Raw genomic sequence first — 288,358 nt, 5'->3', positions numbered from 1 at the left:
AGACTATGGACCCAATTTAACAATTTGCAAATGGATGGGTTTTGAATGATTTAAAATGTTGCCCTATTTTTTCTCTTTATCACTTGGGTATTGTGCAGAGTGCATCCTGTAACTGTTATGGAGATTGCCTGATTTTCATTCCACTGATTTCACTGGAATCTATAATGTGTGGATTATCTACTTCTCCAAATTAGCACACCAGATGAAAAAGACTAAAATGTTCATAAATACGCAAATAGTGCCCTTTTACTGCAACTAATAATTCTTCATAATTTGCTCAGTGTTGTGTAAATTTGGTTCATAAATATACAAATGAAGTACAAACCCCATGGCATTGATTCCCAAGATTAATCACAATCAATGTTTCTACCATTCCTATCATAGAATGATAGAATGATTACAGCACAGAAGGAGGCCATTCAGCCCACTGTGTGCATGCCAGCTCTCTGCAATTGCAACTCAGCTCATCCCCACTTCATCACCTTTTCCCTGAAGCCTTATATTTTTTTTTCTTCAGGTACTTATCCAATTCCCTTTTGAAAGCCACAATTGAATCTGCCTCTATCACACTCTGAGGTGGTGCCTTCCAGATCCTAACCATCACTGTGTAAATATGCTTTTCCTGATATAACTTTTGGTTCTTTAAACTGGTGTCCTCTGGTTCTCAACACTTCTGCCAATGGGAACAGTTTCTCTCTATCTACTCTACCATTTAAAGCTACTTAAGTATCCTTGGTATAACCATTAGACATTACAGAAAATCTGAATCTACTGAAAAATGTTGCAGAAACTTTCCTAGCTTTCAGGAAAATAATATTTTATTACACATTTACAGATAAAAGATAGAAACCTACAGATGGTCTGAAATGTTTTTAAGTTGGACAGTCATGGTTTGCGTGATTTTTAGCCAATTGCTTTGGTAAGCTCAATAATACGCTGTAATACTCCATGATTCTTTAAGGTTCAGGAAAAGGAAACTATTTTTCCACAGTAGATTTTGATTTTTTTTTCATTCTTATTTCAGATCATTATTCAGTGTATTCATGATTTAGTTTACAAGGGCAATTTTACGAACAACTCCTGATGGAATATTACAAACTAGAAAAAGTAGAGAAAACAAATATATTATTGTACAACAAAACAAAAGCTGTAATATGCTCATGAGTTCTCTTGTGACTCAGCAAATATAGGAAATGAGCTATGCTAACCAGGTGCTTCACAAGTTAGTTCCCATATCTGCTGATTTAGCTGATCTTATATATTGTCAATTAATGTAATCATACCGGTATTTTTCTCATGCCACTGCACAATAAAGACAGCGTTCCCCTTTAAAGTCTAAAAAAGGACTATCGGACTCTGAAAATATGTATCCAATATTTTGATACTGCAAGTAGTTGAAATGTTCCTGTCATGTATTCCCTGAAATGAATAAAATATCCGAAGGTGAAAGTTTATGTCTGAGGTTAGTGCAAACTGGTAATTTTCCATTTCCTTTTGACTGCCTTTAAAAAAACACAGCCAGGTTCACCCAACAAATGTGAGCTAAGAATGAACGCTTTGACATTATTTTAATAGTAGAACTTACTTCCATCACTGAGAATAAACACCATACATGCCTCAATTACATAGGCCTGGCTGCCTCATTCGTTTCCGCACTCGGACTAAAGCACTTAACCTTCCACAGCGAATTTTCATGGTTCATTTTCCATTCCATCAAGAATGAGATGAGAGTAAACAAAGTGTGTCTCTGTATGAACACTGTCATCTACAGCATATGCAGCCATCCAGCAATAATGTTGAAAATATAATTGATTCTAACAGATCAGGTGGGTCCTGGGCCTCAACTTAAATACAGAATTCAAGATATGTATGTAATAAACCCTGACATGATAATTTCTTCAACATTTGAATCATGCCCTCACTAAAGTACTAATTTGATGTAGATGCTTCTTTTTATTCCAATACTTCAGCTAGATTGAAAAACATAAACAAGCTAAAACACACGCAATGTAAATGTAAATTCAGCCGATAAGATTAGTATTCATGGGCCAGAATCTTTGGGTCGGCGAGCGGGGGCGTCCCGACATCACCCCGCGTCATTCAGGTCTTGAGTTTGGCGGGCGTTCACTGGAATCAGCTGCGCGTCTGCTGAGCTGTCAAAGGCCTATTAAGGCCATTTAAACACCAATTAAAATAATTAACTGAGCTGCCCGTCCAACCTTAAGGTCGGCGGGGGGCAGGCAAAGAGCGCAGGCACCCTTCGCATTTATCATGAAACCTCATCCACAGGCAGCATGAGGTTTCATGAAGGTTTTTAAACTATAATTAAATTTTTCAAAAAAATTCATAAACATGTCCCAGCTCATGTGACACTGTCACATGAGGGGACATGTCTTAATTTTTTTTTCTTTATTTATTTTTTTTACATATCAAACTGATCTTCCTGAGGCAGTTCTGTGCCTCAGGGAGATTTCTGTGCCTCAGGGAGATTTCTGCGCTCCTTCGCATGCATGCGCAAAAGAGCTCAGGCCCGAGCTCAGCCTACTCTCCCCGCCCGCACAGGGAGCACTCAGCGCTTCTGGGTGCACGTCATGCTGGGTGGGTCTTAATTGGCCCGCCCACGTAAAATGGCGGCACACAGCTGATCGCGGGTGGCGATCGGCTGCATGCCCGCCTGCGCCTGCTCCCACTCAACCCCCCCGACAGGGAGAAAATTCTCCCCATGGAGTCTTTTGGGGGGATTCTAATCATTGCAGAAGGAAAAACCTGTTCAAAATTTTCAAATCCCAGTAAAAATCAGTAATACTGGCACCAGTAACACTGGAGTTCCATTTTAAGGTGTACAAGGCCAGCTCGGACAAGTTTTACTGGTACCCTTCATTTCCAGGTTTTACTGCGTCTTTTCCTTCTGGGCGTGGGCCTAAAATTATGCCATTTATACAAGCATACAATTATGTGATGCATCTGTTTGAAATTTCATTTTTACTAATTCAATGAAGGTGTTAACTCTCTTATTGTAATGGTCTGCTAGAGTAGTAGAAAGGAGAATTTCAGATGAATACACTGAGCGTTTGTACATTTCTATCCTTTTGTGTAATCTTCAATCCACAGGTCAATTGACTTTTGGCCACTCTCCAAATTTTCCTGTTCTGCCCACAACAATGCCCGCCACTGGCATGACTGGAAAATCCAGCCCATAGTGTTCCTCACATAAACAGTATAGTACTTCAATATAATGATGGATTTTCTTTTATTGTATCATTCCCAATTAGTACCTCTGTGCCACTCTAGCAACTTCTGGGTTAGAATTGTATTTTATATAGAATGCTGAGCTATCAAATAGCATCAAGAGCCACTAGGCTATATTTTTTTTGCATTTGAATGTTTCAGCCAACTTCTGCGTTCATTGTTTTTAATCCTCACTAAAAACCCCACTCCCTTGTTACAGGTTCCTTCCCTCTCGCTATTGCTGCCTCAGGCTCAACCAGTTTTTCATAATTTTGATGTTCTGTTTGACTCTTACATTAGCTTCAGTACCTATAGCCCCTCCACTAAGTCAACTTATTTTTAAATCTGCAATATTGCCCTTGTTTCTTTGCCGCTAAAATCCTCAATAATGACTTCAGCCTCTCAAACTTAACTAATCCAACGGTGTCCTCACCTCTTCCTTCTTGCAGCTTTCCCAGATTTCAATTTACCCTATGCTGGTCATCTATCACCCTGTCCACACTGACCTCAACAAATTAAATTTTAAATCTTCATCTTTATCTTGACATCTCTCTATGGTCTATCCCACCATATCTCTGCAACCACCACCAGTCTTGTAAATCAAACATACGAACAAGGAGTAGGAGTAGGCCATTTGGCCTCACAAACCTGCTCCGCCATTTAATAAGATCATGGCTGATATGATAGTAACCTGAAATCTGCATCCCACCAACCCCCGATAACCTATCACCCTCTTGCTTACCAAGAATCTATCCACCTCTGTCTTAAAATATTCAAAGACTTGCTTCCACTGCCTTTTCAGGAAGAGAGTTCCAAAGACTCACGACCCTCTGAGAGAAAGAATTTCACCTCATCTCCGTTGTAAATGGGCGAACCTTATTTTTAAACAGTGACCCCTAGCTCTAGATTCTCCCACAAGAGCAAACATCCTCTGCACATCCACGCTGTCAAGGCCCCTCTGGATCTTGTACGTTTTAATCAAGTAATCTCTTATTCTTCCAAACCGCAGCGGATACAAGCCTAGGCTGTCCAACTTTTCCTCATAAGACAACCCACCCATTCCAGGTATTAGTCTAGTACACCTTCTCTGAACTGCTTCCAATGCATTTACCAAATCCTTCCTTAAATAAGATAACCAATACTGTGTATAGTACTCCAGATGTGGTTTCCCTAGTGCTCTGTATAACTGAAACATAACCTTCCTACTTTTGTATTCAATTCCCTTCGCAATACATGATAACATTCTATTAGCTTTCCTAATTACTTGCTGTACCTGCATACTAGCCTTTTGCGATTCATGCGCTAAGATACCCAGATCCCTCTGCATCTCAGAGCTCTGCAATCTATCACCAGTTAGATAATATGCTTCGCTTTTATTCTTCCTGCCACAATGGACAATTTCACATTTTCCACATTATACTCCATTTGCCAGATCTTTGCCCACTCACTTAACTTATCTATATCTTTTTGTAGCCTTTCTATGTCCACTTCACAACTTACTTTCCTACCTATCTTTGTATCATCAGCAAATTTGGCAACCATCCCATCTAGCCCTTCATCTAAGTCATTTATATAAATTGTTAACAGTTGAGGTCCCGGTAATGATCCATTCGTTACATCTTGCCAACCTGAAAAAGACCCATTTATGCCTACTCTCTGCTTCCTGTTAGTCATCCAATCTCCTATCCATGCCAATATGTTACCCCCGTACCGTGAGTTTTTATTTTCCGCAACAACCATTGATGCAGCACTTTATCAATGCCTTCTAGGAATTAAAGTACAGTGCATCCAATGGTTCCCCTTTATCCACAGCACGTTACTTTCTCAAAGAACTCTAATAAGTTGGTTAAACGTGATTTCCCTTTCACAAAAGCATGTTGCCTCTGCCTGATTACCTTGAACTTATTCAAGTGCCCTGCTATAGCTTCTTTAATAATAGCTTCTAACATTTTCCCTATGACAGATGTTAAGCTAAGGCCTGTAGTTTCCCGTTTTCTGTCTCCCTCCCTTTTTGAATAAGGGAGTTACATTTGCTATCTTCTAATCTAATGGGACCTTTCCCGAATCTAGGGAGTTTTGTAAAATTAAAACCAATGCATCAACTATCTCACTAGCCACTTATTTTAAGAGCCTAGGATGAAGTCCATCAGGACCTGGGCACTAGTCAGCCCACAGCTCTAACAATTTACTCAGTACCACTTCTCTAGTGATTGTCATTTTCCTGTGTTCCTCCCTCCCTTCCATTTCTTGATTTATAGCTGCTTCTGGGATGTTACTTGTATCCTCTATAGTGAAGACTGATGCAAAATACCTGTTCAATTCATCTGCCATTTATTTGTTTTCCATTATCAATTCTCCAGACTCACTTTCTATAGGACCAACACTCACTTTGTTACCTCGTTTCTTTTTTAAATGTTTATAGAAACTCTTACTACCTGTTTTTATATTTCTGTCTAGCTTTCTCTCGTACTCTAATTTTTACCTCTTTATTAATCTTTTAGTCATCCTTTGCTATTCTTTATATTCTATCCAATCTTCTGGACTTCCACCTATCTTTGCATAATTATATACTTTTTCTTTGAGTTTGATACTATCCTTAACCTTTCTAGTTAACCACAGATGGTGTGACCATCCCTCGGATTTTTTTCTTACTCATTGGAATGTATCTATTCTGTGTATTCTGAAATATCCCCTTAAATGTTTGCCACTGCATCTCTACTGACTTATCCCTTAATCTAAGTTGTCAATTCACTTTAGCCATCTCTGCTTTCATGCCCTCATAATTGCCCTTATTTAAATTTAAAAACATAGTCTCGGACCCACTCCTCTCTCCCTCAAACTGAATGTAAAATTCAATCATATTATGGTTGCTGCTACCTAGAGGCGCCCTCACTATGAGATCATTAATTAATTCCATCTCGATGCACAATACCAGGTCTAGTATAGCCTGCTGTCTGGTTGGCTTCAGAACATGGTTTTCTAGGAAACTATCCTGGAAACATTCTATGAATTCTTCATCTAGGCTACCTTTGCCCATCTAACTTTTCCAGTCTATATGTAGATTAAAATCTCCCATGATAATCGACATGCCTTTCTGACAAGCTTCCATTATTTCTTTGTTTATGCTCCACCTTACCATGTGGTTAGTATTAAGGGGCCTGTATACGGCTCTCATAAGTTACTTCTTGCCTTTACCATTTCTCATCACTATCTAAACTGTTTCCACATCCTGGTTTCCTGAACTTAGGTCATGCCTCTCTATTGTGCCAATACCATCATTAACTAACAGAACCACCCCTCCACCATTTGCTCACTTCCTGTCCTTCCTAAATGTCCTATACCCTTTAATATTCAGATCCCAATCCATGTCTTCCAGCAGCCATGTCTCTGTAATGGCTATCAAATAGTACTTATTTATTTCTATGTGTGTTTTCAGTTCATCTGTTTTGTTTCGAGTGCTTCATGCATTCAGATACAAATTCTTTTATTCTTATCTTTTTGTTCTTTTTATAACCTCTAGTCTTATCTGTTGATTTACCGTTAGATTTGTACTCTCTATCCCCTCCTGTCGCAGTCTGTTTTTAATCTCCCATAATAATACCTTTCTCTTTTGCTTTGTCTCTACTCTTTGATTTATCACATCTTCCCAAATTTGTACCCTTGCCTCCACTACTTAATTTAAAACCGTCTCTACTTCCCTAGTTATGTGGCTTGCAAGAACACCAGTCCCAGCACAGTTCTGGTGTAGACCATCCCAACAGTACAGATCCCACTTTCCCCAATATTGGTGCCAGTGTCCCATGAACCGGAACCCACTTCTCCCACACCAGGCAATGAGCCACACATACATCTCCCTAATCTGATTTGTCCTATGCCAATTTGCATGTGGCTCAGATAATAATCCAGAGATTATGACCTTTAAGGTTCTGCTTCTTAATTTGGTGCCAGGTTCCTCATACTGACTTTACAGAACCTCCTCCTTTGTCCTGCCTATGTCATTGGTACCAACATGGACCATGACAATTGGGTCCTCCCCCTCCCACTGCAAGTTCCTCTCCAGCCCCAAGCAGATGTCCCAAACCCTGGCACCGGGCAGGCAACACAGCCGTCTGGACTGACACTCTTCGCTGCAGAGAACGGTGTTAATCCCTCTGACTATACTGTTCCTACTACCACTACATTCCTTGCAACTCCCCATGTTTGAATGACTTCCTGTACCATGGTGCCATGGTCAATTAGCTCATCCATCCTGTCATCCCCACTCTCATCCAAACAAGTTGAAAAAACCTCAAACCTGTTGGACAATTGCAAGGGCTGAGGCTCCTGCACTCCTGTGCTCTGGGTCCCCTTTCCTGCCTCACTTGCAGTCACATCCTCCTGTCCCTCACCACTGACCAAATCAAAAGTCTCTATCCTAAGGGCTGTGACCGCCTCCTAGAATAAAGTGTCCAGGTAACTTTCCCTGATATACTGCAGTGCCTCCAGCTAAATAACTCAGAGCCGAAGTTCCTGCTGCCACAAACACTTACTGCAGATCTGTTTGCCATGGATCACACCATTGTCCAGAAGCTCCCACATCCTGCAATTGCAGCACATCACCTGCCCTGCCATCTCCAATATGTGTTAATTAATTAATAATTGCTAATTAATTAATTATAATTACTAAAGCCGACACCTCCCAATAGGTTTTGGTGCTGCCAGTAAACTTTACAATACTGATAAAACAATACAGTACTTACAAAACTGATGAAACTAATAATACCAGTTACTGGTTTACCTGCTTCTTCTGCTGCACTAAAGTGGAAATCAAATGCTGGAGGCTGAAAAAGAGAACAAGAGAAAAGAACCTCGTTCCCACCCTTCACCGAACTCCCCATTCAGCACACTTTGCTTCTTGCAGTAAACCTTACCTAAAGCAGCTCTTTCCCCTTATGCACCGAATTCTCACTTGGAACCAAATTGTCAAATATACTCACTCGGTCTTTGTCTCACTCAGACTGAAGTCTCTCCTCATTGACCATGCACTTCTCACTCCCTTTATCTGAACACCCCTTACCTTCGACCTTTTGTACCCTCCACTGTAGTAATTATGGTTTTATTTAGTGTGCAATGTATCTTTAAGGATAATACTTGTTAAGGAAGATCACATGATCTGTAGTACCCAATAGGAGAGTAGCGCGGGCTACCTCAGCAGTCAGTGTCGAGTTAGAGTTGGAGTTGAAAGTACACGTGTAGTTGCTGCTGAGTATATTGTAAACAAACTTAAAGTTTCCACCCAAGAAGTGTCTGCAGATCAACTCCATCACTAATAGTACAACTTGACCACCCTACCACAAATTGGCAATGAGGATAAAATAGGATTGAACAGAAGAAATCAAGTTAAAAAGAAATTGGACACTGTACCTCGCCTAGTGATTGTAAGTAGCAAGCTCCAATAGAATTGAAGAAGTTATCCCCTCTCAAAATGCCACAATTTAGGAAAATTGATCCTTTTGAACGTGCCACAGATGATTAGTCTCAGTGCATAGAATGCCTTATGTTCTTTTATCAAGCGAACAAGATTACAGGGGAAGAGAAGAGGCGAGCGATCCTCTTTAGTACTTGTGGGAGCAAAGCCTATTGTTTGATTCGAAATTTGATGGCACTCAGTGCCCCAGATTTGAAAAATTTAGATGAATTGGTGGACATTGTGAGGGGTCACTTTCAACCCAGTCACGATGCAGGTGTTCAGGCTTAATTCGCGAAATAGAGCCCCAGGTGAGATAATTGCTACGTGGCAAATCTGAAGCAGTTAACGGAACATTGTGAGTTCAGTATGACTCTGAATGACATGCTCAGAGATCGTTTAGTGTGTGGTGTGAAAGAGGACACTATTCAGAAAAGATTATTGTCCAAAGTGAATCTGGATTTCAAGATGGCACTAGAGATAGCACTGGCCATGGAAAGCACAGTCAGAGATTCAAACGCAATACAGAGTGTGCAAAACAGTGCCGTCCTCCACATCGGGTGGGAAACCTCAGCTGAAAGTGGTGTGAAAAAGCGAGACTCTGCTGAGGAGTAGGAAACACCCCCCACTAGCCGAAGAATAAAGAAGGTAACTTGGCAGCAAAATCGAAGAATAGTTTTAATGAGGTGGAAACAATCAGCCTTTTAATAATTGGCAGTTTAAAAAAATCGAATGCTAATTTATCACAGAAATGGACATATGATGAGGCAGTGCAAGGAATGATTCAAGCAGGCTTGTAAACAAAAGAAGAAGCCCAATGAAATCTACAGTGTAGAAGAGCCTGAAACAACATATTCAGACATTTACTCGTTGTTTAATCTGAAAGTTGGAAAGACAGAATCAATGTTTGTCAGAGTGGAAGGAAACAGCAAACCTGTTAGGATGGAAGTGGACATGGGAGCTTCCACTATAGTAATTGGGGAACATACCTTCAGATGTTTGAATAATGGTGAACATCAATTAAGTTTAGAAGAAACAGTCGTCAAGCTAAAGACGTATACAGGTGAAGAAATTCAAGCAAAAGGCATAAGCAGAGTAACTGTCCATTTTGGAAGCCAAATGGCAAAGCTACCCTTGATGGTGGTAGCAGGTGAAGGGCCAAGCCTCTTGGGGTGAAATTGGTTCAAGGAGATTAAGTTAGAATAGGTTGAAATTTTCCAGTTGAGAACAAGTGGACTACCAGAGCTACTTACAAAGTACGTCGCCGTCTTCAAGAACGAACTGGGGAAAACCCAGGGCCTGCAGGCCAAGACTCATGCGGACCCGGAAGTAACCCCTCGCTTCATGAAGACGAAACCGGTGCCATATGCCCTGCACGAAAAAGTTGACATTGAACTGAACAGACTAGAGAAACTGGGCGTTATACAACCTGTTCAGTTCTCAGAATGGGCAGCACCCATAGTCCCCATCCTTAAGCCTGACCAAGGCGTCTGAGTTTGTGGAGACTACAAACTGATGGTTAATAAAGTAGTAAAGCTGGACCGGCACCCCATGTCAAAAATTGAAGACTTGTATGCCAGGCTGGCAGGAGGGACAACGTACACAAAGTTTGACATGAGTCATACTTATCAACAACTAGAGTTGGATAATGCCTCTCGGGAATTTGTCATGATCAATACCCACAAAGGGCTGTGCCAATATATATGATTGCCTTTCGGTGTCTGCTCAGCTTGTGCCATCTTTCAGAGAACAATGGAAAGCTTACTACAGGGACTGTCCCAGGCGGTAGTCTATTTCGATGATGTATTTGTGACAGGATTCACTGAAAAAGAACATTTGCCAAACTTAGAATAAGTCTTAAGACGTTTCTTGCAAGATGGAGCGCAGCTAAAAAACGAAAAGTGCACATTCCAAGCGAGGGAGGTCATCTATTTGGGTCACAAGGTAGATTCACATGGCCTCCGCCCGGGTGAGAAGAAAGTGAGAGCCATAAGAGAGGCACCAACGCCATAGAGCACCTCAGAACTCTAATCATTTTTAGGAATGATCAGCTATTATGGGTGGTTCTTACCCAAATTGTCTACAATGTTGGTCCCCTTGCATTCTCTACTTAAAAAGAACCATCTTGGGGAATGCCCCAGAAACAAGCTTTCATAAAGGTGAAACAATTGTTGCACTCATCCAATCTATTTGTGCATTATGACCAGATGAAAGAATTGGTGTTGACATATGACACAACTCCCTACGGATTGGGAGCAGTGCTCTCTCATCAGATGGACGACGGCACAGAACGGCCAATAGGTTACATATCAAGAACGCTCACCACAGCGGAAAAGGGATACACCCTGATAGAGAAAGAAGGCCTATCCATCATCTTTGGTAACAAGAAATTTCACTCGTACGTACACGGCCACCATTTTACAATCATTTCAGACCACAAACCATTGCTAGGATTATTCAGTGAGGACAAGGCTATACCACCCATAGCCTCAGCAAGAATACAATGATGGGCTTAATTCTGGCAACATATGAATACACTTTTGTACATTGGCCTGGCAAACAAATCGCAAGCACCAATGTCCTTAGTCGTTTGCCTTTACAGGAAAATGATGAGCATGTCCCAGTTCCACAGGAACTTGTTTTACTGTTAAATTTCTTAGATTCCTCACTGGTATGTGCTCGACAGGTCAGAGACTGAACAAGTTGGGATCCAGTCCTATCTCAAGTACGAGAACAAGTGCTACACGGTTAGTCACAGGAGCCCGTATCTAACAAAATGAAACCGTGCTCAACAGAAGACATGAAATAACCAGCCAGGGTGGCATCCTATTGTGGGCAGCATGAGTGATAGTTCCTCCAAAGGGAAGGGAGCCCTTTTAATTGAACTACACAGTGTCCATCCAGGAATTTCCCGAATGAAGACCATAGCACACAGCTATCTATGGTGGTCTGGAATGAGTGGCGAAATAGAGAGTTTAGTAAAGCACTGCATGCAATGTCATCAACTGCAAAAGTTGCCAGTGACAGCTCCGTTACACCCATGGGAGTGGCCGGATAGGCCCTGGTTGTGATTAGACATTGACTACGTTGGAACTTTCCTGGGAACAATGTTTCTGCTCGTTGTCGATGCCCATTCTAAATGGTTGGACGTATATGAGGTTAAGTCACAAACGCCGGTCGCTACAATTGAGAAATTAAGTCAGAGTTTTGAAATTCATGGACTACCAGAAGTAGTCATTTCCAATAACAGCATGGCATTTATGAGTGCTGAATTTCAAAGGTTTATCAGCCTCAATGGTATCACTCATGAGAAAACATACCACTCTTCCTCAAATCAACTGGCTGAAAGAGCGGTTCAAATGCTCAAGACAGGCATGAAAAAGCTAACGTGATTCCTTGGCAACCAAATTAGCACGCTTTCTTTTTAATTACAGGGCTACCCCTCATACAGCTACAGGTGCCACACCTGCGGAGTTACTGTTGAAACGCCACCTCAGGACGAGACTGAGCTTAATAATGCTGAATTCAGGGGGTAAGGTGGAAAGGATTCAGGGAAGCCAGAAAACTAGACACGGCTGGCATAGTCGTAAGAGGAAATTTACCGTGAGAGAGCCGGTGTATGTGAAAAACTTCGGGGAAGGACTAAAGTGGTTATTGGGTGAAATAAGTGCAGTGACTGGATTTCTATTTTATCACATAGAGGTGGAAGGCCAGATCATCCTAAACATGTGGACCATTTAAGGAAGAGAGAGACAAATCACTAAGATTTGGTTCCACCAGTGACCACGGACGGGTCTGCATTTCCTGTTCAGGATACAAAACCCAAGATTATGGTGGCCATTACCAAGGAGAAGGTGCTAGGAAAACTGAAAGGTCTGAAGGTGGATAAATCATCTGGACCAGATGGATTACACCCCAGAAGGAAAATCGCTAATGTAACCCCCCTGTTTAAGAAGGGAGTGAGGCAAAAGACAGGAAATTACAGGCCAATTAGCCTGACCTCGGTCGTTGGTAAGATTTTAGAGTCCATTATTAAGGATGAGATTTCAGAATACTTGGAAGTGCATGGTAAAATAGGGCAAAGTCAGCATGGTTTCATCAAGGGAAGGTCATGCCTGACAAATCTGTTAGAATTCTTTGAGGAGGTAACGAGTATGTTAGACAAAGGAGAGCCAATGGATGTTATCTACTTGGACTTCCAAAAGGCCTTTGACAAGGTGCCGCACAGGAGGTTGCTCAGTAAAATAAGAGCCCATGGTGTTAGAGGCAAGGTACAAGCATGGATAGAAGATTGGCTGTCTGGCAGGAGACAGAGAGTGGGGCTAAGGGGGTCCTTCTCAGGATGGCGGCCGGTAACTAGTGGAGTTCCGCAGGGGTCAGTGTTGGGACCACAACTTTTCACTTTATACATTAATGATCTAGATGAAGGAACTGAGGGCATCCTGGCTAAGTTTGCAGATGATACAAAGATAGGTGGAGGGACAGGTAGTATTGAGGAGGCGGGGAGGCTGCAGAAGGATTTGGACAGGTTAGGAGAATGGGCAAAGAAGTGGCAGATGGAATACAACGTGGGCAAGTGCGAGGTCATGCACTTTGGTAGGAAGAATAGAGACAGAGAATATTTTCTAAATGGGCAGAGAATTCAGAAATCTGGAGTGCAAAGGGACTTGGGAGTCCTAGTCCAGGATTCTCTTAAGGTTAGCTTGCAGGTTGATGCGGTAGTTAGGAAGGCAAATGCAATGTTGGCATTTATTTCGAGAGGGCTAGAATATAAAAGCAGGGATGTGCTGCTGAGGCTTTATAAGGCTCTGGTCAGACTACATTTAGAATATTGTGAGCAATTTTGGGCCCCGTATCTCAGGAAGGATGTTCTGGCCCTGGAGAGGGTCCAGAGGAGGTTCATGAGAATGATCTCAGGAATGAAAGACTTAACATATGAGGAACGTTTGAGGACTCTGGGTCTATACTCGATGGAGTTTAGAAGGATGAGGGAGGATCTGATTGAAACTTACAGAATACTGAAAGGCCTGGATAGAGTGGACGTGGGGAAGATGTTTCCATTAGTAGGAGAGACTAGCACCCGAGGGCACAGCCTCAGAGTAAAGGGAAGACCTTTTAGAACAGAGATAAGGAGAAACTTCTTTAGCCAGAGAGTGGTAAATCTATGGAATTCATTGCCACAGAAGGCTGTGGAGTCCAGGACATTGAGTGTATTTAAAACTGAGATAGATAGGTTCTTGATTGGTAAGGGGATCAAAGGTTACGGGGAGAAGGCGGGAGAATGGGGTTGAGAAACTTATCAGCCATGATTGAATGGCGGAGCAGACTCGATGGGCCAAATGGCCTAATTTCTGCTCCTATGTCTTATGGTCTTATTGACATGCCTGATGTCCCTGTAAGAGTTGAGGATACAGAACTGCCAGTGCCCACCGAAGCACTTTATGTTCAGGCAACTCCAGAAAAGAAGGTTCCTAACAGAGAATCTGAAGATGTAGAGCTGCAACGTTCCACATGTACCAGGAAACCACCTGAAAGACTGAACTAGCAAATTCCTTACCCAGTGCATATATTATGTTGTCTTGAAAAATATGTACTTGTAAATATAATATGTATAGCCAAGTTAAAGAGGGAGGAATGTAGTAATTATGGTCTTATTTAGTGTGCAATGTACCTTTAAGAATGATACTTGTTAAGGAAGATCACATGACCTGTAGTAACCAATAGGAGAGTAGCGCGGGCTACCTCAACAGTCAGTGTAGAGTTAGAGTTGGATTTGAAAGCTCACGTGTAGTTGCTGCTGAGTATATTGTAAATAAACTTAACGTTTGCACACAAGAAGTGTCTGCAGATCAACTCTTTCGCTAATAGTACACTAGGCCACCCTACAACATCCTCTGTCCTTTTGCCCCACAATTGGCCAAAGAATATTCTGCATCCTGGGTGCTACTCTGGAACTCCTTCCTGAAACCTTTCCATTTCCCTCTCCTTTAAAAACTCATCTCAAACCCCATCTTTTTGACCAAGGTTTTGTTTTCAGTATTCCAGCAGATGTTAGTTTTCCTAGGCCTGAATTTTTCCCTTGGCGGGCGTGCATGATCAGCGGGCACAGGAGTGGTCAGGAAACAAGCCCCTGATCGCAATCGGCCCATGACCACAATTTCAAGCTGGCTGGCCAATTAAGGCCCGCCCTGCATGAAACGCGTCTTCCCAATGGTTGGGAAGGGCTGGGCGGGGTTGGGGTCCTGTCAGGCACCAGGTCCAATGGCGACCCAATGGGCGGTTTAAAAACGGCAGAGGCCAGCTCCCTGAAGGCTGCCAGGGGAGAATCATATTCTCTGGCCTGGAGACTGGAGCAATGGCCTCAACAGCGGCTGCAGACGTCAGGTGGGAGGGCAGGTCAGGTGGGCACTCGGCCCCCTGTTTTTCAGATGAGTGCCTCGCGGTCCTCCTGGAGGAGGTGGGCGTCAGGCGGGTCACCCTCGTTCCCAAGGATGGCAAGAGGAGGCCACCGCATCAGACAGAAAAAGCTTAGGAGGAGGTGGCAGCCAATGTCAGCAGCCACGACATCGTGAGGCACATATGGGTGCAGTGCTGCAAAAAGTTCAGTGACCTGCTGCATTCGGCAAGGGCGAGTACTGTGTTGGCATGGATCAGTGTGGAGAAGTGTTAAGGCTGGCTGTCCTCCTGTGGAGCTAGGGGTGTTAGAGTCTGAGTGCCAACTATCAGTGATGCCAGAGCTGGCCAAGGGGGTGAGTCCTGGCTGCTTGGACTGAGTGCCTTGCAGCTCGAAGGCCACGACTTGGATGTGCCCTGCAAGTTGTTCCTCAGGTGGGGTTGGCCAGGCTGCAATGGTGCTGCAGGTAGAGAGTGGACTAATCCATGCCCCTCTGTCCTTTGAGGAGAAGAGGAGCCATAATAATGTAGAGAGGTCAAGGGCTGGCGGAGGATCCCCAAACCCTCTAATGTTGACGAGGTTTGAACTGGACGCTTTGGAACTGGAGAGTCGCCACCCACCTTGGTCAGCCGGTCGTGGAGAGGCAAGGGTCTCTGACGAAGGTGAGTGTGCAGTGCACAGAGGTGAGAGTTTCGGATGGTGCAAACATTCTTGCGTAGTCTCTTCACTGATGGCAGCCTCAAAACTGGAGCCCCCATTGATCATTGAAAGACGATGGCACCATGATGCAGGTCTCCATTGACTCAACAGGGTGCCTGGCATGCACAGTGACAGCGTGATGACTTAAACTAATGAGATGTCCTTGTTCTCCCTTAGATTCGCCAGCACACACTCGTTTGCAGTACCCCGAAGAATCACCCCTGACACCAGAGGACTGCAGGGCTTCAGATGCACCTGCATCACACCCAATCTCTGAACCAGGCACCAGTGCAGATACCAGCACTTCACACTCGCTTGAGGAGCAGGTGGAGGCAGAGAGTGCCCAGGGCGCCGGTAGCTGGAGGACTGCTGGGGACCAGAATGATGCTCAGTTGAAGGCAGATGATGAGCCTCTGGAGTCTTCCAGTAGGCGGCAGATGCTGGACATCCAGCGGGAGTATCTGGCGGAGATCCATGAGGGTATGCATGACATGGTCTCTGTTGTGGAGGAGTCCATGTGGAACATAACCCTCATGGTTAAGCGCACTGCCTCCTCCATTGAGAGAGTGGTGACTCTCATGGAGAGGCAGCTCCAGGGACAGAATCAGGGGTTCCTGGGGTTGTGATCGGACCTGCAAGCCTTTACAGAGGCACTGAGCTCAAATGGTCAGTGCCGTTGGGAGATGGATGAGGCACCAAGTATCTCAGCTAGGTGCCTGTCCATCAGTGGTGAGCAGGGGGGTCAGAGCGACCTCACGTTGGCACACTAACGGCTTGTTGTCTCTGCAGGCTCCTCTCACGGCGCTCTGGATGATGGCAGCAGCTCCTCCTCCCATCTGCCAGTGACTGTAGCACCTGATGAGGCTGCGATGACTGGAGAGATGCCAGCCGTGGCACTGGCCGCTCCCTCCCAGGAGTGGCCAGCACAGGCTCCACTGGCCAGGAGACGACTGTCAAGGTCATCAAGGCCAACAAGACAGCACAGTCAGCAGGCTGTCTCCAATGCCGGTGCCAGCGAGGGGGGTGGGAGGGGAACACCAAGATGCAGCACGCATAAACATAAGTTTAAGGCACCACGAGCACAAGAGGGACTGTTCACGGGTGATCTTCTGTTCAGCAATGTTTTGTTTATGTTAACTGGTGTGGGCATTAACACCAGATATGGTAATGTTCATTTGTCTTGAGTGTCAAAATTATGTAAATGTTGCTTTTGTTTTAATGGCCTGAGTGTGCTTCACCTTTTATTTTTGGTGCAGGGTACGCCAATATCTAATGCTGGACATGAATGTCTCTAAACTTTGTTGCACAGGCACTGAGTGGACTTTGGGTTCAAATGAAAGGGTCATTTTAGACATCTGGGATGGAGGTGGTAGCCCTGGCATGAGGTGGAAGGAGATCTTTGGCAGCCTAGCTGAAGGAGCATTGGATCAAGGAGTCCCTGGTGTCCCTGCCTCTCTGAAGGACACTGAGGTCTGCCTCTATGCCCTTCGTGTTCTCCTCACCGTGCTCCTCTTCTGAGTCACTACTGGATTCATCCTTTGTGGCCTCTGGAGCTGCATCAAGATCCTCTTCCTCCAGTCGGTCCCCCCTTGCCAGTGCCAGATTCTGGAAAGCGCAACATGCAACCACTATCAGTGACACCCACTCTAGGGGGTATGGTAGTACTCCCCCTGAACAGTCCAGGCATTGGAAGTGCATCTTCAGAAGACCTATGGTCCTCTCTATCACCGCCATTGGGGAGGCATGGCTCCTATTTTAATGCTGCTCTGCCTTTGTGCTTGGGTGATGGAGAGGCGTCATGAGCCACCTTTTTGATGGATGGCCCTTGTCACCCAGCAGCCATCCATCCAGTCGGGCTGGAGCACTGAAGAGCCTTGGCACCTGGGAGTGTCTCAGGATATAAGCGTCATGGGAGCTGCCAGGGTACCTTGCACAGACTTGCAGAACCTGCATCCTGTGGTCACACACTATCTGGATGTTCATCGAGTGGAAGCCCTTCCTGTTGACAAAGGCACCCGGCTGACCTGCTGGTGTATTGATGGTCACATGTACGCAGTCGACTGCACCCTGGATGTGGGGGAACCCAGCAACCACTGAAAACCCTCTGGCTCACTCAGCTTGCTGGCCTCATCCATACGGAAATGAATGTCATTACCCGCCTGAACAGAGCTTCTGTCACCAGCTTGATGCAACTGTGGACAGCTGATTGGGACACTCCATAAAGATCCCCCACTGAGCCCTGGAAAGAGCCGGAGGCATAGAAGTTGAAAGCCACTGTGACCTTCGCAGCCACTGGCATGGGGTGTCCACCCATATAGTTGTAGGTGATCTCAGACCCAATCATATGACAAATGAAGGTCACGGTCTCCCTGGAGAGGCACAGCATACTTCAGCATTGCACCTCGGACACATTGAGGTAGCTGCATCGCCACCTGTAAACCCTGGCAGCAGGATAGTGGCATCTTCTGCGGCCCATTCCACCTTGGACTACCTGCTGGCCCTGTGTTCCTTATACCTGAGCCTCTCCTCCCACAGGTCACTTCCCTGGAAGCTGTATTGGGACACCTGACCTCCCCTCCCCTCCCTTCTGCCCCTCTCTTCCTCCTCAGAGGAGGTGCCTTCAGTGGAGACCACAATCCCCATTACCAGGGTAACAGAAGGCTATTTGATACCTGGAATGGTCCACACGGTCAAAATTCACCAGGGTCCTTGGGGACACCAGTGAGTCCTAAAATGAAGCCTGGAAATGCTAAGAATGAAGCTCAGAACAGAGATGAAGCTGTCAAGTTCAAATAAGCAACCAGCAGAAAACTAACTCTTCACCACTCACAACGATAATGCTGCTGACCCTTTTTATCCCGCCCTTGGATGATGTTTTGCAAAAAGTGCACTGCCCACCTGCCCATTTTGCCCGTGCAATGAGCGCAAAATCGCATGGGCAAAGTAAAATTGGGATCAATTGCCTTTTTAATGGCCTTAAGTGGCCTTTTAATTGATGGCGGATCCGTCCCTGACACCCACATGCACCCGCCGACTTGAAGTTTGCGTACATGTGGGATGACATCGGGATGCTCGCCGACGCCATCTCGCGCGATTTCATGCCCGATCGGGTCAGGCGTGCACCTGCCTGTGAGGCAAAAAATTCTATCCCTAGTGTCTACCAATAAGGTGCCTTTAGCCACACGTTATAGTAAATGCCCCTTATAAAGGCAAGTTGTTGTTTAAAGCGGTATGTATACAGAAATATAAACTAAAACTGGCAAAATATTTCTTGCACTTCACATAATCAACTGCTTCTATTTCTGATAAAATTAGGATCTGATCACTGCTAGAAAGCCATTTTAAATTTGAAAAAGAACCAGTTCTTTTATATTAAAATGTTTACAATTTCTCTTGCATTGACATTTCTTCATGTGTCAAACCAATCCAGGTTTCTATCAATATGATAACAAGCTGTGCAATTTAAGTTGCTTTTAGCCATTTTTGTGCACAGGTCGTTTGGGAATACCAGTATTTACAAGATGATACACAAAAAGACTAGCTGTTGTCTGTAATTGTTCCGTTAGTGAGTATCTGTATATCTACTCATCTGTCACTGTCTACCACTCAATAAATATTTGCTTCCCAAATGGCTCAGAGGTAAAGTCTCTGAGCCACACAAAGTTGCTAAGTATCACTAAGTACTAAGAATTTATAGCACAGAAACAGGCCATTCAGCCCAACTGGCCCAAATGATTTATGATTTACATCTCTGCCATTGATGTTACTCCCTTCAGAATGGCAAGCTAGCACTTTGAATAACCATTCCTCCAACATAATCAAACCAAGTTTCACTGTGGTGCATATGGAGGCAAATAACTGCTCAACATGGACTACATATTCTAACATCCTCCATTAGAAAACAAAGCCACTGGGTTTGTATCACCAGGCAAACCAGAAGAGGCAATCAGCACAACTGGCCTCTGCTACATCTTCACCAATCCCTCCTTTGGTCCCCCTTCAATACTAGTGCCTGTAATTCCCCATCCGCATCAGTCCCTAGTTGTTACAAATTGGTGGTGTTCCTGCTTATATGTGTAAGGAATAGCTCATATTCAGCTGACTTGTGATGTTAAGGTGTGCACTTGTTTTCCTTACTTTGTGAAGGGAGCAGACGGGTCATTCTTGGTACATAACAACCAAACTGATAAATGTGGTTACAAGATCATGGTATGAGCTATTAAATGAATATTGTTTGTATGGAGGTGCTGATGTAACATTTGGTTAATATCAAAAAATTACCCTTCTGAGTCAGAAGGTTTTGGATTCAAGTCCCACTCCAGAGACTTGAACACAAAAATCTGGACAGACATTGCAGTGCTGTACTGACGGAATGATGCACTCTTGGAGTTACCTCCTTTCAGATGAAACATTAAACCTGTCTCTCAGCTAAATGCAAAAAAATCCCATGGCAACATTTGGAAGAAGAGCAGGGGAGTTAGCCCCAGTGTCCTAGACAATATTTACCCCTCAATCAACATCTGGAAAGCAGATTATGTGGTTATTATCACATTGCCACATGCGGAGCTTGCTGTGTGTAGCTGTGGAGGAGATGGTGGCATAGTGGTAATGTCACTGGATAGTATTCCAAGGGCCCAGGCTAATGCTCTGGGGTCAATGCTCTGCCTTGGCAGCTGGTGGAAGTTAAATACAATTCATTTTTTTAAATTCTGGAATTGAAAACCAGTCTAAGTAATGGTGGCCATGAAACTATCATTGATTGTTGTAAAAACCCATCTGGTTCACTAATGTGATTTAGGGAAGGAAATCTGTGACTCCAGGTCCACGCAATGTTGTTGACTCTTATCTGTCCTCTGAAATAGCCTAGCAAGCCATTCAGTTTAAGGGCAATTAGGGATGGATAACAAATGCCAGTGATGCCCTCTTCCCATGAAAGAATAAAAAAAAGACTTGGCTGCCATGTTTCCTGCATTATATCAATCACTACAATTCACAATTAGCTGTAAAGGGCTTGGGGTGTTCTGGTGGCATTAAAGGTGCTAGCGCAACAGGAGTCTTCTTTTCTTCCATCTCCTCTGATAAAAATCTATTCAGAACTTTCCAGAATAATTCCATAAGTTCACTACTCATAGTTAGTAGCCCAGCAATTATTTTGTTTTGTGCCCTCCTTTTTTGACTGAGTTTTACCTTTAAACATAGGACATTAAGGTAGGGTGATTTCACCCATTCAGATTCTTTCTCCCAGTATATTCTCTTTGCCAACATCATGTGTACAGTATAATTTACATTAATCTTGCAGGGATCCCTGGCACGTTTGCCCTCTTGAATCAGTGGCCACACTGTTGGCTGGTTGATGACCGAATGGTTGATCGTCACATTTCCCAAGACTTGCTCTATGACGAGCTTGCTATGCACACAAGACCAACAGGTTGCCCTTGTCTGTGATACAAGGATGTCTAAAAGTGAGACCTCAAGTTGACTGGGATCGGGTCGATGCACGGAAAGTCCTTGCTGCTGACCAGAGTGCCTGGAGACAAGCTCTCAAGCAGGGCATGGAAAAACTAGAGGACAAAAGAAACAGCCCGATGGCAGAAAAGAGGGCTTGGCTGAGGGAAAGAAAATCAACCAACCTCGGGCCAACGCTATCTGTGCCAGCTGTGGAAGGGGCTATCACTCACGAGGCAGCTTCTACAGCCACAACAGGCGATGTCCAATCCAAAAGTGACATACACCCCGGGCACAGTCCATCATCTCCCGAGGCGGAAGCCCTGCATGAGAACTTGTCTCCAGGCACTCCGGTCAGCAGCAAGGACTTTCCATGCATCGACTCCGATCCCAGTCAACTTGAGGTCTCACTTTTCAACATCCTTGTATTGCAGACGAGGGCAATCTGTTGGTCTTGTGCCCTTATTCTGCTATTTTTATTTGTACTAGTTAGCGTAACAAGTTCCTGTGCAAACTCAGCTCATTTGCATCAGCCTCTAACTATGATTTTCATTCACCTCCATATTTGAGCTGTGACTTCATAGAAATATCTTTGCTTTACTTTGTTGTTCTTTCTAAAGTTGTACAGCTTCTCACAGATCTCAGAGAGGTAGTGAACACTGAGTTCATAAAATCTGTGACATGTTGCCATGAAGTTTGCTGAGCTCGCTTGTAGGCCGGACCTCAAAGTAATTCCTTACCTCTAAAATGCGGTTCACAATGACTCAATCAGTTAGACAGACTTTCTAAGTTTGCTGCCGGGCCTTCATGCAGGAATGCACACTCACAGCTAATAAATGAGCCTTGCATCTTGTTAAGAGGCTAGTTAGTTGCTTGAGACACATTACAGAATCATTCTTGCTTAGACATTGGGCTTCGCCGTTCCCTTCAATGAAACGGTATTGCATGAACTTTCCTGTTACAAAATCAATTGCATATACCATTCTGTTTGTGGGTAATGGAAATCTATGAAAAAGCATTAAAGTATGTTTCTTGGAAAAAAAGGAGAACATGGGTGAAATTTTCTGAGACCCTGCACCACCAGTGCACCCTCCCACAGAATGGTCGGCTTATCTGAAAACCCCAGGTGTGCTAACCATTGAATTTCCATTCATGGAAATCAAAGAATGCAAAGCTGCTAGCTGGGTGTGCCAGTATTGGGTCATAGAAAATTTCACCCAATAATCAGGGGCTAAATTGGATGGCCCCCAGTAATGGGTAGGGAGATTGCGAAGCGTGATTATCCCATGCCGGTTCATTGCGACTAGTGCAGAAACTTAGTTCTGTCTGCTGATTTAAATGATTTCAGCATCCAACCAGCATTAGCTGTGCTGTTGATTGGCATTAGCAGAGGCCCAATAGCATGAGTGGCTAGCATCAGTTAAAGCTAGAAAATGCTTGAAAATTCTTCTCTGAAGAAGAGTCATATGGACTCAAAACGTTAACTCTGTTTGTCTCTCCACAGATGCTGTCAGACCTACTTGGTTTTTCAAGCATTTCCTGTTTTTATTTCAGATTTCCAGCATCCACAGTATTTTGCTTTTATCAGTTAAAGCTAGTCTGAATATCTCAAAGGGGAGGTATATTGTGGTTGGAGCAGGTGCTGGCAGGGATGCAGGAAGTGAAACTGAGCAGTGAGAAATCGAAGAATGGTACAACATGGGAGAACAATCTCCAAAGTTTTCAGATGCTGCACCAAAGGCCTTAGTGAGGAAGTGAGAAGCAAGAGAGATGCCCTGTATCTACATGGGGCCCAGGGGCCCTTGAGACATATGTTCAGAAGGCTGTGGGAGCAAATGGCAATAGAGGTTAGTGCCAAAAGTCAAGCCCCAAGGACCTGGATACAGTGCTGCAAAAAGTTTAATGACCTTACACAATTGGCCAAGGTCAGTGAATGCATCTTTAAATGACAGAGCCTACCAATAGCACTACCAGCTTCAGAGAATTCACCATACCTTCTTCACTCACCTACTAAAATTCGTTGTAGAATAAAGGCATCATGACTGTTGCCAGGATAACACTTATTAACCTGCACAATTCATTGGCTATGGTCATTCACCAGCTGGAATGAGTGAAATCTCTTTTGGTTCCAGTACATGACAGAGCTGATGAGTGGCATCCACAAAGCGATTTTCATGCAGTGAATGGTATCCCGCACTATGGGGGAGCCAATCCTAGTGAAGCCACGTTCTCCCGCCACCTATTAGAGCTTGACAAGAGAGAGTGAAATGTCATTACTCACATTGAATAGACAGCCTCAGTGACCCCCTTATACAACAGTAGATGACAAACTGCAAGATGTTGCAAATACCTCCAGCTTCAGGCTGGAAAGAGCCAGGCACATAAAAGTTAACTGCCATAGTTAATGTGTTCCTTGCCCTGCTCTGAGGTTGCAGTTTGGCTGCAGCAGGTGGCATATTTCAGTAAGCACATCCTTACTGAAGCACAACACGTCATTCTGTACTCTAAAGGGAATGCCTATGAGTGCACCCATAACTGGATTGTGCAGCAGCCTTGAAATCAGCAAAAATTCCTTGAGCACCTGCCATAACACTCCTTACAGACTTTTGCAACTTGATACAAGACCCAAACACTTGTAGAATTGTAGCAACAGCCTGAAGAAATCAACCAGCAATGAGCCTACGCATAGCTGATGATTCCTTTAAATAGTGCTGGTGGGGTATACTTCTTGCAGCTAAACATGTGTTCAGCTGTGCAAAGTTAGCTGGGTCATTGAGCTTCAAAATGGATCACCAAAATTAATCAGTTTTACAAACTGATTGACGTCATGATCTGCCTGCTATACATACTTCTAGTGGCCGTTCATTGCATGTATACCAACATCTTCAACAATTATGGTGTCACACATGATTTATCCAAAATTGTGATCTGGATTTTGCGGAGTTATGGAGATTCCACACCTGATCGAAAATGGCACCAGAATCCCAGATCCAGAAATCCTGACCCCGGTTCCAACAGATCCTATTTTTGCCATGGGTGGGGAAAGGAGATGAGATGTGACTCACACATGGGGAGAATCATGTGTTTCCAGGAGGGCCATTTGAACTCAGCGCTGAGATCAAACATTTTTGCTGGAGTAGGTTCCGTTTTCCACTTACGATTTTAAGAGCAGACATGAATGCACATAAAAGATGGATAAGGTCTGTGGAACTATCAAGCTATTCAAAAACACTGCTTTTCACATTTTGAAAAAAAAACCTGTTGTGTCTCTGAGTTGGAAAAAATGGTGCTTGTAATTTTAACAGCTGTTTGTTGACATAAGCCTGAGAGCTATTATTAAAGTATTATTGCTGCTTCACTGCTTCCACAACCTATCATTATCACAGTGGGGGCCTGTAATTTCACAGTTTGATTGACAACTCCAAGAGGTTATTAAGGGATTAACTGTCTTTGATGTGAGGTTACGAATACAAATGTTTGTTTTCATCAAGGCTTAAGTACATGAAGGCATTTAAATACATTGAATGGGCTTTTATCAATGAGAGTATTTTTATATGGTGATGTCTGTAATAAATATTTAGAACTGCATTTTATCTCATCTTTGCATGTTTCCTGAGGCCTGTCCATGGTGGATACAGGGTGAGTTGACATGGAGGTTAAAAGGGCAAAGGGTGGTGGGTGGGGATGCATGGGTTGGCATGTTAGCACTAAGTTAGCACAGGGGCTATAGGTGTCCTTAAGGATGAATGTGGGATTGTCGGTTGGCATGAGTTGGCAGTAAGTTAGCATAGGGGCTATAAGGGGCCATGGAGGTGGAAAGAGGGACATATGTTGGCATGGAGGGTATGAGGAATCATGGGGGGTGTGTAGCATAGGCTGCATGAGGAGCAAGTGGGGGCTAAGGGAGTATGAGAGATGAGGGCGAGAGGACCTAATTGCTTTTATTACAACTGGGACAAAATCCCGATTCAGGCCTTTTTACCAGTTCACCTCAGTACTTCAGCCCTGGTGGCTGCCTCGAAACTGTTTCCAGGGTGGCGGGCGCAACTCCAGCATGTACCTACTACCTGGAATAAGATCTCACCTACAAGGCATAAGTCAGAAGGGTGATGGGATAATCTTCATTTGTCTAGATGGGAGTGGCTCCAACAACACTCAAGAAGGTCGACATCATCCAGAACAAAGCAGCCTGTTTGATCAGTACCCCATTCACCACCTTAAAAATTTACTCGCTCCACACAGTATCAGCAGTGTTTACCATTGACAAGGTGTGCTGCAGAAACTCATCAAGGCTCATCCAACAGCACCTTCCAAATCCACACGTCAACTACCTAGAAGAATAACGGCAGCAGATGAATGGCAACACTGCCATCTATAAGTTCCTATCCAAGTCAATAACCATTCTGACTTGGGAACTATATTGTGGTTCTTTCACTGCTACTGGGTCAAAATCCTGGAATTCCCTTCCTAAGCACTGTGGGTATATCTACATCACATGGGCTGCAGTGGTTCAAGAAGGCAGCTCACCACCACCTTCTCAAGAGCAATTAGAGATGGGCAACAAATGTGGGCCTTGACAGCAATGCTCACACACCATGAATGAATAAATGAAGTGCAGTCGTGAACGGTGGTGGACAATTAAGCAACTCACTGGAGCAGGAAGCTCCACAAATATCCCCACCCTCAATGATGGGGGAGCCATTGAGGGTGGGGATATTTGCAACAATCTTCAGCCAGATGTGCTGACTGGATGGTCCATCTCAGCATCACAGATGCCAGTATTCAGCCAATTTGATTTACTCCACGTGATATCAAAAAAAGGCTGTAGGCACTGGATGTTGCGAGGCTATGGACCCTGACAATATTTTGGAAATACTACTGAAGGCTTGTGCTCCAGGATTTGCCGCGCCACTAGCCAAGCTGATCCAGTGCAGCTAAAACACTGGCATCTACCCAGCAATGTGGAAAATTGCCCAGGTATGTTCTGTACACAAAAAGCTGGACAAATCCAACCCGGCCAATTACAACCCCATCAGTCTACTCTCGATCATTAATAAAGTGATGGAAGGGGTCATCAACGGCGCTATTAAGCGGCACTTGCATCAGCAATAACCTGCTCATTAAAACTCAGTTTGGGCTTCACCAGGGTCACTTGGCTTCTGACCTCATCACAGCCTTGGTTCAAACATGGGCAAAAGAGCTGAACTCCAGAAGTGAGGTGAGAGCGACTGGCCTTGACATCAAGGCAGCATTTAACCAAATGTGGCATCAGGGAGCCCTAGCAAAACTGGGGTCAGTAGGAATCAGGAAGAAAACTCTCCACTGGTTGGAGTCATACCTAGTACAATGGAAGGTGGTTGTGGTTGTTGGACATCAATCATCTCAGTTCCAGGACATCACTGCAGGAGTTCCTCAGGGTAGTGTCCTCGGCCCAACCATCTTCAGCTCCTTCATCAATGACCTTCCTTCCACCATAATGTCAGAAGCATGGAAGTTCCCTGATGATTGCACAATGTTCAGCATCATTTGCAACTCCTCAGGTACTGAAGCACTCCATGTCCAAATGCAAGACCTGGACAATATTCAGGCATGGGCTGACAATTGGCAAGTAACATTCACACCACACAAGTGCCAGGCAATGACCATCTCCAACGAGAGAGAATCTAATTGTCGCTCCTTGACATTCAATGGCATTACCATTGCCGAATCCTCCACTGTCAACATCCTGGGGGTTACCATTGACCTGAAACTGAACTGGACTAGCCATATAAATACTATGACTACAACAGCAGGTCAAAGGCTAGGAATCCTGCAGTGAGTAACTCACCTTCCGAATCCCCAAAGCCTGTCCATCATCTACAAGGCACAGGCCAGGAGTATGATGGAATATTCTCCACTTGCCTGGATGAAAGCAGCTCCAACAACACTCAAGAAGCTTGACACCTTCCAGGATAAAGCAGCCCACTTGATTGGCACCTCATCCACAAACGTTCACTCCCTCCACCACTGACACACCGTGGCAGCAGAGTGTACTATTTACAAGCTGCAGTGCAGGGACTTAGATAGCACCTTCCAAACCCATGACCGCTATCATCTAGAAGGACAAGGGCAGATGACACATGGGAACACCATCACCTGGAAGTTCCCTGCCAAGCCATTCACCATCCTGACTTGGAAATATATTGCCGTTCCTTCACTGTCACTGGGCCAAAATCCTGGAACTCCCTCCCTAACAGTGCTCTGTGGGTGTACCTACACCACATGGACTGCAGCGGTTCAAGAAGGCAGCTCACCACCAATGTCTTAAGTGGCAATTAGGGATTGGCAATAAATGCTGGCCTAGCCAGTGATGCCCACATCCCATGAATGAACAAAAAAAAAGTAATTTTATTAAAAGGAGGTTCACAAGCTTAGAATGGCTGAAATGTTTGATCCTGCTGCAGCAGTGTATGCAATTCTTTTTTAGGCAATAGAGGGTGGCAGGCAGCAGCAAAAGGCACAGTTAAGCAATAATTTGTTACAAAGGGTATACAGAGAAGTGAAGTGACTCACTGGGATTCAATGTAATCCACAATGGAGAACACAAGTATGGCAAACATAAAAACTCTGGTGAATATAGCATCCATGCTATAATACAATTGGCATGAAGTATAAAAACAGCACAAAAGAAAGCATGAAGGTAGGCATTCATGGTCACACTTGTGGATGCCCATACATGGACATGATAGACATTCGTGGGAGCTCTGCAGGAAAAGAGGCTGCTAATTCTTCTAGATCATGTAGGTATCTTCTACTCCACTTATATAAGTTTTAACGGGCTAAGTTGTTGTCTAATGAAAAGGCAACTGAAGTTAGATCCCTTCTCCCAGAATCCCATTGTCAGCATGGCAGTCAGTGAGACTTTAGAGGATGTAAGTGGAACCAAGACACTGTGCAGCCCATATCCCTGGGTTAATTACTCAGGCAGCATGTATTCCGATCTGCACAATAAATAAATCTTTAAGCTTGGCCATAGCATGATGACACATAACCTAAATTTTCCAAGTGTGGACTGGCAGTGAAACTATTTCTAATTATTCTGTTAATTAATGTTGCACACTGATCAGTTATATTGAGTTCTATGCCTCCTTACATCCAAGGATCTCTTTCAATTCTATTTTTAGTTATTTTAACACTATTTATCACGTAGATGGCTGTCCATATTCTTCCTAACGTACAGTACTTTACACACTATATTAAGTTTTATTTGTTTCTCACCCACCTAATAATTTTGTCTGAACCATGTTATTGTTTCTGGAATGCTTCCACGGAATCAACTGATTCTCCAGGCTTGTAATTATCTGCAAATTTGACCAGTTTACATTGAGCCTCGGAGGACCCTATTCTGTCATCACTGACTGCTTTCTATCTTCCAAACCATTCTTTATCCATTCACCATTATGCTTCCAGATTTCTCATTAAATCTATATCATGTTAAGATTATTTCAGCCTTTCACTGGATCTTTATTAATTGTTCCTTGCAAGTCTAGGTACAACACATGTCATTGAGCTTTCCACAAAGCAACTCAGAGGGAATTGGTAGTGGTATTCTCGTTGGACTAGTAATCCAAAGTAATCCAGAGAACCAGGGTAATGCTCTGGGGACCTGGGTTTGAATTCCACTACGGCAGACCGTGATATCTGAATTCAATAAAAATCTGGAATTAAAAGTCTGATGATGACCATGAAACCATTGCTGGTTTTCTTAAAAACCCATCTGCTTCACTAATGTCCTTTAGGGAAGGAATCTCCCTTCCTTACCTGGTCTGGGCTACATGTGACTCCAGACCCACAGCAATGTGATTGACTCTTAAATGCCCTCTAAGCAAGGGCAATTAGGGATGGGCCAATAAACGCTAGCCTAGCCAGCGATGCCATATTCCATGAATGAATAAAATAAATCACTAAGATATCATTATACAGGGCTCAGCTTCAGTCCAGATAATTATTTCCATTATTTTACCAGCGAGTGATGTGAAACTGAAGGAGCTATCACTGTTGGATCTATTTTGTCACCTTTTCTTGAATACAGGCACTGGTTTCCAATTTCCAACCTAGTAACATCTATTAGTGTTCACCAACTCCTTCATAATGACCATCAACGCTTGAGAAATCATATCTCTTGGCCTCTCTCTCTCTCTCTGTGTCTCAGTTTTCTCTGATAAAGATCATCCACCCTGGAAACCTACTTGTTTTGAGTCCTTTTAACCTGTTTAGCAATTCCACCTCACTTATGTTGAAGTTATCAATTCTACTTGGATTATCACCATTAATGAAGGGCACGTTTCTCATGTCTTCCCTCGTGAATACTTGGAGGAAGCATCATTTCATTTTTTAAATCTTTTATGTTCATCCTCAGTTTCTGCATCATTAACATCCTTTAGGACCTCACTTCTCTGACTGTTTTCCAATTGTTCAAGCGCTGAAATTTTTTGTAGTTATATTTTGTGCCTATGGTTATGACTAGTTTCAAGTTTTTTGTTGCCACTGACCGCTCTTTTAAGATGTTTCCTATTATTTCTATATTTTTGATTGTGGACCATCTCACTTTTCTTCTTGTTGGATTTGTAGAATTTGGTTCTCTCTCATTTTTCTTCTGATTGATTAGTTTATCTGTATTGTTTCTTTATTTCGTGTGCATTAATCCTAGGTAAGGATTTATGCAGCAATGCACACAACATTCCTTTAGAGTTATTTTATTTCTCTTTTTACCAGTCAATTTGCTTAAGTTCTTCCTAATCCTTTTTAAAATTATATACTGGCTACTGGTCTGTGATATTTCTACATCTCAGATCATGTTGAACTTGATTAAGTCTCTGGTCACTATCCCTCATGGATGCAATGACTTCCATTTCCTGTATGTTTTCTGGGTCAGTTACCAATACCAATGAGCTACTTAACCATAAATGTCTGAAAGTTCATTAATCCCACTGTAAGTGATTGCCTCAGAGAATAGTTCCATGGTAACAAAGAAAATCCTGTTCATCAATGATCTGCTGCAGTAAAGCATCACAAGGACTTTATTGATGGTGTAGGACAGCCCTCGCATACAGAGGATTAAATTTCCAGGATGGTGAATTCCCTAATAATGTCTTAAAGGAGCCATTGCAGAAATGAGCAAATCCTTACACGTTTTACTAAACATGACAAAAATATGACATAAACAGGACATATATGCACATTATGAAAATGATAATTATAAAAAATGCATGCCGAGAAAGGTTGAATTACTTAGAATTTACAGGGTGTTTAGCCTAACTCATCTATGCCATCATGTATGTTCCACATGAGCCTCCTCCCAGCCTACTTCATCTAACCCTATTAGCATACCCTTCCATTCCTTTTTCCCTCATGTATTCATCTAGCTTCCCCTTAAGTATATAAATGCTATTTGGCTCAACCAGCTCATGTGGTGCTAACACAGGCAAGTAAGATATTATAAGTGAAAATAGCAAGACTGGGTCATATTACACATGATGGGGTAGAACATGTACTATAGGAAGCAATTTCTATGGGCCAAATCTTTATTTATTCATCACTACCAGTTTTATGTTCCAAGGAAAAATTGAGGAGAAAGCACAGTAAAGAGCTGCCGTGGTCATAATTGATGAGGGCCGACATACGCAGTTGAATTCTCTGGAGAAACAAAGCCTGACATTGGAAGATTAGAGAGATTGGAGGAGAGGAACACTGAGTTATAAGCTGTAATCTCTCAAGAGTGATGTCATGGAAGAATCGACTCCAGAGGACTGTCTGGAAGAACTCCATGGAACTAAAGTTGAGAGCATTGCTAACTTTCAATGCCATTAATTATGCTTTGCAGATGGCAAACTATCCCTGTAGGTGTACATGGACCAGGTGGCAGAACAGAAGTCAGCCTTGGCTTATGGTAGCTCTTCCACTACTGAGTCAGAAGGTTGTGGGTTCAAGTCCTATTCCAGTGACTTGAACACAAAATCTAATTTGACATTCCCATTCAGCAATGAGGGTGTGTAGCTCTGTCTTTCCGATGAGCTGTTAAACTGTTGAGCTGTCTGACCTCTCAGGTGGACGGATAGGTCCCATGACACTATGTTAAAGAAGTGCACAGGATTTCTCCCTGATGTTTATCCCTCAACCAACATCACTAAATGAAATAAATGATTAGATCATTATGACATTGCTGTTTGTGAGACCCTGCTGTGTGCAAAACTGGCTGCAATGTTTCCTACATTAATACAACAGTGACATAAGCATTTCACTGGCACTCTAAAGATGCTATATAAATGTAAGTTATTTTGTCTTTCTTTCAGAGACAACCCCAACCCCCTACCCCACCCATGATTGACAGGAGAGGGTCAGTAAAATTGAAAAACCCAACCCCAACCCATCTGCTTCAACTTTAACAGAACGGGTTTGGTGTCAGGAAAAGCAACAGCTACAGGGCAACAGGATCTGCCAGATCCAGTAGATAAATGTTTTCCCAGCACGGACTGTGAGCCAGGGGGAGCAGGAATCCTTCCTCCCAGCTCTTCAAGAAAGCCTGTCATGATCTCTTCCTTCCACGTGGTCAGTAATAAAACCATCAATATGACTACAGCCACACTTTCGAACAAAAGAAAAACTAATGTAATATTTACTTATGCTGCTATTGTGGAGATGTTTCAAAATTTTCTTGTTCATTAACTTAGATGACACAAGTTCTAACCTGGAGTAAAATACTCACTTCTTAAATTAACAGTGCAGTTCAAAGTTGATATATGAATTAGTTATTAATGACCTTAAGAAAGTCTTAACAAGTAAAAAAAAAGTTTGTGCTTCTTACTAATGTTGGATCGTCTATTTTTGGAGATGAAGGAGGTAACACAGCTACACCGAACATAGATAAATAATCAATTAGCACTTGACATTTCTACTTGCATTGTACTTTATAGGATTTGAACTATGGCAACCAAACATTTTTGAAGAGAAATGAAAAGCACTTAAAACAACTAGGATGCCCTGAACACTATTTATAAAAGTGCAAAGTCATATGGAATATCTCATTACTCTGTTGTACTTATTCTACTCAGCATGTAGATTAAGTAAGAGGTAAGGGGGGGGGATTTATGGTGATGCACAGGGTAGCACAATCATAGCATTGCAACTATGCCCTCCCATAGTTGCAAATGTACGTGATGAAAATAATTAATATATTTCCCAGGACCACATGATGGAAAGACAGCATGAAGCAGGCAATAGCAGGAATGCAAACTACATAGCTCATACATTGTCTATCAGCATTTGAACTGCTTAGTTCAATTATAGCTTTGCAACTAGTCCCAGTGTGCCTACAATAGTATGCTATGATGTAATTTTACTCTTTCTATGATAATGCTAAATTATCTTTGTAGCACAATAACAACCTTTCACTCCATCATATAAATTATTGAGATTTTGTAACTATTTGCATTGTGGAACTCGTTGCTTTGACAGATGTAAGTCCGTTCAAATTTAAATAATTGAACTACTGTAATGTTATTCACAACTACAGGTTTAAAAAAGGGTATTCTGTCTCTCTCTTCCTGTAACTGTGAGCTAATTTTAACTCTGTCCACTCAGTGGAAACTGGGCAGGCAGTTATAATCGCTTATGGTACTCAGTTTCCAGTGCCCATGCCAATCTTGCAGGTTCCTATTCTAACCTGCCCTTAGTGATGCCTGCCAGAAACCAGCAAAGTCTTTCTTTAAATGTGCAGATCATACTAACATATGAACATACAAATTAGGAGCAAGAGTAGGCCACTTGGCCCTTCAAACCTGCTCTACCATTCGATAAGATCATGGTTGACCTGATTTCAACCTCAACTCCACATTTCTTCCTACCCCCAAAAACCTTTCACCCTCTTGCTTATCAAGAATCTAACTACAAAAAGCTAAAAGCTACTGCGGATGCTGGAAATCCAAAACAAAAACAGAATTACCTGGAAAAACTCAGCAGGTCTGGCAGCATCGGTGGAGAAGAAATCAGTTAACGTTTCGAGTCTTCATGTCGAAGGGTCATGAAGACTCGAAACGTTAACTGATTTCTTCTCCACCGATGCTGCCAGACCTGCTGAGTTTTTCCAGGTAATTCTGTTTTTGTTAAGAATCTAACTACCTCTGCCTTAAAAATATTCAAAGACTCCACCACCTTTTGAGGAAGAGAGTTCCAAAGGCTCACGACCCTCTGAAGGAAAAAAAAATTCTCCTCACCTCTGTCTTAAATGGGCAACCCTTTATTTCTAAACAATGGCCCCTAGTTCTGGATTCCCTAACAAGAGGAAACATCCTTTCCGCGTCCATCCTGTCAAATCGACTCGGGATTTAATATGTTTCAGCTAAGTCACCTCTTACTCTTCTAAACCTCAGCAGATACAAGCCTAGCCTATCCAGCCTTTCCTCATAAGACAACCCGCCTATTCCAGGTATTAGTCTAGTAAACCTTCTCTGAACTGCTTCCAATGCATTTACGTTCTTCCTTGAATAAGGAGACCAATACTCTACACATCTGGATGTGGTCGCCAATGCCCTGTATAACTGAAGCATAACCTCGCTACTCTTGTATTCAATTCCCCTCACAATAAACGATAACATTCTATTCGTTTTCCTAATTACCTGCTGTACACATATACTAACCTTTTGCAATTTATGCACTAGGACACCCATATCCCTCTGCAGCCTAGAGCTCTGCAATCTCTCACCATTTAGATAATATACTTTTTTTATTCTTCCTGCCAAAATGGACAATTTCACAGTTTCCCACATTATACTCCAAATGCCAGACCTTTGCCCACTCACCTAAGATCAAGCTTTGATGATGTCATTGAGGCCCAATTTCTATTTTAACCAAAGGCCTGTGTGGAAAGCTATTGTGACCACCCCCCAAATCAACCTAGGGAGAGTGGTTGGCAAAACTACTCACTTTCGTGACTTGTCTTGTGGAACCAAGAGATGCAAGAATGAGAGGCAATTAGGTCACACAGGAAAGTTTTGATCTCCCCTACCCTGGGATTCCCCTTCTCTCCAGATCATGGAAGGTGCTATCAAAGGAGTCTGTTTTACTCTGTCTTGGTGTCTTAGTGAGGTGTCTCAGTACACCTTTTAAATGGTACACATGTTGCATGTCGCTGATGGAAGTAGTGAATGAATAATGAAGGGTGTTGGATGGAGTACCAATCAAGTGGGCTGCTTTGTCCTGGATAGGGTTGAGCTTATTAAGTGTTGTTGGAGCTGCACTCATCCATGCAAGTGGAGACTATTCCATCACATTTCTGACTTGTGCCTTGTAAATGATGAACAGGCTTTGGGGAGTTACTTGCCACTGAATTCCCAGCCTCTGGCTTGCTGTTGCAGCCATTGTTTTTATATACTGGTTCAATTAAGTTTTTGGTCAATGGTAACCCCCAGGATGTTGATGGTCGTGTATTCAATAATGTTAATGCTGTTGAACATCAAGGGGAAATGATTCGATTCTCTCTTGTTGGAAATGGTCATTCCCTGGAACTTGTGTGGCATAAATGTCGCTTGTCATTCATCAGTACAAGCCTGAATGTTGTCCAGATCTTGTTGCATACAGGTATGGACTGCTTCCATAACTGAGGAGTCACAAATGGTATTGAATGCCATGCAATCATTTGCAAAACTCCAAACTCCTGACTTATGATTGAGGGAATGTCATTGATGAAGCAGCTGAAGATGGTTGAGCCTAGGACACTAGGCTGAGGAACTCCTGCAGTTATGTTCTGGAGCTGAGATTGACCTCAAACAACCACAATCATCTTTCTTTGTGCTAGGTATGACTTCAAGCAGTGGAGAGTTTTTCCCTGATTCCAAATGACTAGGGCTCCTTAGCACTACAGTTGGTCAAATATTGCCTTGTTGTCAAGAGTGATGACTCTCACCTCACCTCTGGAATTTAGCATCTCTGCCCACATTTTGACCAATACTGTAATGAGGTCAGGAGCTGAGTGACTCCAGTGGAACACAAACTCACCATCAGTATTCAGGTTATTGGTGGGTAAGTGCTGGTTGATAACACTACTGCCAACACTTTCATCACTTTTATAATAGTTGAGAGTAGGCTGATGGGTGCTAATTGGCTGGATTGGATTTAACCTGCTTTTTGTGGACAGGACAGGCTGATGCCCATGCAACTATGATCAGAGAGGGTGAGAATTTGAACCCCCAACAATGGGTAGGTAGCTAAAATAAACTACTTTTAGACTGTGGCAGTAACCTGGTTCCAATGTGCCCAATTCTGTGTTTAAAACTATGCAATGCAGCCAGGGCTTCAATTAGTACAGATGGGCATGTTTATATTCTAGAAAGCTAGATGGCGAAGGATAGAACTGGAGCCAATCTTTACACACTTCTTTCAACATTTCCTTACAGAGATATGCATTACAAACATGCACCTCCTCAGGCAACCACCACAGATTCAGTCTGTTCCTTTTTATACAGAATCCCTAGTTAATTCCCACCAACTGCATACAATTAAATACAGTGAATATATAATTAAAACTTAGCATAGCTTTAATGTATTACAAGATATCAATGAGGTCTTTTAGCATTGAATGTAGCTTATCTTTAAATTTCATGGGCAGAATTTTATGTCCCGCAGGCGGGTGCACGCCCAACCTGATCGGACATAAAATAGCGCGCGATGATGTCAGGCGAGCGTCCCGACGTCATCGCGCACTCATGCAATATTTCAGGGGTCAGTGGTCATGCGTGAGAGATAGCAGCTAACCCCCCTGACAATTAAGAGGAATATTAAGGCCACTAATGTATTAATTGAGAGAGATTTTTCGCTGCCCATCCAACCTTATGGTTGGCAGGTGGGCAAATCGGCCAGGCAGCCTTTGCATTTTTGGAGGAAACCTCATTCGTGGGCGGATTGTGGTTTCCGACATTCATTTTTTAAAAAATGTTTCAACATAATTTTGATTATGTTTATGTTCATGTGATTGAGTCCTATGTGAGGACATTTTTTTCAGATTTTCAAAACGTTTACTTTTGATTTTAAAATTCTTCAGCTCCCTGAGGCAGCTATGTGCCTTCAGGGAGTTTTAACTGAGTGCTCCCCGACACCTGCACAGACTTCAGAACTCGCCCTCCTCCCGCCCCCACCCCGGCAGAGCTGAGCCTTTTAGCACGTGCTTCACACTGGCTGGCCGTTAATTGGCCAGCCAGCATGAAATCATGGTCAAGGGGCCAATCACGGGCAGCAGACTGTTTCCAGGCCGCTCCTGGACCTGCCCGACGACCCGAAAATCCTGCCCCATGTCTCCATCACTAGTTTCCTGAGGCTTAGGAAACCTGGCAGCTGAAGGGTGGCAAGAAGGGCCAAATCTAGCAGCCTTTCCAGCACTGGTTGTGGACCAGGAGAAGCAAGAGTGCATTCCCTACGTTCCTAAAAAAAAATAATCTCCTTGCTTCCCTACCATGATCTGATCTCCCCACCCCCACCTCTATGACATACCCCAATGTTTAACCCTCCATCCACGATGCCTCCTGAACTTTGAACTTCTATCCACAATGCCTCCCTATCTCCCATCCAAGAACTCTCCCTCTTTCCTCTCTGCTCTCCAATATTTTGTTTCAGCATACCAGTTCAGGTCTTCCCACACAAAAGCTAGCCGGCCTCTCAATCTGTCTGACAGCTAGTGGAGAAACAGAGAGAAAGAAAAAATTGGATTCTGCCATCAAATTCGGCAGGGCCTCCACATTTTGTGCATTTCTAGGTTTTCTGGCTGCTCCAAAACAGCCCCCTCCCCACCTCCCCATAAATATCGAGGTCTAAGTATTTGTACCTTCAGAAAGGAGTGTTGAAGAAAAGCTGGCGGCGGAAGATTAAAAAAAGGGTGTGAGTGGGTAGGTGGGGTTTTTGCGGGCGGTCGGGATGAGAGAGCATTACTCTTCTTCCCAGTGAGACAACAGTTCTTTAAAGCCTTTTGGGTACTCTGGGGGTATGTCAGCAGCAAAATTATTCTCTACTTTAAATGTTATATGATGTCATGAAACAAGTCTCTATTGGTGAATGTTAGAACAAATCTGATAATGTTATAACAATGTACTGTTAGTATTATAGCCATGCAGACACTAATAGAGAATAAATAATTGGATCCTATATTAATTACCTATGAATGGGAGCAATTCCATTCTATAAAATCTAATTTTGCACTTTAGTCTTTTGCTGTGTTACTGAAGCAAAATATGCATTAGGTATCATTGCCTTTTTAAATTATTATTTATCTGTGCATATCAGAATTAGCATACTTTATTTTATTTGAAAACAATGACTGCTGCTTCACAAAAGTTCACTTGTTTCGTTACTCAGTAATTGCCCCAATCATTAATCATTACTGGCATCATTGCTGTACATCATCATCCAATGTGATTATAAATATTGTGGAATTTTATGCAAAGGAAAGTAATCAACACCAGGGGCTCTGTATAAAATATTGCTGGTAGCACAAAAATAAAACAATTGTCAACATCTGGGGAGCTTTTATTTTGGTGTTCTTAGAACCAGCCTAGGATATCAAATTGTTTTCAACTTACAGACATATTCTGTGTTTGCTTGTGCTGTACAAAGCTGACAGAAATGTTGATGGATTATTAAAATATTAAGATACAATTCAACCTCTCATACTGATCGCTTTGGGGCAAATATGCAACTGTATTCCTCAGAGGAGTCAATTTCTCTATTTATTGACTCAGCCTGTCAGTGTTGCTGAAAATCAAGTCCATGTCTAGGCAATGAAATTTCCTGGCAATCTTCCACAGCTATGTGCAACTGTGTTACAGGACGGGACATGACCTAGACATTAGTCTAACCTGAGGGTCAGAGGGCAGTCAGGCGTATCAAGTAACTGGGTGCATTTTGTCTGCTTCCATGATTTCCCTATTTCTCTTCAAAGGCTTGACAGAAGGAATGACCCAATAGCAAACCCTGCAGCACCTGTCTGCTGGTCAATACAAAGTCACAATGCAGCATGCAGGAGCTCACAGCAAGTTCCAGTCCCAAGCACGCTCTGTAACAGATACATGAGTACTTTCTCAAGTTCCAATTGAGAGATGCTGGATGATTATTTTTTAAGTCCATCTGACTGCCAGAGTTGCTTCATGTCTGAGCCTGCATGTTTGTAGAGTTGCTAAAAGCTGATGAAACAAAGGACCAAGGAATAGTGTAGACTCTAAAGTTGATAGTTCTGATCTGCACACTCTTGACTGGTTGCAAACTACTTTTTCAGATGCCTTCTGTGGAATTTAAGGAACCTAGAATCAAGCAATAGGCACTGCTAATCCAACCAGCATTCAAATAGCTTTTGCAGCTTTCTGTGCTGCCTCAACAAGTTTACGCAGTCACACAGATCAGGAAGGTCCTGGGTCCAATTCCCAATTTGTGCCAAGTTAACCGATTTCAACCAGGTGATAGTGAGGCTACAGCTGTCCTTATCTGAGTGTACCTTAGTCAAGGGCTCTTGATTGCTAATCAAATAACTATTTTTGATGTTGTATGTGGATGTATGGATGTTGAATGTGGACAGACTAAGATTCCCCAGTAGTTGAACAGCATATCAACACTCATTGGCAAGTCTAATACATAAATGTTGCAAAATTTGTTAAAACACAAAAATGAGCAAAGGGATTGTGATGTGCAATTAACTTGTGCCCGTTGCTTCCAATGCAGTCAGCAGGAAGCAAACTTTGTGCTGTCTTCTCATTTAAATGATTGTAGCTTACATCTAGCACTAAGTACCTGCACACCTGAACAGGGGAAACAAAATTGTGAGAGGCAATTACGAGTTCAAACTAGCCTGCACTGCTTAAAGGTGAGGGGTATTTTGGCTGCTGCAGATGTTAGTTGTAAAAGTGAATTTGACCTGCAAAAGACACAAGAATGGCATAATATGGCAGAGACCGGCGCCAAGGTTTCCGAATGCTGCGTGGAGGTCTTGGTGGAGGAGGTGGTAAGGAGAAATGTCCCATATTTGCACAGGGGGACAGAAGGCCCTTCAGACACACAATCAAAAGGTGATGGCACCATGAAATATGAACCTACTGTCCTCTCTCAGGATGATAGCAATCGTCCTCCCATCACTGCCATTCCAGCATGCCCTTGCTGTTGTCTTTCAGCTAGTCAGGCCAGACTGCTGTCACCCATGATGAGCCGGTGCAGTGCAAAGCCAAGCCTTCTAGGGCAAGAACTGCTTGAGGTTGCACAGGTAAGCCAACTGCAGTCTCCTCCACTGAAAGTCAGCAGCCTATCACCAGTCATGCTAGAGCCACTGGGGCAGCACTGAGTAGGAGGTAAGGGCACACAGAAGACAGGCACTAAGGGAATGGACAAGGATTGTGCTGTTACAACAGTCAGATGTGTCAATTCCAGACATCCAGCCAGAATGAGGATGCATTGGTTGCTTCTTCCCTTCTTTCTCTACCTCCTCTTCCCCCTCCTTTCCTACTCCTCCATCTCTTACTCCTCCTCCTCAGTTGGTCACCATATAGTTGCTAACAAGAGCTGTGCCCTCATGATGATGAGGTTGTGAGCAAGCAACAGACCATGATGAATCTTGACACGTGCTCTACTGAGTGCTGCAGGGCTCTTCCAGATCAGTCTAGGCTGCAGAAGCATTGTTTAAAATGGTCTGTTTGATCATATTTCATGTGGCGGCATGTCTCTCATTATATGCATTCAGCTTATGCATGCATGAGTTTTACAGTGAAGTTATAAACCATGTGGTCACCGGATAGCCCTTGTTGCCCAGCAGCAACTCTCAGGTATGGCAGACTGGTTCAAATTCAGATTGTACTGCGGATTGGTGTAGTATGAAGTCATCAAGACTACTGACAAGGTACCAGGCACTGATCTACGTGATACACTGTCGATTGTCACACAGCAGTTGCACATTGAATGAGTGGAATCCTTTCTGTTTAGGATAGACCTCAGAGTTGATATGCAACCTCACAAATGAGCATTCATGCAATCAGTGACACCATGCACCATGGGGAAGCCTGCGATTCTCAGGCAAGAGAGAATGAAATGTATTCAGCTGTCTTGAAACACAGAGCCTCCACTAACTTCTTTATGGACAGTGAACAGGGATTTGGTAAATATAACCTCCTCCAGCCTGGAGGATGCTAAATGCATATAAGTCCATTGCCACGGTCACCTTCACAGCCACTGGCATTGCCGTTCTCACTCTGCTCTGAGGTTGCAGTTGTGGATGCAGCAAATGGCAGATTTCAGTGAAGACCTCCTTAATGAAGCAGAGACAGCTGACACACTTCCTAAGGTCGCGTGTGAGAATTGTTCCCTGAACACCCTGGGCAGATATGATTCTCCTGCTGAGAGGTGCTCTCCCTCTTCCAGCAGCTTGTCCTGCTCTCTGTCACCTCCACTCACTCTACCCATCATATTGTAGGCTGATGGGGATGAAAACTACTGCATCCATATCTGAGAGCAAATAGTTTGTGCAAAGTCCTTGAAGACAAGACAAAGTCCTTCAGTACGTTCTATGCTCCTCTCTATAGACTTCAACAATTTTAAGAACTCTGGAAACCAGCAAACACATCTACAATCACAGCAAGAACAAGTATAAATTAATCAATAACTAACCTGGATGTAGTTGGTGATCTCTTTAAATAGCACTGATGGCGGTGAGAGTCCTTTCTGCTGCTGTGAGAGGTTAAGAGAGGGCATTAAGGGCTGGAGCTTTGAGCTTCACAATGAAATGTGCATGTGCCATTGGCGCTATTGTTGGAGGCAAAATGGCAATTGCATCTCTGAAGAAGTAAGTGCTACACATCCAGATTTTGCGGCCAAAGAATGGAGAGACTAGCAACTGTGGAATTGCACCCCAACAAGGAGTGAATGCGTTCAAGAAAGGCAAAGGTGGTGTAGTTAGGTGTTTCACTTTCAATCCTTTAGCCATCACTGAAATTTGGGAAAAGATTGACAAAGTTCCTTTAGAACATCGACTCAATTGAAAGAATAGACATGATTTTTTTAAAACTACATCTGTCCACTTTTCAGACTATTTAAACAATGTCACCATGTGTACTATTTCACAAGTGTTTACTAAATCAGACCAGTCAAAATTCATGTAAAAATTAATTTTAAACTATTGTACATGCAATTTTTAAGCAATCAACCTCTCATATATTACACATCGCAGGGACCATAATTTTTGTTTAAGATATATAATAAGCACTCCTCAGTAGTTTACTTCGCCCAAGCCCTTAAGCTGGTCAATGTGAATCCTGTATATACGGCACCTGTGAAGAAATTCTATCAAAAAAAGAAAAATATCACATGGTCCAAGGACCTTTCTGACACCTCGGAGTTAAATATAAAAAAAACAACAGTACAAGATCACTGCAACTTGCTCCACCTGTCAACATTATACAGCTGTTATGAACTTTCTCCTGCAGTAAGCATTTGTTTTCAGCCATTCCCAAAATAATCATATGCTACAATGAGTGTACTTTGCTTTATATACAACTGACATTTTGACTGAATTCATAACTTCTTCCAATGCTAGACTATAAAACCAATTATAAAAAGTTATATTGTTCTAAGAAACAATCTGAGTTACCACTCAACCGCCTCGCCTGCATTCCAGCTGATTCCAGTGACTATAGATAATAAAATTAATAAGATAGACTATTTCCTATTACATTATATGGAAACCTTCTGCATTTCAAGGCAAAATCTGCATGAAAAGCTAGAACAATTTCACAACAGGTATTTTTAAGGAACATAATTGAATCCAAGATTGGCTCAGTGGTAGGAAGCAGAAGATCAAAGGGTGTTTTGTGACTGGAAGGCTGTTTCCATTGGGGTTCTGCAGGGCTTAGTACTAGGTCCTTAATTTTCATGGTATGTGTCACTGACCTAGGCTTAAATGTAGAGGCATGAATAAGAAATTTGCAGATGATAGGAAAATTGGTTGTGTAGTTGATAGTAAGGAAGAAAGCTGTAGACTGCAGGAAGATATCAATAGACTGGTCAGGTAGGCAGAGAAGTGGCAAATGAAAATCAATCTGAAGAAGTGCGAGAAAATACATTGACTGAGGGGAAACAAGGCAAGGGAATACAAAATAAATGGGGGAATTTTGAAAAGTGTTGAGGAATAGAGGGGCATTGGAGTGGATGCCCATATACCCTTGAAGGGGCAGGAAAAGTAGATTAGGTGGTTAAGAAGGCAAATGGGATACTTTCCTTTATTAGCGAAATATAGAATATAAGAACAGAGAGGTAACTTTAAAACTCTAGTTAGGTTATAGCTAGAGTACTGCATACAGTTCTGGTCACCAAATTACAGGAGTGCTGTGATTGCACAAGAGAGGGTGCAGAGGAAATTTGCAAGGATGTTACCAGTACTGGAAAACTTTAACTATGAAGAAAGATTGAATTATCTGGGGAGCAGAGGCAGCTGAGGGAAACCTTAATTGAGGCGCATAAAATTATGGGGACCAAGATAGAGCAGATAGGAAAGATCTATTTTCCTTAGCAGAAAGCTTAATAACCAGGGGGTTTAGATCTAAAGGAATTGGCAGAAAGATTAAAGTGGAGTTGAGGAGAATGTTGGTGATGGGGTGGTCTATAACATACTGCCTAAAGGAGTGGTAGATGCAGAGATCCTCATCTAAATTAAAAACTACATGGAAGTACACATGAAATACTGTAACCTATAGGGTTATGGACCAATTAAGAGCTAGAAAGTGGGAATAGGCTGGATCGCTCTTTTTTGGCCAACACAAGCACAATGGAGCATAAGTTTCCATGATTCTATGATATTGAAAGCCAATGCTTACATAAATTTTGTCTTCACCAAGGAAGAAGAGGCAGTCCAGATCATGGTAAAAGTGGAGGTAATTCAGATACTTGAAGGGTTTAAAATTGATCAGGAATAGGTATTGGATAGGTTGTCTGTACTTAAGACCCTAGGGCTGGATTAGATGCATTCAAGGATACCAAGGGAAGAGAGAGTAGAATTTGAAGAAGCACTGGCCATAATTTTCCAATCTTCCTTAGACTCAGGGGTGTTGCCAGAGGACTGGAGAATTGCACATTTTTCAAAAAAAGATCATAAAGATAAGGCCAGCAACTACAGGCCTGTCAGCTATCCTTGGTAATGGACAAGTTTATTGAAATGATGATTCAGGACAAAATTAATAGTCATTTGGGCAAATGCATGTTTATTAAGTAAAGCCAACACAGAGTTGTTAAGGGAAAATCGTGTTTTTAAGGAGGTAACAGAGAAGGTTGATGAAGGTAATGCTGTTGATGTGGTGTACGCGGACTTCCAGAAGGCATTTGATAAAATGGACAGATAATCGGTAGATGAAATTTAATGCTGAGAACTGTGAAATGATTAATTTTGGTAGGAAGAACACAGACAAACAATATAAAATAAAGGATACAATTCTCAAGGAGATGCAGGAGCAGAGGGGCCTGGGTATATATATGCATAAATCATTGAGAGAGCAGATAATAAAGCATATGGAATCCAGGGGTTTATTAATAGGGGCATAGAGTATAAAAGCAAGGAAGTTATGTTGAACTTCTATTGAATACTGGTTTGGCCTCAACTGGAGTATTGTGTGAAGTTCTGAGCACCACATTTTAGGGAAGATGTGAAGGCATTAGAGAAAGTGTAGAAAAGATTCACGAGAAAGGCCCCAGGGATGAGGAACTTCAGTTACGTAGATAGAATGAAGAAGTTGGGACTGCTTTCCTTGAGGAAAGTTGAGAGGAGATTTGATCGAGGTATTTAAGATCATGAGGGGTCTGGACCACGTAGACCGGGAAAAACAGCTCCCATTGGTAGAAGAATCAAGAGGGCACAGATTTGAGGTGATTGGCAAAAGAAGCAATGGAAGAATGTGCAGGGCTATGGTGAGAAGGCAGGTGAGTGACAATAGGTAAATTGCTCCTACAGAGAGCCAGCACAGACCAATGCACCTAATAGCCTCCTTCACGTTGTAACAACTATGTAATTCTGTGATATACAACTATTTATTACATTCACAAAATAATTAATGTTGCAATCCAGCATTCCTGGTGAGTAAGTTATGCTTGAAACAAGCAATGCGTCGGTGATAGAGCAACAATATTATAGCCCTGATTTACTCACATGAATTCCCTGCTCAGGATCATAAAATTAGCCCTTACGGGCAAACTAACAATTACTATTTGACTTTGTGATTTGTTTCATAACTAATTCTACAAAATATTTTTTTCAGTTTGTATGACAGTCACATATTGAACCAACAGCCCTAACAGTAATTCATATGGAGATTACATGGGCTAAGTTTTTGAAAAAGGTGAGGAGATTTTCAGGTGAATGCATTATCTCTCCCATGAATAAAGGAAAGGGTGTGACTGTTAGCCTCATATGACATTCACATGTGCAGGTTTTCAGACAGGGGTTAGTGGATAGCAATCAGGAATAAAAGCTGTGGCTGAATTTTTCACTTCCCTGGCACAGGGAACTGCCCCCTGCACCAACTCAGTTCAAACTAATTCATCATAGACCAAAGACTGATTCTGGAACCTGCCTATATGGCTCAGTACTACATCAAGTAGTATATTTACTGACCAGGCCGTGAGAGGTGCCTATCTCAAATGTGAAAGAAAATGTGCAGATAATTTTGCAGCATTGTTGCAGAAGCATCCCCACCTAGTGGAAATGCAGATACCCAGTTTTGAGCGGCTGGATCTGTCTGAGATCTATCTTATTTAGCACAGTGGTAGTGCCACACAACACGATGGAGGGCAATGCAATTTTCCACTTTGTCGATAAAATCCCAGTGCAGTATCACTATATCATAGAGATTCTTTGTCAATGTTTCATGTACAGCGCCTCCAGGAACAATTTGGCTTATCATGGTTCCATTTGGTGAACCTGGTGCATTCTAAGTGACAGCCCCATTATTGAGACATTGTGGTAACAGGGACACCATCTATGTGCTCAATCTTCTGTTGTTCTCTAGTTTGTCCAATGTAATACAATAGCGTGATTAGAGAGCATGTTGAGTATCCATCAGAATTTGGGTAGCGCACAGGATATTCAAATAAGAATTAAAGACCAAGACTAGATTTTCATTTAGATATCCTGCATTAGTGCATCTAGAATTTACTCAAGAGGAAAATCAATGCAAAGTTATGGGACCTCCAGAAGGAGGTCAAATCATTTTGATAGTCTGGGAAAGTATCCTGCTGGGCAGAACCCTTATTTAGGTCTGCAATCCACTTGATCTCTGCACAAATCTCTGCACTACCAAAATGATTTACCCTCCTTCTGGAGGTCCCATAACCTTGACCAAATTTGTTCTAAGCCTTAGTGCAGGATGTCTATTCAAATAAAAACCAGCTCTCAGCTCTTTACTTAACTATCTTATGTTCTGATGCAAGGCTGCCCAGACAGTCCAAATTATAAAATCCTAAAATACAGTCTTACTAAGTGAAGTTATACTGGTAAATAATATACTAAAGTTCACAGCAATAATAGTGTATTTTATATTGATTACCAGCAGTTTTCATTATTGACAAAAATTATTCCTTCCCTCTTGAACTCATGCAGATATGGATCAAATCTAACTATTGCTGATAAAAAAGACATGCTGTTGAAGCTTTTTATCGTGGACTCATCAAGACAGTTTGCTAGAATACCAATAGTAAAGGGGAAAACCATTAATACTGCATGAAAAGAGAGTGCTGATTGGTTGGCAAGTGGACCTAGATTGGTAGAGGCTTTGCCTTGGAGAATGTGCCAGGGAACAGTTAATTGCCAAGCTTTTGTTCAAGTTCAAACCAGGTAAGTCGACTCTGATTGGCAAAGGCATTGCCAATGGGGAATGAACCAGGGAATAGCTATCCCCCAAACTTTTGTTTAGTTGAAAAAGGTACAATGTGTGGACATGCTCCTTCTGTCTGCAAAGGACAGGACCCTGTGTGTGATTATATGTAGCTTCTAGCATGCGTAAGTGAGCCACACTGCTATCCTGACTGTTAACCTTAAATTGATTTTCAGCGTAATTCTTAGCACACTCAGGATTGTTTAGCAAGTGTTTAGCAATTAAGGCCCTCCCATTGTGACGCGGACCCGGGAGCGCTGAGCGATCCCTGTGCGGGTGGGAGGGGGATTCCCTGAGCGGTTCCCTGCGCATGAAAGAGCACAGAGATCTCCTTGAGGCACGGAGGTGGCCGTGGATGGGGTTTCATGAAAAATGCAAAGGCCGCCTGGACTCTTTGCCTGCCCGCCAACCTTAAGGTTGAACTGGCAGCTCAGTTAATTATTTTAATTACTTTTTAACAGGCCTTAATAGGCCTTTGACAGGTAGGCGGGCGCGCAGCCGACTTGGCTGAGTGCCGGCCAAACTGAATATCTGAATGACGTGCGGTGACGTCGGGACGCCTGCCCGATGTCGCCGCGCGTCATTTTACATGTCTGCGAGCAGGCCCTGCCCTCTTTCACCGACAGGAAAATGCTGCTCTATGCTTTGAGTATTTCAAGAATAGGCTGGCTGTATAAGGTCTGTACTTTGCCTGTTGCAAACAGCCGAAGGGACGAGCTGTTTGATATGATCCGCCTGTCACTGGCTGAGACATATGGCCTACATACCTAGCATCGCACTGGCACTGAAATTCATATACCACATTACTCATTTGTGTGATAGGCAGAACGTCTTTTTGGCTTGACAGTAGCTTCCTGTTAGTGGAGAATACCACTCATGTTGCTACTGCATAGTAACAGTGTGAAATGGCTAGCTTCACCTGTTGCTTAAATTTTTGAGACACCTTACTCTTCCAGGGTAACCTGAGATAAACTGAGCACTTTTCAGGACCGAATGTGGTGACCTTGGGCCCATTCATGAGTTTGCGCTTCATACAGTGAGCAATGATCTGATCAGGGTAGCCATTATCTCACAGGGTGGCTTTTATGTGCCCTATTTCAGCATCAAGCTTGCAGGTGAGCAAATGGTTCAGGCTCTATTTATGAGGTTGCCGATAAGACCAATCTTATAGCACATGGAACTGTAGGAACTCCAATGCATATATGGACCACTGAAGGTAGGCTTGTGGTAGACAATAGCAGAGAACCCATTGGCAGATTTCTCAATGGAGCCCATTAAAGTGTATAAGGAAGTTCTTACATGCAGCTGCGGATTCAAATATAGCAAAAATATCATCTATGTACCGGGAATATGCAATGGGTGGGAGTTTAGGTATCATTCCATCAAAGATGAATTTCTCGTGGAAACCAACAAAGATGTTTGCGAGAGCTGGGCCTAGAGGGGATCTCATGGCAACACCATCTATTTAGACATACATGGTGTCATTAAAACTGAAGTCAACTGCATGAGTTGCTGAATTCATAAGTTCAATGAATATAGATTCAGACAATGGTGGTGCATCTAGATTGCCATGATACAGTGTCGTGGTGCAAATGTTTAGGGTTTCCTTGAGCAGTACATATGTGAATAGGTTAGCAATGTCTGTGTTCCCTGGTGCATTCTCCATGGCAACACCTCTACCAATCAGAGTCCACTTGGCAACCAATCAGCACTGTCTTCTCATGCAGTATACATTGTTGTCCCCTTTATTATTGGTATTCTTGCAAACTGTCCTGGTGAGTACAAGATGAAAAACTTCAACAGTATGCCTCTTTTTTTTCTGCAATACTCAAGTTCTGTACCACCAAACGACTAAATCTAATTATTTTAAATGTTAACAATGTGATGTTCTGTCTCGTATCAGCAATATGTATCTAACTTTGCAATGTTTAATCAAAGCAGTGATCATCCAACTAAACAACCAAGGCTTTTGTAAGTAAAAGTACCTGTGTATCTTATCACTAATCGGTCAGACCACCGTTTTTGAGTTGAATACACGTTCTTTATAAATTAGATCCATCTACAGCTATCTGTTGAGTCAATGGCGCACTCTGCTGTCCAGTGCGCAAATTAAGTGGAGTACTTTTTAACCGTAGACTTTATCTGCTGAACTTCATTGACCTGAAACATAGTAAAAAAAACTGCTGATAGATGCTTATTATGGAAGGAAATGCCTATCTTACACTGCAATAAATAATAGTTTTAGTCTTCTTGACTAATTATTCAAACCAATTCCATATGGCAATACCCAGACAGTTACAGCTCTTTCAAAATGACTACTGAATACCAACCAGTGAATTGAATAGAAAAGACTAAGTCAATTGTGCATTTCCAGACAGTAACCGAATCTTTAGTCAGACAAAAAAAATCTTTGATTTTGTTTCTCATTTTCAATATTTTAGCACAAGAAGAAAAGGCTTCATTTTAGTAAAGATGCAGTGTGATGTGAGCAAATTTTCTGTTATCAATGGAATGCTTAATCCAAGCCACAGATATGTCTTTTCTTCCTTCTGTTAATTCTTCTGTGATTTTATTCACATCCAGGAAATAACAAGAGTTCATTTATAGAATGCTAGAGGTCTCCATGGTTACAATTCATAGATGTGGTAAAAGCAATTAAGTTCAAACAGCCAGAGAAATATGTCTCTTCATCAGTATTCCATAACAGCTGTAATAACACTAGAACACCATAACAAATGAAAAATAACTGAAAATCATTGAAAACGAAACACTAGAATACCACAATGCTCTGTAACACTTCATTAAATATAAAGCACATTTTATCCATTCATAATTAAATTATGTTTATGAGGATGTTTCAATAGATCCTTACTTTATATAATGGGTCAGATTTTGCTGGCAAAACAATGGCAAGGTTAACCTGCACACCACTATTAATGTGTAAATTGTCTAGCAATTTTTGGCAAGGGAGAGATACTCTGTGAGTTGCGAATTGACACAAATTGCTGGACGATGTCCGCTGCTCTGTCGTAGCCTCGCGGAAACAGAACACGCCCTCAACCACCCCGTGAGTTTCAAGAAATTATTGCAGTTGCGCATCAATTAGTAATTAAATTCATCATAGAAAGTGAGGGTGGTACTTAATAATTGAGGGAGATGGTGGCATAGTGGTAATGTTACTGACTAATAATCCAGAGGCCTACACTAATGCACTGGGGACATGGGTTCAGTTGGCAGCTGGTTCAATTTGCATTCAATTAATAAATACGGAATTGAAAGCTAGTCTTATAATGGTCACTATGAATTAATTGTCACAAAAACTCATCTGGTTCACTAATGTCCATTAGGGAAGGAAATCTGCTATAATTGTCTGATCTGGCCTATTTGTGACTCCAGACCCACAATGTGGTTGACCCTCAGCTGCCCTCTGAAATGGACAAGCAAGCCACTCAATTCAAAGGGAATTGGGGATGGGCAACAAATGCTGGCCTTGCCAGTAATGCCTACAAAGAATTAAAAAAAACCCTTTTAATGTAACTTATATTCCTGCAATGGCATTCAACATCTCTGGTCCAGAAAGGGGACAGTTGAAACAATGGAACCTCATTCATGCAGGTAGTAAATTGTTCTTAGAGATTTTGAAATTTAAGATTTCATTTTTTTGAAAGAAAATTCTTGCTTCATCTTTCTGTCTCTTTTTTTTCTCTCTCTCTTAAACCAACCTTTCTTTCCCTCTTTTTACTTATTTTTCGATACCTGATTTGACTCTAATTCGTCCTATTTCCTATTCGGTTGTCCTTCTGTTTCTTTCTCAATCCTTAAATCTCATTTGTTAAGCAGATAGACATCACATCATTAATCACCGAGGTCCCAGATGCTCCATTGACCTCACTGTTCCATTATCAGCTTGCACTCCCAGCAATTTGTGGCACAAAAGATTTTTGACCTGATGGTTGATGGAAATATCTAATAGGCCATGCCATGAAATGTTCTGCTCCAGCAAATCCTGAGTCAATGGTTTGTTCTCTTATTTAACTTATAAAAGTAACAACTCATTTTAGAGAATAGCCCCAAATGTGGCAGTAATTCCTTAGTACCACTCCCTAGCAGCAGTTCTTCATGAATTCGTCTGTGCTGACAATCTGCATGATCCATTACAGTTGATTTCAATCTGACATTCTTCCAACACCTACAACAAACACTTCCAGTAGAAATCACTGGCTAAAAATCAACTGTATAAATGTCAACAATTTTTCCTTTCTCAGGCCACAGAAGCAATCCTGCATCACCTTCCACTGTTTTCCAGATCAGACATTCCTCAGTGCCATACTGCAAGATGCGTGTACTTTTGCTTCGACTTTCTTTATCGTATTGCACAAAGTTGTTGTTGAATTTCTTTATAGCTTTCCCTAAAGCAAACTTCGCAGTATTTTTTGTGACATCCAGAAGTCAAACACCAGTGACCCTACTTTCTGAGAGAATGTAATGACGAGGCAATCGTGGATGTTAAACAAGAGCTTGATGTTACACCAAAGTTGAGCTGCAAAGGAACACTGCTAAAGGTCAGTAAACTTAAAAAAATCTAAATATTTAATAACTTATAGAATACTGATTCAACTTAGACAACATAATGCCAATATTAATGCTCTTTACTATTATGAGGTTATCAACAAACTTTCAATTATGGGTTAATTAGTGCATCAGTTTCAATCAAGGGGAGCATGTTAATTTGCAACCGGGTGAGAAATCAGGCCAATCAATTAAATTTGCCTGACTTTGTCGCTAGAAAATGGAAACAAAAACCATTAATCCGGCCTTGCTATTAAATTCGGCAAGGTTTGAGGGGAACCCCTTCTTTCGGGTCTCCCAGCCACCTAACAGTGATTACCCCACTCATGCACCACCACACAATCCCCCTATGCAACACCCCTGCCCCCAATGCCATCCCTATTCTCCAAGTTAAAACTAGGGCTTTAGTCTCCATACAAATGCTTAATGAATTTATCTGAAATTCCTTTTTGTGCTATAATTGGTGGGAGGTGCTAATTCATTTACTTTGAATTCGGTAAGTGTACCCTTAAACTAGTAACAAGAACAATTTCAGGCAAATATATCTTATATCCTACATATAATTTCAGGATGTTAGCCTTTCAGCCAAATAGGACCAATCCAGATTTTGATCCAATAGGATAAGCAGTGTTTATTCTGCCTGCCTAAAGGTGATCATCATTAATTTTGTAAATTTCATCAATATTATTTTGATTTTTGACTTTAATCTAATTTTATGACCTAATGAGTGATTACAAAAGCTTGGAAGGTACTCTACATTTCAGAAAATCTAGACATGCTCCAAGTGTTGTTAAAAGGATATAAACCCTCCCATCTCTTTTTTCTAGAACCCGTGAAGATAATCATTCCTGAAACTCATTCAGCTTTTATTTATTTTGTGTCTTCTATGCTCTGCATTGATTATTGTGTCAGCACAGATTGGAACATATCAAACAAAACAATTGTGTCAATACACAGATCAGGGCTTCTCAAATTGGGAGCTTAGATTGATACAATATGAAATTGTGCATTACAACTAAAGGAAAATGTCTCTCTCTGCTGGCTTCAGTAATCCTGATTCAGACAGAACCAAGCTGCCTGATAAAGCTGATTAGCATTTTAACTACTTTTATAATAGTGTGACAAGAACATGTGCCCAATAAAAAAGCTATAAAAAAAACCTGTCAGATCTTCTGCTGTTCTCATCGTAAGTCAGATAATGCAAAACTATTATAAAAGGGTGGGGACGGAATCGGTGGCTTGTGGCAGGGGATATTGGCAATAGTTTAGGTCATAGAATCATAGGGCGGAATTTTCTGTGTCCATCGGCGTTAGGTGCCATGGTGGGCGTGAACAGGCGGTATGGCGGGAAGATCAAAAATAAGCTTCACACTGTCGTGAAACCAGTTTGCAATCGTCCGTTCCATCCGTCAATGGTGAGCCGCATTTCCCACCACCGGACGTCGGGAACTTCATTTTCATACATCTGCATATCATTATAAGCCCTGACCGCTGGAGTCATCCCCCCACGCTGGATCATCAGGGCACGTCGGTGTGATTGCGTGCTGATATGTTTCACAACTGTACATAAGTGACGTGCACCTGGCGAGCTGCACTTCGCTTGGGACTTCGAGGTTTGTTTGCCTACCTTGCTTCGGGCAGCACTCGCGGTCATCAGTGCCAGGCTTCGCAGGCAACACCACATCACTTTTAGGGGGGCTCACGGGCAGGTGTCTACATACCAGACCAACTGTAACGCGTAAGTAGCTTTTCAACGGCTGCAGGGCTAGGTCTTGTTTGGGGAAGGGGGAGAAGAGGTCTCAGTTAAGGGAAGGGGCTGCAGGACGAGAGCTGTACTGGGGAAAGGGGTATCCCAGGGCGTGTGTGGGGGCACATATTGATCTGTGCAAGTGGCCTTATGAAGGCTGAGGAGGCAGCCTCCAGAGGAGATCAGGCCAGATGGAGATGTGAGGGTGCATGTGAGAGGTTGGAACATATCAGGTGATGTCCCTTGAGCTGGCTGTGAGTTAGATGCCAGTGAATGTGTGATGGCCTTGTGAGTGTGTGAGCTGAGAGCGATAAGATGGTTGCCTACCCTGATGGCACAGGTGAGATAATTCATCCTCTTTGCACTAAGTGTAATGTACCTTTAGGAACCTCTTCTGTGCAGCGTTGGTACTGACCACCACTGCCACCACCTCCCAAGCCAGAGTGGTGAGATTACTGGACCTCCTACTGCCAGAGCCGGGGTGGAGGACATCACGGTGGGCCTCCAAAAGGCATTCCAGTGACGGGTCACTGAACTCTTTCTGGCTTTCAGGGCCATGTCTTCACTGGAGCAGTCCTGAGCTGCAAGCATTGAGAACTGTGTGCACAGCTGCAGTTTAGGTATGGCACCTGGAGTGAGGAAATGGTGAGGTAACAGCGTGGCCAGCGAGACAGTGTGTTTCCTGTGGATGCATAATTAATGAAGTGGGAATGGGACAATATGGCATGAAAAGCTGCCATTGTGGCCAGCAGTTACAGCACAGAAGGATGCAATTTGGCCCACCATGTCTGTGCTGGCTTTCTAAAGGAGCAATTTACCTAGTGCCACTCCATCACCTTCTCCCTGTAGCCCTGCACATTCTTCTTTTTCAGATAATAATCCAATTCCCTTCGGAATGCCTCAATTGAATTTGCCTCCACCACACTCTCAGGCAGTGCATTCCAGATTCTAATCACTCGCTGCATGAAAATGTTTCTCCTCACGTCGGCATTGCTTCTTCTGCCAATTACCTTAAATCCGTGCCCTCTGGTTCTCGATCCTTCCACCAGTGGGAACAGTTTCTCCTTATCTACTCTGCCCAGAACCCTCAAGACTTTGACTACCTCTATCAAATCTCCTCTCAACCTTCTCTTCTCTAAGGAGAACAGTCCCAACTTCTCCAGTCTATCTACGTAACTGAAGCTCCTCATCCTTGGGACCATTCTGATTAATCTCTTCCGCACTTTCTCTAATGCCTTCACAGATTTCCTAAAATGTGGTGCCAATAACTGGATGCAATATTCCAGTTGATGCCAAACTAGCATTTCATACAAGTCTACTTTTAGGTTTCATACATGTTTAAAATAACGTTTCAGATTTCCAGCATCTGCAGTATTTTTCTTTTAAAATAACTTAGCTGCTTTTGTACCCTATGCAATTATTTATAAAGCCCAGGATGCTGTATGCTTTATTGACTCTTCTCCCAATCTGTCCTGGCACTGTCATTGCCTGAAAAAAGGATAGAGAGGTAACATTATGAAAGCTGTGGATGCTGAAAATCTGAAATAAAGACCAAAAATGCCAGAAATGCTCAGTGGATCTGGCAGCACCTGCGGAGAGAGAAACTGTTAACATTTTGGGTCAATGACCCTTCATCAGAACTGGGAATACTTAGGGCCGGATTTTCATTCTGAAGAACAGTAGTGGGAGTTGGGAAATTTCCCGGCTTGACCAGCCTGCCTCGGGAGAAAGTGCCTGCAAAAGCAGGATTTTTCATCTGGGGGGAGGGTAGTGTGTGCTGGAGTCAGGTCCACCGCCCCAGAGAGAACTCAGAGGCAGCCACAGGAGCTGCTGGGTGTTGAGGTGGGCTGTTTAAAAAGCCAAGAATGTATAATGAGGCTTGGCTGAGAGCCCAGACATCCATTAGTCTGTTGAAACAGTTAGCCCTAAGGGAAAACATTGCTTGGTTGACAGCTTTTTCTCTTAGATCTATTTCTCAATTGCTCAATGTTTATTTACACAAGATAAACAGGTGTCAATTGCTTCCAGTCTCTGCTTTTTATACTTTAAAAGTCTGGTTCATTTACACTTTTATAGGGCTGTAGCAAAAGCAATGTTTTTAAAGAAAGTTATGAATGAATAACAGTTTTTAAAAGCTTTTTCACACATGGCATTGTTGCTATAGGGTTAACTTGTTCTGTACAGAGTGTATACTAGGTGAATGGGCATGGAGCTGCCATAGGTTGGCAGGGAGGGTATAAGGGACCGTGGATGGTGGGTGGAGCGACATAGGTTGGCATGGGCGAGGGGGATGGGTGTGTGGATAAGACCTTTTGAACTTACCTTTTAAAAGGGTCCTTCATTCAGACTATGGTTCAGGACACCGCTAAGGAGCCCTGAACCACGACTCCTCGAAAAGCTGGCCCCACTCCATTAAAATTGTGATGGGATAGGAGATGCCTATCCCCACAATGGAGCCGGCCAGATCAGGAGTGCATGGTGTGGGCTTGTGACCCACAGCAGCTCACATCCTTATTCCACCTTGATGAAAATTGGGAGCGCTGGTAATCCCGGAATCAATTCCCGGCCACCATTTTTAAAGATCTGCAGGGAGGAGAGGAAAGAACAAAGGGGAAGATCTATAATAGACTGGAAGGCAGAAGAGATTCTATGACAAAAGAGATGGTGGTGCAGGCAATATGAGATGATAATGTGTCAAGAAAAGAAAAGGTGCTCCTACAGAAGGTGTAACTGGGAATAGCAGATCCATCACCAACAACTGTAATCAAAAGACAAAAGGCAGAAAAAGAGAAAAGGAAAAAATGAGGGCCGAGGTTATGATTCAAAATTATTGATCTTTAAGTTCTTTTACAAATTTTAATTTTGTGCAGGTCCAGATATAGATGCTTTTATATGTTAGGAACTATTTAATTGGATAATTTAAGACACAACAAATTTGTTACAAATTTTTAATATACAACGGTAATTGATAACGATCATGAATGTGTCGAATGGTGGAGCCGGTACAGATGGCCAAATTATCTACTCCAGCTCTTATTTCTTATGTTTGTTTGTTCCACAGGCTTAATCCACAAATACTTATAATTAATTAATATTTCTTAAAATACAGATCTATCATTGTTGAATTACTTCTGTTTCTATAACACATATTTATAACATTTGCAGCAATGTTGATTTTTTTATTCATATTCAGCTTTTTAGAGTTGAAAATTTGTCATTTATCCCTAATGAGATCTTCAAATAAACTGGTATTCTACAATTCCCCACTGAGCATGCTTTATTGATTCAAAGAATTATTTCGCACTCAGCAGAAGTATACAGTATTCTAGACCTCATTTAAAGAGATTTAAGGTTCTACCAGGAGCCATGAACCCATGAAGTAAACAGAATGGCCAAGTTCTGGGCTGCTTTGATGGCTCAGCAAGTTTATTCAGTGAATAGCTGAAATCATGTGGACTGGAATGGTCTCAGGCTCAATCCCCAGTCTCTGCTGAGCTAGTTAATATCAGTTATAGTGACAGTAAACTACAACTAGTTTCAGCAGCCTATGGTTCGGGAGGGGAAATATTAGACCAGGTTTCTGCTCACTGTCCAGTAATCATTGCTTAAAGTTCATGTGTGTGGATGGAAGATGAAAACAGGATGAGTGTTAGCTGTGATGCTCACCCTTATCCACCAGTGGTCTGCTGATACTCAATATCAGACACGCAAATAACTAATGGCCAAAAAAAAAAATCAGCACCATGGAACCAAACCTTTTTGTTACTTCTAGACTTGGATATTCCAATACACTCCTGTCTGGGCTCCTTAGTGCTCCCTCCACAAACTTGAGGTCATTCAAAATTCCACTACCAATGTCCTAACTCACACCAAGTCCCACTCATCCATCTCCCTTGTGCTCACTGACCAACATTGGCTCCCAGTTAAGCAATGCCTCAATCTTAAAATCCTCATTCTTGTTTTCAAATCCCTCCATGGCCTCGCCCCTCCCTATCATTGTAACTTATTCCAGCCTTACAATTCTCAGTATTTTCTGTGCTCCTCCAATTCTGGCCCCTTGCGCATTTCCAGTTTTAATTGCTCCACTATTGGCAGCCATACCTTCAGCTTCCAAGGCCCTAAGCTCTGGAGTTCCCTTTCTAAATCTTTCCCTCTCTCTTTCTTTCCTTCCTCATTTAAAACACTCCTTAAAATCTACCTCTTTAACCAAACTTATGGTCACCTGGCCTGATATCCCCTAATGTGCTTCGGTGACAAATTTTGTTTGATAAAGTGTCTGCAAAGTGTCTAGGAACATTTTTATTATGTTAATGTGCTATATAAATACAAGTCGTTGCAGCACCACAGCTGTGGAGCATAATCATGTGGATACAACTCCAAATATTCAAGCTGTAAGAATTTTCACTATTGATGAGCTACTAACATGAAAATTATGCTGTGTACAGTCAGGAGTCATTTCTAGCCATAAAATGTGCATGAAAAATACACACATCTCCAAATGCTTTCATTTGGAAAACATAGACAGAAGATCATCTGTTCAATTATATGCCTGCCTGCCTGTCATTTAAACCTGTAATCTCAAGACCTAAAATGGACACAACAGTACTCATGGTCAATAGAAAAAATGTATTTGCTTTCTTACTGCCCGTAATCAGTATGTTTTGTATGGAAAGAGGTGTGTCTTTGCTTACCCTTGCAGAGTGTATCCCAATTAAATTATTCAGTGGCAAGCTTTCATGAGTTTAAAATAAAGAAGGTTATTTATTCTCACATACTTATCCCACATTAACGCAACACCGCACACTCAGGCTGACACATACACATGCACACACAAAGACTGGATACAGAAAAAGATAGCGCACCTTTACAGGTTACAGTTAATTCAGACTCTGATTTACAATTTCTGATCTCCCACGTGGCAGACCTATGGTTTCTTGAATGGATTTGACGATTTAAAGTTGAAGGGAGAGTCTTGTAAAGTGAAGGGTTCACAGCAGGTTGTGAAGTTTCTTATAATTTAATATCGAGGAGGGCAGTTCTCAGGTGAACTTTGAAACTGAGACAGGTTAAGTACTTTGGCTGCTTGATGACTTGCAGCTCATTTCAGACTTTGGTTCTCAGACTAGCTGACGGCTGATAGTTCTGATGGATTTTCTGAGTCATGGGGCAATAAAGGTATAGTCCCTAAAACTAGTTTTGATCACATGACCATTGGGTTCCGAGGCTCACCTAGTAAAGTTTTGATGGGGGAGACTATAGTGATTCAATGGGAAGTTGATAGTAGCCACTGAGTTTCAATCTTCCATTTTGTCCAGTATGAACAGGAAGTATGGAAACTAACTAACTTACTAACTGAAAGTTCATAATATGATACACTTGTACTGAGCAAAGAAGGACTCGATGAGAAGGATGAACCAGCTGTGGTTAACAAAGGTGGTCAAGGACAGTATCCAAGCATACAAAGCAGCAAAAGCTAGTGGTAGGCCAGAGGATTGGGAATTTTTTAGGAACCAGCAGCGGATGACTAAAATGCTAATAAAGAGGGAGAAAATTGACATTGAAAGTAAATTGGCAAGAAATATAAAAACAAACAGCAAGAGCTTCTACAGGTATATAAAAAGAGTGGCTAAAGTGGTCCAAAAAGACGGCCATACCACATTCTTCTTCTGTATTAAATTGGGAATACTAACCACTAGATATATTTAGCTATTCAATTGATACTTTCTAAAGAAGGCTACAACATCTCCACCAGTGAATGTCAATCCATCAGCAGCAGATGAAAAAACTGCATTAAATTGTAATCCTCTTGATACCTCCCAGAAGGATATTTTTGCTCCTTGCTTCTGAGATGTTGGGCTCTGTACAAGTGAGCAATGCAACATCAGGCAAGTTCTACAATCTGACAGGCAAAGACAAATTCATGCATATGCATGGGTGTTAAAGTCACCACATCAGAGAAACTTCACAATTGTACAGATCTCCATTGTCACCAAATACACGCTACAATGGAAAAAATGAAACTGGTGCAATTACTGAGCTGTTTCTATAAAAATGGCACAATGGTTTCTCAGCTCTTATTAAAGAATAAATACATACCTGTTACAAAAGATGCCATTGATGCCTACTTCAGATTACACAAATCCCAATTTCACTGTCTCCTCATCTTTGTTTCATTTAATATAAACACCATAGACCAATAATTTTCTATTCTACTACTCCCACATGTAGGGTGAAATCTTATGCCTTCCCTCGTGAAAAGCTTGGTGGCAGGGGGGCAATTAACTGTGCAGAAGGGTGGGGACCATGCCGCCTTCCTGCCTCCACCCCAATTAAATCTGCGACTAGAAGGCCCATGGTATTAGCCTAGCAGCAGGCAGGGGGCTCACCATGCAGGGAGCACAACAAGCAAACCCTGGTGTGTTTGCTTGCAGGCTCCCAGTTGGGGGATGACCCCTCGATTAAAGGCACTCAGTGCCTGATCAAGGGATCCAGCATCAGGGAGTAGGGGGGGTGGGGGGGGGGGGGGCTTAGAGCCACCCTTCCTGCCCATGCTGCTGAACCCCCTCCACTCTCCTCCCCTATGACAGCCAACCCACTTCCCCTTCTCACCATCACTCACCAGTGCCTGGGTCCCTCCTCAATCTGAGTCATCGGGTGGGTATAATACCAGCAGCAGCCACCACCTCCCCATTGACCTTGCTGAGTACAGAAGAGTACAGAAGAGTACAGAAGAGCTGCTGGCCTCTGATTGGCCAGCAGTTCTCTGCAGGTGGGACCTCTGCCCCAGGGGTCCTTGATCCCAGGAGAAAGCCCACCGCTAGCCTGCTAAGTGCCTGATTGGTACAAGATGCGGCGGGCCTTCCTGTAAACAGGAGACATGCGGCACTCTAGCCGGCGGCCATGACCCCCATCGCTTCCACAAGATTCCTTCCATCCTATTCCCTTCACAGAATTTAACATCTTTCATCTAATTAAAACTCTTTGCAGTGCAATCTACGTTGATTATATGTATTGGGGTGCCAATAGATTTACTACAGCTAGTACATATTCTGTGGGCTTCTTTATGTTTGAATTTCTGAGTATAAAGAGACAAATAACTGTCATATGGCATTACATAGTATAATGCCCTATAGGTAGGAGTATAGAATTGTACAGACTTTTTGGACAAAAGAGAATGCTGATGAACATGTATCGCAGCTCCTATGCTCTGGTAGAATTACATTATGTAAGCAAATGTGGCAACCATTTTGTGCACAGCAATTCTTCACAATCAACAATGCATAACACTGAGCAAAATACTGCAGATAATGGAAATCTGAAATAAAAACAGAATGCAGAAATGCAGAAAAACGCAACAGGTCTGGCAGCATCTGTGGAAAGAAACAGTTAATTTTTCATGAACAAAAACAAAAATACCTTGAAAAACTCAGCAGGTCTAGTTTTTCCAGGTATTTTTGATTTTGTTCTAGATTTCCAGCATCCGCAGTATTTTGCTTTTATTTTAAGTTAATTTTTCATGTTGGTGACCCTTTGTCAGAGCAAATAATACATAGTATCAGCCAGGATATCACGGGAACTCTTGCTCTTTTTGCCTAGTGCCATGGGATGCAAAACATCTACCTAAGCTTGTTGAAATAATCAGACAGAATCTCAGTTTAATGTCTTATCCAAAGCACAGTCGAGATAAACAGTAGCCCATAACCTTCTGACCAAGAGATGAAAATATGGCCAACTGAGTCAAGCTGACATGGAGGGCAGGATTTTACCATGAGTTTTGGGATCCTAACATCGGGATCAAATGGTGGTTCTGATCCAGTACTGTCAGGGGGAACCAGCTCAGCAAACTTTCCAAAGACAGCCTCCTTTATTGGCCACCTCCAGGCTTGCCATCCAATTAAGGATGCTGGGCGGAATGTAGATGCTGCTGGCCCAATCAGAGGCAGCCCCACCAAGGGAAGGGGGTGTTGTTGAGGTAAGTCGGGCATCGGAAAGGCCCCGCTATTTTGAGGTGCCCTGGGATAGCCAAGTCAAATTAAAAATTAAAGGCCCGTTGGGCTCATGAGGCAACTTTCGTACCTTGGCCCGTCTGAGGCTCATGGAGCCTCCATCTCCAATGGGCCCCCGAACGGCCTCAAGGAGCCACCTCCGTGAAGCTAGCGGCCTCCCAACATGACGAGGGGGAACTCTGCCGCCGGCAAAATGCTGGCAGCCCAGGGAAATGACCCTTAATAGGGCCTTTAATCATTTAAATTGACTGCTCACCTCTGTTTGGCTGGCAGCTGATCCACGTTTTGTCCCACTGCTTGCAGCCGTCTCTGGTGGCAAGACTGTGTTGGAGGACCATCCTGACACAGGTACCTGCTATTTTTCTGTCTCCCCCGGCTCCCATCCCGCCTCCCCAGAGCTGAGAAAATCCTGCCCAGAGTTCCTTTAGCACCTAAGTTAACAGGAAAACCTTAAGATTGATCAATTTCTAAGTTAGCTATGTTTTCCTAACACAGAACATATTTGGGTCACAGCCAAGTAGCACTTTTGGTGCAGCCAATTTGTTAATGTCCTCAAATGGAAGCAACCACTTAAGATTGTTATCCAACACCTTAGTTGATGTTGACCAGATCTGATAGATAACCTTTGGTTTCCCATACTATTGGGATTGCCCATGCACGTTCTTAATGACTAAATGCAATTTTATTCGGAAACATGTAGAAGCACCGCATCTTCAATTATGGAAACCAGCGCACTGAGTTGAAGACAATCCCAAGATCAGTAAAGCTGATGAAAAAATGATTTGGAATTATAATTACTATAGCATGATTTACTGTAAGCAAAATATATACTCAATGCTCCATTTTCCATAATTGGACTGCTGCTTGGTCTACTTAGGTTTCCATTCAATGGTACAATGCAGACATTGAGAGGTGAGATAGAACATACAAAGTAATAAACAACAATGTGATGCTGTGTCAGGTCTTTTGGTCAGCCTTGTCTCCTTTCTTGTGTAATAATTAATAAGCCTGAGATTTTTTGTTCTGTGGAAGAGGATATTGCCATACATGTTGATCTTTCATCTTTCCCAACATGTATTGTGATATTGTCATTAATTGTCCTCTATTTCAACTGTTATGCTGTATTCTTCACCTTGCATTTGCTGGGATCGATTCTAATTTCAAACTTAATGCTCTGCTTTTTTGCCTACTGTAAATTCTAATGGATTGGTTAGTATTGAAGTGAAAGTTGCTGGTCTCCTTTCATATACAGTTCAAAAGCAGCAGAATGTAACATTATTTACTCATAATAAATTTACAATGCAAAACAAATACTCAGCTTTTAAATTCCTAAGAGAGCATCCATGGCAAAAAGAACTTCAATATGTTCACACTGCATAATCAACTGTATCTGTATATCCTGTTAGATAATCAAACATTTGCACTTTTGATGTCGATGCAGAAATGGATTTGCATTTTGGGAATAAATCTAAAGATTTGATAACAGTCATACCAAACAGGGTGTTGCAGGAGTCAGTAAAGGGACTGACAAGAGAGATGCCCTCCAATAGGGCCTCTTCATTTAGTATTTGCACCACCAGAATTGCCAGCACTGTCCCAGGGCTATCAGCACCCATCTACTTGTGGCTTCTGGGCTCAGGCAGGAGGCAGGGGAAATGGGATCCTGGCCTCACCACACTTAGTCATTTATATATAGCAGAATTGTGAAGTTAACTTCAATGCTAGAGCTGGGAAGGAAGATTCCTGGGAATGGGGTGCCTGTCTGAGGCTGAGAAATCTGAATGCAGAGCTCTTGCTACATTTAACAGCAGGGTCTCTTTAGAAATGTGTGCACTCAATCTTCTGCCCATCAACCAGTCAGATTGAGGGTGGAATTTTCCACTCCCGCCAGCAGTGGGAATCATGGCGGTGGGTGCACTTAATTTGGCAGGAAGTAAAAAGTCAGTTTCCCCAAGGCAGGATAAACTGTGCAAATTTTGTTCTTTTGACTTTCAAGGTGGGCTAAAGGCAGGTTGAGTTTCCCCTATTTACATCCCATGCATGCATGCACATTAAAAGGCCACCTTACCAGAATTAAGTTTGTCCTCCAAATTAAGTTCCCCACCAGCAAGAATTTAGAATTTTCAGCTTTACAACTGTACAAAAGTGGCATGTACCTGGCGAGCTCCACATCTTCCACGACTTTGAGGTCCGTAGATATTGCTTCCTCCTTCTTAGGGACTTTGCATAACTTCACTCGAATGCTGTTAGCAAATGCTGCGCCAAGGCTGGACGCAGGACGCATGCGAAGGCTGGAAGGAGGTTGGGGGTGGGGTGGGGGGGGTGGGTAGGGTGGAAGGGTGGAGGGGAGGCTGGACAGGGGAGGCAGGCTTATGAGGGGAAGGTGGGGAGAGTGTCTGGTGAACGGCAGGGGGAATGCCCAAGGAAGCTGGGGGAGTGTCTTAGAGGCCAGGTCAGTGGTGGGCTCCTAGGGGGGAGAACTCAGGGTACTGGTGAGAGGAGGGAACAGTCACAGTCAAAGAGGGGAGTGGGATGAGGTAGGGTGGCAGGTCCAGGGTGAGAGTCTGATAGGTGAAGGCTTCATCAGCTGGGTCATGGAGTGGTCAAGACAGGTGGCTTGGATAATGGGAAGGGGCTGGGTCAGGATGGGCATGGGAACAATAACGGGTGTCGACTCTGAGGGGAGGGAAGGCATGTGGAGGTGGATCGTGGTAAGGTCCAAGGTAACTAGGGAAGGTTCAAGGGTGACAGAGGGGAGTAGAATGTTGATATTGGGTGGGTCTATGTGATGGAGAGAAGTTGGTGGGTGACAGGAGGAGGGTAGAAGGTGGTGGAATGAGTTTGAAAGTTATCGCATACTATTTTTCCAAACTGACCTTGACCGTGCAGTTAGTCAGTCAGTGAGATCCCTTGAGGTGAGAGGAGGGTCTTTATGGGTGGGTGGAGTTCAAGGTCAGCACGTGGCTGACTAAAGGGACACTAATAATTTTGAGGGAACTGGATGTCAAAGATGCTCACTTGTGTTCTCCTCTCTAGGGTGAAGCCCACATTGCAGCAGGTTTCTTCCTCACTCGTGGATCTCATAACATTGAGATCCCAGCAAAGCGTTCATTCTGTGCCATTTGTCATTGACTGCAGTCAGAGGCAGGGATGAAGGGAGGGAAGGAGGGAGGTGGATGGCTCCAAGAGGCATGACTGGTGGAGGGCAGCCAACTTGTGACTCCAAACTTCTATCCTCCTGTGTGAAAGGTCATGATAGACAAGGGATCAGGCACTTAGTCTTTCTAGGCTGCCTAGGCAATGGTCTCTCTATAAAGTTTTGAGGGTGGTAGAGAAAAGCAGAGAGTGCATGAGTGAGGCTTCTTGCACATGGCTCTCATCACCCTGGTCAAAGAGCCTTGTCTCCTTATGCATTAATGTATGAATGGGAGGAATACACAGCTCTGGTCCTCCGGGATGTCATTTACCAGGGAGGGGAGGGGCGGGGGTGCCATATCTAGATGGAGCCCAGGTGAAGGGCTTAGCACTGACCTGCTGCCCTTGAGATGGAGGGAAACCTGTAAAGGATATGCTCACTAAATGTATCACTTCAATTCATTCACACATCCACTGAGGTGTCGATGATGAAGGCTGCAGGAAAAACTGCCTTGGTAATGGCTCTCATCCAGATGAGGAGAAGGAGGGCCCATTGCCGTTTGGCACAGGGCTATGAGGATCAAGGGCCTGAGCAGGAAGAGGCAGTGGGGCCTATATAAGGTCAAGATGCTGGCGAACATGAACCGGTGGAATGGCAAGCATTGGCCCAAGCATGAGTCTCTCACCAGTGATGCTCTTATCTAGAGGTAAGAGGAAGGCAATACCAGAGGCGCTCTCTTATGTTTCGAGATGTGGTTGTTCACATTTGCAAGCTTCTCCAGTATGAGCTGTGGCCACAAGGACTCTGGAGAAGTTATACAGAGCTTCTGGCCTGCAATGTGTGCATGTCTGTCCAGGTGCCATTTAAATATGGCTCCAGGACCTTCAAGCCCATGAGGTAACGGCTGGGCAGGTGACTTCCTGCCAGCCCCACCACAAAATTCACAAATTCACAGATGCATAATTAATGAAGTCAAAAGCAGAAGATCATGCATGTTCACCCGCCCCACCTGCCAGCGGGATTCACGTTGACTATCTCGCCCGCCACCGGACTTAGCCTCCACAATGGCGAGTGGTGGGGGGAGGGGGTTGGAGGAAGCTGTGGTACAAGGTAGCAGCTGGGGACCACTCCCTGGCAATTGAGAAGATTGGGGGTCATGGAGGAGGGGGGACTTCAAGCTCAACAGGGAGATTGTGGAGGCGTGGCTGAAGTTCAGAGACAGGCAAGAGATTGTGGAAGGTTTGCTTGAGGGGTCCTCCTGTCTCACAAGTAGCCCTGGAATTAAAAGGCTTACTGGATCTGGCAGCTCCCACCGCCCTTCAACTGCTTGGTTTCCAGAACTCTGGGAAAGGTGGTCTGCTGAGGTTATATGTAAATGGCTTCCAAATCCTGAGGCATGAGGTTTCATTTATATATTATAATTACCAACCCACCACTCTGGAGTTGGTTATTCGGCCAAGGCCAAGCCTGTCTCAGTTAAGCTCGATAAAGGTGAGTTCGCAGCAGTTTGGGGTCAGGTTTCACATTTTCTTTTCAGATTTAACCACCTCTCCCTAATTCTGTTAGTCATGGGGGTGGGGGAGGGAGGGAGGGGTTAAATTGCTCCATTATCTTTGGCAAGGCTTTGGAAAGACTTTTATCAGGAGCCGTGAATGGGAGCTGTGCAAGTTGATGCATACAGAGAAGCCAGTAGATGTTTGCCTATTTATACATAGGTAGGGTTAATGCTGTAGCCTGATGTGGAAGTAATAAGAATATCACCGCTAAGAGTAGCACAGCTGTCTCTTGCTGCCAGCAGTAAGTTCCTCTACATTCCTTCCCAGGTTGCTGCTGTTCCTCTAGGTGACCTCCTCATGCCCAAGTGTTTTTGTTCTCTGGGACACCTCTGGGGCAGAGTTCTGCAGCTCGTAGAATTCCATCATATTCCCAGCAACTCCAGTCAAATGCATGATACCCCATGATCCTTGCACTCAAAGGCATCTTGAGCATTGCTGTAAATTGCTCTATGATAACCCAGGCTGATTGGAATCTTCTTCTGGCGATGCAGATGGTGCAGTTGATCAAGAGCAACTATGGTCACTTGAGTGCAATCTACGACTGCTGGGACCTGGGGTAATCCTGCCCCTTTGTAAAAATTCAGCATCCAGTCATGTTGTCCATGGGAGATGTGATAAAATGGCCTCAAAAATGCATCTGTGACTTGCCTAATGCATATGTACACAGCTGATTAGCCAATTTAGAGTTATCTCCAGTGGGAATCTAGAACAATCCCTTAGCACAAAGATGGCTGTGACTCTAACAGCTGGTTGCAGTGTGGTGCCTATGGTAGAGGTGGGCTGCAGGCTGGGTTGCAGCATATGACAGATCACTGGTGACTTCCATTGTGAAGCGTAACCTCAGCACACTATTCCTGGGATAAGTAGAGGTAGGAACACCTTGGTTCACACAGGTGTAGAGGTACTGGATTAGGTGCTATGGACGGCTAATTCTGCAAGGATCAGCCTGGTCTCCCTCCTTTTGTTCATTCTGTAGAATTAGCAATGCCTGGAAACTTAGCCTCCTAACCCTATCTCTCCGAAAGCATATAAAATCGGCTGAAATAACTACAAAATGAAATGCTCTTTAAAGGTTGCAACCAGAGATAAAGTCAGCTTCAGTAATTAGACATAAACGGGTAGAGACCATGATATGATACACCTACATGAATTCTGATATGATTAACCAGGTAAGAATAGTATCAGTATTTTGTATTATAGTTGCACAAAGTGATTAGACGTGCACATTTATAAGTGCTAATGTTCTATCATCCATTAGTCTAAATGTTACTACATTAGGAGATTTGCAGCAACTTAATTTGTTTTCTCCCTTTATACAGAATAAAGCTGTAAAAAATGTGATGTAACTATGAAAAAATATATTATTGCCTGAGAGTCGTTTGGTAGCACAAAACTTGAATATTGCTGAAAAGAGAGAAATGTTGCTGAAGCTTTTCATTTTGCACTCTTCATGACAAATGCAAGAATGTCAAATTTGAAATGATCACAACAATTTATACTACAGGAGAAAAGGTTGCTGATTGGTTGGCAAGCTGACTCTTATTGGCTAAGCAGATGGAATGCAGAAAGCAATGGGGAACCAAAGGCTCCCAAAGTTCCTGGGAAATTCAAAAAAAGTACAAGGCTTGAACATATTATTTTTGGTTGCAGAAAACAGGTCCCTGTATAAATGTATGTCATTTCTCACAAGTGTAAATGAGCCACATTACAAGTTTGACTTATTACTGAAATTGGTTATTAATGTAGCCATTCGCACACTCAGGATTGTTCAGCAAGTGCTTCCTAATTGTGGAATCACATCTAACAGTACACGTTTTGTTTTGGATTTTGCAAGCACGGACAAGTTGTACTCTGCCTATTATGAATAACCAAAGGAGCATGCTGTTTAATTCAATCAGCCAATCTTTGAGACATATAGCCTACACACCAACACTGAAATTTATCCACGACATTGCTGAATTGCGCGGCATGCAGAATATCTTTTTGGACCGATGGCAACAATCTGTTAGTGGAAAACAACACTCATGTAGCCACTTAATAGTAGCAGCATTAGGTGAGATTGGCTGTCTTTGACATCATTGCGTTTCCAGAGTAACTTGAGGTAGACCACACACTTTTCAGGTCCAAAGGGGGCGGTCTTTGGGGAAGGTCCATTTGCAAGTATTCAAAATACACAGCGAGCAATGATCTGATCGGATAGCAATTGACCTGCAGAGCAGCTTTGACGCACTCTATTTTTGCGTCAAGCTTACAAGGTGAGCAAATAGCTAGGGCCCTATTTTAAAGATTGCTGATGGGTCAGACCTATAGTGGATGGAACTGTATGAATCCCAACATGTCTATTGATCGATAAAGGTGAGCTTGTGGTAGACAGTAGTCAAGAACCGATTAGTAGATTCCTCAACCAGCTTGTCAGGGAAAGGGAGGACAATAGATTGCTCCATCACAAAAGGGAATTTGAGGGTGGGATAGAGCATATTAAGGAAATACCTGCACATGGCAATATGTCTCCTTTTCCAGCAATAGTATTGCCTGAAGAAAGGGTAATCAGCCTAGATATAGCAGGAGCAATAAATGCACCTGAAATTAATTCATTTGTAAAAATTTTGATAGAACATGCATTTTCTTGCCTATTAGAATAAAACTTAAGAGGAAAGGCAACATAAACACTTGCAATGCATCTACTAATCTTTAGTGCTTTTTAAATTAATTTCTGCAATGTGGGCATCGCTGGCTAGCAATTATTGCCCATCCCTAATTACCTTTGAGAAGGCGGTGGTGAGCTGCCTTCTTGAACTGCTGCAGTCCACATGGTATAGGTACACCCACAGTGTTGTTAGGGACAGAGATCCAGGATTTTGACCCAGCACAGTGAAGGAACGGCGATATAAGTCAGGATGGTGAGTGGCTTGGAGGGGAAGTTCCAGGTAGTAGTCTTCCCATGTGTCTGCTGACCCTGTCCTTATAGATTGTAGTGGTCATGAGTTTGGAAGGTGCCATCTAAGGAGCCTTGGTGAATTCCTGCAGTGCATCTGGTAGATGCTATACGCTGCTGCCAGTGGCGGAGAGAGTGAATGTTTGTTGAAGGGGTGCTAATCAAGCAGGTTGTTTCGTTCTGGATGGTGTTAAGTTTCTTGAGTGATGTTGGAGCTGCACTCATCCAGGCAAGTGGAGAGTGTTTCCTCACACTCCTGACTTGTGTCTTGTGGATGGTGGACAACCTTTGGGGAGTCAGGAGATGAGTTACTCGCTGCAGGATTCCTAGTCTCTGACCTGCTCATGTAACCATGGTATTTATGTGGCTAGTCCAGTTCAGTTTCTGGCCAATGGTAACCCCTAGGATGTTAATAGTGGTGGATTCAGCAATGGTAATGCCATTGAGTGTCATGGGTCGATGGTTAGATTCTCTCTTTTGGAGATGGTCATTGCCTGGCACTTGTGTGGCCTAAACGTTACTTGCCACTTGTCAGCCCAAGCCTGGATATTGTCCAGGTCTTGCTGCATTTGGACATGGACTGCTCCATTGTCTGAGGAGTTGCAAATGGTGCTGAACATTGTGCAATTATCAACGAACAACCTCACTTCTGACCTTATGATGGAAGGAAGGTCATTGATGAAGTAGCTGAAGATGGTTGGGCATAGGAGACTAATCTTTGGTGTGTTGCCAATATGCCCAGTTCTTAATCAAAAAATTACATATTTAGAATGTTAGGAATTTTTGGCTTACAAGGAACAAAATCTGTACATAGGTAGTGGTGGGTGCTGAATATCAAACATGATGAAAATGTGAATATATTCTGAAGTTTATAACACAGATAAATTCTTGTTTTTAAAGTGAGAAAGAATAATAGCTTTTTAAAAAATAAAATAGCCTAAAATATTTTTATTTGAACAATCATGATGGACGTCCATGTTTCCTATTATCTTGCTAAGGTGTTATTTTATCCAGTAAAGCTTTTGTAAGGGAGGAAGAAATAAAAATCTGCATTTATATAGCACTTTTGTTATGATCCCCCTGGAGACCAACAAAGTAAAAGAATCAAATTTATCTGAACAACGCCAATGGAAAAAAAAGGTGGATAAGGTTTCACTTTTTATAACTTTTACTTTAACCATCAAACCAAAATCAACATAATTTAAACATGAATTAACAGGCAAATTGTAGTCAAAATAGACTATAAATTACACTTAAAATCGTGCATTAAATAAAGATGGATCTCTCAGATTTCTCAGGTAGTCCATTCAGCATATATGACAACGATCAGCCAGCCATAAAGTCCTTCAAAACTTTGCCTTCCCCTGGTAGAGTTCCAGTTCCTTTGCTTCAAGGCTTTAGCCATCAAATCCCATCCAACGCAGCTTTACTCCACCCAAGCTCCATGACAACAAATTCCACCAAAGGCATACTTTTCCAGATCCCTCTCAGCTCTGCCCAGCCTCTTAGGTCTTCTTTTCAGGAGTACATTTACTTTCTTCTCCTCACCTTATTGGCTGCACTGAGCTACACTGCCAAATTCATTTTGTAGCTTTGTATTTTGTCTGGTTTCCACCAGCTTCCATTTCCCTAGCAACCTGAGGTCACAGCCCAGTTCCCAGAATCCTGAAATCACAGCTCATTCCCAGAAACCTGAAGTCTTAGTTTCCCTTTCAGTTCAGAGCTGTCTTAAAGAATAAGCTTTGAAACCAGATGAGTTAGTGCACCCAACACAATGTTTGACAAGTCATCTGTGTGGAAAACAGCACCTGCAAACCACATATTTCATCACACTTACAACCACTGAATGTCTCAAAGCACTCTACACGAACAAAGAACTTTTTGAAGTGTAGTCACTGTTGTAATGTAGGAAATATGGCTGCCAGTTTGCACTCAGCAAACTCCCACAAACAGCAATGTGATAATGACCAGATAATCCATTTTTGCGATGATAATTGAGGGATAAATATTGGCCAAGACATCACGGATAACTCCCTTGCTCACCTTCAAAATAATGGCAGGTGGGGCCTTAGTTTAACGTCCTTTTCATGCAACTGCTTCTTTAATGTCACTCTCAGCGATACAATCAGTCATACAGATTAAAATCATTTTACCTTTTTCAGGTTTTAGTATAGTACATAACTTTGAACCACAGTACAAAATCTTTTGTTGACATTTATCACTGCGCAATTTTAACTTTATTCATTGTTTCAATATCTATATTTTTATTAGAGTTAACTTGCAAGTCCTGGCAAAATGTGCATTTTGCATTCGGAATGGATCTTGTGTGATTTCACGAAATCAACTCATAGTCACAGGTGCTGTGAGCTCCTTGCCAGATTAGACCAGATTAGTCCAGGCACAGAGAATTGTCAATGCAGCAGCTCTTAAATGGCAATTGCTCACATTCAGATTATTTTGTGCACAATGGTGAACCTCTTAGGTGTCTTTTTTCCCATGTATTTCCATATTCCAATATCTGTATGTTTCACAGAACAGTTAAGAGATAAAATGGACCAGAAGAGGGTCCCACAACTATTAGACATTGGGCATTTAGAATTACATAATCTAATCAAGTAGAGTCAGCATGGCTTCATGAAGGGGAAATTATGTCTGACAAATTTATTAGAATTCTTTGAGGAGCTAACTAGCAGGATAGACAAAGGGGAACCAGTAGATAGAACAGTTTTGGTCCCCTTATCTAAGGAAAGATATGCTGGCATTGGAGGCAGTCCAGATAAGGTTCACTAGGTTGATTCCAGGTATGGAGGGATTTTCTTATGAGCAGAGGTTGAGTAGGTTGGGCCTGTACTCACTGAGGTTTAGACGAATGAGAGGTGACCTTATTGAAACATATAAGAATCTTAGGAGACTTGACAGGGTAGATGCTGAGATCTTTCCCCTTGTGGGAGAGTCGAAGACCAGAGGGCATAATCTCAGAGTAAGGGGTCACCCATTTAAGACAGAAATGTGGAGGAATTTCCTCTTTGAGGGTAGTGAATCTGTGGAATTCTTTAACACAGACGGCTGTAGAAGCTGTGTTGTTAAATATATTCAAGGTGGAGATAGACAGATTTTTAATCAGTAAGGGGATCAGGGGAAAAGGCAGGAAAGTGGAGCTGAAGATTATCAGGTCAGCCATGAACTCATTGAATGGCGGAGCAGACTTGGTGGGCTGAATGGCCTACTTCTACTCCTACATCTTATGGTCTTACGGTCTTATGGCATGAATTTCCTTGGTGTGGCAACCAGCATTGGATTGGGAGATGGGAGGGTGGGATCGGAGGTCAGGGGATTCAGAGGTCGGGAGTCGGAGGTAAGGGGGTCGGAGGTCAGGGAATGGAGGTGAGGAGCTGTCGGGCCTTGGGGGGTGGGGTCAGGCCTCAGAGTGGGGGTCGAGCCTCAGAGGGGGTTGGGCCTTGGAGGGTGGTCGGGCCTGCAGGGGATTGGGGGGGGAGGGTGTCGAGTCTGCCGGGGGAGGGGGAGGAGTCCCATATAGGTGGGGGCAATCCTGTGTGGGGGGCGGGGTTAGCAGGAGAATCCTGGGGGGTGTGGGAGTCCCATGGGTGGGGTAGTCGGGGTGTGAGGGGAGCACCTGCGGTGTCAGTGGCATGGGGGAATCCCATGAATGGGGTAGTCAGGGGGTGGTCAGGGGGTGGGGGAAGACCCCTGGGGGATCGGGGGCTGTGGCGGAGTCTCGTAGAGGGTGGTGGTCGGAGTTTGGGGCCTGTACCCTAGAGGGTCGGGGGGAGGGGGGGGGGGGGGGGGGGGGGGGGGGGGCGATGGTTGGGGGGAGTCCCGTGGGGATTCAATCTGGACCTGTACAGTAGTTACCCAGAAGTTAGAAGTGGTTTTAATTCTTCTAACTTTTTTTGAGTAACTATTGGTGTTACCCAGGCGGGACCTTCCGAAGTTTGCGATTTAAATCGTATTTTCTGCTTATTACCACTTTTGCTTCTGTAATCACACACTGACACACAGGCATACACTGTACTGATCCAAACTGCACTGTACTGCGACAGCACAGATTCATCCAGTTCGGAGATTTACAAGAAGTCTCAGTAAATTACAAAACACTGGTAGAGGGGAGTGTGGAGGAACGGGAATATGCTGATTTGAGGGCCAGCTTGAGGCTTCTTTTAGCTACAGGGGCTGAGGCAGAGACAAAACATCTTAAATTCATGGGGTCTACATACAAAGAAACTTCCATATCTGCACACCACCATATCATGGATTCTTTGAGAACGTAGCATGCACTCCAGATAGTCTAGCTGAAGCTTTAGAGAAAGCTCCCCACAATTGTCCAATATTGATTTGGAATTACACATTAGAATTTCAGTCTAGCATGAAGCATGTGACAAATTCAATGCCATCTGCAGTAGAGCATCTCATTGACTGAGGCCTATTCCCAAGTTTTAGTATCTTCCGTGAATGGCCTGGCTGGTGCTATGAGGTTTTGGGCATGTATCACATAATTATGGATGTTTGCGGTACATAAAATGATTGTATTTGCGCCAGCTCTGTTCGTGCAATCCAAAACTAATCCTACCGCCCAAATCTCTCTTCACAGCATTGTATTTTCCTCTGTTTTGAATTTTTATCTCATTTTCACTTTTAAAAGATGCAATGGTCTCTACCACAACCATTCACACTGACCAAGGCCGGGATGTTTTGGCCCTGTCATGGGCGGGACCCGCTGCGGGTGAGGTGGTGCCCCAGCCAGAAGTCCACTGACTTGCGGTGGCACCAGAAGATTGCGGTGGTGGGCGGGTGTGGAAAATCCTGCCATAAGTATTCCATACTCCGACAGCTCTTCTTTTCCCTTCTCCATCTCAGTGATGTTCCATCCTCACCAAATCCTCAATCAGTTTTTCTCTATTTGTTCTCCCAAAAATTTCTTTAAAAATTTACCTTAGCTTTATATGCCCCAGTGCCAATAGTCCTGGTTTCTCGAGTCTCTCCTCATAGTTATAACTTCCAAACCCTGGCATCATCCTGGTGAATGCACATTGCGTGTGCTTGATGGTTTTAATAACTTTTCTATCGTGCAGTGCCTAAAAATGCATACAGTACTCTAACTGTGGCCTAATCAATGTTCTATACATGTTCAGCATTAATTCTTTAATCTGTATTCTATGCCCCTATTGATAAAATCCAAGGGATAGCAAGTTGCCTCAGGCAGTGGCACTAAATGGGTGGGAACAATCGGTGATCCGTTATACCCTGTACCTGATATATAATTCCATTGGCTGCAATGGAACTGAACATCTGGCACTGCATATAGCGGGCAGTTGATCCAATATCACCTGTTTTGTGCCACTGCCTGAATTTCTATCCAGAATTTCTATTGGTTTTTTTTGGCTTTGTCATCTGCACTTATGCTTTTGAGCATTATGTATTTAAACCCATGGGGTCTCTGTTTATCCACACCTTTCAGTGTCTTTCTATTAAGCATATATTTCCACACTATTTTTTCTTTAGACTTATCTGCCCATTTCCATTAATATATCAATGTTTTCATGAAGTGTTCTACAATCATTTGCACTGTATGCCAACTCTTCTTGTGTCAAGATTGTGTTCCCTACATCCAAGCCCAAATATCCGTATCTGCCAAAAATAAAATAGATTTGGCATGAATGCCAGGGATACATCATTTATGATCTTCATTCGGATCAAGCAACATTCATTTGCTATAAGTTTTGTTTCCTTTCCATAAAACAACATCTTATGCATTCTGCTACATTTTGTTTTATACCAAATGCCTGAAGTTTTCTAACAAGGCTCTTGTAAGGCACCTTATCTAATGTCTCCTGAAAAACTACATATACCTATTACATCTTTGGGAAGATTTGCTTGGAAAATCTATAATGCCCATTTTCTACTGGCAACCAGTAAGGTCATTTGGGTAAAAAGAGTTCTGAGACCAGCTAACAGAAGGTGCGTGACTGACCTGAATTTCACTCTCTCTTTGCAGACGTTGTCCAACTGGATGGTTGAGCAGAGATCAGGAAGATGCCAAACTGGGGGTGTCACAGATGAAAGCGCAATCTGTTACACAAATTGCAACAAAACATGTTTTAATATTGCCATAGACCACAATCAATGTACATCTCTGTAAAATACATTCATTTATTGCTGCTGCAAACTCCCCCATAACAAAGAAGTTTTTAACCACCGGGATGGGAGGGAAGCAAAAAGAGCCACTGGTTATTTCTAACCTGTTCAGAACACATCTTGAGCATTATGTTCGGTTTAGATCACCAAGGCTCAGGGGAGACAGTCAAACAGGAAGGCAGCATAAAGGGGCGTCCTGAAGCCAATCCCTAGCTTCAGAGAACTCAGTTAGAGGCAAGATCGGAAAAAGCTGCACTTTTTGCCTTTGAAGACTGAGAAGACATCTCAGAGCTGATATACTAGCAAAGAGTATAGAAAAGATACATGCAAAACATTACTTCTTGACAATAGTAGAAGATTCTTTTTAGATGGATGAATTAAGAATGACCTCTCTCATTTACATCTATCTTGTATTCAAAGTGATATCATTTGCATAAGAAATGCAAGATGTTTTTACAAGTCGATGGCAAAACTTTTGGTGTCAAATGTTTGGTTATGAAACAAAAGCATTTTCCAAAAGCTTTTCATAAAGAAATTGTCACTTTAACTTGCAAATCCTGCTACATCTTAGGCACTTTATATATTAGCAATTTATTAAGATGTTTTTCCTTCAAAAGAGGTTATCTTTAGAAACTGTGAAATCATAATTAACATTTAATCTTATCTTGAAGCTGTGTTTTCCATGTATCAACAAATGCAACATGCATTTATGTAGCACCTTTAACATTGTAAAACATTGCCAGGAGAATTATTAAAAAAATAATTTGCAAGCAAGCCACAAAAGGGGATATTAGGACAGGTGGTCACAGATGTAGGTTTTAAGGAGCAGAACAGTTAAACCTTATTCCAAAAATACTACATTCTTTTCCCACATTAACCACAATGTTCATGTGCCCTTGCAGAAAGTTACTTCAAGTTATATGAACAAATAATCACAATCTGCTGAGTACATGCATTCAACCTTTGCTGGTTTTTATTACATTTGTAAATCTAGCCAGGATGGGTATTTTTACTGTGTGAGAGAACAAGAGATCAAACGACAAAAAAACCATCTTTGTGGGACTCAATCTCGACAGATTAATTTTACAGTACAATAAACAAAAGAATTTTAATTTCATTGGAGAATGAATTATTGGGAAGCAACAGTGCTTTTTGCTCTCAGTCTGTTACGGGTTTTATTGCAGTTTCTGCCCGAGGAGACTGATCTTTGACAAGTAGATGTTTCATTTTGTGTCATTAGGGAAAGGAGTTTGTTCTACTGTAAGCTCTTTTAGTGTTTGCAGTGCAATGTTTATTTATTGTGAAAATAAATACTCTTGGAAGACTTTGTTAGAAGAAAGAATTCGCATGATTTACAATGGGAAACTGACTCCTCGTACTATATTTGCAAGTGTAAAACTGAAACCTCAGTATGCTGCCAGAAAGCTTTATAGTTCTTTTCTTCTTCTTAAAAAAAACAAAGTTTGCAAGTTTGATTTGAGGAGATTAGAAACATATAGCTTCCTTAAATGGAATATGTGCTGCAACCAAGTCTCAATTTCTCAATGCGCTCAGATAGATAGAGTTGAATTTAATGGCTGTGGCAGTGACCCCCATCCACTTGCCTGAAAGCCGGTGGCAATCCCGCCATGACCATTTTTGGAAGCACCGATGGAATTCAATGTCAATCTGGCAGTTAACTGCCTACCGTCGGGATTTCCGTGTCTGTAAAGGTAAAGAGCCCACCTCCAAGAACTATAGTCAGAAGGCGAGCAGCTCTTCAGTCCCAGTAGCATCACCTGGAGCAGTGGCCACTGCTGGGGCTGCAGTAGGCCCAGGAGGCCTCAGCATTAAGGTAAGTAGGGTCAGGCGTACTATGGCCACTAAGGCAGGCTCTGGTAAGGTAGGGGGTTGGGTCATTGGTGAGGGAAGGGGAGTCTTTCAGCAGGTCGGCCCTTGCCCAGGGGGGGGCCTCCATGGGCCATAGGATGCTTAATCAGGAGGAACCATCTGAGTCCGCAGGAAGGCTACCACTTTTACTGGGGGACTCTCCATGTGGCGTATGTCCCCGCTCCCTGGTAGCAGAAATTCAGTGGCAGCAGGTTAACCTAATCGAGCACTCATGAGCCTCAATTGTCTTCTGGGCAGGAAGGCCATCCTCAACCTTCCCTGCCTTTGACTTAATTGGAGGAGTTGGGGAGGTGACAGGCACTGCACCCCCTGCCTTCCTTTCCCATTCTACAGTGTATTACTGCCTCCCCGTCCATTAACAGGATGGGAGAATGTCCAATTGAATTCTGCCCTTAGAGTACCACTGTCCCATTTATATTATCACGGATGGTAACCTAAATAGTTGCTTTTATTTTGGCTACTAGTCATACAGTTAAAGCTGAAGCATTTGCAACAACCTTCAGCCAGATGTGCCAAATGGATGATCCATCTCGGCCTCCTCTGGAGGTCCCAGCATCACAGATGCCAGTCTTCAGCCAATTCGATTCACTCCACCTGATATCAAGAAACGGCTGGAGGCACTGGGTGCTGCAAAGGCGATGGGTCCTGACAATCTTCCGGCAATATTACTGAAGATTTGTGCTCCAGAACTTAATGCGCCCCAGCCAAGCTGTTCCAGTACAGCTACAACACTGGTATCTACCTGGCTATGTGGAAAATTGCCCAGGTATGTCCTGTACACAAAAAGCAGGACAAATCCAACCTGGCCAATTACTGTCCCATCAGTCCATTCTCCATCATCAGTAAGGTAATGGAAGGGATCATCAACAGTGCTATCAAGCAGCACTTACTTAGCAATAACCTGCTCACTGATGCCCAGTTTGGGTACCGCCAGGGCCACTCAGCTCCTGATCTCATTACAGCCTTGGTTCAAACATGGACAAAAGAGCTGAACTCCTGAGATGAGGTGAGAGTGACTGCCCTTGACATCAAGGCAGCATTTGACAGTGTGGCATCAAGGAGCCCTAGCAAAACTGGATTCAATGGGAATCAGGGGGGAAACTCTCCACTGGTTGGAGTCATACTTAGCACAAAGGAAGATGGTTGTGGTTGTTGGAGGTCAGTCATCTCAGCTCCAGGACATCACTGCAAGAGTTCCTCAGGATAGTGTCCTAGGCCCAACTGTCTTCAGCTGCTTCATCAATGACCTTCCTTCCATCATAAGGTCAAAAGTGGGGATGTTCACTCATGATTGCACAATGTTCAGTGCCATTCATGACTCCTCAGATACTGAAGCAGCCCATGTCCTAATGCAGCAAGACCTGGACAATATCCAGGCTCAATATCCAGGCTTGGGCTGACAAGTAGCAAGTAACATTCGTGCCACACGAGTGCTAGGCAATGATCATCTCCAACAAGAGAGAATCCAACCATCGACCCTTGATGGTCAATGGCATTACCATCACTGAATCACCTACTGTCAACATCCTGGGGGTGACCATTGGCTAGAAACTGAACTGGACTAGCCATATAAATACTATGGCTACAAGAGCAGGTCAGAGGCTAGGAATCATGCGACAAGTAACTCACCTCCTGACTCCCCAAAGCCTGTCCACCATCTAAAAGGCAGAAGTCAGGAGTGTGATGGAATACTCCGCACTTGCCTGGATAAGTGCAGCTCCTACAACACTGAAAAAGCTGGACACCATCCAGGACAAAGCAGTCTGCTTGATTGGCATCACATCCACAAACATTCATACCCTCCACCACCGACGTGCAGTAGCAGCAGTGTGTACCATCTACATGATGTACTGCAGGGATTCACCAAGGTTCCTTAGACAGCACCTTCCAAACCTACGGCCACTACCACCTAGAAGGACAAGGGCAGAAGATAGATGGGAACACCACCACCTGAAAGTTCCCCTCCAAGTAACTGACCATCCTGACTTGGAAATATATCACCGTTCCTTCACTGTTGTTGGGTCAAAATCCTGGAACTCCCTTCCTAACAGCACTGTGGGTGTACCTACACCACATGGACTGCAGTGGTTCAAGAAAACAGCTCACCACCACCTTCTCAAGGGCAACCAGGAATGGGCAATAAATGCTGGCCCAGCCAGCGAAGCCTACATCACGTGAATGAATAAAAAAATCATGATGTGCACAAAAACTTGGCTGAATCTGATAGTGCATACCCAAGCACAACTAACTTAGTTTTAAGTAAGCTTCAAGTGGGAAAATGCTAGAATAGTTCGAGATAGTATAGGACGAGCATTTTAGGGAGAAGCTTGTGATATTGGGAAATGTTGTTTTATAATGGCAAACATCCACCTCATTATTTCCTTCAAATATACCACCATTAGTAAGCCAATGTTGATTTAGCAGCATAATCCATACAATTTTAATGTTAAAAGGAGTTTGGATTTTGGCCAATTTCAAATTCCATCCAACCTTCATTTGGCAAACTAAATCAGGTATAGAAGAGGTAAGAAACCTAGGCCAGAAGGGAAAGGACGCACAGAATCAAGGCAAAAAATTCCGAGGTAAAATAATATGATATAACCAAGAATTGGAGAAAAAGTTTGTAGATATAAAAACTGACAAAACATTATAAAAAGTAGATGTTATACTGGAAACCAGCATAACTGACTCCGACTTGAGTGATAAAAAGCAATGATAAAAGTCACATATATTCAAGAAATAGCAGCTAACATCAGAGAGAAAAAAGAGGGGTTACAAATTACAAAAGAAACCAATATAAAACAAAATTAAGAGTTGGACCAATGAAATTAAATGTAAATTAGGAGTGTACTAAAGGAAAAGATAACTCCATTTTAATTACAGACTTTTTAAAAAAGAAATCCCAATCTAAGGGATGATTCACAATATACACAGACACTTCAGTGGTGTTCATGGTTTAAGAATATTAATTCCTGAAATATTTAAATTAGAATGATGATTTTGTTATACATTAAAATTAAATTGCATCCAAATATTTCTATTTCCAGTTTGCAGCAATCATGTGCAATTTATTTTCTGTACTTTAATAATTAACTTTTTTAAATGCCTGTGGGATGAAATACTCGATATTATCATGTGTACAAGTCATCATGTCAAAACTAATGATTGTTAGTCACCAGTTGTCTATTAAAACTATTAGATTTAATTATTAACATTAGATAAATTAGTAAATTATTCATTTCCTGGCTTTTACATAAGTCCTTCTGATTAAATATCATGATAGCAAAGGAAAACATCAATATATTTAGATTAGATAACTACAGAGAACATGTAATAACCTTGGAAATCATTGTTGGTGATGTAATGCAGATGGATAATCTGCTCTAACCACTGTACTCTGTTAATGGAGGAATCAATGCACATATTTTACACAGGTTAGTGCCTCCATTAAAATGATAGAGGAAGAGGTATGAACAGATAAAAAATATGATAATGTTTCAGAAAGGGATCTTTAGCTGATCATTTTTAAGAATACTTACAATCCTTTAACCTTTAAGATGTGCCTGTTAAATGCAATGAAACTGGTGGTCCAATTACATTTCATAATTTATTTTTGTTTGCTTTATATTGATCACTAATTACTTATTATCTTATCAACCTCTATTCCTGGATGATACCACTATTCGTTTCATTTTGGAAGTAAGTCATTTAAAAGCCACAAAAAGTTGCAACCGCTTAAAAAGAAATGGTGCTTTAAAAAATGTATTTTTAACTAAGGCCATAACATAATAAAATATAAAATCGTGATTAAATTAATTTGCACACTATGTCAACCAGTGATGAGTAAATTAAAAATCACTTGGGATTAAAAGTAATTACACCTAAAGTCCCTCCAGCAATTTATCCATGTGTACTCAGCTAATTGGATGTAATGAGTGTTCTTAGATATAAAATTCCATATTAATATTCCAAAAGAAATGTATATTACATTTTTAGCAGGTGTGGTTTAAGATCTAGGAACTCATGTGCTTTACCTTAATCAGGAATCAGAGCTGTTTTATATTTGAAACAATGAAAGTTACTTTTATGCAAATTGCAAACATTGAGAGGAAAAAAACATTGTGCATTATTTGATATATTGGCGCAGTTATATAGATAAATCCATGTTTTCAAGTCCCCTCCCACCCCCAGCCTCATCACCTGATCTAGGCAATAATCATCTCGACCGCAACAACTTATATAGTGCCTTTAATTTAATGAAACCTCCCAAGGTACTTCACAGGAGAGTTATAAAACAAAATTAGCCACCGAGTCACATAAGGCAATATTAAGGCAGATGGCCAAAGGTTTGGTCAAAGAGGCAGATTTTAAGGAGCATCTTAAAGGAAGAGAGAGAGAGGTAGGGAGCCAGAACTTAGTGTCTAGGCAGCTGAAGGCACAACCGGCAATGGTGGAGCAATTAAAATCGGTGATTCTCGGGAGACCAGAATTAGATGAGTGCAGATATCCCGGGGGATTGTGGGACAGGAAGAGATTACAGAGGTAGGGAGGGGCATGCCACAGAGGGATTTGAAAACAAGGATGAGAATTTTAATAGGTTTTGCTTGACTGGGAGTCAATGTAGGCCAGTGAGCACAGAGGTGATAAGTGAACGGGACTTGGAGCGAGTTAAGAGACTGGCAGCTGAGTTTTGGATGAGCACAAGTTTTGGAGCATCTAATGTGGGAGACCAGCCAGGATTGCATTGGAATAGTCAAGTCTAGAGGTAAAAAAGGCATCAATGTGAGTTTCAGCAGGCAAAATCGGGTAATGTTACAAGGTGGAAAGTGGTCTTAGCGGTGCACGGACATGTGGTCAGGAGCTCATCCCAGGGTCAAATATGACACAAAGGTTGCAAAAAGTTTGATTTAGCCCCAGACAGTTGCTAGGGAGAGGGATGGAGTCAGAAACTAGGGAATGGAGCTTAGAGTGGGGAGCTAAAGATAATGGCTTCAATCTTCCCAACATTTAATTGAAGGAAATTTCAGTTCGTCATGTACTGGATGTCAGATAAGCAGTTTGATAATTTTGCAAATGGAGGAGCTAAGAGGTGGGGCAGAGCTAGGTGTCATTGTTTACATGTGAAAAGTAACGATGTATTTTTGGATGATATCATCAACCATAGTTCTCCAACCATACACTTCAGAGGTGGTTTGGTTAAAAACAATCAATCAGCCCTTTGATCTTAGTCTTCCAGCATACTAACCTTACCATGCTACTATTACAGTATCCAGTGGTTTCCTAAATCAATGCAGCACGTTGGTTTAATTATCCTTCTTGACAATCTGTTCCAGCTATTAGCCGTCCTGTTTAAAGATATACTTCCTGATGTTTGTCTCAAATTTTCCCTTCACAACCCTAAATCTATGCCTTCTTTTCGTTTAAGTGCTGTGTCCTATGTGCTAGAAATTCGTGCTCTCTGTATTTTGGGTACCAGGTTCACAATCCATGATTTTGCCCCCACCCATTCAGATCGAGGTGGGCAGCATGTAAAATAGTAGAATGTGGTTGAGCAGGTCCTGCGCTGCTTCTTTCTTTTTTCCGCTGCCAGCTGCCTCTGCACACAGCAGGGGCTGAGCAGCGTTACGCAGATACTGCTAGCCGCAGCCAGCCTGCTCTTCTTAAAGACAGGCTGTCCCTCTTAAAGGGAAGCTGCATTAATAATATTAGTGGAATTTGAATTATGGAAAATTGAACACCTGGGCAGAGACAGACAGGTGACGATTACAATTCTGGAGGCATCAGTCGTGGGACAGGGCAGGAGGAGATATGCAGTGTTCTACAGGGGGCCAGGTAGCCCTCAAGGAACACTCTCAGATGGAGCAGGCAGCTAGGGATTCAATTTTTGGCATCTGGACCTAAGGATCTGGCAGCAGTGCCACAAGAAGTCTAATGACCTTACATGGGTGGTCAAGGTTAATGAATGCATTTTTACCAACACACCAGCAACCTCTCACATGACCCAATGCATCACACCCTCATCACTCACCCATCAACACTTCCTGGCACTCAGGACTTACTCCAAACATCCAAATACTCCACCTCACCCACACACACCTAACACTGTTCCCAGCTTTACATCCACCTCTTGGTGTTTCCAAATACCTCCAGCTATTCAGTTATGGCATGAACATCATTGAAACACAGTGCTGTACAATCACTCTGCTCTCTGTCTCTCTCTTTCTCTCTCACAGGACAAGGTGGTACACAATAGAAGTGAATGGAGCAGAACCAGTAGGAGAAAAACAATGCCTGCATCTCCTGAACCCTACAGAACATCATGGGGCTGGCAGCAACAGAGCCCATATCACCCTGTGTCATTGAGATCATTGATGCTGACATAATATTCCTGCCTTATGGCCTTCTCAACTCCCAGCTTATCCTCATCCTGCGACCTGGCATGATTAGCAAGCTGATGGTGGTTCTTGCTTCCCACTCCTCCCACCTTTCCTCAATCCTTTCTCTTTTGATTTTCTGCTTTCAGACCCCTAAGAACTGCCACCTGCCCAGCCACAGCAGCCCAAGGAAGAAGAGAGTGTGAGCAACAGGTCAGCACTAATGAAGAAGCCATGTCACCTCATCTGACACTCGCAGCCACCGGGTCAAACACTGGGTTAAGGATGGTTCATTTGCCCGCTTCGCAGGAGGTGGGATGGCAGATGAGTTCTGCTGCACAGGACTCAGATGAAGGCCTTGATGGGGTGACACACTGGAGTGTGCTGATTGACATGCACACTGAGGGCGGAATTTTCCCAGATTTGCATTAAGCGCGGTAGCAGGCAGGTAAAACGAAGTTTTACCCGCTGGCCGCGATGGCGGCTTTTCATGGCGTATCGTCCCAAACTGATTATTTATGCACCCCCGGGAAACACGCCATTTCCATGGTGGGCAGGCTGTCATTCGCCTGCCGGCCATCACCCTGCTGCCGCATCACGCCAGGCGCCATGCTTAAAGTCCAGCGGCAAGCACAGCACTCATTGCTTCCAGCTCACCACTGTTGCACGGAAGACATGGCCAGCAAAGGAAAAAAGACCACAGACCCCTGCTTCAACAACAGTCCCTTGAGCAACTGCTGGATGCTGTAGAGACCCACTGGGATGCCCTGTAACCCCACTCTGGCCACAGGATGGGTAGCAACATGACCAATCAGCTTGGGAGGCGGTGGCAGCAGTGGACAGCGCCAATGCCCTTTAGAAGAGGACAGCCACCCAGTGCCGCAAGAGGATGAATGATCTCCTCCGTTCTGCCAGGGTAAGTCACTCTTCTCATCACTCTCATCTCACATGTTCATAAACCCATCACACATCCATAGGGCCCTCACTCACTGCCAGTTCAAGGGACATCACCATTCACTCTCTCACACACACCATCATTGGCCTCATTCCATCAATGGGACCATTCAGGCATCTTGCTCACTCTTTCTCCAACCCTATCCACGCAGGACAAGCTGGCACACAACAAAAGAGAGGTCGCTGACCAGTGGCGGAATGCCCAAAATCAAGGTCCTCACCCAGCTGGCTGGCCATGATCTGGACCAGTCCTGTGCTGATGGTGGGGTCAGCGCTGCTTTCACAGGCCACAGCCATGCACTAATTATCTCTCCTTGTTTTTGCAGGCACATCTGCCAAACAGCCAACAGAGTCCATGACCCACAGCCTCCAATCAAGCCCCAAATAAACATCTGGAGAGAAATCTGGAGGCACGCTCCCTGAAGCCCCATCACAGCACTCACTCACACCCTTCACCAGCACGGAGACACACGGCTCAGTGGGACCTAGCTTTAGGGTAGCCCCGGGATCAAAATCTGGTGAGCATATCCCACTGTCTGATCCACTGCAGGTGGCGGCAGGGACTTCCCAGGTGTCCGGCACTCGGAGGACTGCTGGAGGCCAAAATGTTGCTGAGTCTGAGTCAGATGATAAGCCTCTGGACTCAGTCATGTCACAATTGCTGGCGCAGCAAAGGCTGGGAACATCAGGAAGGAATTTCCACTGCACTCCTCAGGTTGCAAGGCATGATGGAGGAGTCTGTCCGCCTTCAGGCTGAGGTGATAGCGCCAGCATGCCAATGCACCGAGGTCAAAACTGGTAGAGTGGCAGCTGCCATAGAGACCTTGGTCTAGGATGTCATTCCTGCAGTGCTGCACGGGCTCAACTCCATTACTGATGCCATAGTTGGCCTCCAACAGTGTGTACGCAAGAGGGGTGCCGGGCAGCTCAATCTCACCCCAGCTACCCCTGCTCCTCAAGGAGTCAGCCTGGGGTCAGTGAGCCCGAGAGTATGACCTCAGCAGCTCCAGCTCCACAGGCCGAGGAGGATGCCACTGTTACACAGCATGACCCTGAAAGCAGGCCAGGGCCCTCCAAGTCTCAGCCCTGCAGAGGACACCCGCCATAGACATCACAGACAGGGTGTCGCAGTCAGCACACTTCCTCCACCTCTGCTGTGGATGTCCAGGGAGTAACAAGACGTAGCGACAGGGTTAGGAAAGTTAAGGAGAATTAGTTGCACAGCCTGGGTACTAGTGTTACTCGCTTGTATATACTGTTCACTATTGTCAATAAACTCCCAAGAATCTCTCCCTACCTATGGCTCCTTGTTCTGATGAGCAGTGTTCTTGTCACTCAGATGAAACCTTCCTGCACAAGATAAAGGCAGGTGTCTCAGTCCGGGGCCTCTGCCCTGTGCTCTGTGCAGCCTTCAGACCAAAGTGAAGGTCTGGCCTCACACTCCCTGGCACCTCAGCGGTGCTTTTCATTGCTGCCAGAATGTAGTGGGCAGGCGCCACAGAGTTCTCTCATTCTCTCGATGTGCTCTCAGCACCTTTAAGGAGAGGCTGTCCCCCATCTCTTCAACATCTGTGACCACTGATGCTGTGCTCCAACTCCTGAAGGGCTCAGGTGCTGAAGGCAGACAAAGCACCAGAACTTCTAAAGTTTCATGGCTGCGTCTCTATGATATGATAAAAGCAAATTACTGCGTCTCTATGATATGACCCTGATCACGGAGCGCAAGCAAGCTATCCTTGGTCAGACAGGAGTTAGACATTCTCAGAGGCTATGTGAAGATTTATGGAGTGTCCTCACTGCATGTCGTCATCGCCCTCCTGCAATCGAGCAACTATTAGGGCCTGCGCTGCATCTCCATAACAGGAGCATTCTCACAGAGGGTATTTGTGCTGTATTAGGACACAGGTGATGGTAAAGGCTGAGTTGTTCAAATCCCAGAGGGAAACTTGAAACAACGATCGTAACCCATTTTTGCAATTTGTAATTTCAAGATGCAGACTTTGAATTCAATAGGAGTAAGACCATTGAATCTCGTGGTTTTTATATAAAACTAAATTAAACATTTGTTAAATTAACAACAAATTAAACACATACACATGGCTACAAATTACTACTATAATAACTTTTTAACAAATCCCCAAACTAATCACCCTCAGGTAAATCTCTACTAAGGCAACAGTAACCCATAGACTTTAAATAGACACCAGACAAAACACATTTGACCTTACGAATTCCAAGTGAGGTTCCTTTGCAAGTTGGTTGATGGCACACAGGCTGGTTAGGTCTTAAATGCCTCTACCTTACACACACACAAACTCCCTTCTTTATATACCTAACTTTCCCTTTGAATGCAAATTTTCCATTGTATCACTAGGTCTTTTGAACTTCAGCTTTTCTAACAATAAAAGCCCTTTCATAGCACCAATTTTATTAGTAAGATGAAAAAATAAACACTTTGTTTGGCTTCTTCTAGCTAGGTGCAAGATTATACCCACAGTCTTGAATGGTTTATTTAACAAATGCAAATGAACACTTTACCTTACTGTTCACCCAATTAACATCTCAAAACTACTATATATCAAAGCACTCAGACTAGCTGGCTTTAATCCAATTAAGACATACACAGACACACACCTAGATACAGAGCCCCGCTAGAATTCTACTTTAAAACATAATTCCCAATAACATTATACATGTTAATATCTATTCATGACAGCTGTCATAAGCCAGACTGAAGTGAAACATTCATAAATGCGATGTGAGGATCTATGGGGTCACCTCACTGCATGCCGTCATCACTCTCCACAAATCTAGCAACTATGAGGGCATCCCAAGTGCACCTGCCTCGTCTGGCCTGTGCAAGGGTCTCATCCCTGTCATCGTCGCCTTCGAGGACCTCCTCACGCTCATCCCCGTCGGCGTCCTCCTCATCGGAGGAGATGTGCAGGTCCTCCATCTCCTCCTCAACCAGCTCCTCTCCCCATTGCAGCGTCAGGTTGTAAAGGGCATAGCAGATGATGACGATGCGTGATACCCTCTGTGGACTGTATTGCAGGGCTCCACCAGACCGGTCCAGGCACCGGAACCTCATCTTCAGCATCCCGATGGTCTGCTCTACCAAGTTACAAGCTCCAGCATGAGTCTCATTATATTGTCGCTCTGCTGCAGTCTGAGGCCGCCGCACGGGTGTCATGAGCCACAGCGTCTGTGGGTAGCCCTTGTCCCTGAGCAGCCATCCCCGCAGCTTCCGTGGACCCTGGAAGACTCCAGGGTGACCGACTGAGAATGTAGGTATCGTGCACACATCTGCAGGATGCGTTTCTGGTAGTGAATGGAATCCCTTGTGGTTGATGTAGTCCACTGTGTGTAACGACGGAGACCTGAGCACCACATGAATGCAATCAATCACACCCTTCACCTGTGGAAATCCCGAGATCAAGGCAAATCCAATGACCCTTGCATCCTGGCTGTCATAGTCCCGGGCGAAATGCACAAAGTTGTGTTCCCTCAAGAAGGTTGCATCCGTGACCTCCTGGATGCATTTGTGGGTGGCGGATTGTGATATTCCACAGAGGTCACCTGTGGAGCCCTGAAAGGAGCCAGGAGCATAGAATTTGAGCGCCGCGGTCACTTTCACAGCCACTGGCAGTGGATGCCCTCCATGTCCCCTTGGCGCCAAGTCCTGCAGTAAGTGGCAGATGTGAGTGACCAGGTCCCTAGACTTGCACAGTCAACAGCGACACCGGTTCTCGGTCATCTGCAGGAATGACAGGTGGCGTCTACAGACCCTGGGTGTCGCTAGGCATCGACTAGCCACGGCTCATTGTCGCTCCTGGGCAGCGTGTGCGGGATCACCAGCAGCCCCTTCTTTCTGAGGCTGCTGCTCCTGCCTTTGCACAGCCAGGAGCCTCAGTCACTCCCTCCTCTGTCTTCTCTGCTCTCTGTAGGCAATCAGGCATAAAACTAGGTCACCACGCTCCATGCTCCTGATGTGCTCCTCCTGCAGCATGAAAGAGAGAGAGAGACATGGTTAGCATGGGTGTACTTAGCACCTTCCCTGGCCCTGCGAGATGACCCCTTAGCGCTTCCCAGAAAGTGCTGGCCACCCCTCGGATGGCCACAGATGAGTGCGCTGCATGGCTGCCCTGTCAGCCTGTGACATGGGAGACACTGGTCCAACCTGGATGCTGAGATTGCCAGGGGCTGTCAGCACCTCCAGCGGTGACTGCTACATGGCCAGCATTGGCGAGGAGATTGTACAACGTGTGCAGGGGAGGTCGGGGGGGGGGGGGGGGGGGGGGGGGCGGTGTGGTTGTGTGTGGTAAAGTCTGGAGTGCTTGGTGGCACTTTGGTGGGCAGGCAGTCTAGGAGCCCAACCCCAATCATATCACTGTGGCTGCGCCTGGTCTCAGTTACAGAGGAATGGTCAGTTATACAGGTGTCCCTACTACGTGGCCATTTCCCTTGGCTACCCTGCTCCCCACCTGATTTCTTGTGCGTGGGATCCAATACCAGGGCAGCAGTTGCCCCCGACAACAGTCGCCTCCAAGGCTGGGCAGCAATTGCCCCGGATAAACCCCCCGACAACAGTTGCCTCCGAGGCTGGGCAGCAGTTGCCCCCGGACACCCACTCCCGACAACAATCGCCTCTGAGGCTGAGCAGCAGTTGCACAAAGACAACCTGACAACATTTGCCTCCGAGGCAGGGTAGCACTTCACCACGGCCCCCTGGCGCCCCTGAAGCCTGCAAAGCAACAGGCGACCCCTGCGAGCTCTGCAGAACAATGCTGCTCACTCACCTCCGGTTCCCCCAAAGTGAAGGCTGCAAAGTGCATGTCGCCGTGCGCTATTGTGAAGCACGTTGACGTGCCTTCCCGCCGGTGTGGACGGACAATCCGTCAGTTGTCCAAGAGCCTGGCGGGATGGCCTTTGAATGATTTGCTTATGTGTTTCAATGAGGTCCCCGAAGACCTTTAGAGGACAATAACAATGTGCCTTCCTGCTGTCGTGATATCGATCACGCCATATTGTCCACGCATGCCACCTGTCACACCCGCTGGCAGCGGGCACGGAAAATTCCATCCTGAGATGCTGGGTGCATTAACTGGCCTGCCAGTCAGTCTCCTGGCACAGCCAAGGAGCATGGAGGAGTGTAGCTCCAAGATGGCAGAAGGCATGGCACAAAGCTTTCCCTCTCCACAGCCTCTGCACCATCTCCCCTGTCATGCTGTAGACACAGAGGCCAGTGTCACTGCAAATCCCAGCAAAACAACACTAGGCCACCAGAACACCACCACCAGCAGCGCTACAGAAATGAATTTTATGCCCTGTATTTATTGAACAATTGATTAACATTTTGGAGGGTGGAGAATTTTAACATGGAACAGTGTGTGGGTTGAGATGTGGCTGGGAGGTTAACTGCATGAAAAATGTAAGCATGTCTGGAATTCAATTCTAATGTGCCAACTTCCACATTTAACTCAGGCGCATTTGGCTATTTGTATGTAATCCCCTTGGAGCGGCAGGTTAGCAATTTAAATATGCAAACCACTGAAATTGTGGCAATATTTCAACACACTTTCAGATTTAATGGCTTCCACAGGCTTCCTGAAACTTGTCATTGAAACCAAGGTGAGAACACAAAGCAAGATCGTGGGGCTCGTTAAAAATCAGGTTAATAGTGCATAAATTCTAAGCGCTCACAGCTGCTTTGTTACCTACCACTGGGAAAGGGTTTGTTCACAGTCCTCGTGATGAGTGTTTCATTTCTACAGTTTGGATGTTTTAAGACTCAGATCATGGTGCGAGGCACCTTGGAGGCATTAAATTGGAACTCAGAAGAAGCTCCAGATAAGCAGCAGAAGCAAAAGCAGTCTGTTGCTAAGTGATCTGTAGGTGTAAGTGTTAAACAGAGATGAAAGCAGCAGAGATGTCGAGCTCAGAGGAGGCTGTACCCACGCAGCAGAGTGTACAGGCAGAGGCTCAGCATCCTAGATCTCTCGGATGATTAGTGCCTCCGGAGACTGTCATGCTAGGTGTTGCCAGACATCTGCAGCTTCCTAAAAGAAGACTTGTCCCCTGCTGGACCTGGTGACCATGCATTATCAGTGACTGTGAAAGTGACCATTGCCCTCAAGTTTTGCCTCCAGATCCATCCAGAGACATGCCCAGGATCTTGCTGTCAGCTGCACACGTATACATAAAGCAGGTTAATGATGGGATGTTTGCAGGGCTGGTAATTATCAACTTAATCTGTGATGACACCAGTCAGAATGAGCGTCCATTCGGGTTTGTGTCTCATTGCCCCGACCCAATCCCATTGATACAAAGCAGTCCTGCTGTCAAACAACCACATCTTGCACATACTCATCTTGTTTCCTGTCATTTCCTGTCTTCCTATTCAGCAGCAAACAGCTGAAATAGGAAGTTGCCATCCCACAGCCAGGAAAGGTTAACATGGGAAAGTGGTGCAAAGTAATAAATTTTTGTGATTGTGCTGAAGAATGGAACGTTAACAACATAAGGTTTAATCTCACACACACATGTGCATATCCTGGTGCAACTATAAAGCTTTTCCTACCTTCCTTTTCCAACTGCTCCTACATGATGCAACCCTTGTGTCTTTAGACGTCGATTCAACATCACTGTTGAGATGGAGTCCTCCATATATGCAATCATAGTCATTGTGTGAGGAAGGTCTGTCAGTAAGTCACAGCTGCCTCTCAATGATCATCCAGTGCATTCAGGATACGGCATCTGTGTCCAGATGAACAGAGCTTTGAGGTGGCCATGACTTCTGTCGGGTACTCTCCACTGACGCAACCATCTGCCTTTGCTCACTTATGAGTCATCAGGTGAAAATCCAACTATCAGTCTAACTGGACCCACCAAACTGTGATTATCTGTGCTTGTGCATGGTTAGCATGAGTCCTGTTACGGGACACCCTCAGAAGAAACTAATTCCTCTGAAGATTTGACATCCACCACATCCAATGACTGCTACTGCATCCACGATGACCCTGGCGGAGAGAAAATATTTGATTAATACTGGCAAATTAAGAATGTTGCAACTTGATACCGTGAAGATGATCATATTTTGGTTCCTGCTGAAATCAGGTCAACGTGACTGACTGTTGTATGACACGGTGGTGGATGATATTTGATTCCCTCACCAGGTTGCTGGGAGGACCTCATCTTCTCATCTTGGATGGCCAAGGATGCCAAGACATTTCTGATTCTTGTGCTTCCTGCTCTGCAGTTGTCAGCTGTGAGATCTGTGGAGGACCACCTCCAGTTCTCTCTCTCCCCACTGCATCTGTGTCCTCTTCGCCTGTAATAGGGGAAAGAATAGACCTTTGAATGACTGTAATGGTATTTGTTCACCCAATGGAGCAGTGCATTTATTAAGGGTGACAACAGAGATAGATAGGAAAGGATGAAGGTGACTGGCAGTGGTGGATAGATAGATGGGGATGCGAGGAAGTGCACAGAAAGAGAAGAATGGATGGTAAGATGTGGTTGTGTGAAGTGATGGATTAAGCATGTCAAGGCATGGTGAGTGGCATGTGGGCATGTGATTGATACATGCAGTCAGACTCTTTTGAGTCAAACCAAATAAACTAAATTAACAAATCAGGGGATAAATTAAAAGGCAGCCCCTTAAAGGGAAACTGCAAAAGCAAAAGACAAAATTAAAAGGAAACTTCCAAACATTAAACCAAAATGCGATCAAAGGGGTCAATAAAACACTGCAGTCCCTGCGGTACCCACCGAGCACAGAAGGCCTCAATGGTGCTGGCAGACACCACGTGCTCCCTCTCCAGGGATACCGGGCCACAAACATAGCCGTGGAAGAAGGGCAGACAGTTGGGCCAGACGACCCCCTCGATCGCCCGCTGCCTGGACCTGTTATGCAACCCGATGTAGGTGAATGTTGTCACAACGATGTGTCTTGTGCAATATGGAATTCTTTCATCAGCTGGTGTAATTTCCTGGGTTGTTTTAAGAAAGGAAAGAAACAGCAAGAACTGCAAAGACGCTGTGTTTTAAAATAGCTGCACAAATCACCTGACCTACAAACTAGCCAAGTTTCTAGAAGCCTCTGAACGTGGATTATCAGGGGACATGGCTAGGCAGTTCATCTGGTGGACTTGCCATTGTCTGAAATCTCTTAAAAACATAAGGACAATAGGATACCAGACTTCTTAACTCCAGAAACTGTCAGAAACAAAGAAGGACTAACAAAATGCATTATGCAAGGAGGGTGTTATGGACTCCCTATCTGTTTTGATGACATTTTGATAGCTTTGACAATTTTTAAAATTCATTCATAGCATGTGGGCATTGCTGGCTAGGCCAGCATTTATTGCCCATCCCTAATTGTCTTGAGAAGACGGTGCTGAGCTGCCTTCTTGAACTGCTGCAATCCACGTGAGTGTAGGTACACCAACTGTGCTGTTAGGGAGGGAGTTCCAGGATTTTGACCCAGTGATTATGAAGGAACAGTGATATATTTCCAAGTCAGGATGATGAGTGATTTGGAGGGGAGCTCCCAGGTGGTGGTGTTTCCATGTGTCTGGAGGATCAAAGCTCCTTCATTCATTCATATGGATTGTCCTCCATTGTGTGTCAACAGCAGCTGTCACATGATCAGAACCCCACTTGTGAAAAGCTATGATTATAAGCTTGTCTGCTTGTTACAGTAAAAAGAGGAATCTGCAGAAGGCACCAGCAACACCCAGAAGAATACTGCAGAATGCAACATCATCTCTCTCTTCCTCTTATTCTCAAGTTCAAAACCTATCTCTGTTACATTTTGGAAAACATCACAGAGATGTAGAATTTTAATTGAAAAGAACTTTAAGTGTCATAGCACCTACTTTGGGAAAAGACAGATTACAGTTTAAAAGAGACTGTCTCCAGAAAAACTACCATGCTTAAACTGGCGGCAACACCCCTAGAATTTCAAGACCACCAAAGGAACGTTTTTGCTTACAGACTTTGAATCTTAACAATTCCATCTCCTTCACCATGTAACTTATTCTGTCTTGCATATGTGTGTGTGTGTGTGTGTGTGTGTGGGTTTGTGTATGTGTTTGTGTATATGTCAGGGGATTTGGAAAGTGAATTTACCTTTTTAATATGTCTAATACTTTTACCTGAGTGAGTTTTTAAACAATAAAACTAACTCCTTACTTATTAATTCAAGAGATCTGGCTGATTTATTTCTTCATGTAGCTTTACACAAGGTCAAGTACATACTGAATTGAAAAATCACATGTTCTAAAAATTCAAACTCTGTTATAACCAACCACAGGAGTGGAAAAGAGGTGAATTTATTCACCCCTCTGAACATGGTCATAACAATGTGCAACTGTAGTTATCTTTACTGAACTCCTTAGGTCATTAAATCGCTTTCTCCACAGAAACAGGAGCATGGCACAATGCTGTTGTTGCAGACCTTCTGGGACACCCCTAGTGACCTTTCTGCAAGTAGCAGGTTTCTTTCTCTGTTGTTGGGGACAAATATCTCCTTCTGGTTCCTCACTGCCCCACCAGCACCATTAAACAGCCTGAGTTCATTGTGAAATTTTATCACTGTGCCAAACCTCCAATCCATCTTTGGATTAGCCTTTTAAATACTGGAGTCGAGCTTCAGTCATGCAGATCCAAACCAATACTTCCACCATGCATTTCACACCAAACCCAGAAGAAATGACAATGAAGTAGCTCTGTTAAAATGCCACTGGCAGATGCGCTGAACTTACTTCTGGGTTTTCCATATGATATCAGGCCCCCTGCTCACAACGCACCTAGAGTTAATATCGAGCATCTGTCAGCAATATTTTGCAATCCGGGCCAGTACTTTTTATGCTAGAGGGTTAGGGCTGATCTGAATGAAGCTAATCAGGCAGGAGTGCACACAGACTCATCATGCATGAGCCCAGTCATTGAGTGTAAGCAGCTATTTGACCGTGGGGAATATCACAGCTGAGTCCAATCCTATAGTCACCACACACACACTCCATTAGGAGTCGCAGGACAATGACCAAGTATAGGGACCGTGGCTGATTTTCCACTCTCAGCCAAGGGCACTAAGGCTAATTACACCACCCCAACTTCCACCCTCCTGAGGCCTTGGGCCGAACTTTACCAGCCCTTTGGGGTTTGGCTGGGCAAGGGGAAGGTTGGCAAAACAGCATGGGAAAGTGAAGGGCGGTGTGCCCGTCATCTTCCCATTGCCAAGCTGTTTTACCTGCAGAGGGAAAGGTGGCAGACAGCCCGTCCACCACAACACAGTTGAACTACTTAAGTGACCAATTAAGGCCTTGTCCCGACTCTGCTGGCATTTTGATCATGGCTAGGGGATCCTCCGCTCTGGCCACCTAGCAGGATCTGAGCAGTGGTCCATCTTTTTGGGCACTCATTGGCCCACAGCAGAGTCCCCCTGATGTCAATGGCCATCTCCATGGCATTGGTGCCACGTGCCCTCAACAGCCGCTCCCCCACACACTCAACAGGGCCTTCCTCACTAGCCCAGTTATTCCAAGACCCCACTTATCTGACTCTGGGCACACATCCATCAGTTGCTGCTGAACTACCAGCACTCTGATTGGGCCAGCAGCTCTTGGGGGCAGGCCGCTGTCCTTAAATTTTTTTATTGATTCATGGGATGTGGGCATCACTGGCTGGGCCAGCATTTATTGCCCATCCCTGATTGCCCTTGAGAAGTTGGTGGTGAGCTGCCTTCTTCAACTGCTCAGTCCATGTGGTGTAGGTACACCCACAGTGCATTCAGGGAAGGAGTTCCAGGATTTTGACCCAGCAACAGTGAAGGAATGGCAATACATTTGCAAGTCAGAACGTGTGGCTTCCAGGTGGTGGTGTTCCCATGCATCTGCTGCCCTTGTCCTTCTAGATGGTAATGGTCATGGGTTTGGAAGGTGCTGTCTAAGGAGCCTTGGTGAGTTTCTGCAGTGCATCCTGTAGATGGTACACACTGCTGCCACTATGCGTCAGTGGTGGAGGGAGTGAATGTTTGTGGATGTGGTGCCAATCAATTGGACCACTTTGTCCTGGATTGTGTCGAGTTTGTTGAGTGTTGTTGGAGCTGCACTCATCCAGGCAAGTGATGAGGATTCTATCATACTCCTGACTTGTGCCTTGTAGATGGTGGACAGGTTTTGGAGAGTAAGGAGGTGAGTTACTCACTACAGGATTCCTAGCTCTGATCTGCGCTTGTAGTCACAGTATTTAAATGGCTAGTCCAGTTCAGTTTCTGGTCAATGGTAACCCCCCGGATGTTGATAGTGGGGAATTCAGCTATGGTAATGCCATTGATCATCAAGGGGTGATGGCTAGATTCTCTTTTGTTGGAGATGGTCATTGCCTGGTACTTGTGTGTTGTGAATGTTACTTGCCACTTGTCAGCCCAAGCCTGGATATTGTTCAGGTCTTGCTGCATTTGGACATGGACTGCTTCAGTATCTAAGTCGCAAATGGTGCTGAACATTGTGCAATCATGAGTGAACATCCCCACTTCTGACCTTATGATGGAAGGAAGGTCATTGATAATGCAGCTGAAGATGGTTGGACCGAGGACTCTACTCTGAGGAACTCCTGCAATGATGTCCTGGGACTGAGATGATTGACCTCCAACAACCACAACCATCTTCCTTTGTGCAAGCTATGACTCCAGCCAGCGGAGAGTTTCACCCCTGATTCCCGTTGACTTCACTTTTATTAGGGCTCCTTGATGCCACACTTGGTCAAATGCTGCCTTGATGTCAAGGCCAGTCACTCTCACCTCACCTCTGGAGTTCAGCTCTTTTGTCCATGTTTGAACCAAGGCTGTAATGAGGATAGGAGCTGAAAGATCCTGGCGGAACTCAAACTGAAAGTCCGTAAGTCCCCTTGATAGCACTGTTGATGACCCCTTCCATCGCTTTACCGGTGTTTGAGAGTAGACTAATGGGGCAGTAATTGGCTGGTTTGGATTTGGCCTGATTTTTATGGACGGGTCATATTTAGGCAATTATCCACATAGCTGGGTAGATGCCAGTATTGCAGCTGTACTGGAACAACTTGACAAGGGGCGTGGCAAGTTCTGGAGCACAAGTCTTCAGTAATATTGCCGAAATATTGTCAGGGCCCATAGCCTTTGCAGTGTCCAGTGCCTTCAGCCATTTTTTGATATCATGTGGAGTGAATGGAATTGGCTGAAGACTGGCATCTATGATGTTGTGAATATCCGGAGATGGCCAAGATGGATCATCCACTCGGCACTTTTGGCTGAAGACTTGTAAATGCTTCAGCCTTATCTGTCGCACCGATGTTCTGGGCTCCTCCATCATTTGAGGATGGGAATATTTGTGGAGCCTCCTCCTCCAATGAATTGTTTAATTGTCCACCGCCATTCATGACTGCATGTGGCAGGACTGCAAAACTTAGATCTGATTCATTGGTTGTGGGATTGCTTAGCGCTGTCTATTGCATGCTGCCTACACTGTTTGACACGCAAGTAGTCGTGAGTTGTAGTTTCACAAGGTTGAACCTCATTTTTAGGTGTGCCTGGTGCTGATCCTGGCATGTCCTCCTGCACTCTTCATTGAACCAGGGTTGATCCCTGGCTTGGTGGTAATCGTAAAGTAGGGGATATGCTGGGCCATGAGGTTACAGATTGCTGTACATATCTGCTGTTGGTGATGGCCCACATCATCTCATGAGTTGTTAGATCTGTTTGAAATCTATCCAACTTAGCATGGTGGTAGTGCCACACAACACGATGGAGGGTATCCTCAATATGAAGGCGGGACTTCGTCTCCACAAGGACTCTGTGGTGGTCACTCCAGCCGATTCTGTCATGGATAGATGCATCTTCGGCAGGCAGGTTGATGAGGATGAGCTCAAGTAAGTTTTTCTCTCTTGTTGGTTCCCTCACCAACTGCCGCAGACCCAGTCTAGCAGCTATGCCCTTTAGGACACAACCAGCTCAGTCAGTAGTGGTGCTTCCAAGCCACTCTCGGTGATGAGCATTGAAGTCCCCCATCCAGAGTGCATTCTGTGCCCTTGCCACTCTCCGTGCTTCCTCCAAGTGGTGTTCAACATGAAGGAGTATTGACTCATCGGCTGAAGGGAGACGGAGGGCGGTGGAACGTGACAATCAGCAGGAGGTTTCCTTTTCCATGTTTGACATGATGCCATGAGACTTCAATATTGAGTCAATATTGAGGACTCTTCGGGCAACTCCCTCCCAACTGTATACCACTGTGCCACCACTTCTGCTAAAGGGCATGAGTGAACCCAGCGATAGTAATGGTGGTGTCAATGTTTAGAATGCATCAGCAGTAGCCCCTGATCACCAAGATCAGAAATCTCTTGTGCCAAGAATCATAGAAAAATTTTGGCACATTAAAGTTTCATGGCATATAAAAAATGTTTTCACTTGTCCTGACAATCTTTGAAGTTTCGTACAGGAGCTTTCTGATTGTTTCTTTTTTTTTCCCTGATTGACTTAGTCACTTTTGTGACAGTCAATCATATTGTACCAAAACACTTTTCTATATTGTAACTTCTGACTAGTTTAAGTTCTGACTGAACCAATAGCATTGTACCAAAACAAATATTTTGTGCAATACAGCTACCATGAACATTCCCCTTATTAAATTGGTAGATTATAATGTACCCAAATTTCATTATCGACGGATAAGTTATACACATCTAACACACCTCATTTTAAATTGATATTTCTACTTTGAATGCCATTCACTGTCTGCTTATCTGTATTTTCCCCAGGGGTGCTCACTGAACGCTTCCATACTATAATTTGCAAATTTAGACTTGGATTTGAATTCTGGTTCTTAAATTTGAACTTGAATCTGAAAGCAAAGTCCAAATTAATTAAATGTCATCATGCCTACATTTTAAAAATATTGAAAGATATGATTTAAAGCATGGTACCAAGATTGCATGGAAGCTCAACCTTTAATTTTGCATAGTATGAATGGTGAACCAACTCCAGATCTGCAAAGTACTGTGCAGGGTTACACCTGTCTACGTGGAATTTAATCAGTAACTGTAGATTTTATTTTTCTGCAAAAATTACATATTTTAATGTTTGCTCCATAATTCATTGCTGAATTAAAATGACTTATGGACACAAAAGCCCAATTCTGACTAGTTTCAGGAGGCTATGCAGAAAGTTGTGGCTGTTGAATTTTAATCGGGGCAGGGACGTTAAGAGATTTGAAGAAAAGTGGATCCAGTTTATAGAGTTGACTAATTATAGCACCTCTTATATTTGAGCTACATTACCACCAGCCCCAAGATTTCAGGTGTGATATAATTCTTTTCATGAGGTAGCTTTAAAACCACTTCCCAAACAACTGATCTGTCATACAGATCTATTCACACCAAACAAAAAAGAGAGTTATTTTAATTGTATCCTACACCCCAGCTTACAACTGTGAGTTAGATAAAATGCATCCTATAGCATTAGTGTCGCCTGGTGACCCACAGCAAGAGCTGGTAGTCTATTGCCTAATAACCTTTGATCTGTGATATCACAGTAAAAACTATTATCCTCTAAGGCACTTTGAGACTGGCTAAAGTACATCATTGTAGACAAGGTATATAATAAATATAGACATACAGATGGTGTGAGTGAGTAATAAGACTAATTTAACTGAAAGGTTCATTGGACAATATAAATCATGTGGTTTATGGATTTCTCTGAATCCTTTTATTAAGTTACAACCTCATTCTCACTATCTAACACTGATCATATGAGAATAGTGTATAAGAAAATTAAAACAATCTTAATGACAGCTAAAAACAAAGGCAAGATTGTATTGCTCAAGGCTAAAAGATTATTGAGACATTATTATTTCAGAATAATAGTCACATGATTCACAGGAGATCCTAATGAAGAAATACTTGAAGGACAATGCTACATCAATGTATAATATCTTTCAATAACAATCCTTTTTTCTGTGTTTGTCATTTAAATTAATTTTATGATTGTGATAAAACCCTTGAAGCTGAATGCTTGAATAACAAAACATTTAGGATTCTGACTTCAGCAGTGGTGACTCCCAAAAATCAATATGTGAACTCTTAAGTATGGAAGGTGCATATGTTTGATGTATGCCATGTATTGATTTTTGAGATTCAAGTCTCCAATCACAATGGTCTCATATGCAACTTCCAGTGAAAAGCAACGCTTAAGCCTCCTAAGGGAGCATCTCAAAAATTCTTACAAGTATTTTAAATGTATAATATTTAACTACCCTGTCATGTACAGCAAGCTGCAGAAAGGTGAGTTAGGAACAAAATGATAGAATGTGTGAATTGAAGGTAGATAAATTATCGTAACTAGTGATTCATTTCCTATTTCTAACATGAGGAAACATCTTTCCAATTTACTCTAAAAGCATTTTCTGCAGCAAATGGCTTCCAATTTTGAGCTAAGGCTTTTCAATAAACTACAATTTTCATTTCTTATTGTAACTCACATTTTCATTTGCTTTCTAATATGTTAATTAAGTAATACCTGAAAGCTTGCAGCCCTCATTTCTTGAGATGCAAAGAATAACTATTACTTACATTATTCCCAGGGAACTGAGCATAAAAATACATTTCATCAGTTGCTATTAGGTTAAAATGGTGAGCATGTTATTAAATGTGGCTTGACTGAAAAATCATAGAACATTAAAGAACATAAATTGCGCAGAAAGCACAATTCTGCCTTCAAGTGGAATGGATAGTTCAATTTATAACATTTTGTTAACAAATTATCCATAATTACATGTTTTACATGTTGTAAAGTATCCACTGAACTGGAGCAATACATAATTTATTGTTACGCTTCTGCCAAAATTACACTTCACTGTATAATGCGTGACTATTCAAACAACTGCTTAATCGTCTATGGATTTTGACAATTAAAACAATTCAATGAATAATTAATGGTTCCTAGGCAGGAAAGTTAGGCCTTTTTTAAATAGAAATAAAGCTTTTTCCAAGTGAGGTTATGTTAGTGAGGTGTTCTGTCTCTGAATCACCTACCTGTGTGACATGCAGAGCTCAGTGACAGACACATTAAAACACCATTAAACTGTGAAATAGAAAACAGCTTGAGAATAGGTTCAACCTTCAAGGCTTATTGATTTTTCTTTCCTTGCTTGATTTCTTGGACAACTGTTTTATAATAGGTTTTACTTATTTTCCTGTTGCTTTCCAACTTCATCAGAAGCTGCTATTATTTCTAAGAGCTATTGACAGTCTGAGCAAGCTGTTTCTCCACGATCATTCAGCTTAGGGATGTTTTGCCAGTGATTCAGTAAACAGGAACCAGTTTCCTGAAACTGTGGAATTACTTTTTGTGTCAGTCACAGGACAGCTGGAAATCTCGATTTCAAAAACATGCCTTAACTCTTTAAAAGATGAGTGTAGCATTGCAGCCCAAAGTATATCACAACTGATTTCTTTTAATATAATACCATTTTAATGCTCAGTGAAACACTCTTCTAAGTTTTTGTTTTTGCATTTAGTATAATTAAATAGTACAGTAAAATGTTAACCTCTTTGTTTCCTTGGCACTAACATGGTAGCACAAAATATGTTATTTGCATTTAGTCCAGTTGTACCTCATCTTGTCATTCAAAATCCCAAAGGGTTTCCCGTAAAATTGACCACTTCAAAAGTGCAGTCACATAGACAAATACAAAAGACAGTCAGCGCACAGTGAGGTTCCACAATCAGCATGGGATAAATATTCAATTATTCTTGGTGACATTAGTTTGAGGAAAGAGCATTGGTTAAGATACCAGGGTAATTTTGTTGTTTCAACTTTAACATCTGCCTAAACCCCTAGACAGGCTTTCATTTAATACTTCAACTGAGGAACAGTGCCTCTAACAATCCAGTCCCTCAGTACTATAGTGAGGCATCAACAACAACTTACATTTATGTAGCATTTTAACATAAGAAAACATCCCAAGGTGCTTCATTGGTAGATTTTAAAGAGGAAGTCAAGAAAGATGGAGTTGGTGAGGTATTCAAAGGAGGACAAGGTGCCAGAAGTGTAGAGCAACAGAGCAAGGCAAGATTTCATGATCAGAGTCACAAGTCACATTTTCACGACAGCCATTTGGGAAGAGCAGGTGGTGGAAGAGATAACCAGGCAGGAAGACTTCAGTAAGGGCAAGGTGTCATCACGCATAAGTCAAGCTTCCGTCAAAGCCACAATGTCACAGTAATCATACACAAAAAGATCATGGATCTTTACCCTACACATTTGACTTACGTGCTCAGGTTTTGCAAGGGGGTTTGACCACAAAACCTTCAACCACAAAGCAATTGAGCAAAACTGGCACTCAAATGTTCATAAAATCTCCTCCCCCCAGCACTGTCAAGAAGAGTGACACTCCACCAGGACAGAAACTATAGGGCTGGATGATACAGGCCAAAAACTATCTGGTCTCTAGACATGTGACTTTGCTTAAACAAATTTAATACATGAAAGAGGGTAAATTTTCCAATCAGGAAACACTGAATTTTCAGGTATAAATGGGAAAACATAGTGATGTTCCATTATGTTACATCAATATTTGTTTGACAAACATACAAATATACGAATTAGGAGCAGGAGTAGGCCTTGAGCCTGCTGCGCCATTCAATAAGGTCATGGCCAACCTTATTGTGGCTACAACTGCAATTTCCTTCCTAGCCCCTATACACTTTGACTCCATTGCCAATCAAGAATCTATCTAACTCAGCCTTAAAAATATTCAACAGTCCTGCCTCCAATGCTCTCTGGGGAAGAGAGTTCCACAGACTCACAACCCCCTGAAAGAATAAAAATTCCTCCTCCTCTCCATCTTAAATGGGAGACTCCTTGGGCAGAATTTTGCCCTCGGTGGGCGTGCGGGCCCCACCGGCTCAGCGGCAGGCGGACAGCCGACCCCCGCCGCCGAAATAGGGCACGCCGCCATTTTGAGGAAGCTATGTGCTTCCTGTGCGGGGGGGAGGGAATCCCCAGCTGTCAAAGTGCGTTTTTTCGCACATGCGCGCGATAGAGCGCACTGCTCCCTGAGACTAAGTGCTGTCTCAGGGAGATTAGTGACAGTGTACAAAATTTAAAAAATAGAAAAATAAAAATATTATTAACATGTCCCCCTCATGTGACAATGTCACACGAGATGGGACATGTTAATAAATATCACATTACATTTATTAAAGTTTTTAAAAAGGAACAAGAAACCCCATCCCGCCAGTGGATGAGGTTTCATGTATTATCAGAAGCCCGCTGGGGCTCCTGGCCTGCCCGCCAGCCTTAAGGTTGGACAGGCCGGGCCTTTAATTACTTTAATTACCCTGTCAATGGCCTCAATTGGCCATTGACAAGTCGGCGGGCGAACAGCTGATTTCACTGTCCGCCCGCCTTCCTGAAAATTTAAAGGGACCGGGATGACATCGGGGGTTCCTCCCGACATCACCCCGCATCATTTTCCTGTCGGCGAGCGGGCCCCGTCCCCAAATCGCCGACAGGAAAATCCTGGCCCTTATTTTTAAATGGTGTCCTCTAGTTCTAGCCTCTCCCACAAGGGGAAATATGCTTTCAGCATTCATCCAATCAAGGCCCCTCAGGATCTTATATGTTTTAATAAGATCACCTCTCATTCTTCTAAACTCCTGTTATGATGTGGCAGATGATGTGTGCCAGGCAAATCAAATCCACGAGGAAAACTTGATCACGCGGTCACAATTGTTTTGCAACTTGTATTTTATTTCAAAATGCATGCCCTGAATTCAGAAGTAATAAGCTACCATGACTTCAGAGGTTTTTAGAAAACTAAATTAAACATTTATTAACAAATGAAAAGATTTCAAGCACATACATAGGTCTAAAAATTACTACTATAATAACCCTAAGACCCCTAATTAATCTGGCTCCCAGTTACACCTCCGTTAAGGCAACAGTAAAAACAAATAGATTTAAACAGATCTAGGCAAAGTTATACGATACCCTGGACAGTAGAACTTAAGGTTGGTTTTCTCCGCTTCGGTTTCTGTAGGCAGCAGCTTGATGCACAGAGGCTGGAGACTTTTCACACATGTGTTAGATCTTAGAATGCTTTCTCCTCTGACACATAGCCTCATCTCCTTTATACATGTTTTCCTTTTTTTAATGCAAATTCCATTGTTCCGATATATCTTTGGAATTTTACCCCTCTCATAATATAAATATTTTCATAATACTAATTTTATCAGTCACCTTTGGGAAAAATAAACACACTGTTTAGCTTAGCTTCTTCTGGCTAGGTGTAACATCCTACCATCGCTTTGAAATTCAAACTACCCTAATTTATCTATAAATGCAAATTTTCCTCACACCTCACATCTAAAACTTTAGCCATGTTTACGTATTTAGTATTTTAAACCTAGCTTCTTTTTGATGACTCAAAGCCTCCAGACCAGCTGTCTCTAATTCAATTAAATCCCCCACACACACACACAAACACACAGAGAAACTATCCAAACATCACAATTAACCTACATTGACAATAAATCACAGTAATATGAGAATTACTATATTTTCATGACACTCCAATGGATACAGGCCCAGCCTGTCCAACCTTTCCTCATAGGATACCCCCTTTATCCCTGTAATCATCTGAGTGAATCTTCTCTGAATTGCTTCTAATGCAATTCTGTCCTTTCTTAAATAAGAAGACCAAAACTGTACACAGTCCTCTAGATGTAGTTTCACCAATACCCTATACAACTTTAGCAAAACATCCCTACTTATATACTCTACTTCCCTTATAATGAACTAGGACCTGTTTTCCCAGCAGGATTTTAGTTAACACAGGAAGTACCCACCAGTTTGTGGGCAGAATGCACATTGTTCACTCAGCTTTCCATCATGTCAACTCAGGTCACAATTTATTTACCCACAAATAGAAATAGAAGTAACACATTCAGGATTGTGAAGTATAGTAAATGGAAATTAGTTTAAAGAGAACAGACTCCATATTGTAAAGCTATTGCTCAAATGTTAAATCTTATTTGAGGACAGGAGAGGAATCCTTTCCCATTTAGCATCTCAGACCTCCATGGCAACATGCTAAACCTCAAAGTAAGCAGTACTGACTGAAACTTAGGGCTTCTGTAGATAGCTCCGAAGCTGCATGGTGAAATACGGGGTTTTGAAACCACCCTACAGAGGTATACATGCAGCTGGTGAATTCATCCATAAAATCACAATACTTATACCAACACTAAACCTAAAATACTTCTTTTAAAAGCAGAACTTATAAGATGCCATAAACAGGCCATTCTCTGTCATCCGTGCTCTTACACACATGTTGGTGTTGTTTTTGAAGCTACACAATTTGATGATGATGCCAGTTAACATGCATCAGAATTATAAATCTCACAACAGCACACAACTTCCTTCTCAAATTGAAGAGCTCAATATCCGAATCATTCCCCAAGCCTAAGGTTCACCCTGAATGTTATAAGTGGAGGGACCAGGGAAATTTGGCTGGGATCTGCACTCAGCATTAATGGATATAGAATTTGCACCATTTGGGAAAGTCAAGGATACTGTAGCAGCAAAAGCTATTTTACCCTTATACCTTAGTTAAGAGGGGAAATTCCTTAACAGCGAAGGAATAAAAACAGAAAATGTTGGAAATACTCAACAGGTCAGGCAGCATCTGTAGAGAGAAACAGAGATAACTACAAGCAGTATTTAATGGTGATGACAGAGGTCTCACCCACCCACTGCAGAGCTGCGACAGCCCCACGTTGCCTACTTTAGGTAAGACCTGTCATATTAAATGGCACTCAGGCACTTAACTGGAAAGTGGCTGGCCTTCGGTGGGATCAAGGACCCCGGAGCTGGAAGTCCCCCTGCTGACAGCTGCTGGCCAGAGACCGACAGCGTCACTGGGGAGGCGGTGGCTGCTGCCGGTACAAAACCCACTTGAGGGGCAGGATATTCTGGCCCCGCCTATGGTGGGCAACATGGCAGATGAGAACGGAAAATATCGTGGGATCAGAAAAATCAGTTTACTGCCATCATAAAACCAGTCTGGGATTGATTGCAGATCATATCTCCCGCCGCAGTACGTCAGGAATGTCATTTTAATACATTTGCATCTCCTTATAAGGGCTGCTCGCCAGAATCATCCCCCCATGCTGGATCAAGAGGGCATACAGGCATCCAATTAGGCCAATGTGTTTCACAATGTTACATAAGCAACATGCAACATGCACCACTTCGCTCGTGACTTCGAGTTTCGTTCGCCTACCTTGTATCGTGCAGCTCTCACAGCAACTCAGACCTAGTGCCGGGCTTCACAGACAGGACCACATATCGCTTTCAGTAGGGTGTCAGAGGCAAGTCTCTACCCACCAGACTAGTGGTAAGGTGGAGTTGGCTTTTAATGTGCTGCAGGGCAAAGCCTCCACTGGGAGGTAAAAGTGGGGAAGGCATGACTAGGGGCAGGGTTGGGGGGGCAGCGGGTAAGTGTCCTCAGGGCCAGGATGGAGAGGGAATTGGTTACAGGATGACATAAGCGACTTTGGGCCAGAATGGGAGGATCGCTGAGCGAAGAAACGCTTCAATGTTGAGCTTGCAAAGACTGTCCTTGTTCCACTGGATCCAGGGTTGGCTCCTCAGCGATATGGGGTACCCGCAAAGGACGTGGTTGATGATGCCTGTGCGACAGCCAGGAATCCTGCAGACAGAAGGTACGACGATGCTCATGCTGCTACCTGAGCATTGGTGGAGCAAACCATAGGCAACTTAAAGATGCAAACCCGATGACAGGACAGATCTGGTGGAGCACTCCAATACACTCCCCAGAAGGTCTCACGGATCATTCTGGCTTTTTGTGCACTGCACAACTTGGCACTGCAAAGGGGGGAGGATTTGCCTGATGCCAACATGGAGGAGCTACACATCTCCACTGATGAGGAGGACATCGAAGGGGATGAGGGCATTGAGTTCAAGGAAGCTAAGGCTGCAGGGGGAAGAGGCCACAGCATGAGAAGTGAGTACCCTCTTGGACAAGTGCACTTCATCATGGGCCAACATTAACACCAGCATTGCTATGCCTCTCATTTCAACCATGCACTTCAATATGGCAGTGAATGGTTACACATCAAGCTCAGATTGTCCTGATCCTTTGAAAGGTGATGAAGCCTCGGGAGCATGTGTCCTTGCTAAGATGAGGTGGTAACTGGAGGAGGGAGTCCCGGCATCAGATGTCAGAAGGTGCTGCCTCTTCAAGCACCCCTCCAGCTTCCCAGTCACAACGGCAGCCTACAAAAGCCAGGAGCCGTTCCACTATCCTCAGTGGGCTCATAGCTGTATGACATCAATCTGACAAAGCTCTTCAAGGAGATCCATCTTCAACAACAGGACAAAGTATTCTGTGTAACCTCAATGGTGAAACTAATCGGTGACACTTGGGCCAAGGCAGCCGAGGATGTTCCGCAGGTGTGCATCTAATCAGAGATGATACAATCTTCTGTGTAACCTTCTTCTCCATCACATTAACATCCAGCACACACAGTTTGGAATGCTGGTCTGCTTTTATCCTCACCTTACTGTGCATTTGGACCACCTGAAGATGATGACATTCAACCACTTGTGTGCCAGACATTAAAATCCCTCCTCTTCAAGACATAGATTGTGTCCTCATGGCCAGGCCTGGCCCTTGCGAACTCCAAAATGCTCAGACACCATGCGGCCCTCAAAGTGATAAGTCAATGCTAATAACGAGCAGACTTCAGCTTCAGTACATCCTCGTTCCTATCCCAATGCTCCCCACAATATTGTCTAAAGCTATGATGTGTGCTCCCAGAGCATCCTCAAAGGCTCTATTGATCGCCAAAAATCACCATTTGCAATTAGCATCACATGTCTCAGTGAGTGCTTAGATGATGGGATGGACAGTGCTGCATTCCAATATTGTGATGAGAGTCTTGTGGCCGCAATGTAGACAATTACAGGTTGAGAAACAATCAAGGTTGAAGGTTCGATCACCAGGGCAATAATGTGACTGAGAGGGGCAGAGCTTCGGCACCTTAAGGTGGCAAGGTGCTCTCACTTATTGGTGAGCTTAGCAGATGTACACTCAGAAAAACGCGCTTGGCAGACAGGAGCGCACACGAGCTCTGAGTATAGGCCTGCCGGATGACAGAGAGCACATGGAGTTGCACAATAAATGATCCTTCTCCATGTGTATACACATCTCTCCTTGTACACTATACCTTCACCTTTCAAGAATGCAGACGAAATTTAAGCGCACCTCTGCCTCAATCTTACACAGTCAAAAATAAACATGACATGATCCTGCAAAGCATGTGAACGAGGTTCCTTCCACAAGCACACTTAACATTAAGATCACTGATGTTGAGAATGATCTGAGAAAGGGACACACACTGTGGTGATATGGAAGCACACGACACAGATGAGAGGCCCATAACAGCAACATCTGCGATAAGTGGGGGGAGGCACCATGGTATCACACCTGATTGACAACAACACAGCTCATCATAAAAAGGAGGCATATGCAAGAGGAGGTGTGAAATGGGTGTGATTCTATTTACAATTATGAACATTATATACATGTTATGAACACCGATGCCACCATTGTTCTCCTAAATCTTTTTAACTTTCCTAACCCTACCGCTACGTCTGGGTGCATCCCTGACATCCACAACAGAGGTGGAGGCAGCCTGCTGACTGGTCCTCCTCCCTAGGGGTGCCTGAGGGCTCCTGGTTAACTCCTTGGGGAGAAGGGGCAGCTGGAGTGAGATCAAGGACCAAAGTCCTGCTCCAAGATCTCCTTGGTGCCGCCATCCTACCAGAGCTGACCGCAGTTTGATGGCATGCCGGCACTATCACCTGAGACTGAATGTGGACGGATTCTTACATCATTTGTTGCAATTTGAGGCATGCAGCTGACATCCCTCCCTGATGTTCCTGTGATTATCGCTGCAGCTCCACCAACTGATTTAAGACCGAGTCCAGAGATTCGTTACGTGACTCAGACTCAGCAGAATCCCAGCCTCCAGCGGTCCTCCAAGTGCAGGCAACCTCGGATATCCCTGCCTCCACCTGCTGTGGACCAGAATGTTTGCTGTGCTCACCAGATTCTGTCCCCAAAGCTGGTCTAGAACTAGGTCCCACTGAGTTGTGTGTCTCTGCACTGCTGGAGGGTGTGGGTGAGCACTGTGACAGGTTTTCAATGGTGCTGCCACCAGGTTCCTCATCTGAGGTGTCATTAGGGCTCAAGCTAATGGCCTGTCTGGTTGAGGGCCTTGGGCGCTTTGCAGAGATGCCTCTGAAAGAAAGTAGAGATAATTAGTGCATGGTGGGCAGCTGTAAAACAGGACAATGCACTCATATTATTATCTGAGGGATAAGCTGGTGCAAGATCCTCACGTGAGTGTTTGCCACCAACCTCACTTTCGCCACAGGCACGGTCCACGTCCTCTTCAGCCAGCTTGATGGCTCTGCTCTCGAAGGCAATGAGGACCTTGAGTTCTGGCTTTCCAGCCCCGTTCTGGGTCTCCCCCTGTGATTGTGTGCAAGCTTGTCCTGCATAAAGACAGATGGAGAGTGTGAGCAGGACGCATGTCAGGGCAGATTATAAGGATGCCTGGCATGTGTGGGGGTGAGTGGAGCCGTGGATAGGATGAGGACGCAAGCTCCAGAGGAGATGAGCCCAGATGGAATTGTGAAGGTGTGTGTCAGAGTGAGTGGTGATGTCCCTTGAGCTGGCAGTGTGTGATATCCCTGCGAATGTGTGATGGGCTTGTGAGTGTATGAGTTGAGCGCGATCAGATGGCTGACTTACCCTGGTGGAATGGAGGAGAACATTCATCCTCTTTCTGCACTGGATGGCTGATCTCCTCTGTGCAACATTAGCACTGACTACTGCTGCCACCGCCTCCCAAGCCGGGGTGGTGTGGTCGGTGAACGTCCTCTGGCCATGAGGGGAGTAGAGAACATCGCAGCGGGCCTCCACAGGATCCTGCAGGAGTTCCAGTCAGGCATCACTAAACTAGGGGGCTGCTGTTTTCTTGACTTTCGGGGCTGTGTGGAGCAGTCCGGGGCTGCGTGCATTGAGAATGCTGTGCACGGCTACTGCTTCAATATGGCACCTGGAGTGAGGAAGTGATGAGCTCATGGCAGGGCAGGCAAACAGAGGCTGCCCGTCCACGATCCAGTCTGTTTCCTGTGCGTGCATAATTAATGCAGCGGGAAGCAGGTAAAATGCCATTTTTCACACCTGCCGCCGCACTTAATGCACTGAGGGGAAAATCCCACCCGAGGCCTAGGATTGCCGCTGATCCCAGGCCGCAGGTGAGTTATGCGGGAGGGGGGATCGTGGGCTCGGGGTTGTGGGAGAGCAAGGTAGAGCAAGGAGAGGTGGGGCCAGCAGCAAGGGCAGGGAATGGCTCTCACCTCCCCCAACACCCAATGCCAGGTCCCTCGCAGGCACTGAGTGCCTTTGAACAAGGGACCCCACCACAATCCACCCCTGCAGCCCACAAGCAATCCTGCACTGGTTTACTTGTCGTGCTCAAAACATGGTGAGCACTTCCAACAATCACTGGATTAATACCAGTGGAGGTGGAATGAGGCCCTTATGTGGGCATTTATTGTGCATTTAATGGCCTCAATTGGCGATGGGCGGGAAGGCTGTCCACAGGCCTTCCTGCCATGGTCTTAATCAGGGTGGAGGCAGGAAAGTAACGAGGTTCCCATCTGCCACCCTTCTGTCTGTTTCAATGCCACCTGCCACCAAACTCACCATGTGGGAAGGCATTAAATTCCACCCTAAGTTTCAGGTCGATTATCTTTCATCAGAACAATGAAGGAGCTCTTGTTTGGCTCAGACAGTTGAATTTTACTACTTTCTCACAATTTCCATTGACAAATACTCCAATATTTTAGTGCGTCACAAGCACTTTTCTGAAAGCATGCACTGTAACCGAAATTCAACATGTTGAAAGGTAATTTAATACTTCATTTTCCAAAAACAGCATAATGCATAGAAAATCCCTTGTGGCTTAGCTAAACAATAGGACAGTAACATTTGAAAAATGGTGATGTTCGCTATGTAAATTAAGCACAGAATAGTTACTACCTGGGAGACATTACAGAGCTTCAATGTAATTTGGATTTGCTATGATATACTACGAGAGGAAAGAGTTATCTGATGCAACCCCAACCTCTCACCCCACCCCTGCCAGGATTAGATTTGGCTCCTTTGTCACTTGCATTGTCTATTATTATTTCTAATATCAACACATAACCTTATATCAGGATGTGGTATTCATTGGCTTTGTTGGAACCAGTGCAGATGTCAACTATACGTACAGCACACTCCATATTCTTCAGGGGTTACTGAACAACACCAACAAAAGGGATTCATGATTATGACATAATGCTGCAACTTTATCAAGAAATAATTTGAGTTTAATTATTGGGAAAGGCCATATCAGTCATATCGTTGAATTGAAAAGTATATGGTCAGAATCTTCAGGTCGGCGAGCAGGGGCGGGGCCTGCTCACCGACGCATTAAATGACGCACGGTGATGTCGGGCGTGCATCCCAACGTCACCACGTGTTATTCAGATCTTGAGTTCGGTGGGTGCACACCGGAGTCGGCTGCCCGCCCGCCGAACTGTCACAGGCCTATTAAGGACATTTAAACGCCAATGAAGCTAATTAACTGAGCTGCTCTCCAACTTTAAGGTTGGGGGGCAGGCGAAGAGCCCAGGCGGCCTTCGCATTCATCATGAAACCTCATCCACGGGCGGGATGAGGTTTCATCAAGGTTTTTTAAATTTAATAAAAATTTTCAATAAAATTCATTGACATGTCCCAGCTCATGTGACATGAGGGGACATGTCTTAAAAATTTTTTTTTTCTTTATTAAAATTTTCAAATATCAAACTAATCTCCTTGAGGCAGCTCTGCTGGGCGGGCCTTAATTTGCCCGGCCACATAAAATGGCGGCGCGCAGCCACTCCCATCCAACTGCCAGCACCCCCCCACCCTGACAGGGAGAAAATTGTCTCCTATGTTTCATTAACTCTTCCAGCAAAGAATTTGGATTTTGCATAGCAGGTTTATGAGTGCATAAATGTATATATTGCTTTGTATTAGTATTTTGTGTATTAAGTGGTATTTTACATGAGCTGCACTGTAATTTAAACAATTCAATAATAATAGTAACATGGCATGTTGTTCAATGTAAAAGCGTGCATGCCTTAAATGAGGTTCTTCAAATGTAAGCATATGAAAGTGTAACATGTTTGAGTATGCTCACCTTTAAATGCAATATTGCCTGTTGAAATAATAGACAAAGGCCTGAATTTTGGCACAGATGGAGAGGCTTTCCATCTGTGCTAAAATGCCAACAGAGGCCCAATCCAGAAGCCCTACCCCCGAAACCAGCCTCCGCCATTTTTGCAGTGGGGGGAATGGGAATGGGTTCTAAATCACACATCTGTGGCTCACTGAGGCAGCTGCCCATATAAATTAGCAGCTGCCCCCATTCATGCGTGGTTTTGCTGAGGTAGTGTCTGAAACCTGAAGTGTGCAGGTTAGAATTGGTAGGAGGAAGTCTGAACCTTAAGGATTTATTTGGACAGCCAGGGAGAGGTAAGGTACCATTTTGGATATCATCCTGGGACACCTTTGGGAGAGGTAAGGCACCCTTTGGGGTACATCAGGTGCTATTTGGGATTGTTAAAAGTAAAAATGGTTGTGTGTAAAAAGTGCATAAACTCATTGGAACTGTCAAAGCTGTGAAAGAACTGTCAAAACTCATTGGAATTATCAAAGCTCATTGCAACTGTTAAAGCTGATGAGGGATTTAACTCTGCTGGGCTTTAAGGTTTAAAAAATGTGTGTTTTTAAAAAATCAGTGCCTGCTATTTCACTCTGCCTGTTGACATATGCCTGAGGTCTATCATTATAGGATTTGTGCTTCATGACTGATTTTTTAACCTAACATCATTATAGTACGGTGCCTTTTAAGTGAACAGTTTGATTGACAGCTTCAAATGGTTATAGAATAGAAACATTTGTTTTCATAAGAGATTAAGTGCTTAAGTGAAATGCTTTTTATAAGAGATTAATTGAAGAATTTCAATGAATTGAATTTATTTTTAATCAATGAGAGTGTTTTTTAAAGAGTCATGTCATCAACAGATGCATAACTTCATTTATGTCAGCATGGCTTGCCAATGGTGGATACTAGGTGAGTTGGCATGGAGGGGATAAGGGCAAAGGGTGGTGGGTGGGGGACATGGGTTGGTATAGAGGTATGAGTGGGCCATGAGGTGTGGGTAGAGGGGTTTAGGGTGGCATGGGGGTATGAAGAAGCATGGAGGGTTGGCATAGGGGGTTTCCAGGGGCATGAGGGTGGGAAGAGGGTCATAGGGTGGCAAAGGGGGTATGAGGGGTCAAGGGGGTTGGATAGAGGAGCATAGGATGGAGCCATAGGGGATGGATGGGAGGCATGAAGTGGCATATGTTAGCATGGATGGGGTATGGCGAGTGTGTGGAGTTTGAGGGGGTTTTAGGGATGAGGGTTGGAAGGCTGCTTTTTGTTTTGATCAATTTTTAATAGCTTCAATGCAGTGCCAGATCTCAGAGGCAGGCCTTCCACCCAGCCCTCTTTCACATCTGCAACCTCCACACTTGTTCCACTGGGGTGGGTCCGACTTCTAATCCAGCCTCTTTCAAGGCAAGAGACAGCAGCCTGAGGCTTACATAAATGCAACAGGCTGGGAGAAACAAGTCCCCTAAGGATTGAGTAAGCAGAGTTTGATCTCAGTTTTATTTTGAAAATTAGCTAGAATATTTCAATTCAAATAACGAATGTTGAGTGTTAAAATGTCCTGCGCTTACCAGCTACCTTTCTTTAACTTCATTATCAAATTTAAATTAAAAATTTGCAGAAAATAGCTAACACTGCAGACTGCAGTTAGGAGTAGATCTGAAATGTTATCCATTTTCATCTTATATGAAGATGCAGAGGATGCAAGTTCACAAAATTATAGCTGCTTTCAAGACACACTGTAATTGATATAAGTTTATTGGACTTCTCTGACTATTAAAATGAGAGGCATGTCATTTTACTATCAAATTGCAATTCGCTAGTGGATTTCCCATGCTATTACCCAGAGAATTAGAGGATATGTTCTATTATAACCCTCTGTAATCCTCCCTGCTGATCACAGCAAAGTCAGACATGCCTGCTCTGGATCATGTTTACTCTCCCCCTCTGCAATCTGACCATTTTCACCCTCCGCCCAAATGGGATCTCTTTCTTTCTTTGGCACCCCAAAAATCGTTTTTTGATTTCTCTTCCTTCACTTCACAAGATTTTCAGGACTTTGCAGTCCAAGAATACCCCAATATTTTGCACTTAAACCACCCCAAATTATTCATTTAAATACTTAAAATGAATTACACGACAATTCACGTTGCTTGTGAAACACAACTTTATCGAATACCGTTCAAATCAAAAAATAGAAAGTAATTTCCCTGTTGTTTGCTCTCAGGTTCCTGCATTTTCTCTCCTGTACATTTTGTAGTTATAGGCATTTTGTTACACCACTGCACACATGGCATTGAACACATCTTGCTGCCTGGATTTGAAACAGGTATTGTGGATCAGTCAGCTGACACAGGAAGGTTAGAAGCCCTGGGGGGAGGAAGGAAGGTGGCTAAACAGGTTAGACAATGGGGAATGGGTGGAGTTGTGGGATGTGGGGTGAATGTAGAGTAGGGTTAAAAGCTGGGGAGAGAGAGAGGGCAGGGCAAAAGGGTTTATAGTTCTTCAAAGTGAACGAGAGAGCTATAAATCTGGAGGAAGAATACTGGATCCTTATGAAGCAATTGACCAGCAGGATGGAATTGTGGCATCAGTGGCAGTCACTAGTGGGCAAAGGAGTGCCTAAGTAATGGGGCTGATGATTATGGCAAGGAATGGGTGGCACAAACAGCAGCTAAGACCATGTCAGCAGCGGCCAAAGTACATAAGTTCGGGGTGAAGAGAAGTTAATTTAGCAGGACAGCAGTCATGCAATGGGACCTTCTAAGAAAGAGTTGGGATAGCTGGAGCCATGTAATCCGGCATGTATTGTAATTGCATATTGCCAACTGAACACCAGAGGGCTCTCTGATGGGAGCAAGCATACTTCATCAATGACATTCCAGGGCATACTCTTACAATGAAATTATATTCCGAGAAAATGTTCTAAGGAGTCTGAAATAAAAGCAGCCATTACATTACCACACCAAATTTGACTGTTTATCAGACATAAGAAAGTAATGAGGAGTCGGGGGGGCGGGGGGGGGGGGGGGTGGGGAGGAGGGGTTGGGGGGTGCAGGCAGTGACAGGGAAACACAACATGAGACAAAGTTGGCCATAGGTGAAAGAAAACTTAATATCCTCAGAGAAGGGAAGAGTCCCCAAATATATATTTTACTGGGGAAGAAAGTAACTAACAAAATTGGATGGAATTTTTACATAATTATTATGCATTTGTTATTCAGCAAAGAAAATAATAGCTAATTTAAAAGAAGAACAAAATGTTCCAACCCAGGCTGATGGAATAAAAGCCTCCTCTGTTTTAGGGTCTGACACGAAATGGCCTGTCACACAAAGTTGTCCCTAATGTGGTATTAATTGACAACCTCACACAGAAAGACCACAGGGTGGCTTGTGTGGGTAATGGGGAAAATAGCACAAGTACAGTAGATGCGCTGTTCTGAAATTGAGGGTGGGTAGCATTATTTGAACAGAGTAGAATCAACTTTACTCTGCATCTGCCTATGCTGTACCTGATGCCGGCACTTAGTGTCTGGAATAAGAAGAGTTCAGAATCCTAGCACTAACACTCCTCATCTTGACAAATACAAAATAATTAAAGAAAAATCAGAGGAGGGGAAAAAAAGCTGAGAATTAAATATCTGACCAAATGAGGAAGAACAATATTAACATTTTCTGATAACTTGGCGATAATATCGGATAAAGAATTTATTCTAGAATATAGTGGATAATCTTCCTCTCCAGGCACTGAGCGACAAAGTGGGCATGGTGCACTGTAAGTGTGCTGCATTGGGAAAGTTTGCACTAGATCTCCTGCTCCCCCACCCCCCGCCCCCTGCTTCTCCCATACTAAGGAAAAACATAGACAAGTGGGTGCTGGACAGATCATCAAAGTCCTGGCACTGCCTGGGCTTTAAAGGCAGCAATTATATTAAAGGGATAAATCAAGTCAAACTCCCATGAGTGATCCAGAGATCTTCATTTTTTAAAGTAATGGGCCAAAATTTTAATACTGGCAGCATTAATGAATTATGCTAAGTTTGAATATTTAATTTATGTGTACGAAGCAGCAATTTACATGTCAGTGGTGTTCATGTTCTAGTAAGGTTTTGTCCCTCTGAACATGTTGTGCTTCTGTGCCATGGCTGGGATAGCAACAGCATCAAAAGCATGGGTCAGGGTGCTCTTGCAGTCTGCCTTGGAGGGAATGGGTTAAGATAGCACAGATGTAGTAGGCAGAAGCATGGAGGAAGACAAGCTTCAAAATCTACATTTGGGGATGAGGGGTATTGGAATGACACCGTGACCAGTTTACATAGGAGGTTTCCTTTGTAAACGCGGACATAGAAACTTACAATGGGAAAACAGGCATGAGGATATATTTTAAATATTTCAAAATGGAAACTGAATTATGTATTCCACTTGGTCCAATTACCTCTGCTCTCTCACCCCACTGTATCTAAAGATTACACTTGGTATTAACACACCCGGAGAACTGCCACAGGAGATAGACTAATAGCACATTCAAAATCTTATGACCACACACAGTTCCTATCAACTTTTTCCAATATCATTTCCTATGTCAACATTTATAATTAAAACTGACTATGTAAATGTATCACATAGTAATTATGGCTTCCCCCAGCAAGTGGCAATATAAGGCAAAATCATGTAATTACATCATGACAAGCCTATATAAACAATTCCCATTATAAATGGGGACAAATAAATTCATAATGGAAATATGAAAATAGAAATTTAAAAATAAAACAAAATACATGACTTTCAAAAGAGACCAAATTACATTTGCTGGCCTGATCCAATTATACCACAACTTCTAATGTTGCTTGATCCTGATTCCTGTGTGTAACATCACAATAGTTCACAAAGAATCAGACTTCTGCCAACAATCAATATTGAACTAATCAATGTAATTAATTGTGTATTATACACTAAACAATACTCCAACATTCTCAACAATACTTAATTATATTCCTATTAAATAAGACCCTTTCACAGTTTGTTTATGCACGTTTAACTATTATGTATCACACAACACTGGAAAATTCCAAATGGAAGCTTTGCACATCAATGGTGTGGACAGATGTACCATTGACTACATTTTTCTAGCAATGTTTATTCTATAATTAGGCTCTTATTGCAATGTATTTTCAACTATCCTACTGTATTCCAAGAAATTCTGTTGCAGGAATTAACTTTCCTTGAGGCAGATGAGTTTGCTTTGTCAAGATTCAACATAGTCCATTTTTAACGGTCACTGTTTCATTGTAATTTGTTAGCATATGTTCATAAATTTACCTTAAAGCAGAATTATGATTCTCAATCGGATTGTTGCAAATTTGTTTCCATAATTACAATGACAAATAGCATTTCATATAGCACCTTCAATATCAAAATCCAGCTTAAAACAAGTGTCAGGAAAACAAAGAGGATTTTAGAAGTTGTGACTGAAATCTTGGTCAAAGACGTGGATTTCAAGGAGATTGTTTTAAATAAAATGAGGTGGAGAGGGGAATAAGTTTTGGGGGGAAATTCTAGCATGTAGGGCCTAAATGTCACTGAATCAACTCAGACGAGAGAAGTGGCACCTGATTTTCAATCTAGGCTCAGGAACCTGAAGACCGGATTATTTCTGGATCCTAACCCTCTATCGCATCAGCGTCAGTGACCCGATGTGATTTTTAAAGGGGAAATGGGCTGGAGGTGAGCTCGATGCTCCTCGGCAGGAATCAGTTCTGAAGGGCGATTTTGAAAAGCAAACAGTAGCCATTACTGGGTTTGCTGTTGCCTGGAGGAATGGGGTAGATGGGAGAACAGAGGGCGAGTAGCCTCACGGTCTACACACGTGCCCAAACATTCACTCCTCATTCAAGCTGATCTGCTCAAATGGCAACTTTGTTCCACTGCATGAGCACCTCAGTTTGACTATTCCTTTTTTATATACGATTTTTCATCAGCAGCCACAATCAATAATGGCTCTCCAATTTGCTCCCAACAGCTGTGCCTTAACATGTCCAAGAAAGTTTGCTCTTCCTATTAACTTTAAAAATGTGATTCTCCCCTCTTCAGCCTGTTAACAAGCTCATCAACAAACTGGGATTTTGAGATCCTTGTCGACATGAGAGCTAAGTGGCAGAAGAAGCTTATGCGCAGGCTGAAGTGTAAAAGGCAAAAGATGAGGCAGAGGTCCAGGTGAATAACTGCTGAAGATGGGGTACCGATCAGGCTTTGTTACATGGCAAATGGACTCTGACGCTTCTGTTTATACATCTTTTTCTAAGACAAACAATCTAGAGGCACTTCTGATGCTGGTCATGAGAAGATCTTGTACATTGGTCTGTTGTGGTACTGTGCCTTCATGTACTGTAGTTGGAAAATAAAATGTGAAAGCTCAAAAAAAAACAAGCTTAACAGCAAGGTAATTGGAGGCATGTGGGTTGCCAGCTTCCCCCCACCCCCACTGCCCCATAACATCCCCCCTTTAACAATTCCAGTGTGTCATGGAGGCCATGGGAGACTGACACCATCCAAGTGCACTATTTTCAACTGACCTTGTCCCAATAGGCAATTAAATGGTTGGAAATCTATTTTTAATAAAAACATTAACCTGATAAACTTCATCAGGCTTTTTTTTGTGTATGTTGTTTCAGCTAATCTTGAACTCTGATTACAGTCTCAAATTTGATTAATCTGGTCCCAAATGATCTTATACACTACACCTAACTTCTCCTCCAACTTGAATTTGAATTTCCCAGTCTGAATGGGCATGTATCACTTCCTAGTTAGATTCTCAGACTATAGCTAATCAAGCTGTTTCTTAAGGCTCCCCAATTTCATTTTGATTCATTTCATTTGTCAATTAAAGTAACACAAATATTTCTTTGTAGAGGAAGGTTTATTGGTTTCAATCTGACAATTAGAAATTGAGATGGTTTCTTGCACTGTGATGTCACAAGCGTTAAGGAGTCTTTGTTGAGGCAGTAATGGGATTTCATTGTATCATCCTAACAATGTGGGTTGAACATCAATCCTAAGAGTGCCTTCAATCTCCATCCTTCTCCTCTCATCACCCACTATTGCACAATTTAACATTTCTATCCTTCAAAATCAGATTTTAAGTCATACCTTGCTAAGTACTGCAAGAATAAAACAACTAAGTCTCTGACAACAAGTATTTTTCAATGGTCAGTTTAGTGCCCACTCCACTATTTCAGCTCAAGTTAATGACAGCTTTTTAACATTCCACAAAAATATGTTGCCTTTACAGGGCATACTCTTCATTTTATTGAGTTGGTGTATTTTCTGGATTAACTGCCTCAGGAAATAAGTACTGTACAAACAAAAAGAGTTATGCTGTTACAACATTGGCTTTCCTTTCCTGAAGCAAGTAGCAAATTAACAGTTTACTATCCCTATTCTCAATTGCAGAGATTTATCAGCAGCATTCACTGAAGGAAATCGCTTTACTATGAAAACGCAATCCCACCTTCCACAGGATAATCCTAAAGGAATATTTCTAAATTATTTTTACAGCTGTTGAAGCAGGAGTTACTACTTGAAATTCGCATCAGGTAACAGTTGAATAAGTTCATTGATATCCTCAGAGATAATCAATAAGCATTCTGTTGTAAATTAACTGCTGGTCAGGAACAGCAAGAGTTTTCTTTCAGTTTCCTATACAACAGGTCTGGAATAGCACTTGGTGCTTAGTTAAACATTTACTAAGAAGTTACTTGATATGAAGAAAATGAAAAAGAATAGTATTCATTGCAAGTCACCTCAATTTTGACTATACATACAGAAAATCTCAGAGTATTCCACAAACCCTGCAAGGAAAAACGCGTTATTGTAACTCAAGTGTAAAATTTTCTTGGCGACCTCAACTTATTTTTGCATGGAATTATTTTTGAAAATTAGCACAAGAAATTGCCTTTTGCACCGTTGCACTTGTGCCACTACTAGCTCCACATTAGAGCTATCTATTCTAAATCTCTTGCCTTTGCTCTCTGTCCATAACCTAATATTTTGCTTTTTAAGTGTTTAATGATTTAAAGATCCATGCATCTATATTCCAGATCCTCCATTCCATTGAGGGTAATGTTTAGAGTATACTTTCTTTCTCAGTTCTTTGTCCCAAAACGCACCTCGCCATATTTACTAGCATGGGACTGCACTTGTATCAATCATAAGAACATAAGAGCGCAAGAAATAGAGCAGAAGTAGGCCATTTGGCCCCTCGAGCCTTCTCCGCCATTCAATAAGATCAAGGCTGATCTGATTGTGGCCTTAACTCCACTTTCCTGTCTGTCCTCCATAGCTCTTGTGAATCAAAATTCTGTCTAACTCAGGCTAGAATATATTTTATGACCCAGCCTCCCCTGCTTTCTATGGACGAGAATTCCAAACACTAACAACCCTCTGAGAGAAGACATCCCTCCTCATCTCCATCTCAAATGGGTGACCCCTTATTTTGAAACCGTACCCCCTAGTTCTAGATTCCCCCATGAGGGGATACATCCTGACAGCATCAATCCTGTCAAGCCTACTCAGAATCTTATATGTTTCAATAAGATCCCTTCTCATTCTTCTAAACTCCAATGGATATAGGCCTAACCTGCTCAACCATTTCTCATCTGACAAATCCCTTATCCCAGGAATCCGCCGAGTCAACCTTCTCAGATGGTCTGATTAATCATTTTTCATGGGCCTGAAGTATAGAACCAAACATAGTTTAATATATCACCATTAGCAAAAACATATTGGGCAGGGTTTTTAGGTGGGCATGCGGGCGCGATCAGCAGGCCCAGGAGCACCCGGGGAACGGACTGCCGTCCATGATCAGCCCCCGACCACGATTTCACACGGCCAGCCAGCATGAAGCACATGCTGAAACAGTCGGTGCTGCCAGGGTGGGGCGGGCGCCGATGTAACCACGGGCGCAGGGGAGTGCTGAATGAAAGCTCCCTGAAGGCAGAGAGCTGCCTCAGGGAGCTGAAGAATTCAAAACCAATAAATAAAGCTTTTAAAATCTGGAAAAAAACGTCCATGCATCACAATCAGTCACCTGAGCATATACATGATGGAAATCCTATTAAAAATTTAATAACAGAAAACTCATCCCTCCCTTGGATAAAGTTTCATCAAAAATGCAAATCCCTATAAGGTTGGACGGACCACGTAAAATCGGGGACAATTAGAACTTTAACAACTTTAATTGTCTTCTTAATTGTCAGTGGGCGTGCTTCCGGCATTCGCGCGCGCCAACCGACTGAAATATTACATGAGCGCGGGATGACGTCAGGATGCTCATCCGACGTCATCATGCGTGATTTTGCGTCCGATCAGGTCAGGCACGTACCTGCATGCCAACCTAAAAATTCCGCCCATTGAGATTATTTGGCTCTGTGAAATCCGATGAATTACAGATAAAATGATAGTATGTTGTGCTAAGTATAATGTCATACATAAATACTTTAACCCTATCAATGTTTGGACATCAGCAATAAGAATGACTTCAACAGACATGTTACTACTGAGTTCCAGCAAATATACCAAGAAGATGTTATATTATGTAAAAACACACTTTGAAACATCTGTCATGTATGCGACAGAGGGAGCCCCTGCACACTACTCAAGGACAAGTGATACAATTTTGTTTTAGGGAAATTATCAAACTAGGTATTATAAACTACCCATCACTGCTTACATGCAGCAACCAAATAATAAGTTTATCTAAAATATTATAATTGATAACTCTAAGTTTAACAGGAGACAGCAGCGATTCTCTTTTCCTTAAAACGTGTTCTTTGAAGTTCTTAACACCCGAAGAACAGTTTAAATCATCAGTCTTTCTTCATGGATATTACAGAATTTCTTAAAGATCAAAGACCTGTGAATGAAATACATATAGAAAAGTTTGTGTATACAAGGATTCACTTGGTAATGTCATTCATGGCCTATGGGTGACTGCATAATTACTGGTTGATTTAGGGTTGAATGAAGTGCAGGGACTTTTGGTTTCATGCAACAGTGAATATTGTAGCACTCTGGGATGAGGCAATATTCCAAAATTACTTAGCAGTTTGCAATTTTAAATTACATCATGTTGGATAGCTAATTGGAAAGCACATTTAAACGCGAGAGTAGATAATTAGAAGGAATGCACTGGTGTACTTTCAGTTGACGGACTTGGGACCTCTATGTAAAAGACCCAATCTTGTCATTTTAAAATATTTAGAGGGCTGGGCTTTCTGATTTTTGAAACTGGAGTTTTAATATCTCCTCATACACAAAATAAAACTTTATTTGAAGGTAACTTTCCCACTGAAATATCCAAGCTTTTCAATAGTGTTTGCATATGAATTACATTATTAATTTAGTTCACACCACCACTAAATCTCCAGAAAGATAAATTTAAAGTGTACGAAATGTCTAACACAATTCAAAGCAGCTTTATTGGAACATTTTTAGACTGCAATATAATGGATCCAAACTGAAGTGCTTTGAAAAGTCTGTTCCAGATTGTTTGAGAAACTGAGCCTACATAAAACTGACACAATTAAAAACATTGTAAAATTCTTATAGTTAATTCATTGTGATAATTTCACAAGGCTGAATACACCCCATCTGAATTTCGACCTTGTCTTAAAAGATAAAATACAATGTAGTTGGTGAAAGGCAATAAAAAGCATCCCCCTCCACATGGATGCTCCCATAACTCAGAGAGCACTCTGCCACCAATCCTCCCCCACCCCTGACAACTTATAAAGGGAACCACAATTTATACTGCATGAGAAGAGAGTGATGCAGTATAAATTGTTGTTCCCTTTACAATTGGTATTCTTGCAAATCTCTCCTGATGAGCGCAAAACAAAAAGCTTTGACAGCATATCTCTTTTTTCAGTGATCTGCTATGAATTCTCCCTGACAACAAGCCTCTTCGGTTTGGTTAACCTGGGAACAGGGGTCCCAAGTCTGAGGCTATTGAAATGTACATGACACATTTCATACCTGAAAACAAAGGCAAGAGAAACTGGGGCGGCTGCGGATAGATTTTTGGTCTCTGAGCTTTTTGGACAGAACGAGAGAGAGGGAGAGAGAGAGAGAGAGAGATCACAGAGTTAAAAGGCTCAGCAGGGTGAATAAGGTTTTATGAGCTACTAGGCAGAATGCAGGAGGAAGGACAGTCTCTAGTTGAAGAGGCACTTACCGTAGCCTGGAAGGTTTGCACTGGCAAAGCCTGGAGGAGAAATCACCAGAGAGAGCCTTACAGCGGTAGTCGGTTTAGAAATTCTCCAAAAACTGAAAGAAGTGCCTTTCCGCAGTCATGGGACATTACAATGCAGCAAAGCAGGGAAATGTGAACCCATTGGGAGCTGGGAGTGACTGTGGATTGTTTCCTACAAAGACTGTGGATATTTATACTGCATCACTCTCTTCTTATGCAGTATAAGGTTCTCTTTGTAACTGCTATTCTTGCAAACCTGTCCTGATGAGTACTAGATGAAAAGCTTCGACAGCTTAGCTATTTTTTGTGTATGTGATGGGGGTTATCAACCGCTACATGCATAAATATTAATAAAGATTATCTTTTCTGTAGTTTAGAGTATTAGTTGCCTACCAGGTAATGTTTAGTTACTGGTGCTTTTAGTTTGTTTGTTACAGTAATAGTCTTTCAGCTTGAAACCTTGTGCAATTCCTTTAAGTATGTCACTGGAAATTCAAATATATTTTCAAAAGCTATTGGTCTCTACCACACTTGTAACACATTAGAAATATACAGAAGAACAAAAACTTACAGATAGAGTAAGATGGAAATAGTGAGATGAGCCAGCAGAGAGTTTACATTGTATGACAACCGTACAGAGAGGGAAAGAGGGAGAGTGAGGGGGGTGTGGGATAGACGGGAACAACATGGTACAATTTTAAAAGGGTAATAGGGACAGTGAGACCTGGAGGATCACATACAGAAGTCTTTGAAGGTGGCAAGACAAGTTGATAAGTTCATTAAAAAGTCATAGAGGATCCATGATTTTATAAATAGATGCAGAGACTACAAAACAAAGAAAGTTATGCTCAATCTTTATAAATCACTGATTGGGCCTCAGCTGGGGAATTGCATCTGATTTTGGGAACCACACTTCAGGAAAGAGATTAAGGTTCTGGAGAGGATGCTAAGGAGATTTACTAGAAATTGTACCAGCTTGAAGTACTTCGGTTATGTCGGGAGGCCAGGAAAATAGGGATTGTTCTCCTTAAATCAGAGAGGTTTTTGGGAAGATTTAACAGAAGTGTTTAAAATCATGAAGGGTTTTAATTAAGCAAATAAAGAAAAACTGTTTTCACTGGCAGAGGACATAGATTTAAGATCGTGAACGAAAGAACCAGGGTTGGGGAGTCTTCTTTATGCTGCAAGTGATGAAGGTCTGGAATGTACGGACAAGAAGAGTGTTGAAAGCAAATTTAAACAGTCATGTTTAAAAGGGAATTAGATATGTACACAGAAAGGGAAAAATGAGGACAGAAGAGGAGTCAATTGGATATCACTTTCAAAGCTGGTATAGCATGAGGAGCCAAAGTTTCCTCCCGTGCTATATGATTCTATAAAAACAAAAATAATTAGAGTTGGAAAGAACAGGAAACAGAAAAAGGGCTTATTTTTTGAATAACACGACAGAACACCAACTACATTTTTAATATTGAAACTGCGGTTATTCATTTGCTTGCTTGTCAGTCCATGATTTTCCACCCATTCCATTTAATGAAATGGAAATCTGTCATCTATCATGCACAGTAATGAAAAACTTCAATTGATGTATTACATGATGTGACTAAGTCTAAAGTTGTATGTAGACTGAGGCCAAACGAGTTTTATTGGGCGAGAAATTGAGATTGAATGTGCTAGTTTTTTGGGGGCTACAAGTGCCCTTAAAACTCCTAAAGATGCCTGCAATGTATAACACACTTTTCGAGCTAATTGTACCAGAAACTGTAATAGTTGAGAGTATTAGCACATACGCAGCTAATGTCTGCTGGAAGTACGCAGAGCAGACGGATCATGTTATTAGCTGATTTCATGCCAGCGGTGGCTGGTGCCAGTTCAAAGTTCAACACTTCAGCTAACACCCTCTCTTAACCATCCGGCAATAGGAAGAAACTCTTAAGACCATTTAAATGGATCATCAACTCCTTTGTTATTTGGTTATTTGCTGGTTGTTGCTTTGATTCTTACAAGGGTTTGGTGCTTTCTATAGTCATTGGAAGTTATAAAAGTCTACAGAAAGTGGTGTGGCAGGTGCTGATGGAGCTTTAGCTGACTCAAGGCTTCTGCACAAACCAGTTTCTCTCAGGTGGTAGGCATTCCCTTTGGAAGACAAGCAATGAGAGCTACAAACTACATTTCTTTCTCGCTTGTCAAACAGCAGCAGGCAAAGTGAACACACGGCTTCGCAAGGATTGCAGGCTTCCCCATGCACCATTGAGTATATACGTATCACTTTGCAGGCAATGCAAGTCAACTCTGTCTTATACCGGAACCTGCAGCATGACTGGTGAAAGGCTGTTGACTTTGAGTGGAGGAGACTGCAAATGCCCTGGAGGACCTTGGGCAGCTGGGCTTAGGAGACCTAGCTGGAGATTGCACCATCTCAGCAGGGGCAGCAATAGTCTGGGCTGGTTGGCTGACAGGCAATAGCAAGGGCACTAACAGACCTGACAGGAGTGGAAGTAGAAATATTGACTTCCCGAGAGAGCACAGCAGGTTCGCACCCCATTGAGTTACTGCAATTCCCCTGGGGCTACATGTTAGCAATCCTAGTAATTTTTTGGAGGACAGGTTGTTGGATGTCTGTGACATGCTGCAAGCCCCTTGCACACTCTAATCCAGAACCTTGCATGACAGCAGTCTGAGCTTCCGCTGCAGCACTCAGAGGTGGCTCCTCAATGCTGCTTGACCTTGGCTTCCCAATGCAGAAAGCATTTTGTTATTACCTATCAACCTTCCTTTATAGGCTTCTCTCTGGCAAGCTGGCACCATTGTTTCTCCTAAACTGTGCACTTACATAGCAATCTGAAAGTTTCTGCGCATGCACATGTTGACCCCTTTAAGTTACCAAGCATGTGCAGCCACACAAAGAAGTATTAAAAGCTCACACACTTAAATAAATTGGTCAGGCCTGGCAAAAATAATTAGAGGATACATTAAGTGGTTCCTGGTTATCATTGCATGCTGCCCAAGCTGCAGTGCACTCGTGCCTTATACCTCATCACATGCAGATATGTAGATCCCGCCTCTATGCATAATGTCAGAATGAGCTGATTGCAAGTGTGAAATCAAGTTATGGTGCTTCATCGTTGTCTTATCGCTGTTCCCCCACTGTCTGGCCAGATTGGACCTCCTGAGGATCTGAAAGCAAAAAGGTGGACGGATAAAATTTGAGGAAGAGGAAGAGAAGAAAGTAAGAGGTGCATTGCGTACACCATCTACAGCTTGTAAATTGGAAGCTATTGTAGAATGAGGTTTAAGTGAATTGCAAGAAAGATGATTAGGTAAGAGGATGCCATCATTTTCAATTGTTTCTGCCTCGGCCATGGACATCTCAATAGTGGTGAGTATAGTCTCCTCCATGTGGATTTGGACATGCGGGTGTGCCTGTCCCCCACTTTGGTTAGCTCCTGTTGCCATTGATAGCACAAGCGCCTCATTGCCTGAAACCTCTGAAATTGTCCATCCCAACTCATTCCAATTACATTGCTGGGCCTGCACTCCAGTGAAATAGCTTTAGGGAACTGCTAAAACCCCAGCGCAATACTGTAGGGTCAAAGGCCTGACATAACTGTTGTAAACCTCTTTTTGCTCTGCACTATGCCTAGGAAATAAGCATTTCTGAGGTGTAATCCACCCCAATATCTTTCAAATCACTGTGAGCAATAAAAACAGAAAATACCATAAACACTCAGCACGTCAGGTATCCAGGAGGTGACTTTTTTCAGAAAAGACACTAAATCAAGGTCCCGTTGCCAGATCAGATTAACATTAAAGATTCCATTGCTTTATTCAAAGATGAGTAGAGTACTGTGTCCTGGTCAACATTCTTCCTTGAACTCATTACTACTAAAAATATCATTCATCTCACTGCTGTTTGTGAACCTTTGTTGGGCAACATTGTTTACATTTTTTTTATTCTTTCACAGGATGTGGGCGTCACTGGCTAGGCCAGCATTTGTTGCCCATCCCTAATCGCCCTTGAGAAGGTGGTGGAGAGCTGCTTTCTTGAACTGCTACAGTCCGTCCGGTGTAGGTACTTCCACAGTGCCGCTTGGGAGGGTGTTCCAGGATTTTGACCCAGCGACAGTGAAGGAATGGCGATATATTTCCAAGTCAGGATGGTGCGTGGCTTAGTGAGAACTTAAAGTTGGTGGTGTTCTGATTGTCATGGCCATACTGGCATGATGATATTGTGGCTCTTTAAAAAATGATAATTTTAAAAAGGCTGCACCTTAACAAATTCAAAATGGCTTCCAAGGATCATCAGCCATTTCTTGTGGATTGAATTATCTTGTCTCCAGAGAGAACAGAAAGGACACTCCACCTGATTATTATTTTTGACCATCCCTCACAAGTGAGGCTGATTGTCCTCCATCAGTTCCAAGATGGCTGATGAGACTGATTCAGAATCTTCACACTTAATGGCACATAAGGCATTTGTTGTCACATGTGGAATGTCTGGTCTTGTATTCCTAATTTGGGTCAATGGCGTGTTCTTTTCGCCGCTCTCATTTTTCCTCTTCATTTTGTCATTGTTGGGTCTCAAACTGCTGGGATCCTTCCCACAGACTGTTGCCATCTGATACTGACTCAATGTTTGTCAGACCAGGAGATAAACAAAACCCCTCGACACCTTCAATGTAAAAATGCGGATTTTGCCTCGCTCAAACACAAAAGGATTTGGGTGACCAAAAACCATGGGCAGAATTTTGCCCTTGGTGGGCGTGCGGACCCCACCGGCTCGGCGGCGGGTGGACAGCCGACCCCCGCCACCGAAACGGGGCCCGCCGCCATTTTGAGTGGGTGGGCCAATAAAGGCATAGCGCTTCCTGATCCGGGGTGGGTGGTAGGGGAGGGATTCCCCAGCTGCCAAAGAGCGCACTGCTCCCTGAGACAAAGTGCTGTCTCAGGGAGATCAGTGACAGTCCAAAAAACTTTAAAAATAGAAAAACTTAAAAACTATTAACATGTCCCCCTCATGTGACAATGTCACACGAGATGAGACATGTTAATAAATATCACATAAAATGTATTAAAGTTTTTAAAAACGGAAATGAAACCTCATCCCACCAGTGGATGAGGTTTCATGTATTATCAGAAGCCCGCTGGGGCACCTGGCCTGCCCGCCAGCCTTAAGGTTGGACGGGCAGGTCTTTAATTATCTTAATTAGCCTGTCAATGGCCTTAGTTGGCCATTGACAGGTCGGTGGGCGGACAGGTGATTTCAATGTCCGCCCGCCTTCCTAAAAATTTAAAGGGACCGGGATGACATCGGGGGCTCCTCCTAGCGTCATCCCGCATCATTTTCTCCTCGGCGAGTGGGCCCCACCCCCAAATCGCCGACGGGAAAATTCAGGCTCATAAGTGTGAAAAGAACACAGACTGTTTAACTGAATTACCACCACACTTTATTTGGACATGACTCAACATTTCATGCAAGGTTACATGATAAGCATTCCATTTTCAAGCCTACTTGTGAAAACAACCTCTGGCAAATTTACGACAAGAGCCTTCGCAGCTATGGAGAAGTTCCTGCTTTTCAAGATCTTCATTTCCAGCCAAAACATCAACTCAACCAAGAAACATTGGGGTCGCAACAGAATAGAGACTGAGTTGAATTCCATTTTTATAATTACTGTTTTACCTTCAATTGTATCTAGTTTTTGTGTGTGTGATGGTGTGGGTAAGTCACGTGAGTGAGAAATCAAGCTTTTGTTTAACCTTCAGGACACGTGTGTGTGAAATAACTTTCTTCATTTTTAATACAAAAGCTTGCTGCTTGATTATTTAAATTGACTCAATCACTTCAAGGGTAAGAAAATATACACATCCACATATAAATATATTTGATCATGGGCAATTAAAGGTAACACCTTAAAGTTGTCTGTGACACTATGCATCTGTTGTCCTTGCCCTTCTAGGTGGTGGAGGCCACAAGTTTGGAAGGTACAGTCAAAGGAGTCTTGACGAATTGCTGCAGTGAATCTTGTAGACGGTACACACTGCTGCCACTGTGCGTCGGTGATGGAGGGATTGCATGTTTAAGATGGTGGATGGGGTGCCAATCAAATGGACTGCTTTGTCCTGGATGGTGTCAAGTTTCTTGAGTGGTGTTGGAGCTGCACTCATCCAGGCAAGTGGAGAGTATTTCATCATACTCCTGACCTGTGCCTTATAGCTGGTGTGCAGGCTTTGGGAAGTCAGGAGGTGCATTACCCACTGCAGAATTCCCAGCCTCAATTTGACCTGCTATTGTAGCCACAGTATTTATATGGCTGGTCCAGTTCAGTTTCTGGTCGATGTTGATATTGGGGAATTCTATAATGCAATTTAATGTTAAGGGGAGATGGTTAGATTTTCTCTTGTTGGAGGCGGTCATTGCCTGGCACTTGTGTGGCACAAATATTACATAGCAGCAGTGATTGCATTTCAAATTCATTATAGCTGAAGCTTTATGGAAAATCCTAAGAGATGTGTTAGGACACAGTATAAATATAAGCTCCTTCTGATAAAGTATAATAATGACTGACTCCTGCAGAACTTTTAATTTACCCTAGACTATGATGAAACTGTCAAGTATCCCATTGCTTCATCTCCCCCTCAAAGTTTGCGGAGTGAAATGTTCAGCATTAATGAGATATTATATCTAAGTAAATATCACCATTACTATGATTGAAAGATATATTATGATCATGATATTAAAAACTGAGTTCCCAAATTGAATCCAAGCCACAGCAGAGGTAGTAAATATTATTAAACATTACTGCCAGAACAGTAAGACTTGAGATACCTGGTTCAACTTGAGAAATATACACTAAATTAGTGTTAAACCGGGGAGGGGGGAAAGGATGGAGTGGAGGCTGGACAGAGGAGGCAAGCTTGTGGAGGGGAAGGGTAGAGTGAAGTTTGGACAGGAGAGGCAGGCTAACGGGCGGCAGGGTGGTGTGAAGGCTGGACAGTTGAGGCAGGCTAATTGGGGGGTAGAACAGTGGAACGAAGGCTGGATGGGGAGGCAGGCTAACTGGGGAAGGGTGTCCAGGGAAGAAAGCCAGACTGTACTGGGGTTTGTTTAGGAGGGTTGTAGCATGATGGATGGCCTCTCTGGCAATGAGCATCGTAGAGAGGTGGGCCTAAAGGACGTGATCCATGAGTTCAAGAATTTGGTCCTAAGGTTTGAATGAAGGTACTGAGAGGCTGAAAGGGTTCAGTCACAGTCAAAGGAGGGAGTTTGATCAGGTAGGGTGGAAGTGCTAGGCTCATGGGTTTTTATTGGATGGTCTCATGCAGGGTTTGTGGAATGTCAGGGTACAGCTGGCCTCGAGAATGGGAGGGGTCAGGGTCAGGAGAGGCAAGGGCATGTCAACAGTTATGGGAATAAGGGAAGAGCAGAAATGTCCACATAAATGATAATTGGGTCCAGGGTAACAGGGGGAGGTTGAATGGTTACAGGAGGGAGAGGAATGACAAGGTGGTGATTGTGTAGGAGGATGGGGGAGGGGGGAGGAAGTTAGTTGGTAACAGAGGGAGGGTAGAAGGTGCTTAACGTACTGACAAATGTCACACACCATGCTGAAGCTCTCAAGGCTGTTGCGAAGTTTGTAAAACCTCTTAAGCATTCAATATGGGATGAATCTCTTTATGGGTGGGAGGAATTAATGCCTCGTTTTTTGAGTCAAGCGAAGGGGCACCCTATTAATTGTTAGCCCACTCCATGGAGAACTAGGCTCAACTGATTTCTGCACTCGAGGTTCCAATGCCCAATAAACCACCATTGCATCCTCGCTTCTTGAGAGAACCCATCAAGGTCTGGAGCTACCGTACATTCTTTGCTGATTGGCATCTGCTGCTGTCAGAGGCTGGAATGAAGGCAGTTTTTTTTAATTCATTCATGGGATGTGGGCTTCGTTGGTTGTGCCAGCATTTATTGTCCATCCCTAATTGCCCTTGAGAAGGTGTTGGTGAGCTGCCTTCTTGAACCGCTGCAGTCAAGTGCTGTTAGGATGGGAGTTCCAGAATTTTGACCCAGCAACGGTCAAAGAACAGCGATATATTTCCAAGTCAGGATGGTGAGTGACTTGGAGGGGAACTTCCAGGTGGTGGTGTTCCCATCTATCTGCTGCCCTTATCCTTCTAGATGGTAGTGGTCATGGGTTTTGAAGGTGCTCTCTAAGGAGCCTTGGTGAATTCCTGCAGTGCATCTTGTAGATGGTACACACTGCTGCTACTGTATTCCAACCCACTCCTGACTAGTGCCTTGTAGATGGTGGACAGGCTTTAGGGAGTCAGGAGATGAGTTACTTAACGTAGGATTCCTAGCCTCTAACTTGTTTATATAGCCACAGTATTTATATGGCTAGTCCACTTCAGTTTCTGGTCAATGGTAACCCCCAAAATGTTGATAGTAGGGGATTCAGTGATGGTAAAGCCATTGAACGTCAAGGGGCGATGGTTAGATTCTCTCTTGTTGGAGATGGTCATTGCCTGACCTTGTGTGGCATGAATGTTACTTGCCACTTGTCAGCCCAAGGAGTAAGGGAGGTGGATGCCTCCAAGGGGCATGGGTGGTGGACAACTGCAAACTCCCAACTCCAGACCTCCAACCTCCTGGGTAAATGGTCATGTCTGACAAGAGCTCCTGTGATGAGTCTTTCTATGATGCCAAGGCAATGGTCGCTCTATTGAGTCTCCAGGGTAATGTATAGGCAAGATGAACAGTGTCTGAGGGAGGGTTTCTCACACATGGCTGTCACCACAGTTAACCTGTGCTGATTCCTCCTCATCTGGATGAGAGCCAGGGTTGCCTGGACCCTGCATGGCTGTCATCACCCCAGTCAATGTGAAATGTCTTCATGCACCATCATGTATGAACAGGAGGAACACTCATCTCTGCTCCTCTAGGATGTCCTTCACCTGGAAGGATAGGATTTGGGTGCCTGGTCTGAACAATGCTTTGCATTGGCTTTATGGCTCAGAGATGGAGGTTAATCTACAAAGAATATGCTCACTGGGTGGATTACTGCAATTTGTTCACATATCCACTGAGGCCCAGATGATGCAGGGTCCAGGCAACCCTGGCTTTCATCCAGATGAGGAGGAATCAGCACAGGATAGCCCAGGGCTGGGAAGAAGAATGGCCAGATCAGCAAGAGGCAGTGGGGCCTCAAGAAGGTCAGGATGCTGGCGACCAGGGACCAGTGCGACAGTGAGCATTGGCCCCAACTCGGGTATATCACGGAGGGTGCAGCTACCTACAGGTGAGCTAAAGGCAATGCTGGAGATGCTTTATTATGTCCCAGAATGTGCTCACAACTGCCAGCTTCTCCATGAAGACCTGCATCCACAAGGACTTGGAGGCAATCCCTTGTCAGTGGCATTAAAGGTCACCGTGGCCCCAAACTTTTTTGCCAGTGGCTCCGTCCAGGGCTCCACTGGGGACCTGTGCTGCATCTTGCAATCAGTGACGCACAAGTGCATCCGGGAGGTGATAGATGCCCCCTTCAGGAGAGCGCACCAATTTGACAAATTCCACTTGGGTCCCAAGAGCCAGGGAACCAGAGCATTGGATGTTGCAGCAAATCGCAGGATTCCCACAAGTGCAAGGGGGCTATTGACTGTACACATGTGGCGTTGAGAGCTCCCTGGCATCCACCAGTCACATTCATCAACAGAAAAGGTTTCCACTCTTTGAATGTACAGCTGCTATGTGATGACACAGGAAAAATGCTGCATGTTTTTGCACAGTTCCCATGGAGCTCTCATGATGCCTACATACTGAGCCACTCCCAGGTGCCACAAATTTTTGAAGGACCTCAGCGATTGCAGGGCTGGCTCCTTGTAGACAAGGGATACTCGCAGAAGGCCTGGCTGATGATGCCAGTTCACCGTCCGCAGAGTGCCAACGAGGAGAACTACAATGCCGCCCATGCCTCCATAAGGGCCACCATTGAGCAGACAATTGGCCTCCTAAAGATGAGCTTCAGATATGTGGATTGCTCCGTTGGAGCTCTCCCCACAGAGAGAATCCTGGATCATTGCTGGCAGCTGCACCCTGCACAGCCTCACGCTACAAAGGGCAACATCTTGGCTGTGGGAAACATGGAGAGCCGAGATGTCTCCTCCGACGATGAGGATGCGGAAGGAACTGATGATGGCGAGGGTCAAGATGTTGTAGAGACATATGTAGAGGCCCTTGCAAGTGTATGAAATGGCAGACAGGCCCACAACAATTTAATATTTATCAGATTCCAGGCAGAGTAAGCTGCCAATACATATCCTTTACTATTTGGATTTCTATCTTCTGCTGGCAGGCCACAGCTCCTTTTTTGTAACCACCATTATGCTCCTTCATGCAGGATGATCAGGGAAGTTCTGGTTACTTGCCCACAGAAACCCCATATCCCTTGACATCTTTGCCATCCTGAAAATTTGAGGTTACTTTGGAATCCACTCACTATGAGGTGTTAAGTGCCAACCAGTTACAACCCTCCAATTGCAGAGACTCCTACAAGTATCAGTAATAGATACCCTTAATATTACCGCCAGACTGTGCTCCATCATTCAGGACACCCCAGCCAAGTTAAACATCTTTCCTACATAGAACTTGCAGGGCCCTGTAAGAGTCCTTGATGCTCCATATAGATAGTCACAAAATCCTCTGCACGGTCCAGCACACAGGCTCATTCTATTTGCTCTCACCTGATGGGGTAATATCCAGTCCTTCAATGAAGTTCAGTGCACTTTGGTTCCAATCCCTTTATGTGATGTCTATTCCTCTCCTTGATGAGGAAATGAGCAGGTCAAACAATTCTCCATGTGAGGTCTCACAAAGGCTGTAGTTAACTGCATGCACACCTCTTTAATCCTGCACTCAACCCCTCTTGCAGTCAAGGCTAACTCGCCTGTTGCCACCTTACTTGCAGCCTTCACCTGCATGTTAGCTCAATATTACAATTGAATAAGTACAGCCAAGAAAGATTGGACATGCACATCCCATCATTCTCCTAACATCTGGGGAATTCTCTGGTTTTCTACTGTTCAGACCACAGTGGAGAGCTTCACTCTTTTAACCCTCACACTGCATCTACAGTGTTCTTTGCCACTCACATAGCCTATTTAACTCCCCTCGGGAACTCCTTGCATCCACCTATATCTCACATCAGGGCAACAGCAGCAGGAGATACAATGACTTCGCTGCACACTCTGCACAGACATCATTCCCAGAGCTCAGAACCTAGTGAATTACAAGTAATGGGTTGTATGATGTATGCCCAGGCCCTGCACTCACAAATGATGGCCAGTGTTTAAGCATCCCCATGTTGGAATATTCAGCAATGGCAATGTTGATAATGTGAGAGAAATGACTCTATAGGAGGATGTTATAGGGGGGGGCGGAGGGGAGACACCAAGTTCCATGCCCTTAAATGCCCATGACCATTGAAGCAACAAGCAGCAAGATGAAACTCCAGGACACTTCCAAACAGTGCAAATGAACATTTCAATACGTGCCAAAACTATACACGATAGTAGTAACCTCTGCCACCTATGTGCCTTCAAAACCTCTTTATCTTTCTTCCCTATTACTATGCCTATGTGTAGCCTTCACAACCACAGTTGAGGTGGAGGCAGCCTGCTGACTGCTATGCTCTGTTGACTGTGATGATTTTGGGAGGACTTAGCCTGTTAAGCGTCTCCTGTATAGGTGCAGGTGCATCCTCCTTGGCCTGACCTGCTGGAAGCAATGGGGTCACTGGTAAAGGTGAGGTTGAGCGGCAGGACACCCTTTGAGTGTCCTGGGATGAAGCCCCCGGGTTGCCTTGCTGGTGCTCCTCCTCCCTGTGGGTGCACAATAGCACCTCCCTAATTCTTTGAGGAGAATCTTTGAGGACAGCCTTGGGGGGATGTCAAGGTGCATTGTTCCCCTCTCGCCAAGCCACTGCTGCACTGCATCCATGGCTAGAGCGACGGAATGCAGGTCCAAGTGCATATCTGACAACTGCTGCATGTTCTGCTGGGCCTGGGTCTCCAAGGCAGCTGCCAGCCTTTGCATGGAGGCAGCCAAGCGCTCGCATGCCAGAGGCACGGCAGCAGTAAGAATGTGGACGGACTCCTCTGCCTTCGGTTCAATCGGCGCACAGCCTCTGACAACTGTGCTTGATGTTCCCCTGCTTGTCTCTGCATCTCCAACATGTCCGTTATGGCCAAGTCCAGAGGCTCATCATCTGCATAAGGCTCAGCAGGCACCTGTTCTCCAGCAGTCCTCCAAGTGTAAGAGCCTTTGGCTGTCACTTCCTCAACCAGCTGTGGACCCATGTCTGTAATGTGCCCACCAGATTGTAACCACAATATGCACCCACTGAGGCGAATGTCTCTGCGTTGGTGGAGGATGTAGGTGAATGCCTTTGATGTTGTCTTCTCTGCAACTTTCCGGTCTTGGCAGAATCTTGAATGACAGCCAGACTGAAGCTCCTGGCTTGCAGTGAGTGAACGGCTGCCCTTTAAATATGGCGCCAGGACCTTCGACCCCATGGGGTAAGGGTGGGGAGGGCAACTTGCTGCCCAGCCCACTGCAAGGTTCGCTATGACCCTTGTGCATGTAATGAGCTGAACAGCATGAGCTAACGTGTGGTCAGTCATCCTACCCCGAGCAGAAATCACTTTCATTTCCGCTCCTGCCACCCAACTCATACTCCAGAACAGAAAGTACCACCCATTTTTCTCATCCTGTATGATTGCAGTAGTAAAGGAAACTCAATTTCTTTCAGGCACGACTCCCAGATGGAACATGCCAACTTGTCTGTAAGAGAGCACATACTTCTGTTTGTAATTCTGTGAGTGCCCAAGAAACATCTTACTCATCTTGCAAACTTTGGAGCTGTTGATGACCTGCTTTCTACTTTTCTTCCCTGAGACGTAAGCTACTGATTTTGCCCTCTACCACATAGAGTCACCCTCCTTTGATATACTTTGACTTGAAACTATATTGCTGTTCCTTTACTGTTTCTGAGTCAAAAACCTGGAACTTCCTCCTTAACGGCACTGTGGGAGTACACCATTTGGACTTCAGCAGTTCATGAAGGCCACTCACCACCACCTTCTCAAATGCAAAGAGGGATGGGCAACAAATGATGCTCTTTCCGGTGATGATGACATCCCAAGAATGAATAAAAACATCTCAAAATGCCTCGTGCAAATATCACCATGTTATGGCATGACTTCATCGCACTTACACCAACATTGTGATGATGACATAACATAACTCTTGCACACTGAATATTTTGCATGCCACAATATCATCTGGCGGTGATATCATGAAAATTACATTGCAAGTGTAGTGTGGATAATTTATTATCTCTCCTATGCACATTTGCAAAAAATGTTGCCACTTGTGCAGACAGAGGCAGGCGAAGTGAGTGGAGTGTAAACTTTAACCCAGATGGATGGGTTGGGGGCAGATGGGGTGTCATTTTTTTTATTTTAAAATTCTAAAACTGAACCCCAACATGTCCCCAACACACCCACTTTCAGTTTTAAAGGAGTGGGGGGAGCGATGTTAACCAAAAAGGCTTTCGGGAAGTTGGTCAGTAAAACACTTTATGGAGGAAATGAGCTTCCATTTTAAAAGCATTTTTATTTTAGCCCATGAGGCTGGATTTCCCGGGACTCAGGAAATCGAAACAGGTTAAAAAAAGCACTGAAGGGCTAGATCCATGAGGTATCGGCGTTTACAGCACTGCTTGTAGGTCAAGAGGGGCATAAGAACTAGGAGCAGGAGTAGGTAATTCAGCCCCTCGAGCCTGCCCTGCCATTCAATAAGATCTCATTTCGGCCTCAACTCCAATTTCTCGCCCTCTCCCCATAACCTTTCAACCCTTTACTAATTAAAAATCTGTCTATCTCCTCCTTAAATTTATTCAGCGTCCCGGCATCCACTGTACTCTAAGTACTGAATTCCACAGATTCATGACCCTTTGAGAAAAGTAATTCCTCCTCATCTCCAATTTAAATCTACCACCCCTTAGCCTAAAACTATGGCCTCTCGTTCTAGAATGCCCACAAGGGGAAACATCCGCTGCACGTCTACTTTGTCTAACCCCTTCAGCATCTTATATACCCCAATTAGATCTCCTCTCATCCTTCTAAACTCTAGCGAGTATAGGACTAAACTGCTCGATCTCTCCTCATAAGACAAGCCCCGCATCTCTGGAATCAATCTAGTGAACCTCCTCTGAACCGCCACCAATGCAACTACACCCTTCCTCAAGTAAGGGGACCAAAGCTGTGCACAATACTCCAGGTGCAGACTCACCAATGCCTTGTACAGTTGCAACAACACTTCCCTATTTTTTATACTCTATTCCTTTAGCAATAAATGCCAAAATTCCATTTGCTTTCCTTATTACCTGCTGTACCTGCAGACTAGCTTTGAGTGATTCATGCACGAGGACACCCAGATCCCTCTGCACTGAAGCATTCTGAAGTTTCTCTCCATTTAAATAATAAGTCACCTTTTTATTCTTCCAATCAAAATGGATAACCTCATGTATCCACGTTAAACTCCATCTGCCAAATTTTGGCCCATTCACCTAACATGTCCATATCCATTTGTAAATTTCTTATTTCTTCATGACACATCTGCAAATTTAGCTATAGTACCTTCTTTCCCTGAATCCAAGTCATTAATATAGATTGTAAATAGTTGGGGCCCAAGGACCAAACCCTGTGGCACCCCACTAGTTACAGCTTGCCATCCAGAAAAAGACCCATTTATCCCGACTCTCTGTTTTCTGTTGTTTGGCCAATCCTTAGTTTTTGCCTTTATGTTATCTTTAACTTCCTTGCTTAGTCATGGATGCTTTTTCCCCATCTTACCATCTTTCTTAAAAGCAAAAAACTGCGGATGCTGGAAATCCAAAACAAAAACAAAAATACCTGGAAAAACTCTGCAGGTCTGACAGCATCTGCGGAGAGGAACACAGTTAACGTTTCGACTCTGTATGACTCTTCAACAGAACAGTTCTTCTTTCTTCCTCTTTGGAATATATTTTACTTGGGAGGAATTGAATATCTCCTTAAATATCTGCCACTGTTCATCAACTATCCTACCTTGTAGTCTTCCTGCCCAGGGCCAAATCTGCCCTCATGCCTATGTAGTTAACTTTGTTTAACTCTAGAACACTAGTGTGGGACTCAAGTTTCTCGCTCTCAAACTGAACTTGAAATTCTAACATGCTATGATCATTCTTCCCGAGAGGATCCTTTACTATGAGATCACTAATTAATCCCATCTCATTACACAAAACCAAATCCAGAATAGCCTGCTCCTTGGTTGGTTCCACAACATATTGCTCCAAGAAACAATCTCCAATACACTCTATGAACTCTCCCTCGAGGCTACCCTTGCCAATGTGATTAGTCCAGTCTATATGCATATTAAAATCACCCATGATTATTGCCCTGCCTTTTTTCACATGCTCCCAGTATTTCCTGGTTTATACTGTGCCCTACTGCTGAACTACTGTTTGGGGACCTATAGATTACTCCCACCAGGGACTTCTTTCCCTTGCTATTTCTTATTTCTACCCAGACTGACTCTACATCTTGCTCTCCAGGAGCAGAAGTGTTTTCCCTGATTCCCATGCTTACAGACCCCATGATCAGATCTTGGGGATGTCTGACTCCCGCCACCCTCATGATCTCCAACTGCCCCTACTCTGCACACCAATCCCACTCTCTGACCACTATCTTGCTGGACAGGTAGCCAACCCATTAACTGGAAACCTATTGCAAAAATTTAAAATATGTCTTGCAGTTAATTTCAGTAGGATATCTGAGAAATCCATACTGCGGGTTTCCCATTCCTGCCAAACTGCTGAAATTAAGCACCAAAAATCATGAAAATCAATGAAAAGTGGAAACCATGTAGATAAAACAGTGTCAATCTAAGTTAAAAAAAATGAAATTAAAGGTTAAAATGTCAGAGATGATACAGGCAAATCTGAGATACTAGCAAAAGCAGACCAATAACATCAAATAAGTTGTAGTGGCCCACTCTTTCATAGTCCTGAGTGAATACCGGGGCCAAAGTTGAAGATTAAACTATGTCCAAAGTACAATAGAGTGATAATGATTGACGAGTGTGAAAATAGCAAATTAGGCACAATCCAGATCAAACTCCGAGAGTACATGATGTGTGGAAACCATATCAATGCATTAAATGCATTTAAACCAAATGTACAACAGTGAAACAATGAAGATATTAGAGGGGAGATTTTCTGCTTTGGTAACCCCAGAAAGGAGGTGAACCCAATAAGAGTTTATGTCAAGAAACTGCACAATCTGTAAACCAGTGTTTCCTTTTTGTCCATTCATTTTAATGGATGTAAAATATTGTTTCCCCTAATGCAATCCCGACAGGCTAAATTCTATGATAAGATCATTGAAGCGAAAAATCTCCCTTTAGCTTATTTACATATTCTTGGTGATATGCATCATAATATGCAATGCTCCTTATATTTAGAACTTGTGCCTCTTGTTTTCAGGATAAAAGGTATGCTTCCAACAGATAATTGGACAAGGACTAAATTCATCCCAATTGGTCAGATTTTGAAAGTCTAGGGTATAAACTCAGGTTTCTATTCAAAGATTAACCACTGTAGTAACCAACCTCCTTAATATGTAACAATTATTTGAATTACTATGACAATATTAAGCAAATTGAAAATCTATCATTAGTAGAGATACTTTGCATTTACGTTAATAGTAGTTAAAACACGTTGTGAAACTCAGGACCAATTGTACTTGCATGTGTAGTTGAAATAATTCAAATATTCAAATTGAATTTGAATATTGATAAGGAATATAAACTGCAAATTTATACTTCATAGATTAAAAATCTCCTTAAATCTGGTGCATCTCTAACAAGAGAAAATAAGCAGACATGACAAAAAATGGTAGTCGTAAGTATGGAGAATCATAATTTGTCTCATAAAACAATGTCTTTTGAATGCAATAGAAATTACTTAGCACAACATAATCAATTTTTAAACCTTTCAATAAGCATTCTTTTCTACAGGTCATAAGGAATATGAAATCATTCTCATTTGCGTGTAGAGTAACAGCTTCTCAGAACGTTTTCAGGATGAGGCTGCAGTTCTATTGCCTCAGGAAAGCTTTGTCAGGAATCAAATGGACTGTCAATGCTTTGTACAAACTTGAGATGGCGCAAGAGAGCTGCTTCATATGGCTAGTCCATTCAGGATCCACTAGGTGGCACATTTGAACAAACAGGGAGAACAAAATTCAGGCACCAGGAGGAACATTACCAATTCTCTGTCTCTTATTGCAATCTGAAGAAAGGTGATTTACCTCAAATAGGAGAATATAAAATAGAACATATATATCCCTGCACAATCCTGCCTCCAATCATTTTGTGAGGAGTGGGGGGAGGGGTGGTTGGTGGATGGAGTGCTCAATATAAGAAATGTAAAGGCATCTTTATAAATCCAGTTGCGGAATACAATCTTCTGGGTTCACAAGCTGCCACTCTGTAAACCCCTCTCCAATAATCCAAAGGCATGACAAGTTTTACTTATCCAATTATTCAGCACATAAAAAAATAATTTTAACCAGGTTTCAGGAATATGACACTTAAAAAAAAGAGCAATTAGCAGTGCATCACATATACATATGAACACTGAAGTAAAACAACCTTCAGTGTTCATCCTCTCCGGTGATACAATTCCCATGGTCAACATTCACATTTGCAACAATTGTGGGAGCAATAGCAGCAAAGTGGAAGATACACATATACCAACATACAAATAGGAGCAGGAGTAGACCATTCGGCCGCTCGAGCCTGCTCCGCCATTCAATAAGATCATGGATGATCTGTTTGTGTTTCGAATTCCACATTCCCATCTAACCCCCAATAACCTTTAATTCCCTTGCCTAACAAGAATCTATCTATCTCCGCCTTAAAAATATTCAATGACCCCCACCTCCACCACTTTCTGAGGCAGAGAGTTCCAAAGTTGCACAACCCCCTGAGATAAAAAAAATTCTCCTCTTCTCTGACCTAAAAGGGCAATCCCTCATTTTAAAACAGTGCCCCCTAGTTCTGGACTCACCCACAAGAGGAAACATCCTTTCCACGTCCACCTGGTCAAGACCATTCAGGATCTTGTATACTTCAATCAAATCGCCCCTCACTCTTTTAAACTCCAGCGGAAACATGCCCAGTCTGTCTAACCTTTCCTCATAAGACAACCCACTCATTCCAGGTATCAGTCTGGTAAACCTCCTCTGAGCCACCTCGAATGCATTTACATAATTCCTTAAATAAGGAGACTAAAACTGCACAGATTCAAGATGTGGTCTTATCAATGCCCTATATAACTGAAGCATGACATCCTTATTTTTATGTTCAATTCATCCAAAATAGAGTGACATAACAGGGCATTGGGTAAATCACACACACACTGTTGGCTGGAGAGGACAGGGTCATGTGACACTGGCCTCCTAGCCCGGACACTTGTTTTACTTTGTTTTTTTTCCTACCACTCCTGTCAGCTGCTCTGTTCAAACTTAGAGTTGGAGCTGCTGTCTACCTCCCGCCTCCAAGTGACATGTCCTCTAGATCCCTGTGCCTTCCACCACCCCAGCTAAATTTTCAGCCACCAACCTGATTTAAATTTGAATTATTGGCCCACCTGCAAGTGCTACTGCCTCACGCTGCCTATTGCTCTGGTCAATCGACCCATTGAAAATTGGGAGCATAAGGTTGCCGGATGCCCACATGCATTTCCTGGCAATCCACCTGATGGTTAGTTACTTCAGGCCTCAACCAATGCATCCTCTATCCTGCTGGGTTTCTACTCTTTCACAATGTTAAACAAACTGAAAATCCTTCATTAATAGATATTTCGCATTTATGTTAATAGTAGTTAAAACACTTTGTGAAATGCAGGACCAATTGTACACCCAAGCTGAGCAGGTTGTTGGCTAGTGTGGGTTGCTTCAAGACATATATCAATTCACTTCTTTTTAACAATGCATTTAATAGGCTAAATTCAAGTTGATCATCAACAAATGCTTCTAGTGGTATATATTAGGCTTTGCCTGCTAGCTCTCAAACTATTACAAAGGAGCTTCAAACTATTGTAACAGGTTTGGCACCCACTTTAAACATTCTAATGTCCAGACAAAGCAGCAAATTAGTATTCAGATAATTAGGTAAAATATGAAACTAATGAATTGATGCTAAACAGGAACTACGATCCACCAGAGGAGTCAGGATGCTTGCAGCCTATGAGTTAAAACCTGCTTCTTCTTTGGCAGTCCTTCGGGATCGAGGATGACTTGCTACAACTCTGGTTCAATGGGTTCTGAGATTGCTGACGTCCAATACCCAATCTCCCAGTCTGCAGAGTCGGCCACATGTGGGGCAAGAGGTGTTTGGGAGGGTTAGTCCGATGAGATGTTTGACGGTTTGTGCAACCTTGACTACACCTCTGCATGTTTCTGACTACCTCATCTACCTTAATTCTACACACCTGCAAACGCTACTCAGATTCTTCCATAATGGATCTAATGTTCCATCAAGTGAAAACTAATCCAGATATTTCCATGTGGGTTCTGATTTGCAGCCTAAAAAAATATCTAAACTTTTATTGGCTTTGTGTTGCATAGTTCACTTAGCAAACAATTAAATAATGGCTGACTTGAGGCTCTATTTCGTGAACAGCAAAGACTTCAAGGTTTTTAAAGGCACCCAACTCAACCCCAGCAGTAGAATAACATGCTGTGTGCCTGTATTAGTTGTTGCAATACTCTTGTCAACTGTGGATCAGCTGGGAGCACTCTCACCTCTGGGGTAACTGGCTGCGGGTTCAAGTCCCAAGTCTCTCAGATGAGATGTTGTCTCTCAGGTGGGTATAAAAGTTCCCATGGCACTATTTTGAGGAACAGCAGGGGAGTTCTCCTGAATAACTGGCCAATGTTTATCCCTCAATCAACATCACTACAACAGATTACCTGGTCATTATCACATTGCTGTTTGTGGGAGCTTGCTGTATAATATCTAGCTACTGTTTGTTACGTTAGAATAGTGACTACACTTCTAAAGTACCTCATTGGCTGTAAAATTTGATCCATAGATCAAGCTTGAACATTCTAATCTTCTTGGCACTCCAGTGCAGTATTGAGGGAGTGCTTCAATGGTGGGGGTCTGTTGGTGGTTCAGTTGGACACTAAAGCGCCTACTGTATTATTTTAAAAGCAGGGAGTTCGGCCAGTGCCTTGTGCAATATTCTTCTGTCAGCCAAAATAAATTAATTAGCATTGCATCTCACTGTTATTTGTGACATTTTGAGGTACACAATATGACGTCTGTGTTTAACCACATAAGAACAGTGCTTGCACAACAAAGTAAATCATTATAATAACAGTAAAATACTCCCGATGCTGGAAATCTGAAACAGACACAGAAAATGCTGGAAAAACTCAGCAAGTCTGGCAGCATCTGTGGAGAGAGAAACAGAGTTAATGTTTTGAGTCCAATATGACCCCATCATCAGAACCAAAGTAATTCATTGGCCCGTAACTTCCGAGCTCTAGGGCAGTGTATCTGGAGGATACCCCAAAGATGCACTGGGAACACCCCCAGAAGTTCCCAGGTAAGGATTGCACAGGAATTGCCTGGGAAGTTCAAATTTTCTTTGGGCAATTGCCCTGCACTGGGAACCATGTGATAATGCAATTTAAATAGCAAATTTTGGATGGTCCCAACTATCATACAGCAATAGTTATCCAGGAAAAGTCAAAAGAATTAAAACCACTTCTAGCTTCTGGGTAACTATAGCACTGAGGCAATCTGACCCTCCACGGGACTCTCCCGCCCCTCCCCAGCAGCCCACAGGACTCCCCCAACCCCCCACTACCACTCCTGACGACCCCTCCACGAGATTCCATCCACACCCCACCCCACTCCCCCAATCAACTTTCCAACCCCCAGGCCTGATCCGACCCAACTCCCAACCAGACCAGACACTGCCCCACCCTTCCCGACCCGACCTCCACCCGCCGACCCAACCCCCTCACCCCAAGCCTGGCTCACACACCCCCACCCCATCCCAACCCTCCCACCTAGCCTGACCTCCACCCCAGGCCCAACCACCCCCAGGCCCGACCCGAAATCCTTCAACCTCCAAATCCTACCCACTTACCTTAAACACTGTTTAAAAATTAATTTACAGGGTATGGGCATTGTTGGCTAGGCCAGCATTTATTGTCCATTCCTAATTGCCCTTGAGAAGATGGTGGTGAGCTGCCTTCTTGAACCGCTGCAGTCCCAGTGGTGTAGGTACACCCACTGTGCTGTTAGGTAGGAAGTTCCAAGGTTTTGACCCAGCGGCAGTAAAGGAACGGCAATACATTTCCAAATCAGGATGGTGAGTGACTTGAGGGGGAACTTCCAGGCGGTGGTCTTCCTATGTGTCTGCTGTCCTTTTCCTTCGAGATGGGAGAGGTCATGAGTTTGGAAGGTGCTGCCTAAGGAGCCTTGGTGAGTTTCCGCAGTGCATCTTGTAGATGGTACACACTGCTGCCACCGTTCGCTGGTGGTGGAGGGAATGAATGTTTGTGGAAGGGATGACAATCAAGCGGGCTGCTTTGTCCTCGATGGTGTCAAGCTTCTTGAGTGTTATTGGAACGGCACTCATCCAGGCAAGTGGACAATGTTCCATCACATTCCTGACTTTTGCCTTGTAGATAGACAGGTTTTGGGGAGCTAGGAGGTGAGTTACTCTCCGCAGGATTCCTAGCCTCTGACCTGCTCTTGTGGCCACAGCATTTAAATGGCTAGTCCAGTTCAGTTTCTGGTCAATGGTAACCCCGGGATAGTGGGGGATTCAGCAATGGTAATTCCATTGATATCGAGGGACGATGGTTAGATTCTCTCTTGTTGGAGACAGTCATTGCCTGGCACTTGTGTGTCGCAAATGTTACTTGCTACTTTGCAGCCCAAACCTGGATATTGTCCAGGTCTTGCTGCATTTGGGCATGGACTGCTTCAGTATCTGAGGAGTCGCGAATGGTGCTGAACATTGTGCAATCATCAGCAAACATCCCCACTTCTGACCTTATGATGGAAGGAAGGCCATTGATGAAGCAACTGAAAGTGGTTGGGCCAAGGACACTATGCTGAGGAACTGTTACAGTGATATCCTGGAACTGAGATGATTGACCTCCAACAACCACAACCATCTTCCTTTGTGCTAGGTATGACTCCCAAGTAGCAGAGAGTTTTCCCCCTGATTCCCATTGACTCCAGTTTTGCTAGGGCTCCTTGATGCCGCACTCGGTCAAATGCTGCCTTGATGTCAAGGGCAGTCACTCTCAGCTGGCCTCTGGATTCAGCTCTTTTGCCTATGTTTGAACCATCGCTGTAATGAAGTCAGAAGCTAAATGACCCTGGCAGAACCCAAACTGAGCATCAGTGAGCAGGTTATTGCTAAGCAAGTGCAGCTTGATAGCACTGTTGATGACCCCTTCCATTGCATTACTAATGATTGAGAATAGACCAATAGGGCGGTAATTGCCCAGGTTGGATTTGTCCTGTTTTTTGAGTATAGGATATACCTGGGCAATTTTTCATATAGCCAGGTAGATGCCAGTGTTGTAGCTGTACTGGAACAGCTTGGCTGGGGCGTGGCATGTTCTGGAGCAAAAGTCTTCAGTACTATTGCCGAAATATTGTCAGAGGCCATAGCCTGTGCAGTATCCAGTGCCTTCAGCCATTTCTTGATATTACGTGGAGTGAATCGAATTGGCTGAAGAATGGTATCTGTGATACTGGGGACCTCTGGAGGAGGCCGAGATGAATCATCCATTAGGCACTTCTGGCTGAAGAATGTTTTGAATGCTTCAGCCTTATCTTTTGCACTGATGTGCTGGGCTCCTCCATCATTGAGGATGGGAATGTTTATGGAGCCTCCTCCTCCAGTGAGTTGTTTAACTGTCCACCACCATTCACGACTGAATGTGGTAGGACTGCAGAGCTTAAATCTGATCCATTGGTTGAGGAATCCCTTAGCTCTATCACTTGCTGTTTATGCTGCTTGGCACGCAAGTAGCCCTGTAGTGCAGCTCCACCAGGTTGACACATCATTTTTAGGTATGCCTGGTGCTGCCCTGGCATGCCCTCCTGCACTCCTTCTCCCTGGCTTGTCAAAGCAGCTGGACCTTTATACTTACCTGGTTTACAGCCGCTAATGCTGTAAAAAGGGGGTGCGGTTTACTTGCCTTTGACTGAGCTGCCCTCGACTGCAGGCCTCGGGAACCCACTGCGTTGGAGTGATCTCACCTGCCTTGAGTCGGAAGGCGGAAAGTCAAGGTAGAAAGGAGCAGCTTCGTTTTAAGGTCAGAAACTAGGAGCAGAGTGGTAATCCGACTCAGTTGCAACTCCGCCAGAAGTTACGGGCCATTATATTTGAATGTTTTGGGATGTTTCTCAGAAACATGTTAAGGATTAATAGGAACTTTATTTCTTCTCTCAAAATTAAAACTTTTATTCAACTTACCTCAATAGCAAGACAGAGGTCTCACTCATTCTCTCTGTCAAATACCTAGACTACTTAATCACGAAACAAACAATAATACTCTACTTATGACCAAAGATTTCAAATAAGCTGAGTTAGCCTCCAGGACTCTCAGAATCACACAAATTGCAGAATTGTTAGGGTGTAGTCGGTGTAGACTCAAAAACAACTTGTTTATAAGTATGATGTGAAAACAAGGAATTACATGAGCTTTGTAATGTGGGCTCTAGGAATACTCTATTATTTCACTTATGCTGAAGCAAAAAAAAAATCAGGTTATGAAAATGTCAAAGGTTTAAAAACACTGAAGGAGTAATGAATGCCTGATTTCACAAGAATTCCCACGAATAATAAATAGTAACTGAAATCATTTCTAGGTGGAGGGTTCTGGTCCAACCCATTAGCAGCCTGACAGAGGTAAAATGGGCCTAAAGGGCAACAGGCCCAGTCAACACTGAATTTTGTCAACAATTGTTGATGCACTGCCTGGGCCTGTATATATGCCATAGCATATATTATTGCAATGCAGTAAGGACTGGTAATAAATACTTGCAGTGTAAAAGGGCCTGTTGGAGTATTGTAATTATTTTTTCCATGAAATGTTCATACAGCCCCTGAATTTACTCAGGGGTTCCGCTAACCTCGGCCCATAACTCTTTCAGCATCCACCAGAAAACGTCAGATATCCAGTTTTATCTGGAGTTTTACAGTTGTTCAGGACTTCTACATGTCAATTACTAGGCCAATGACATCAGAGAGCGACCCAAAGACTGATTCCTGGATTCTCCACTCAGCTAGAACAGAGAATGGGGCTGGAGGCCTGTGAGATGATGCATATCAGCTGCTAGATGTGCACATGGGCTTGACAGGGTTCTGGCAAGGGAGCAGCTGGACTCTCGAAGAGATGAAAAATATTTTCTTTGCCAAAATTTCAATTCCCGGCTCCCATACCATGACCATGGAGATTGCTTCAGAATCAGGGAAGGGGGAGGTGAGGAACAAATGTTGAGATGAATTAGTGATTGTGTGTGTGCTCAGCTGTTAGATTGTGGCATGAAGAATGCAACAGAAGAAGTGGGTGGAGTTGAAATAAGAGTGGGAGGTGTTGCAATGAGCCCTTGTGATTATAAAACAAAAACAGAATTACCTGGAAAAACTCAGCAGGTCTGGCAGCATCGGCGGAGAAGAAAAGAGTTGACGTTTCGAGTCCTCATGACCCTTCAGCAGAGCTTATTGTGATTATATGAAGTGTGTGGTGGAGAAGGGACCTTTGGAGTGTTGTGAAGGAGGGAGTGAAAGATAAGTAGCCAGGTGTTGTTGTGAGAAGGGGAAAGATCAAAGGTTGCATTGCTTTTTTGAGGCCATTGAACTTTTTCCTACAGTCCTGAGAGTGATGCTGCTGCCATTGAGCCTCTCAGCCAGCTCCAAGCTTGCACATATATGTATATGAAAGCAAAAAACTGCGGATGCTGGAAATCCAAAACAAAAACAGAAACAGAAATACCTGGAAAAACTCAGCAGGTCTGGCAGCATCGGCAGAGGAGAGCACAGTTGACGTTTCGAGTCGTCATGATCCTTCAACAGAACTAAGTAAAAATAGGAAAGGGGTGAAATATAAGCTGGTTTAAGGGGGGGGAGTGTTGAGGAGTTAAAGAGAAATTGTTCAGTGTAAGAACAAGTTCAGCCAGACGGAGGAGCGTAGTGGTGGATGGCGATTGTTCCCCGCTTCCTGTAAGGACTCCATCCCATTCTCTCAGTTCCTTCGCCTCCGTCGCATCTGTTCTGATGACGCCATTTTCAAAAACAGTTCCTCTGACATGTCCTCCTTCTTCCTTAACCGAGGTTTTCCACCTTCGGTGGTTGACAGGGCCCTCAACCGTGTCCGGCCCATCTCCCGCGCATCCGCCCTCAGGCCTTCTCCTCCCTCCCAGAAACATGATAGGGTCCCCCTTGTCCTCACTTATCACCCCACCAGCCTCCGCATGCAAAGGATCATCCTCCGCCATTTCCGCCAAATCCAGCATGATGCCACCACCAAACACATCTTCCCTTCACCCCCCTGGCGGCATTCCGTAGGGATCGCTCCCTCCGTGACACCCTGGTCCACTCCTCCATCACCCCCTACTCCTCAACCCTCTCCCACGGCACCTTCCCATGCAACCGCAGAAGATGCAACACCTGCCCCTTCACTTCCTCTCTCCTCACCGTCCAAGGGCCCAAACACTCCTTTCAAGTGAAGCAGCATTTCACTTGCACTTCCCTCAACTTAGTCTACTGCATTCGTTGCTCCCAATGCGGTTTCCTCTACATTGGAGAGACCAAACGCAGCCTGGGTGACCACTTTGCAGAATACCTTTGGTCTGTCCGCAAGCATTACCCAGACCTCCCTGTCGCTTGCCATTTCAACACTCCATCCTGCTCTCATGCCCACATGTCTGTCCTTGGCTTGCTGCATTGTTCCAGTGAAGCTCAACGCAAACTGGAGGAACAGCACCTCATCTTCCGACTAGGAACTTTACAGCCTTCCGGACTGAATATTGAGTTCAACAATTTTAGATCATGAACTCTCTCCTCCATCCGCACCCCCTTTCCATTTCTTCTCCCTCCTTTTTGTTTTTTCCAATAATTTATATAGATTTTTCTTTTCCCACCTATTTTCATTATTTTTAAATGTATTTCCACCTATTGTTTATCTCTACCTTTTAGCCCTTTCAGTATTCCTTCACCCCACCCCCACTAGGGCTATCTGTACCTTGTCTGTCCTGCTTTCTACTCTTAATTAGCACATTCCTTTAGATAATATCACCACCTTCAACACCTCTTTGTCCTTTTGTCTGTGACATATTTTAGTTATCTCCACCTATTACTGGCTGCTTGTCCCAACAACCCCCATCCCCCCACCCCCCCTTAAACCAGCTTATATTTCACCCCTTTCCCATTTTTACTTAGTTCTGTTGAAGGATCATGAGGACTCGAAACGTCAACTGTGCTCTCCTCCGCCGATGCTGCCAGACCTGCTGAGATTTTCCAGGTATTTCTGTTTCTGTTTTTGTTTTGCACATATATGTACATGTAGATGCTCTTCCGGGTGCTAAATAACAGTATCTCCCCCAGTAAAAGCTTCTATAATTATAAAAAAGGAAAATAATAATGACAGTGAGCATTGGTCCCTTAGAGGGCGAGACTGGAGAATTAATAATGGGAAATAAGGAAATCACAGTGAAGAAGTATTTTGAACCTGTCTTCATAATAGAAGACACAAAATGTATTCCAAGAATAGCAGAAAAGTAGGGGACAAAAGGAAGACAGGGACTTAAAGCATTCACGAACATTACTAGGAGTACTAATGGAACTAAAGGCTGACAACTCCTCAGATCTGACAGCCTGCACCCAAGGGTCTTAAAGGATGTTACTACAGAGTAGTGGATACATTGATTGTAATCTTCCAAATTCCCTAGATTCAAGAAAGGAGGGAAACTGAAAGCAGTTATTCTAGTAATAAGGCTAACATCTATCATTGGGAAAATGCTAAAATCCATTATTAAGGAGATAGTAGCAGAACACTTAGAAAATCATAATACAATCAGGCAGAGTCAACATAGTTTTGTGAAAGAGAAATCATGTTTGATAAATTTATTAAAGTTCTTTGTGAATGTAACAAGCAGGGTGGATAAAGGTGAACCTGTAGAGGTGGTATATTTGGATTTCCAAAAGGCATTTAATGACATGCCATAAAAAAGGTTATTGCAGAAGGTAAGAGCTCATGGTGTTAGGGTGTGATATATTAGCATGCTTAGTGGGTTGGCTAACTAACAGGAAACAGACAGTTGGGATAAATGGGTCATCTTCAGTTTGGCAAACAGTAACTTAGTGGAGTGCCGCAGGAGTCAGTGCTGGGGCCTCAACTATTTACAAACTATTTTAATGGTTTGGATGAAGGGACTGAATATATTTAGCCAAATTTGCTGATGATACAAGGATAGGTAGGAAAGCAAGTTGTGAGGAGGATACAAAGAGTCTGCAAAAGGATATGGATAGGTTAAGTGAGTGGGCAAAAAATTTGGCAGATGAAGTATAATGTGGGAAATGTGAGGTGATCCACTTTGGCAGGAAGAATAGAAAAACAGAATATTATTTAAGAGAGACTGCAGAATGCTACAGTACAGAGAGATCTGGGTGTCCTTGTACATGAATTACAAAAAGTTAGCATAGTGTAGGTACAGCAAGTAATTAGGAAGGCAAATGGAATGGTGGTCTTTATTGTAAGGAGGATAGAGTATAAAAGTAGGGAAGTCTTGCTACAACTGTACAGGGCATTGGTGAGAGTGCACTTGGACTACTGTATACAGTTTTGGTCTCCTTACTTAAAGAAGGATATACTTGCATTGGACGCAGTTCAGAGAAAGTTCACTGGGCTGATTTCTAGGATGAAGGGCTGGTCTTATAAGGAAATGTTGAACAGGTTGGGCCTATACCCATTGGAGGTTAGAAAAATGAGAAGTGATTTTATAGAAACATATAGCGCAGAATTTTTCATCCCGCGGGTGAGCGCGCACCCGACCCAAACGGGAGTAAAATAGTGCGCAATGACATCGGGCGAGTGTCCCAACGTCATTGTGCAATCGTGATATTTCGCTCAGCAGGCGCACGCCATTAATTAAGCAGCCACTTAAGGCCCTTAACCGTCCAATTGACTGTGATTTTTCCTTGCCCATGCGATTTTCTGCTCATCCCGTGGGAGAAACAGGCAGGCGGCCAACATTTTCACAAACCTCATCCAAGGACAGGATAAGAAGGGTCTGCAGCATTGCCAGTGTGAGTAGTGAGGGGTTTTTCAGGTAGTTTGCAGCAGGTTGCTTATTGGTGCTTGGCAGCTACCAAAGACATCTCTGTTCGGGGCTTCATTCTTAGCATTTCTAGGCTTCATTTCAGGACTCACTGCTGTCTGCCAGGCCTCTGGAGGATTCAGATCGTGTGGAGCCTTCCAGGTATCAGACAGTCTTCGCTTACCCTGGTAATGGGGATTGTGGTCTCTGCTAGAGGCACCTCCTCTGAGGAGGAAGAGAGGGGTAGAAGCGAGAGGAGGCCACATGTCCCAATGCAGCTTCCAGGGGAGAGATCTGTGGGAGGAGAGGTGCAGGCACAAGGGGTGCAGAGCCAGCAGGAAATCCAAGGCAGAAGTGGCCGCAGAAGATGCCACTATCTTGCTGCCAGGGTTTACAAGCAGCGATGCAGCTACCTCAATGTGTGTGAGGTGCAAGGCCGAAGGAGGCTCCGCCTCGCAAGAGAGATCGTGACCTCCATTTGCCAGATGATTGGGCCTGAGATTAATTCTAACTGTGTGGGTGGACACCCCATGCCAGTGGCTGTGGAGATCACAGTGGCCCTCAACTTCTGTGCCTCTAGCTCTTTCCAGGGCTCAGTGGGAGATCTGTGTGGAGTCTCCCAATCAGCTGTCCACAGTTGCATAAAGCTGGTGACAGTAGCTCTGTTCAGGCAGGTACTGGCCTTTATTCTTTACCGTACGGAGGAGGCCAGCCAGGCTGAACGAGCCAGAGGCTTTGTAGCGATTGCTGGATTCCCCCACGTCCAGGGTGCAATCGACTGCACACATGTGGCCATCAAGGTGCCAGCAGATCAGCCGGTCAGCCGGGTGCCTTCGTCAACAGGAAGGGATTCAACTCCATGAACGTGCAGATAGTGTGTGATCACAAGATGCAGGTTCTACAAGTCTGTGCAAGGTACCTTGGCAGCTCCCATGACGCGTACATCCCGAGACTGTCCCAGGTGCCAAGGCTCTTCAGTGCTCCAGCCTGACTGGGTGGATGGCTGCTGGGTGACAAGGGCTACCCGCTGAAGGGGTGGCTCATGACGCCTCTCAGTCACCCATGAACAGAGGCAGAGAAGCGTTACAATACAAGTCATGCCTCCACAAAGGCGGTGGTAGAGAGGACCATAGGTGTTCTCAAGGTCCATTTCCAATGCCTGGACCATTCAGGGGAATCACTACAATACCCCCAGAGCAAATAATACTGGTCGTGGTTGTATGCTGCGCTCTCCACAATCTGGCACTGGCAAGGGGGGACCCACTGGAGGAAGAGGATCTTGACGCAGCTCCACAGGCCACAGATTAAGAGTCCAGTAGTGAGTCTGAAGAGGAGCACGATGAGGAGAATGCTGAGGGTATGGAGGCAGACCTTGATAGCCTGCAGGGAGGCAGGGACACCAGGGACGCCTTGGTCCAACGCTCCTTCAGCTAGGCTACCAAAGATCAGCTTCAAACACATGCCAGGGCTGCCGCCTCCATCCTGGATATCTGAAAGGACCCTTTCATTTGAACACAAAGAACACTCAGTGCCTGTGCAATAAAGTTCAGAGCCACTTACATCCAGCGTTACATTCTGGCGTTGCTCGCACCGATGAAATAAAAAGGTGAAGCATACACAGGCTATGATGACAAAAACACAATTTATGTCATTCTGACAATTTAATAATCTTAACAGGAATGTTGCTGGTATTCAGCCTCAGGCCAGTATACTTAAGGTAAACAAAAATGAACATAAAATCACCCATGCCCTGTCCCTTTTGTGCTCATGGTGCCTTTAACTTATGCTTGCGAGTGCTATGCCTAGGTGCTCCCCCCTCACTAGCACCGGCATTGACTCTGTTGTCTTTTTAGCCTTGATGACCTTGGTGGTCGTCCTGTGGCCAGTAGAGCCTGTGCTGGCCCTGCCTGGGAGGGAGCGGCTAGTGCCGCAGCTGGTAACTCCCCAGACGACGCAGTGTCATCAGATGCCACAGTCGCTGGAGCAGGGGCGAAGGAGCTGCTGCCATCATCCAGAGTGCCCTGAGAGGAGTCCGCAGAGATGACAGGCAGCTTGTGCATCAATGTGAGGTTGCTCTGGACCTCTCTGCACACCATTAATGAACGGGCACCTAGCTGAGGTACTGGGCGCCTCGTCCATCTCCCACACTGGTACTGACATCTGAGGTCTGTGCCTGTGTGGGGGCTTGCAGGTCCGAGTGCAAACCCAGGAACCGCTGATTCTGTCCCTGGAATTGCCTCTCCATGAGAGTCACCACTCTCTCAATGGAGGAGGCAGGGCGCTCACCCATGACAGTCAACACAGTGCTCACGCTCCGCATGGACTCCTGCATCAGGGAGACCATGGCACGCACAGCCTCATGGATCTCCACCAGATCCTCCCGTACATCTCACTGGACATCCATCATCTGCTGCCTAATGGACGGCTCCAGAGGCTCATCATCAGCCTTTGACTGAGCATCGTCCTGGTCCCCAGCAGTCCTCCAACTGCCGGAGCCCTGGGCAATCTCTGCCTCCGCCTGCACCTCAAGCGATAGTGCAGTGCCTTCACCAATGTGAAACGAGATACTAGCCATCGCTCTAATGCCTACTGAGGTGCTTGCTTCAGAGAGTGGGTGTGACAGAGGTGCAAATAACGCCCGGTGGTCCTCCGGTGTCAGGGGTGGCCCTTCGGGGTCCGGAGATCGAACGCCCGCTGGGGAACCTAAAAGGGAGAAGAAGGACACGTCATTAACTAAAGTCATCACACTGTCACTGCGCATGCCAGGCACCCTGGTGAAACAATGGAGAACTGCATCATGGTGCCCTCATCTTCCAATGATCAATGGGGACTCCAGGTTCGAGGCTCACACCAATGAAAAGACTACACTAGAATGGTTGTATATGCACTGCACTCTTACCTTCTTCTAGCACCCCCACCTCTCCACGTGCGGCGTGCCAGCTCTGGAGCTCTAGGGCTTCTTGCTCATACCTCAAGAGGGTTAGGAGGCTAGCGGAGACTCCCCCAGTCCACGGCTTTTCTATATTGTTGTCGGCCGTCTTCTCCTGAAACAACAGAGGAGCATTGATTAATCCACTCTGTACATGCAGCGCCATTGCAGCCTGGTCAACCCCAGCTGAGGAGCACCAGGCAGTGCATATGCAAGTCGTGGCCCTCGAGCCGCAAGGCACTCAGTCCAAGCAGCCAAGGTTCATCCCCTTGGCCAGCTCTGGCGACATTGACAGTTGGCACTCAGACTCTAGCACCTCTGAGATCCACAGGGGTAGAGCAGACCTTAACGCATCTGCACACTGACCCATGCCAACATGGTACTCAACCTTCCTGAGCGTAGCAAGTCATTGGAGTGCTGCCGGCGCTGCACCCAGGAGTGCCACACCACGTCATGGCTGCTGACCAGCGCTGCCACCGCCTCCCATGTCCTCTTGGTGAGGTGTGGTGGTCTCCTTCTCCCATCCCTGGGAACAAGGGTGTCCCTCCTGGCAGCCACCTCCTCCAGGAGGACAGTGAGGCACTCATCAGAGAAGCAGGGGGTGCTGAGTGCCCACCTGACCTGTCCTCCCACCTGCTATGTCCAGCTGCACTCAGATGCATAGTGCCGGCTCAGGGAAAGTCCTCCATGGTAGCCATCCTGGGGCTGCCTGAGCAGCTTTTACACCGGCTGCCGGGTCGCCATTGGACCCGGCGGCCGACAGGCCCCCGCTCAGTCCTTCCATGCCAGTGCGGAGCCATGTTTCACCTTAATTGGCCCGCCAGCGTTAAATCGCGACCGGGGACCAATCACGGGCAGCGGTCCATTTCACAGCCGCTCATGGGCCCGCCTGCTATTCCCGCCCAACGAAGGGAAAATCCTGCCCATAAGATTCTGAGGGAGCTTGACTGGGTAGATGTTGAGAGGATGGTTCTTCTCATGGGGCAATCTAGAACCAGGAGGCACAGTTTCAAAATAAGGGATTTCACATTTAAGATGGAGATGAGAGGGGATTTCTTCTCTCAGAGGATCATTAGTCTTAGGAACTCTCTTTCACAGAATGCAGTGGAGGCTGGGTCATTGAATATAATCAAGGCTGAGTTCAATAGCTTTTTGATCAGCAAGGGAGTTAAGGTTTTTGGTCTTAACTCCATTTTTCCATCAACCAAGATCTTCTTGAATGGCAGAGCAGGCTCAGTGGGCTGAATGGCCTAATCTTGCTCCTATTTCTTATTATCTTATGACCTTATCCATCATTCTGTTTCTTGTTGTAACTCCCTTGATTTTTATGATCAGTGATTATAGGGGTTGACCTTGTTTGTCGTTTCTTCTATAACCTGCCGCTAGGTAGTGCTCCAAATGATTTAGGACACTTCTAATATTCCTGCTAGGTTGGCCTATCAAGAAAGCCAAACCTCCATTCCTGCTCAAGCCTGTTGTTAAAATAGCACTCAAACCCCGATGACATTAAGTAGCTGACTCTGCATATTTAAAGGAGGAACCCAACGGTTTCCGGCAGCGGTCATTTTCTCCTTCCCAGAAGAGCAGGATAAAATCGAAGACAGCGCTGTGGGAAGACAACAGGATGTAGGCATGTCACACCCCAGTGATCTTAACTTCCCACCTTCCTGGTTCCAACAAGCATGCAGGGTTAAAAATGGCCCTAACGATTTGTATAGAAATGCATATTCAATCACATCGGTTACACAGATGAATGCCTTCAAAAGCTTCTAAATTGTTACACAATAGTAATTTCAACTAAACAGGATGAACTGGTTTTGCTTTTTGCATAGTAATACCCTACAACTGCAGCATTATGTCAACCAAATGCAGCGATTCGACTACAGTACTAAAGACTTTGGCTAAGCAACAAGGGGAATTGAAATACTTGTTTTTTTTTAAATAAAAAAATAGAATGCCTGTTTTCATCACAAGTAAGGATCTGGTAAGAAAATTGCAATCTGAGAAATAACACATTTCAAAGGCACATGTTCCTGTGATTTCATGACTAGGTCATTAATTACAGAGAAAAGTGAGCATTCTCTCACTTTTTAATTAAAAAAGCAATACTGGCCCTACCTAAGTGTTTTTTCTAGATTACTGCTGTACATATGGTTAAATACAATATAACTATTACTAAGTTCTATATTTAATTCAATTTCTTGTTACTTCAAATACACTTAAAGCTATTAGAAATTGGATTAAAAACAGGACTTGTTGCTGCAGTACAATGCATACAAAAAATGATGAAAAAAAGTCAATAACAGAAAGATAATATTTAAGTTAACAAGAATTATGTGAGCATACTGCACAAGACAATAAATGCAAAGCCTGGTTCGTTATTTAACATCCTAAACTGGAGTATAAAGTAGCATTAAATAGCGTTGCACACTATGTAAATCCAGCATAGACACCAACCAGATTTCCTAAAGCCATGACTGGCAAGTTGCACTGGAACATCAATTGTCTGAAGCTCACCTGAATTATGCAGCAAGTCTCATTCCAATGTCTTCATGCATGCATCCATGGGCTGTATTTTACGTGCCCTGCCAGGCCTGTTTTTGGGTGGGTGGGCACGTAAAATAGGTCAGCTGTTTAGCTCACCACTTTCCCGCCCACCCCCAAACCGTACACCAGAAAAGCCTACAGTAAAAGGAAGACATGGAAAAAAAAATCCTACCTTTACCGGAGTGCTTCGACCACATGGAAGGCTCAGATCACGCCGAGAAGTGGCAGGAGTGGTGTCGCAGGTTTATCAGATACAGAATAGCATTGGGACTAACACAGACGACCAGCAAGGAGGAGGTCAGCACCTTACTCTACGTCATGCGCAGCAGTGCAGGTGACATAATGTTCAGACAGTGCATAAACAAAGACATGGCAATATATGAAGAAGTTATCAGAGCCTTTGATACTTATTTTAGACTTCAGAAAAACACCATTATAGAGTGAGCAAAATTCAATGGGTGTAGCCAAAGACAGCATAGATTCCTTTATTAAGGAGCTGTATTGATTAGCTGAAAATTGTGAATACAGTACCCTGAAAGAAAAATTAATTCAGGATCGCATTGTTGTGGGAGTCTTAGAAGGGACACTATCAGATTTTCTGCAGTCAAGGGAAGATTTGACCCTATTGAAGGCTGTACAGCTAACAAGGCAGGCAGAAGAGAGATAGCAAAACAAAATATTTATTGGAGGCGAAAAGGAAATCTCCTGGAAAAAAACAACCGAATGAGTCCAGTTTATAGCACATAGGAATTGCAGCGCACCTAACACCAAACAAAGAAAAAGAGAAGAGGATGGTGTAGCCACAATTATTAGAATTATTCAGTATTCTCGTTGTGGTGGGAAAAGGCTGCATAGGCACAAAGGGTGCCCGCCAAAAATGCGGAGTGCCATTCCTGCAAGAAGAGAGGTCATTTTAAATTAGTTTGCCACAGCAAACAGCTCTTAAAACAATTAAAGGAGACATGGCCAAGATCATGTGCCATTCAAGAAATTGAAGACATTCAAGAAGTTGAAGAAGAAAAAGAACCAGAAGTGCTATTCTTGGTAGAAATTACAGAATCAAATGGGAACTACTAGAGTGCAGATTTTATGGTCAATGGACATAAAACAAACTTCAAGTTAGACACTAGAGAAGGAGTTTCAATTCTTTCAGACACAGGTAAGTGGTTAAAACTAAACTTCTTCCAGCCATGGACCCTAATAGTGCACAGTCCAGGAGGCATTCAGCTGAAGGTCAAGGGATAGTTGACTGCCAAACTCTCTTGCAAAGGAAGTAAACTTCGCATGTGACCCAGGATCAAGAATGTTCACTGTTAAGTCAAAAATTTGCACACATCTACAACTCATCTGAAAAGCTGGTGAACTGGGAAGCTCAGTAAAATCAACAGCATTTGGGCAGAATTCCCAAAACTATTCAGAGCTCAAGGGAAGTTGAAAACACCTATCGCAACACGTTAAAATCAGGTACAAAACCAATATGCTTGTTCACCCCAAGTAAGATCCACACCCAATTTTACAGAAATTCAAACAAGAAATTGAGTCAATGATGCATCAGGGAGCCAGCTCACCTGTCAGCAAACCCACTAATTGGTGTTCAGGCATGGTCCCTGTACCAAAGCCAAATGGCTCCATACGCATCTCTGACCTCATGCAGTTAGACAAGGCAGTAGAAAGAGAGATCCACCAATGGCATCTGTGGATAATAATCTGGCAAAGCTAGAAAAAAGTACAATTTTTACAAAGTTGGATGCAAACAATGACTTCTAGCAACGACCTTTGGATGAGGAATTCAAACCACTGACTACATTTATCACACCTTTTGGGAGATATTGGCCTGTAACTTACAAGCTTCCAGGCATCTTCACTGCCATCAAAACGTACCCCAAATATGCACTGGGGAACCTAACCCCCAAAACTCACGCTAACCAACTGAACCCCCCCCCCACCCCGCACCCCTCCCCCCCCCACAAAACTCACCCCACCCCGACAACCTCCCCCACTGACCACCCATCCCCCAGCCCCCAATGACCACGCTTCATTGGGGATGGTCAATCAGGTAGGGAAGTTCTTCCCATACTTTGCACACATGAACAAACCACTATGACAATTGTTCAGAAAGGAGCAAGCATGGTATTGGGGAGAAGATCAACTAAATACGTTTCAGAATATCAAGAACATGCTTATTTCAACAGACATATTGACACACTGCAACTTGGAACTGCCCACAATAGTTGGTGCAGATGCATCTGTGACTGGACTAGGAGCAGTAATTTTCCAAATCCAGAAAGATGGAACACACAGACGAGTATATTATGCATCTCTGTCATTGACCAAAATAGACCCCCCTCCAAACACTTGATGCCCCCGACCAAGCCCCTCCCACTGTCCACCCAACACCTCCTGACCAACAACCCCCCGACCGACACCCTTCCAGTGACCACTCGACCCTACCTCCCCAACTAGCCGACTACCCCCCCTCTCCCAATCCTACCCTCTTGCCTTACAAACCTACCTTCTGAAAGTGGCTGGACCTTTAAACTTACGAGCTTTACGGCAGCTAGTGTTGTAAAAAGGGGCATGGCTTCCTTACGCCAACTCTTCAGCCCTTGGCTGAAGGCCTCAGGAGTGCGCTGCACTAAACAGTCCTATCCCGGCCTGACTCGGAAGGTCAGGCAAGAAAGGAGAGGCCGGATTTCCAGGTAAGAAACGAGGAACCGGGTGGCAATCCGACTCTGACTGCCACTCCATGGAGGTTCAGGCCCATTGTTTTAATTGCCTACCCTTTGGAATCAAACATGCTCGAAAGATTTTTAGAAAACAAAGACAGTCATTTTGAAGGGATTAGAAGGGGTCATCTGCCACATGGATGACATCCTGACCCATGGGTCTACCACACTGGAACATGATACAAGGGTGAGAGCAGTGTTGCAACACTTGGAAGAAGCAGGGCTAACTCTCAAAAATAAGGGAGTTTTCATAACCCACTATAAAATTTCTGGGACACATTGTTCATGCATCAGGCATCAGGGCTGACTCCCAAATGACCAAGGCAATAAAAGATTTTCTGCCACTCCACAATGTTACAGAGCGCTCCAACACTTCACTGGGGATGGTCAATCAGGTAAGGAAGCTCTTCCCCTACTTTGCACACGTGAACAAACCACCATGACAATTGTTCAGAAAGGAGCAAGCATGGTATTGGGGAGAACATCAACTAAATACGTTCCAGAATATCAAGAACATGCTTATTTCAACAGACATGTTGACACACTGCAACCTGGAACTGCCCACAATAGTTGGTGCAGATGCATCAGTGACCGGACTAGAAGCAGTAATTTTCCAAATCCAGAAAGATGGAACACGCAGATGAGTATATTATGCATCTCGGTCATTGACCAAAATAGAACAAAGATACACTGTAATCGAAAAGGAGCACTGACAGCCAAATAGCCTGTGAGAAGTTCGCCGACTACATCTTAGGCCTCCAGTTTACAATTCAAACAGAGCACAAGCCATTGGTCATCTTATTAAATACCAAGGAACTAGCAAAGATGTCACCTAGAATCCAGAGATTTTGGCTGCCACTCATGAGGTTTGATGCCACAATGGAATATGAACAAGGCAAACAGCAAACAACAGCAGATGCATTGTCCCGCCTTCCTGTTGGGAAGCCTGAACAGGGGGACATAAATCTTGTTGACGAGGTAGAGTCATACACCTCATTTGACTACACAATTCTTACCAGCAACCACACAGAGGCTGAACGAGATACAGCAAGCACTGAAAACAGATGAAGAATGTGATAAAGTTAGAGATTATGCAAAAATGGATGGCCAGAATATGTTCCAAACAATCTCATCCTGAAACAATACTTCAAGCAATGCAGACATGTCAGTATTGTTGACAATTTATTAATTTACGAGATTATACCAAGTTCCTACCAAGAGTCCTGAGAGATCTGTCAAAGAATACACCAGGGATACCGCGGCATTACAAAGTGTCGTGCTACAGTGCAAAATTCAGTTTGGTGGCCAAGAATCTCAAAATCACTGGAGGAAATGATTTTGAGCTGTATCACCTGTGCAATCCATCACCAAGAGCAAAAAGAACCACTGGTATCCTTATATCCATCCAGATCCTGGAACATCTCAGAATGGACTTTTTCAAGCTTAAGGGGAAACATCCCTCGTAGTTGTTGACTATTACTATAGATGGTCTGAGGTTAAATGTCTTCGTGGAACAACCTCAGTGACATTAATTCACTAAAAGAAATGTTTTGTCACACATGGCATTCCAGATCATGTCATTTCAGACAATGGTCCACAATTTGTGAAGGAAGGGTTTAAGAAATTTACAGAAGACTATGGATTTGTCCACACTAGTTCACCCAAGTACCCACAAGCAAATGGAGAGGCTGAGAGAGGAGTAAGAATGGTCCAAAGCTTTGTTCAAAAGGAATGAGGATATCAACTTTGCACTGTTGAGCTACCGTTCCACACCACTTCAGAATGGCCATCAGGGCTTCTGATAGGAAGACGACTATGGACTCAACTTCCTGTTCTTCCACATATGTTCATACCATGTCTAAAAACCACTGACATTGAGAGGGTAAGGGAAAAGGAGGATGAGTATCATGCAAATCGGACCAAAAATTACAATCACCGCCATAGAGTGCATGAGATACCAGAACTCCAGCCAGGTGAATTAGTCTGGATTAGAGACCAGAATACAGGAAGCCAAGTACTGGAAAAGACACAAAGTTTGAGATCTTCTCCTATAGAGACTGAGAATGGGATGGCGAGAAGAAATAGAAGCGCACACATATCTACGAGAAGACTACTAATGGACTAACTACCCTTATGATCAGGAAGGCAACCTGAACAGAGAACCAATAGTCTCTGATGATTCACGTGCTACTCTAGAGACCATGAATCATATGCAACCTCCAAGAGAGATGAGAACAAGTTTAGGGAGACTGGTGAAACCACTACATTGTTTATCTCTGTGAAGACAGAGACTTTGGTTATAGATGTAGGATAATGTAAAAAGTATTTATTAGAGTCAGGGTCTTGGGGGTAGATGTAATATATGTGGTATAATCAGTTAATATTTATGGTAATGAACCAGTGACATCAGCAGTCATGTGTTAGAGACGCTGTGGGCAGATGGAACAGTCTGTGCTCAAGAGAGATGTACCTACCCTATGGCCCATCTTGTATATAATGTTAATAATGTAGTTTGAAGTAACCTACCCAAGTTGGACCAGAATTACTCATGGTAAGAGGGAAACCTTCTCAATGTAGATTAGGCCACAAGACGAACACACTAAATGGTATAAAGGGTTAATGTTAAATATATAAATATATGGTACCTATCATCAGTGCCATAAGATCACATGAAAACAGAGCCTGGAGAGAGAGCTGTATGTAGATCCTCGTGCTGAGTCTGTATTGTACATAGGTAGTATGCTGTTCAATAAAAGGTAAAGTTTACCAACAGCCTTGCCTCAAGCATTGTCTGTAAATACAGACCCACGACTACCACATCTAAGATCCAAACAACAATAACAGAATAGGGGCATAGAGTACAAGAGCAAGGAGGTTATGTTGAACTTGTATAAGACACTAGTTCGGCCTCAACTGCAGTATTGCGTCCAGTTCTGGGCGCTGCATTTTATGAAGGTTAAGGCATTGGAGTGCAGAAAAGATTCACGAGTATAGTTCCATGGTTGATGAACTTCAGTTATGAAGGTAGATTGGAGAAGTTTGGACTGTTTTCTTTGGAGAAGAAAAGGCTGAGAGGGGACTTGATAGAGGTATTCAAAATCATGAGGGGTCTAGGCAGAGCAGTTAGGGAGAAACTGAAAGGATCGAGAAGGAGAGGGCACAGATTTAACATAATTGATAATAGAAGCAGAAGCAAGGAAAACTTTTTCACACAGCGACTGGTAAAAGTATAGAATGCATTGCCTGACAGCGCGGCAGAGGCAGGCTCAATTGAAGTATTCAGGAGGGTATTGGATTCTTATCTGAAAAGGAAAACTGTGCAGGGTTACGGGGAGAAGACGGGAGAATGGCACTAAGCGAATTGCTCATTCGGAGAGCTGGTGCGGACACAATGGACCAAATGACCTCCTTCTGCGCCGTAACAATTTTGTGATAAGGAGCTCTTCTGTGATATGCTGAGTCTACCACGATTGTCTGAAGTAATGCGTGTGTTGTTGGATGAATTTAGCACGTCGCAGTTGTTTTGAAGGTCTTTAGGGGAGACTGAGGAATGGGATTTAAGGCAGAAGTTGGAAGTGAGCAAAAAGAAAAAAACCCAGAGATTCAGGATCAATTTCAAAAATCACCTGGGCCAGATGGATTACACCCCAGAGTTCTGAAGGAGATAGCTGAAGAGATAGTGGAGGCGTTAGTGGTGATCTTTCAGGAATCACTGGAGTCAGGGAGGGTCCCAGAGGACTGGAAAATCGCTAATGTAACCCCCCTGTTTAAGAAGGGAGTGAGGCAAAAGACAGGAAATTACAGGCCGATTAGCCTGACCTCGGTCGTTGGTAAGATTTTAGAGTCCATTATTAAGGGTGAGATTTCAGAATACTTGGAAGTGCATGGTAAAATCAGGCAAAGTCAGCATGATTTCATCAAGGGGAGGTCATGTCTGACAAATCTGTTAGAATTCTTTGAGGAGGTAATGAGTAGGTTAGACAAAGGAGAGCCAATAGATGTTATCTACTTGGACTTCCAGAAGGCCTTTGACAAGGTGCCGCACAGGAGGCTGCTCAGTAAGATAAGAGCCCATGGTGTTAGAGGCAAGATACTAGCATGGATAGAAGATTGGCTGTCTGGCAGGAGGCAGAGAGTGGGGATAAGAGTGTCCTTCTCAGGATGGCGGCCGGTGACTAGTGGAGTTCCTCAGGGGTCAGTGTTGGGACCACAACTTTTCACTTTATACATTAATGATCTAGATGAAGGAACTGAGGGCATCCTGGCTAAGTTTGCAGATGATACAAAGAAAGGTGGAGGGACAGGTAGTATTGAGGAGGCGGGGAGGCTGCAGAAGGATTTGGACAGGCTAGGAGAATGGGCAAAGAAGTGGCAGATGGAATACAACGTGGGCAAGTGTGAGGTGATGCACTTTGGTAGGAAGAAGAGGCAGAGACTATTTTCTAAATGGGGAGAGAATTCAGAAATCTGGAGTGCAAAGGGACTTGGGAGTCCTAGTCCAGGATTCTCTTAATGTTAACTTGCAGGTTGAGTCGGTAGTTAGGAAGGCAAATGCAATGTTGGCATTTATTTCGAGAGGACTAGAATATAAAAGCAGGGATGTGCTGCTGAGGCTTTATAAGGCTCTGGTCAGACCACATTTAGAATATTGTGAGCAATTTTGGGCCCCGTATTTCAGGAAGGATGTGCTGGCCCTGGAGCAGGTCCAGAGGAGGTTCACGAGAACGATCCCAGGAATGAAAGGCTTAACATATGAGGAACGTCTGAGGACTCTGGGTCTATACTCGATGGAGTTTAGAAGGATGAGGGGGGATCTGATTGAAACTTACAGAATACTGAAAGGCCTGGATAGAGTGGACGCGGGGAAGATGTTTCCATTAGTAGGAGAGACTAGGACCCGAGGGCAGAGGCTCAGAGTAAAGGGAAGACCTTTTAGAACAGAGATGAGGAGAAACTTCTTTAGCCAGAGATTGGTGAATCTTTGGAATTCATTGCCACAGAAGGCTGTGGAGGCCAGGTCATTGAGTGTATTTAAGACTGAGATAGCTAGGTTCTTGATTGGTAAGGGGGATCAAAGGTTACGGGGAGAAGGCAGGAGAACGGGGTTGAGAAGCCTATCAGCCATGATTGAATGGCGGAGCAGACTCGATGGGCCGAATGGCCTAAGTTCTGTTCCTATGTCTTATGGTCTTATAAACTGAAGCTTTTAACAGGCGGATTGGTTATAATCAGAGGCGGCGGCTGAATGCTCAAAATTCATTGAGTCAGCTGGACTGGGAAAGGTATCAAAGGGCAACAGCTGTACCTTTGCATATATAGAAATGGACAGTGTCCCACCCCAACCCTCTCCTCTCTTCTCCTCTCCTTTCGAAGGCTCCGGTTGCCTGGGCAACGCCGGCCCGGCTGACGCTTGTTTACGCCGCAGGCCGCGAGCAGCGGCTGTGCACATGCCGGAAGCCTCCTCCGATTGGCCGGACGCCGCCGAACGTGCGTGCCGCAGTCCAATGGCGGCGCTGTGCACGCGCCGGCCGCCGCCGCTGATTGGCGATCACGCTCCGATCAGCTGGACAGCAGCCGCCGGGGCGAGTGAAACTCGGGGCACTCAACCGAACCTGGAGAGAGGCGCTGAGTGGCAGGCAAGGCGGCCAATCGCGCGCCGCGAGGGGCGGGGTCATCGGCCAAGGCAGCCAATGGCTTTGAAAGGGGGGGCGGGGGGGAGGCGGTTAATTGCTCATCAGGTTTGGATGCGCGGAGGCAGGAGGGGAGGTGTGCAGCATGGTTGAGGATGAGAGTGAAACTCTAGTCAGAGCGAAAACTCCTTCACAGTTAGACCGCGGCACTGATTTATTCACTGTGAACGGAGCGGAGTGGGTGAAACAAAAGGGGAGGTTGATACCGATGATTTGTATTGGAATAAGCTGGGGGAGATCCGTGCCGTTGCTGATAGACAGAGGGGGGGTTTTTATTTTTTAACCGGGCGGGTTAAACCGTTGCAGCTGAAGCGCCGCAGGCAATGGGGCTGAAGGTGAGGACTTTCGGCATCGACTTCGACACCGAGGAGCTGGGCGGCTTCTCGAGCGGGGACCGGGTGTCGGGGCAGGTGCTGCTGGAGGTGGGCGACGGGCTGCCGGTGGCGGCCCTGCGGCTGGAGGCGAAGGGCTGCGCCCGCGTCAACTGGGCTGACAAGGCGGCGGCGGCGGCGGCCCCGGGCATCGCCCCGGCGCCCCGGTACCGGGAGGAGGTGGTTTACCTGCAGCACCGGCAAACCCTGCAAGAGGCCACAGGTAAAGAGCCACCGGCTGGTGAGAAGCCCAATTTTAACCCTCCACCCCCCCCCCAAAAATAGGAGACCGTTCGGCCCGCCCTGTCCCTGCTAGCTCTCTGCAGGAGCGAGTCACCTGACTCCCCCCCCCCCCCCCCCAAACTCCTGCAAATCTTTCCTCTTCAGCTCATGATCTGATCCCCCTTTTTGAATGCTTTGATTCCTGCACCACACTCTGGGGTAGTGCATCCCACATCTTAGCCACTGGCTGCATGATGAATAAGTTTTGGCTCATGTCGCCTTTGCCCCTTCTGCCAATTACCTTAAATCCGTGCCCTCTGCTTTTTGACCCTTCCCATTTTATCCCCCCTGTCTACTCTTGTCCCAGGCTCCTTATGATTTTGGATGTCTCTATTAAGTCGCCTCTCACCCTGCTCAACAGTCCCAACTTTCCCAATCTATGTTAGAACTGAAGTTTTCTCATCCCAGGAACCGTGCTTGTGGAAAATCTTCTGCACCCTTCTCTAATGTCTTCACATCCTTCCTAAAGTCCGGTGCCAGTAGCAGAATTTGGGAGATAACTGATTTTTAAAAAATAAAAACATCACTCTGGGTCATTGCGCAGGCTGGTTTGCAAAATGTATCTGTGTGAAATGCAAGAATGTGCCAAGTCTCCTCTTCTGGTTTCTCCCTGTTCCCCTCCAAACTGCTTTAATATGTCTAAGAGATGGTTGGCAACTACTGAGACACTCAAATCATCTGTCAATAGTTATTTATCAGCAAAATCTTCAACATGTGTGCTTTTGCAGGTAAATTAAGAGGGATACCTCTTTGTCACTTCATGTAATAGGAAATAAAAAGGTGTACAATCCCCAGCTCTGTCTACTGTACTGTTTTTTTTGTGTACAAGGGGGCAGTGAGTGCAGCTTGTAAAACAATGTTTTACATACTTAGTTTCATTTTTTTGGCAGGATAATCATTAATCTGAAAACTGTCTATAGTTCAGATAGTTAATTTCATACTTGTGTAAGCCAAGCATTGACCTAAAATGTTATATGTGCAGTAGATGGCTGATGTATTTGCGGATACAGCTTTAAAGATGAGAGAGAAGCTTCTTGCAGGTTTTCAAAGGTAGCACTGCATTTACATAATTATCAAAAAACACTGCTGGGAATGTGATCAGCTAGCAGCTTTACAGATGAAGAAGGCAAGCTAAATGCATCCTGCCTTTAGTTCTGGTGAAAAGTTGCAAGCATGAAATTACAGGCAAGATAAGAGGACTGGGAACATCAATCCTCCTCTATACCTCATGATGGCTGGAGCATCATGATTAAAAATTCCTTTTCTTTCCTCCCTTCCAGGAGGAAGCAAAAAAAAAAGGAAAAAACCCAGGATCAGTAACATCTACTTGTACACTAAAGACACCAGATTAAGTATGAAACTGCCGCAAGGCAAAAATGCTCTCAAATTCTTCCCTTACCTTTTCAGGTGATCAAAACAAGTCCAGGAGATCACTTTGTCCAAGTGTTACCTATAAAGCAACTTAGTTTCTATATGATGTGACCTCTGTTCCAATCAAGAAATGCCTAACTGAAACATAACTTGATTTTTCAAAATACTAATACTGACCTGGTGTGTACTTCTACAGCAGTTTTTGTCTATAATTATTCTATACATTTGTCATTATTTCCTTCAGGTGATCAAGAGTGCTTCGTATTGCCACCAGGAAAACATGAATTCCCATTCAGCTTTCAACTCCCACAAGGGTAAGTCGTGGATGAGTACATATTCAAACATGTAATATTTGAAAAAAAAACACATAGCAAAGGTTCTAAATGCATTTTATTCATTTGAAACGTAGGCCATTGGTTACATCCTTCAATGGAAAATATGGCAGTGTTAAATATTGGGTGACAGCAATATTGGAGCGGCCATGTGTCCCAAACCAAATTGTGAAGAGAGAATTCTCTGTGACAAGTCAAATTGATGTTAATGCACCAAATTTCCTGGTAAGCTGAGTGGTGTTTTCATATAATTTTTCTAAGGTGATACTGAACAACTGTTGTATCATGTAACTGTTAATGGGGCCTTTATGTGCATGCAGTTTACATAGTGCAGATACATAACCCATTCGCCACTTACCCTTCTGCATTTTTGATAACTAATCCTGTTCTGACAATGGCTGTACATTCAGTTTAAGTTTTTAAAGTGTATATCCAGCTTGCAAACATTAACTTTGTTACAATTTTATTTTACTAAGCTGCTATCAACAGTGCAATAAAATTTAGCCTTCTCAGGAACCTGGGTCTACCAAAATGTGGTTCTGGTGGGAGCCGCAAGCAGTAGTGGTATTTTCCACTTGCTTGCTGACTGACTGACTGCTTTGCACAGACCAGGAAACTGGTGGTGTTTGATGACGAATACAAATTTCTTGGAGTTCATTGTATGTTGGCCTGAATCAAAGTCAGCTTTTGAAGTTTCAGAATCGACACAGTAATATAAATGTGGGATCTGTATCGAAGTCCCAGGGCAGTGCTGTAAGATTGCCTCTAAAGCAGCTGTACAGTACGCAAGCAGCACTACCTGGTCCATAAGATTGGAAGTAATTTACGGAATTTTAAACAAGCTATTAGTAGAAAACTGTTAGCCGACTATTGAATATGTTTCTATAGAATGTAAATAGTGCTGATGACTTTATTTTGTATAGACCTATCATATATAAACAGTTAAATTATATGCAAATCAGACTACATACTTTTTTTTTGATTCATTCTTGGATGTGGGTATTGCTAACTAGGCCAGCACTTATTGCCCATCCCTAATTGTCCTTGAGAAGGTGGTGGTGAGCTGCCACCTTGAACCACTGCAGTTCATGTGGTGTAGGTACACCCACAGTGCTGTTACGGAGGGAGTTCCAGGATTTTGGCCCAATAGCAGTGAAGGACCGGTGATATATTTCCAAGTCAGGATGGTGTGGGGCTTGGAGGGGAACTTCCAGGTGGTGGTGTTCCCATTCATCTGCAGCTCTTGTCCTTCTAGATGGTAGCAGTGGTGGGTTTTGAACGTGCTGTCTAAAGAGCCTTGGTTCCTGCAGCTCGAAGTTGAACATTTCTGTTGACAGAAATTCATAGATTGAGCTGGACGTCTGGAAGCATCTAGCAACTGGCTGCATTTAATAGTCGTTTGGTAGCACAGAACTTGAGTATTGCTGAAAAGAGACACGTCAAAGCTTTTCATCTTGCACTCATCAGGACACTTCGCAAGAATACCAATATAAGGGGAATACAACAATTTATATTGTATGTGAAGAGTGCTGATTGAGTGTGCCAGTGTGATGCTAGGTATGTAGACCGTTTATCCCAAAGACTGGAGGATCGTATGAAATAGCATCTCCCAGCCACGGTTTGCAATGGGTAAGGTACAAACCGTGCTTGCAAAGCTCAAAACGGTGTCCAACATTAGATATGATTCTGCGACTGGACAACATTTGCTAAATCATCCTCAGTGTGCTAGGAATTATGCTGACAATTTAAGATTGTCAGTCGAGCTCATGGTGTGGCGCGTTTGTGTACTGGAAGCTACGTATATTAATACGCGGGGCCCTAGTCTTTGCAGACAGAAAGAACATGTATACACATTGTGCCTGTTTTAGCTAAACAAAATAAGCGACAGCCATTTGCTGACTCATTCCTCAGGTCAAGCTGCCTGGTTTAAATTTCAAACAATACTTGACATTAGCTGTCAGTCACCCCATCACTGTTGCATTCTCCATGGCAACCCCTTGACCAATCAACACTCTTTTCACTATAATTCAGTATAAAGTGTTTTCTCCCTATATTGGTATTCTTGCGAACTGTCTTGATGAGTGAAAGATGAAAAGCTTCAACATGTCTCTTGACAGCAATTAGCTTAAACAGACCTCAGTCAATTTTATTTAGATCACATCTCCACTGTACCTGAGCAATGACTTGAAAGAGGACAGGTTAGTTTAGCAACAACGCTTCAGATTTCAACCTAACTGTAAATAACACCTTTGGGAATATCCTAGTTCTTATAAAATTACTATTTTAGCTTCTGATGCAGTATTTATCATTTTCCCTTTCAGTCTTCTGTGTCAAAAAGTAAAGAGAAGACAATCGGTTGTTGGTTTTTTACCTCTGGACCAATATCCCTAAGTGCCAATATTGAGAGAAGCGGGTTCTGCAATGGTGAGTTAAATGTTTTTCCCCTATATTTCTTTCTGAAGTGTGCTTTTCAGTGTTTTTAATTACACTTTATTTTGCAATAGGTGAAGCAATCCCAATCTATGCGGAATTTGAAAATTGTTCTTCACGCCTTATTATGCCAAAAGCTGCAATCTTTCAAACCCAGACGTACCTTGCAAATGAGAAAACCAAGACATTTCGACAGATGATTGCAAATGTTCGTGGAAACCATGTTCCTTCTGGCAGTACAGAGTCATGGAATGGAAAAGCCCTCAAAATCCCACCAGTGACCCCCTCTATCCTAGACTGCTGCATCATCAGGGTGGAATATTCTTTAGCTGTAAGTATATCAGTAATGTACTAAAACGTAAGCCCATAATTTCTGAGAATATCTTAATATTGTACTGGTTTTATCATTTAGCCTTCATGCCCTATTGTGCTTTCGAACACCTTTTCCCATTAATAGCTTTTAAGCGACTTACATAAGGTTGTAAAATAAAGTGTAAATTTCTTGTAAATCCCCCTCTCTAAATTTTCCAGCAATATATTTTTCCTTTAGTGTTTTTAGTCCTAACTACTTTTCTTTTTGTATAGGTCTATGTACACATTCCAGGTTCTAAAAAGCTGTTGCTCGAGCTTCCCATAGTTATCGGCACTATCCCATACAACAGCTTTGGAAGCAGATCATCTAGTATGTGCAGCCAATTCAGCATGGACATGAGTTGGCTTCAACTTGCCTTACCAGAACAGCCTGAAGGTAAGAGTTTTCCCCTCTTAATATCCAGTTAATATCTATTACAAATGTTGTGCAACAATCTAATTAAGGGAACCCCAAGTATTTTTATTAACTTTTAACTTTAATGCTTATTCAGTATTGTGTTTTTGAGAGCTAGTGAAATAGAGATCCTGGCTTCTAGTCTGGTGACTACTTGACGGTGATACAGTTTGTAAAGCTTTGCCCTTACTGTTCTGTCTCCACAGCTCCACCCAACTATGCTGATGTTGTGTCTGAGGAAGACCTTGCTAGACAATTTCCACCCCTTCCACAAGCTGATCATTTGGAACATGAATTTGGAAGTCCCATATTTGCTTACATTCAGGAGTTCAGATTTCAGCCACCACCAGTTTATTCAGAGGTTTGAATACATTACTTTTTATTAACCTTGAGTTTGTGAGGTAACTAGGTTTCTTCATCACTAACAAACTATTAGATATTTAAATTTACAGTAGTAAGACTTGGTCTCTATTGTATCTGAATTTTTTTGTAGAGAATTGCTACAATTTCAAAATAATTTCATGACACTTATTTTCCTTTTCAGGTTGACCCTAACCCTACCTTCGCAGAAGAATTGCAACGTGAAGTATCATTTGAAATTTGAGGGAGTTGTTCTATATCTTTAAAGTTTATTCATGATTTGGTTGGTTTAAAGTTGAGCATTGAAGTATGGAGCATCTTCAGCACTGGAAGAGGAAGACTTTAAGTGAATGATGACTTGTGGTGGTCTGATCAAGTGTAGACTGAATGGCACAAGAGAATGCTGTTTGGGAAGAGAAGGAGCTGAGAAATGTTCCAGCCATGGCAGAGGTGTGCAGGAGAGAATGTTGAACCTGAACTGAAGATTGGAAAAAGGAAAAGTTTTGGTCAACTGTAACACTACAGAGCAGTAAAGACCTCCTAGCTCCCAAATGAGTCCCTAGGAGAAGCTAAACTTTCCCCTCGTTAAACAACCAAATATGCTGAATGGAAGAGGGAATATTCTTTAATTTATTATAACTCTCTGCTACAGTAGTAGCTATATGTGAGGAGGGGAGTTACTACCACTAAATGAGCACTATATTTGTCATTTAAAGGGACAAAAAGAAGTCTGAGTTATTGGGTACTGTTTATCTTTGCTGGGAAAGCTGAAGATTAATGTTTACATTTTTTGTCCTCTTAAAAACACTGGTACAATGTTGCCTTTTACAGAGGGTGTTTTCCAGTTCTCAATTACTGCCAAAGCTGTTTTAATTATTGAGCATGTTAATAGTTTTGGAAAAATAATCACCATATCTGTATTTATAAAGTTACCAAAGAATACAATCTTACACCTTTTCAGTTATAAATTTGCACTCAATTCATGTATCTTAAAGGGAATTTTGTGCATAACTATCCATTTTGTTGCCTTTACAAATGCAGACCAGTTAAATGGAACAAAGTTGTAAGTGACAGTTTATGTGCAAATAAATATTTCTTGTCTAGATATTGTCCTAATACATTGGGGTTGGGGGGATGATTTAAGGGAGTAGAGGAGATACTCAGGATGGTATATATCACTACAAATGACTGTCTGATATCTGGCTGTGATATTGTTGTTATTTTTTTATGAAGGTGCTTATATATTGGTGTTCATTGTGGTGGTAATGTGAGACAAAGTGCTAAATTTGCAGCTAAACTAGCTCCCTAAGTTAGTGGCATGTATTATAAATTCTGCAACTAAAAATCATAGCCAAAAATTGAAATCTTACTGAGTGGATCAATGGCTGACCTTTTCATTCAGTATGGCCTGGACTACAGTAATGTGCTTATCCTAAGAGTAGAGGAGAAATAAAAGACTGATTTTGGTTGTTAAACTTTCACTTGTGTATGAGTAATTTTACATTTGTGGTTCATTCCCTTTTAAGGAAGGCACTACAAGCTTGCATTAATGTGTCTATGAAATATGCTATTTCATTTCATGGGAATGCTTTTAGCAATAATTATTTTAATGCTTCTCTTTCTCTAGTGACGCTGATTTCTATTAAAACTCCCAATTTGATTTCTGATTTAGAAATGTAATGGTGCAATATTGCGTGTATCTCAGGGCTTTGCAGTGCACTCTTTTATTCTCCTCTGAAACAAAACATTTGCAAATTTTCTAATTGCTGAACAATCTTGGTGCCCATTCTTGACTTGCTACTTTTAAAACTTTGGTCTGATAGCCAATGAAAATTGGGAAAAGGCTTAATTGCAAGCCACATTGGCCAACTGGGAAGTGAGAATTCTTCACACGTAGTTGGAAGAGTCAATATTTTGTTACTTTTCATTTGACTTTTTAAGTATGAATTGTATTTTGCACCTTAAGACCACTTACCAAAATATCTTTCCAGTTTCTCAGCCTTGCATAAAAATTCTGGAGCCAATTTTTTACTAGATATTCTTGCAGTTAGGATTAAAATTCTTCTAACTTCACATAAATATGAAATGTCTTGATTCTAATAAAATTAAACTGAACAATGCACTTGGGTTTTGAAAAATGAAGCTTTGAAAAAGCTTTTGAACTGAATTGTGTATTATCAACATTTTGTAATTTAATAGCATTGTTAATGCCCCTTGTAGCTTTTCTTATGTCATTAACTGTGGCAGTCAGTTTTGGCAAATGTTTATATCTCTTAAGGTGGCCTTTCTTGTGTCAACTGGTAGTTAATAAAGGAAGAGAAACATTTTAAGTGGAATGAAAAACATAAGCACAAAAATGTGTTACTTGAATGTGAAAAATTAACTTTACAATAAGCTAAATGTGCATTATCCAACTTGTTGCCATTAAAACTGTGACCTTTTTCAATTTTTTCTTTGTATTTTTGATGTAAAGAGCAGTGTATTTTGTACTATTTAAATCTGAAATTCAATTTTTGTTAATAAAAAGTTCTTGGAAAAAGCATCAACTTTTTTCTCTTGTAGAAAGTTTTATTCAGTTGGGACTAGCTTTTGTTTGAGGGAGGAAGGGTGATGCAGGAGAACCTGCCTTGCCTTCTTACCATATGTAAGTGTGCATAGCTGCAAAATTTTTCCATGTCCAGCGCTGCCAATAAATATTAATTTATTGAGTTATCTGAAATTAGGTGGAGCTACAGTACAATTAGTTTGTGTTCTAGGTGAGACACAAGATGAGACGGGAGGAGAACAATTTAAATGATAAAAGCTTGCTGCCAATTCAGGTACTTGTGTGGGCAAGATAGGATATCTGAGCCAAATCCTTTCATAGTTGAATAGTTTGATAGTCACAATCTAGATAATCTGCATGTAAATTGGCATATAGATGAAGCATAGCCAGTACCAATGGAACTCTACACCCCCCCACCGCCCCCCCCCACTCAATGAATCAGGGTCAGCATATTTTTAGGAAAGGGCAGAGATAATTATACCCAGGGTTTGTAACACTAGTATTTCCATGTTCATCATTCAGTGATTACTCTAAGTATAATTTTAGTATAACCTTTAACTCTTTCCAAAGTTATGATTTTGTTCAAACTTAAATATAACTGATCCAAATATTTGGGGAATAAGTAATATGTATGTTTAATACAGTGAGAAAGGACCTGGCCTTTGAAGAACATTAAGTAGAATCAGTAGCAAGAGTCAGAAAACACTGGTGGGAGTAGTTTATAGGCCCCTCCCACAGTAGTTATACTGTTCGTCAGAGCATTAGACAAGAAATTATTGGACCATGTAATGAAGGACATGTAGTAATTATGGGGGACTTTAATCTTCAATATAACTTTAATATAGACAGACAATCAAATTTGTAGTTACTGTGGGGCAGTTCTGTACACAGTCCAGTGATGTAACAGAACACATGACCCACACCTAGGGGGCAGTGTACTGTTGGACAGCTGTGCAGAAGCAAGCATAGAGACAACTCCTAGCTTGGACCTTTGTCTAGATTATATATATATATATATATTAGTTTCTAATAGTCTTAGGTAGTTCAGCAGTATTAACTATGAATACCTTAAGACCTGAATTATGCCCAACACCTCACAATATGGTGGCAGCAAATGAACCAATTCAAACCTTGCAGCGACAGAAGAAAATTAAAACCCTGGAAAACCGACAAAAAAAAAACTCAAAGCATTCTAACCTAAAGAAAAGTTCAAGTGAAAGCGAGGAAGGAAATTGCCAGAGAAATGCTCCAAAGAAAGGCTTGAAAGCTGTAGGCAGCAGAAGACTTCATTTAATCCTGTGGAAGTCTAGCTTCAATATCCAGAGTGTGCAAAGTCAGCAGACCTAGCATAGGTGAGCTAAAAATTCCTAGGCAACACGAGTCCTGAAAAAAGTTAAATACTGCAGTGGTCAGAAATTGCTGTTTAAATTACAGTCCGAGAAACCCATTCCCGAGTCGGCACCTGAAAATGCTGAGCTCGCTCTGAACAAAGAAAAAAAATTAATCATGACGGAGTAGGCAGCTTTAAAACCCAGCAAAAGCCAAGGTTTTTGTTTCCAAGACCCGAGAACATTGTGCTAAAGAGGGGAACACACTAACCAGTCCATCAAGGCAGCCATTGTTGAAAAAATTCAAACTCTGAGAACCTGAATACCATTACTGCAGGAACCCGCCAAAACCAGCAAGTGCAGGAAAATCCTTTGGGAAGAAACAAAAGGCGGGAAAATCTTGAATTTTCAGAAACCTCTTAAAGCTGAACTTGCAATTTAAAAATTTTAACCATGGTTCAGAAATCCACTCTTCCATATCTAAGGTCCAGATCAATTACAAAATTGGGGACTTTGAAGAAAGAGATTCCTTATATACATGATTGCTTCAAGTCTGGATAAAAAGAAGCTAAACAAGTTGACACACTATTTTAGACGGTAGGCCCGAAAGCCCACAATATAATAGCTAGACAAGGAATCAACGAACCATCTGCAAAATTTGATAAGTTTTAAAAGCATTCAATGCTTATTTTAATTTCAGAAGTAACTAAATCCTTGAAAAGGCTAAATTTAATAAACGTCTCCAGCAGAACCTATTGATTCCTTCATTAATGACCTGTGCAGAATGGCTGAAGGCTGTGATTAAGGTGGCCTGACATCTGAGCTAATCAGGGATAGAATAGTTGTAGGAGTGCCGGACGATGCACTCTCAGATATACTTCAAGTGAAGAAAGACCTAACCCTCCAGAAAGCCATCCAGATTGTCAGGCAATCTGAAATCTGTAGCACAGACCCATATTAAGGGGAGAAAGCAAACTGGCATGAAGTAAACCACACAATCTACCTAGTTAGTAGAGAAACAGACACTCCAGGCCAAGGGAAGAAATACCCTCACCGACCAGTAGCGTGACCGTGTCAGTGCTGTGGAGCAAAGCTCCCCCTCAGTCGCGATCAATGTCCAGAAATTTCAGCCCAATGCTTTCATTATAACCAAATAGGACACTTTGGGAAGCCATACAAAGCCAAAGCATCAAAACTCACGGAAGATCCCATGAGGATTCATGAGGTTGAGACAGCATGCCAAGAAGACACACTACCATGCTCCTTGAGTGAGGTCAAAGACCCTGGATTTTTGTTCTGGACTGCAGGCATCTCAGTTAATCATCATCTAACAAAATTTAAGTTGAATATGGGAACCAGTGTTACAGTCCCATCAGACAAAGAACTGTGGCTGAGAGATCTCCGTCTACGAACATCAGACACACCACTTTATGGACCTGGAGGTATCTGACTTCTGGTCATAGGCATGATTCTAGAACCATTAAGGTATGAGGGCAAACAAATTTTCAGGCTGATGTATGTCATCTGTAACCAGTCTTTTTCTCAAGCAAAGATGACTGTGTAGATCTGAAATGCCATAAAACGGCAGAAGATGTCAAGGCAACCACCGTCACAAATTATACAGAACTGCAAGTTCCCAAGAGCTCCAACAAGAAGTACTTTCTTGACTGGGACTTTAGCCCTGAATTGTCTTCTCTCTTTCAGAGCAGGTTTGTCCATTTTCGTTACAGGTGTCAGAAGCCCCTCATTGGTCAGGCCCAGCCAATCATTCAGATGCTTACCACAACACCTCAAGTAGATGAAAATCAAGAGAAGTACCTGCAACGAGAAGAGAGTCAACCTCTGGCTCTGATGCCAGTTGGAATAAATCCTGAGACCACAGAGCAGACGCTGTAATCCCCAGCCAGCATGACAGTGCACAAATGATGCTGAAACCGAGTAGCAGACATCTATAGACAACAGCACACCACACAGCCAAACATAAAGGTGACTTACTACCAAGTCAGACCCTCACAACAGGAAGAACCATCTTCCCCCGTCAGCGTGCGTCACAGCGAGCTGCAAAAAGGAAGAAGAGAAAAAAACACTATAGAGACAAGCCCAGAGTTTGTTCGTCCCGTAATGAGGGGGATAAACCAACTGCCACCCATCACTACAATTGGGGAATTGACAAAGAGCATTTCAGTGCCAAAGAACAGAAAAAGAGAATGAGGAGACATCCGGATGCCAAAACAGCCTCCAATTCAACAAAGTTTACCCGCAGTGACAGAGCCCACCACTCCTCTGCCATAGTAAGAATAAAATATTGAAGGGTTATAAGGCCTCCAGACCACCTGAACCTATGAACTCAGAGATTTTGGGGGAGATGGGGGAGTAGTAATGATGTAATACATGGGGTAAACTAGGATAACTTGTAAATATGTTGGTTAAAGACTTGGTGGTGTAGTAAAAGGGCCTGGCACATAAAGAGTTAAAGTGCGACTCAGTACTGTACCACCCAGTAAGAGTCAGAGAACACATGACCTGTACCTAGGGGTCAGTTTAGTGTTGGACAGAGTTTTGTGTAGAAGCAAGCATGGAGATAACTCCTGGCTTGGACCTTTGCTGTACCTATATATATAGTTTCTAGTATTTGATAAATACTTACAATTGGATTACCTAAGACTACAAATAACTTAATAAGACCTACTGAACTATACCCAAAACCTTGCAACAAAATTGGCAAGAATGGTCCAGAGGATGAGTTTGTAGAATGTTTTCATGACAGTTTCTTGGAAGAGTACATAGTGGAACCAACTAGGAATAAATCTAATATTGTGTAATGAAGCAGGCTTAATTAGCAGTGCCACAGTAAAAGATCCACTGGGAAATAGTGTTCATAATGCCATTCAATTCCATGTTAAGTTTGAAAGTGATGTATTCCAATCACAAACAAAAATCTTAAATGTAAACAAAGCCAATTGCATGGGTATGAGGGGAAAAATTGACTAAAGTTAATTTGGTAAATAGACAAATAGGTATGGAGGTAAATGAACAGTGGGAAACATTTAAAGAAATAATTCAAACTTTCAAGAAAAATATATTACATTGAAAAACAAAAACTCAGCAAAAAGGACCCATCCTTGACTCACTGAGGAAGCTAAAGATAGTATTAAATTAAAAGAAGAAGTTTGCAATGTTGCAAAAAGCAGTAGCAAGTCTGAGGATTGGGAGTGTTTTAGAAACTAGTGAAGGGCCGCCAAAAAGTTGATAAAAAGGGAGAAAATAGAATATGAAAGTAAACTAGCCAGAAATATAGAAACAGATTGTAAGAGCTTTTATAAGTATAAAATACAGGGACACAGTCTCAGGATAAGGGGCAGATCACTTAGGACTGAGATGAGGAGAAATTTCTTCACTCAAAGGGTTGTGAATCTTTGGAATTCTCTACCCTAAAGGGTTGTAGATGCTCCATCATTGAATAGATTTAAGGCTGGGATAGACAGATCTTTGGTCTCTCAGGGAATTAAGGAACATGGGGAGTGGGTGGGAAAATGGGGTTGAAGCCCAAAATCAGCCAAGATCATATTGAATGGCAGAGCAGACTCGATGGGCCATGTAATCTACTCCTGCTCCTATTTCTTTTGTTCTTGTGTGAGCAACGTCATTGATTGCTTTAAACACATCTTGGAATTGAAAATAATTGAACTTTCAGCCATTTTGTGCAGAGCCAGGGCCAACTAATGGTTAGTGAATTGTTTCTGGTTGAAGGAGAAACATTGGCCAGAACAAAGGGAGTCCCTTAGTCATAGTCATAGTATCAAACTCATAGTCAAAGAATGTCCTACGTTAGAGTTAGCTTGAGTTTGCTTTAGCAGGAATAACTACACTAACGTCATTGGCTTCAACACCCCTAATCATGGAAGTCAACGTTGGGGGGTCCTGCTTTAGATTGTGACTAGTCTGTTGGACACAACTCATGCAGCTGTAATGTAAGGATAGGATCAGGTTCTGCAATGGTGACATTGATTAATAGTCAACAAGTAATCAGTCAGGCCTCATAACATTCGTACTACAATTTTTGGCAACCACTACCTGTAAGAAACTGCCTTCATGATAGGAGAAAAAGCATTCAAGTAAAGCCAAAGGCAGGCTAGCTATTAGCTCCACTGAGTACAAGAACTGAGTTTAAAAATAGATTTGAATAGACTATGGAGATAGCGTTCCGAGCCATTTGTATCTCAAAATACTGTTTACCCAAGTTAAAACTGCTTTCTGCTGTGCTGAAACAGCTTCCCCATTGTCAGGAGATCAAATATTTATATTTCTGGGAATGTAGATAATACAATCTGGTGTGATTGCATGTAGGGAATGTATACAGAAGCAATTAGCATGACTACACTAACTAAGCCAGAATTAGCACTTTGCTTTTTAATATGTTCTTGTGGTTTGTAGCCTCCTTTCACAAAGTCCTGTACTTATAACAAAAACCGAAACTGCAACTAACGTTTTGTGTACACTCCATTATTCTTGGTAAGAGCGTTGAACAGCAAAGATAGCGATCAAACACTTAAATTACACAAATATTTAAAAGATACTTACATTTACATATTTGAGATGTAAACCATCAAAATGGACATCATGTCACACTTATGATGCCTTATCATTTGTGATGGTTTGTTCTGAATTTGGTTAATTAGCATACAACAGAGCAAATACTTCAGCTATATTCTCTTAAGATCACCGTATACAAAACTTTTGCAAAGGTTTTTGTTTGCTTATCTTAGTTAAACAATTCTGCCAAAAAAAATCACCTGAGGGGCTAATTATCAAGAGTTTATTGCCATGATGTAACTTTAGTTACCTTCACTGAAGTTGAAGGGAGGTAATGGTTTCACCCCATTTGTTAGTCTGTATGTAAACAATATATCTCAAAAACTAATGGACGGATTTCAATGAAACTTGATACACAGGGTATGGTCCAAGGAAGAACTACAGTAAAATTTCTGTCACCCGGCACTCTACTAACTGGAATTCTCTACGAACTGGAATTTGCACCATCAGCCTGTCTCTAACCGTTCTCTCTTTAGCAGCTTCTGCTGGAGTTTCTGTAGGGCCAGTGTTAAAAAGAATTAAACAATGCAGTCCAAAGCCAGATCAAGGTCCCTGAAAGTCGCACTGTCTCTGGAATTTGGAGCTCTTTAAAGGTCCCAGTGTCACTGTCCCAGTGTTGTGGAGCCAGGGGTGAATTTGGAGATAATGCTGGAACTCGAAAGCAGTGGTGGCCATAACAGGTTGCGTCTTACGCCAGGCACGTTAAACTACCTAATCTCACATACACAGGAGGAGTGGGGTAGAGGCAGCTGCAGATAGGGACATAGATAGCATACATCAATAACTTTCTAAAGTAAAATCAAAGTATGCTGTGGTAACTCCCCGTTAATCATCAACTTTGATTAAACTGGCACCATCCATCCTGGAGCATACCGGATAACAAAAATTTTACAATAACTAGTTTTTGGCAAAGATGCGGATCTGGATCCTGGAATTTTTCAAAGGTTCCATTAACATTGGGAGATAGGGCAAATTGACTTTTTTAGACTGTTGTGGGTTGTCTCAACTACTGTGCTGCAATTTGCCATAGCTGTCAATATGTGAGCAGAGTTTTCAGAGCAGGCTGTTGGATGTGGATTGACCTGAAGCCTCTTAATTGAGATGAAGCTCTTAATAAAACGATTTATTTTTTATTCAGCTTTGTAGTTACAGAGCATCAACCAGGCAGAGAAAAGCCTCAAGGAAGAGTTGACTCAACATGGTGGATATGTGTGCTCTACTGAATGCCCTTTTCAGAGTGTTACAACTTATGAGAATGAAGGTTAAGCAACCTATTAATGTAAAATGCCAATTACTTAGAAACTAAGTTCCACCAGACTTCTATGATTTAAAAAAGTTTGATTTTATGCATCATGTTCTAGTTTGTGACCTTTCCTGTTCAAACATTAAATATAGATTTCTACTGATGTTCGCACTTGTTTTTGTGCCACAATTGTGGCTTTGTATCACCTGACAGGATAAGACTGTACATTGTAAAACTGTAGTCGCCTAGGGTGGCTTCTTGATAAAAGAGAATACCTGCCTACTTGTAACTAGCACTAACATTTTGGTAAGAAATAGATATTTTGTACTCACCTTGAGTGAGTCAGTAAATACTGGGAAGGTCCTACTAGAACCAATCTAACAATGTGTCATGCCCAGTACCAGCGTAAAGATATTACAAACTTAAAAGCTATATTTTTAAGAAGTTGAAATCAAAAATTGTTTCAGATAGCTGTAGCATATCACATGACTTGGCAGTATTCAATTCTGGACAGTCCTGAAAATCAAGCAAAACCTAATTAAATTATGGACAATCATAACCACTTGTGAAATTCACATATCCCTTTATTAAGGGTGGACCATCAACAGAAAGGACCATAACTTACTAGGCAACTTGTCTTTCTGCCTCACTATGGACAATAGAGACATCAAAACTCATTAGATGAATATGAAATGGATCTCATCGACCTTAAAGACTTTGGCTGTCTGAAGCTCTCAGCGCATGAAAAGCCACAACACAGGATGTTTACCGCCCCAACACATGACCTTGTTTGGAAAAGGACTTTGGACTTGTAATAGGTCACATGGGTAAGGCAGCCATGTTTGTTACCTGCTTTTAAAAATAACAGCAAAAGTTTTTTCTGGAAACAGGCACCATCATAAACACCATCTGAAAGCCATCCAACCAGCTGCAAGACAACTACACAGCCAAGGGAGCAGCTATACATTAAAATAGGAAGGACTCTCCCCCCTCCCCAACCTGTTCCAACTTCAAGTTCATCTGAGAGCTGAACTCCTGGAAATTCAACTACAAGAAGCCTCACAGCTTACCAAGAATCCTCTGCTTTAATAAGACCGCCACTCTAGCTAAAGCATCATTTAACCGAAGAAACTACAGACCTGCTATGAAAGAGACTGGAATAACTCCAGATTGTAATGGTATTCTTTTTTCCTTCATCTGTATCTAATAAAACTGAGGATTACCAAAATGATAATCCAATAAATAATGGCTTCTAAAGTAAGGATTTTGCATAACCTCCTTGATATATTTAAGAAGCACCTCAAGGAACTGAAAAGCTTTATGACCTGGTGTGCTTGAAACTCCAAATCATTTTTTAAGTGAAACACAAAAATTTCTATATAGGCTCAAAGTGATGGGAATTTAATAGTAGGAAGCAGGACCTGTGCAAAATGATGTTGGAGTAGGGAAAGACTGTGTCAACTGCCCTAGGAATCAATTCTGGAACTTTTATTGTTTCCAATTTGCATCAATGACATGAATTAACAAACCCCAAACAAACTTGTTAAATTTGCAAATTATGCCAAACTAAAAAGCTGTGGTGAGGCAAGGCACTCAAACCTGAGCAACCAGATGCCAGCTGGGCTTGTAGCAACCAGGAAATAGGTTCAAACCGCACTCAGGATTTGAGCATGCGGTATTAGGTTGACAGTTCAGTGCAATACTGAGGGAGATTTGCAACACCAGAGGTGCCAACTTTTCAGGTGTAAACTCAAAGCTTCTAGTGCCTGTTCAGGCAAAAGATTTCATGGCATAACTTGAAGAAGACCAAGTGAACTCTTCTGGCATCCATGAATTGGGTTTAGGCAGATGTGTGCAATGTATTGAAATAGACTCTTTATATAGCCAAACCAAATGCCCTGAAATAATGGCATAACTATCTCTCAATGATTACAAATGGGTCTCATAGCAACTATCTTTCATATTCAATTTAGTTATTTTCTATATTTTTGTCACATACAAATATGGCCACATTTCAAATAGAAGCAGAAATACTGGAAATACACAACAAACCCATCATGGTCTGAAAAGATGGAAGACATGGTGATTATTTGGGTGGACAATATTAACCTGTCTTTGTAAACTGAAAAGATAGAAAGGGAAAGTGTTTCTGTGAACTGCAGAAATTAAAGGGTAAAGTAATTTTGCAAATTGGGTAGGTTATGGGTGAAGAGTTCATCTAGTCAAGGGTGTTATTGGGAAAGAGTGTTTTTATGAACTTTGGGAGTTATAGGTCAGGAATAGATCATAAACCTTTTTGGCATACTCTGTTAAAAACATGTCTTCAATAAGCATGCCATTAAGTCATGCCCCTAGTTTACATGAAAAGGATATCAAACAGCCTTACCAAAATAGCTGCATTTCTCATAGCACCATCACTTTCGATGTTCATATACTGATTCCTACACAGGTTCTATTGTGCCTCTGACTTCAGCATTATCTTCAGTTTGAGGTTAGCTACTGTACATTAGACCAACATTATGAAGAGATGAATCTACATCCTCCTGCAAGTGGGAATCAATGCTCCACTCGGCACGTCATAACATTCAAGGCTATGGGCCAAGTGCTGGTAAATGGGATTAGGTAGATAGGTCAGGTGTTTCTCACGTGTCGGTGCAGACTCGATGGGCCGAAGGGCCTCTTCTGCACTGTGATTCTGTGATTCCACAAAGAGTTAGGAAGGTGGACTGAAACCAGTATTTAGAAAATGAAAACTGTAGAAACCTTCAAGGCGATGATTAGATAGGATATAAGGTTGAAGTGAGGTTGGAAATGGGATAAGTCTTCCAGGAAAGGTAGCAGGCTAAAGACTAGAGGTACTGTACCATTTTTCAAGTCGCGATGTTCAACTGAGATCCTGTCTGCCTGTGAAATGGATATAAAAGATCCCATGACATACCCTGTGGAATTCTCCTTGTGCTCTAGCAAGAGCGATAGCAATTCAATTAGCACTACTAAAACAGATGCATTCCATTACTGTGTATGTCAGATTGGTTGACATGTTTCTCTGCACAACACCACCAGCCACAATTTAAATTAATACATTGGCTGTGAGTTACTTTCAAGCATCCCGCTAACTTGAAAGGCACTAAACAAATGCAAACTCTTAATGTAAATGTGATGCCTTAAAATCTTCAACACGCTAAGGCCAGTTTCCTGAAGTTATGCTTAGTTTTAATGCAATCACTTCATGTTTGCAATTTTAGCAATGAATTGTCCAATTACTTGAAATCAGTTAATGCCTTCATTAAAATAGCAGAAAGGAGCCTCATACTAGTGCACTAACACAGTGTCTCTTATATTAATACAGTATAATCTCCAACATTTCCCATTAACATTTTAGTGTCGGCCATGGCTCAGTTGATGGCACTCTCACCTCTGAGTCAGGAGATTCTAGGTTTCAAGGGTGGAATCGTCCATGCCTGCTGGTGGTGGGCATCGTGGCGGGCACGAGCGGAAAATATGGCAGGAAGGCCAAAAATCGGTTTCATGCCATCAAGAAGCACGTTTGCAATTGTCTGCTCTGCCCATCAATGGCGGGCCACATTTCCTGCCACTGGACATCGGGAACTTAATTATAATACATCTGCATGTCATTATAAGCCCAGCTCAGCGGAATCATCCCCCCACACTGGATCATCCAAGTACATTGTCTTGATTGTATGCCGATGTGTTTCACAACAGCATTTCTAAGGCGTGCACCTGGTGAGCTACACTCGAGGGGAACTCGGAGGTGAGTGCACAGTAACATGGTGCTCGCGAGGGTCGCCTGTTGGACTTCAAGGTTGAGGCGCTGCGTATTCAGGCAAGGGCACCGGCCAGCCTCTTTTACCCGGCTGGCTGACAGCGTGATGCCGGGGCAAGGGCTGCACTGCGGTTGAGGCGAGTTGGGAGGGAAGCGCAGCACACTGGTTGAGGCGAGTTGGGAGGGAAGCGCAGCACACTGGTTGAGGCAAGTTGGGAGGGAAGCGCAGCACACTGGTTGAGGCGAGTTGGGAGGGAAGCGCAGCACACTGGTTGAGGCAAGTTGGGAGGGAAGCGCAGCACACTGGTTGAGGCGAGTTGAGTGGTGGGGCAGCAAGGGCAGCACTTCAGCTGAGGTGAGGTGGGGGCGGGGGGGAGAGAAGCCTAGCACGCCAGTTGATGGTCGTGCACAAGCACATGCTCGGCAGGGAGTGGGGAGGGAAGCAGCCACGCATTATGGAAACCTTGTATAAAGTGACCATTCCAACACAGCTGAGACAGTTCAGGCGCGGCCACGTTGACATGCTTGGAGTGAGGCCTCTAGCTTATATGCCCACTCAAGCAGCGCTGGGGCCCGAAAGTGCCACTAAATGCTCCAGATCTTTTCACCCCTCGGGCACAGACTGCAAACCAATGAGCATTTTAGTGGACTACAGCATAATTGGACGACTGGCACGTTGTACAATCTCCTGGCCATGGAGCTGTCACTGCTGGAGGTGCTCACATCCCTTTGCAATATCATCATTCAGGTTTGGACCAGTCTTCCCCACAGCCTTGCAATGTGGGTTAGGAGAATGTCTGCACCTGAGCTGAGAGCACAGCATGCAGTCCAGTGGGCAAAGCTGCTACCAATCCATCAGGTGGAGTGGGGTGAGGTGGATGGTGTCTAGGGCAGCCATGCAGCGCACTAAACTCCAAGTGGTTGCCAGCACTCTCTGGGATGCACTAAGGGGCCTTCAGGCTTAACCAAGAGCAGTTCTTAGAACACCCAAGCTAACCCACGTGTCTTTCTTTTTCATCATGTAGGAAGAGTACATCAGGGGCATGGAGCCTGGTGACCTAGTTGTATGCCTCATGGAGATGAAGGAGAAGTGAGTGTCGGAGGTGCCTGGCTGGGCAGAGGGAGGAGCAGCACCCTCAGGAAGAAGGGGCTGGTGGGGCTCCCACACACGCTGCTGAAGAGCCACAGCGATCCATTGATGGTCAGCGCCTAGCTAGATCCAGGGTCTATAGATGCTGCCTTTCATTATTGCGGATGACCAAGAACCAGTGTCACAAAGACTGCGCATTTCTAGGGAACTGGTCAGTCACATCTGGCACCGGCTGCAGGATTTGGCACCACAGGGACATGGAGCACATCCAGTGCCAGTGGCCATGAAAGTGACTGCAGCACTCAATTTTTATGCCTGTGGCTCCTTTCAGGGCCCCAATGGTGATCTCTGTGGTATATTGTAAGCCTCCACCCACACATGCATCAATGAGGTCGCGGATGCTATCTTCTCAAAAGCACACAACATTCACCGTTTGGTAGTACAGAACTTGAGTATTGCTGAAAAAAGAGACATATCTAAGCTTTTCATCTTGTACTCATCAGGACACCCACAAGAATACCAATATAAGCGGAACACAACAATTTATACTGTATGTGAAGAGAGTGCTGATTGGTTGGCAAGTGGCATTGCCATGGAGAATGCACCACTGATGGTGACTGACAGTTAACTGACAAGCATTGTTTGAAAATTAAACCTGGCAGCTTGACCCTGATTGGTCAAGGCATTGCCCTGAGGAATGAGCCAGCCAATGGCTGTCATTTATCTTATTTAGCTGAAACAGGCGCAAAGTATGTAAATGTCCTTTCTGTCTGCAAAGAACAGGACCCTATGTATCAAGATATGTAACTTCCAGTGCACGCGAATGCTCCTTACTGTGTGCCTGACTGACAATCTTAAATTGATTGTCAGCCTAATTCTTAGCACATTGAGGATTATTCAGCAAATGTTTTCCAATTGTGGATTGACATCTAATGTTGAACACTGTGTTTTAAGTTTTGCAAGCACGGGCTGGTTGGGTACAGTCTGCACCCTTCCCGTTGCGAACAGTGGCTGGGACAGACTGACTATATCAACAAAATGCAAGCGATTCTTAATGACAGGTCTAAATTCGCATGCATTGGACCTGCCACTTAACATGACCGGACAGCCTTGCTCGAAAGTAAGCTAAAAAAAACGTCAGCTGGACTTGCGTATGAGCGATGAGCTACCCTGTGATATATATGGCAGGGTTCGCTGCATTTGCGTATGTATGGGCTGCCCTGGACACACAAAAGTGATGTCCCTCTATGACTCATCTTTTTTATGACTGGTTCTGCGCAACATGAATTGGCCCAATGGTTGGGCGAATCATTGCAACCAGCTTTGACCAAGTTATCTACATGCAAGGTGAAGGATTTCTTCACATTTGTGAAGGCCATACAGAACTTGCATATCGATAGCAATGCTGTGTCCATGTGCTCATTTGACATTGTTAGCCTATTCAACGATGTTCCACTTAAGGAGGCCATAGATATTTGTGCGGCAGCATGGCGATCTAGACCCACCAGTATTGTGCGAATCAGTATTCACTGAATTTATTAACTCGGCAACTCAGGCAGTTGAGTTCAGTTTTAATGACACCATGTATGCCCAACTAGGTGATGTTGCCATGGGGATCCCCTCTAGGCCCAGCTCTCGCAAACATCTTGGCTGGGTTCCATGAGAAACGTGTTTTCGGTGGAAGGACAGGGTTTTCGGGTCATCAAGCAGGCACGGCGGGCAGGCTTGGGAGTAGCCGGGAAGCGGCCCACCGCCCATGATCGGCCCCCGACCGCGATTTCATGTGGGCTGGCCAATTAACAAGAAGCTCAGTGCTGCCGTGGTGGGGGACAGGAGGAGGGCGAGCGCAGAAGTCGCACATGTGCAGGGGAATGCGCACTGAAAGCTCCCTGAAGGCAGAGAGCTACCTTGGGGAGCTGAAGTATTTTAAACCAATGAATAAAGTTCTTAAAAATCTAGAAAAGATGTCCACACAGCAGATTCACTCACCTTAACATATATATTTGAAACATTCCACCCAAAAATTTTTATTTTTTTAATTTAATTACGGAAACCTCATCCTGTCCGTGGATGAAGACTCCTAAAAATATCCAAAGGCTGCCAGGCTGATTTGCCAGCCCGGCAACCATAACGTTGGACGGGCAGCGAAAAATACAGGTTGATTAATTGATTAATGGCCTTAATAAGCCTCTTAGTTGTCAACGGGCGCGCCACAGGCTCTCATGCACGGCTGCCGAACGAAGTATCGCGCGAGTACACGATGACATCAGGACGCACGCCCGACATCATTGCGCGCTATTTCACGCTCGGGCATGTCAGGCACACACCCGCACGCCAAGCGGAAAATCCTGCCTCTAACCTCCTTCCTCTCACATTATTTCCGATATGTGGATGATATTTTTGCTATATTTAAATCCACAGCTCCATGTAACAATTTCTTCACATATCTTAATGGGCTCCATCCTGCGTTCAAATTCACCTATGAAATGGAGCAGCCAAATGAACCCCCCATCATTGACGTACTAGTTGAGAAATCTGCCAGGTAATTCTCTACCATGGTCTACCACAAGCCTACTTTCACTAGTCAATAGACGCATTGGGATTCTTACAGTTCCACACGCTATATGCTTGGTCTTATTGGCAACCTTGTAAATAGGGCCTGAGCTATTTGTTCACCATGCAAGCTTGATGCTGAAATAGGGGCATCAAAGGCAACCTGCAGGATAGTGGCTACCCTGATCAGATCATTTTGCGCTGTGTATCATACAAACTCATGAACGGGCCTAAGACCATCACTTTCGGCCCTGAAAAATGCTCGGTCTACCTCAGATTACCCTGGAAGGGCAAGGTATCTCAAAAATTTGAGCAACAGGTGAAGCTAGCTGTTTCACGCTGCTACTATGCAATAGCAACATGAGTGGTATTCGTCACTAACAGGGTGCTGCCACCAAGCCAAAAAGACGTTCTGCCTATCACCCAAATTAGTAATGTGGTATTTGAATTTCAGCGCCAGTGTGATGCTAGGTATGTAGGCCTTACATCCCAAAGGTTGGCAGATGGTATCAAACAGCATGTCTCAGTCGTTGTTCACAATGGGCAGGGTACAGACTGTACCCAACTAGCCTGTGCTTGCAAAACTCAAAATGCAGTGCCCAATATTCAATGTGATCCTGCGATTGGACAACATTTGCTGAATAATACTCAGCCTGCTAAGAATTATGCTGACAACCAATTTAAGATTGTCAGTCAGGCTCACAATGTGGCACATTTGCATGTACTGGAAGCTATATATATTAATACACAGGTCCTTGTTCTTTGCAGACAGAAAGAACATGTGCATACTTTGCGCCTGTTTCAGCTAAATAAAATAAGTGACAGCCATTCGCTGACTCATTCCTCAGGGCAATGCTTTGACCAATCAGGGTCAAGCTGCCAGGTTTAATTTTCAAACAATGCTTGTCAGTTAACTGTCAGTCACCATCAGTGGTGCATTCTCCATGGCAATGCCACTTGCCAAACAATCAGCAGTCTCTTCACATACAGTGTATGTTGTTGTCTTCCCCTTATATTGGTATTCTTGCGAGTGTCCTGATGAGTACAAGATGAAAAGCTCATACATGTCTCTTTTTTCAACAATGCACACAACTTTGTGCATTTCACCCGTGACCAGGAAAGCCAGGATGCAAGAGGTTTGGGATTTGCCCAGATATCAGGTTTTCCATAGGTTCAGGGTGCTGTCAACTGCACTCATGTGGCGCTCAGATCTCCATGCAACCAGCAGCTATGTAAACTGCAGGGGCTTCCGCTCGTTGAATGTTCAGCTGGTGTATGACCACCATAAACACTCCCTGCACGGTTCCCAGGGAGTGTCCACGACTCCTACATTCTCAGTAGGTCTCAGATTCCTGATGCTTTCCAAGGTCCAGAGAGGCTGCAGGGTTGGCTCCTTGTGGCCAAGGGCCACCCGCATGGGTGGGACTGATGGCACCCATGTGTACGCCCCAGAGTGCAGCAGAGAGAAGGTACAATGGGGCTTATGCTGCAACTTGCACCTTGGTGGAGCAAACCATTGGAATGTTGAAAATGAGGAGATGGAGGAGCTGCACATCTCCTCTGATGAGGAGGACATCAATGGGGATGAAGGTGAGGTGGTCCCTGAAGGCGAGGATGCCCGGCGCTGAGGCTATCGCACTGGCCAGACGAGGCAGGCGCACTCGGGAGGCCCTCGTAGCTGCGAGATTCATGGAGGATGATGACGACATGCAGTGAGGAGGCACCATAGATCCTCACATTGCATCTGTGAACGTTTGACTCCAGTCTAGCTGATGGCAGTGCACATACCCTTTGTGTTAAGGCTCCTGTTATGGAGATGCAGCGGAGGCCCTAATAGTCGCTAGATTCCAAGAGGATGATGACGACATGCTGTGAGGACACTCCACAGATCTTCACATATTCTCTGTGAATGATTGACTCCTGTCTGGCCGAGGGTAGCCCGCTTGTGCTCTGTGATCAGGGTCATATCATGGAGACACAGCCCTGAAACTTTAAATGCACCTGATCCTTCGTCAGCCTTCAGCACCTGAGCCCTTCAGGAGCAGAGCATCACTGGTCACAGATGCTGAAGAGATGGGGGCCAGCCCCACATCAAAGTTGCTGAGAGCACAGAGAGACAGAATGACGGAACTCTGTGATGCCTCTCCATGACATTCTGGTAGCAATGACAAGCATCATTGAGGTTCAGGCATCACTAATGTGTCCAGTGAGTGTAAGCCGGACCATCACTTTGGTCTGAAAGTTACACACTGCACAGGGAAGAGGCCCTGGACTTGGACACCTGCCTTTAGCAGGAACTAAGGTTTCACATCTGAGTGACACAAACACTGCTCATCAGAACAAGGAGCCATGTCAAGGAGACATTCTAGGGAATTTACTTACAACAGTGAAAATTATGTACAAGTGATTAACACCCATGCCCAGGCTGTGCACTTACATCTTCTGAGCCTTCTTAACACTGCCGCTATGTCTTGGTCACTTTGCGCTGTGTATCACACAAACTCATGAACGGGCCTAAGACCATCACTTTCAGCCCTGAAAAATGCCCGGTCTACCTCAGATTACCCTGGAAGGGCAAGGTAACTCAAAAATTTGAGCAACAGGTGAAGCTAGCTGTTTCACGCTGTTACTATGCAATAGCAACATGAGTGGTATTCACCTGACTACCCTGACATCCACAGTGGAGGTTGAGGCAGCCTGCTGACTGCTATACCCTGTCTGTGATGTCCTTGATGGGTGTCCTCTGGAGGTCTGAGACCTGGAGGGCCCCGGCCTGCTTTCAGGGTCCTGCTGTGTGCCAGTGGCACCCTCCACAGCCTGTGGAGCTGGAGCTGCTGGGGTCACAGGAAGAGGTGCTTTGAATCGGCTGGACATTCGCGGAGTCACTGGGTGGATGGCCCTGGGGTATGCACCTGCTGATTCTCCTCCCTATATAGGCAACTGAGGCCCCCTGGCTGACTTCTTCAGGCGAAGGGGAAAAGGAATGAGATCGAGTTGCCCCACACCCATCTTGCATAGACACTGTGGGAGGCCCACTATGGTGTCAGCAATGAAGTTCAGCCTGCGCAGCAGGGGAGGTCCAATGTCCTGGGCCAAGGTCCCCATGGTGGCCGCCATCCTACCAGTGCTGTCCTCAGTGCGTTGGCATGCCAACCCTATCACCTCAGACTGAATGTAGATGGACTCATCCATCGTGCCTTGCAATCTGAGGAGTGCAGTGGACATCCCTTCCTGATGTTCCCAGGCTTGCCTTTGCAGCTCCAGCAACTGAGGTATGACCAAGTCCAGAGGTTCGTCATCTGACTTGGATTCAGCAGATTCCTGGCCTCCAGCAGTCCTCCAAGTGCCAGAAAACTGGGAAGTCCCTGCCACCGTCTGCTTTGGATCAAGCAGTGCGATGTTCTCACCAGATTGTGACCCTGAGGCTATTCTAGGTCCCACCGAGGTGTGTGTCTCTGTGCTGGTGGAGGGTGTGGGTGAGCGCTGTGACAGTTCTTCAATTGGAGTTTCAGCAGATTCTTCTTCCATATATGTCTTCAGGACTTGAGTCAAAGACTTGGGTCATGGACCCCCTCGGCGGTTTCCCAGATGTGCCTGCAAAAGCAAGGAGAGAAAATTAGTGCATGGCAGTGGCCTGTGAAACAGGACACATCACTCACAGAATGGTTGCCTGATGGATGTCGCACTGCTGGATCCTCACTTGGTAGTATACCGCTGACCTCACCAGCGTGCTTATGTGCTATAAGCAGTTCAGATCTTCACCTGCCAGCTGGATGACTCTATTTTCAAAGTCTGTGAGGACCTTGATTTCAGGCATTCCTCCAGCAATCTGTGACATCTCCCTCTTGTTGTTTACCAGCTTGTCCTGCATGAATATGGATAGAGTGGGTGCAAGCAGGATGCCTGCCAGGCCAGATAATAAGGATGCCTCGCATGTGTGGATGGTGAGTGGTGCCATAGATGGGATGAGGACAATGAAGGTGTGTGTGAGCAAATGAGTGGTGATGCTCCTTGACCTGGAAACAAGTGAGATCCCTGTCGATGTGTGATGCGTTTGTGAGTTGAGAGTGATGAGAAGAGTGACTTACCCTGGTAGAATGGAGGAGATCATCCTTTTTTGGTACTGGGTGGCTGTTCACTTATGCAGGGCATTGGCACTGACCATCACTGCCACTGCCTACCAAGCCGGGTTGGCGACCTTGCTTGCTGGACTTTGTCCAGAGCAAGGGTAGAGGACATCATAGCAGGCCTCCACAGCATCCAAAAGGCATTCTTTTATGATCCCAGCTGAGGTTATCCCTGGACAAACCTGATCCCAGAGTGGAGCCAAGCTTGATAGATCCTAGTTTTTATTTGTTTGTTTAGATATGTGGAGAGTAGCTACTGAACAGATTCACAGGGATCAGCTGATGAACTTTTAACAAAAGAATAAAGCAATTATTCAACATGGAAAGATGAACTATATTACAACACTCCTTCACCCACAACTATACCTTTACAGATAAAAGCAAAAAACTGCGGATGCTGGAAATCCAAAACAAAAATAAAAATAAAAATTACCTGGAAAAACTCAGCAGGTCTGGCAGCATCTGCGGAGAGGAACACAGTTAACGTTTCGAGTCCGTATGACTCTTCAACAGAGCTAAGTAAAAATAGAAGAGAGGTGAAATATAAGCTGGTTTAGGTGGTGGGGGGGGGGTTGGGACAAGTAGAGCTGGATAGAGGGCCAGTGATAGGTGGAGATAGCCAAAAGATGTCATAGACAAAAGGACAAAGAGGTGTTGAAGGTGGTGATATTATCTAAGGCATGTGCTAATTAAGGATAGAAAGCAGGACAAGCAAGGTACAGATAGCCCTAGTGGGGGTGGGGTGGGGTGAAGGAATCTAAATGGGCTAAAAGGTAGAGATAAAACAATGGACGGAAATACATTTAAAAATAATGGAAAGAGGTGGGAAAAGAAAAATCTATATAAATTATTGGGGGAGAAAGTGGGGGTGGGGATCGGAAAGGGGTTGGGGACGGAAGAGAGAGTCCATGATCTAAAATTGTTGAACTCAATATTCAGTCCGGAAGGCTGTAAAGTGCCTAGTCGGAAGATGAGGTGCTGTTCCTCCAGTTTGCGTTGAGCTTCACTGGAACAATGCAGCAAGCCAAGGACAGACATGTGGGCATGAGAGCAGGGTGGAGTGTTGAAATGGCAAGTGACAGGGAGGTCTGGGTCATGCTTGCGGACAGACCGAAGGTGTTCTGCAAAGCGGTCACCCAGTCTGCGTTTGGTCTCTCCACCTTTACAGATATATGCAGATTTGTAAGGATAACTCAAGTTACAAAAACAACTTATACTCTAATGTACAAGGCAAGGACCCAGTCCATGTAAATCTATGGCACCCTGTGGTCAGACACACCACACTCTGAAATCAAGTGACAGATACCACCTCAGCCAGATGCTATAGATCTCTCCTCAACTCCCCCCAAACACTTGTCACACTGTGAGCCAACCAGTCTCTTGGAACTCAGTCTTTCACACGAGGGTTTCCAATCTCCATTCTCATAGACCTCGCCTTGGAATCTTCTCCCAAACTGACACTTTCTTTCAGATGCCTTCCTCAAGGGTTCACCTCCAAGGTTTCAAACTTTCCTTCTCATATTCCTCTTTGCTGGGTCACCACGCGCATTGAAGCTGCCTTCCATGTACTCTGTCTCTCTGACTCAGCCGTCAACAGTACGCCATTGCTTTACATGTCCATAGCAAAGAGTTACAGACCTTCAGTTGTCTCCTTGGACCTTTTTGCCTTTTGCAAGCTGTTCTCACTTTAAATCTGCTTTCTGCAGCTTTTGCCTCTTTAAATCTGAAGCTTGGAGCCTTTCTCTCTGCCTCTCACTCAACTTCATTTAGGACCTTTTCCAGGTTCCTGTCCTTCTTTTGATTAGAAGGTCATCTTTGGACTTTTTCTTCTTCCACTCCCCTGGGTTTGTGCGATTTTCCTTAGGTTGGGATTTGCTATTTGTTCCCTTTTAGGCTGCTTCTGCTTCACAGCTGTCTTCAAACTAACTGTACTTAAACAGCTTCCAAAACAAAGTGCTGTTTTTCTTCTTATGTAGGGGAACCCGCCTCTCTGGCCCCCTCTTGCTAAGCCACAGCCAGTTTTCTACATTATTATTTCACCTCTTTTCTATTTTTACTTAGTTCTGTTGAAGAGTCATGCGGACTCGAAACGTTAACTGTGTTCCTCTCCGCAGATGCTGCCAGACCCGTTGAGTTTTTCCAGGTATTTTTATTTTTGTTTTATGCCAGTTTTGTACAGTTGTGTTTGTTTAACTTCCCCTTAGGGGTCGTAAATCTCCTCACTTGAAATGCAAGCACCTTTTTTAAAGTGAAACTAAAACTCCATTTGACCTTTCTTAACACACAGTTACAGAAATACAAGTCAAACTTAAACCTTAAAGTTAAAACTCATTCCTAACACCCACAAATGCCAATATAACATACTTAAACTGTCTCTATTTCCTAACAATTCCAGGAACGCGTCACTGAATCGGGGGCAGGGCTGCAGCCTCTTGCCTTTCAGGCATCCAGGAACTTCCAAACATTTATTAGCTATATATGTCTATGTACAGGGACAGACAAGCATCCTTCCAGAAGCATGTGTCCCGGCCAAGAGGTATCTCTCATCAACATCAGAAAAACAGATTATCTCATCATTATTGTAGGATAACAAAAATAGTATTTATTGAATACAGAGACTTGGGGCAGATGTAATATAAAGGGTTAGTATTAAATATGTAAATATATAGTCTACATTATCAGAGGCATAAGATCACATGATGAAACCACATAGAGAGAGATAGTTCCAAATAGAATCTCGTGCTGAGCTTGTATTGTTTTGTACATAGTTAGCCTAATGTTCAATAAAAGGTAACGTTTGCCAACAACCTTACTGCCAGCATTATCTGTAAATCCAGATCCATGACTGCCACATCTAAGACCTACAGTGATAATAACAGATGGTAGCAATGGAAAACATGACAAAAGGAGCAACAAATGAAGAGCCCAATGATTGGAAGAAGCAGCAAGAGAAACGACTGCAGGACAAGGACAGCATGGGGAAACCTCCAACTGAACTTCAGAAAAGGCAACAGGAAAAGGAGGACATGGAAAAAATCCTGCCTTTACCAGAGTGCTCTGCCCAAGTGAAAGGCTCGGATCAAGTCGAGAAGTGGCAGAACTGGTGTTATAGGTTTACCAGGTACAGGTCAGCATCAGGACGAGCAAGGAACACTAGCAAGGAGCAGGTCAGCACTGTACTTTATGCCATTGGCAGCAGTGCAGACAACATAATGGTCAGACAGGGCGTAAATGAAGACATGGTGACAAATGAAGAAGTTATCAAAGCCTTTGATACTTATTTTAGTCTTTGATAGAACATGATTATAGACAGCAAAATTCAATAGGCACACCTAAAGACTGGGAGAGAGTATAGATTCCTTTCTTAATGATTTATATCAATTAGATGAGAATTGCAAATATGGAGCCCTGAGAGACAACATAATTCAAGATCGCACAGTCATAGTAGTTTTAGAAGGAGCATTATCAGATTTTCTGCAGATGAGGGAAGATTTGACCTTATTGAAGGCTGTGCAGTTAACAAGGCTGGCAGAAAAGAGAAAACAAAAAAAAAAATTAATTTGAGGCAATAAAGAAATCCTGTGGAGAAAAACGACTGATACAATCCAGTTTGTAGGACATAAAAGTTGCAATGTGCCTAATCTCAAACAGAGAAAGAGCGAAGTGGGTATGGTAGGGGCCATAGCTCAGTGTTCTCACTCCGGTGGGAAACAGCTGCATTGACACTAAGAATGCCCCGCCTGCTATGACATGGCAGGTGATGCATGCCAGGTGGACCAAATCCACAAGGGAATCTTGACCACACTATCACAACAGTCTTGTAATTTGTATTTATTATGAGAAGATGTGTGCACTGAATTCAGAAGTAATGAGTCCAATAACACCTTTAGAGATTTAAAAAAACTAAATTAAAATATTTATTAACAAAAGAAAAGATTTCAAGCACATACATAAGATTGCAGTTACTTAATCCAATAACTAATCCCAAAATTCCTATTAAACTGACTCCCAACTATACCCCTCCTTTAAGGCAATAGTCCAAAATAGATTTGAAATTTAAATAACAAGCGAGCAAATTTACCACAGCACTGCTCAACAGTGAAATTCCAAAGGCTTTTCTCCAACTTTAGTTACTGGACACAGCAGACTTTTACAAACATGGCTGGAGGCTTTCAAAAGGCTGTCTCACACACTCCTGTTAGATCTTACCTGGCCCCACAGCAAAACCTTCCTTCCTTCTTTATATATGTTTCTCTCTCTTTAATCTGTAAATTATTCCATTGTTCTATATCTCTTTGGAAATGTTATTTTCCCAGAATATAAAAATCTTTCATATTGCCAATATGGTCAGTACCTTTTGGGAAAAATAAACATAATAACCTTGCCCTATTTACCTTGTTAGTTGTAAACACCCTATCATCCCTTTGAAACCCAAAAAATTCCTTCACTTTCCTAAAAATGAAAATTTCCCTCACACCCTCCATGCTAAGATCTCATCCATGTTTACTCATTAGCATTTCAAATGCCTTTTACCCCTAACTTCATTTGATCATTTCAAGCTTGCAGCCTATCTGACTCTAATTTAATTAAATCATACAGACAGAACCATCTACACTCACACCCATAAACCTACTTTACAATAAACTACAAAAATATTATGAAACTTATTACAGTTTTGTGATACCGCCCAAAATGTGAGGTGACATTGCTGGAAGAAGAGAGGCCATTTTATATCAGTTTGCCACAGCAAACAGCTCTTAACAAAACAATTAAAGGAGAAACAACTAAGATCATGTGCCATTCAAGTAATTGAATACATTCAAGAGTTTGAAGAGGAAAAAGAACCAGAAGTACCATTCTTGGGAGAAAATACAGGATCAAATGGGAACTATTGGAGTGCAGATTTTATGGTCAATGGACATAAAACAAACTTCAAATTAGGCACTGAGCAGGAGTTTCAATTCTTTCAGACACACAACAGTGGTTAAAACCAGATTTCCTCCAGCCATCAACCATAACACTCCAGGGTCCAGGAGGTTTTCGACTGAAGGTCATGGGGCACTTGACTGCTAAACTCCAGTACAAAGGGAGAGAAACTGCAGAAATTTTGTGCGGGGAACCACAATCAAGAATGTTCACTGTTAAGTCAAAAAGTTTGCTCAGATCTACAACTCATCTACAAAGTTGATGAATTGGAAAACCTTGTGAAAACCCGGCAGAACATTTCCCTGGAAAAGCACGTGAATGTACCAGACCAATATGTCCAGGGTGAACAACAAACAACAACAGATGCATCGTCACGCATTCCAGTCGGGCAGCCTGAACAGGAGGACATAAATCTTGTTGAGGAGGTAGAGTCATACAGCTCATTGACTACAAAATTCCTACCAGCAACCACACAGAGGCTGAACAAACTATGACAAGCACAAAAAGCAGGTGAAGAATGTGTTACAATTAAAGAACACTGCAAAAATGGATGTCCAGAATATGTTCCAATCAATCTCATCCTGAAACAATACTTTGAGCAACGCAGACATCTCAGTGTCATTGAAGACTTATTAAATTTATGGTGAGAGGTTGGTCATACCAAGAGTCTTCAGATTCGAGATCCTTCAGAGAATACATCAGGGACACCGAGGCATTACAAAGTGTCATGCTAGAGCAGAAAATTCAGTTTGGTCACCAGGAATCTCAAAATCACTAGAGGAAATGATTTTGAGCTGTATCACCTGTGCAATCTATTGCCAAGAGCAAAGAAAACCATTGGTATTCTCATGCCCAGCCCATGGGAACGTCTCAGAATGGACATTTTCAAGCTCAAAGGGAAGACATTCCTCAAAGTTGTTGACTATTACTCCAGATGGATTGAGTTTGAATGTCTTCATGGAACAACTTCAGAAGCAGCCATTAACGCACTAAAATAAATTTTTGCCACACATGGCATTCCAGATCTTATCTTTTCAGTCAATAGTCCACAATTTACAAATGACAGTTTTGAGAAATTTACAGCAGACCATGGATTTGTCCACACAACTAGATCACCCAAGTACCCACAAGTAAATGGAGAGGCTGAGAGAGGAGTCAAAATAGTAAAAGCTTTGTTGGAAAAGAATGATGATATCAACTTAGCACTGTTGAGCTATCATTCCACATCACTTCTGAATGGGTTGGTCCCATCAGAAGACACCAGACTCAACTTCCTGGTCCTTCTGCATATGCTCATACCATGTCCAAAAACAACTGCTATCAACAGCACAAAGAAAAAGGAGGATGAGTATCATGCAAATCAAACCAGAAACTACAATGAATGACATAGAATGTATGATTTACCAGAACTCCAACTGGATGAATCAGTCTGGATTGGAGGCCAGAATAAAGAAGACTAAGTACTGGATAAGACACACAGATCTTATCTTGTAGAGACTGAGAATGGGATAGTGAGAAAAAAAAGAAGTGCTCTCATATCTGTGAGAAGAAGACCATCAATGGGATGGACTAACCTCCCTTATGATCAGGAGGACAACCTGAGCAGAGAACCAATAGTCTCTGTAAGTTCACTTACTACTCTACAGAGTTCCAGAGAGAACATAGAGAACTTGAATCTACACAACCTCCAGCAGAGCATGAAATATAGTTCTACGTAGAGCCTTGTGATGAGTTTGTATTGTACATAGCTAGCCTAATGTTAAATAAAACATCAAGTTTACCAACTGCCTTGTCTCCAGCATTATCTGTAAATCCAGACCCGCGACTACCACATCTAAGACCCACAATGATGATAATAGAGTTATCACATTGCTGTTTGTGGGGGTTTGCTGTGTGCATATTGGCTGCCATGTTTCCTACATTACAACAGTGGCTACATTTCAAAGAAAGGTATTTCATTGGTTGTGAAGCCCTTTGAAATGTCTGGTGGTCATAAAAAGCACTATATAAATGCAAGTCTTTCTTTTTGGTTAAAAATGTTAGCATTAAATTTTTTTTCCAGTAACTTGTTTTGTTCTTTCTTTCAAAAAAATGTTCAGGCTCATAATTTTATATAAGTGCTGCAAATTAACATGTCCTTAAATCTTTCTTAAAAATCAACTATCATTTGCCAAGAAATACTCATGCAAGTTGTTAGGAGCACTTAAATCCAGGGAGATACCCTGAAGTGTATGTTGATCTAAATAACATTTGTGTCACCGCTACTTTAATTTCACTGCTACAGTACATAGTGGAGATACTTATGAGATAATGTTTCCAAAAGCTTGCACATAAACAAAGTTATCTATCTTGTGACCAACAAACATTAATGTCCTGCTTTCTACCCGTAATTAGGACATTCCTTTAGATAATATCACCACCTTCAACACCTCTTTGTCCTTTTGTCAGTGACATCTTTTGGTTATCTCCACCTATCACTGGCCCTCTATCCAGCTCTCTTGTCCCACCCCCCCTTAAACCAGCTTATATTTCACCCCTTTTCTATTTTTCCTTAGTTCCGTTGAAGAGTCATGCGGACTCGAAATGTTAACTGTGCTCCCTTCCACAGATGCTGCCAGACCTGCTGAGTTTTTCCAGATATTTTTGTTTTTGTTTTCGATTTCCAGCATCCGCAGTTTTTTGCTTTTATCAAACATTAATGGCTACTACATGTCGCTCGTAGTATTTTACTTAGCCAACCTTTCAGGAGCAATTTTAATATGATTATGGATGTATGGTGACCCAAGTTTTAATGCTGAAGTTACAGCAAATGGTTTGCCACTCTCATTAACAGCAAAAGTTTCTTTATAGATTAATTACATTCACTAATCTCCTGGGAGAAAAAGATTTATGATTGTAGCATTTTTATATTTTAATATTCTAATTCTCTGTCATGGAATAAACCAAAACTAATAGTGACTTTGCAGAGATTTAATTTTAGTTGGAATAAAATTGTTCTTCTCATGACAATTTTTCTCCCTACCATTTTGAAAAGCTAGTCTCTGTAATAGTGATCATGAAACCATTGTTGATTGTCCATAAAAACCCATCTGGTTCACTTTAGGGAAGGAAATATGCCATCCTTACCTGGTCTGGCCTGCATGTGGCTCCAGACCCACAGCAATGTGGTTAGATCTTAACTGGCCTCTGAAATAATGTGGCAAGCCACTCAATTCAAGGGCAATTAGGGATGGGCAACAAATGCTGGGCTTGCCAGCAATGCCCACAACCCATGAAAGAATAAAGGGAAAAAGCTTTCAGCACCCTTTCAGAAGTGCATCCCAGATCATAAGAGTTCTGATGAAAGGTCATCACTGAACTGAAACCTTAACCCTGTTCCTCTCTACAGATGCTGCCTGACCTGCTGATTTCAGATTTTCATCATCTTCTGTATTTTGCTTTTGTCACTGTGCAGAACATTATTTCTCAATCTCCCCAGGTTCATTTGCCAATTATCCTAATTATGTTTCGTTTTATTGCTGACACACCAATGGAAACAGTTTCTCCTTAAATTAACTTACGAATTAGGAGCAGGAGTAAGCCATTTGCGCTTGCTCTTCCATTTAATAAGATCATGGCTGATCCTATTGTGGCCTCAACTCCACTTTCCACCTACCCCCAATAACCTTCGACTCCCTTGTTGGTCCAGAATCTATCTACCTCGGCCTTAAAAATATTCAATGACCCTGCCTCCACTGCTCTCTGGGGAAGAGAGTTCCAAAGATTAATTTACTCCATGAAACCCTTTGATAATTTTGAAAACTTATGTTAAATCTTTGCTTTACCTTTTTGCTTCAAGGGGAACAATCCCAGCCACTCTACATAGCTGCAAAGATCACTGTGGACAAAAAAAAATAGTTCATTCTTATTAGTATCATTAGAATGCATTTTTAAGCTGTCTCATGGAGACTAAATTGGTTTTCAACCAATACCACGCCTCCTGTTAGTTTGGCTATGGTGTGTCTCGCTCTCTGTCCACTTCCACCCTCCCTCTGATCAAGCATCTCACCCTATTCAGGATTTCCTTTAGTCAATATTTGCTAAGATCATCACACAGGATAACCTGTGTCCTACTCACATTGCATTAGTGCATTATCAACTACCTATAATTGATTTTATTAAAAAATTCTTCTTGTCCTTGATTTACTTACTGTCCAATGAGCTTATTACTGACTGGATTTTTCATGAATAACAGATATGCTGTGAGGGGAAGATATGCATTGAGGAGAATTTAAGATGCATGGACCAGACCTCTTGGTTCAGTTCCAGGGCTATGTAGATTGGTTCTCAGCTGGGATACTGTTAATGACTTCTTTTCCCTCAATTACTGTCCAGAGACCCCAAAGCATCGCTGCACATTTGAATACCCTGCTGACTGTTATTGTCTGGGCTCATAGTTAAAAAATCAGCTATTTCTGCTTGATAACTGATGTCTTGCCAGTATGTGTGAAACTGAAACCAGGCATCAAGCTCAAGAGGAGGGGAAGAAAAATCAATTTTAAGTTTTAATATTCCAAAATTATAAATATTATATTCAGAAGGTACTCGCCTTAGTCTACATGTGGTGCTATTTCAGGGAAAAGATGATTCCAATAACTCTCCTAAGTAACAACAATAACTTACATTTATATAGCACCTTGATTGTAGGCTAACATCCCAAGATAATTCTCAGGAACGCAATCAGGCAAAAGTTGACACTGAACCAACAAAGAAGCTATTAGGACAGGTGACTGAAACCTTTGTCAAAAATAAAAACAAAAAACTGCGGATGCTGGAAATCCAAAACAAAAACAGAAATACCTGGAAAAACTCAGCAGGTCTGGCAGCATTGGCGGAGAAGAGCAAAGTTGACGTTTCGAGTCCTCATGACCCTTCAACAGAACTAGTTCTCTTCTCCGCCGATGCTGCCAGACCTGCTGAGTTTTTCCAGGTATTTCTGTTTTTGTTACCTTTGTCAAAAAGGCAGGTTGTAAGGAGGAATTAAAAAGAGGAGGGAGAGGTGGAGAAGTGGAGAGGTGGAGAGGTATAGGCAGGGAATTCCTTAGTTTGGAGCCCAGGTGGCTGAAGACAAAGCCACCTGTAGTGGACAAAGGGAATGAAGGGATACACTAGAGTCCAAAATTAGAGCAATGCAGACTTCTTGAAGGGTTGTAGGGCTGGAAAGTTTGCAGAGTTACAGAGAGTTGAGTCTATTGGGGGATTTGAACCCAAGGATGAGCATTTTAAAATTGAGGCATTAGTAGATTAGCTAAGCAAACTCACATTTTAAAGGTACATAAGATAACGTATTGCATTATTAGATTTTTGAATGATGTTCTGAGTAAATAATGATAGTGTAAAATGTTTTAATGCAATTATGTTATCCATATTATTCCTTAAATGTTGCAGAATGAATTATTTAATTAGAAAATACAGTATTATATTACTAAGAAAAATATGCACCTTGAAACATTATAAAACTACATCTGACCTCTAACATATGATAGACTATATAGTCAATTAAACTGCTATAACAGTAGGGCTCACAGGGAAAATAAGCCCTGGCAGATTTTATACATAGTAGAGATCAGAATGTCTCCTAACTTTAATTAGTGATAACATTAGAGCATGAGATATAATTGTTACAACATAGGGAAGTATTACAAATGTGCAACAAATACATAGGTGTGTATTAAAAATGTGAAACTGAGATAAGTTACATATATTAAGTTGTTACAAAAATAATGTGTCCCATTTCTAGTGGAAAATAAATTATGATTAACATCAGGACAACACACAGTTATTATTGCACTGAATGTAGCTTTAAAAATATACACACTTCCTGTTATGTCACATGCAGAAATCACTTGCTGAATGGTCATGAGGATGGAGCCTTGTATCATCACTGACTAAATGGGAAGGACATTTTGCTCTACTTCAACTGGAACTCATGATCGATGCTGAAAATAAATCCTGTGCCTTGAATGATAACCTGCAAATTGCAAAGATCCTTTCAGATTTTATCCACCAAGACTATGTATGTTTTATAAAGGAAAAAAATGGCAGTGTTTACTAGTGGGAGAAAACCTTTAAGGCATTTAAGAATTTACAGTAAATCGGTTTTGCTCAGATATCTTCAAATGAATTCCATGCAATCAAGCATCTTGAGATATGACCTACTCCATATAGCTTTCATGCTGGAAAATGCTAATAAATGTTTACTGGTCTTAGAAATCCTTGAGAAAAACTACCTTTTCTAAAATAGGAAAGAAACTTGGACAAACTTTTTATCAGAGGTTAGTAAGATGCCTGCTTATACTTAACTCATTCTTTCATGGATGTGGGCAGCACTGCAAGGTCAGCATTGGCTGCCCATCTCTAATTACCTTTGAACTGAGTGACTTGCTAGGCCATTTCAGAGGGTAGTTAAGAGTCAACCACATTGCTGTGGGTCTGGAGTCAGATAGGGATGGCAGATTTCCTTCCCTAAAGAACATTAGTGAACCAGATAGGCTTTTACAACAATCGATAACAGTTTTATGGTGACTATTACTGAGACTAGATTTATATTCCAGATCTATTAATTGAATTTAAATTACACCAGCTGCCTTGGCAGGGTTTGAACCCATGCCCCCAGAGCATTAGCCTGGGCCTCAGGGTTACTAGCCCAGTGGCATTACCACTATCTCCCGTGATGTGTTTGATGCACTTGAGAATATTACAATGGGATTGGTTACTGGAAAACGTTAGCAGCTATTATTAAAGACGTTAGCAGGTCACAGAAAAATTCAGGGTAATATGGCACAGTCAACATGGTTTTGCAAAAGGGAAATCATGTTTAACCAATTTATTGCAGCTCTTTGAAGAAAGAACATATGCTGTGGATAAGGAGGAACCAATGGGTACACTGTATTTCAATTTCGTGAAGGCATTTGATAAGGTGCCACATCAAAGCTTATTGTGAAAAATAAAAGTTCATGGTGTAGGAAGTAACATATTGGCATGGATAGAAGATTGGCTAGCTGACAGGAAACAGAGGGTAGGCATAAATGGGTCTTTTTCTGGTTGGCAAGATGTAACGAGTGGTGTACCACAGGGATCAGTGCTGGGGTGTCAACTTTTTACAATTTATATAAATGACTTGGATGAAGGGACTGAAGGTATGGATGCTAAATTTGCTGACCACACAAAGATAGGTAGGATAGTGAAATGTGAAGAGGACACAATAAGGCTACAAAGAGATATTGATAAGTGAGTTGGCAAAGACCTGGCAAATGGAGTATAATGTGGGAAAATGTGAAATTGTCCATTTTGGCAGGAAGAATAAAGAAGAAGCATATTATCTTAATGGTGAGAGATTTCAAAGCTCTGAGATGCAGAGGGATCTATGGATCCTAGTTCATGAATCACAAAAGATTAATATGCAGGTAGGGCAAGTAATTAGGAATGCTAATAGAATGTTATTGTTTATTGCAAGGGGAATTGAACATAAAAGTAGGGAGGTTAAGCTTGTGACAAGGCATGTGAGACCCACATCTGGAGTACTGTGTACAATATAAGTCACCTTATTTAAGGATGTAAATGCATTGGAAGCTGTTCAGAGAAGGTTTACTAAACTAATACCTGGAATGGGCAGGTTGTCTTATGAGGAAAGGTTAGGCAGGCTAGATATGTATCCACTGAAGTTTAGAAGAGTAAGAGAATATAAGTACTAGGAGCAGGAGTAGGCAATTCAGCTCCTCGAGCTTGCCCTGCCATTCAATACGATCATGGCTGATCTCATTCCGGCCTCAACTCCAATTTGCCACCCTCTCCCCGTAACCTTTCAACTACTAATTAAAAATCTGTCTATCTCCTCCTTAAATTTATTCAGCGTCCCGGCATCTACTGCGCTCTGAGGTAGTGAATTCTACAGATTGACGACCCTTTGAGAAAAGTAATTCCTCCTCATCTCTGATTTAAATCTACCATCCATTAGCCTAAAACTATGGCCTCTCATTCTAAAATTCCCCCCAAGGGGAAACATCCGCTCCATGTTTATTTTGTCTATCCTCTTTCGCATCTTATATACCTCAATTAGATCTCCTCTCATCCTTCTAAATGCTAGTGAGTATAGGCCTAAACTGCTCAATCTCTCCTCATAAGACAAGCCCCGCATCTCTGGAATCAATCTAGTGAACCTCCTCTGAACTGCCTCCAGCGCAACTAAATCCTTCCTCAAGTAAGGGGACCAAAGCTGTGCACAGTACTCCAGGTGCGGTCTCATCAATGCCTTGTACAGTTGCAACACCACTTCCCTATTTTTATATTCTATTCCTTTAGCAATAAATGCCAAAATTCCATTTGCCTTCCTTATTACCTGCTGTACCTGCATACTAGCTTTCAGCGATTCATGCACGAGGACACCCAGATCCCTCTGCACTGAAGCATTCTGAAGTTTCTCTCCATTTGAATAATAAGTCGCCTTTTTATTCTTCCGACCAAAATGGATAACCTCAAAATTATCCACGTTAAACTCCATCTGCCACATTTTAACCCATTCACCTAACCTGTCCATATCTATTTGTAGATTTCTTATTTCTTCATTGCAACTTACTTTCCCACCTATTTTGGTGTAATCTGCAGATTTAGCTATAGTACCTTTTATCCCTGAATCCAAGCCATTAATATAGATTGTAAATAGTTGAGGCCCAAGGACCAAACCCTGTGGTACCCCACTAGTTACAGCTTGCCATCCAGAAAGAGACCCATTTGTCCCGACTCTCTGTTTTCTGTTGGTTGGCCAATCCTCTATCCATGCTAATATATTACTGCTAACTCCATGTGATCTTATCTTGTGTATTAATCTTTTGTGCGGCACCTGATCAAAGGCCTGCTGGAAGTCCAGATATACTACATCTACAGGATCCCCATTATCCACTTTGCTTGTCAGATCTTCAAAGAGCTAAGAGGCGACTTGTTTGAAACATATAAGATCCTGAGGGGTCTTGACAGGGTCAATGTTGAGAGGATGTTTCCTCTTGTGGGAGAATCTAGTACTAGGGGCCGCTGTTTACAAATAAGGAGTCATCCATTTAGGACAGAGATGAGGAGAAACGTTTCCTCTCACAGGGTTGTAAGTCTTTGGACCTCTCTTCCTCAAAAGGTGGTGGAAGCAGAGTCTTTGGCCTGAATTTTCCCTGCGTTGGGCGGGCTTGGTGGGAGTGGGCAGGGGCGGCTGGTGAGCCGCATGGATCCCGAGCGGTAGCAGCACTAACTGTGCAGGCGGGAGGGAGGAGGGAGAGTTGGGTCTAGCACGCAGTTCGCGCATGCGCACGAAAGGGCGCTTCAACCTCCCTGAGGCACGGAGCTGTTTTTTAAGCGCTTTTAAAAAAAAATAAAGACATCAAAAATTTAATGAAACATTAAATGTGCCACATGAGATGGGACATGTTTTTATTTTCAAAATAAAGGTTTTATTTAGTTAGTGTGAGCTTTAGGAATCTCTTCCCGCTTGTGGATGAGGTTTCCTAAAAAATGTAAAGGCCTTTCGGCCTGCTCGTCAGCCGTTAGAAGCGTAAATTTCAAGTTAATTAGGTCCTTAATGGCCTTAATAGTCCTTTCAATTATCAGGGGATGCGCAGGTGACTCTGGCGCATACCCACCAAATGAAATATCACGCGAGTGCATGGTGATGTCAGGGCGCACGCCCGATGTCACCGTGCATCATATTACGTTCTGGCATGTCGGGTGCGCGCCCTCAAGCCAAGGGTAAAATTCTGGCCCTTGGATATTTTTAAGACAGAGGCAGATAAATTCTTGATAAGCAAGGGAGTGAAAGATTGTCGATAATAGGCAGGAATGTGGAGTCGAAGTTGCAATCAGATCAGCCATAATCTCATTGAATGGCAGAGCAGGTTCGAAGGGCCCGTGACCTACTCCTGCTCCTCGTTCATATGTTTGTATGTTCATATGTAGACTGAATTGCTGGTGCTGGGAGGGTAAATTGGAGACAATGTTGCACTTGTACAGGAATGAACCTGAGGCCCAGTTATTCTGGAGATGCACAACCACCTTCATTTTATATTACCGAAACATGCTGAAATTGGTCTGTTGAATGATCACAGGTCATTACTGTCTACACTTAAAATGAACAGGACATGTGCTAAGTATCCAAATAATGATGGGATTCTGAACAGACACATTCTGGCATTGTGGGACACTTTCTGGTTTCTTACCGATTGCGCAAACAAATTAACTTTTGATCCGAGACAAATTGATTTATGTGTGGCAACATTGTCATGTCACTGTACAAATGAGAGAAACCAGGCAAAATAGTTTAAGGAATATTCTGAATACCCTCACTCGTCTGTCTGAAGACATTATCCAGAGAGCTTTTGGCATTTAGCGAGTATGATAAAGGCCCGGCACTTACCCACTACACGTGATCTATACTGTATTTTCACTATGCTAATCTATTCCAGTCTCCCACTCCCTACCCATCTCTCCAGAACTGATGCCATCAGAAAACCTGGGATCATCCTCAGTTCTGCCTCCAATGCTACATGTATCTGCAGCCTAGCACCTGATTCTGGCAGAAGTGGGGCCCACAACTTCATCGAATGTGAGATTTCTAATGACAATTTTGAACTTGCGTGAATGCTTCAACAGTCAAAGCATATTCAGCATGAATGGCTAGCTCATAATGTTATGGCAGGGTGCTGCTCTGACATTGCTGCTCTCCTTCCTTCATATCCCCTTGGCAAATGATCTTGATCCAAAAGCTTGGAACAGGATCAGACTCACAGCAAACCAACAGTTAGAAGTTCTGCTCCACCTCAGGAATTTCAGACCTATATGTTCTGAGCCTTGAGTGTAAGACTCACTGCATCCCATAATTAATCATGCTTTTAAAGAGTGCTGTGATGTTTTACTAATGCGACAAAGTAAATGTAAGTTTTTTTGGGTGGGTTCCTTTTCACCCGAGGTCCCGGTATAATGGGTTCTACATTCTCAAATCCCAAAAAATCCTCTTTGTTCTGAAGCTGAATGTTCTTGCTTATTCTACTTAGGCTCATGCAAAAAAAAAATCCCAGGAAAAGGTCTGGTGACATTTATTACTGTGCTTCAGGTTCTCAGTTCCTCTGCCAAAACTCAAATTCACCTCAAGTAAACTTTGGTCTTCTCAATCTTCGTTACATTCTCCACCCAACTGTCTAATCAGCTTGTTGACTTTTTTTTATGAGATCAAATGTCTGCATTTTGGCTCCTGCAGCATAGCTGTGACTTTATGATTGAATGTGCTACTTCATCAACAGAGTCTTGTTTTGTTGTACTGGCTGATTTGGCAGAGATGGGCCAGCTGCAATTTTACTTCCCAAAACAGCTCTTCTGCCTGTATCCCACAGATAACCCACTTTGAATTTAACCCAAGAGTTAAACGCTAATTTACTGAAATATACACAGGATTGTTAACAATGTTAAATTTTATGTTGCTATTCTATGTATTATAGGACCCCTTCCAAACCCGCAACCTCTACCACCTCGAAATGCAAGGGCAGCAGGTGCATGGGCACGCCGCCACCTACAAGATCTCCCCTGAACCGCACACCATCCTGACTTGGAACCATATTGCTGTACCTTCACTGACACTGGGTCAAAATCCTGGAACTCCCACCCTAACAGCAGTATGGGTGTACGTACACCACATGGACTGCAGCAGTTCAAGATGGCAACTCACCACCACCTTCTCAAGGGCAATTGGGGATGGGCAATAAAAATGCTGCCCTATAGTCAGTGATGCCCACGTCCCATCAAAGAAAAAAAAAAATCCTTTACCTTTCACTATGTTAATAACTTTAAATTCAACATGTACTAATTGGCGGCAATTAAAGTAAGACACATGGCCAATAATTCCTTAATAAGGGCATTTTATAGGATAAATGTTGTAAAAATATTTATGGCTGTTTGTATGAACAGAATGTACTCCATTGAGTCAGATTCCATTCAATACTTTGACCAAATATCCATGGAATGATGTACAGTGACGTCACTTACACACAGTTAATAATTGACTTGAACGCAGTATTTAGCAATGAAATAGAATCACAGGCCGAGATTTTTCGGTCCCACCCGCAGCAGAACCTATCGCGGGTGGGGCGAAAAATTCAGGGAGGCAACCAAACATCCCTTGACTTTGGGCAGAAATTCCCGCTATGGGCAGGACCGGAAAATTCTGGCCACAGTATGTTACAGCACAGAAAGAGGCCATTCAACCCATCATGCCTGTACCGGCTTGTTGAACTATTACTGAACAAAAACAAAAATACCTGGAAACACTCAGCAGGTCCGACAGCATCTGCGGAGAGGGACACAGTCGACGTTTCGAGTCCACACGAGAGGTCGTGCGGACTCAAAACATCGACTGTGTCCCTCTCCGCAGACGCTGTCGGACCTGCTGAGTTGTCCCAGGTATTTTTGTTTTTGTTCTAGATTTCCAGCATCCACAGTATTTTGCTTTGAACCATTACTGAGTTCCCTTCCACATACTCTTTAAAATTGCATTTTTGATATATCCTGAACAAAGCTGAGCTACGTGTAAAAGAATCAATGGTCAAATTTATTTTTAAAGATTAGACAACCCTCACTATGGAACAGTCACCAGTTTTAATGGTTTGATGATCTTCACAGATTCACAGCTCGGAATTCTGAGCATCTGTTATTCAAATAACAGCATCACCTTTCACATAATGACATCCATTGTGGCACAATGACTGGAACTATTCCTGTTGGAAATCATCCAAACTGGCAACGAGCAGCGTGGAATATTGGATGGAAGCCAGGGATCAGGCTGGTCTCCTTTAACAGAACGTGGCATCGGAGGGGTTATTGTTCCAAGGAAAAACACCCTCACATGACTTGCTTTAACTAGCTCATTTGGTAAACAGCATCAGTTGAACTGTCACATTCATTTCAAAGACAAAATGCAAGTTATTGTCCTCGTGTTCGGCTCAGCAAGTGGTAATGTCACGAGAATGTCAAAATGCCATTCTCTTCCATTCTTTAATTTAAAGAAAGACTCGCATTTATGGCTGAGATTTTCCGGCCCCACTGTGACTGGAATCGCTGGGGGGTGGTGGGGGGTGCGGAAGCAGTGGCCCAGCCAAAAGTCCATTGAATTTCAGCGGGACCGGAAGACCCTGGCGGCCGATGAGGCTGGAAAATCCCAGCCTATGCAGCACCTTTGACCACAGGATACCCCCAAGGTGCTTTGCAGACAATAAACTGACTTTTGAAGTGCGGTCATTGTTGTGATATAGGACATGTGACAGCCAGTTTGTGCACAGCAAGCTCCCACAAACAGCAATGCTATAATGACCAGATCTTCTATTTGCGATATTAATAGAAGGGATAAATATTGACCGGTATGTTGCGATAATACTCCCGCTCTTCTTTGAAATAATGCCGTAGGATCTTTTATGTCCATTTGACAGGACAGATGGGGCCTTGGTTTAACCAATCATCCAAAAAATGACACCTGTGGCAGTGCTGCACTTCCTTAGTATTGTACAGGGGTGTCAACCTTGATTTTTGTGCCCAAGTCCTGGAGTGGATATGTTAAATATGAATCTATCAGAATACAGTTTACTCCCCTTAATACAAGATTGCTTGATTAAAATTATCTGATAAGTCATAGGGTGGAATCGCCTGGTCCCATTGGCAGTGGATGTCATGGTGGGCGTGAGCGGGTAATAGGGCGAGAAGGCCAAGAATCGGTTTTACGCCGTTGTGAAACCAGTTTGCAATCGTCTGCTCCACCCATCAATGGCGAGCTGCGTTTCCCACTGCCACATGTCGGGAACCTAATTTCAATAGCTTAGCATCTCATTATAGGCCCTGCTCGCCAGAATCACCCCTCCACCACCAATGCTGGATCATCCGAGCGCATTGGCAGACAGTACATAAGCGATGGGCACCTGGCGAGCTGCACTTCGCTCGGGACTTTGAGATTTGTTTGCCCACCCTGCTTCGGGCAGCACTCACCATCATCAGCGCCAGGCTTCACAGGCAGCACCCCACCACTTTTAGGGTAGGCTAATGGGCAGGTCTGTACCTACCAGGCCAGCCATAAGGTGAGGGTGGCTTTTCAACGGCTGCAGGGCTAGTGCTTGCTTGGGGAAGGGGGAAAAGTGGCCTCAGGCAAGGGTAGTGGCTGCAGGGCGAGGGCTGCACTGGGGAAGCGGGGCATCCCATGGTGTGTGTGGGGCACATGCTGATCTGTGCAAGTGGCCTCAAGATGGTGAAGGCTGAGGAGGCAGCCTCCAGAGGAGATGAGGCCAGATGGAGATGTGAGGGTGTGTGTGAGAGAGTGAGTGGTGATGTCCCTTGAGCTGGCAGTGAGTGAGATGCCAGTAACGTGTGATGGCCTTGTGAGTGTGTGAGTTTAGAGTAATTAAAATGTTGACTTACTCTGGTGGCACGGATGAGATCATTCATCCGTTTTCTGCACTGGATGGCCAACCTCTTGTGTGCAGTGCCTCCCAAGCCAGGGTGGTGAGGTTACTGGATCTCCTGTGTCAGAGTGAGGGTGTAGGAATTCACAGCGGGCATCCATGGAACCCAGAAGCCATCCCAGGAATGCGTCACTGAATCAGGGCGCTGGGACTCTTGGTTTTTGGGGCCATGTATTCACGGAAGCAGTCCTGGGCTCCAAGCATTGAGAACTTTGTGCGCGGTTGCAGTTTAAATATGGCACCCAATGCGGTGAGGTAAAGGCGTGACGGACAAGTGGGAGGCCACCCACCAGCCAGATGGCGTGCCACCTGTGGCTGCATAGTTAATGAGGCGGGAAGAGAACGATACGGCGCAAAAACCTGCCATTGCGGCCTGTGGGTAAAACATCTTTTTTTCACGCCCGCTACCACACTTAGTGCAAATCTGGACAATTCTGCTCATAGTTTTTAGTTCTACATTCCTTCTTTGTTGCAATATTTGGTTGTTTAATTCCAGTAACTGGATAATTCCTTCTTTTGTAGTGAGAATAACAATTCTTAGTTATCAGATGTACACTGGAAACTTTTCTATTTGTAAAACGCACTAACACTTCTTGATACTTCAGGCTGGGATGGATTTTAATTTGTGATGCATAACAGGTGATCACCAGATGGAACACATCCACTGCCCGCCCTACATTACCATGGGGAGACCTGTGATATTTTGAGGCCCAGGCTTCATTTACAAGCAACTGATGAGTTGTGGATGCGAATCCTGCACTCTGAGGGAGCTCACCACAAAGTGAGAAATCGACGTAGCTGGCAGTCAGAAGCTGGGTAGGCATGGTGGGGGGGCGGGGAGGAGACGGAGGTGTGCAGGTGGTGCGGTGTGTTGGGGTGAGGTGTGGATGGCGCTTTACATGGACCAGAAGGAAGCAGAAATGTTGGAGTTGGCCCAGGGAACCTAAAACAACTAGTGAAATACAACTCAATAAAAGCCCCTCAGGGTCTATGCCAGGGTTTTTTTTTAATATTCATTCATCGGACCTGGGCTTTGCAGGCAAGGCCAGCATTTGTTGCCCATTCCTCATTGCCCTTGTCATGAAATGTCAATGTATGTTATAAATATAACCTGTAACGGTAAGTCTAATGAGGCATGTACCTCAGAGTGCCACATACAGTACTGAAAGAAATTGAACAGTATTAAACTTTATGTAATGTCAAACCTGAACTGTTAAATAATGTGCTTTCACAAATTTTATGAATAAGGTATATTAAAAAAAAAAGCAAAACATGCCTATCCTCCTGGGAATGCATTAGAAGTGAAACAGATCTTCAGCCTCTGGTTGAAAATATGAAAGCTGTCTTAACTAGGATGATTCCCACAATCGGACAACTACAGAAGATAAACTGTATGGCCTCTCAAATGAAGAATAGTTACTAGGAAACATACTGGAAGGTGTTCACGGATCTGCATCCCAGCAGGAGTAAGTGCCCTGACAAATCGAGCTGTTTAATAGAAAAATCACAAATAGCTTTTTAAAAGTTCGTGTTGCTCTCCTGATTTAAGAAGCTCTCAGTCAAATTACTTCCTTGTAACTCTTGACAACTATCTACATTTCCTTCAAAATACGCTGACAGGTAATCATCTGCTGAACAACATCCCTGTAACTTCCAGTCTCCCAAGACCTTGCCTATAATGAGTCAATTAGGATAATAACCAGACCATGCACAAAATCATGCACGTAATACATTCACAAATATAATCACTTTTCGAACACATCTGTGTGTGAATGTGTTGTGATTTTGCAACAATTATAAAATATTTGAGATCCAGTGGCATTTTTGAAGAGTACTGAATTCTCTTGATGTTCTGGTCAACACTCTTCTCTCACCCAAAACCTCCAAAACAATTTAGCTGGTCGTTCATTTTGTTGTTTTTGCTGTGCACAAATTGTCTGCTGTGCTCGCCTGCGAAACAACACTATCTGTACTTCAAAAATAATTAATCGGCTGTGAAGCACACTATGATATCCTGAGAATGTAAAAGCTGTTAGATAAATGAATTATTTGTTCCATCCATAAACACAATCATGTACTTATTTTCTATTCCAATGTTTTATGTTTTCAAAATGGACCTGATCCAAACTGTTTTCACAGCTGACATTCACATTGTGAACTGTATAATGCCTGTTATCTATTTGTCAAACAAGCTGAGTAAGTTGGTTTCACAATTTACTGGCTCACAATTAGACAAAACAGTAATCTCCCCCTGCAATGCTTTGTATAAACAGGGAGCTGAAAAACCCAAAGTGCCCACTTATTGGCTCTTAAAACCACTTCACCACAAATGTCAGGGATGAAATTGCTCTTTGGCAGTGCGGTAAAATGAGCAAAAGTGAATCGACAGCCCACTGAACAGATAGTACGATATTTTTTACGCTTGAAATAATGGGTGTAAAGTAAAACTGAAAACAGGACATGCTGGAAAGACTCCACAAGGCAGGGGGGCATCAATAAAGAGAGAAGCAAAGGACTGGATTCCAGCTTCTGGGTCAGGACAAGATTCACACTACCTGCCCAATAAGTGGCAGTGAATGTGAGAGGGAAATGGGAACAGTTTGGGATCGAGCCCGGTTTAAAGGGTGAGTGGCAGCCATTGCTGAGGTGAGCTGTTTGTCAAGATCATTGAAGCTGAGACAGAGCAGAGGGCAGCCAGTATTGATGGGGCCGCTGTGCCGTGGCAGCCCCCTCAATTTTTGGATGAGTCACTTATGGTAATGCTGGCAGTCTTAAGAGCCTGCAGGAGCATTCTGTTACCTGATGGTGGTCACAGGTGGCCCCTGTGGCAGACCAAGAGGGCATGGATTGAGGTTGCCATCACAGTCAGCAGCAGGGGAGCAGTGTGGGGGTCCTGGGTGCAGTACTTCAACGGCCTCACTAGGTCTGGCAGGGTGAGCGATGAGAGACACAGTGAGGGCATGCCTCCTGGTTAGCAGTGACCAGAGTGCCATGCAAGGAGAGGGGCATCCTGTGGGTGCTGAGAGGGTCAATCAGCATGGGAGAGAGGTGTGTGGTGGAGCCTTGCTGACCCACTGGCATAGGTCAGAACACAAGTGCTGCTTTTCCCGAGGGTGGAGTATAGTCTGTGACGTAGTCAGTGAGTGAAAGGCTACGCATGGAGAGGGAGGCCTCACAATAATGGCATCATTCGCCATCTTCCAGGTGAAATGCTACTGGAACAGGGAGGTTTAAGCTGGGAAGCTCACAGTCCTCAGCCAAAAGTGACCAGCCAGAGGGACGTAGGGGACAGAGAGACAGGGGTCCATTGCAGACAGAGTGAAGACATTTCAACATCTCCAGGTTTAGGAGATGCATGCAGATGCTCTTCATGCAACCAACTCTCATCCCAGGGGCTGGCAAGTCCTCAACTTAAACTGCCTAAGCATCTGTTGTGTGCACTGATCTTTACTCACTGTCCTCTCTTGTGTCTCCCACAGGTCACCTGCGGAGGGCCAGCAGTCACCACGTAGGCAGCAATCTCGAGGATTCCAAGGAGGAGGATACCTCGAACCGTTTTTAAAATTCATTTACGGGATGTGGGCATTGCTGGTTAGTTCATTATTTATTGCCCACCCTTTATTGCCCTTGAGAAGGTGATGGTGAGCTGCCTGCTTGAACTACTGCAGTCTCTGTGGTGTAGATACACCCATAGTGTTCTTAGAGTGGGAGTTCCAAGATTTTAACCCAGAGACAGTGAGGGAACGGCGATATATTTTCAAGTCAGGATGGTGAGTGGCTTGGAAGGGAACTTTCAGGTGGTGGTGTTCCCATCTATCTGCTGCCCTTGTCCTTCTAGATGGTAAAGGTCATAGGTTTGGAAGGTGCTGCCTAAGGAATCTTGGTGAATTTCTGCAGTGCAAATTGTAGATGGTACACACTGCTCCCGCTGTTCATCAGTGGTGGAGGGAGCGAATATTTGTGGAAGGGGTGCCAATCAAGCAGACTGCTTTGCCTGGATGGTGTCAAGCTTCTTGAGTGTTGTGGGAGCTGCACTCATCCAGGCAAGTGGGGAGTATTCCTTCACACTCCTGACTTGTGCCTTGTAGATGGTAGACAGGGTCTGAGGAATCAAGAGGTGAGTTACTTGCTGCAGGATTCCTAGCCCCTGACCTGCTCTTATAGCCACAGTATTTATATGGCTAGCCCAGTTCAGTTTCAGGTCAATGGTAGTCCCCAGGATGTAGATAGTGGGAGACTCAGTGATGGTAATGCCATTGACTGTCAAGGGGTGATGGTTAGATTCGGTCTTGTTGGAGATGGTCATTGCCTGGCACTTGTATGGTGTGAATGTTACTTGCCACTTGGCAACCCAAGCTTGGATATTGCCCAGGTCTTGTTGCATTTGGGCATGAACTGCTTCAGTATCTGAGGAGTCGCCAATGGTGCTGAACATTGTGCAATCATCAGCAAACATCCCCACGTCTGACCTTATGATGGAAGGAAAGTCATTGATGAAGTAGCTGAAGATGGTTGGACCAAGGACACTACCCTAAGCAACTCCTGCAGTGATGTCCTGGAACTAAGATAATTGACCTCCAACAACCACAACCATCTTCCTTTGTGCTAGGTGTGACTCCAACCAGTGGAGAGTTTTCCCCCAATTTCCATTGACTTCAGTTTTGCTAGGGCTCTTTGATGTCACACTCGGTCAAATGCTGCCTTGACATCAAGGGCAGTCACTCTCACCTCACCTCGGGAGTTCAGCTTTTTTGTCCATGTTTGAACCAAGGCTGTAATGAGGTCAGGAGCTGGGTGAGCTTGCTGGAACCCAAACTGAGCGTCATTGAGCAGGTTATTGCTTAGCAAATGCTGCTTGTTAGCACTGTTGATGGCCCCTTCCATCAGTAGACAAATGGGGCAGTAACTGTCTGGGTTGGATTTATCCTGCTTTTTGTGTATAGCACATACCTGGGCAATTTTACACATTACTGAGTAGATGCCAATGTTGTAGCTGTACTGGAACAGCTTGGCTAGGAGTGTGGCAAGTTCTGGGGCACAAGCCTTCAGTGCTATTGCCGGAATATTGTCAGGGCCCATAGCCTTTGCAGTATCCAGTGCCTTCAGCCATTTCTCGATATCATGTGGCGTGAATTGAATTGGCTGAAGACTGGCAACTGTGATGCTGGGGACCTCCGGAGGAGGCCAAGATGGATCATTCACTCACCACTTATAGCTGAAGATTGTTGCAAATGCTTCAGTCTTATCTTTTGGGTTCCCCCATCATTGAGGATGGGGATATTTATGGAGCCTCATCCTCCAGTGAGTGTTTAATTGTCCTCCACCACTCAGGACTGGATGCAGCAGGACTGCAGGGCTTAGAGCTGATCCGTTGGTTGTGGAATCACTTAGCTCTGTCTATCACTTTCTACTCATGTTATTTGGCATACACGTAGTCCTGTGTTGTAGCTTCACTAGGTTGACACCTCATTTTTATACATGCCTGGTGCTGCTCCTGGCATGCTCTCTTGCATCCTTCATTGAACCAGAGTTGATCCCCTGGCTTGATGGTAATGGTAGAGTGGGGGATATGCCAGGCCACGAGGTTACAGATTGTGGTTGAATACAATTCTGCTGCTGCTGATGGCCCACAGCTCCCCATGCCCAATCTTGAGTTGCTAGATCTGCACTGACACACCTTATCAGCACACCCTCCACCAGTGCAGACACTTGCACCTCATGGCATGCATCACTAAAGATGGAAGCCCAGGGTGACAAGCACAACATCTGAGAGCTCGAGGATTCGGGGGAGGCAAATTCGGCTGTGGGCTGCCCCCTCTGAGGATTGAGGACTGCAACAGCTCTGCTGAACAAGGTGAAGATTCTCATCTGTCACAAACCAGGAGGCTCCAACCAGCCTGAGATGTGTGCCCACATGTCAGAGTTACCTGCGGCACTACAGAATCATGTGATGAAAATGGAGGCGCCCACCCATCTCATGTTCTCCACAATAACACTATGCTTTGAGCATGTGGGATCATCCGTTGAGGGATTGGCAAACCATTTGGAAAGCCAAGTGCAGCATCACTCAGAGTTGATGCAAGAACAGCGTGCCAACATGCTAAAGATGGTTGGCACACTCAGCAGCATTGACAGTGGTGCTACTGGTGCAGAGAGACATGGACAAGATTCCAGCTGTGCCCTAACTGGTAGTCACCCCCAGTGATCTAGGATACCATGAAAGGGCTGAGGTGATGAGATATAGTCCTGGGGCTGGGGGGTGGTTGGTGGGGGGGAGGGGTGATAGTGGTGGTTTGACGGGGGGGGGTGCATTTCTGAGGTGGCACCATCATCATTATCTACCTCCATGGCCCCTCTGATGGGAGAGACATCTGAGGAATAAAGCCCTGTGGCAGAAGCTGCCCCCCCGATGTCGTGGGTGGAGCAGCCTTGAAGGTACTTCATCCACCCAACCAAGATGAGGATGACCAATACGGGTACCTCAGGCCCAGACAGGCACAAGCAAGAAGCCTGCATCCATCTCACCCTCAGCAGCAGGGTAGGCACCTCGTAGAGTGGCCGTCTGTGGAGGTCACTGTGTCGGTGAGGGTACTTTGTGGGTCACTAGTAAGTGTAGAAGGTGATACGAAACGTGAAGGTACACATACATGTATATATATTTTGCACTATGGCTGACTTGTGTGATGCTGCCTATACTTTGGAGAAGTGAGTGTTGTCATAGTGAAAGAGTTTACTGTTGAAGATTGTGCATGGCTCAGAAACTGGAGCTCTCTGTCCGTCCCTCCTTATCCCTGAGTCCCTGCTGGCCAGGTGCTCATTAGTGAATTATAAGCCAAGGATGATGACGAGATAAGCGATGGTGGCCATTAAAAGAGGTTAGACAGCCCGTCCTCTCTTTTTGACTATTCTTACAGGCCTGACAGTGTTGAACTTTCTGCCCCGATCTTGGTTAGCGTTCTCTCTTTCCAATTGCCCTCTGCAATGTATTGCTGTTGCCAACTTTGCATTCTTTCTGCTGCCAGCATTGTGAGGGCCATTTCACATTCTGTCATGTTTGCCTCTACCCTGATGCCAATGAATACCCCCCCACCCCGCACCATGACATCGCCTCCTCCCACATGACATATTGCCAACAACACATCGATCCTGACCCTCCCCACCCCCCATGACCCTCCCATCAAAGATCACACTCTGCCTCCAGTGCAAGCTGCAAACAACCTCAGTAAGGGTCTGAAGTGGCCAATTTAAGAGATTAAATGACAGAAAAAATAATGATGAAAGGCAAAAGGAGATGGTAATTGGAAAAATAAACAAAAGATAAATGTGAGGGAATGCATTTTGGAGCAAGCATAGGGAAGTCACTTGCTACTTGGACTGTGCAAGTCTAGGTGGGGTAGAGGAACAAAGGGATTTTGGAGCGTTATGACACAATAGTTGGTAAAGGCTGAGATATTTAAAATCCCAGAGGGAAACTTTAAACAACTGTCATAATCTGTATTATCAATTGGTTTGTTTGAGATCGCAGCTCCAAATTTAGGAATAAGACCACCAGTTCTCGAGAGGTTTTTATATCAAACTAAATGAAACATTTATTAATTTACAACAAATTAAACACATACACATGGCTACAAAGTACTAATCTCATAACTTTTTAACAAATTCCCAAATTAATTTCCACTAAGGCAACAATAACCAATAGACTTAACCAGACACCAGGCAAAGCATTTTCACCTTATGAATTCAAGATGAGGTTCCTTTCAATTTGGCATCTTTGCAGGCGGTTGTAGGCTTATAGGCTTAGATCTTACATGCCCCTGACCTACACACACAAAACTACTTTCTGTTATACCCAGCACTCCCTTTTCAATGTAAATTCTCACCAGGCCCCTTGAACTCCTTTTATCAATTTTATTAGTAATATAAACATTGCTTGGTGTCTCCTAGTTGGTGCAAGATTCTACCCCCAGTCCTTGAATGGTTTAATCAACAAAATGCAAATTTACCCTTTACCTCACTGTTTACATCTCAAAATTACTGTATATCAAAGCACACAGACTAGCTGGCTTTAATCCAATTAACACACACACAGACTAAACTTCTATTTAAAAACTATAATTCCCAATAACATTATATACATTAATATCTTGTCCTGACATGGAGTACAAAAACATCAATCACTAGAAGTTACATCACAGAATAACAAGGCTATAAGAAAAGCCAACCAAGAGCTTGGTTTTATTTCTAGATAGAATTGAAAAGTAAGGACATTATGCTAAACCTGTATTGAACCTTGGTTCCACCACAATCAGAGTTCTGTGTTCAGTTCTAGTCACTATATTATTAAAAAGATATAGGGGCACTGGAAAGGGTGCAGAGAGTATACCAGAGATGATGCAAGAAATGGGTGGATATACATTTCAGGAAAGAATTGACAGGCTGGGTTTCTTCTCTCTTGAAAAATGAAATGAGAGAGGTAACCTGATTGAGATATTTAAAATTTATGAAAGGTTTTGATAGGGTGGATACAAAGAGAATGGTCCCTCTTGTGGGGAAGAGCACAACTAGGAGCTATCAAATCAGACTCACCAAGAAATCCAATAAGGAATTCAGAAGAAACTTCTTCACCCAAACAACGGTAAGAATGTGGAACTCGCTACCACAGGGAGTGGCTGAAGCGAATAGTGTAGATGCATTTAGGGGGAAGCTAGACAACCAAATGAGGGAGAAGGGAATAGGTGGTCATAATGATAGATTTAAATGAGAAATGGTGGGAGGAGGCTCAAAGTGGAGCATAATCATTGGCATGGACTGGATGGGCCAAATGGCCTGTTCCTGTGCCTTAAATCATGTGTAAAAGCTGGATCTAGATGAGCTGTAAAGCCCACAGCAGAATCATTACTGAAAGCTGGTTTCCAAAAAGAAAAGTGGTGGTTATGATCTAAATTTGTTGAATTCAGTGTTGCACTCTGAGGCTGTAAAGCACCTAATCAGATGAGATGCTAAGCGGAATTGTCCCAGATTTGCACTACATAGGGTAGCGGGCGGAAAAAAGAACATTTTACCCGCCGGCCTCAATGGCAGATTTTCACGCCGTATCATCTCAATCCCGCCTCATTAACCATACATTCCCGGGAAACCCACCGTTTCGCTGGTGGGCGGCCTCCGATTCACCAGCCATGCCGGCACCTTGCCGCTTCCTCATGGCGGGCGCCATATTTAAAATGCAGCTGCGCACACACCTCTCAGTACTTCCAGGTTGGGGGATAATTGGGGGTGTAGTCACTCTGGTTTGGCTGGGAGGCAGTAGTCCAGTTGGGTTGGGAGGGTAGTCAGGTCAGATTGGGACGGTTTAGTTGGGTTTTTGGGATGGTCAGGGATGGTGGTCGGATGGGGGTTGGTCGGAAAGGCTAATCAGGTCAGGTTGGGGTGGTGTAGTTAGGTGGCTGGGAGGATAGGCAGGTGGTGGGGGCAGGGTGGTCAGTGGGGATTGGTCAGGTTGGGTCATGGGGGCTAGTCAGGTCAGATTGGAGGTTGTTGTTTGGTGGTCGGGGGAGTAGTTGGGAGATCGGGGTAGTCGGATTGTTAGGGGGTAGTTGGGTTGGGTTTGGGGGGGTAGTTGGGTTGAGTCAAGGAGATAGTCTGGGGGGGGGGCGGTGGTGTCAAGGGAATGGGGTGGTTCAAACAGGGTGATTGGGGCCAGGAGTTAGTTGTATAGTTACCCAGGTGTTAGGCTAGGTTTTAACCTGTCTAACATTTCCTGGATAACTATGCATGTAAGTACTCCAGAATTGTCTGAAGTTTACAACTAACTCGGAGTCGGAAACATTTGTGGAAGATTCCAGAGAGCAGGAGAATTGCCTATAGGAAGTTGAAACTTCCCAAGCAATTCTCACGGAGGTCTCAACGTGCATCTTCAGTCGTAAGTCCTGTTTCCGATGGTCTGGAGACTGGAAGATTTGGCAAAGCCTTTAAGACCCCAGAGACTGTAATATCTTAAGAAGTCTCCCAGCTGTTCCTTTTCAAAGTCTACCAGTACAGAAACTTGAACTCATGATAAGAAAAACTACACATGACTAACTTCACGGCCTCCTGAACATCCATGTCTTCAAGGGAATCATACAATAACCCTGGTATACGGTCCAGCTATTGAAATAACCTAAACTACCCTTTCAAAATGTAGACACCTCGAAAGGGGCCCACATGACTGCTTTTTCCTATGATGAGACAAACATGTGAACTATGAGCTATTCTTTTGTTTACAATTTGTAAAAGTGCTCCATGTTGTGGGTGTTTGTAAAGTGGGCCAAGGTGTCACAGAGGGAATGGTCCCTTCAGAATGCTAATTGTCAAAGAGAGGGGGAGGTGTGTTTAATGGCGGTATCACACTGGAGGCAAAGGATGATGCCTTGAAAGTATTTCCAACATTTTGTTTCTATCTCAGATTTCCAGCATCCAAAAGGATTTTGTTTATTCGTATTTCTGTAGAGGTGGATCGCCATTATCCCACATCAATTTCACCCCATAGTATCATAATTTATACTCCATTTACAACACATTTAAGGAATTCACAGCTGCTGAAATAGACTAAAAAGGTTAACTGCCAACTTGACTTAACTTTTTTGGCCCATAGATAGCAGGCATTATAATGCATTTAGTTGTTTTATTTTAGCTTCTTTCCATATGTTGACTTTTTCACAATATGATGATTGATTTGTTTCATTTAGTGGGTTCAAAGAACTTGAAATGTGGGTATCTGCAAGATCAAAACTAACACCAATCCTATATCAGCTAGAGCAGCTAAATTATCAGAGAACACAGATGTATTAGAGAGATAAAAACAAAAAACTGCGGATGCTGGAAATCCAAGACAAAAACAGAAACAGAAATACCTGGAAAAACTCAGCAGGTCTGGCAGAATCGGTGGAGAAGAGTACAGTTGACGTTTCGAGTTCTCATGACCCTTCAACAGAACTAAGAACTAAACAGAAACAGAAATACCTGGAAAAACTCAGCAGGTCTGGCAGCATCGGCGGAGAAGAGTACAGTTGACGTTTCGAGTCCTCATGACCCTTCAACAGAACTGAGTTCTGTTGAAGGGTCATGAGGACTCGAAACGTCAACTGTACTCTTCTCCGCCGATGCTGCCAGACCTGCTGAGTTTTTCCAGTTATTTCTGTTTCTGTTTTTGTAACACAGATGTATTGTTCTTATACCATTAGTGAATACAGATAAATATTTATCACAAGATAACTTATCACAAAACTACAGTTCAAAGAAACGACGAGGGAAACCATTCCCCTCATTTTAGCTCATTCCATTTACGAATAAGACTTACAGTTCCACATTACATTATTCAACTAGATCTTCAATTGAATTAGGGTTTTTGACTCCTTTTGTTTCTACCTGAAAGACTAGAATTTTTGACTCTTCAGCTGTTGTTCTCTTCGCCACTCCTCCCATTCTTTGTTTGGCCTTGCCTGAGGGACTTGTATATTTTCCAATTCCAAACAACAGGGAAAAAGCAGTTCAGACCAGTATCCTTATTTCCCAGTTTTTACTGGTGTTTTTTTTTCGTTCTGGGTGGAAAAGGGCTTACACATAAAATGTTATCCCAGCTTTTCTTTTTTTGGATGTGGAGCAATCTGCTGTATATGAACTGCATTTTGTGCTTTCATCCCGAATGTTACTAGTACTTTGCATGAAGAAGAATGTGCTGACATCAGTCCTGACTTTTAGTCAATGCCTCCTTGTTCCATAATATTGACTTACTGTGAAATTCCACTCAAGGTTCATCTTATCTGTACCATTTGATATCATGTATAAGGACCCTTTTGAGTTGTGGAAAACACCTTGTATTGCATAAAGCCTTTCATGTCTTCATCCCAAGGATATCCCAAAGCCAGTGAAGTACATTTGAAGTGTAGTCATGGTTGTTATGTAACAAACATGGCAACGCCAGCACTGCAAGTTGTCACAAACAGAAATAAGTTCACCTGTTTTGGTGATGTAGTTATTGCTGCCCAGGACACCAGGAGATCTTTACTGCTCTTCCTCACCTTGTGCAATGAAGTCTATTATGTTCACCTGAGACCTCAGTCTAACATCTCATCCAAAAGATGGTACCGCTAAAATTCAGTACTTGATCAGCATTGTATTACAGTGTCATCCGTGGATGCTGTAGTGGGACTTGAACTCACAACCATCTGTGGCGAAAGTATTACTAACTGAACCAAGTTGACACCTTTGAAAGAAGTTGCCTGATTTCAAAGCTAAAGAATCCTTGTTTCTCCATCCTTTCTTCATAGCTGAATCCTCTAATGTTAGCAGCTATTCTCTGCGCCCCCTCTAAGGTCTAAATTGTGTCTTGGTGACCAAAACTAGACACACTCCCCAATGTGCAGTCTGACCAGATCACTGTATAATTTGATCATGACATCCCCTTACTTACCCTTTGGAGGTTTAGCAATAGAGTTCATTCTATTTGCTTTGTTGGTAGCTGCTTCATTGCCCAACTGTACACACTGGAGACCATTACTGTTATCTCACGGAACTGACATTCCCATTAGACTGTCAGAGAACAGTTTTACTATTTACATGTTTAGTGACCTGTAGCACAGTGCATTGATGCACCAATATAATATGTCATTAAATTTTAAGCTACCGCTCATTAGCAGCAGTCTCCACACAGTCAGTTTCAGATTTCACCTCTTCTTCAAAATGACACGTAAAAATAAGTACTCTCTTATCGGAAGAAAAGGTCAGGAAATCAGGAGTTACCTCATCCCACTCTCAAATACTGCCTAGCAACTAGTTAGTGAAATGAACTGCTGGAAGTATGTGAGCAGGTCACGGAATACCATGTGCTAAGCATGTTTGCTAAAAGACATTTGAAAATAAATGAGATAAAAAGCTATTTGCAAACACAACTATCATTAACAATGTTTACTTTTCTGAGAAAATCTGCAATCCAATCACTGCGCTAAAATGTCTGCGTAGCATTGTGGCCAAACGTAAAGCGGTATAATTTTTTTAAATAGCAGAAGCACGTAAACATTTGCAGTCAAATTAGTATTTTTAGTGCAACAGTACTTCTTTAAGGCAGGATTTCTAGTTATTCTTTCTCTAAAAACTTTAACAGAATCAAAACCTCTCACTCTGGAGGAAGTGACAGAATTAAAGCTGTCTGTGTAGGAAAACAAGGCCAGGAGTATAATTACAAGTTTTGTAAAGAGTTTGGCCTTGGTGACTTGTTTATAGTCATAGAATATGAAAGTCTAATTGGGAGCTGTTTTGTCCTGAATTGCCAAGGCAGATTTACATCTCCTCAAGGATATATAAACACTCTATTTCTTTGGAATCTGCCTGCTATAATTTCAGCATCTATCATGGACGAAAACAACCTCCTAACTACCAAAGCAAAAACAAAAGCTGCAGATACTGGAAAAAGTCACAGAACCTGAAACGTTAACTGTTTCTCTCCCCACAGTTCCTGCCAGGCCTGTTGAGTGTGTCCAGCATTTTCTGTTTTTACTCCTGACTGCCAGTGACAAAGTCCTTGATGTGGATTCAAGTTTTGTTGCAACATTATAACTGCTCCTTCCTTGAGTCTAAGTTTGTGCAGTGGCATGTCAATTGGAGTTACGCGTATAAGAATTCGTTAAGGTTTGCTGCCTTATAGTCTCATGCTATAACATAGATTGCGTTAGCTGACACTTACAATTACAGGTCTCGTTGTGCAAGCAGTTGATATTAAGGGTTGATAGGGTCAGGTCTCTTTCATAATACAAGCAGCTTTGGACATTTCCTGAAGGTTGGTAAATCTGCCTCCGTGAGTAATGTTAACTTTGACCATCTTTTATAATGATGATTGATCAGGATAACTAAATAGCCAGGGTAATTTCTGGCATTCAATATTACAGCTTAGTTGATCCTTTCAAAAGAATAATGTGAATTCACAGCCTGACACAAAGGTATCCAACTGTAAGCAGATCTACATGTAAAAAACTGATATAACCATAGAACCATAGAAAAGTTACAGCTCAGAAGGAGGCCATTCGGCCTATCTTGTCCATGCCAGCCCGAGGACACACAGGTGCCCTTTCTGATCCCACCTTCCCGCACCCGTCCCATAGCCCTGCAGCTTCAGCACTTAAGGTGCAGATCCAGGTACTTTTTAAAAGGGTTTAGAGTTCTGCCTGTACCACCAACAGCTGGCATGGACAAGATGGGCCGAATGGCCTCCTCCAGCCCTCCTAAGCTGTAACTTTTCTATGGTTCTATGGTTCTAAGTGCTGCTTAATGCAGTGGAGGCCAGGAGGGATGACCTCTACCCCGAGGATGGAAGGATGAGGCTGAGTCGTTAGGCCGACCCAGCATGGGAGGAAGTCGCCAGGGTGGTCAGTGCCCACGGGCTCCACTGGAGGGCTGCCCCGCAGTGCCGGAAATGGATGAATAACCTCATCTACCCCGCCAGGGTGCGTGAACCCTCAGCTGCTCACGCTCACCTCACTAAATGGTCAAGGGGTCATGGGCCTCAGTGGCAAGGGCACCATCCGTGTGACCCATGCACAAAAGAGCTCCTCAACGTGATAAGGTGATGCCTCATAGCCCCACCGAAGTCCATTCACTCTGCAGGTGGAGAAGTCACTGTGGGTCCCTGACCACTTCCACACAGAGAGCTCAGGTGCTGTCTGGGAGGGGGGTTGGGGGAAGGAGTTTAGGCACTGAGGACACCAGCAAGCACCACTAATGACATTCCCCTCTGAGCCTTATCGTTCTAACTGCATGGGTGTACCGCTCTGGAGGGTGCTGCCCCAGAACCCTTGTGGACAACCTGCAGTGCGTCAATCAGATGGCACACAATCCAGTGGGTTATTTGTAAGACTGGAAGTGTGAGAAAGAAACTTGATACACAATTTCTCTCAGCCCCAGTTTCTCTCTTTGTGCAGGGAAAGTTGAGGCAAAACAGGAGAGAGAGAGAGAGAGAAGATGGGAGGAGGCCGGCCTGACCTAAAGAACCTCACTGAGTTCGAATAGCGGGCAGCCCAGCCGGCAGGGGAGGAACTGGACTGAACCTGCGGTGATGGAGAGGTCGGCGGGCAGTCTCCATCCAGGAAGGATCCTGGTATGTCACATGGAATCCTAAGGGTCATGTATTCCTCCATGTTGGAGGCAGCTCATGCAGCCACTCGCTCTCTCCCCCCTCGGTGACAGGTACCAGCGGGAAGAGGGCAACGGAACAAGAGGAGAACCCTGTCCAGCAGTCCGTCCAACCCACAGAGGACTGAAGACAACGGGGAGGAGGAAGAAAGTGCACCTATAGAGGCATCACAGCAGTTACCTGCACCCTCCACCAGCCCAGAGACACACACCTCGGTGGGCACTAGATGTAGTTCAGGCCGGATCTCACATTCTGGTGGTCACCACATGGGCACGTGTCTGAAGCAGGAGGAGGCAGCATAAGCCAAGCTCACCGGCACTCGGAGGGCTGCTGGGGAAGAGGCATCCGCAACGTCCAAGTCGGATGACGAGCCTCTGGGATGGGCCCTGCACGAGGTGATGGAGAAGCTGTGAGAGGCGAGGGAAACATCAGGCTGAGGTGTTGGAGGCCCTCAACAGAGTGGCACGTGAGGCAGAGGAGTCTGTCCGCCTGCTCTGTGATGAAGTGGTGGAGACATGTGTGCTCATCGAAATCTCCATGGGGGGGTGACGGACGCCATGAAGAATCTGGTCCAGCCAAATGCCCAGTTTCTGCTGAAGATGCGCTCAGATCTACACTCCATCGCTGTAGCCACGGGTGAGATCTAGCTGTGGCTACGTGAGAGTGGGACGGGGCACCTTGACCCCTCCTCAGGTGCCCCTTCTCCTCAAGGAGTCAGGCAGTGGCCCTTGGGCACCCAAAGGGAGGTTGAGCGGCTGTCAGACACCCCTGGGAACTCCACTCAGGACTTTCTGAGGGTCTCCAGCCCTTCAGAATCCCCCTGCCCATGACCCTTTCAGCTTCGTCCTCTGTGACCGCAGAGGGTGCAGCTGCCCCGCAGCGGGACAGTTAAAGTAAGCTGGGGCCCTCCAGGCCTTGTGTCCCCACAGGACGGCTGCCAAGGTCACCCAAAACAACAGGGCAAACTGATCAGCAGACTGCCTCCACCCCTGTTGAGGATGTCGGGGAAGCACCCAGTAGAAGTGGTGGGAATGCAACTCTTCCAAGTGAGCCCCAATATGTCTGCACCACATTAGTCCGGACATGTTCTGGAGCAGTGTGATATCGTGCTGGTAGCGCAGATCATTGCACAAGGGTGGGCAAGTCGGGTAATATCATGCTGGCCTTTGGCGGGAATGGTGAGCCGCCATGACGGGCGGGAGCACACGGTCCCGCTGTCATTTCACGCCAGCGGGAAACTGATTTTTCAGCTCCCGCCAAATCGTTCTCCCCCCTCCAACCACCACCGGCCATTAAAGCCACTGCACTTGGGACTGGAAAATTCTGCCCCAAGAGATTAACAAAAACAAACCAGCTGTACTAGGCCCTTTGAACTCTTCTTACAGAATTTGAGAGGAAGAGCTTCTCAGTCAAAAGTAATCTTGTTCTAAACACAGAAAATGGAGTGGAAAAGCTCGTTGCCATGGATTTGATCCTCAGCCCATTGCAAGGAACAGTGGCCTTTGGCTTATGTTATAGGAAAAAAGGTGGGCAGATGGGATCCAGAAATTCACCCATTTTCCTGCCTTTTTCTGCTACCCAGCACCAAGCCAGAGACCACCAGTATAACGGCGGTGATAAACCCTGACAATTATTTAAAGGTCTTGGTTCTATTTGACACATTCTTCCAGGTATACTGTCGGAGCTCTTCTGCCCCCTTTAATTCAGCACTGAGACATCCGCTTCTCAGTAACTGGGGATTCTATCAAGTTAGCGGGGAGTCCCACTGGGGTCTCAGCCTATTTCGCTAATCAGTGCTGACCCAGGGAAAATAAGGCGAGGTCACAGTGAGTTCAGGGCAACAGGTGAAAGCTTGCCCTCGAGGAACATCTAAAGGCTTGTCACGGAGCAAGCATGGCGACTGCTAATGATGGTGTAAACCATTTTAAGCATAGTATTTAAAGAGAATAAAAGATGTGCCAAAAAGGTCTCCCTTGCCATTCTCATCCAAGCAGCGGCTGGGAGTTTGGGATCTTTGTCTTTTCAGTCCACAAACAAGCTAGAAAATTGTCTGCCCAAGGTCTGTCTTGAAAACTTTAAATAGAAGCAGCTGGCCTTGAAAGTTCTGAAGCAGGCCTGCACAACTCCCGATAACTAACAAATTATAATCCAGGGAACTCTTTGGGAAAACAATAATTAGGCCTAATCCCAGCAGATTTCTTGGGATTAAGAATGCACTACGCAAGCAGCTACAAAGCACACTGCTCATCTTTCCGATGCACATAAATGGTGGAGACTCTTTTTTTTGTGTGTGTTTTGTGATGTATGAGTTTTTAAAGCAATTAACATTGATTTTCTTTTTAATTTCACACAGCATTTAGTTTAAAATCTTTTCTCCAATTATTTTGTTTCAACAAATATTTCTTTGGCATTGCTGGGATCACCATGTACTTGTTTCTAGTGTAAAATGCCGATCCCTCCCCACTTGGGGCCAGGCTGATGTCAGGAATGGGGAAGCCTGCACCACAGAGCATGTGACATCTTCCTTCGAGGATCATCCGTGACCACTAAATCCAGGGAATCATTGCTCGCTGTTTATCGGGCAAACTCACAAATAAGCCTAAGGTCACCACTTTTGGGCCTGAAATGTGCACCGGTCTACCTCAAGTTATTCTGGAAGGGTAAAATGTGGGCAACAGGTGAAGCTAGCCAGTCCACACTGCTACCACGCAGTAGCAGCGTGCGTGTTATATTCCACTAAAGGGCTGTCAAGCCACAAGGACATTCTGCCTTCACACAGATGAGTTGTGTGGTATATGATATGACTCTGGTGCGATGCCAAGTATGTAGGCAGATCAATGGGCAGATTGCATCGACAGGACTTCCCTTCAGCTGTTTGTAATACTCAACCAGCCAGTGCTTGCTAAACTCAGATCAAAGGACTGGGTTTTCATTGAGTTGGAATGAATTGGGAGTCCTTTAAAAATGGTGGCTGGGACCCAATTCCCATTCCCGGGTTTTTCTGATTTTTGGGAGTGCCTTTTAAAGGGTTTTGGTTGTGAGCCCACGCCCTGCACTCCTGACATGGCCGGTCCCATTTCATGTCCTAGTCCTCCACAATTTTCATGGAAATACTCCAGGTTGTCAATGAATTGCGGCTTATGGCACCCCAGAGGCGTCGTGAACCATAGGCCAGGATTTCCCGGTCGGTGAGCGGGGGGATGGGCCCACTCGCTGACATGTAAAAATGACGTGGGATGATGTTGGGCGGAACTCCCAACGTCACCATGCCTCATTTCAATTTCCAGGTCGGCGGGGGCTCAGCAGAATCAGCTGTGCGCCAGCCAATCTGTCAATGGCCAATTGAGGCCATTGACAAAGTAGTTAAAATAATTAATAGACCTGCCCGTCCAACCTTAAGGTTGGCGAGCAGGCCAGGAGCCCTGGCAGGCTTCAGAAAAAGCATTAAACCTCATCCACGGGTGGGATGAGGTTTCATGTAGGTTTTAAAATTTTTAATAAAAGTGTCAATGAAAGTGATGGACATGTCCCAACTCATGTGACAGTGTTACATGAGGGGACATGTCAGGGAAATTTATCTGTTCTGTTTTTAAAATATTTTCACAGAGGAGCCGATCTCCCTGAGGCAGCACTTAGCCTCAGGGAGATGACAGCGCTCTTTCACACGCATGCGCGAAAGAAAGCACTCTCAGCTCAGGGAATCCCCCCACCCCCGCACGGAGAATGCACAGCGCTTCCTTGTGGGTGTCACACTGGGCGGGCCTTAATTGGCCCGCCCAGGTAAAATGGCGGCGGGCCCCCATCTGGGGGCACCTTAGGAGGCGCACCTCCACACGCCCGCTCCCAAACTTCCCCCCACCGATGGGAGGAAAATTCTGCCCATAGTCTTTATGTCGTGAAGCTATTAATGTATACAATGTTGCTGAAAATTATTTTTTAAAAAATAGATGATTAGCCTGTGGATGTATCTTAATTGGATTAAAGCCAGCTTTAGGTGCTTTGATGTATATTAGTTTTTGAGATGTAAGAGAGGTAGTGTGCATTGGCATTTTGTTGAATAGAGCATTGAAGAAAGAGAGTGAATTCTGGCACTTAGCTAGTAGAGACCAAGCAGTATTTTTATATTACTAATAAAATTGGTACTATGAAAGGAGTTTTATTGTTAGAAGAGGTACAGTTCAAAGGGGCTGGTGATACAATGAGAATTTACATTCAATGAGCTGCGTTGGTATAACAGATAGCAGTTTTGTGTGTGCAGGGTGGAGGCAATGTAACATCAAAGCCTATAAGCCTACAACCGTGTCTGCAAGGAACCAAAGTGAAAGAAACCTCATTTTGAATTTTAAGGTGAAAATGCTTTGCCTGGTGTCTGCTTAAAAATCTATGGGTTGCTGTTGCCTTAGTGGAGATTAGTCCGGGAATTTGTTAAAAGTTATGATAGTAGTAATTTGTAGACATGTGTACATGTTTAATGTATTGTAATTTAATAAAATGTTTCATTTAGTTTAATATAGAAACATCTCATAAACTGGTGGTCTGATTCCTGAATTTAGAGTTGCATCTCAAACATACCACTTAAAAATATAGGTTATGACAGTTGTTTAAAGTTTCCCTCTGGGATTTTTAAATAACTCACCTTTACCAACTGCTGGGTCATAACACTGCATGAGGTGATCTTTTAAAAGGTAAGTTCAAAAAGCCCTCCTCATGCCCCATGCCAAGCTATGCCCTTCCTCATCGCCTATGACCCCTCATGCCTTCATGCTAAGCTATGGCAATTCTATGCCCACTCACCCACTATACGCTGTATAGAGCCAATGAACCCTGTGGTGACAATAATATGTGTAAAACAAGCTTTAAAAAACATTCATTGATAACTTTTCACTACCTTAAAAAAACTCATTTTTACTACAGGCCAATAAATGTGCCAATCATCCAAACCCTTTAAAATTTCTATAGCTGAAACTGCAAGCACTTGAACTCTCTTTACCTTGTGCAAATAAACATTGTGAAAGTGACAACATAAATCATAGAGCCTGAGCTGTCAATCAAGCAATGTTTTCCCTGGGGGTTAGATGCTTTAGTACTCTTTCGGATGAATACATAATGAGGCTTAGCTGAAAGCTCAGACATCCATTAGCCTGTTGAAACATTTTTAACAGCCTACTTCTGCATCCAGCAGCCCCTGTGGCTGCCTCTGAAATTTTTCCCAGATCGACTGGCCGAACCGCAGCCCACACCCATTCCTCCACAATGAAAATCCAGTCCTTGAGGGCAATTTCTCTGAGGTGGGTGGGCTGAGCAGGGAATTTTCCCAACTCTCACCACCTGACTTGAGGATGAAAATCCAGCCCATAATGTCTAAAGTTAGATGCAATTCCATGATTGGACAGAACTTGCTGAACAATCCTGAGATAGGGTGCTAAGAATTACACTAACAACCAGTTCAAGATTATCAGTCAGGCTTGAAATATGGCTCACTTATACTTGCTAGAAGCTGCATATATTCACATGCAGGGATCTATCCTGTACAAGCAAGAAAACATGTCTTTTTAGTTCAGCAAAAGTATGGGGGACAATAGCTCCCTGTGCATTCTCCATGACAATGCCTGGACCAATCAAAGTTGATTTGTCAACCAATTTGTTGCCTTTTCTCATGTAGTTTCAGTGGTTGTTTTCTTTGAAATTTGGCATTTTTGCGTCCATCCTGATGAATGCAAGATGAAAAGCTTCAACAGCATGTCTGTTTTTTTTTAAGCAATATTCAGAAAGAAAGATATCTTGGAAGTGGCAGTATGGGAGTTTACATTATCAGAACAGGTATGGTAGACACAGAGAAACTGGGAGAATGAAATGGATTTCTTACCCGAAGCAGGGTGTAAGGTAGAATCATCAAGATACCTGTGGGATCTAGTGACCTTATTGCTGATATTGGCTAACAGTCAATCTCCAGTAATAGACACAGAGCAGTCAAAGAAGAGAAGGGAAAAGTCTGAGCTGGACCATGTGAAGATGAGAAAAGGGTGAAAATTGGGAGAAAAGTTAATTAAATTTTCCAGTTCAGTTTGGGCGTAGGAAATTTTATCTATCTAGCTATCAATGCACAGGATAAAGAGATGAGGGAAGGGACCTGAGCACAAGGCCATGGCCAAACACTGGGCCCGTGCTCTCATCTTCAAATGGGACACAATGAAGGCAACACGCATGTACCTGATAACAAGGTGGCATTGCAACATGTAGCCACCTGAGTCTGTGCAGGCACAAGGGATGTAATTTCCGATTGGGCAGTGCGAGTCCGAGACTGGTCAGGTCAGAGCATTGTGAGTGCACTCAGCCATTTCTTACCGGCTTCAGCAGCCGCACTGTTTATGCTTCAGTAAGAGCCAGCAATGTGTATGTTCCAGCCTCACAGTCCGGCACTGCGCTTGTGCAAGGAACTCTTGCAGTGAGGATGAATCACATTCTGCCCTGCTGCAAATGCTGGGTAAGAGCCCCAGCATTGGAAAATCAATATTGCTGAATAGAATATCGTGATTTGTGATTGGATTATGAGTTAAGCTATAGGTTCAAGGAGAGGAGGTGAGTGAGGGTGGAGATAATGGTGGCAGCAAAGACCATAGCAGAGCCGCTACAGTCTGAGTATGTCAGTAAGGGGAGGCCACAAGAAGAAACAGCGAACTATTCCACAGCTCAGTCCAAAGGAGTTCCATCTGGGCTCCTTTATGTATTTAAATTCTATACTGTAATGCTGTAATATTAGGATTGACATTTATCCCAGTGACCTGTTCTCCTGACTTTACTATAATACACAGAGTCACATACACATTGCCATTGCCGGCAGGCGCCCATGGTACAGGGTGCATCTTGGGTGGCCACCACTTCAAGGGAGGCAGAAGAAACAGCCAGCTGCTCTTTCCACTAATGGGGCTACCAGCAATGAATGTGTTTTTTTATTGGCAGGGCCTTAACTGTTTTGTATTCTTGGGTTGACGGATGGCAATGGGGAATCCAGGCTAAGATACCTCTGAAAGCTGGGAGGTTGATCTACCTCCATGGATTCAGCATTCCGAGTGTCCACCAAATCCCAGGTCAAGGATGAGGAGACACCCAGCTTCCCAGTCCCCACCCCCACTCCCACCCAGGCTATGCAATTTTCACGGAGCACAGATTCCCACTGGCTTTGTTGTAATAAATGGATTCACAGTACGCAGAAACCCAAACAACTGAAAGCAGTATCAAGCCATTTCATTGCTGAGATCCAGTCCAGGTCAAGCTCCTTGTACTCACTCATCTACCTTTATGGTTTTGTTTGAGTGTGACTTGTCTTTTCCCTCTAGCCTGTAACCTTGAAGGCAACTTGCCACAACATTTGTACTAGGTTAGGCCGAGGACTTGGTTTTCAATTGACTACTTTTTAAAACTCCATTATTATAATTAATTAAAGGATAACTACCACGGTAAAACTAGACACAACAGTTAATTTTTGCTACTATTCCCCTAGTATATTAATTCTCCCATCAGAACATCTAATTGTACTTTGTAAATCCATAATTATTTAGGCTATATTAGCCTGTCTGTAAATTGTTCCATTTGTCACTCTTAAAGAAATGTGATCTAATAACTCGTGTTTTTATTTAGATTTGCTTTTAATTAATTTCTATTTTATGTCCTCTAATTCTTCTTCTTTAGCGTGCATCTCAGTATAATCTGGGTGCACTTTATCTATAGTCATTAATATTTTAGATACTTCAATAAGGCATTCCCTTGAATCGTTTCTTTCTAGATTGCAAAGCATAAGCCTCTTTAATCTTCCCTCATAGCTTATTCCCTCTGACTTGGCCCATTAGTAGGTGAGCACAGCCTTTGTGATGATTGCAGTGGGCTTGCTGAAGAATTCTCACTCTTTTGTCAACTTTTCCCTTGTCATCAATTTGTGAGAGTGTGGTCAATAATGAAATATAAATATAACATAAAGAAAACCAAGTGATGGGCCGCGGGGGACTGCAGGGTTAGATGGTGGCAGGAGACAGCGGTGGGTGGGGCTGGAGGTTCTTCAAGAGAACGCTGATAGGAATATCATCACTAATAAACTTTCCATTCGCCGCTGATCCATTCAAAAATCCCCCTACCTCCCAGCCTCTGTCACTGGGAAGGTTGGAGGTCAAGGCAGAGTGTGGTAAATGCATCTGACCCTGTGCCATCCACCAGCATTAGTTAACATGTAGGAAGCATCTGGAGCAAATGCAGAGAGGCTGTCCGCTTTAAAAGTGAATTATGGGTTTATTTACTTCCCTCTTTAAAAATAAAATGAAAGGCAGCTCTTCAGAGTTTGTCTGATTACGTTAAGTGTCTGAGTGTTAAGGGGGAGTAAGGGCTTTTTCTGGCCATAAAACATTGGTGCAAAATTTTGTGTGAAAAAGTAAGTTCCCCTGTTTTTCTCGTCACTATTATGTGAAGTGCATTTGACGCAGATTTTACCAGCATTGAGGATGGCGGGGGAACGTTAAAGGGGGCCTTGATGGGGTGGGGGGAGGGTGGATGGGATAAGGGGCCTGGAAATGGGACAAGTACCAGGGCTCACAATTTCTCTCCCTGGTCCTGCCTGAGCAGGACCTGAACAAAGAATGTCCCACATATCCCACGAAAAGGCCGGATAGCGACAATCCATACAGGTTTTGTTTTTATTCAGAGAAAGTGAGTGGAGTCAAAGAGCAAGTTGTTCAATGTGAGTAAAGTTTCGGTGAGGTAGAGGAGGGTGATGGGAACTAGCCAGGCCTCCATTCAAGTAAGAAATGGAGATCCCTCAGAATCCCCTAGTGAGGGATGGGAGTGTAGAGAGGTTGGAGTCCATGGTGATGAAGTGATGGTTAGGAGCATGAAACTGAAACTTTGAAGTGGCAGATGGCATCGGAAGAGACACAGATGTGGGTGAGAAGAAATTGGGTAAGTGAAGGAAACATAGAGTTAAGATAGGAAGAAATCAGTTATGTGGGACAAGAAGAGGCTGAAATGACACATCTACCAGAGCAGTCCTGTTTGTGGATGTCGGAAATAGAAGTGGGTTGTTCAGGGTTGGAGGTTGGAGGCAGAAGAGGAAATATCTCCAGAAGAGATGACGTCAGTGACAATTTTGGAAATGATGGCTTGGTGTCCAATGGTGAGGTTGTGGTCCAAGAGGAGGGAGGAATTGATGGGGTGTCGGCATTCAGCCCCGGCTTGGTAAAGGTCAGTATGTCAAACAACAACAGGGCCACTCTTGGCAATAGATTTGATGATAATGTTAGGATTGGACCTGAGGGAGGTGGGTTTTAGTGAGTGAGGGGGCGCGGAGAAATTGAGATGGCCGATATTACGCTGGCAGTTCTCAGTGAAAAAATCCAGTGAGAGTGAGAGGGAAGGATACAGGTGGAACCAGAAGTTTGAAGCTGAAAGAAAGGGTTCACTGTGCAGTCAAGGGGGACAGGATGCTGGCTAATGATGTGGGCCTGAAGGCGAAGGCAATGGAAGAAGAGATCAGCATCATGCTGAACTTGAAATTCATTGAGGTGGGGGTGTAACAGGATGAAGCTGAAGCCTTTGCTGAGGACTGAGGGTCAGAGAGTAAAAGATCAAAGGGGATAGGCAATACGTGGCATGGGGTGAGTTTGCAAGAAGGGATGGGTGCAGAGGAATGTAAGATGGATAAGGACCCAGAGGAGTGTTGGTTAAAATTCTTAATGGCTGCTTTTACAGCCTTGTATAAATAATTAGATTGGCTATAATTTCACCTTATAGTAAACAAAAATAGCAATGAAATTTGTGGAGCAATTGGACCAAAATATGTTTTCCTAACTTTCAGGGAGGGCGTAAGAAATAAATGCTTCTTCTACTGCTTATATAGCTCTGCAATTTAATACCAATTCTGAAAGTCATCTGCAATGTCTTTCTGATCTAAAATATTAAATGATAATACCATCTCCCTCCTTTAATCTGTTCATTCTCCATGCCTTATCATTCAGTCTGATTACTAATTATAATAGATCAGGTGCACTGTGAACAATCATGCGTAATGATCATTTTCTTCCTCTGTATTAACTTATGGCTGCAATGTGTTATTCTAAAACATCTCTTTTTGCAGAAATGTGATGCTAAACATTAATTCTGAGTGTTTATAGTGAGCTCTTCAGGCCAATTATACAATAATTGTGGTTATCATTACTGACAAATGTTTTAAATGATACTCCATCTAGAATTCTAACCGCGTATTGGATGTTTTACCCTCAGCAGAAGTTCTTTGGCTGCTGTGGGGGGAAAATACACTCAGAATTAAGACATGGGCCAGGATTTTTCACAGAATGCTTCCTGAAGGCACAGAGCTGCCTCAGGGAGATGAAGACTTATAGTATTAAAAATAAAGATTTAAAAACTAAGTAAAACATGTCCTCGATGTGACTCTGTCACATGAGCAGGGACATGTCGCAAAAGAGTTATGAAAACTTATATTTTATTTTTAATTAATGTCGGGAACCTCATCCCGCCCGTGGATGAGGTTTCCTCAAAAATTGAAAAGCCACTTGGCCTAGTCACCCATCCATCAACTGTAAGGTTGAATGGGCAGGGAAACCTTCTACTTAATTGATCGATTAATAGGCTTAACAGCCGTCTTAATTGTCGGAGGACATGTTGCCAGCACCCGTGTGCACCCGCCGACTGAAGTATTGCGTGAGTGCACGATGATGTTGGGACGCTCGCCTGACGTCACTGCACGTTATTTCACGCACGTGCATGTCAGGCACGCGCCCATAAGCCAAGGTGAAAATTCAGCCCCATAATTATTGCAAAGGAGAATTCCAATACTGATTCTGATTGGGCCACTTGGACTCAGAGACAGATTAAGAACCTGGGAACATGGACACCATGAATATTCCACACCTCTCCCCTCCCCAACACATACCCCAAAATATATGCATGCATATTAAAGAGTAGAGCCTAGAAACACATATCTTTTGTATTTCAAATTGGAGGTTTGCTGCTCTATATTTATCCCCTCCCATTGAGTTTACCTGCATTCTCAAGTTAATCTGTTACCATTTAACACACCTAGATCAACACAACATAACAGAAAATTGTGTCTAACAAAACGCAAGGTAACTTAAGTCCAATTTTACGGCCGGCAGATGAGGAAAACTAAGAAGAAATCCAGATCACTGTAGCCCTGCAGGAGTTTGCAATCGAGAGACTGAGAGCAGGAAAGGCTTGGCGGTAAAAGCCAATGTCCAAACCACAGGCACCACGATGGAATTCTACTCCTTTATTACCTCCCAGGCTGCTCATTCGCAGGAGATCACCCTGCCCTACATGTGCCCAGAGTATCTGAATCCTGCATCAAATCAAACTGCTTGCTTGAAGCCAGCTAAAATTCAAGAGTGTCTTGAATACCAAAAGAAAACCAGGCACAATTAATATATTAATTCCCTGCAGTGGGGCTAGCAGGGAACCTCAATATTTGTACGTCAAGAAAATAAACAAGTTTAAAAGCAAAATAGTGGGGATGGTGGAAATCTGAAATAAAAGTAGAAAAGGCTTGAAACGTACAACAGGCCAAAACCTCTGTGGAGAGAGAAATAGTCATGGGCCTGATTTTAACTCACTCAAAATCCTTTCACTTACACAGAACTGGAAAATGTTAGAGATGAACAGCTTTTAAACATGTGCAGAGCCAGGGAAATGAACAAAAAGCGTGAAAGGGTAGAGGGCAGGCGTAATTAAATGGCAAATGATGCAAGACAAAATAAGGTAACACTGAGGTAAAATTTTTAAAAATGGAAAGTTCAAAAGCAAGCTAATACTGATTGAGATTTAGGATTTTTTTCTTTAAATTTGTGACTAGGAACAGTTTAATAAATAAACAACTAGAGGTGGAAAATTATTATTGCAGAAATGCCAGTACTGATGCTGGAGCAGAAAATACTCAAACAACAGCTAATTTTAAATCTTCTGTATAATTGATGCTTTTTCCTGAAAAAGATCTAAATTCACGCAGCACATAATACTGTGCCACTGAATGCTATGTCATTGGTCGACACCTTGGATTGTCATGAAGAGAATTTGGACGTTTCATCAGCAGGTGAGATCAGCAGAGGCCAGCACATCACCAGAAGGGAGGGAAGGAATTTGGATAATTGCCTGCACTTACATAACTTGCATAGTCTATTGAAGATCAGGCAAGTAGAATAATTGGAATAAGGCTCCATGATTTATGGAACCTACTCAGCCAGCGCAAGTGCAGAGGAGCAGAACATGTATCTGTTCTATTCTGAAGACAAGAGAACCCCATCCCTAGCCCCAAGGATCCCGGGATTCACTAATGGACTCAGTGTGTTGCACTTGCATGGATTTTTAATAGCGCCTTCTCCAATCCATCTACTGGAAGGCAGCTTGGATCAAAGCCACTCCACTAGGCCCATTCCAGGCCCAAAGGACAAAAAAAAAAGGCTATTCACCCTGAAGGAATCTTTTCCTCTGAAGTTTTTTTTGAGTGGGGGGTGGGGGGATGGTTTCTCTGTGGTTTCAACAGAACTCACATCAGCTCTCATAGCAGAATGAGTGGAATCCTGGGAGAACAAGGACCTCCTCAGATACACTTCCTTGACCCAAAATTCCAGCTCCCCGGAATGGATTTGAATGAGCAGTATAATTGGCATTGAATTCTCTGTGTAACCAGATCCAATCCAAGTTCCTGACCATTGCCGGGAAATCTTACTTTCCAGCCTTTAGAACCCCAGGATGTTCGAGGCCCAAGATCCTACAGGTGATGAATGGTGAACTGGGTGGAGGAAGGGAATAAAGATCAATAACAACAACAACAACAACTTATACTTATATAGCACCTTCAATATAATGAAAAGTCCCAAGGCACTTCACAGGAGCATTATAAAACATAGTATGACACCGAACCACATAAGGAGATATTAGGTCAGATGACCAAAGGCTTGGCCAAAGGGGTAGTTTTTAAGGAATGCATTCAAGACGGAAAGTGAAACAGAGAGGCAGAAAGGTGTGAAGAGTGTAGGGAAGTTATTCCTGAGTCTAGGGCCTGAAGGCATGTCCATCAAAGCCGGAGCAATTAAAATTGGGGAAATTTAAGAGGCCAAAATTAGATGAGCATTGATATTTCAGTGGATTGTGGGGTGGGAGGAGATTACAGAGATAGGGAGGGCAAGACCATGAAGGAATTTGAAAGCAAGGTTAGAATCAAGACATTGCTTGATCGGGAGCCAATGTATGTCAGCAAGCACAGGGGTGATAGGGGAACAATACTTAACTGCGAGTTATGTCACAGGCAGCAGAGTTTTATATGACCTCAGATTTACAGAATGAAATGTGGGAGACCAGCTAGGAGGGCTTTGAAATCGCCGAGGCTACAGGTAACAAAGGCATGAATGAAGGTTTGAACAGCAGATGAGATGAGACTGGGGTGAACTCAGGTGATGTTACAGACGTGGAAATAGCTGGCCTTTATGAAGGCATGAATATAAGGTTGGCAGCTTATCTTGGATCAAATGTAACACCAAGACTGCGAACAGACAGGCTTTATCGCAGATTGTTGCCAGAGGGTTGGAGTGAATAGCTAACTTTGCTGCAATTTCTTCAGAATGTGGACATGTTGAAGGTGCAACACTATATTAAAAAAAACATTTGACAGTTTTTTTTTTGCTATTCAGCTTCTGAGATTTTTGGCTATTTGGTTTAGGAGAGGTTTCAGATCAATTCCCATTTAGAACTTTAGCTCACATAAGATTAAATCCACAGCATACCCGTTTTAATGGATTAGAATTTAGCACATAAATTATTTGAACTGGCTGGAATGTTTTATGTAGCACAACTTGAGACAATGGAGATTCATTAAAGTATTTGCAGAAAATATTTGTGCACAAAATGGCTTGATTCATGTTGGGTTAATTGATATGAGTGGTAGTTTATGGGGCATTCTGAAGAATGGTGATGAGTCAGATGGTTTACTATCCCAGCTAAGAAAGGACACAATCATCAGAAATCTGGTAAGGAAATCAGACATAAAAGGATTACTTTTGACTTTGGGTAACCGTGTAAAAGAGGCAATATTAATTCAGCTGCCAATTACCCACTTCAGACTTTAATTTCCATTGAAGTAAGCACCTTTGGAGGCACTTGCCTCTTTAAGATAAAGCGATATGCCCTTTGCTGTACAATAAATTCTCACTTTGTAAAATAACATTAAGATGATGGCCCAGAATTTGATGGAAGGTAAAGGAAAGTCAAACGCACTTGCCATTATTAATTTGTAAATCATCCGGTATTTTGTGGTGCGGGAGAGATGTGCTGTGAGTTGCGAACCACCATAAATTGATGGATGATTTGTGCTGCTTGACCATATAGCCTCTCAAAAATGGCAACTTACTGTCAACCTCACCGCGAGATTCAAGAAATTTGTATTGTTAAAACAAATTAAGCACGCCACAGAAACTTATGGCAGATACTTAACAGCGCAAAGGCCATTTTAATGACAAGATTGATGATTTTCCATGCCAACCCATCCACCTGGCCCAGAATGAGAACAATTGAAACAGTAGAGTCTCATTCCTACATGTAATAAATTGTTCCTAGAGGTTTTTAAAATTTACAATGTACTATTTTTGTCTTATGCTTCCTTTGTGTCTCTTTTTCCTCTCTCAGTTAATGCGGTTTTTCTTTTCCATTCTTCTTTATTTATCTTTCTGTACATATGTTGACTCTAATTACCTCATTTCCTTCTTTGTCATTCGTCCTTTACTTTCTCTATCTTTAAATCACATTGGTTAAGGAGATAGACCGTTCGCTCTGAGCACCAAGGTCCCAGATGTTCCGTTGCCCTCACCCCTGTGTGATCACCTCACACCAGCAATTTACTGCATTAAAATTTTTAAACTGAAAGTCAAGAAAGACAATCTAAAATGCATTTATTGTCAAAGGAAAATGGCCTTGATATATTTTGTTTAAAGCAGGTTCCTTCATTCATAAAATCTTGTTTTCGCAAAAAAACAAATATTTGGAATGTTTTGTGTAAGTCCTCAGATGAAAAATACAAAGACTCCAAAGTGAATTCCACAGTTCATGAGAATAACATGCAGTGAGTTTTTCACCAATGCGAAAGGCCTGTGAAGATTTGTTTACACTGCAGTGTGAAACATTACTTAACTGCCCAATAATATGAACAATATTTACTGTGCTCGCTACAAGGTCATTTTATTACGTATTGAGTTGAAACTCCTGAGGACTAGATTAGGAGTGGAATAAAATGCAGCAAAATCACAGTTCTCTCAATTATTCTGAGATTACCTTGCATCAGGAAATTATTCTGACCCTGCATCTATCATAATGCTTTATAATATCCTGAATTATAGCATTACTTTATTATAAATGATGCAGCATAAGATTAGAAATGTTCAACATTGAATGCTAAATTTTAATAAAAGATTGGCACCAAGTAATTCAACACAGTTCCACAGAGACACAAATGTAATAAATCTGGAATCTGGAAAATAATCACAGAATCTTTACAGCATAGGAGGCCATTTGGCCCATCGTGTCTGCGCCGGTTTCCTGAATGAGCAATTTATTTAATGCTATTCTCCCGTCTTCTCCCCATAACCCTGCACATTGTCCCTTTTCAGATAACAGTCAAATACCCTTTTGAATGCGCCGATTGAGTCTGCCTCCACCACACTCTCAGGCAGTGCATTCTAGACCTTAACCACTCACTGCGTGAAGAAGTTTTTCTCATGTCACTTTTGTTTTTTTTGCCAATTATTTTAAATCTGTGCCCTCGTTTGCTATCCTTTCACAAGTGGAACAGTTTCTCCCTATCTACTCCATCCAGACCCTGCATGATTTTGAAAATTTAATGCAGAGAACTGTAAGGTAATGCACTTTGTTGGAAAAACTAGAAATGGAACATCTGCACAATGGAAAGATTTCAAGAACGATGATGAACAAGGCCACCTGAATTCAGGTACACAACCTCTTAAAACTCGAAGTGAAAGGAGCTGAAGCCATGTAAAAAGACAAACAATATTTTGTGTTTTATAATTGAAGATTTAGGGTCTAAGAGTAAATAGGTAATGATAAATTGTGGAAGATCATGGTTAGCAGTTATATGACTGTGAGCAGTTTTGGGCAGCTAGTTATAGAAAAGATGTTAAAGCAAAACAGCACAAATTCATCAGAATGCTTGGGGTAATATAGCTTTGAAGAGCAACTTTGTGATACTGGAACAAACACAGAAAATGCTGGAAATACTCAGCAGGTCTGGCAGCATCTGTGTAGAAAGAAACAGAGTTCACAGCCTGGATTTTTGCTTCTGAGGCAGGTGCACAGAGCAGGGAAATTTCCCAAACGTTGGGATCTTTTTTCCGTGGGGGTTTGTGTGATGGGGTCGGGCCCACTGCTCCCGAACACAGATCGAAAGCAGTCGCAGGGGCTGCCAGGTGCCAAGGCGGGGTGTTCAAAAGGCCCAGTTCAGATCTCAGAGACTTCATCACAGTTATGTTCTTAAACAATAGGCCTGCTAGCCCACACGCCTCACACCTCACCCACTTCCCATCCCCCTACATGCCAACTCATGCCAACCCTATGCCAACTTAGAGTCAATTAAGGCCAATTCAAGCCAACCCATGCTCCCAACCAGCCCCTTATAGCCCCATACCAGCTTAGTGCCAGCTCATGCCAACCCATACCACCCACCCACCCCATTGTCCCTTATAGCTCCTATGCCAGCTTAGTGCCAACTCATGGCAACTCATGCCCCCACCAACTCACCATTGCCTCTAATAGCCACTATACCAATTTAGTACCAATTCATGACCCTCACGCACCCCCATGGCTCTTATAGTCCTCGTGCCAACTTAGTGTCAGCACATGACACCTCCCCACCCCGACGCAGACCCTATCCCAACTCAACTGCTATCCATCATGCACAGACCTCAGGAGCCATGGCTGAGATGAAATAAAATGAATAAATATCTATTATAGACTTAACTTTATAAAAACACACACCCCCATGCATGAAAGCCCATTCAATACATTTAAATCTCATTAAGTACTTAACCACTTATAAAAACAAACGTTTATATTCATAACCCTCCAAAGACAGCCAACCTTTTAATTACCTCTTTCACCTGTCAATCAAACTGTGAACTTGCGGTAACCACCCGCCCCCGCCCCCCCCACCCCCCCTACACCTCCCCACCCCACAGTGATAATGATAGCGGTCCCAACAGCTTCAATCTATCTTCATGACTGAAGTTCCTCATCCCTGGAGCCCTTCTCACAAATCTAATAAAAAGAAAGAAAATTATGGAAATGCACAAGCCTGACAACTGAAAAAGGTAAGTTAATGTTTCAGGTGAAGACCCTTATTGATGAAGACTGAATCGGACTAAACTTGTTTGCATGGGAGGGAGGACATGATCCAGTGTTCTTAAAATGCTGAGAAGGCAAATGACCCAGATGCAAACACGTATTTAACTTGGGAAGTGAGGGCAGAATGAAGGTGGTAAAATTGATCTTCACTAACAACACAAAGCAAGGTCATCACAAACTGGACATTGTCTGTAAAAGGAGCCGATTGAATGGCCTTTCCCCATTTTGCTTTATAAATGTCTTCCTCCTGTATGGCTCTGAATAACATGTTATACTTAGCAGCAAGCTGGTGTGCAATACTTAAACCAAATTTTACTCACCGCAACTCTGCTTGTTAAAGTTATGTTTCAGATTTTATTTTACTCTTTGCTTTGTAAGAGGCCAGTTACAGAATCAGGAGAATGCAAGGGAGAACTTCACAATTAAAGGGCGCAAGGGGAGGACTCAGGAGCAATTTTGTCAGGAACCAAAGGGAACTTCAGAATCAGGGACATCAGTTATTTAATAACAATGAACTCAAAAGTCCAATAGTGGCGGGTGAACACTTTAACAGTGAGACATACCTTATATATGCCAAACCAAGCCAGCTTATCACCATGAAAATGCACGATATCTTTGAACGCATGAGCAGCAAAGTATGAAAACTTAAAAAGAGAGCAGTTTTGCGAAATGTCTTTCTGCTGTGATTTCCAATTTTCAGCATGGAGTATCCCTAAACAGATTTGAGCCTTTCTGCAGTCATTACATGTCAGACAATATTAGGTTAGGATGTGGCTTACATGCCTCACCTGATGAGCCTTCTCTGTAGAGTGAATCATTCTCATTTACCTTTGTGCACCTGAAATGTTCATTGACCATAAGTCAGTACCTTAAATTTGACATATTTTATCAGTAGCTATGACTGATGCTTATCACCATTTTTAACAACAAGCCTGTTTCCAGTGTTCCATGGCTGCATAGTTTCAGCAAACAGCTGATTTTTAAAAATCAGTCATTGTTTCGTTGTGTGTCTTTCTTTCCCCACTTCTCCAGTTTTTTGTAGTTATCTATTTCGTGGAGGCATAGGGCAATTATTTTAATGATTTCCTCTTGAATACAGTAAATCGTTGGGTGGGTCATTGGGAAAAGCTCAAGGGCATTAACACTTTCCCACTGGAAATGACAGCTTGGAATCTTTTGAAATGGAAAATTCCACCAGTCTCTCTTCACTCAGCACCACTCCCCGCCCCAACTCCCCCCAAACCCTCACCCCGCCCCCCTACATTGTAATCAAACCTAGGAAACCCAACTCAATGGAGGAAACAGGACCATACATATTCCCGACCGCCTGGCCAAATGTAACAGAGAAATAAAAACAAGCTGTTGTCCTGGCTGCACCAAGTGAGGTTTTCTCAAAAGGCCACTGCACACTCTCCTCTTCTCAATATCCAGACATCTGCCAAAAACCTGACACGTACATAGCGCTGTCAATTTGTACACATCTGCCTTTACTTCTGGCTGTGGGTATCCATGGATATTCCTCAAACTTACATGTGCCATGGATCATCCAACATAAATTCTGGGAGGGTAATTATGAAACTGCGTTGCTTCCCCATAATTTTCTGCCGCACATTTATTTTAAAAACTCGAAAGAGATAGCACAGAATAATGTGGCTCTCTACATTTCCAAACGAGAGCTTGGATGATTCTTAGTGCCTTCTGAAGTGGCCTAGCAGGCCGTTGAGTTGCTAGAACAACAGAACAACCACCACTGTCTCAGGGCAACCATTGTCAGGAAATGAATGTGGCCTTGCTGAGGGTGCTCACATCCTGAGAACAGATGGACTGAAAAATGTGAATTCAGTGTGGTTTGTTTCGTTTATGAGTAAGTGTTAACACCTTTCAGAATGCAATAGTGTCATGTGCGACACAATATAGCTCACGGGCAGGATCTTATGCCCTGCAGGTGGGCCCGCGCCCGACCCGATCAGGCGTAAAATAGCACGCAATGGCGTCGGGTGAGCGTCCTGATGTCATCGCGCACTCGCGCGATATTTCGCTCGGCATTTTCACCTGCCATTAATTAACAGGTCACTTAAGGCCATTAATAGTCCAACTGACGGTGATTTTTCGTTGCCCCATGCGATTTCATGCTCATCGCACAGGCAAAATGGGCAGGCAGCCAGCCAACATTTTCAAAAACCTCATCCCAAGGGCAGGATAAAAAGGGTCAGAATTGCCAGTGTGAGTAGTGAGGAGGTTGGTAGAGGTTTCTAGCCATCGGGATGTATTGTATCTGGATGATGGGAGGAGGAGGGGCCCCCCCCATGCCACCAGCCAGGCGTGGGAGGAGGCTGGTGACGCTGTCAGCGCCCATGATGATGTGCGGTGCACTGGCACCCAGTGCCGCAAGAGATTCAATGATTTGCTTCACTCTGGAAGGGTGAGTACCATTTCGGCCTTGACCATTTGACCCAGAAGGTAGCCTTAGCCTTTGAGCCCCCCGCCCCCCCCATGTCTTGCTGTCGTTACTGCATTGGGCATTTGGTGCATGCTGGGTGGGCAAACGGGTACTGACCATGCTTACATCAGCCTTAGTGGTTGAGGAGAAGATGGGTCCACCCCGCAGCAAATGTTGGTGTTTGTCGCATTTGAGTAGTCTGGGGGCAACCTGCAGGGGAGGCCGCACGACACATACTCAGAGCTCCAACACATGTCATATTGATGGTGATGAGATGGTGCAAGGGGAGCCTCAAGATGTGGTGGCCAAGTGCCATCTGCTGACATCGACTCTGCACCTAGTTGCTCCTCCTTGCCATGGGCGCTAAGACCCGTGTGTTATTCAAAATGATGCATGCCGAATGTGTCCAAGTTGGCCGTTGGGGGAAGGGGTTGGGACCAGCTGTACTATCTTCTGGGCACTGATCAACAGTAGTGTGGACAGGAGCCTCTGGAGGCCTCAGATGGGCCACTATGGTTGGGCTGGTCCAGGCCAGCATGCATCCAGGTCAGGTACCTCTGCACTCTCCCCACTCCTATGGTTCAAAACATGCCATATGGCATTCCTAAGGCCATCTGACCAGCCTGTCTGCATGTGCGTTTAATGTTTGGGGCTCGTCTTGACTCTTTTTCAACTCACCAATGTTCTTCTCCTTAGGGTCGTGAAGGATGAGCGACTTATGAGGCTGGGGGGGAAAGGGATGAAAGGTTGAACTGAATGCACGCTAACTGATGCACTGTCCTTGTTGTTAATTTCAGCATCACCACCACATGGCCGCCCCCATAGACACCACAGCACCCCCTCCACACCTGAGGGCCAACAAGTGCAACTTGCGGCATATCATTTCAGCCAGCCAGGCACCAGCGCAGACATACACACCTCGGTGGGGACTTTACCATCGGATAGTGTCCTGGGTCACAGTGGAGAGGGCACATCACGATCACTGGAGGAGATGGTAGAGGCAGAGAGTGCCGATGGCTCCAGCAGCCGGAGGGCTGCAGGGGACCAGGTACATGCTGAGTCTGGCACTGATGACGTGTCTCTGGAGTTGTCCCCATTGCAGCAGCTGCAGGACAAGCGGCAGGAAGTGCGTTTGCATCTGGCAGGGTTGCATGAGGGTGTGCTTCAGTTGGTCTCTGCGATGGAGGAGTCCAGGCAGAGTGTAAGTGATGGCATGAACCTCAGGACAGAGCTTCAGGCTTCCTCCACTGAGAGATTGGCGACTCTCATGGAGAGGGGGTTCGATCGGATGGAGAATCTTCTGATTGGGTTACACTCTGACCTGCAAGTCCTCACAGCACTAATGGCCACAGGTGGTCATTCCAAATGTGGGAGATGCTGTGGGCACCAAGCTCGGTGCCCATGCATCAGTGGTGAGCAGGGAGGTCCAATGAGACCTCACGTCGGTGCAGCAGCTGCCTGTCGTCGCTGCGAGCTCCTCTCAGGGAGCTCTGGATGAGGGCAGCAGCTCCTCCACCCCTCTGCCAGTCAATATTGCATCCTTTGAGGCTGCAGCAACTGGGGAGGTGCCAGTTCTGGAACTGGCCACTCCCTCCCAGGCGGGGCCATCTCAGGCTCCACAGGCCAGAGGACGTGCGCCAAGGTCATCGAGCCCAACAGGACAGCAGAGTCAGCAGGCTGTCTCACAAGCCACTCTGAGCGATGGGGCGGCACCTAGACGTAGCACCCGCAAACGAAAGCATAAGGCACGTTAGGCACTCAACGGGTATGTCACTGGTGATTTTGTGTTGGCCTTCGAATAGGGAACAAAATACTTATGTTTGCAATGGAGAAATCCCTGTTATATTTTGGACATAATAAAGTCCACTTTTCTTACCATGGTTGAGGGTGTTTCCTTTGTGCTGCATTTTTATTTTTCACAGACATATCATGAGTGTTTGAGTGGACATTGATGTTTCTGTACTAAATCCTTATTTGCAGCTGAACAGGTGGAAGATGTAGCACCTAAGTGCCACGTGTGGAAGTGCCAGGCAACGCTGCTCCTGCTGATCCATGTGTGTGGAGCCAGCGGAAGGTTCTTTGAATTAAAGTGTCCCGGGTGTCCCTGCCTCCTTGGTGTAGTAGCAAGTCGGTATGCTGCCCCTCATCATCGCCCTGTGCTTCCTCATCCTCTGAGCCACTGCTGGATTCATCGTGTGCAGCCTCATCCAGGGCGTCAAGGTCTTCATCATCAACTGCATCCCCCTTTCCAGCACAAGATTGTGCAGGGCGCAGCGGACTACCACTATCACAGAGACACGATCTAGGGGGTACTGGAGTGCGACCCCTGAGCGGTCCAGGTATCGAAAGCGCATTTTGAGAAGACCAATGGTTCTCTCAACCACAGCCCTTGTGGTGCCGTGGCTCCCATTGTACCGCTGCTCAGCTTCTGTTCTTGGATGGCGGAGATGCGTCATGAGCCACCTTCACAGGGGATAGACCTTGTCACCCAGCAGCCATCCATCCAGCCGGGCTGGAGCACTGAAGAGCCCCGGCACCTGGGAGCGTCTGAGGGTGTAGGCATCGTGGAAGCTGCCTGGGTACCTTGCACAGACTTGTAGAATCAGCATCCTGTGATCACACACTATCTGCACGTTCATGGTGTGGAAGCCCTTCCTGTTGATGAAGGCACCGGGCTCACCTGCTGGCGCCTTGATGGCCACATGTGCACAGTCTATTGCACCCTGGGCGCGGGGGAAGCTAGTAATGGCCGCGAAGCCTCCGGCTCGCTGTGTCTGGCTTGCCTGGTCGCAGTGGAAGTGGATGAATGTCAATACCCATCTGAACAGAGCGTCTGTAACCTGCTTGACACAAGTATGTACAGCTGATCGGGAGACACCGCAAATATCACCCACTGAACCATGGAAGGAGCCAGAGGCATAGAAGTGGCGGGCAACTGTCGCTGGCATGGGGTGTCCACCCACACAGTTAGGGGAGATCTCAAGGCCAATCATCTGACAGATATAGTTGACTGTCCCCCTAGAGAGACAGAGCCTCCTTCGGTATTGCACCTCAGTCATATTGAGGTAGCTGCTTTGCCACCTGTAAACCCTGGCAGCACGATAGTGGCATCTTCTGTGGCCCCTTGCACCTTGGACAACCTCTTGGCCCTGCGCCCCTTGTGCCTGCGCTTGGCCTCCCAAAGGTGGCTCCCCTGGCGGCTGATTGTCCAGTCCTGGCCTCCTCCTTATTCTATCCCTCCCTTCCTCCTCAGAGGAGCTGCCTCCAGTGGTGATGTCAGAACCCATACCCCCAGGCTAAATGGAGGCCTCCGGAAAGCTGTGGACCCGAGAAAGATTACTGTCTGCAGACTGGTTTCAAAGTACACAAAAAGCTCTTGGAAATTGTTGTGAACTGCTAACAATCAAACACGCAACCTTAAAACACTTTATGCAATTAAAACTTCATGGAAAACATGAACAGCCCCTCTGAGTCCACATATCCTGCCAGTGCATGACTTTATTAAAAAATCTCCTACCCACATGCCCGTTGGGCCCGTGTGCCAACCCGAAGTTCACACGGGCCCCTCAAAATCCTGGACAATTGGCAAATTAAGGGCCTTAACGAGGCCTTTAATTAATGGCGGGCGAGTGTCCCGCTGCTGTGCGCGCCCGCCGACCGAAATATCGCGATGCCGCGCGCTGACGTTGGGACACTCGCGCGACATTTTAAGCGCAGACATGTGGGCTCTGCCACCTGCACGTCAGCCAGAAAATTCTGCCCATAGAGGACCATAGGTCTTCTCAAGATGTGCTTCCAATGCCTGGACCCTTCAAGGGTTGCATTACAATACCTCCAGAGCGGGTGTTACTGATCGTGGTTGTATGCGGCGCTCTCCACAATCTGGCGTTGGCAAGTGGGGACCCATTGGAGGAAGAGGATGTTGACACAGCTGCACAGGCCAGTAGTGAGTCAGAAGAGGAGCACGGTGTGGAGAACATTGAGGGCGTGGAGGCAGACTTCTGTGACCTGCAGGGAGGCAGGGACACCTAGATCCAACGTTCCTTCAGCTAGGTTACCAAAGATCAGCTTCAACCGTATGATGGGCTGCCCCCTCCATCCCAGATATCTGAAAGGACCCTTTCATTTGAATAGAAAGAACACTCAATGCCTGCGCAATAAAGTTCAGAGCCACATTCATCCAGCGTTACATACTGGCGTCCCCTGCACCAATAAAATAAAAAGGTGAAGCATACTCAGGCCATGACGACAAAAACAAAATTTACCTCATTTTGCCAATTCCAAACTATTTACATGAACTTCCCTGGTTTTCATTCCCAGACCAGTAGGGATAAAATAAACATAAATGAACATAAAATCACCCTTCACTTGTCCCTCCTGTGCTCATGTTGCCTTTAACTTACGCTAGCGAGAGCTACATCTTGGTGCCCCCGACCTCGCTGGCACCGGCATCGGAGGCAGCCTGCTAACTCTGCTGTCTTGTTGGCCTTGATAACCTTGGCGGTCGTCCTCTGGCCAGTGGAGCCTGTGCTGGCCCCGCCTGGGAGGGAGCGGCCAGTGCCATGGCTGGCATCTCCCCAGTCATCGCAGCCTCATTGGATGCCACGGTCGCTGGCAGAGGCGTGGAGGAGCTGCTGCCATCATCCAGAGCGCCCTGAGAGGAGCCCGCAGAGACTGCAAGCAGCTCGTGCGCCAGCGTGTGGTCGCTGTGGACCTCCCTGTTTGCCATTGATGGACGGGCACCTAACTGGGATACTGGGTGCTTCATCCATCTCCCACACTGGCCCTGACCGCCTGAGGTCAGTGCCTGTGTGAGGGTTTGCAGATCCGAGCACAACCCCAGGAACCCCTGATCCTGTCCCTGGAGTTGCCTCTCCATGAGAATCACCACTCTCTCAAAGGAGGAGGCATTGTACTCGGCCATGAGGGTCAACGCAGTGCTGGTGCTCCACATGGGCTCCTCCATCACAGAGACCATGGCACACATACCCTCATGGATCTCCGCCTGATCCTCTCGCACATCCCACTGGACATCCAACATCTGCCTCCTAATGGACAACTCCAGAGGCTCATCATCTGCCTCATCATCATCATCAACTGAGCATCTTTCTGGTGCCCAGCAGTCCTCCAACTGCCAGCACCCTGGGCACTACTGCCTCCGCCTGCATCTCAAGAGAGTGTGAAGTGCCCTCACCAATGTGCACCAAGATGCTAGCCGCTGAACTAATGCCCACCAAGGTGCTGGTATCTGCGCTGGTGCCTGCTTCAGAGAGCGGGTGTGATGCAGGTACGACAGAAGCTCGGTGAACTTCCAGTGTCAGGGGTGGCCCTTCAGGGTCTGCAGAGTGCACGCCTGCTGGTGAACCTAAAAGGAGAACAAGGACATGTCATTAGTTAAAGTCATCACACTGTCACTGTACATGACAAGTTCCCTGGTGAGACCATGGAGATCTGCATCTTGGTGCCATCATCTTTCAATGGTCAATGGGGACTCCAGGTTCAAGGCTCACATCAATGAAGAGACTACACTAGGATGGTTGCACAACCTGAAACTCTCACCTCTGTGCACTGCACTCTTACCTTCGTCTGGCACCCCCGCCTCTCCACGCCCGGTTGCACGGGGACCGTGCAGGCTCTAGAGCTCCAGGGCATCTTGCCTGAACCTGCTGAGCAGCAGGAGGTTGGGCGGGCCTCTGCCTGTACATGCTGTCTCTGCCTGGTTATGGCTTGTCTTCCCCTGAAAGAACAGAGAAGCATTGATTAGTCCACTCTCTACCTGCAGCACCACTGCAGCCTGGCCAACCCCCAGTTATGGACCATCTCACAGGGCACATCCGAGTCGTGGCCCTCGATCCACAAGGCACTCAGTCCAAGCAGCCAGGGCTCACCCCCTTGGTCAGCTCTGGCATCATTGACAGTTGGCACTCAGACTCTAGCATCCCTGAGGTCCACAGGGGGACAGCCACACCTAAACACTTCTGCACACTGACCCATGCCAACACAGTACTCACCCTTCCTGGCACAGCAGGTCAGTGAAGTGCTTCCAGCACTGCATCCCCATGCACCGCACCAGGTCATAGCTGCTCACCGTTGCTGCCACCTCCTCCCATGCCCTCTTTGTGAGGTGCAGTGGCCTCCTCCTCCTCCCATCTCTGGGGACAAGGGTGCCCTCTTGGCAGCCGCCTCCTCCAGCAGGACAGCGAGGCACTCATGGGAAAAGCGTGGGGCCGAGTGCCCACCGGGCCTGCCGTGCCCAGCCGCACTCGACTCCATTGGGGACGCTGAACACAAGTCCTTCCGCAGCGGCCTTCCAGCGGTTACCTGGGCCGCTTTTAAAATGGCCACCAGGTCGCCATTGGACGCGGCTATGCCTGCCTCTTCCCGGCCAATGCGGAGCGGCGTTTCACACTGGGCGGGGCCGATCGCGGGCGGCGGACCGTTTCCCAGCCGCTCCTGGGCCTGCGCCTGCCCGACGACCTCAAAACCCTGCCCCACGTTTCAGCCGTTAACCACTGATCACAGCCGTAACTCAATGCAGTACTACCATAACCATTAAGAGCTGACACTCTGTGTACAGCACTTCAGAATGCAGTCATGCTTGCACAGTGCAATAGGTTTCCTAAAACATTATTAATTATTAACAACAGTTGGCAATCAAATTACTTTAAGTACAAATAGCAAAGTGGAATTACAATAATATTTAATCAGCAAATATATTGAACAGTTGAAGCACTTGGAACAGCAGAGGGAGGAATGAGCTGTGGAGTGGCATTCTGAGTACTGGAAGATAAAATGAGAGAGTTTTTTTTTAAGCCAAGACCTCGCTCCATGATAATATTTATGTGTAAGAGAAAGGAAGGATAGATTACATCAGGATATAATAAATCCACTGGCATAAATTGAATCAATACTAAATCTAGAGTATAACTGGCCTGAAACAATGGATTCAGTCTTTAGAATTTTCCTCAGTCCTTGAATGAAATAAGGTCAGTGGATTGTGTTAATTTTTGTGGCAAATCTACATAATTATCGGACATTTTGCTGCGGGTGCTGGAAAACTGAAATAAAGACGGAAAATGCTGGAAAATCTCTGACAGGTCCGGCAGCGCCTGTGGAGAGAGGAACAGAGTTAACGACTGGAAGTTTCCAGCCCCACCCCACGGTGGGTTCCCCCGCATCAGGTCCAGCGAGTCATTGAAATCTCCATTCGCATCGGCAGAACTGGAAGATCCCGCTGGTGTGAGAGGCTGGAAAACTCTGGCCAGTGTTTCGGGAGAGTCACAGGACTCGAAACGTTAACCCTGTCACTCTCTCCACAGGTGCTGCCAGACCTGCTGAGTTTTCACAGCATTCCCTGTTTCTAATTATCCTTTCTTTCTCCTCAGTAGCTTTCTCCCGGAATTTCTCTCCTTAAGGCAGATAAGAGTTCAATGTGAGGAGGTGGGAAGCCATCGTGGATCTGAGAACGATAAATGGGTACATTTTCTTAATGGTGAGAGGCCAGATTCAGGTGTTCCTGCACACAATGACTAACAGCAGGGGACAATGGATCAGCATTCATGTCACCAGAAACACCTCCCCACCCCCCTGCCATCAGTAACCAGGCACCCCTGGGGAAGCTAATCATCCTACCAGGAGGCTGAATTCCAAGGGAAAATTAAAGGGCTCCAAAAGGACCCCCTTGCAGAACTCGAAACCTCCAGAGCCCGCCAGTCTCGACACTGAGCAGCCCCCTGGTCTTATGGCAATAGGGCATGCTCTTCAAATTCCACAGCTTAATGTTGAGAGATTATCAGCCACCATGAAAAACCTCATTGGATGTCTTGCCACCCAACATTCCATTGACATCATTTGCATACAAGAGACCCATACTGGAAATGAAGAAGCAGGTCGCGATTACATCAAAGGCTTTGACCTACTGTGCAATCCCCTCATACTAAACACAGCTGTGCCACCTATGTTTGACCTGACATTGCTGATGCAGTCACCCTATCGTCAATCATGTTTTGTGACACAATTTGGGTCAGCAGTTTCCATATTGCAAACACGCCTGAACAACAAGTCAAACAATTAAAAAGCCTAATGGAATGTTGACCATTATCTGAAGGAGATTGAAAAACAAAGATGAGGGAGTTTTGCTGTGGTTGCACAGAGCCTTCTTCTGACCACATCTGGAGTATTACGTGCAGCATTGAGCATCACATCTGGGGAATGATAAATTGGTCATTGGAGGGTATACAGCCCAGAATCACCAGAACGATAGTAGAACTTAAAGTTTGAGGACAAGATGCATAACGTTGATTTGTATTCCCTGGAGTTTGAGTTTTAAGGGTAATCTAATTAAGATCTATAAAATGATAAAGAGATCCAATCTCTTTAGGATAGATGCAGGGAAACTATGTGGTGGAGAAATCTAAGACAAGTGAGTCATAGTCTTAAAATTAGAACTAGGCCATTTAGCAGTATAATCAGGAAGCACTTTTTCACACAAAGGATAGTAGCAAATGAAAGTCACTCCCCCAAAATCATAGAACCATTCAGCACAGAAGCAGGCCTTTCGGCCCATCATGTCTGTGCCAGCTATTTGAAAGAGATTTTCAATTAGTCTTACTCCTCAGCTCTTCCCCAAGGCCTGCAATTTTCCCCTTGATGCACCTTCCTCTTCAAGACAGAGATCAATAGGTTTTTGCTACTTCTTGGTATCGAGGTATATGGATCAAAGAAAGATAAATAGAGTCAAGGTACAAAATAGCCATGATCTAACATAATGGTGGAATAGGCTCCAGGGCTGAGAGGCCTACTCTTGTTGCTATGTTTCTTCCTGTGGTACAGTTCCATATCACTCTCAGAAAGACGAATGGGCATTTGCTGTATACGTGTTAGAAGGTGCATGTTAGAAACATACCTTTCACGTCTGAAGTTTTCTTTTACAAAAAGGAAGAATTTGGCATGGTCTGGGCATGTGGATGCTAACCTGGGATTTCTTTTTAAAAAAAGTTCATATGTTTACCTGTAAACAAGCAGGCCTCTTCCAAGAAATCACCTGACCTATATGCTCCTTGAGAAGGAGTTGTTTGTTTGTTGAACCGCAAAGCACTTTAATTAATGAAAAGCTGGGAGACAAAAAGGCAATCCCATGGGAGAGAGGAAAAAGACCTAAGTTGTGAACCTGCTTGTTTGGAAGGCAGTCTTGTTGGAGAACAAGCTGAGGAAAGAAGGCTACCTTGACTGGCTCTCTCTCTCTCTCAACCTTGCCTAAAATTGTGTGTGACTATCAACAAGTAGCCAAAGGACCCTCATCTGAGTGTAACCAGTCTGCATTTGGACCTGCGAAGCTAAGACCAGTGGCAAGAACATCCAGACATCCACCGGGGCCAGCAGCCTGCTTGTTTATGAGAGAACTTCAGGTCAACAGCATCACAACCCTGCAGACTTTATCCTTTATTTTATAATGCCCATTCTCCAAAGCCCATCTCTGCAGAGAGACTTTATCTGTTTGTCTTTTGTTTATCTATGTGTGCGTGTCTGTGTGTGTGCTGGGAGAATTCTTTAGGAAGAGATAGATAGGTACACCTCCCGATTACATTTGTGTGTTAACCAGTGCTTGCAACTTGTTCAAAGAAGTTTTGTTTTAAAATAAATTAATCATTCTGAGTTTTTGAAAGAAGCCTGCTCAGAGTGTCTTTCTTCTGGGTACTAGAAGTATAGGTACACAACTGGCCATTTTGGTGAGAAAATTAAATGTTTCAATTAATGGCACGGCCTGAGGAGTAGTGGGGCTTGATCATTTGCGCACTCCTCCCATCCCGGTTGTAACATAAATAGGGGGCTCGTGCGGGATTTGAAACACAGACAGCAGGCGATTGGACGCAGAATAATAATTGGTAAAGGATGAAAGGATGGAGACCAAGTTTCTTATGCATTTCGAAACTAAAATTGTGTTGGAAGTTGCTATGAATTTTTCACAGATGGAAAATGTAACAATGACTGGTTTACAGAAATTAACCAAGTGTAAACGAATGGAATTGGCAGATAAACTGGAGTTAGAATTACTCGAAGGGATGAGGAAAGCAGACGCAGTTGAGATAATAGCACAGCTTTTGAAGCTGGAAAGGATAACAGAGAGACCACATTCTCCAGGGTGTGAGTCAATTGAGTTAGCTAAGATCCAGCTGCGAATGAAGCGTCTTGAAAATGGAAAGGAACTGAAAGTACTTGAATTAGAGGCAAAAGAAAGGAAAGAGAAAGAGAAGAAAAAGAAAAAGTGCAGAAAAAGAAAGAAAACGGGCATTTAGGAAGCGGGAACTGGAATTTCAGGCAGGGCAGAAGGATGAAGAAAGAGAGGCAGAGAAAAGAGAGAAGGAAGGAGAAAGGAAATACCAGTTTGAAAGGCTGGATCTTAAAAAAGAGGTCTCAGATGCTAAGGGAGGTTCTGATGATGAAAAAACCTCCAACCCAAAGCCTAGTGGAGAGATGCGTAAATTTGTACAAGCTGTTCCAAAGTTTGAGGAAAGGGATGTAGAGGCATTCTTAATTCCATTTGAGAAAGTAGCTAGGCAAATGATGTGGCCAAACGAAACCTGGACATTGCTCTTACAGAATAGGTTGGTGGGTAGAACTCATGAGATTTATGCTTCGTTTTCAGAAGAAGTATCAGGGATTATGATGCAGTGAAAAAGTCTATTCTTAGAGCATATCAGTTGGTCCCTGAGACATACAGGCAGAAATTTCAGAATATAAGGAAACAGCCTGGGCAGACCTATATGAGTTTGAGTGAGTAAAGCAAAGTAATTTTGACCTTTGGATACGGGCTTTAAAGGTAGAGATAATGGGCGGTATCATCCCAGATTTGCATTAAGTGTAGTAGCAGGCTGGTAGAACGACAGATTACCTGCTGGCCGCAATGGTGGGTTTTCACGCCGTATCGTCCCAAACCCACCACATTAATTATGTATTCCCGGGAAACATGCCTCTTTCATGGCGGGCGGGCTCTCATTCACCCACCACACCATCACCTAAACACTTCATCACCCCAGGCACCACATTTGAAGTACAGTTGCGCTCAGTGCTTTCAGCCCAGGACTTTAGCAAAGCCGACATGGCCCCAAAAGGCAAGAAGACTGCAGCCCTCAAGAGTCTTTTGGACGCCATGGAGGCCCACTGTGATGTCCTCTACCCCCGCTCTGGCTGAAGGAGGGGCAGCTACCTTACCACTTCGGCTTGGTAGGCGATGGCAGCAGTGGCGAGGGCCAATGTTGCACAGAAGAGGTTGGCCATTCAATGCAGAAAAAGGATGAATGATCTCATCCATTCAGCCAGGATATGGCAACCACCTCATCACTCGAAACTCACGCACTCAAGCCCATCACACATTCACTGGCATCTCAGTCACTGAGCAGCTCAAGGGACATCACCACACATTCCCACATACATACCCTCACACGTCCATCTGGCCTAATTTCCTTTGGAGACTGTGTCCCCAGCCCTCACCATTTTGAGGCCACTTGCACAGATCACAGACCATTTGCTCCCACCACACCCCACCCCCCACCCCACGCCCGCCAACACACCTGGGATACCCTCAGTACAGCTCTTGTCCTGCAGCCTCTTCCCTTGGCTGAGGCCATTTCTTCCGCTTTCCCAAGCAAGCCCTAGCCCTGCAGCCATTGAAAAGCCACCCACACATGGCTGATCTGGTAGGTAGAGACCTACCCATGAGCCCCCCTAAAAGTGATGGGGTGCTGTCTGTGAAGACTGGTGCTGATGTCTGCAAGTGCTGACCAAAGCAGGGTAGGCAAACGAACCTTGAAGTCCTGAGCAAAGTGCAGCCCGCTTATGCGTTGTTGTGATACGCGTCGGCGTTTTTCCCACCGACATGGGCGGACGATCCAGCATGGGGGCTGAGTCAGGCGGGCTGTCCTTATATTGACATATAGATGTATCACAACGAGGTTCCCGGTGTCCGATGTTGGGAAGCGCTGGCTCGCCATCAGCGAGGCTGAGCGGACAAATGCAAACTGGTTTCATGCTGTTGTGAAACCGATCACGCCCATGTTGTCCGCTCACACCACTTAACACACTCGACACCAGCGGACACGGAAAATTCCAGCCAACGTGTGAAGCTCTTAGCGAAATAATTCTCTTGGAATAATTTAAATATTCACCTCCTCCAGTATTTAGAAAACCAGAGGGTTAAAACAGCTAGACAGGCATTCATGGGGGCTGACGACTGTGAGCTGATCTCTATGTCTAAACCCTTTTTCTGTCATCCCCACAAACCCGAGAAAGATAGAAGGTGGGAAGGTGAAAGGAAGGCAAGTAGCCAGCGAGGAGAAGGGACAGCTGGGAATAGCCCAGAAACTCCTCAGGCCAGAAGGGGAGGTGCTGAGGGTGGAAGTGATATTCGAACGCCTAAGTTTTCCATTGTAACAAGGTGGGACATGTTCGTACCAATTGCTGGAAGCGGGAAATCCACATGACTTACTGGAGCACATAAGGGTGATTGAGGAAAAGGAGCCGTGACTGAAAGCACAACAGATCCAGTTGTAGCGTTAACTGCATTTGTGAAACCGAGTGTGGACACCACTGGGAGTTCAGGAGAGGTGGATGAGATGCATGAAAGTTATAAAGTGTTTTTGTCGAGGGGAAAAGTAACCCCTTATCCCTCAAATGAGACAGCTAAACCTATACAATCATATTTAGAGACACAGGAGCCACTCAAACATGTTTGCTGGGGAAAGGCATAACTTTTTCCTCAGAGAGCCCATTAAAAGCCAAAGTTTTAGTCAATGGTATTGGTGGGGAGTATATGCCTGTACCTTTGTACCGGGTGCACTTGGAATGTGACCTATTGTCTGGGACAGTGACGGTAGGGGTTGTTCAGCAATTACCCTTGGATGGAGTTGATTTGCTTCTGGGAAATGATTTAGCTGGAGTGAAGGTAGCAGCTTCTCCCATAATTACAGAAAGTCCAAGTGAGGTTAAAAAGATGGAGCAGTTACAGGAAAAGGTTCCAGGAATTTTCCCTTTGTGTGTGATGACTCATGCAATGGCTAATCAAAGTCCATCATCAGAGATCAAAGTGATACCACAGACAGACATTTGGCTGGCTGAAACGGTCTTTACAGACTGAGATAATCCAAAAGAGATAGTTAACAAATCTTCTCTAGTTGAGGCTCAACAAGCTGATCTAGTATTAAGTAAACAACACAATCACCCCAAATTGAAGCTGAGGCTATGGCAGTTCCAGAATGTTATTATATTAGAAATGGAATTCTAATGAGGAAACGGAGACCTCCAACAGTCCTGCAGATAAGGAGTGGATGCTTGTGCATCAGGTAGTGGTACCGCCCAAATATTGTAACGAGATATTACATGAAATTCCTATGGCAGGACATGTAGGGATATGGAAAACGCAAGTGCGGATTAACTGGCAGTTTTATTGGCCTAGACTTCATAAGGACATGTTGCAGTTTTGTAAAATGTGCAACACATGCCAGATGGTAGGAAAACCACAATATGCAACCAAAACGGCACCCTTAATTCATATACCAGATTTTGAGGAACCATTCAGTCGGGTGTTAGTAAATTATGTGGGACCATTACCAAAAAGGAAAGCAGGACACTAGTATATCCTGACTATTATGGACATGACAACTCAATTTCCAGAGGCTGTCCCTTTAAGGACCATTACAGCTAAAGTAGTAGTGAAGTTAACCTAATTTTTTACCTGATATGGGTTACTGCCAGAGATCCAGATGGATCAAGGTTCCAATTTTATGTCTAAAATTTTTCAGAACATAATGAGTAGTTTGGGTATAAATCCACAAACACAGGAAGCTTAAGAGAGGTACCATCAAACTCTCAAAACAATGATTAAAGCATGTTGTCATGAATGTCCCCATGATTGGGACAAAGGACTGGATTTTCTTTCATTTGCTACCTGAGATTCACCAAATGAATCTACTGGTTTTGGCCTTTTTGAATTCATTTACAGGCATGAGATAAGGGGTCCTCTGAAATTAATCAAAGAAAATTTTTGAGGAGAGAAGGACGAAGCCTCTATGTTAGACTATGTGTCTGTGTTCCAGGAACAGCTCAGGGGAGCCTGCAAAGTGACTCAAGAACACTTAAAGTTTCTCAAACAAAGATGAAAGAATGGGCAGATAAGCAAGCTGTGACCCGAACATTACAACCAGGGGACGGAGTGTTAGTATTATTGCCTTTACAGGGGGAACCATGTGGTCCATACAAGGTAATTCAGAGGGTTAGTAAAGTAAATTATTTGATAAATACACCAGGTCGTGGGAAAAAGAATCAGCTGTGTCAGATCAATATGTTAAAACGATACCATCACAGGGAAAAAGATAGGGAAGAGCAGGTATGTCAGGCTGTAAGCATAGTGTAGGACAAAAGAGACAGTGAGAGTGAGGTAGAAGGAGACTGAGACAGTTCACAAATTGAACCTCCTATTCTCCTACTGAAATATTAGGACAGTCAGATACCATATTTTCATACTTAGAGGTAAGACAATGAGAGGATCTAGTGAGGTTACTTATAGGATTTAAAGGGATCTGTAGGGATAAACCAGCGTCTACAACTTTAGCCACATGTGTTGTGGATGTAGGGGAATTTTCTCCTATAAAGCAACATCCTTATTGGTCAAGTCCAGAGAAACAAGCAGAAGCGACAGCAGAAATTCAGCATATGTTAAAAAATCACCTAATTGAATTGATGTTTCCCAGTAGTGTTAGTGCCTAAACCTGATGGGTCAACCAGATCCTACATAGACAATAGAAAGGTTAATGTGGTAACAAAGACGGATTCCTACCCAATCCCTCAGCTAGAAGATTGTATTGACAGGGTTCCTTACTAAGATTATTGACACGTTCCTTACTAAGATAGATCTGTTGAAAGGATACTGGCAAGTGCTTTTAACATCATGAGCTAAGGAGATATCAGCTTTTGTCACGCCAGATGGGCTATACCAATGCCAAGTAATGCCATTTGGACTAAAAAGTGCTCCAGCCACTTTCCAAAGATTAATGAATCAGGTGATCACTAATGTTCCTAACTGTGTGGCTTACTTGGATGATGCATTCATTTATAGCAACAGATGGAAAGACCATTTAAAGCAACTGGAAGCCTTATTTAAACAATTACAGTCGGCAGGTCTGTTTGTTCTTTGTTTGTCTGTGTGTGCATGGGGAAATTCTTTAAGAAGAGAGATATAATTATACTTTCTGATTACAATTGTGTATTAACCAGTGCTTGCAACTTGTTAAAAGAAGTTTTGTTTTAAAATGAATGAATAATTCTGAGTTTTTGAAAGAAGCCTGGTCAGAGTGCCTTTCTTCTGGGTAATAGGTACACAATTGGCCATTTTGGTGAGAAAATTGAACGCTTAAAGTAATGATATGGCCTGCGGAGTAGTGGGGCTTGATAATTCGTGCAATCCTCCCATCCCGGTCATAACATGAGAAAATAGAAACAAGCCTGAAAGTGAAAGCATCTTTTTGCAGAGTTGCAAAATGTATAACAAAAAAAGGTAGCGATCAAATTTTGACTATTTCTTTCTAACACAGTTTAAATGACTACAAACCATGCACCAGTTGGAAGGACAAGGGAGCAATTTGTTTCCAAGCCTTTGTCAGTGCTACTCTATTACCAAATGTTCCAGAGCATTGTCTCACTGTGGATATTCCCATTCTCTGTGTTAGGAATTCCTTCACCACATTTACTTCTAATCGTGCTCTCACCCAGGGCATTCTAACTTGATATACAATGGTAAATGCCTACTTTAGTTGAAATTTCCCCAACTGGTAGAGTGTGAGCATCTCCAATTAGGCAGCCAGGGGTGCACTGTTAGGAATGCTACCTGTAGAATTAGACAACATCGCCAAACCCACATCTCAGGCTGGACACCAGTCAATGTGGTCCAAAGAGAATAAAGCCTAACTTGAAAGTTTTAATGATATGCTATGGATTAGGTTACCAAGGCAATATACATTAATCATTAAGATAAAGCAAAATATTCTGAATACCCGTCTGAAGAAGGGTCATACAGACTCGAAACGTTAACTCTGTTTCTCTCTCACAGATGCTGCCAGACCTGCTGAGTTTTTCCAACATTTCCTATTTTTAACACATTAATCATGTTGTGTCCATATACATAAAGAAAGAAAGACCCACAGCAATGTGATAATGAGCAGAAAATCTCTATTAGTGATGTTGATCAAGGGATAAATATTGGCCAGGGCAAGAGTCCTCTGCTCTTTATTGAAATAGCATATGGGACCTTTTTATGTCCTCCTAAGAGGGCAGTTTAATATGTCATCTGAAAACAGCACCTCTGATGGTTTAGCGTTCCCTCAGTGCTGCCTTGAAATGTCAGCCTTGATTTTGTGCTAAAATTCAGGAGTGGGACTTGAACCCACAACCTTCTGGTTTTGAGATGAGGGTGGGCTACATCTGAGCCATGGTGGCATAGCTCGATCTTTGAATGAGAACCTGAAGTTAAACCAAAGTTTTTTCCCCCACTGTTTTAGCAGAGATATTATACTGCTTATTTTAAACAGGTTGAGTGGCCCTTAAGCAAGACACCCACCCCTCTTCGGTAGACCTGGTAATCCAGTGGCTAGTTTGAGCAGGTCCACAGCATTATCTGTGACTGACCAGTCAGCTTGACTCACTAATGAAATGATAGAGTGGCAGAGTATACACTGTGTGCCAGGATTCTTCCCATTCAGCTTCATATCACTTTGCAATCCAACACCCCAGTGCAGCTCTGGTGAACTGCAGGGTTTTATATATCTAAATCCCAAAACTCCATGGGGGTCATTAAACCTTGGCCTTGACAATCTCTCTGAGATTAGATAGGTGGAATGCGTCCAAATTGGTAAAGAGTATGCAATTCATAATGACCAAAGAGAAACCCTACATTGGATTGGGTATTTCAGAACTTGGACTGCAGACTCTGCTGCACACAGAGGTGCAGATTTCTGAATGAGACTTCAAACCAAGGCCTTAACTGACCTTTTTCCTGGATGCAAGAGAATCCATGGCACCATTTCAAAGGAAAGTAGGGGAGTTCTCCCTGGTGCCCTCAACCAACGTTACTAAAAGTTTGTCACTATGATATTGCTATTTGTGAGAGCTCGCTGTGCAATGTTCCCTACACTGTAACAGTGACTTACACTTCAAATGGACTTCATTGGCTGTAAACTGCTTTGGAATAGTCTGATGCGATGAAATTCGCTATATAAATGCAAGTTATATCTATGTATTTTCCAACTGAGCCCTGATTTCCAACTGCCTACTTAACTCACAGAAAAGAATTGCTATCTCAAGGCTGACTACTTTCTGACAATGTCCAACAAAGAATATTTTATAAGTGTAAATAAGCAATTCAACATTAATCTTGAAAACAAAACCAAAAGAGGGCATTCAATAGAAGTTCCATAGACATTAGTCAAGCAGCGACGTGAATCATTCATTCTAATAATGTATAAAATATGTGAGTTCAGTTCTTGTGACATTAAAAGTACGAGATTAATCCTCAGGTGTGCTTTGTACCTGTTGGAACAGAAGTGCTATTCTATTCAGTAGCAGTATCAGTGAATTGGGACAGTGGATTATTCTCATAATATTAGGAGATAAAATATGTCCACGTTCACTGTAAATTAGTTTCATTATATGTTATTTATTTTATAAAGAACCATTTGTACTGTATCTTGAATTCAATTAAAATATATTTTGGGAGGAATTGTCTTTAATACAATGTTCAATTTTATTTTAGTTTTTAAATTAAATCATGTAATTACAGCAGTAAGTATTCAGGATTCTTTCTGATTAGTGTATGTTAACGTGACAAAGCAGACACTCCAGTGCCGGTTTGAGGGAGGGGGACACTGTCAGAGGTGCCGTCTTTTAGATGAAACATTAAACCGAGGTTTCTCAGGTGGGCATAAAAGATCCTGTTGTAATATGCCTTTAGGAGATAGCAGCATGACATCACTAGAGGGGAAGTGTGTCAAGTGATCCAGTCTTAGTTTCACTTTTGCTTTAAGCAAAGCACATGCACCTCTGCTGCTGATGTCTTTGGGCTTTCTACCTATGAATAAATGTTCTCATGTGCCTATTCTAAATAAATGAACACACAATGGGCAGACTTTTGAGTTTGGTGGGTGGGTGTGGTCAGCAGACCCAGGATCGGCTGGGAAACGGGCCACTGCCCACGATCGGCCCCCAACTGCAATTTCACACTGGCAGGCCAATTAAGGCTCACCCAGTGTGAAACGCAGCTCCCCACTGGTCCAGAAGGGCCAAGTGGGGGCGGGGGCCTGTCAGCCACCGGGTCCAATGGTGACCCGGCGACCGGTTTAAAAACAGCCCAAGCAGCCCCGGGAAGGCTGCCACGGAAGAACATCTAATTTGTGTTAGCAAACTCAAGTGATGAAGTCAAGTGCGGCTGGAGACGCCAGGTGAGAGGGCAGGTCGGGTGGTCACTCGGCCCCCTGTTTTTCAGATGAGTGCCTCACGGTCCTCCTGGAGGAGGTGGCTGCCAGGAGGGACACCCTTGTCCCCAGAGATTGGAGGAGGAGGCCACCGCACTTCCCAAAGAGGGCATGGGAGGAGGTTGCAGCAATGGTGATCAGCCATGACGTGGTGTGGTGCACATGGGTGCAGTGCCGGAAGAGGTTCAATGACCTGCTGCACTCAGGAAGGATGAGCACCATGTTGGCACGGGTCAGTGTGCAGAATTGTTAATGTGTAGCCATCCCCCCGTGGACCTCGGGGGTGTTAGAGTCTGAGTGCCAACTGTCAATGATGCCGAAGATGGCCAAGGGGGTGAGCCCTGGCTGCTTGGACTGAGTGCCTTGCGGCTCAAAGGCCATGGCTCAGATGTGCCCTGTGAGGTGTTCCTCAGCTGGGGTTGGCCAGGCTGCAATGGCGCTGCAGTTAGAGAGTGGACTAATCAATGCTCCTCTGCCCTATCAGGAGAAGACGAGCCATAACCAATCAAAAGGGTCACCTACAGTCGGAGGGCAGCCCAGCCTGCTGCTGCTGACCAGGTTCAAGCAGGACGCCCTGGAATTCAAGAGCCAGCATGCTCCACACTCAACCAGGCGTGGAGAGGTGGGAATGCCAGGTGAAGGTAAGACTGCTGTGCACAGAGGTGAGAGTTTCAGATTGTGGAACCATTCTAATAAAGCCTCTTCATCCATGGGAGCCTCAAACCTGGAGTCCCCATTGATCATTGAAAGACAATGGCACCGTGATGCAGACCTACATTGTCTCACCAGGGTGCCTGGCATACACTGGCCACTCCCTTCCAGGCAGGGCCAGCACAGGCTCCACTGGCCAGAGGACGACCACCAAGTTCATCAAGGCCAACAAGACAGCAGAATCAGCCGGCTGTCTCCAATGCCAGTGCCAGCAAGGAAGTTGGGGGGAGGGCGCCAAGATGTAGAACTCAGAAATGTAAGTTAAAAGCACCATGAGCACAAGAGAGACAGTTCACGGGTGATTTTATGTTCATTTATGTTTGGTTTATATGCCTGCTGCTGTGGACATCAACACCAGCAATGGTAATGTCATTATACATTCAATGTGACAACAACACTAAATTTGGTTTGGTTCTGATGGCCTGAGTATGTTTCACCTTTTTTCTTTCTGGCGCAGGGTACACCAGTATGTAATGCTGGACGTGAGTGGCTGGATACTCTATTGCACAGGCATTGAGTGGACTTTGGGTGCAAATGAAAGGGTCATTTCAGACATCCGGAATGGAGGCTGCAGCCCTGGCATGAGGTGGAAGCAGGTCTTTGGCAGCCTAGTTGAAGGCATCCCTGGTGTCCCTGCCTCCCTGGAGGTTACTGAGGTCTGCCTCCACACCCTCAGCATTCTCCTCACCGTGCTCCTCTTCTGACTCACTACTAGATTCATCATGCATGGCCTGTGCCACTGTGTCAAGATCCTCTTCCTCCAGTGGGCCCCTTCCTTGCCAGTGCCAGATTGTGGAGAGCGCAGCATACAACCACCGTCAGTGACACCCACTGGGGGTATTGAGTATAGGAGCAAAGATGTCTTACTACAGCTATACAGGGCCTTGATGAGACCACACCTGGAGTACTGTGTGGAGTTTTGGTCTCCTTTCCTAAGAAAGGATATACTTGCCATGGAGGGAGGTCAGCGAAGGTTCACCGGACTGATTCCTGGGATGTCGTATGAGGAGAGATTGGGCTAACTAGACCTGTCTTCACTGGGGTTTAGAAGAATGAAGGGAGATCTCATTGAAAAATATAACATTCTGACAGGACTGGACAGACTGGATGCAGGGATGATATTTCCTCTGGCTGCGGGGTCTAGAACAAGGGGTCACAATCTGAGGGTATGAGGTAGGTCATTAGGACCGAGATGAGGAGAAGCTTCTTCACTCAGAGGGTGGAGAGCCTGTGGAATTCTCTGCCACAGACGCTGTGGAGGCCAAGTCACTGAACATAGTTAAGAAGGAAATAGATAGATTTCTGGACTCTAAAGGTGTCAAGGGGATGGGGAGAGAGCAGGAATATAACATTGAGACAGATGATCAGCCATGATCATACTGAATGATGGAGTGGCTCAAAGGGCTGAATGACCTACTCCTGCTTCAATTTTAATATGTTTCTATGGGCAGAATTTTCTGCCTGTCGGGCGGGCGGGCCCGACCCAATCTCCGGCGGCCGGGGAGCCGATCCCCACTGGAGAAGCGGGTCCCACCGCCATTTTACATGGGCGGGCCAATTAAGGCCCACCCAGCGTGATGTCCGGCGGGAAGCGCTGTGCGTTTCCTGTGCGGGCGGTGGGGGGTGGATTCCCCAAAAGCGAGAGTGTGCTCTTTCACACATGTGCACAAAAGAACACACATCTCCCTGAGGCTAAGTGCTGCCTCAAGAAGATCACTGACACTTTTAAAAATATTAAAAATAGAAAAAAAAATCCTTAACATGTCCCCCTCATGTGACAATGTCACCTGAGATGGGACATGTTCATAATTTACACTAAAACTTTATTAAACTTTTTAAGTCCCTACATGAAACCTCATCCCACTGGTGGATGAGGTTTCATGTTTTTTCTATTGCCCACTGGGGCTCCTGGCCTGCCCGGCAACCTTAAGATTGGACGGGCAGGTCCTTTAATTGTTTCAATGATCCTGTCAATGGCCTCAATTGGCCATTGACAGGTCGGTGGGCACGCAGCTGATTTGGCTGCACCCCCGCCTCCCTGAAAATTTAAATGAGACGCAGTGACGTTGGGGGTTCCATCCAACATCATCCCCCGTCATTTTACGTGTTGGCGAGTGGGCCCCGCCCCCTGCTCGCCGACGGCAAAATTCAGCCTTATGTTTCCATTATGGTGCACACCCTGAGCGGTCCAGGCATCGGAAGCGCATCTTGAAAAGACCTATGGTTCTCTTTACCACCACCCTTATGGAGGCATGGCTCCCATTGTAATGCTGCTCTGCCCCTGTTCTTGTGTGGCAGAGAGGCATCATAAGCCACCTTTTCAATGGATAGCCCTTGTCACCCAGCAGACATCCATCCAGTCGGGCTGGAGCACTGAAGAGCCTTGGCACCTGGGAGTGTCCCAGGATGTAAGCGTCATGGGAGCTGCCTGGGTACCTTGCACAGACTTGCAGAACCTGCGTCCTGTGGGCACACACTATCTGGAAGGAGTGGAAGCCCTTCCTGTTGACGAAGGCACCGGGCTGACCCGCTGGCGCCTTGATGGCCACATGTGTGCAGTCAAATGCACTTTGGATGCGGGGTAAACCAGCAATCGTTGCAAAGCTTCTGGCTCGCTCAGCCTGGCTGGCATCGTCTGTACAATAAAGAATAAATGTCAGTACCTGCCTGAACAGAGCTTCTGTCACCAGCTTCATGCAACTGCGGACAGCTGATTGGGAGACTCCACACGGATCCCCCACTGAGCCCTGGAAAGAGCTGGAGGCACAGAAGTTGAGGGCCACTGTGACCTTCAGAGCCATTGCTATGGGGTGTTCACCCACACAGTCGGAGGTGATCTCAGACCCAATAATCTGACAAATGAAGGTCACAGTCTCCCTTGAGAGGCGGAGCCTCCTTTGGCATTGCACCTTGGACATCTGCATTGCTGCCTGTAAACCCTGGCAGCAGGATAGTGGCGTCTTCTGCAGCCCCATCTACCTTGGACTACCTGCTGACCCTGTGCCCCTTGTGCCTGCGCCTCTCCTCCCACAGGTCCCTCCCATGGAAGCTGCACTGGGACACCTGGCCTCCTCTAGCATCTGCCTCTCTCTTCCTCCTCAGAGGAGCTGTCACCAGCGGAGACCACAATCCCCATTACCAGGGTAATGGAAGGCTGTCTGATACCTGGAAGGGTCCACACAGTCTGAATCCTCTGGGGGTCTTGGAGACACCAATAAGAACTGAAATGAAGCCCCGAGCAGAGACGAAGCTGCCAAGTATGAATAAGCAACCAGCAGCAAACTATCTTCGAACTCCTCACTACTCACACTGGCAATGCTGCTGACCCTTTTAATCCCGCCTTTGGATGCGATTTAGCAAATGGTCGGCTGCCCGCCTGCCCGTTTTGCCCGTGCGATGAGCGCAAAATTGCATGGGCAAGGTAAAACCCAGCTTAATCGCCTTTTTACTGGCCTTAACTGGCCTCATAATTGATACTGGGCACGGCTCCAACTCCCAGACCCGCCCGCTGACTGAAATATCGCGCGAGTGCACGCTGACGGACGCCAGGATGCTCATCCAATGCCATCACGCACTATTTTACGCTCAAACAGGTCGGGCGCGGACTCGCCCGCTCAGCGAAAAATCCTGCCCAATGTGTTTACACAATCTCTTGTGAGCGACAGAACCCATGACACTAGCTTGAAGCAGATCAGGGGAGGTATCCCTGATCTCCTGGTCAATAGGTATTCCTCAATCAACATCACAAAAACAGATTATCTGGTTGTTATTGAATCGCTGTTTGTGGGGTATTGCTGCACACAAGCCCTGTTTCCTACATTACAATAGTGACTACACTTCAAAAGTACTTTGTTGGCTGTAAAGCACTTTAGGACATCCGGAGGCATGAAAGCCACTTTACAAATGCAAATCTTTCTTTGACTCATAACAGCAGTGGTGCAAATTCTAACCACATAATATTGTACATTTCCCCTTGAGAGGGTAGAATCCAAGCAACATCTTGTCAATCTTCTTGGGACCTTCTGCTAAAAACGTGTACATGTGTATTCATTGGATGAGAACGGTGCCAAGTCCGACTTGCACTCCTCCAGAGTCACATATGGAGTCCACCAAAATACAGAAAGCGTGCTACTGTCTATGATGCCTTGACCCTTATGGATCACTGCCTTCAAGAAAGGAGGGGGGATGAAGGGAGAATTTGAGGAATAAAAGTTAAAAAAAACATACAGTAAATTCCCATGTAAGGGTTTAACGGGATTAGATGTTCGGTTAGCCGACATAGCTATCGTTCATCCACCACCTTGCCTAAATGGGATTGGTATTTTGCTAAACCTGGTTAATAAGTACCAATAGTTTCACTTGTACTATTTGTACAAAACCTAAATAATACCATGGAAAAGGAAACTACGGGGAGAATCGCCACCCGTGATCGGCTGCGCGCCGCCATTTTACATGGGTGGGCCAATTAAGGGCCGTCCGGCATGACGCACACCTGGAAGTGCTCAGTGCTACCTGTGCGGGCGGGGGGGGGAGGAGGGAGAGTCAGAGCCTGCTCTCTTAAGCGCATGCACGTGAAAGAGCGCAGAAATCTCCCTGAGGCACGGATCTGCCTCAAGAAGGTTAATCTCATCCTGAAAAATGGAATTAAAGAACAAAAAAAATTATTCAGACATGTCCCCTCATGTGACAGTGTCACGTTTATGAATTTCAATAAAAAATTTTATTTAAGTTATAAACCCTTCGTGAAACCTCATCTCGCCCGTGGATGAGGTTCCATGAAAAATCCAAAGGCCGCCTGGGCTCTTCGTCTGCCCTCCAACCTTAAGGTTGGGCGAACAGCCCTGACAACTACTTTAATTGGGTTATTAACGGCCTTAACAGGCCTTTGACAGTTCGGCGGGCCCGCAGCCGACTCCAGTGCGTACCCGCCGAACAGAAGATCGGAATGACGCGTGGTGACATCGGGACGCATGCCCGACCCCAAACGCCAAGCAGAAGATTCTGGCCTACAAGAAATATTGATGAATCAGGCTGTTTAACCATGTTCAACTGTGAAACTCTTGCGCACTGCTTATCTGGATAAGGTGTCAACATAAAGAGAAGCTTGTACAAGCATAATTTAAGCACTTCACAAAGTCAAATCAGCTAAAGGATAAAAATTGTTTGCACTTCCTTCTGGCCCAGTGGAATCTTCCCTCAAGTCATCCTGTTAAAACCACAATTTCTCACATGACGTCTGTCACACAGGGGGAGAGATGCTGAGTTGGTTCCCCTTTCTTTCTACCTCTCAACTAACAGCTGCAAGATGTTTAACCCTTTGAATGCTGTGACTTTCAAGAACAGACACAAGACAGGCTTTCTCATAAGTTTAAGAAGAAAGAATAACAGTTTATTTTCCCAGGATAAATTGTCCATATTCCATGCTGCTTTTCCAAAGTAAAAGTGTCCACCTTCTTCATATGTTCATGGGCATATGACATGGGTATAACACAATTCAAATGTAGTTTTATGGTACACTCATTCTGCAAGGATTTTTGTGATTTGATTCACCATAATTGTAAGAAATGTTACACTTAAGTTTCATTATGCATCACGAGAACTGTCAGTGAAAGTTGGCTGTCAATTACAGGAGCAAACAGGAGTATAACTGAGGTGTACTAATATAACTTGTATTCACACTTCAAAGACCCATTTCATGTGCAGTGAGTCATTGGGGAGAATTTTCCCCCCGTTTGGGGGTGGGGGGGGGGGGGGACGGGTTGTGCGGGGGTGGGTGAGGGTGGGCGCGGCATCACCGATCGGATCCGCGCAGTCATTTTACGTGGGTGGGCCTTAATTGGCCCGCCCAGGCGTCACGTGTGCCCAGAAGCGCTGAGTGCTCCCTGTGCGGGCGAGATGAAGGGGGGGGTGGGGTGCGGTTCCCTGAGCCAGGGCCTGCGCTCTTTCGCACGCATAAATCTCCCTGAGGCACAGAGCTGCCTCGGGACGGTTAGTTTAAGTTCCCAAAATTTTAATAAACAAAAGGAAACATTTTAAGACATGTCCCCTCGTGTGACGCCGTCAAATGAGCTGGGACATGTCAATGAACTTTTATAAAAATGTTTATTCAATTTATAAACACTTCATGAAACCTCATTCCGCCCATGGATGAAGTTCCTTGAAGAATGCAAAGGCCTCCTGGGCTCTTGGCCTGCCCGCCGACCTTATAGGTTGGACGGGCAGCTCAGTTTACTAGTTTAATTGATATTTAAATGGCCCTAATAGGCCTTTGACAGTTCAGCGGCTGCGCGCCCGCGGAACTGGAAATCTAAATGACAAGCGGTGACGTCAGGACGCCCGCCCCGACGTCATCACGTGTCATTTTACGCCTCAGCGAGCAGGCCCCACCCCCACTCGCCAAGCCGACGATTCAGGCCATTGTGTGTAGAATTCTGCACTGCCCATCAGCCACCATTTTAGCTCTAACTTTCTTCAGAACATAGGAACAGGAGATAGGCCATTCGAAAATATAAATATACAATCGAATCGGGAGCAGGAGTGGGTCATTTCGCCCCTCGAGCTTGCTCCGTCAGTCGATAAGATCATGGCTGATCTGGTTGTGGCCTCAACTCCACATTCCGACTACCCCGGCAACATTTGACCCCCTTGTCTTAAAAATATTCATTGACCCTGCCTCCAACGCTGGCTGGCAAAGAAAGTTCCAGAGACTCACGGCCCTCTGAAAGAAAACATTTCTTCTCATCTCTGTCTTAAATGGGAGACCCCTTATTTTTAAACTGCGCCCCCTAGTTCTAGTCTCTCCCGCCTTTCAGCATCCACCCCGTCAAGTCCCCTCAGGATAATATATGTTTCAATAAGGTCACCTCTCTCCCTTCTAAACTCCAATGGATACAGGCCCCAGCCTGCCCAGCCTGTCCTCATAAGATAACAGCTCCATCCCAGGTGTCTGTAGAATCTTCTCTGAACTGCCTCTAATGCATTTATATCATTTCTTGAATAAGATAATTATTAATTAATTATTGAATTAAGTATCATTCAGCCTCTCAAGCCTGTTCTGCTGTTCATTGAAATCATGGCTGATCTGAGACCTAACTCCATTTACTCACTTTTGCCTCATATACCTTAATACCTTTGGATAACAAAAACCTATCAATCTCAGTTTCGGAATTAACAATTGACCTTGTATCAATTGCCACATATGGAAGAGTTCCTAACTTCTTCCACTCTTTGTATGTAGAAGTGTTTCCTAAATTCACTCATGAAAGGTCTGATTCTAATCTTTAAACTGTGCCCCCTAGTCCTAGAGTCCACTACCAACCAAAATAGTTTCTCTCTCTCACCCTATCTTATCTGTTCCTGTTAACAGCTTGAAAAATTTGAGCAGATCACCCCTTAACCCTCTAAATTGCAGGCAATACAACCCTAGTTTCTAGAATCTCACCTTATAAATTAGCCTTTAGAGCCCAAGTATCATTCTGACAGATCACCACAGCATTCCCTCCAATACCAAGATGTTCTTTCTATAGAGTGACTGTTCACAGTACTCCAGCTGTGGTCCAACCAGGGCTTTTGAAGCTGCAGCGTGACCTCTTCCCCTTGTATTCTAGTCTTCTAGAAACTGTAATTGTTCAATCTCTGACAAATATGCATGTAGCTTGATGTCATGGTTAACTATTCTGATGGTACAGTGGCTGAATTCAGTTTTCATGGCTAGCAGTTCCTTCATTTTCTTTCTTTCTCTTTGGTACTCTATTGAGTATGAGAGAGTGAGATATTAGGATGGATTACATTGGGCAGAATTTTGCCTTTGGCGTGCGGGATCGGCGGGGGCAGACTGGGGCGGTCAGAAAGCCAACCGCTGCCAGTGATCGACAGCGCACCACAATTACACGCTGGCGGGCCAATTAATGCCCACCCAGCGTGATACGCGAGCGGCCGCGCTGAGCACTGCCTGTGCAGTCGGTAAGGGGAGGAGGGCGAGCAGGCCTAGCACGCACTTTGCGCATGCACGCGAAAGGGCGCAGAATGATCTCCCTGAGGCACAGAGTTGCCTCAGGGAGATGAAGAAAATATTGAAAAAAATCATTAAACATCAGAAAGATTTAATAAAACGTGTCCCCTCTCATGTGACTCTGTCACATGAGCAGGGACATGTTTTTAATTAAAAATCAAAGTTTTTGTTTCATTTTTATTTGCTTTTGGAAACCTCATCCCACCCGTGGATGAGGTTTCCAAAAAAATGCAAAGGTCGCTTGGCCTTTTCGCCTGCCCGTCGACCGCTAGGTTGAACAGGCAGTGAAAAATTAACATCAATTGATTACTTAATGGCCATAATAGGCCTTTTAATTGTTGGCAGGCACACTGCCGGCTCTGGCCACCAACCGAACTATCACGCGACTGCGTATTGAGGTTGGAATGCTTGGCCAACACAATTACGCGTCATTTCACGTTCGGTCGGGTCTGGCGTGCATCCATCCACCAAGCTAAAAATTCTGGCCATTGTTTCACCACAGCCTGAATCAGTAGCTGTTTCCCCAAGTTTGCTTGTGACCTTTGATAAAGGTACATTCAAGTCTCTAAGATTGAGACTACCTTCTTCTTTTCCATATTCCCATTTGTTGCTGTCTCTCAATTCTTCACAATCCAACTCTTGCTCCATTCTTGGCCCCAGATCACTCAATAGCTTTGTTCCATCCTCTCCCCAGCCCAAACCAGGCTTATTTCCTTCATAATTCATCAACCTCCACCTGACTAAGCTCCTGAACACACAGTTACTTTTCCTCCAACCAGAGCTTTGTGACAACATGAATAGCTTCTTTCACAGATACTATTTCCTCCTTCTTCAAAACTGTCCTCATCACGTCCCCTTCGTAAAAAGACCATCCTGGAGTCTTCTTGCCTTTCCAGCTACTGGCCCAACTCTAACTTCTTTCTTGCCTCTAAAGCCCTGAAATCTATCATCACCATTTGACTCCAAGCTCACTTCTGCCACGTACGCTGTTTGAACTCCTTAATTGGACATTCTATCCTTCCTGGAGCTCTGGGACCACTTTGGTCAAAGCCACTATTGACATCTCTTGCAATTGCGAGCATGGAATGTTATCCTTTCATACATTCCTCAACTGCATTTGATGAGTTGACATTCCCATTCTTCTTGTTAGCCACTCCTCAATGATTCATCCACAAGAAACCCACCAAGGTTCCACACTAGGCCTTTATTTGTTGCCCTTGGTAATGTTACACGTATGGGGATAGTTTCCACAGATATACTGACGACACTAAGTTATAATTTAGCAACACCAGTTTCAACTTAATGGCCACCACAGATGTTGTCAGATCTCTTTTCTGATACTAAGTTCTGGATGAGCCATAACTTTCTCGAACTGAATGCCAACAAGCCTAAAATCATCCTGAATACCAAATGCTCTTAACTCCAACCCCATCATCCTCCAAAGTTGCTTGTTGAGGTGGAACAATGGTGGGAAATCTTAATATTCTGTTAAACCTTGAGGACAGATTCAAGCCTCACATCTTATCCATTACCAAGACTCGTCCATCCCCATAACATTGCCGTCCTCCATCCTTACATCATATCTCCAATGATTTCTTTGTTGGCCTTCAAGTTCCACCCTACATAAACTAAAACGAGTTTAAAATTGCATTGTTCAAATCCTGTCTTGCATTCGGTTCTTCTGACCCTCATGGACCCCATTGGTTCCCTATCCCCCAACACATTTAATTGAAAATTCTCATCCCCTTTTACAAATCTTTCCATGGCTTTGCTCCATCCTAGAGATTCAAAAATTAGATCACATCCCTTCAGCTTCTACAAAAATAAAATACTGTGGATGCTGGAAATCTGAAATAAAAACCAAAAAATGCTGGGAATACTCTGCAAGCCAGGCAGCATCTTTGGAGAGAAACAGAATTAATGCTTCAGGACGAGATGACCTTTGATCAGAACTTGCATCTTCTGTGCTGCTTTTTCTCACCTGATTCAATTTCCACATACGTGGACATAATTTTAGCACCAACATTTGTTAATTCCATAATAATGGATAAAATAAAAGGACCTGGTGACCACTTCTATTGTGGAGCATGCTCCTTTATTTGCTACTTATACTTGCAATTGTATTCATGTGGAGAATCATTTTTTTTTCTGAGTTTCAGTCCTGGAATAAATAAATTATTAATCACACCTATAACCATTATAATATAAATTGCTGAAAACTCCTCTCCAACACTCAGCATTGCCATTTTTGCATGCATCCCTTTATGGAATGCATAGTGACTATTAATTGTCTCCAAGCACTATTAATTACTGTAATTTCTAATCTGTAATCCATCGCTCAATTATTCATGCTTACGCTCTATAACCCCCATTTCTCTACATACTACTTTAGTTTAGATTGATTTGTACTGTTTTAAGATTGTCCTGCAGTATATTTATTATATAAATTTAACCGTTATTCAATAGGGATGTCCGCTGTGGCTCAGTGCATAGCACTCTTACTTCTGAGGCAAAGGGTCCTATGGTTTAAGTCCCACTCCATGAATTGAGCACAAAAGGCAAGGCTGACATTCCAGTGCAGTACTGAGGGAGCGCTGCACTGCTGGAGGTGCTGTCATTCAGATGAGATGTTGAGCGAGGCTCCATATCCTGCTTGGGTGGATGAGGAAGATCCCATGGCCAGGAATTATTATCCCTGGGGCTGAATCTTCGGCTTGGCAAGCGGGGGGCGGGGCCCTGCTCGCCGAGGCGTAGAATGACGTGGGGTGATGTCAGGCGCGCATCATTTAGATTTTCAGTTTGGCGGGCATGCAGCCAAGTTGGCTGCACGCCCGCAGAACTGTCAAAGGCCTATTAAGGACATATAACTAACAATTAAAATAATTAACAGAGCTGCCCGTCCAACCTTCAGGTTGGTGGGCAGGTGAAGAGCCCAGGCGGCCTTTGAATTTATCATGGAACCTTATCCATGGGCGGGATGAGGTTTCATGAAGGATTTTAAATTTTCTCAAAAATTTTTATTGAAATTAATGCACATGTCCCAGCTCATGTGACAGTTTCACATGAGAGGACATGTCATAAAAATCTTTTCAACACTTTATTGAACTGTTAAAACTTAAAACTAATCTCCCTGAGGCACCCCTGTGCCTCAGGGAGATTTTTGTGCTCTTTCGCGTGCATGTGCGAAAGTGCGCACTCCCGACTCAGAGAACCCCGCCCTCCCCTCCGCCCGCACAGGGAGCACACGGCGCTTCTGGGTGCACATCACACTGGGTGGGCCTTAATTGGCCCATCCATGTAAAGTGGTGGCGTGGACCCGATTGGGGGCAACTATCGGGCCCGTGCCTGCCCCCACACAACCCCTCCAATGGGGGGAAAATTCTACCCCGGGTGTCCTGGCCAATCCTTCAATTAATATCGCAAAAACAGCTTAACTGGTCATTGTCATGTTGCTGTTTGTGGGGATTTGTTGTGTGAAAATTGGCTGCCATGTTCCTAGATTACAACAGTGACTACACTTCAAACAGCACTTCATTGGCTGCAAAGCATCTTGAGACATCCGGTGACCATGAAAAGTGTGATATAAAGCTAGTGGCTGTTTCTTTTTTCAGAGTAGAAAACATGGCATTGACTCCAATTGACTAGAATGAAGCAGGCTATTTTGCCTATTAAAGGCAGATGACTACTGTAAAAGGTGAGAGCAAAGGGCTCATTTTCCATATGTAAATGGGCCTGGATTTTCATCCACAAGGCAGGTAGCATGAGGCGGGAAAATTCCTGGCTCACCTCACCCACCTTGGGAGAAAGTGCTGACAAGAATGGGACTTTCTTTTGGGGGTGAGGGGGTGGGGGTGGTGGTGGTTGGTGGGTGTGGGCTGTAGTCAGGCCAGCCAACCCAGGAAAAGTTTGAAGAGAGCCTGAGGGGCGGCCAGGTGTGGAGGCGGGCTGTTAAAAAGGCCTGCCTCGCTGCTGTGGGACTTCATCCCAGTTAAGAGAGTAACAGAAAGGCCCTCTAGCCCTCACCCCATCACCCCTGAAACATTCCCCATGCCCCCATCCATGTCACCTCATGTCCTCTACCCACCCCCAATGACCCCTCATGCCTACATGCCAAGCAATGCCCCCCAAACAACCTCTATGTCCCTCATGCCTCCCTTGGCAAGATATGCTCCCAAACTAACCCTATGGCTCCGGCAGGTATTTTAGTGCACTGATGGATGCCTGGCTCTCAGCCAAGAATACATAATGAGGCTTGGCTGAAAGCCCATAAATCTTTTGAAACACCTGAGCCCCAGCAAAAACATTGTTTGATTGGCAGCTCTGGCTCTCTTTCTCTTCTGTGAATTTCATATTATTTATTTACACAATATTAAGAGGTTTCAAATGTTTACAGTTTCTGCTATTGAACTTTAAAGGGCCTGCATGATTGGCACTTTTATTGGGCTGTGTAAAAGATATTTTTATGAATAACTGACTGCTCTTTCTAAAAAAAAACTTCTTTTTACACATCCTATTGCCATTACAGTTATTTTTGCTTCTATAGGGTGTACAATGGGTGCATGGGAACGGAAATGCCGTAGCTTGGCACACGGAGCCATGGGGATTGTTTGAAGGGTATACCTAGGCTTAGATGTGACATAAAGGTCTTTTCAACTTACCTTGCAAAAAGTCCCCTCATGCAAACTATGGTCCATGACACCTCTGAGGTGCCATGAGCAACGACTCTTTGAAATGCTGGCCCAACTCCAGGAAAATTGAGGAGGAGTAGGATGGGACCTGAATCAACCTGCACCCTTAAAAGGCCCTCCTGAAAATCGGAAAGCCCAGGAATGGGGCCGGGAATCCTGGAATTGGGTCCTGCTACCAATTTTAAAGAGCTCCGGAGATATTGCAACTTGGTGAAAATCCAGGCCAACGTGTCAGCTGATAACCTCACCTAAATATTGTGTAAATATTGGCCAATGATGGCATGTTACCCACAATTTTGCATCCACTGATTTCGACAGACAGAAGATTATGGATAGAGCACCTGATCTGCAACTTCAAAAGCTCAGACACCTTGGCAACAGTCAACCTCAGAAAATGTGCCCTTGAGCCATTTGTAGATGTGCATTTGACAGGCCCATCTTTCTATTTCAGATCATATGAACTTCTGGGGGTGAAAACAGTCAACATCAGCAGCACAAAACAAGTTTGTAGTATCATGGTGTTAGAGGCAAGGTACTAGCATGGATAGAAGATTGGCTGTCTGGCAGGAAGCAGAGAGTGGGGATAAGGGGGTCCTTCTCAGGATGGCGGCCAGTGACTAGTGGAGTTCCGCAGGGGTCGGTGTTGGGACCACAACTTTTCACTTCATACATTAATGATCTAGATGAAGGAACTGAGGGCATCCTGGCTAAGTTTGCAGATGATACAAAGATAGGTGGAGGGACAGGTAGTATTGAGGAGGCGGGGAGACTGCGGAAGGATTTGGACAGGTTAGGAGAATGGGCAAAGAAGTGGCAGATGGAATACAATGTGGGCAAGTGTGAGGTCATGCACTTTGGTAGGAAGAATAGAGGCATAGACTACTTCCTAAATGGGGAGCGAATTCAGAAATCTGGAGTGCAAAGGGACTTGGGAGTCCTAGTCCAGGATTCTCTTAAGGTTAACTTGCGGGTTGAGTCGGTAGTTAGGAAGGCAAATGCAATGTTGGCATTTATTTCAAGAGGACTAGAATATAAAAGCAGGGATGTGCTGCTGAGGCTTTATAAGGCTCTGGTCAGACCACATTTAGAATATTGTGAGCAATTTTGGGCCCAGTATCTCATGAAGGATGTCCTGGCCCTGAAGAGGGTCCAGAGGAGGTTCACGAGAACGATCCCAGGAATGAGAGGCTTAACATATAAAGAACGTTTGAGGACTCTGGGTCTATGCTTGATGGAGTTTAGAAGGATGAGGGGGGATCTGATTGAAACTTATCAGCCATGATTAAATGGCGGAGCAGACTCGATGGGCCGAATGACCTAATTTCTGCTCCTATGTCTTGTGGTCTTATGGCCTATGAAGAGATATTAATGCCTATAACATTATTGGAAATTATTTTGAAATTGTATTTGTGGTAGGGTTTGTGTCTCTGTGTATGGCTTAATTGGATTAAAGCCAGATAGTCTGGGTGCTTTGATGTGTAGTAGTTTGGGATGTTAATTAAATAAACGTAAGGAGGGGAAGGTAAAGTATAAATTTGCATTTGTTGAATAAACTATTCAAAAGAATGGGTAAAAGCAATGTGTATATATTATTAATAAAATTGGTGGAATGAAAGGATTATTGTTGGGGAAGGTAAAATTAAAAACCTAGTAATACAATTAAAAATTTACATTCAAAGGAAACACTAGGGCCAGAATTTTCCGTTTGCCTGTCGGGCGGGTCAGACCGATTCGACAGTGGGCAGCCGATTGCCACTGAAGAAACGGGCCGGGCCACCATTTACCGCTGGCGGGCCAATTAAGGCCCACCCCGCGGGTAAGCAACTCCCGTGGAGAATGGCAAAATAGTCACAGGGGCGGGCGGCCTCAGACTGCTGGTTCCAATGGGGAGCCGGCAGCCTGTATAAAGAGTGGCCAGGCTTGAGGCCGTGCACCATGGCCACTCGTGGAGAGAGGGAGGGGGGTGAGAGTGGACAGCAGCAAGAGCAGGAGGAGGGGGGCAGGCTGCAGGAGAGGCCACTGTACCCCCCGATTTTCTGATGCATGCCTTGCTGTCCTCCTGCAAGAGGTGGGCATCCGTTGGCACCTTCTGTATCCGGAGGAAGGGAGGAGGAGGGCCCCCTCATGTCACCAGCCAGGCGTGAGAGGAGGTGAGTGAAGCTGTAAGCGCCCATGATGATGTGCGGCCCACTGGCATCCAGTGCAGGAAACAATTCAATGATTTGCTGCGGTCTGGAAGGGTGAGTACCATGGGCCATTTGACCCAGAAGGCAGCCTTAGCCTTTGACCCCCCCACCATGTCTTGCTGTTGTTACTGCATAGGGCATCTGTTGCACGCTGGGTGGGCAAATGAGTACTGACCATGCTTACACCAGCCTTAGTGGTTGAGGAGAAGAAGGGTTCTCCCCGCAGCACATGCTGGTCTTTGTGGCATTTGAGTAGTCTGGGGGCAACCTGCAGGGGGCCTCCAACACATGTCATGTTGATGGTAATGAGATGGTGCAAGGGGTGCCTCAAGGTGTTTTAGGCAAGTGCCATCTGCTGGCATCGGCTCTGCACCTAGTTGCGCCTTCTTGCCATGGGCACTAAGAGCCATGTGATATTCAAAGTGATGGACGCCGAATGTGTCCAAGGTGGCCGTTGGGGGAGGGGGGTTGGGACCAGCCGTACTATCTTCTGGGGGCTGATCACCAGTCGTGTGGACAGGAGCCACTGGAGGCCTCAGATGGGCCACTGTGGTTGGGGTGCGGCGTGTGCGTGCAGAGTACATGAGCGATCAGCCCCAATAAATCCTCTTCTCTGTTTTGCAGGCAAAAACTCACCACAATGCCCGGGAGCGCCAGAGTACTGGAGGTGGGCGCGCCCTCCTACAGTGCCTCACAGCTTTTGAAGAGCAGACCATGGAGCTGGGCAGGAGGCAGGAGGCCAGGGCAGCCGGGGGCGGCGAGGCTGGTGTCCGATGGGCAGGTCTTTGAGGTCCACAGTCCCATCCACTCTGTCTCCCCACCATCCAAACCACTGATGGTTGCTGCAATCGTTAATGCTGAAACACTGCTCATTCACAGACTGAGACACTCTGACATGTGGGTCATACAGAAGGGACCCTCGTCCCCTTGAGGAATCGCGTCTCCACCACCTTCCAAAGTCACCTTATCCCATTTGTGACCACTATCACCATGGTCTAACATGCCATTGGATCGCTGCTGCACAGCCAAAGACTTATTTCATCTGAGGGGTTTTGGGACCTCCAGCACCCTTTCAGCTAGTGCGCCCCACATTACTCGGTCCAAAAGGTCCTCAGCATCTCAGCTGTGAACATCATGGCACTCAACTTAGATGAATGCCAACACGTTACTCATTCCTGCGCCAAGGGGAAATGTTGCCTTCTGCCCACCCAGTCTATGCCCCTCCTTACGGAATGAAGGCCAATAATGTGACCTCTCAATCTCCTGTGATCCACGGCAAATGTCGCTACTGTTTTCGATGTTTCCTCAGCCCCGCAACTATCCAGGCCAGAATGCATCCAGGTCAGGTACCTCTGCACTCTCCCTACTCCTATGGTTCAAAACATGCCATGTGGCATTCCTAAGGCCATCTAACCATCTAGCCTGTTTTCATGTGCGTTTAATGTTTGGGGCTCGTCTTGACTCTTTTTCAACTCACCAATGTTCTTCTCCTTAGGGTCGTGAAGGATGAGCGACTTATGAGGCTGGGGGGGAAAGGGATGAAAGGTTTAAGTAAATGTACGCTAACTGATGCACTGTCCTTGTTGTTAATTTCAGCATCACCACCACATGGCCGCCCCCATAGACCCCGCAGCCCCCCCTCCACACCTGAGGGCCAACAAGTACAACTTGCGGTACATCATTTCAGCCAGCCAGGCACCAGCGCAGACACACACACCTCGGTGGGGACTTTACCATCGGCTAGTGTCCCGGGTCACAGTGGAGAGGGCACATCACGATCACTGGAGGAGATGGTAGAGACAGAGAGTGCCGATGGCTCCAGCAAGCTGGAGGGCTGCAGGGGACCAGGTACATGCTGAGTCTGGCACTGATGATGTGCCTCTGGAGTTGTCCCCAATGCAGCAGCTGCAGGACAGGTAGCAGGAAGTGCATTTGCATCTGGCAGGGTTGCATGAGGGAGTGGTTCAGTTGCTCTCTGCGACAGAGGAGTCTAGGCAGAGTGCACGTGAAGGTTTGGCCCTCAGGGCAGAGCTTCAGGAATCCTTCAATGAGAGATTGGCGACTCTCATAGAGAGGGGCTTCCACCAAATGGATCAAAATATGATTGGGTTACGCTCTGACCTGCAAGCCCTCACAGCGCTAATGGCCACAGGTGGTGTTTTTCATTGCAGGAGATGTTGTGGACACCAAGCACCGGTACTCGGTGCCCAAGCATCTGCGATGAGCAGGGAGGTGGATTTGGACCTCACGTCAGCGCAGCAGCTGCCTGTCGTCACTGCGAGCTCCTCTCAGGGCGCTCCGGATAAGGGCAGCAGCTCCTCCACCCCTCTGGCAGTCAACGTTTCTTCCGTTGAGGCTGTGACAACTGGGGAGGTGCCAGTTCTGGAAGTGGCCACTCCCTCCCAGGCGGGGCCATCACAGGCTCCACGGGCCAGAGGATGCCCGCCAAGGTCATCGAGCCCAATAAGACAGCAGAGTCAGCAGGCTGTCTCACAAGCCACTCCAAGCGATGGGGTGGCACCTAGACGTAGCACCCGAAAACGTAAGCATAAGGCACCTTAGGCACTCTTTGGGTATGTCACTGGTGATTTTGTGTTGGCCTTAGAATCGGGACCCATATTTTCGTGATCGCTAACAAGTGGTGTGTGTTTTTGTTTTGGACAAAATACAGTCCACCTTTGTAACCATGGCTGAGGGTCTTTTGTTTGTGGTGCATTTTCTTTTTCACATATTTATCATGAGTGTTTGAGTGGACATTGATGTTTCTGAACTAAGTCCTTATTTGCAGCTGAACAGGTGGAAGATGTGGCACCTAAGTGCCACGTGTGGAAGTGCCAGGCAATGCTGCTCCTGCTGATCCATGTGTGTGGAGCTAGCTGAAGATTCTTTGGATTAAATTGTCCCGGGTGTCCCTGCCTCCTTGGTGTAGTAGCGGGTCAGCGTGCGGCCCCTCATCATCGCCCTGTGCTTCCTCATCCTCTGAGCCACTGCTGGATTCAACATGTGCAGCCTCATCCAGGGCGTCAAGGTCTTCATCGTCTACTGCATCCCCCCTTTCCAGCGCAAGATTGTGCAGAGCGCAGCAGACTACCACTATCAGGGACACATGATCGGGGGGGTACTGGAGTGCGCCCCCTGAGCGGTCCAGGCAACGGAAGCGCATTTTGAGAAGACCGGTGGCTCTCTCCACCACAGCCCTTGTGGTGCCATGGCTCCTATTGTACCACTGCTCAGCTTCTGTTCTTGGATGGTGGAGACGTGTCATGAGCCACCTTTGGAGGGGATAGCCCTTGTCACCCAGCAGCCATCCATCCAGCCGGGCTGGAGCACTGAAGAGCCCCGGCACCTGGGAGTGTCTGAGGATGTAGGCATCATGGGAGCTGCCTGGGTACCTTGTACAGACTTGTAGAATCAGCATTCTGTGGTCACACACTATCTGCACGTTCATGGAGTGGAAGCCCTTCCTGTTGATGAAGGCACCGGGCTCACCTGCTGGCGCCTTGATGGCCACATGTATACAGTCTATAGCACCCTGGACACGGGGGAAGCCAGCAATGGCCGCAAAGCCTCTGTTTCGCTGTGCCTGACTTTCCTGGTCGTAGCGGAAGTGGATGAAGGTGGATACCCGTCTGAACAGAGCATCTGTAACCTGCTTGACACAAGTGTGGACAGCTGATTGGGAGACACCGCAAAGATCACCCACTGAGCCCTGGAAGGAGCCAGAGGCATAGAAGTTCAGGGCAGCTGTGAGCTTCAGAGCCACTGGCATGGGGTGTCCGCCCACAGTTAGGAGAGATCTCAAGGCCAATCATCTGACAGATATAGTTGACTGTCTCCCCTGAGAGTCGGAGCCACCTTTGGCACTGCACCTCAGTCATATTGAGGTAGCTGCTTTGCCGCCTGTAAACCCTGGCAGCAGAATAGTGACATCTTCTGCGGACCCTTGCACCTTGGACAGCCCCCTGGACCTGCGCCCCTTCTGCTTGCACCGGTCCTCCCAAAGGTGGCTCCCCTGGAGGCTGATTGTCCAATCCTGGCCTCCTCCTTATTCTATCCCTCCCTTCCTCCTCAGGGGAGCTGCCTCCAGTGGAGAGATCAGAACCCATACCCCCAGGCTAAATGAAGGCCTCCGGAAAGCTGCAGGCCCGAGAAAGATTACTGTCTGCAGACTGGTTTCAAAGTACAAAAGAAGCACTTGGAAGTCGATGAGAACTGCCAACAATCACACAGGCAACTTTTAAACACTTTCATCAATTATAACTTCATGTAAAACATGAACAACCCCTCTGAGTCCACATATCCCGACATTGCAAAAGTTTTCTTAAATAATCTCCTACCCGCCGGCCCGTTGGGCCCGTGCGCCGACCCGAAATTCGCACGGGCCCCTCAAAATCGTACGCAATTAGCAAATGAACGGGCTTAACAAGCCCTTCAATTAATGGCGGGCGAACTGAGCACGCCCGCCCACCGAAATATCGCGATGGCTCGTGCGTGATTTTACGCGCTGACGTGTGGGCGACGCCACCCGGACGTCAGGCGGAACATTCTGGCCTAGGTATAAACAGAAAGTGAGTCCGAGGCATTTAAGATCTAACCAGCTGTAAGCCTACAACTGCGTCTGTAAAGGAAAAAAATTGCAAGGAACCTCATTTTGAATTCGTAAGGTCAAATGTGCTTTGTTTAAAGTCTGTCTAAAGCCTATGGGGAGAATTTTCACCCCCGTTGTGGGGGGTTGTGCAGGGGCCGGGGAGGGCGCAGACCCGACCAGCGCCCCCCGAACTGGTCCGCGCTGCCACTTCACGTGGGCGGGCCAATTAAGGCCCCCCCAGCATGAGACGCACCCAGAAGCGCTGAGCACTCCCTGTGCAGGAAGGGGGGAATTCCCTGAGTCGGGAGTGCACGCGGAAGAGCGCAGAAATCTCCCTCAGGCACAGAGGTGCCTTCGGGAGGTTAGTTTAAGTTTTAAAAATCTAAATAAAGAAAAGAAAAAAATTTAAGACATGTCTCACATGAGCTGGGACATGTTAATGAATTTTTATAAAACTTCTTATTCAATTTATAAACACTTCATGAAAACCCATCCCACCCGTGGATGAGGTTCCATGAAAAATGTAAAGGCCGCCTGGGCTCTCTGCCTGTCCGCCAACCTTATGGTTGGACGGGCAGCTCAGTTTATTAGTTTAATTAATTTTTAAATAGGCCTTTGACTGTTAGGCAGGCGTGCAGCCAAGTCAGCTGTGTGCCCGTCGAACTGAAAGTCTAAATGACACACGGTGACGTCAGGATACACGCCCGACTTCACCCCATGTCATTTTACACCTCGGCGAGCGGGAGCTGAAAATTCTGGCCTATGGGTTACTGTTTCCCTGCTGAACATTTACCTCAGAGTGATTAATTTGGGGATTTGTTTAAAAGTTATTATGGTAGTAATGTTTAATTTGTTGTTAAATTAATAAATGTTTAATTTAGTTTTATATATAAAAAAAAACCTTTTGAGGTTCAGTGGTCTTATTCCTGAATTCAGAGCTGCATCTCAATTGAAAATATAGGTTATGACAGTTGTTCACGTTTCCCTCTGGGATTTAAACAACTCAGCCTTTACCAACAGCTGTGTCATTGCAATAGTGAAGCGACAGCTGATATTGCACCATACATCCACTGAACTTCAAAGAACGATAGTTCAAACTCTTTTCGGAAACTCGTTGTCCATCTCACTGTCACTTTTTCTTGGTTTGAAGTTAAAAATCTTGACAATATTTTCCAGGTCAATGGAAAATAAAAACTGGCATGGTGAAGAATTGGGTGCCGATTCTCCATGAGCCCATTTGACACTGCTGGCAGGGACTAACTTCAGCTACTCCATATTTATATATTATGTATATGTACATACAAATATACACACAAAACATAATATGTATATATTTTTTATATATAAACACACATATCATATATATATATATTTGGGATACCTACTAATATAGTAATTTATGTGACTAATTCTCAGAGAGCCATTTGCGTTTCTCTGAAACAGCAATGCTCTAACTGAATTATGGAACAGGTTTGATGGGCTGAATGGCCTACTCCTGTTCCTATGTTCTGAATAGAAGAGGTGTGAAATACTGATGGGCTTGCCTGGCTTCTTTTGTCTATATCTGTACAACTGGAGTAACTTTGGCTTCCTTCCTTTCTGCTATTTTGGGGAGTATGTATATCTGTGAACAGGCAGCCTGGTTTTCAGGTCGTGGTGTAATTCAGGTTTTAATGGTTCAGAACAGGTGAAAACCTCATCAAAGTGGTAATGAGCTTATTGCCCACAAATTTTCAGGCTCAGTTGTTCCTAGCTTCAGAGGATTTGGGTTCACACAGGTAGCACGGACCAAAGGCAGGAGCAGAAAATTGCAAGCAAAGTGGAAATAAGGGTTGCTGACAATTGAAGAGAAGTGGCAAAAAAAGGAAACAACAATACTCTCAGTTACTGACAAGCCTTAGAAATCTCAGCCTCCTGGCAGACTTTGCCAAGGCTAAGAATTGACTCACAAAGGAAATGGCAGGAAACCCAATGTGCGGGAACAATTGTGCAAGAGAGCGACAGATCAATTATTCATCCCAACTTCTTGTTCCTTTGCTGATGAATTGCAAGTGGTGTTGCGTGAGGACAGTGCCTCTGTTTGCCACATCCGCTGGCTTACGTTTCAGTGTACCAGGAAGGAAGCCTGACTATTATTGTCATTAGTTGTGCGGTAGGCGAGCTTCAGGTATCCTTTAAGCAGATGGCCCCGTTTTGCATTTGGCTGTCTGCTGATCTGAACCTCATGAGAAAAATTCCTTATGGTCATTGCTATGTTACAATGATCCCTGCAAAGCCCATTTGACCTTCATTCATGGCATATTGGTATGTGTTGCCAGTCAGGCTGTGCTGGCAATTGACCAACTGGACATGCTTTCTTTCATGCAGCTTTAATTCATTATTAGCCACCCCAGAACCATGTACACATAATAATGCAAATTAAATAGCTTAATTACCAGAATTAACCTATTTGACTTTCATTAATGAACAACATTTTGCTTTCACTGACAGAGAATAGGGTGTAAAATAACATTAACTGAATAACTATGGGTGAAATTTTACTGTCCCCTGCTGGTGGGTTTGAAGTGGGGGGAGAACCCGCAAAATGCAGCACATGGTGTGCCCTCCATCTGCCCGCCTACCTTGATCTGCCTCCAATCTTGCGGGAGGCGGTGGAGGCATTGTGTAGCTCACTCCCCCTTGCGCCTATTGAGGCCCTTGAGTGGCCAATTAATAGCAGAGGGAGGCACATGCAAGGTGAGTAGCCCAGCAACTTTTACCGTGCAGGCTAGTGTTGGGCAAGAGGGGGGGAACGAACTTTGGGGGTCCCCTGTGTGGATCAGAGACACCCTCCACAAGGTCATACCCCACCATTAATCCTCCCCCCCCACCCACCAGCCTCTCAAACCAAGCCCTCTGAACCCCTTTATCCCCCTTGCTGGGACCGGCCAGCCAGGCCCTGCCAATACCCTGGACCTACCTGAAGCCCGGCCTCCATAACCCCCTCTTCTTCAGGGGCTGCCTGTAGCCCAGCATTGACCGCCGCTTGAACATGATGCTGCTGGGACTACAGAGCAGCTAGCCAATCGGATTGGCCAGCAGCTCTGTGAGTTGGGACTTCCTCCGAGATGGGGGCAGAAGTCTCGCCCTTAGCCAATTAATGCCCCACCGGCAGTCATCGGTAGGGATGTGTTTTCCATTGACTCTTCCGGTGACAGGGGTGGAAACTCAACAGGAGCTTCCAACCTTGTAAGAAGGAGAATTGTGGGATGAAACAAATCAGTTCCTCCGCATTCTGATATACACAGGTAATCTTTGCTTAAAATTGGTTCCGTTCAGGGACTTTTTTCCTCTCCGTTCAGTTTCACTCTCCTTTTGGATGTTGGGGATTCCGGCTTCAAAGTAATGGGTTGCACATTGCCCAGCAGAAGAAACACTGTTATACAATCAGTGCTTATTAATCACCTAGACAGCACCGCCATTGCAATGCTTCCATGCTTTTATGGCAGCATTGTGTTTTAATTACAGACGAGTTTTAAATACAAGGATGAGAATTTTAAATTCGAGGTGTTACCAAACCAGCAGCCAATTTAGCTCAAGCGAGCACAGGAATAATGGGTGAACAGGA

General features: G+C 44.2%; 1 protein-coding gene and 1 long non-coding RNA gene across 4 annotated transcripts; one reads left to right on the top strand and one right to left on the bottom strand.

Annotated features, from left to right (window-relative positions):
• Positions 1-53,833: 53,833 nt before the first annotated feature.
• Positions 53,834-164,061, bottom strand: LOC144668181 (uncharacterized). 3 transcript variants are annotated; one of them, XR_013573437.1, is made up of 4 exons: positions 164,039-164,061; positions 157,576-157,723; positions 74,059-74,156; positions 53,834-53,924 (listed from the first exon to the last, which is right to left on the bottom strand). It is a non-coding gene; the product is annotated as an uncharacterized LOC144668181 (long non-coding RNA). The 3 variants fall into 3 exon arrangements; XR_013573438.1 differs by lacking the exon at positions 53,834-53,924 and adding an exon at positions 73,120-73,715; XR_013573439.1 differs by lacking the exons at positions 157,576-157,723; positions 164,039-164,061 and adding an exon at positions 125,106-125,219.
• A 422-nt stretch (positions 164,062-164,483) lies between these two features.
• LOC144668392 (arrestin domain-containing protein 4-like) lies at positions 164,484-172,877 on the top strand. Its single transcript, XM_078530401.1, has 8 exons — positions 164,484-165,017; positions 166,692-166,761; positions 166,857-167,004; positions 169,101-169,203; positions 169,284-169,540; positions 169,795-169,957; positions 170,182-170,336; positions 170,520-172,877. The coding sequence occupies exons 1-8, from the start codon at positions 164,747-164,749 to the stop codon at positions 170,577-170,579; spliced, it is 1,227 nt and encodes a 408-aa protein (XP_078386527.1). The 5' UTR covers positions 164,484-164,746; the 3' UTR covers positions 170,580-172,877.
• Positions 172,878-288,358: the final 115,481 nt, after the last annotated feature.

Source organism: Cetorhinus maximus, chromosome 26 (genome assembly GCF_964194155.1).
Source record: "Cetorhinus maximus chromosome 26, sCetMax3.hap1.1, whole genome shotgun sequence".
Taxonomy (NCBI): Eukaryota; Metazoa; Chordata; class Chondrichthyes; order Lamniformes; family Cetorhinidae; genus Cetorhinus; species Cetorhinus maximus.
The sequence above is the reverse complement of the archived record's forward strand: the minus strand, read 5'-3'. Positions and strand labels throughout refer to the sequence as shown.

Coding starts and splice junctions, on each gene's coding strand:
- LOC144668392 (XM_078530401.1), top strand. CDS start 164,747: ATGGGGCTGAAGGTGAGGACTTTCGGCATCGACTTCGACACCGAGGAG. Junction 169,958..170,181: donor CTTACCAGAACAGCCTGAAG/GTAAGAGTTTTC, acceptor CTGTCTCCACAG/CTCCACCCAACTATGCTGAT. Junction 170,337..170,519: donor CACCACCAGTTTATTCAGAG/GTTTGAATACAT, acceptor TTTCCTTTTCAG/GTTGACCCTAACCCTACCTT.